Source organism: Arvicola amphibius, chromosome 17 (assembly GCF_903992535.2).
Source record: "Arvicola amphibius chromosome 17, mArvAmp1.2, whole genome shotgun sequence".
Classification (NCBI taxonomy): Eukaryota; Metazoa; Chordata; class Mammalia; order Rodentia; family Cricetidae; genus Arvicola; species Arvicola amphibius.
Window position 1 is genome coordinate 2,715,675 of NC_052063.2, and position 288,358 is coordinate 3,004,032.

Here is a 288,358-nt window from a genome sequence, read left to right on the forward strand (position 1 = left end):
GGTGGCATTCTATCAAAACAATCTCCTCCCTACATCCCAACAACCATCAAACATCATTGCAAAACCACCATAGAAATCACAGGGTTCGGTGGAAAAGTTGGGATTATAAGGTTGGGTCCAACCTTTGATGGGAGACCCAGATTTAAGATCAAAGCTAATCCGCACGCTCTCTACAGCCCTATCAGGCATTCCTCAGGCGGCAAGAGCTATCAGTGGGATATGAGCACAGCATTCCGGGAGCAACTCTGAGTGTCCTTTTGAAGCTCTTTGATTTTAGTATCTTGGACGCCAGTGATTCCTTCTGCCAGCCTGATGAATGAATCAGTGGTCCCAGCCCACGGTCAACGTCACTGCCTTAATAATATTGGCAGCCTAAGCTCTCTGCAGCACCGCAAACCAGTGGGCGGGTGATGGTCTACCTGCTGGCCCTCCTCGGTAGTGATGGCTTCCCTGGGAATTTCTCCACCTGCTGCAGCATCAACACCAGTTGCCCTGTTTGCTCTCCAGATGCCCCGTTCGCTCTCCAGATGCCTCCCATTTGCTCCCCAGCCACTGGAAGGCTAGCCCACAGACTGTACCGAGAACCTTAACCCCTGCCTCCGTGCCCATCACACGATGCTATCCCATCCACCTGTTTCCGGTTCCTGTAAAAGCTTCTTCCTCTCCTGGATCTTCTGGGGGCCACTGGTTTCCATGCTGGGGAATGTTTCCTTTAGCTACAGTTTCCATCTCCTAGAACTGAATGGACATGCAAATCTATAGAGCAGAAACAAATGCGACACACAGAAGATGTCAATGTGGTCAATGTGGGTACAGCAGACACGGCTCGAAAGAGAAACAGTTCTGACCACAGCCAGACTATTGCTCCCATGCTGTTCCTCCCTCCCCAATAATAGAACACCTGGTTCTTTCGCATTAATTTATTATGATGTTGTCGAGTTGTAATTGGCCATTTAGTTGTTTAACATTCTTTTCCTTCTGCTGCAGGAAAACTCCGTTACTTTTCCTTTTCCGGCCCCTATCTGCCTATGTGCCTCCATGCTTCCTGCGGTGATGATAATGGATTAAACCTCTGAAACCGTAAGCCAGCCCCAATTAAATGCTTCCTTTTATAAGAGCTGCCGTGGTGGTGGTGTCTCTTCACAGCGATAGAAGACTAATTGAAACATACTTATTTGCCATCTGTTTCTTTTTTTTTTTTTTTTTTGAGAACTGTCTGTTTATCAGCCCATTGACTGATTGATTGGATTAATTTGGTCATTTCTGGTGTTTAGCTTTTGAAATCCTTGAAACAGTCTAGAGAGTAACCCCCTATGTGACACGTAGTGGCTGGAGATGTGTTCTCTTCTATGCCCTCTCTCTGCACACTGCTGATACTCCTCCTTTGTCATACAGGAATTTTATCATTTATCCCGTTTGTCAGCTCCTGAGATTTTTTTTCCTGAGCTGTGAGAGTCCTTTCCAGAATGTTCTTGCCTCAGCCAAAATTGTCAAGTGTTTTCCTCAGAGTTTTCCGGTCTAATGTTAAGGTCTTAGACCTGTGTTGAGTTAGGTTTTATGCAGGGTAAGGGATACGTACCTAGGTTCATTTTGCTGCATTCACATGTCTTGTTTTCCCAGCATCCATTATGGAAAAGGCTGTCCTTTTCTCCAGAGTATATTGTGTTAAAGCTTTGGTGGCTAGGTTAACTTATGGATCCTTATTCCACTGGTCCACAGGACTATTGTTCTGCCAGGTCCATGCTGTTATTGTGGCTGTGGTATAATTTGACATCAGATAATCGACATTCAGCATTAAAAAAAAAAAAAAAAAAAAACTTTCTTTAATGAATCTTTGGGGGGGGTTTCACATCATGCACCCCAATTCTGTTGAAAATTTAGCATTGTAAAAGCATGCCCCTTTGGATTTTTTTAGTGACTTCACAAAATTGTACCACCAATTAAACAAGTCCCAATGTTTAATCCCAGATACTCTCACTACCTCCCAAAGCATCTCCACACCTGTTGTTAATCACTCCTTTCTCCTTCTTCCCCCCACCCCCCCGAGCTGCTAGCACCACGTTGCCTCTCTCTCCATCTCTTGCTTCCTCTTTCTCTAGAGAGAGATGGGACCTAGGAGCTTACATGTGTTGGCGAACCCCTTACGATTGAGCTAAATCTCTTTTTGCTCTCTGCGACAGGGTCTCAGCCAGCGAGGCTGGCCTCGAACTCATTCTGCAACTCAGGCAGGCCTTGAACTTGCCATCCTCCGACCTTGGCCACCTGTGCGGCTTCTGTTCTCTGTTTCTGAGAATTAGCCTAGGCCAGGCATTTCATACGGTTGGCTCCGTCGACTATGTGGACTTCCATGTCTTGCTCCTTCCATTTAGCATGTTGTCAAGGTTCGTGCACCGTGTAGGAAGTGAAAACGTTGTTCCTGTCCCTGTCGAATAGTATTCTGTGGTCTAGGCATGACATGACGTCACTTCTTGTTTCTCTATTGGCTGTCACGAACGGTGCCTGCTATAGACAACCATGTTCTTAACCACTGAGCCATCACTCCAGCCCTGGGGCACTAATCCTCATACCTCACATGAACCGTCCCCAAATGACCGTTTCCCACCCTCTCCACTCCCTGAAGGCATCCCACACATTTCACCAACACTGCACTGAGCTCATGGCCTTGATTCTCATCTTACCGGGACAATAAAAACTGCTGGCAAAGAATTTCATTCTTATTTAATCTACCAAATGACCGTCACGTGTATGCCTTGGCACACACTGTCCCTGCTTCTATCCAAGGCCATCCCCTTGCTGTGATTGGGTTTCACTCTTGTCTGCCCCCAGCTTTGGCCTCCCCATTGCCACTTCCTCCTCCAGTGTCTCCTCTCCAACCCTCCCCACACTGTAGCTCCTCCTGTGAGCAAGCAAACGTCCTGAGAAGTGCCGCCTCTTTTCCCGCCTTTCCACGTTAATTGGAGTTAGTTCCCTGTCGTTTGTAGCCACAAAAGTCCCAATTAATACAGGACACCTAGAGAGGGGTCCGTGGAAACCCTCCCGTGTCACACAGAGCAGCACAGCGGGGGCTAACAAAGATTAAACAGTGTGCTTAGAGTCTGCAACATCTCCCTGCTCAAGTCAACAAAACCACCGTTCCTCTTTGCTTTTCCGTGTGCCGTCGCGTCCCCTGAAATCATTCCCCTTTGCTGGAAAAATCTCTGGAATCATCCATCTTTCCTCCTTGTTTTTGACTGCAACCACCCTGCTTTCGGGTAGAACTGTTCTTCCCAGGTTTACTGCCGACCCTCCTAGTGACGATTCTGCGGGCCACAGGACAGCCACTCCCGGCTGACCATCCAGTCACTCTTGACACAGTGGGTTAATTCTTTTAGGAACCCTTTAAGAGAGGAGATGGTCTTTACGTTCCCTAATTCTAAGGCCTCTAGAAGGGGCGTATTCATTTCTCAATGCTCCTCCTACCTCAGTAGGTCTGAGTTTTTGCTTGGAGTTCAATCCTTCACCCTCTCCCTTTTCTTGTCTGCATTGAGCCCCTAAGAAATGTCATCTTCCTCCGTGTTTTAGATGCCATCCGCGTGCTGATAAACTCCCAGTTTCTCCGCCAAACTGCAGAGAAGGATATTGAAGCATCCAGACAACACCTTGCACCGGTCATCTAAAAGACTTCTCAGGTGCACAGGCCCCCACAGAGCAGTGGATGTCACCACCAACCTGCTTGTCCCAGTCCTTCCATGGGCACCCCCATCACTCGGCCCAGTTTCTGCCGCTCACCTCTTCTGCCAGGTTTGCACAGACCTCAGTGACTCACTCCTCCCTACACCTTCCACTACCCCAAACCTTGACCGGGGCTTCACCTCTTACTTTGATCATTTCTATAGCTTCTTTAGAACACGCAAATGCCTTAAAATATAAATCATAAATATATTTAAGGTTTTTTTTAAAATAATGTAGATCAGCCCTTGTCACTCGGCTGTTCATACCTTTCCTGTCACACACAGGACAACATCCAAAGTTCTCACCAGGACTCAGGTTCTCTGTGACTAGGGCTTAGCCTCTCTTCCAGCCCCTCCCATTCTCCCCTCCCCCTCTGCTCCTGGCATGCTGGCCTTTCCTCACGCTGCTAAGCATGGCCCAGGGCCTTCGCACAGGCTCTTTCCATCAGGGTTCGTTTGTTGTTTAATTCTCAGCCCCAGCACCGGCCACTTTATGAACCCTTGCTGTCCGCTCCACCGCCCATGCTCCCCCGTTCCTCCACGACGTGTTATCACAGGCTTATCAATTCGTGTTTGTTATAGTCTTCCCTTCTCAAACACAAGCGCTTTTGGGTAGAGGACTCCAGTGTGCTTCCTCTTATGCCTCTGGCTTCTAGAGTCAGGGCAACGAGTGACCGAAGGAGCAGCAGTGTGGTTACCAAGGGAACAGAGACTGACTGACTCTCGGAAGACTCTGGAGCGCTGACCACGTGGACGCTATGGCAACGCGCATCGGATTTTCAATAAGCAGTTATGGAGTAACTGTCCGGGTGTCAGGTGGTGTCTGAAGCACCACAATTCTAGAAGGAAATAAAACAAAGTTCTGCTCACTCTACCTGTAAAGCGGGGACCGGAATAGAAACAGCGCTGCAGAATTATCTAGCCAAGTGTTGTTGAAGCATATTGAGGACGGGGAGATTGGTTTTGCTTGGAGGATGCTCTTCACACTGGAGGGGGGAAGAAGAGAAGGGAGGTGGGTTTTCAGGCCAGCCTTGAACTTGCCAGAAGAGAAGCGTGAGAAGCACGCTGCAAAGACAGGAAAGGAGTTGCCCGCCCCGCGCCCAGCCCCGCGCCCAGCCCCGCGCCCAGCCCCGCGCCCAGCCCCGCCCCCTGCCACCGTGCTTTCCTAGTTTCTAAGTTTCTCTCTCGCCTTTTGAACCCCCAGCTGTTCTCTGCTGTCCTTCTGCGTCTCCCTGTCACCACTGCATTCTGACCTTCAGCAAGGGGAAGATGACAGTTCCCATCAGTTGGTCCTCGCTGCTCAGGCCACAGGCGTTCTCTGCCGTAGCTGTGATGAACATTGCACCTGCACCATCCAGGTATAGCTGGAAAATGACTGAAAGCCACCTCACAACCGTGTCACGTGACCACAGTGTCACACGAGCCCATGCACTTTAATAAAAGACTTGACACTTTTTACGTTTACATAAAATTCCTCCTATGAAATCAAGACAGCAAAGCAAGGGAGAGTATTTAACGCCCAGTAGCGAATATTACATGAAAGAATGGTTGTATGAAATAATGAAGTGGATTTAACCAATTTACAAACACATTCCTAGAGTTTTTTTGCAAGTAGTTATTTTGAATCTGAGACAACATTTTCTCTTAGAAACAATGTCATGAACGGCACTTAGTGCCAAGAATTCCCACTAAGGCCATTTAGCCCATAATGTAGCAAGGGAATGCAGAAAAGGAATAAAACTGTGTAAGAATGTGCTTTAGATAATTTTGAATATTGGTGTTCAATGAAAGGTAACTTAATTAGAAGATGACATATGAAAAATATGGTTTGCTACCCCCATGAGATGTCTGAGCCTTCGAAGGGTGTTGTGGGACACTGTCGCCGTTAACGTCTCTTCCTAATGAAAGGGAATTACTCTTCCCTCTGGTGTAATTGTGTCCTGTTCTAGTCTGTACGATCAGGGATGGCGAAAACCAGAGTCTGGCCTTGAAGAAGGCAGTTTGGGTCAGGACAGTTTGGAGACTGTGTGAGGGAAATTTAACTGAATGGTACTTGGAAGGAAAATAAAGGAAAAGGAAGAAACGTGATATGGGCATGATGTCATCAGAAGAAAACAAGGAATATGGTGTGTGTCGGCGGGGGGGAGACAGGGGAACTCTGGGCAGAAGGCATAAATAGCTCAGGCCGGAACTGAGGGAATAAAGTTCATTTTCAGTGGTGTCTGCCACACAGATTTTCTTTCTTTCTTAAGATTTATTTATTATGTGTACAGTATTCTCAGTATTCTGTCTGCATGTATGCCTACAGGCCAGAAGAGGGCACCAGATCTCATTACAGATGGTAGTGAGCCACCATGTGGTTGCTGGGAATTTAACTCAGGATCCTTGGGAGAGAAGGCTGTGCTCTTAACGGCTGAGCCATCTCTCCAGCCCCCACACAGATTTTCTTACTGAAGCTGGTGGTATCTTTGTCGCGTTATTACTGTGTTTATAACATCTGGACAAAAGCAGCTTAAGGGAGAACAGATTTTGTTCTGGCTCACAGTTTTCACAGCAGGGAATTTCTGGAGGCAGGAGCTCACAGGAGCTGGCTACACAGTATCTTCAGGCGGGAGCCGGCCACACACCATCTTTAGGCAGGAGCCGGCTATACTGCAACTTCGGGCAGGAAGCAGAAGTGAGGGGATGCTGACGTTTGCTTTTCTCTTATGTAGTTGAGGACTCACTCCCAGGGAACGGTGCCACCCACTTTCAGGGTACACCTTCCCACCTCAGGTAATTTAAAATATTTATTTATTTATTATGTATACAATATTCTGTCTGTGTGTATGACTGCATGCCAAAAGAGGGCACCAGACCTCATTACAGATGGTTGTGAGCCACCATGTGGTTGCTGGGAATTGAACTCAGAACCTTTAGGAAGAGCAGGCAATGCTCTTAACCACTGAGCCATCTCTCCAGCCCTCAGGTAATTTAAAATAATCCCTCACAGACAGCCAGACCTAACCTAATCTAAATGACCCCTCCCTGGTGATTCCTTATTTTACCGATATCACAGTCAACACTGAGTTCAGGTGGTTACCACAAGATGTGGAATTTGTGCAGGGTTATACTCTTCCTGTTGATTTTGGCGACATCTCATTGTCAATCAACTGAAAGTCTTGTCATTAATATATGCCAAATTCCCCTTTGGATCTTCTACATGACTTTCTCTTTCTTCTTCCTCCAGTCTGCCCTGTATGGTCATAACTCAACTATTTCATTGCTGGTATTCTTTTTTTTTCTCACTTTTAAATGACTTCACAGAACTAAATTATCTACCCCTTCCAATCCTGAAAATTTCACTATGAAATCCTCCAAAATGACAAACCATAATGAACCAAGAGCATTAAACCTAATTATATGGCTCAAATCAGACAGCAGTGATCTGAATAACACACATGATTCTCTCCCCCCCCCCTCACGTCTGTGCTCTGAGCTGTTTAGGTGGTTGAGATTTATCTAGTTAAATTGGTGTGAGAAGTTTTAGTATTTAAAAAAGAGGCCAGAGGTTGGCAAAATGGTTGTGATTAATGGCACTTCCCTTCAAACCTGAGGCCTGAGTTTAATTTCCAGAACCCACATAGTTGGAAGGAGAAAACTCTCTCACAAATTGTCTTCTAGGCCTCACACACTAAATATAATGTTTTGTTTGGTTTCACTTTAAATTGTGTGTGTGCAGGGAATATGTGCACGGGAGAGCAGTGCCCAAGGAGACCAAAGAGAGCTGGAGTTACAGCCACTTGTGAGCCGCGGCCTCCGTGCTGAGAATCGAACTCCGAACTCAGGTCTTCTGCAATAACCAATAACTGCTGAGCCACCTCTCCAGCTTAACCCAACTCCCACCTCCACCCCAAAATGAAAAATAAAGAAGACGCCAAGGCTGGGGATGTGGCTACTTTGGTAGAGGGCTTTCCTAGCATGAAGAAGCCCTCGGTTCGATCCCCAGCACTGCACATAAATCAGGTTTGGTGGTGCATGCCTGCTATCCCATCACTCTCGGGAGCGGGAGGCAGGAGGATGAGAAATTCAGAACCATCCTCAGGTACACAGGGAGTTAGAAGACAGCCTGGGATGCAGAAGAACCTGACTCAAAAAGGGAAAAAAAGAGAGAGAGAGGCCAGAAAACAGCCGCAAAATCTGTTCACTCTTATCTCCTCCCACACAGAAAAAGCACTCAGTGCAACCGCAAGAACAAAGATTAAGCTTATCGTCCCACCCGGAGTAGGAACCACGGGGACCAGAGAGGTCGACCTCAAACCGGAACTCCCCAGCCCCGCCCCGCCCCGTTAGCCCGGAGGACTAGAAGCGCGGAAGCCAGGTCGCCACACTTCCGGTGTCCCGTCTCGCTCGCCACACTTCCTGTTGATCCCGGCGGCGGGGGGCCGGGCCGGGCCGAGGGGCGGGCCGCCGGGCTCAGGGCAGGCGCGGGCGGGGAGCGGAGCCGCCAGTCCCCGGAGCATCCTCGGAGCGTCCCGCGTCCCCGGCCTCGCGTCCCGCGCTCCGCCGCCGCCGAGCCATGCCCGCCGTGGACAAGCTCCTGCTGGAGGAGGCGCTGCAGGACAGCCCCCAGGTACCGCCGGGGAGGTCGGGGCCTCGCCGTCCGTCTCCCGGGGGTTAGGACGGGAAAGTTTTTTTAAAGAGTCTGGTGCAGGAAAAGATGCCAGCGCTGCGCAAAGGCACTGCTGGTACCACAGATTCCAAGAGAACTGATGAATGCAGGGGCCGGAATGGGAAGCAGAGAAAGCCTGGAACCGTCGACCCAGGCCTCCCTTTGTCACTTTTTCCAGTGGTGAAGAGAAAATTAACTTTGGCCTCATTTGAGCCACGGGGTGGTGGTGGTGGTGTGGGCGGGTGTGTGTGTGTCCGGGGGAAACTTCGTTAACATCGTGGAGATGTGAATCAAATCGTTTGAGCTGTAGAGTGAAAACTGGCAGGCAGAGCAGAGTGTTGTTGGTTCAGAATTCAGCACGCCTTTCTCCAGGGAGCTACTGTTCCCATAACCTCCTGCCCTCTTCCTAGCTTTTCAGATACAGCATCCCTAGGTTAGTTAAATAAATACTTCTGTCCCCTGGCGTCTCTGTCCCTAAAAAGTTAGAAAGGATTAAACTGTTCTTTCACAGTTTCTCCTCTCCTTCTGGTCTCCTTCCTTTTTTCCTCCTGACTTAATTGCGCCTCCCAGATGGAGTTTTGACGGACTCACCTGCGCCTCGCCCTTGTAGAATAAATCAAAAGGGTAGTGTGCACCTGTGTCCTGAGCGCGTTTCTTTGTGATTGTCCTCGTGTAGACAAGGAAGGATATGTAAGTAAGCTGTGATTATTATTCCCAGTACTTAGTTTCTGTTACACGGTCTTACTAAGTAGCCATCCACAGCTAGCCTGAAACTTGCTGTGGAGACCAGGCTAGCCTTGAACTACTATCTTGAGTGCTGAGATTACAGGTGGGTGCTCTCATGCCCAGTCTAATTTTTTTTATTGATTTGTTTGGGTTTTTTTTGTTGTTGTTTGCTTTCTACAGATTTGGCATCTGTTGTGCTAACTTTTGGAGGCCTCTTTGTACAGCAGCGGCTGTCAGGTGTTTGGTTTGGACCACAGCCTGTGGTGGGAGAGGCATTTCAGTCTTCCCCACCTGCTTTAAGAATCTGAACTTGAGCAGATGGAAGTCATGATCATCATGGTTAGGAAGAGGGATCTCTATTCGCTTTGTATTCGGGGACACTGAAGGTCAATCATAGACAGCTTTCATAGCCAGCTGTGGCGATGGCTGAGCCAGGCTGTCCTCATGGACGTAACCCGGGGTAGTGTTCCAGGGCATCACACGAGTGGGTGTGTTCTGTTTCTGAGTGGCATAAAGGATGCACTCGGTTTCGGGAGACACAGAAAGACACCGGCATCGAGTCTGAAGACCTGGTTGCAGTTCCGGCTCTAGTCACTAGCTCAGTTTTCTCATCTGCAGAAACTACAGGAGACAAGGGACGTGGAGCTGATGGTCTTGAAGGTGGTGGAGCAGTTTAAAATTATATCCTATCTACGTGATCTACAACTTTGAGCTGTAGGGGAGGCGATGTTTAGAGACATTGTCATTCTTATCTGGCATTCTTTTTAATTTTTTAAACACTTTTTTTTCTTTAGTAAAGGTTTATTAGCTAGTTGGCTTCTCTGCAAAGTTATAAAGTCCGTATTTGGCCACTTGTTTTGCTGACTTCTAAGGAATATTTTTTATTCCTTAATAATTTCACATTGTATCTTAATAATTTACACAGTGTATCTTTATCACATCCCTTCCCCTTCCTCTCCCCTTTCTCCAGACACCCCCTCCAGCCTGTTTCCCACCCATTTTCCTGTCCTCCCCCCTCCATGACACACAAAATCTAATGACTGCTTTCCTCATATGCATGGGTGTGTCTGGCCATCCAGTGGAACCAGGGTGACCTCCCAGCAGCCACACCCCCAAAGAAAACCGACTGTCCCTCCCAGAAACCATTAGGAGCCAGCTTCTCAGCTGAGTGTGGGGCCTCTGGGTGCCTCCATTTGATGCTGGAATGCTGGCTGGCGTTATCTTGTGGAGGTGACCACATTGCTAGACGGAGGGCCGAGGAGTTGTGTCCAGAAGAAGCATTCCACAACACTACCCCTCATTCTCTCTACGCCCCTCTTCTGCGACATTTCCTGATCCTTCCTATAGACGTGTGTGAATGTGGACGTGCATTCGTAGAGGTCTGAGTACAGTTTGTGGAAATCTGTTCTCTCCTTCCACGACGTGGGTTCCAAGGATTGATTGCAGGTCGTTAGACTTGGTGACAAGTGCCCTTAATGCGTTGAGCCACCTGTAGGAAGCTGTCATTGCTGTTGAGACTGGTTCTCTCCTCTCCGGGCTTCTGAGTGTGCCTGCTGTGTGGGAGAGAAGCTAGCTTTAGGCGTCTTTCACAGTCCTCAGAGCTTGGCTGTCACTGGTTTTTGTGTAGTGTGTGCAGGGTGGCAGCTCTCCTCCCAGGAGACCCAGAGCCGTGGAACTGAGTAGCACTGAAACCATTTCTTTCTTTTTATGTGAAAGAATTAAACAAGAGCAAGTGCCTAGAATTCAGGATTGTCCAACCTCTTGGCTTCTGTGGGCTCCATTATCATCTCCAAAATTACACTGGAGAGTTACAAAAAAAAAAAATGGCAAAAATCTGAATGAGTTGAGAATGCTTGTAATTTTGCATTGAGCTGCATTCATCTCTCTCTCGGGTTATGGGTTGAACATGCCTGGTCTGGATCATACATGGTCTGTGCCCGCCATGACATGCTTTTCATTCATATACTCAGTCTTTCCAACAGTCTGGAGATCACTTAGTAAGATGGAGGAGGGGCAAAGAAACCAAATGTGTACCCTAAAGAAATGCAGGCGGCAGGAGTGAAGGGTTTTGCTTATGTGTTGCAGGGGAGTGAGCCAGGCCTTAGCGTGACAGCCTTGGGGGACTGTTTAAGTTAGCTCTGTTCCCTAGCGCCTGGCTTTCCTATGGCGCAAAATATTGATTCACAAGGAGAGGGAAAAGATACTGAGATCCCATGAGCTGTTTGTTTCTTCTTGGTGGAGGCGGAAGAGTTAGGAGGTTGCTTGGGTAACCTGGTTACACAGGACTTAGTGAATATGAAACTTTTGTATTTGAACCTAATTGCCCCAAGCGCTGTGTAGAAGTTGACCACACGACTATTTGATTCCTCTTACTCAGCGTGCATGTTTGCACGCTGTATTGCAAAACTAGTATTGGTGTATGTATTCTTTCTCCTGATCACTGGTGCGTGAGTATTTGGAGCATGAAGAGACACGTCCCCATCTCTGTCTGTGAGCCTTTGCCCGGCTGCCCAGGCTCTGGTAGCTGCTGGAAACATGACCATCAACTAGATAGGCGTATCTGCCCTTGACTGGCTACGGTCTGTTCCTGGGGCAGATAAGCGGCTGTTCCCGGACAGTGTGAGTCCTTCTGTAATAGATAGGGACAGAGGCACAGCCCGGGGCCCCAGCGGCACACCCTGCACCCTTCTTCAGGGTCTTACTCTCATGTTGTATGCCACACGATTTCCCAGTGAGGTGGGATGAAATACTGCTTCATCCTTGGTGTTGTGGGTTGTGCTGTGTTTCTTTGGCAGTAGGCATAGCGGAAACAGAGATGAAAGACTTGGTTCTGAGGCCGTGCTGAGGCCCAGCTGGGCGCAGTCCTCCTCAGCAATCAGAGCATTCTTTATCGCAGTGAGATGCTTCCAAACACACCCGGTTTTGTGTGGCTTCATTGTAGAGGGAGTTTGTCCTGTAGCTCTGCGAACGGCACGTTTTTCCATTCAGTTGTCTTGGTTCTGTTAAGATGTTTCTCTTCCTACACCAAATTAGGGGGATAAACATCTTTGTTTAACTTACATTTTAAAGAAACAAAGTATGGGCGCTTTGAAATTGGGCGCTTACACAATTGTGTGCTGTTGAAAATGTCAGGGCTGTTTGATTAGGTAACACCCGGATGTTTACTCTAAGGTAAAGGAATGCTGTGGAGCTGAGGTCAGGCCCACAGAGTGCTTGGTCTTGCTTGTCCCGATGCAGATATTCTCCTAGAATGTAGGCTAGTAGAAAGGATGGAGTCAGACCCTGAGCCTGCCACTTACCGGGGCTTTTATTCAGCTTCTGAGCCTTGGTGTGCTTGCGCATAATGTGAGAATGAAAACAGCTCCTCAGGTGAGCCGTTCTGAAGAGTAAACAGCATATGTCAAGCGTGACCGTGTACCACGGTGGCTCCCTAACTGAGTGACGATACCGTCTGCACACAGTGCACACCCCTGTTGGACCTGTGTGTGAGACTTTGAGCATCCGACATGCCTTTCCTGACACATCCATTCTGTGTGTCAGGGCATTCCGCCTTCCGCCTATACATTGAGCACAATGGATGCTGATGGTGTGTGTAGCAGAGTGGTCCCATGGGAGCTGGGCGTTCTTTACCAGGCATGACTGTCCGCTTAAGTCCAGTGCCCAGATGGTTAAAACAGGGCAGGACCATGATGCAGTTCTCTGACAGTTCCTGGAGGTGAGTGATAGAAAGTGCACGCCTTTAATCCCAGCTCCCGGGAAGCAGAGGCAGGCAGATCTCTGTGAGTTCGAGGCCACCCTGGTCTACAGAGTGAGTTCCAGGACAGCTAAGGCTACACAGGGAAGCCCTGCCTTGAAAAACAAATCACACAAAGACAGAGAGGTGGTCAAAGAGAATCCAGCTCCAGCTCGCCTGCGTCTTGGGCTGGCCCCACAGAGCACACCCAGTGATAAGACTCTTGTTGCTGCTGGTGGCACAGTTTTGCAGGACCCGATTTGTATCGCAGCCTGACCACTTCCTAGCTTTGGGAGGTCATCATAGTTACCTTTAATTGTCAGTGTGACACAGCAAGAGTCAGCTAATTGTCTTCTTCAGGTTGGTCTTGGGTGACTTGTCTTGACTATTAATTGAGGTGGGCGGGTCCAGCGCATGGGTGGGGAAGGGCACCCGGGCTAAGGAAGCTCTGTAGCAGGAGCCCAAGAGTGAGCAGTAAGTGTTCCTCCGTGGCTTCTGCTGGAGCTCCTGCCCTGACTTCCCTCAGTGTTCTAAGTGTGACGTATAAGGAAGCTAGAACAGAGAGATGGAACACCCTGAGCCCCGAGCCCCAGCTTCATCTCCTGTAAAGCAAGCGTAATGTGACCACGGTATCTGATTATGAAGCTGTTGGCGTTAGTGTCAAATGTCCCGTGCCTATCAGTGTCTGATCCAAGGAGTTCCCCTGGAGTTCTTCCTGCTGTCTTTGTAGGAGACGGGTGTGTATCCCTCCTCTCCTAACCATCGCTCGTCTTTATTTTATTCCTTGGAGTATAAAGAGAAAACATTAGGATTCAGCTAAATGAACAAGTAATAATTTTAAAAATTAAAATCTCCATAATCCAGTTGTATTGCTTCTTGTGTTCCTAGGCATGCCATTTATAGTAAGAACGGTGTTTGGATCTTTGTAGACTCTGCTGGGACCCTGCAGCATTGGATCATGAACACACAGGCAACTGTACTGTGGGAGGACACCCTTAGATAGGCACACTGCTGTAGCCTTCAGATGAAACCACCTTTTAAAGCTCTGAGCACCAGTGAGAATGGTCTCCATAATAAATGTCACCCCCCACATCACAGCGTCCTCGAGACTCCCCAGCAGGCTCAGTCCCTGCTGACCTTGACGTCACTTTCTTCCCCACAGTCCTCTGGCAGGTGCTTCAGCACACGCGGTCTGAGAGCAGGGAGGCAGGTCACCATTTTAATAACCAAACATGACGCTTTCAGGAGCTGCCATTTTATCTTCTGATGGTCATCCGTCAGTGGATTATGACATCTGGTGGGTCATAGCTGTGATGCTTATTTACACGCAGAATAGAAAGGTAAAGAAAATCTGTGCGTATGTTCTATTTAGCAGTGTGTCGCTTGACGCTGTCTTTGTTTACACCTGGTATCGGTGCATTTTCTGCTCTGGGTCTGAATTTCAGGAAGTTTGCGGAACTCTTCTGGCATGAGCGGTCTGCCGTGTAAGCACCCGTCCTCACGGGGAACTGTGTACAACACTTAGTTTCATAGTTCATTGCCTGTGACCCCTCTACGTTTGACCCGGAAGACCCAGGGCAAAGAAGGATAAGCTACCAGCTTGTGAGCAAAGTCAAGAGTAGGCCTAGTGGGGAGAAGCGAAGATCCCAATGCCAGGTCCTTACTCTAGTCTCTCAGAGTGTCTGGGTCCAGGGAGCTCTGGTCCCAGTAGGTGGTGCCCTAGCAGCAGGGAGACCCCAGGAGTGGCAGAACATAGTGGCCACATAGACCACTTCTGACCTTATTTTAGCTTAGATGGCTTAGAAAAAGAAGGAAATGAAATTCAGTTGCAAGAAAGTGATGGGTATTAATGGTTTGCAAAGCGCTGTGTGTGACTTCACTGTCGGCTTCCTGTTCCCGCTTCGTCTCGTTGGCTCTTGACCACTGTTGCAAATTCACATATGTGGATAGATCTCTGGTATGTGATGCCATGAGTCTGTTCACACACCACCCAGCGTGTAAAGATTTTACTAGTGCTCAGGGTGTGCCCCGCACTGTGTTTGAGCATGGCAGGAACTGCCCTCTAGTGTGCCACGCACTGTGTGTGAGCATGGCAGAACTGCCCTCTAGTGAGTGTGCCACGCACTGTGTGTGAGCGTGGCAGGAACTACCCTCTAGTGTGCTATGCACTGTGTATGAGTATGGCAGTAACTACCCTCTAGTGTTCCATACACTGTGTCTGAGTGTGGCAGGAACTACCCTATAGTGTGCCACGCACTGTGTGAATGTGGCAGGAACTGCCCTCTAGTGTGCCACACACTGTGTGTGAGCGTGGCAGGAACTACCCTCTAGTATCCACGCACTGTGTGAACGTGGCAGGAACTACCCTCTAGTGTGCTGTGCACTGTGTATGAGCATGGCAGGAACTGCCCTCTGGTGTCCACACACTGTATGTGAACGTGGCAGGAACTACCCTCTAGTGTCCACGCACTGTGTGTGAACGTGGCAGGAACTGCCCTCTAGGCACTGCGGTTGCCCCACTGCCCTCAGGACTGGGCTCTCCCTGAGAGAAGGGCCAGCATAATGGTCGCCACTTGAGTTGTACGCCAAGAGCTTCTACCACATTTGCGATACCTGGCCATGAGTTTAAAAGTTCTACCCTCCCTCCCCACCCCTTCCCCACCCCCACAGAATCCGATCATGTGGTATCTTAAGAGGAAACAGTGGCAGCCTGCAGGGTACCCTGGGCTGCAGACACCCACGTTGCTGGTGGAGGCTGAGTGATTAAGGTGGCTGTGCTGGGTGACCAGCCCGGTGCTCGGCACTGTGGGACTCATGTTCCCTGCGTGGATTGGAAGGAGAGGCTGTCCTTTCCGACACTGGTTGCTGAGTGGACTTGTGCATGGATAGGCACTGAGGTCGGCACAGACAATTGTCCGTGGTTTCCCACGGTGTTGAGTGCGAGCCAGGGCTTCGGGTGGAGCAGGCACTCTCCACTGGGCTACACGCCCAGCCCATGGGAATGGGCTCTCTCTCTTGGTCCTGAGCAGGTGTTGTCTGCTTCTTCCTGCACTGTTGTGGGAAGGACAAGAGCAGAGTTCACCAGACAGATACTGTCCTGTGCTCAATGCGTCCCTCCCTCCTTCCTAGCTGTTGCTGAGAGTAAGATTAACCCCTTCTTCTCTGCCTGCAGACACGCTCCTTGCTGAGTGTATTTGAAGAAGATGCTGGCACCCTCACAGACTACACCAACCAGCTGCTGCAGGCCATGCAGCGTGTCTATGGAGCACAGGTATGTCGCTCACCCTTCTCTGGAGGATGAAAAGTTTTGAGTCTGAAAAGAAATCTCACTTAAAATTTTGCAATAAAACCAATCAGAGGCCGAGAAAATGGCTTAGCAAAAGAACTGAGTTGGAGCCCCAGAACCCATCTAACGGAGCTGGGCGTGGTATTGGACTAGTGTCTGCCCAGTGTTTGTGGGTACAGACAGGCAGACCCCTAGAGCACATGGCTGGCCAGCCTAGCCTAATTTGTGAGCTTGGAGGGAGAGACCATCTCAGGAAGGGGGATGGCTTCTAAGGGAGGAACGGGAGATTGAGCTCTGGCCTCTGTGGACGTGTTCACATGTATACATGTGCACCCCCATACATGAACACATTCACAAACGTGTATGTACCCCCATGCACGAACATGTTTGCACACGTTTTTTTTTTTTGTTGTTGTTGTTGTTTTTGGTTTTTTTTTGCTTTTTGAGACAGGGTTTCTCTATAGCTTTGGAGCCTGTCCTGGAACTAACTCTTGTAGACCAGGCTGGCCTCGAATTCAGAGATCCGCCTGCCTCTGCCTCCCGAGTGCTGGGATTAAAGGCGTGCGCCACCACCGCCCGGCCTGCACACATGTATATATATGTACCCCCTTGCATGAACATGTACACATATCAGAATTGTTTTTCTTACTTTCCTTCTCAGAAAACCAAGGACAGTCTTGTTTCCTTGAGACAGAGTTAGGGTCTTCCTGCAGCCTGCACAGGAGAGGACCCATGTTGTCTCCTTTGTGTGAGCCAGAGCTGGGATCTTCCTGTAGCTTGCACAGGAGAGGACCCACATAACTGCTTTTGATTTTCTTTTGACTCCAACCCCAAAGGGAGACATTGGCTTCTGTTCTCCCTCTGTGAGCTCAGTGTCTCAACGCCATTTGCTTTTCTCGTTATTGGGCAGTCTTGGACGTCAGCGTGGGAGGGTAGAAATGGCTTTTCAAAGGCTTTCCTCTGAAGATGGGGGTGCCTCGTTGTTTTGAGGAACAAATATCTCGACTTGCAAATCCATGCAGAATAATTTGCTGAGTAGCAAAAGCAAATCTCTTTATAAACAAGAACTGCCACACGTGTGTCGCTTTCTAAGGAAGATGTGAGTCACTGACACACAGAATTGTTACTCATCAAAATGTTAATAACAGTAGATCGTTTTCATTGACCCTTAAATCTGTATGTGCTTACATTCCTTTCGCTCTTTGATGATTTGAACGATATAAATGCCACAGGCAGCCATGTATATCTAGTGGGGCCAGCAAGATGGCTCAGAGGGTCGTGGTACCTACCACCAGGCTTGACAGTCTAAATTCCATTCCCAGAACTGACATGGTAGAATGAGAAAACCAACTCCTACAGATTGTTCTCTGACCCCCACACGTGTGCTTGGCATGCACAGCCACATATAAATGCACATCCATATACAAAAGGAAGCAACAAAGTACAATTTAAAATATGTTTGTATATAGTCATTAGTCAGTATCCACCATAAGAGCCCTAGTCTTAGCCTTTAGAGAACTTAAAGGGTCAGGAGACAGACAGTTGCTGTTGAACCTGGGAAGGCCTAGGAGGCTCACCTGACTCCGTCCCTTCTCCCTCTCTTCCTTTCTTTTCTTTGTTTGAGACCATGTTTTTCTGTGTAGCTCTAGCTGTCCTGGAACTTAGACCAGACTGGTCTCAAACTCACAGAGATCCATCCACCGCTGCCTCTGGAATGCTTGGGATTAAAGGTGTGCGCCACCACTACCCGGCCTCTTCTTTCTGAGACAGGCTGGCCTGGAGCTCAGTGTGTAGCTGATGATCCTCCTGCCTGTCTCCCAGACACATGCCAGCACACTCAGCTCACAGTTCCCTCTTGAAGCGCGAGCTCCGAGGGGCCATGGGGCGCTGGAGTAAGGGACACGTCTAGGCGGTTCAGAGCCAGCGTCAGGGCTAGAGAGATAGACTCACACACTGCAAGATCAGGCCAGAATAACTTAGTAAACAGATAGTGTGTTTGCTGGTGGACACACCTTTGTGTGGGCCAGCCCGGGCTGCTAGGTGAGACACTGCCTCAAAACAAACAAAACAGACAAAGTGTTTGTTGCAGCCCTAGGCACTGACTGGGCCTCGAGTCATGCTAGGCAAGTGTTCTGCTGCCGAGCCCCGTTCCCAGGCCGCAGACCTAGTCTGACGTTCAGGAGAGCTTTGTACTAGTCTGTGATGGTCTGCCCCCATTTGTTTTGATAAGCCTTTCAGAACGTGGGAACATGAGGACTTTTCTACGATTTTCCTTGATGACTTTTTTTGAATGTTTTTGTAGTTTTCTCTGAGTATTCCAGATTTATACAATAGAAAAAAAAATTGGCCATACTTATCTCTGACCTCCTTGCTTGCTATTTAGTGACTTTGAATGCTGCCATTAAACGATCCAGCCTCCTATTTAACGCTCCCAAGCTCCAAGATCTCAATGGCTCTGTGTCCCCCTCCCCCTCTTGCAGGAGTCTCTGCCCTGCTCTCCATTGGCTGCCGAGTCCAAACACTTCCTACCGCGTTTTCTTCTGCTAAGCCAGAACTGTGGCTCAGTGTGCCAAAATTAAGTAGGTCTTGCATACCGAGAGGCTGGGCCGGGCTTTTAGCTCAGAGCACATGGCCGTCATGTGGTCTGTCCTCTGGCCACAGCCCTCCTCCCTGCTGGCTTCTGCTGCAGAGCTGCGGAAATGCCCTGCAGACAGCTGGCCAGCAGCAGCATCTAGACTGGCACGGGCGGCCGCAACTTTTCAGGGTTATTGGAAGGACTGAGATGTGTTTTGCTTGCGTTGATATGTGTATATTTTAAGTTAATAATACTTTTCTGTTTTCATTCTGGCCATCCCCCTACCCCCAGATCTTTTGGTTTTATTTCATGTTATTCCTTAAATATTTTATACTAAATATATTGAATTATATTAGAGTTTTGTTTTTGCAAGACAGTTTTTCACTATTATGTTTTTAAAGTAGTTTCATGTGGCTGGTAAGACACAGGTATTTTTAATCAGCCTGCTGGGTACACTTCGGATTCTGCTCAATGAGTGTCCTCTGGGCTTAGTTCAGAAGGAGGAAGAGCAAGAACAGATAGAGGAGGTGAGATTAAAGTTGATGTCTCAGAATAGAAGGCTAGAAATCTTCACTGGGAATCGGAACAAGAGTCGCTCTCTGGGTAGAGACACTTTCCGTACGTCATGTGAACACAGACTAATTTAGAGAAAGGCCAGGGATCTTTGGGAACATAAAAGGACTCTGAAGTTAATGTTGACATTAGGTATAACCTCAGGAATGAAAGAGCGAGCAGGTGTCTAACATAAAGAAATGGTTGTCATATATTGGATTTATAAACAATGTCCTCTTTATCTTTACTAATATTAATTACATCATAGACTGTGTTCTATGCTAGACTTCAATAAATGTACCTGTTTATACCTTAGCCTTCTATCCTGTAATCAGATACGGTTTCTATGGCTTATAAAATACTGAAGGGTGTCGTCCTGTAGAGGTTTATAGTTGGGCCTAACATACTAGTTTATAGTTGGGCCTAACATATTAGTTTATAGTTGGGTCCTAACATACTAGTTTATAGCCAGGCCCTAACATACTAGTTTGTAGTCAGGCCTAACATACTAGTTTATAGTCAGGCCCTAATATACTAGTTTATAGTCAGGCCCTAACATACTAGTTTGTAGTCGGGCCTAACATACTAGTTTATAGTCAGGCCCTAATATACTAGTTTATAGTCAGGCCCTAACATACTAGTTTATAGTCAGGTCCTAATACACCAGTTTGATAATGACATGATTAGCTAGTTCTTTCTTTCTTTGTTTTTTAATTATATACCCAGTAGAACAGAATGCCTTCTTTGAAGGTTAGGTTACAAATTATCTAAGTTACAGACATTGTATAAATAAAATCACGTGTGTGCACACGCACTGCACAGTACGTATGCATAACTCCTGTTGCTATATTCACACAAAGAATGATGTGACAATTACATTTCTAAAAAAGAAAAATAGAGTTCTGAGAGCTGACCTCTTACTGTGGCTGGTTTGGGGGGTGTTTAGATTTCATTTGGCTTAACCTCTGAAGTGAGCTTGCAAGTTAGCAAGGGGGTTGGCGTCTTGGGGCAGGAGCCCGTGTGGGCCCATGCTAGGAGTGAGCCCCCATCATGGCTGTTCACCACAGAGGAAGAGGAAGGCACACACCCTTCACACTAACAAGCAAAAGCTGGTTGTTAGGACTCTCTGCTGCTTTTCAGTACAGGACAAGTAAGTTCAGAATGCCTGAGGTGGCCAGACAAGAACATAAAGACGTTTATGCAGTTTTGCTGGCACAGATTTTGCATACAATAAATTTGATACGGTACTTGCTTTAAATCTGTGCGTCTGATAATTGTTTCTTTCGTAAATATGTTTAAAGTTGTTTTTTTATTTTTATTTTTTACCACTGGACTCAGGCTTGAGAGAGAGCTAGATAGATCATCCTCTCAGCTGTCAGACAGATGGGGGCCAGGTGAGTGACGGCTCTGGCCGTGGCCAGGAAGGCTTGTCTGTTGCTGGCAGGCTAGTGAAACTGGTGGTTCTTAGTACCGGCCCTTTCTCCTCTAGCAGAAGACAAGCCACTCTGGTTGGTGTCTTTGGTCTGGGGCAGTGTTTTAATTAAATTAGATAAAGTTTTTAAGAGTGCGGGTGTCCCTAGAGACCAGCAGAGGGTGTTGGATCCCCTGGAGCTGGAGTTATAAGACGTTGAGAGCCCCCTGCATGGATGCTGGGCGTCAAATTCCTGTCCTCTGCAAGAACAGCAAGTACTCTTAACCGCTGACCTGTCTCCAGCCCTCGGTGAGTTTCTCTTCAAAGAGACAGCCGTGATAAAGCTCCTTTCTTCCCCCAGCAAGTCAGGTTAATCCGGTCATCTCTCCGCAGCTGCTCCCTTTGGTTTAGGGTTTTGGCCGTTTGAGATGAGGTCTTACCATGAAGCCCTGGCCAGTGTGAAACAAAGTTGTGTACCCCACACCCAGCTCTGAAGCTGTTCTTCCTCATACTTGATCATAGAGATAGTGCCCCCAAACAGATCTGAAAACCGTGGGCCCTAAAAGCCCGCTTTGGATGCAGAAACAGTGTACTCTTCAGCTGAAGCAAAAATGAGAGAGAAGGGGAGTGAAAATATTTAAACACTGTGCAAAGTTACAGGTCAGGAGAGATGGCTTAGTGGGGAAAGATGCTTGTCACCAAGCCTGATGACCCGAGTTTCATCCCCCGGAACCCATGTGGAAGGAAAGAACTGAGCCCAAAAGTTCCTTTGTCTGAGTTCCACACGCGCACACAGACACCACATAAACGTAGAAGAAACTGCTTCTCTTTAAATACGTGTGCACGCGCGTGTACACACACATGCACACACAGAGTTAGCTCTTAAGCTGAACAGGTTACTGTGCCTGTCGGAAGCCATGAGAGCAGAAGGTAAAGCCCGCAGGAGGCAGCCAGGCTTCTTCATTGTTAAACACACACAAGTGTCCCACCAGGTCAGGCACCGCCATGTGTTTTCTTGTTGGGGAATATTTTCAGGTGTGCGACTTTTGTTAACTCTGTGAAGCTGTGTTACTGTGCCTGTCTAAAACACTTGATGGTCCTAATAGAGATGGACGGCCAATAGCGAGGCAGGAGCGAGGGTAGGCGGGGCTGGCAGGTGAAGAGTATAAATAGAAGGAGAAATCTGAGTGGAGAGAAAACAAGGAGAGGAGAACATCAGGGGCCAGACACCCAGCCACACAGCAAGTCACAGAGAAAGAAGAAAGGTATACAGAAATAGAGAAAGATAAGTCCAGAGGCAAAAGGTAGTCAGGATAATATAAATTATGAAAAGCTGGCAAGAAACAAGCCACGCTAAGGCCAGATATTCATAAGTAAGAATAAGCCTCCGTGTGTGTGATTTAATTGGGACCTGGGTGGCAGGCCCCTCCAAAAGCCAAAAGAGCAAAATCACACAACATTTTTCTCATTTATCTTCCTAGTTAAGAAAAATAAAGTTATTATAATGCATGGTGAAGAACCTAAGAGTCAGAGAGGCTGTAGATCACCTGAGCTCCCACAGCTGACGTGTGACGGACACTCTTAGCGCGGAGCTGTGTTCTCGGCACACTGCTCACCACCAATGGCCGCAGCAGTTGGGGTTTGCCTTCAGAGGCGTGTCCTGTCCAGGTAGAACGAGCCTGGCTTCTGAGCCTGGTGACTGTCGTTGTCGGAGGTGGGCCCCAAGTTTTGAACCAAATGACTTTCTTCTTTTCATTAATTTTTATCCCAGATTGTTTTAATTACTACATTTCAGTCCTGACAGTCAAGCTGAGGTTTATTTACCTGCTTAAGACAGAGAAGCAGTCTGTAGCTTCAGGTGTGGGGCTCACAATGCTTCATTATGCAGCCTCCAAGGCCTTCCTGGTGGCATGACTGTCCTCTTAGGTGCAGGCCTGGTGCTTTTGTGTCCTCTCCACTTCCTTTTGCCTCAAGAATGGGTGCAGTTCTTCTGGGGCGCTCTGCCTCGCCTCGGGTGTGTTTTGGTCTCACACCCCCGACCCGCCCGTCCGCGCTCCCCCATCCATCCATGCTTTCATCCACTTCAGCCACAGGGAACTCTGCGCGCGCGTGTGCGCGCGCACACACACACACACACACACACACACACACACACACACGCACACGCACGCTTGTCTGTGCACCCCACTGCCTGCTTCCATGCGTCCTGTCCCCGGACAGCCGACTGCCAGCCTGTCAGCCTTCCCTCTCGTGCTTTCTGCTGTGGGTGTGGAGCACTAGGGTGGACGCACCCGTGCTGCTCTGAACGGACTGCTGAGCACATGGCTGTCCGTGCCAACCGTGTCGGGTAGCACTGTGGGCAGTAAGCCTCTCTGGCATGGTCAGGTAAACATTCCCTTGCCAGCTCAGCTACCCATCAGGCTTGCGCCCCCCACCCCCCCTTGTCTCTAACAGCGCAGGAGATTCTTTAATGTAGGAGGCCCTGTCTGCAAACCCTTTAGCAGCTTGTCTTTTTTTTTCCCTTATGCTTGGGATCAAGCCCAAGGCCTCCTGCGTACTAAACATACCCATGCCACTGAGCCCCAGTGCCGACCCCAGCTTGTCTTTCAAGGGCTCCTATGAAGTAAGTAGACAGTGGCCCCAGAGCTGTGCGGGACCATGAAGAGAATAACACCTGTCCATATGAGCTCAGGGAGAGCCTTGCCTGACTGGAGGCCCGGGGTTCCAGTACTCCACAGAAACACGCACACACATGCGTACTCACAGCATGATGTCACGCCCAGAACTCCATTTGAACCTTGCTGTCCAGTTCCCAGGAAAGCAAGGCTCCGTCTTCCTAACCAGAGGCCTCTCAGACCTGCACTTGTGTACTGGCTGAAAACTGGCCTGAGCCCCCATTCTCACGGGTTTTGTCTGCTTCCAGTATGTGGGTTCCCTAGCCTGTTGGGGACTGCGGACCACCAGACCCTGAATTTCTCATAAACAACTTGTTTTCCTCTGCTCTGAGCATAAGACCCTGATGGCAGGCTGGTGGGTCTGCAGCTGAAATCCTGAGAGCTGGGGTGTGGCCAGAGCCTATATAAGCTGCCCCTGAGCACAATAAAGGAGGCATTCTTGTCTCAAGGACGTCCCTGTGGGCCTGTTTGTCTGTCTCTGTGTTTATAAATTTTCAGCCTAGTTCCGGTAGTGAGTAGAGCGTGGGACGGAACCGGTGGAGTTTCACACTAGCTGGTGCTGGCAGCAGAGAGCTGCAGTCGGGATAAAGGATGGGTGGGTGAGACTGGGCCGAGGCCACGGACAGTGCTCAGTTCTGCCAGGAGCAGGCCCACCCTTGTGAGTTCTTGCTCCCCAGTGTGCCCCCGTGGGAGAAACAGCAACTCAGCTGCCTGGTGTACCAAACAGATGGATAGAATTTTGCAGAGCGTCCTGGCAGAGGCTGGTTGTCCCCAGTCACCGTGCAGGCGGCCGCTGTGTAGGACACAGATGTCCTACCTCCCCAAGGTCCTAGGGAGCTGTGTCGTTGGCTGAGTGCTGTCCGCTCAGCATAACCTCCGTCTCAGCAGCTGCCCAGAGGGTTTCAGTTCTACTCAGAGCACAGGTCAGGACTGAACTCAGGCCTTGCTTGGTTTGATGTTGCGTTATCACCGTGTTTGTTGACTGCTTCGTGAAGGATTCAATATGGAGGAGCACTACCGTAGATTAGAGATGGGCCAGGAGTTGTGGGAGGGGGAACCAAGAAGACTCGGGAGTTTGTCACCCTTAACTACATAGCTAGCTTGAGGCCAGCGTGGGCTTCAGTGAGAAGCTGAAGGAAAGGAAGAGATTTTTAGAGACAGGGTGTAACGAGGTAACACTGTGGTTTCTGGTGTGAACTAAGTACCCTGTAGGTATTAGCTGCTACTTAGTGATTCTTGAGTATGCCAATTCCAACCCGCAGGGAAAGAAAGCCTTGGGCAGGTGCCAACCTCAGACAAACTCCACTTACTCAAAGCCAGGTACTGTTTGTGTAGCCCGTGGTGGAGACCCTTTCTTCAGAGGATGGGTCATCCAGGTTCTCCTCTGGCCTTCGTGTTTTATGGCCTTTTGTGGTACCGGCCTGTACACCAGGAGTTTTTCTGTTTGGTTGCAGGTGTTTAAGATTTGGAGTTTAACTGGGTAGTGATGGTGCACACCTTTAATCCCAGCCCTTGGGAGGCAGAGGATCTCTGAGTTCCAGGCCAGCCTGGTCTACAAGAGCTAGTTTAGATGAGTCTCTTGACCTTTTCACACATCAATCATCGAATGTGTTAAGTGGCTGCCGGGTGCCAAGAACTATTGCCTGCCCCCTCTAAACAGGTGATAGGGCTCTGTGTGTTCACCTGTTTCCTTGGCCCCGTGATTGCCACCTGTGATCAGCCCCAAATGAGCAGCACTCCGGGACAGGGAAGGCAGTTGAAGCCAGGACCTTGAGTGTGACTGTATTCTGGGAGAGATGGAGTGTGACTGTGTGTGACTGTATTCTGGGAGAGATCGAGTGTGACTGTATTCTGGGAGAGATGGAGTGTGGCTGTAATCTGGGAGAGATCGAGTGTGACTGTATTCTGGGAGAGATCTGGTGTGACTGTATTCTGGGAGAGATCGGGTGTGACTGTATTCTGGGAGAGATCGAGTGTGACTGTATTCTGGGAGAGATCGGGTGTGACTGTATTCTGGGAGAGATCTGGTGTGACTGTATTCTGGGGGAGAGAGAGAGTTGTTTTCAGTCTTGAGCCTGCTCCATGGGGCAGATGGCGGTAGCTGGAGAGCTGTGTGGCCTGTTCTGCTGAGAAGGTCCCAGAACATGGGTTCTGTCTCTCATAGGCCAGGTCCTCTCGAGTGTAGGACTTGCCCTTGAATAACAGCCCCAGAGAAAGAATGAGTGGAAGCCAAGGCCACAAAAGTCACCTGGGGACATACTCTGCTCTGGCACCATCTTAGACATAACCCTGAGCTGAGGAGCAGCTTGAACATGGCGTTAGAAGCGAGAGAGACGTACACTAGGTCTTCTGCACTGGCAGTGGGAAGACGGTGGGCCAGCTGCTGGAGCCAGAGGCTGGAGGATGGCAGGACCGGAGACAGGGCTGGTACCGGACCAGCATACCAGCCGTGCAGAGTGACCAGGCTTCCCAGGCTGTGCTTTCCTTTGGTCTGTGGAACTTGGGGATGACCACGTTTCTGTTAAGCCATTCTTGGTGCCAGGTCCCAGAGCCCGGCTCAGTCTGCATGCAGCCGCCTGCCTGTGCGGCCTCTGCTCTGCAGCCCTGGCTGCAGTTACCATCCACAGGCAGCTCTTGAGAGCTGTCCCGCCTCCCCTCCTCTTCCCCCCCCCCCCCCAGTGCTGGGTCCTCTTCCAGAAAGCTGCTGTTGCTGGCCAGCTCCCTGGCTTCCTGCAGGGTCTGCTTCATTAGGCATCTCTCCTTAGAGTCCCGCGGAGTCCCGCTGTCGGGACCACCTGGCGCACCCAGGGTCTTTCCTTTGCAATCCTCGTCATGTATGTTTCTGGTGTTCTGCTGTCCCCTTGTGTCATACACATGTGAGCACTGGGACGATGTCTGCTCACAGCTTTGTTTGTTGCCCGAATAACCAGAAGGAGCAGTTCGTTCTAAAGCAAGCTCAGCTTTTTGATATGGCCTCTGGATACTGCCTAAACAACCTGTGCCAAGTGTGCTGGGCCAAACCTATGGTCCCAGTATGCCGAGGAAGAAGGCTTGTGAGTTCCAGGACAGCCTGGGCTACATAGAGACCCTGTCTGTAAAGAAAAACGATCACTTCCAAGGCACACACATTCCTGTTTCAGTGGTGACACACACCTGTAAAACTGACTCACTTGCTCTTCTCTTCCCCGCAGAACGAAATGTGCCTGGCCACTCAGCAGCTCTCGAAGCAGCTACTGGCATATGAGAAACAGGTAACTTCTGGTGCCCTGCACGGTGCCGTGCTCAGGAACCCAGGAGGCCCCTTTTAAAGGCATTCTCCGAGGACACCCTCCGAAGGTCCCTGTGTCCTCCCTGCGTGCAGCCTTTTATTCTCTGCCTCCCTTTCTTTCTTCTTATCCTTTCTCACTGATAAAGTGTACCTGGGATCATCCCAAAGTCTCGAGCTAATCAACTGCCCACAAATGTTCCTGGTCTCAGGAAGGCCAAGCCACTCAGTGCCAGCCGTCAGGACAGAACCCTAGATATCATCCTGTTCAGATGGTCAGGCGTGGCCAGGGAGGGCTGTTGGTACACCTCTCAGGCAGAGGGAACCTGACAGGGTGTGCCTGGGAGTGGAAAGGAAGTGGGAGCCAGCGTGGGGTTTGTCAGAGTTCCATTTAACACCTGGCTTTTCTCTCTGTCCTAGAATTTTGCTCTGGGCAAAGGCGATGAAGAGGTGATTTCTACACTACATTATTTTTCCAAAGTGATAGATGAGGTGGGCATGGAAAGCTTTTCTCTGTGAACTCTTTGTCCCTATTTTGCCTCCCTCTGCATTAGAATACCTCCTCAGATTTCTGAGGTTTAGTCCATAATAGAGGTGGGGTTAGCACCGTACTTGCCTTTTGGAGGGAAAATAGACCACAAGGACTTCTGAGCATTTGGCTCCCTGGTTTCTTGGGCCACCCTGATATGATTCCACAGCTAGATGGCTTCAAATAATAGGAATTCATTCTCTAGAAGCTTTGGAAGACAGAACACTAGCTCCAGTTGTCTGCAGAACCATATTCCTTTAGGGCCTAGATGGAATTCTCCCTTCCTCCTGGCAGCTTCCGGTGGCTTCTGGTCTTGACTTTTGGCAGCATCCCTGCCACATGTATCTCTTCTTCTCAAGACGACTGTCACTGAGCCCGGGTCACCTGGAAAATCAGAGTACTTTGTTTTTAACACTCCTGGTCACATTTTCAGAGACCCTGCTTCCACGTGCTTCCATGTCCTGTGTTCCAGGAGGATGTGTCCTCTGATGGGGACCCAGTTCAACCCATGACACATGGTTTTATACACCTGTTCTTGTAACTTTATTATATTTGTGGGAAACCATTGTTATAGGAAATTACATAATCTTTAGTTGTAAAACCATAAATGGACTGGGGATGTGGCTCAGGGGTACAGTACCTCCCTTGCATGCGCTGGGTTTAAATAAACCCACTGCTTTAAATAAAGCCCTCAGAGCTCCATTACTGCTGGTACCAAGAGACTGGCTGCGTCCCTGGGGTGTATGGGCCCCAGCTTTCAAAGAATCTGCAGAGTGCTGTCATAGGAAATAGGAAACACGCAATGGCCAGCATTGAGCTGCAGTCATTCTGGACACTGGCGTCCATTTAGAACTGGACTAGTTGCGTTTCCCTCGTTCACTCGGCAGGGCCAGGCCACCTACTCTGTTGCGGTCTTTGTGGAAGTGCTCGAGGCAGAGGTAGACAAGCTATCTGGTTCCCATTGAACAGTGGGGAGAGGACAGCAGACTGTTTTCTCCTGTTGTATTTGCAGCACCTACAGAAAGCTTGGGGTCCCACAGTAAGGGAGAGCCCAGTCCTACAAAACTGCCCTGACATCGGGTGCCAGTTATAAGCCCAGGCTTGAGGTGCATCTGACTGACTGGCTGTACACTGGTGTTTAGTCATTTGTAAGACCGGCTCACAACTCAGGGACTCATATGGTCACCACTTGTGATTGAGAGACACCACGAAGGACACAGTGACCAGCCAGATGCAGCGACTCGTTTACACAGCTATTAACTGTGAGTAAATAGCACAGGGAGGCAGCGGGATATTTCCATCAATATCGCATATGCCCATTTGTGGAAGAGAGGCTCTGAGGAAGTGAGGCCGGTTGTCAGCCGCGTGGCGAGTGTGCCCAGCTGACATTCGCTACCCACTGTCTTCTGGGAAGCAGTGTGGTTCTCTTGATGGACTGAATCGAGGGTGGTGCCGAGAGGTTTGCACAGCTTCCTGATGTCCAGACTAAGCCACCACCAGCTAGGTTTAGGTATGAGAAGAGAATAGCTTTGACATAGTTCCCTCTGTGTACCAGAACCAGGTGAATTTAAAGGTGAACCAGCTGAGCAGTCAGGAGAGATGTGCGGCCCATGTAACAGACTGTCCTGAAATGAGATCTTTCCTGTGAGCCAGAATTGCCCTCTGGAGTCCCTCCTTCTCATAGCAGGAATGTCACCATTTCCTGTCAGAGCGTCTGGACTCACAGGGCTTGGGGCAGACCGTGCTCGGCAAAGCTGCTGTGGTCGGAAGTCGTCAGCCTGTGCGTCTGTCATGCCCCACAGAAGATGTATGACAGAAATTCCATCCTCAGGAAGAGAACGATCGGGCAGGAACTTTGCCATCCTGACATGTGGGATCACTTTCCTGCTTGCTTAATGTCCGCCAAGCCCGAGCTGCGGGCATGGTGGGAGGGCTTGTGGAGGTTCGGTTAGGTGTTGATGAAAACCATTACAGTTCTTACTGCAGTCATTCTAGGAGAAAGCCCAGCCCTCCAACCCCAGTGGCATTCACTGACAGGGCCATCATCTTGTGTTCCTATCAGAAGAAAGTCGCCACACCTCAACGGGGCCGAGATAAGGAGACACTAACGGTGTTCCCTTACCAGGCAAGGGGTTGACCTTAGATCTTTAAACCCTGACCCCAGAGGGCAAACCCTGTAGGAGATGCGCAGGCAAGGGGCAGTGGCCCGGATGGCTGCTGTCATTACTGAAGGTCGCCTTGCCAGCTGCTGACCACAAAAAGGATCTTGAGGTGCTCGCCCCTCGACACCCCCACTAGGGACACCACTGGTGCCTCATCATGGGACATGTGGTTTGGGCAGCACTGTGACAGCACCCTGTCTGCCCAGTTGTGGAGAAAGAGTGATTTCATTCCTAGCCATGATCACATCCCAGCTGTGCCATTCATGTGTGATCTGGATTAGAGTTATTTGTCTGTGGGTACAATGGGGCTGTAAATGGCCCCTAATTCACAGGGTGGGCATGGAAAGCTAGCGCACAGGTGGTAGCACTGACAGCAGCATCCTCTGTCTCTGTGGATCTGCTGGCTGTGGGCTGAGGTAACCCAAGTCAGTTCCCAGCAGGCTGGTTTTTCTGGTGTGACCATAGCTCCTGTGAGTGTGATTGCTGACAGGCCTGGTGAGGTGGCAAGCAGAGTCCTGCCAGCAATCTGCATTTAGTGCCGGCCAGTGCCCTGTGTGTCTAGGAGGGTGTGGCCCAGCCTGAGAATATAGAGCCAGCGTTTGCACAGAGAGCAAAGAGGACTGTGAGCCGGAGACGCCTTTGGCGAGCTTCCCTGGTGCCGCAGCTGGCCCTCCTCGGTCCATGGTTTATGAGGGTGTGTGTGTGTGTGTATGTGTGTACCTCGGCACACAGAAGTGCCTGGCGACGCCTGCTGAAGTACACGTCAGTGGTATGGTGTATCATTTCTCAACTAAGCCCTTTACTTTCAGCTCAATGGTCTCCACACAGAGCTGGCCAAGCAGCTGGCAGACACTATGGTTCTACCTGTCATACAGTTTCGCGAAAAGGACCTCACAGGTAAAGTGGCAGGCTCGGTGCAGTACCTTCTGTTTTAACCTAATTCTTACTGTGTCCATTTCTTTCAACACGTGGGTATCCAGAGTGCTGTTTTTGTTTTTTCAAGACAGGGTTTCTCTGTGTAGCCTTGGCTATCCTAAAACTAACTAGCTTTGTACACCAGGCTGGCCTTAAACTCAATGAGATCCTCCTGCCTCTGCCTCCTGAGCGCTGGGATTAAAGGTGTGTACCAACTGCCAGCAAGAGTGTTTTTTTTTTTTTTTTTTTTTTTTTTGGTTTTTCGAGACAGAGTTTCTCTGTGGCTTTGGAGCCTGCAAGAGTGGTTTTTAAAGCCATTCCGGTCAGCAAACTTCCAGTTCTGCACATTCCTGGCTTACCCAAGGGAGGCCACAGGCAAACAAGACAGACATGATGCAGATCATGGCAATGTCACACAGCGAGGCTGAGGAAGGGCTGGCCAAGGACTGGAGAAGGTGCTCCAGGGACCTGTGGACTTCTGGGCCTAGGAGCTCGTGGGAGGCTTCCTGGCTTGGGTGGTCTGGGCTGGAGTTTGAACTGTAAGCACTTGCCAAGTGATGCCAGGGCACGTTTTATGGGTAGAGGCAACTGTTCTTGGGAACCACGAATGCTTTGGCCTATGAAGTAGAAGCTTGGAGGGCAAGGGGTAGTGCCAGGCCTTCTCCATGGAGGGTGCTGAGGTGTGGGCATCGGGTTCTTAGTAAGGGTAGTGCCAGGCCTTCTCCGTGGAGGGTGCTGAGGTGTGGCCATCGGGTTCTTAGAGTGGGTAGTGCCAGGCCTTCTCTGTGGAGGGTGCTGAGGTGGGCATTGGGTTCTTAGCATATGGCTGTGAGCACGCTCCCGTGAAGCTCGGTGGGGAGTGAGGAAGTCTGACTGGTACCCACACCTGGGTAGCCTTTTAGATGAATTTCAGTTTCTAAACTGAAAGAGAACCTTACAACAACTAAAGATGTATTTGAAATAAAAAATAATCCAAATGAGTATTAAAAAGGCATTATTCAAAAACTTGGTACTAGAAAGCTCAATCAAAAGGTCCTAATGCTGGTGTCCTTAATCTTGTTTATTACTTATCGAGTAAACAATTATATATAATTATTAGAAGCATACAGAGAAGATTAGCTTAGCATGGTCCATACACAAGACATGAAAATCTGTGAAACATTCCATATTAGAAAAAAGAAAAACAAAAAATTATAGCTGAGAAGACTGACTAAAAAAATTATAATCTTAATTTTTTTAAAAAAAAGCGTTAATTTAAAAAAAAGTATAACCTTGAGGCTGGAGAGACGGCTCAGTGGCTAAGCACTGGCTGCTCTTGCCACGGATCCAGGTTTGCAAAGGTTCCCAGCACCTAAATGGCGGCACACAGCCTTTGCCTATCTATAAAGACCTGATCAAGTCATCCTCTTCTCATGACACAGAGACAGAAGCTTGAAGGATTTGGTCCCAGCCAAACGTGAATTTGGCCCCTGTCTGCTTAGACAGCGCCTTAGCGTACATTTTACTGTCTTTTAAATGCTAAATTAATTTATATTTTATACATATGGATGTTTTCCCTGAATGTATATCCCTACATGTGTGCCTCATGTCTACAGAAAAAGGTATCTGATGCCCTGGAACTGGAGTTACAGATGCCTGTGAACCACCATGTTGGTGCTAGGAACCTAACCCGGATCCTCTAAAAGAGTACCAAGTACTCTTAACCATTGAGCTGTCTCTCCAGTCCCTTAAGTATATAGCGCAAGCTGGCCTTGAACCCGGGATCCTCCTGATGTTGTATCACACCAGCGTGCCCCACAGCTGCCCTGGCGAAGGTGCCTGGGGAGAGCACGAGATCCTGACAAGCTGTTGGAAGACAACTCTGCTCTAACAGAAAGTGAGAAGCAGAGAACGGAAAATGCCCGAGGGGATGGGGCCAAAGGCAGGCGGCACCAGGAGAAGGAAGACCAGTAGGCCTTCTGCAGACAGACTGAGAAGGAGCGAAGAGCTTAGAGTGTTTGTTGTTTGACGGAGTGGCATGGGTTGTGTTAGGAAGGTAGAAGTTATCACCTTGTCTTTATTACATTATCATCATCAGAAGCCTCCGGGCTCTGTCTCCTGTGTTCAGTGTTTCATCTTGGGCCATCATTCTTTTGGTGACTGTTTTGTCATTTTGGTTTGGGTTGTTAAACCATTTTGGTGGCTGATGGGTACAGCGCCACGTTATGTGGTCATGGTTGTTGGTGTTGGCTTGTGGCTGTGCAGTATACCGGTTTGTGCCATTTTTCATTAGCATAATCCCCATGTCCACTGGTGACTAATAAATCAGATTTCTACAGTGATGCCGCACTGTACTCCGCCTGTTGTCAGGGAAGATGCTCTAGACAGTTGAGCACCTCAGCTTGTAGGCCAGGTTTCTAGACAAGTACCTGGCCATGTCCTGTCTGCCGGTCCCCAGATTCCATCTCCCTTATAGACCACTGGGGGTGAAGAGCCTCCGCCGTCACCAGGCCTGGGCCTGTGGGCAGAGCCCGTACCCTGGTCCTCTCGGGAAGGCAAAGCTCTGGCTTCGCGTGGTTCCATCGCCTTTGCGCTAACACGTTCTCTTCTCTCTTGTGCAGAAGTCAGCACTTTGAAGGATCTCTTTGGGCTCGCCAGCAATGGTAGGCATCTCTCCGTTTGGGGTGCATAGGCTTGGGATGTGCCCGAGTTCAGGGTGGGCAGGGCTTAGACAGTGTCTTATGATAGATGCTCAGATACCTTTTCTTTTTAGAGCATGACCTTTCAATGGCAAAATACAGCAGGCTTCCTAAGAAGAAGGAGAACGAGCGGGTGAGTGTCCTTCAGAGTCACCTCACTGCAAACATGTAGCGTGTAGCGTTGATGCTGTGCGGTGGAGATCGTCCTGTTTCCTGTGTCTTCTTGGACCTCTTCACAATCAAGCACCAGCTTGGAGCCACTCAGTGCTGGTCACGTGCTGGATGACCTTCGTGTGGTGCTCTCGGGTTCTCTGCTGCCACAGGCAACTGAATCTTCAGGCGTACAATTCTTCTGTTACATGATTTCCTTGAGCTAAATTATTTCCTGGAACTACAGACTTTTGCATGAACCAAACTCTGTGGCTTTTGGTACCTGCTGCTGTAGCATTTTCCCAGTGCACAGCATTGGGTACTGGCTTTGCCTCATCTGGTCTCAGGGACCGAGGTGCTGTCACTTGGGTATTTTCTTTGGAGTTTCTTGTTAAGCCAAGGTGGACCCTTACCTCCATGCCTCTATGCTCACTGTGAAATGTTTGGGATGAACCAAACGTGCCTGAAGTTTTGTACTCTTGCATAATTCTTTTTTAAATTATTATTTTTTTTTTACATATCAATCCCAGTTCCCCCTTCTCCTTCACTTCCCCTCCTTCCCCCCATCCCACCCCACATCCGGTCCTCAGAAGTCACTAAATCTGTCCTATCACCTCATTGAGGCAAGACCAAGCCACTCTCCCTCCCCTTCCCCTCCCCCGTGCCTAGGCTGAGTAAGGTATCTCTCCATAGAGAATGGTCTCCACCAAGACAGTCCGTGCATTAGGGTTAGATCCTGGGCCCACTGCGCACACCACCATTGTCACCTGTATTCAGGGGACCTAGTTCAGTCCTGTGCAGGTTCCCCGCTGTCAGTCCGGAGCCAGTGAGCTCCCGCTAGCTCAGGTCAGCTGAATCTGGGTTTCCCCATCATGATTTTGACCCATTTGTTCATATTATCGCTCCTCCCTGTCCTCGACTGTGCGGGGAGCTCAGCCCAGCGGTTAGTTGTGGATCTGCACCTGCTTCCATCTGTTTCCGGAAGAGGGTTCTAGCGTCTCCGGGGTTGCAGACTGTAGGCTGGTTGTCCTCTGCTTTACGTCTGATACATACTATGTTTGTCTTTCTGGATCTGCGGTGTCTCATTCAGGATGGGTTTTCTCATTCCGTCCATTCACCCCTTGCAGAATTCTTGGACCCCACGGGCAACTTGAAGTTCTCCTTCTCCCTCTCTGCAGGTGAAGACTGAAGTCGGGAAAGAGGTGGCGGCTGCGCGGCGGAAGCAGCACCTGTCATCCCTCCAGTACTACTGCGCGCTCAACGCGCTGCAGTACCGCAAGCGGATGGCCATGATGGAACCCTTGATAGGCTTTGCCCACGGACAGGTAGGGCCCTGTACCATGAGGGAAGACCCAGAGCAGTGGTCAGGAGACATGGGAGCGTTGCCATAGAAACAGATGCACCGTATCCTGGGAACGTTCCTGGGGCTCGGTTCTTAGGAGAACTTCCAGCTGGGCTTGACCTGTGAGGCCATATGTTCAGGAAGCTATGGCCCAATCCCAAGCCTCCCTCAGGGAAGAGCCTGCCTGCCTGCCCACCGGCCTCTCACCCAGGAAAGCCCGTCCTGGCTCTGCTTTCCTAGTTGCAGCTTTCTGCCCAGGCCTCGTGGCTGGTTTTAGAGCCCGGTGTGTTTTAGAGCTCACTCCCACCTAAGCTGGGTGGCTTGGACAGAGGGTGTGCCTTCTCTTCTCGGTACTGCCAGGCTCACTCTGGCGGGGCCATTTTCCAGTGTCATGCCCCTGAAGTCACTGCCAGTGCACCCTCCAGGGCCATGGGGAAATGGTGCCCATGCTTTCTGAAGTCTTCCGTGCAGGAGTTCCTCGGCAGCTTCCCTCCTCCTTAGTGATCTGCTGCGTCTTAAGACATGCTCTCATTTAAGGATGCCAGCCCAGCTGCGGTGGCACAGAGGCGTGTCGGGGCCAGCCTGAGCTTTACCTGCCTTCCCCCACTGATTGTCAACCCTTATGTCAGACAGGAGAAATGCACCTAGAATCTTAGGTCATTTACAGTCTGCGAACTAAAAATGACACGAAGAAACCAAATGCTCCTAAGACCAGTTGCCAGTTTAAAACATACATGAACAGCTCGGGCTTTTGTATGCATTTTAAAATTGCATATATTTCAAAATACATTCATCATCGGCTTCACTTAGGAAAGGGGGGATCTGGACATCTTTAAGCATCCACCCACACTGTCTGTAATCCCTAATACAGTTGCTAAACGTTGATGGGGGAGTTCCAGAACTCAGCTCATACCTGCAATCTAGCTGCTCTGTCGCCTGAATAAAGATGGGCACTGTGCTGACTCTCTGCCCCCCCTCCTGGAGCTAGGTACTGCACTTGGCCCTGAGATGGCAGACTTGTTAGAGACCATGCTCTTTGTAGTCACTTCCTGTGTGCCCTCCCAGGCTGGCAGCCCTTACCTTGGGCAGTAATCCCTGCTCACCTGCAGGTCCAGGAGCATGGCAGGGAAGGTTTATTTACCGTCTCAGATAAAAAGCTCCAGTCTGGGCAGTCTATGGATCTTGGTTGGTGGACAGTCTGACAGGACCCAAAGAATGTGTCCAGGAGGTTCCTTGCTTTTCACAGCCCATGACTGCACTGTCTCCCCAGCCAGGCTTTTAAAGAGGAGAGGTAGATACTGTACACACACAGCCCCGGCCTAGAACGGCAGAACCGTGCCATCGCTGCTGGGTGGCCCAGGCATCGGGTTAGAGGACCACGGAAGGAACGTTTCATTTTGCATCTGAAAACTCCTCATTCAAGAGGCAGGACTGGTAGTAGTCCCTTCTCCGCAGAACTCTGAAGTCCTCAGAGCTGGAGTTCTCCCTACAACAGGAACTGCTGGGTGACTCAGAAGTGTGTGTGCCTGCCTTAGCCCTTTCGATCAGTGTTTGTGGGACACCGCCTGTGTTAGCTCATGTGTGTGCGCTGCACCCGGCTGTTTGCAGGCCCATTGGTGGAGACCTCTCAGACTTTAACACTTAGAAAACAGACTTCAATACTGAGGTTTTATTTGTATAGGTTTTCCAAAATCATATGTGTGTGTGTACGTACATGTGTGGGCATGCACATGCTGTGGCCTGCATGTAGATATAACAGGACAACTGCAGGCTTCAGTGTTCTCCTCCCATCATGTGGCTCCTGGGATCAAGCTTAGGGTGTGAGGCTTGGTGGCAAGACAGAGCCATCTCAAGAGCCCTGCACGGATCTCAGAGTACATAAAGTGACCTGTCATATGGCATTGACAGGGTAAGTGCCAGGCAGGGCTTTAGGGCCCCTCTGTTCATCATGTGCTTAGGATTGGGTACCCCAAAGAGCTCGGAGTAACTGGAGAGCAAGCTTGTTAAAACAATGTTCCAAAGGAGGTCATCAAGGAAGGACAAGAGACCCCAGAGGCGGAGCCATGACAAAGCACAAGGCTGACTTAAACGTTGGAAATTAGCTGATGAGTACTGTTTGGTTGACATTTCAGGGACTGAAATAGATTTACAATCTTGATCTGAATCAAAGGTCAGCCTGTGTGTACTGCCTCATGAGATAATCCTCCTCATCAGCTGTACTTACCCCGATGACCTAAAGACACAGGTGCACACATTTTCCCAGGGTGTTCTCGGGCTCGAGGGAAGGATATAAAACCCTGCTGATAAACATCCACTGGCCTTTTTAGGGAGAGACTTCAGTTTCTTTGCCCACTGCCCAGGCCACGATCCACTTCCAGATGAGCCAAAATGGCACATGGAAAGACTGCCCATGCTAAGTGCTTTCTGTCTGTCTGTCTGTCTGTCTGTGGTTCATGGTTAAGTCCCTGTCATCAGGCACGTGAAGTGCAGCATTCATACCTCAGGTTTTGGAAAGCCCTTCAGAGAAGCAGGTTGGAGCTTTTTTGGCCGGGCAGCTTCAGGCGTCTGTCACACCCAGAAGCGTTCTCTCCCCCGTGTCTGGCCCTTCACACGTGTTGGGTGCCCAGATGTTGGCCCAGGGAGTGTGCTCAGGCAGATGTTAGCCCTGCATTGGGTGGACATCTCATGCTATACTCCATCAAATGTGTCGGTGCCCTGCTGGTCGTGAGCATCTGTCACGTGGTTCATCTCCATGTAACACTAGTGGTAAAACTGGAAGAGAAAGCTGCAGTTTCAGAGGGGGTCAGTTGTGGTTATTGGCACCAAGGGTTTATTCCCTTTCTGTATTCCTGGTGTCTCCTGCAGTTCAGCAAGGCTGTCAAGCTCCATTTCCCCACTGACAAACACACTGTGTACTTGGACATCTTAACTGCCGTGAAGGGATGCTGCCAGACTGTCAGCAAGGAGGGGCTGGCAGCCACATCAGCTATTCCCACACCATCTCATAGTTAGGGAATCATCTGGGACCTTCTAGCTGATGTTCAGAGTACTGCCATTGTATCTTTCAGATTAACTTTTTCAAGAGAGGAGCAGAGATGTTCTCCAAAAGTATGGACGGTTTCTTGTCATCCGTTACAGGCATGGTTCAGAGGTAACGCTGCTCTCAGGCTAGGCCGTGGGTCCCCTTTGTCTTCCCACTGAGTCACCCTTACCCTGTAATATCACCTAGCAGGCAAGCGCCCAGCTTGAAAGCATGGTACTGCCCATGGCTCTAAGCGCTCCCAGTGCCTGAATCGCCTTTGTTAGTGTTTAGGTGTCACATGCTGTGAGCCCTCTGCGGTAGTGGGATCAGCAACCGCAACAGCTCCACTTTCAGGGAATTCTAGGGTCATACTAGCTCACAGTAGACCAGCAAGATGCCAAGCCTTTGTATTTATGTCAGCGAGCTGCAGTTCAGCCGTGGAGTGCACATCTCAGTCCTCAGATGGTCTTCTGGGCTCGGGAGGGCTGCCCCGGCTCCTGCCTGCAGCCTCAGACAGGAGCTCTGAGGTGGCTCGTGGAGCACACTGCAGGCTGGTCTCTCCCTATGCATGAGAATGTCACTCTCTAATACCTATGAAGACTGCTGTGTGTTGGGGTGGGCAGGTTAGAGTTGAAGAGTTAGAAGGTGGGAGGAGGAGTCAGGAAGTCAGACTGGGGTGCATGAGGCCCCCCGTTCAGAACCTCTCACCCCACCCCCAAAGAGGGGCTACCAAGTGAAAATAATGAATATGGAATCTACTTCATTTGAGAAAATGAGAACGTTCTCTTGAAGCGGTTACATTTCAGATAGCTTAAGAGACCCAGCAGGAATTTACCCAAGCAGAAGTCCATGAAAGGCTCTGAAGACGAGGAGTAAACCCTGAAGAACCAGTGTGAACTCTGGCCTCCATGACTGGGACAGGAAGCTGTGTTCTTCGGGAAAGCCAGGCCCTGGGCTTATGACCGGCAGCAGGGGTAGAGCCAGGCCAGACTTAACAGTGATGCCAGAGATGTCTGTGACATCACCTTCTTCCCTTGGGGTGTTAAGAGGCCATCACAGAGCCTGTCACTCTGAAAGGGGCCCATTCTCATCTCTCATCTCTCAAGTCTGAAGTTTTATTTGCTTTGCAGACAGGGTCCCACTTTGTAGCTCTGGCTGGCCTGGAACTCTGCCTCCTGGGATGAAAGGTGTACATCACCATTCCTGGCAGAGCGCTGATTTTTTTCTTAGCACTTGAATTTCACGCCAGTGAGCAAATGCCACCGTTGTTCTTCGGGCATGGGAATCTTGTGCTGTTGCATTTTATGCAGGCGCAGCCCACCCACGTGAAGCCCTCGGGCAGCGTCTGGTGCGGGCACTAAATCTCTGCATTCCTATAAGGGACACTCACCTAGATGAGTTGAGAGCTGGGTGGAACAGCCAGGCTGGAGAAAATAAATCCTGGGCACAGAATGTGAGAAACTAGTCAGTGTGACTTTGCTGCACGAGTCTGCCCGGCTCCTCCTGCCCACCATGGTTCTGTCTTTTGTGTGACCCTTGTTTCTAGTTTGCATTCTCAGCTGTGGGGCCGTCTGGGGATTCCTTTCTAGACTCCATAACCTATTCCTGTCCTCAGTAGGAGAATGGTGAGGCCGAAAGAGCAGCTCCTGTTAAAGTTCCAAGTTTTCTACATGTCAGCACACAGCACGTGAAGCCAGGGCTATCGCACCAGAGCCTAGACAGTGGCCCCTTTCTTTCTCTGTGAGCAGTTCTTGACCAGTGTATGATGGTCCCAGGACAATCTTTGGCTCGTTGTTGTACCTTAATGTTTCCCGGTCATTCCTGACTCTCATAGCCTCAGATCCTGAGCTAGGCAGTGCTTTCCCGCTCCTTCCCTTAGGGGTCTTCGATAGGCTGCCCGTGTGTAGACCCTGAGGATGGGTTTCCAGAGCAGCTCCTAGGTCTGCGCTAGCAGGTCTGAGTGTGACCCCTGAACCAGTGTTGTTCTAGAATGGTAGGCTTGTATCACTCCGGTAATGCAGCTCTCTGGACCCAAGTAGAGGGTGGAAAGCTGGCGGCTCCATCTGTAATGCGGGAAGTGTCAGTGGGTGAAGCGGGCCCTGCCCCCTTGTGGTGAGTTGGCCTGTGGAGAGTGACTGACCGAGACCCTTCTGTCTGAAGCATTCAGGTGGATCTGGAAGCTGAGGCAGACAAGATGCGCGTGTCCCAGCAAGAGCTGCTTTCTGTCGATGAATCTGTTTACACTCCGGACAGTGATGTGGCCACACCACAGATCAACAGGAACCTCATCCAGAAGGCTGGCTACCTCAATCTCAGAAAGTGAGAACGCCATGCCGCCTTTGGCTGAGCTCACCCTTTGCTGGGATGTGGCCCCGGAATCTGTTTCTCATGTCACCAGTGAGGCCTGTGGGTGGTAGTAGGAGACAGGCCTGACGGGGGAAGCTTTTGGGACCCAAGTTCCAAGCTACACTGAGACAAAGATGACAACAGCCGGAAGAACCTGGAGTTCCAGGGGCTGCAACTACAGGCATTGAGAGTTATAGCCCTCAGCCCCTGCTGGCTGAAGGGTAAGAGCAATACCGTAGAGGGCTGTGCCGAGGCAAGATCAGTTAGATCTCTCCAGATCGGATTATACCAATGTCATGATCATGTCTTTAAATGTCCGCCTGTTTCTAAGACCCCAAGAGGCTGCATCTGTCAGGTGTGGAGTGCACTGGTGTTGGTGGCGGATTCCTGTCTGGGATGCATGAGTCCTGCTTCACTGCTGTTGACTGAGCTCTCGTTTGTTGGGGGCCCTCCAGGGTTAGCAGTTGCTGTTAAAATAATTTTGGAGGGAGACACACAGCGCCTTGCAGGTAGTTGCTATTTAGTTGATAGTAAACTAAGTCTATCTTTAGGCTTATCTGAGAAATTGCCAGCTCTTTTCTGCAGGTGAGGCCTCTCCCAGACCTATCAGTGTGAGACTATAAGCTAAATGTCCCCATTAGTTCTGTGGCAGGGAGGAGCCACTCCACAAAGTTATGACGCTTTTGCCAAGAAGCTGCATTTTCCTCATGTATGCAGCCCACCAAATGGGAATGTCCTCCAGGTAGAGCCCCAGGATTGGGGGAGAGGCACTGTGACCCTGATGACTGGTAGAATCAGAACAGTTCAGTTCTACATCCTGGGGAAAGGATGCAGGCTTCAGTTCCTCATTGTGATGGACGGATCCTAGTGAGGGCTGCTGGGTTTGGAGGCCGATGGTAGGCATATGTGCCCACAGTACTGGCCTTGGTGCGGTCACTGCTCACGGGAACAGAGCCGTCTTCCTAGTGACTTAGGCTAACTGTGTTTCTGCCACTGTTCACGGTATGAGTTTCAGAGTTTTCGTTTAATGCAAAGACATTTCTAAAACACGCCAGTTTCTAAGAACGGGCAACATGATATGAAGGGTGTTCCTGTGCTCTAGTGCTAATGGACCTCCACACACAACCCCACAGCAAGACAGGGCTGGTCACCACCACCTGGGAGAGGCTCTACTTCTTCACGCAAGGCGGGAACCTCATGTGCCAGCCCAGGGGAGCCGTGGCCGGAGGCCTGATTCAGGACCTGGACAACTGCTCTGTGATGGCCGTGGACTGCGAGGATCGGCGATACTGCTTCCAGATCTCCACGCCCAGCGGCAAACCGTACGCTCTGTCTCACACTGCAGGGCCTCCCAAGGATGGTTTCCAGTTCTCTGTAAATAGAGACAGTGACCACTTGGGCTCAGCTCACCTTGTTCAGGACCCCGTCAGGATCCAGCTGTGTCTTGGGAGGGGAGGGGATGTGGACAGGACAGATGTAGCAGGTGGTGCTTGTCAGATAGATCTGAGAAAGCTGGGACTCTGTTTCAGAGCAAGGCTCAGGAGCGCAGGCAGCAAACTGTCCAATAAGTCCATTTTACATCTGGAACATTCTCTACAGAAGTATCATTTAACCACACTGTCCCCACACCTTGAGAACTTGGGGGCCCAAAAGGCGATACCTGAAAATGTGGTAGCCTGTGGCTATCACAGTGGGTCTCATCCCAGTGGGTCCCCTCATGTCGAGCAGTGTTTCAGTTTGTATTTAGGGTTCTAAATCCTAGGAAATACCTCAGGCTTTGCCTGCCTAGAGGGTGGTGATGGGAATGGTGGGAGCCTGTGGGCCATCCCTTCCCCGAGTTAGAGCAGTTAGACACTGTTCTTCCTGACAGTGGCCATGGCTCAGGACTAAGATGCCCATATTCTAGTGGTCCCATGTAGTTCCTGAACACCCGGAGCCTGGGTCTTTCAGGTACACAGATGGCATCTGTGTTCCTCTACCACAGAGCCCGAGAGCTAAGGCCACTATAAAGGTGGAACGTCTTTGGTGTATGGACTTTCACTGCTTGAATGCACACTAGGTCCTTCCTCAGAGAACGAGGGGGCAGGGAATGCCCTATCTTGGATCACCTAAGAAGAGCATCAAGACAATTCTCATTTGTAGTCAGAGGCTAGCTGATCCAGGTCCAGCCTTCTCACGTTCAGAAGAGAACGAGGTCTGGAGATGTGTCCCGCAGAAGGGCCAGGCCAACAGCTGCACTCTTCCACCGTGACACGCTGCTTCCCGAGGCCAAGTAGTTAGCGAACATTGCCTTAGTCCCCAAACCAGGGAAGCACTGATGCATCTTGTTTGTTTCAGGGGGATAATTCTCCAAGCAGAGAGCAGAAAGGAATACGAAGAGGTAAGGCTCTCTGTCTCACCCCTGTCCTCCTGGGATGAGCAGCTGGGATTCAGTGTTCTTCCTAATGTCCTCCACAGTGGATATGTGCGGTAAACAACATCTCCAGGCAGATCTACCTGACGGACAACCCAGAGGTAATTAGCACCTGCCTGCACTCCACTGCAAGGTAGGTGTCCCTTCCCGGACTGAGCGTGTGTCTTGTGGCTTACATGTAGGCCGTAGCCATCAAGCTGAACCAGACGGCTCTTCAGGCGGTGACTCCAATTACAAGCTTTGGGAAAAAACAAGAAAGCTCTTGCTCCAGGTAACTAAAAGACAGGGAAAAATGGCCCTCTGTGGAGCCGAACTGCTAGGAATCTGAAAAGAGCTGTTCCCAGCCCTCACAACCCCGGATTCCACAGCACAGGCGACAGGCGGGGCCAGTATTCAACCTGATTTCAGGATGCCTGTCCAGTCCACTGGGCCGGACCTCAGTGCGAGATAAGACGTGCATCCTGGCCACTGGCTCTACGAGGGCAGTGTAGCCCTCATCCCCTTGTGTGTGTGTCCATGTTCCTGCTTGAGCCTTTTCTGCATAGATGGTTGTTTTCATAATTCTTTCAATAAGTCTATCATTTATTTATTAGCATTGAATATTCGGGCCATTTAGAGGTTGTTTTTTCTTTATTGTGTATATGTAGTTATTTTCTGACCAGAGACTCCTGTGTTTTGTCTCTGGGAGTTATCACATAGTCAGGTGGTAGTTATCACGTAGATATCAGGTGGAGTTATTACATAGTCTTTAGTGGCATGGTAGAAAGAGCTCCAAATGGTCTACAAATAGTTTTCTAAGCACTTCCTTTTAGACCATTAATTGTGTAGCTCCCTGGGGTCCATGCACTTGGCATTGGGTATGTGAGAAAGAATGATAGGCCAGCAGATAGATTTGAGTCATTGTAAAAACCTTGGTGACCCCTGCCCAGGAATGACAGGCCGTGGGGACAAGGCTGAGGGGTTAAGGGGCAACATGCAGAACCAGGTTGACACAAATGACTCTGCATCACCCATAGGATGAACGGGAGGTCGGCGGGGAGACAGAACTGTCTCTAGGCTGGCGTCTTTGGCTTCTACCCACACTTCACTGGGTAGACGCCTGTCAGATTGCCGCTGCAGCTTCCATACAGCACTCAGGTACTGGCATGTTGGTGTCAGAATTAACATGTGAGCAGGTCGTAAGGGCTTATGGTCCAGACTGTAAGACTGGAAATGCTGTGCCTCTCTGTGCACTGCACAGTGCAGGACAGGCTACCCACCATGCGAGGAGTACACTGCGTCACAGTGTAGTGTTCAGGAGGCACACAGGGCACCAGATGCTGTGATGACTTACTGAGAAGGCTTAGTGGTATAATCTGAGCTGGTCATGGGAAGACTTAGAATTGTGCTATACAGAAGCAAGGAACACGTGGTATGTCTGTCTCTCAGGTGCAGGGTGTGTTAGGTGAGTGGAAGGGGGGTTTCAGGAAATAACAGCCCGGTTGCAATGTCGGATCCAGACATCTTGTTCTTTCAGCTCACATGTTTTCAGAGCCTGTGGTATGTCAATGTGTAAATGTGAGTTGCCTGTAGTCTCCAAAAAGCCAGTCTCTAAGGGAGCGACATTAGCTCTAAGTCCTAACACTGCCCAGAATTTTAAGCATCAGAGGGCCTGGAGACGGTGAAGAGATGAAGGGCCTTAGCCAAGGACGGGAAGTTAATGACTGCAGAACGGACTGAGACTAGCTGAAGCTTGCTTTTATTTCAGTATGTAAGTCACATCAGCACTAAACAAGTGACTCAATTTCTTTTTTTTTTATATTATAGTCAAAACATGAAAAATTCAGACACAGAAAATGACAAGATTGTTCCCCAAGCAGCGGGCAGCGCTCCTGACACAGAGGAACTGATTGCACCAGGGACACCCATTCAGTTTGATATTGTACTTCCTGCATCAGAATTCCTCGACCAGAACAGGGGCAGCAGGTATGGCCTCAGGCCTTGGAAAGTGAAAGCCGGGTTGTCTGTCTTTACTCACCACCAAGGACTCTACTGTGCCAGCCTCAGTCCTGAGGGTTCAGGTGCTGAGCTTGTTAGCTGCTGCTCACTGTCAGGATTGCTGACCTCTGGCTGTTTCTTCCCCTAGGCGCACCAACCCTTTCGGTGAGACTGAGGACGCGTCCTTCCCTGAAGCAGAAGGTAGGTGCCCAGAGGTGCTCCTGCTCATTGGTCCTGAAGGTGAGAAGTCATGTGCTAGAGCTCAGGTGCAGCATAGGAACTCAGATCTGACCTTCCAGTTTGTTCCGAGAGAACCTGGACCAAGGGGAAGGCATTATGGCTATCTAAGCTTTAGCCGTAACATCACCTTTTTTGAAGTACCTGCCCAGGAAACTATCATCACATCTAAATAGAAAGCAGATCTTCAAAGAGGGAAAACTGCTCATAATCACAACAGAATCTTAGTAGCTGAGGTGGCAGCAGACATCTGGAGTTCCAGCAGTAGGGAGGCCGAGACAGGAGGATTACTGAGGTGGTAGCAGACATCCGTAGTTCCAGCAGTGGGGAGGCCGAGACAGGAGGATTACTGAGTGCAAGGACTGATTAACTCAGTCAGATTGTGAAGTCTCAGACTGTCACTAGAATGGAGCTCTTCCCAGTGACCCCTCACGTGTAATACCTAAGAATTTGCAGGAGATGAGATGGCTCAGGGATCTCTTGCTGCTCTGGCATTCAGCTCCTGTAACCCCAGCTCCAGAGGACCCAGCGCCCTCTTCTGCACACACCAGGCATGCACACTACACATATAAAATTTTATTTTAAATTTGCATAAACATGGTTGGAGAGAGGACTCAGCAGTTAAGAGCATTAGTGTTCCTGCAGAGGACCCCCAAGTTGGGTTTGGTTCCCAATACCTGTATAGCCTGCTTTGACTTCCTGTAACTCCAGCTACGGGATCTGGTACCATCTCTGGCTTACATAGGCATACACACAAGCAAAACCTTATACATGTAAAATAAAAATACACCTTAAAGTTGGGGTAAACAGTGTTTTTGTTGTTATATTAACAATCTGAGCTGAAACGCGGGCTTAAGACAACTGCACGCACCTGGCTGGATGAGATGGAGCATGCCTAGTAATCTCAGAGCTGGAATCAGTGAGCTAAAGACCCTGCCTCATATACATAAAACTGTATATATAAAACTAACTCCAGACCTGGGCATGGTGGCCCATGCCTTTAATTCTACCACTAGGGAAGCACAGGCAGGTGGATCTCTCCGAGCGAGTTCCAGGACAGCCAGAGCTACAGAGAGTAAGACCCAGGGCATCACCTGTTCTCAGGTCCTGATGTTGGGTCTCAGTCAGCACGTTACGGGATCCTGAGTGCACGTGTTCTTGCAGATTCTCTTCTGCAGCAGATGTTCATCGTTCGGTTTTTGGGCTCAATGGCAGTTAAGACAGATCATACTACCGAAGTGATTTATGAAGCAATGAGACAAGTCCTGGCTGCTCGGGCTATACACAACATCTTCCGCATGACGGAGTCCCATCTGATGGTTACCAGTCAAACTCTGAGGTACCTTCTGTATACTTCATACCTGACTGCCTGTGTAAGGAATATTTACCCGTCTGGAATGGTAATGCTAATGCTTGACATTTAGAATAAAAGATACATACTTAGCAAGAACTGGCTGGGTGTAGTAACACACGAGTGTGATCCCAGCGTGTGGGAGACTGGAGCGGGACTGACACCCGCACAGACGCTGTCTTCAGATTCCTGTTACAGCTGAGCAGCAGGGGCGCACACCTTTAATCCAGCACTCGGGAGGGAGAGGCGGGCAGATCTCCAAGTTGGAGGCCAGCCTGGTCTACAGAGTGAATTCCTGGACAGCCAGGATTGTTAAACAGAGAAATCCTGTCTCGATAATACAGAAACAAACAAAAAGTAAAAGATTGCTGTTCTTAGTGACTATCAACTGAGTATTCCTTACCTGAAATGCTGTGGCAGAAGCGTTTCTGACTTTGGTGTTTTCAAATTTGTACATCTATATAATGAGATAGTTTGCAGATGGGGCCCAAATTTACACAAAATTTGTACATTACACACACAGCCTACAGGAAGTGTTACTATACACAGTATTAATAATTTTGCACAAGCAACAAGGTTTCATGGTGTGGTGTCATGTCTGCACATTCCCAGTTAAAGAGTTTTCAGGTTAGGGTGTCCAGCCTAACCTGAAACACAGGTGACTGCTGTGTGGTCATCTGGTGTCACCTCAGACTAACAGAGACTGTGAATCTGTCTAAAATAAAAATAACCCAACTGCCAGAAGAAACTCTGGAGGCCAGAGGACAGCAGCATCCGCTCCTATTGCCCTCCACCGTAGTCCTTAAGTCTCAATGAGTTGGCAGCAGGCTCCCAGGACCGACCTGTTCAGCCTCACTAGAAGCTGGAGTTACAGGTTCATGTAGCCACACCCAGCTTTTAACACTGGTGCTGGAGTTCCCACAGAGCAAGTGCTCTTACCCACAGCATCGTCCCCAGAGAGGCACAGCTGCACACAGCTCACTCAGAACCCTTACTGGCCTCTCACCTTTCCTCTGAGTGGAATGGAGGACATGTTTCCGTGCTTCAGGGCATTAGAGTTGCTAGTGTCTACATGAAAGAAAAACAGAACATGGTCCACCCATTTACACATCACAGGACATGATTCACCCATGCTATACATCAGAACTACAGAAACCACAATGCTGAATCCCAGGCCTCGACTGTTCTATCTCGACTGTGGTGTAGGGGAATGTGGTACAGTAGTGGTGTTGGGATATCCTGACTTATTGGGAAGCCAGGATATACTTAATATACTTAGAGCCACAATAGGACAGCTCGGCCCTGGAGGAAAGGTGTCCTGACCATCCGGAAGCCAGGCTACCTGAAGCTGAGGTGCAGTTGATGATGGTCTCCCCACAGAATATAGGGATCCTGCTCCTCTCCTGGAGAGCTGCTACAGCTGAGCTCTGCTCTGTTCCCTTAAGGGAGTGTCCTAGCAGAGCTGTCTGCTTCTTTTCAGCTCAAGAGGCTTCCTCTGCTACCACTCTGCTAAAGGGAAGCCCCTGCAGAAATGCAGCTTTTTTTTTACTCTAATCTTAGGGCCAGGGCATATTTCTTTCACTGGCTCTGACTCTAGGAACAAAGCATGTTTCTTTGACACTAGTTTCAGAGCCAGGGTACATGTCTTTAGTCCTGGGTTCAGGGGTAAAGATGTTTCTTTCTCTGACTCTGGGTTCAGAGTCAGGGTGCTCAGAGACTGGTCGGCTTCCTGCCCCAGTTGTCCCTTACCCTACACCAGGTACCTTGGTGTTAGCACACTTGTTCAGCAAAGGCAGAAACTGCAGCACAGGTTCATGTAGGACTGTGTCATCTTTCCCTGAACCAGGCCTTGCCATTTCATGTATGGGATATTTGTGTGATTTCATAATGACCTGGAAACTCAGAGTGTGATACTGTGTGTAGTAACGAGTCTCTTATAATTTCAGGTTGATAGACCCTCAAACTCAAGTGTCAAGAGCCTGTGTAAGTACCTGCTCCATCTTAATGTTGATTACACCTTAGTTCTCTGTTCCCAGGCCTGTGATAATCTCCAGTTCCCTATAATACAGCCTTCTTCAGCTCTTCCATAGAGAATAGTTATGCTGGTTTGTAAATTCCAGTTGTGTTATTATTCATTCTGTCCCGTCCTGTTCCCTTCCCCCACCCCTCCAGTTTGAACTTACCAGTGTCACACAGTTTGCTGCTCATCAAGAAAACAAAAGACTGGTTGGCTTTGTCATCCGAGTGCCGGAGTCCACAGGAGAAGAGTCCCTGAGCACATACATTTTTGAAAGCAACTCAGAAGGCGAAAAGGTCTGTGTCTGTCCATCTCTGCCCTCCCACACACATCTTAATAAGGTTATTTTTAATGGGTTTGGGTTTTGACTATCCATCTTAATATCTAATTGGCTAATATTCAGACAGTAATACCTTCTAGGAAGGCCCCACCTAAAGACAACAACGCTAATAGCTGTATACAATCTCCTAGTGCCACAAAATGCTAAAAGGTACCTCTGTTCTTTTAAAGCAGTGGTTCTCAATTTTCCAAATGTTGTGACCCTGTTGTAACAGTTCCTCATGGTGTGGTGACCCCCAACCATAAAATTATTTTTGTCGCTACTATGTGACTAGTTTTGCTACGGTTATGATTCATAATGTAAACATCTGTTTTCCAGTCATCTTATGGCCCTGTGAAAGGGCTGTTTGATACCCCAAGGGGTCATGGCCCACATGTTGAGAACCACTATTTTTAAATAAATTAAAGCAAAAGTTACAATAGAAAATTGTCTCGGAGGAAACCAAGGAAAGAACATCAAAACCGTTGTTTTGTATGGAAAACCGGTGAACTCATCTGGTATATAGAATTTATCAAAACCAGACCGTTCGCTGAGAACTTGCTTTACCACTGTGTATATAAACATGCAGGGGAGAACACCCTGCTAAGACCTGTGAACAGGACAGTAACCTGACAGTGCCACTGAGCACGGCCCCGGCAGCCAGAGCCTCGCTGCTCCTCAGAACACACCTTTCCTACCTTTGCCCAACACCATTTCTCTTGTCTCTTACAGATATGTTATGCTATTAATTTGGGGAAAGAAATTATTGAGGTCCAAAAGGTAAGCTGCATTTTAGCACTGGTCAGTAACTCTCAAAAGACATTAGCCATAGGAGGACACTCACTCTGTGCTAACGCTGGATTCCTCTGAGTGCTCTAACCAGATGCCGTGAGCAGGTGCCTCCGTCTGCTAACACATCCTCCCTGACAGTACTGCTGCAGCTCAGCTGCACTAACTTCCTTGCTCGCACTCAACCCGGCTACAGCTCTTCTTTCAAGTGAAGGTTCAGTACTCAGTTCCCACGTAAAGGCACTCATCCCCTGCCCAGCCGAGAACCTAGAGATGAAGGAGCCCTCCGTGCTGTCCAGCAGCGCACATCTCCCACTGCTCAGAGAAGCTCCTGAAGTAGTCTTTACGCTTCAGTCTGCCCGAGAGGGCAGGAGGGGTGCAAACCAGCATGCAGTGGTGTAGTCAGAAGTGTGCGCACCTGCCGTGAAGGACTCTCCTGAGCCTTGCTGCAGTCTGACGACTCAATTCCACGCGTACAAAAACCACCAAGAGCAGTACAGGACAGATGTGCACAGTGGGCTCCTGTGCCACTTTTGCCAACTCCTGTACACAATTAAAAGACACAGATGCAATGGCTTGAAGATGTGCAAGAAAAAAGTTTTCTGAAGGGCTGCCCTATAGACTCGAGGGAGACAGCTATAAATCGGGCACATTAGTCTTGCTTTTATAATAGCAACGCCAGCTTAGCATCTAGAAGTAATCCCCATGAGTTCCTTCGGATGGCAGCCCACTCTTACTGGGAATGGGGTTGCAGCCCAGAACACTGAAGGTCAAGCCGCAGGGGTTTAAGTGCATCTTAAGCTTTTTCTTTTTCCCCTTCTCTTAAACTCTTAACTTCAGGACCCAGAAGCACTGGCTCAACTAATGCTGTCTGTACCACTAACCAATGATGGAAAATATGTACTGTTAAACGATCAGCCCGATGACACTGGCGGAAGCCCGGGTGACAGCAGAGGCGCAGAATCTGAAGCATAACTCCCTTGGGCATCGGGGTCAGAGCGCCACCTCCTTAAGGGTTTTCAACCTCTCTGACGTGCAGGCACACTGACCTGATTTCAGAATGCTGACAGTCACATGCGGAATTGTACCCTTGGATGCCCTGACACAGAAACTTGGGAGGGAAGCAGTAAGAAATGGGTGGCATCGTGCTTACCCACCTACAAATGCTATTTTAGGTGCTCTGTGGTAAGTCTTTGTTCCAGACTGTGCTGTTGGGTACCCAGCATGAGAACTATAAAAATGCAGTGTTCACTTTACGTGGATGGGATCACTTCCGTTTCTACGATCCTTTTCTAAAAAAGACAGTCCTGGATCTACAATGTTAAATACTAAACAGTTCCTATTAATATGGTCTATTTTTGTATTTTACATAGTTGTAAGTGCCTGTCACTCTGAAGCTGTATCCCCGGACCTCATGGCATTGCTCTGCAGTTTGGTCTCAAACACTAGCAGAGACGGCCAGTCTTCACAACAGGACTTTCTGAACCAGCTTTCATTCTCTTAAATGTGGCTACTTTTTGTGGCTACTCACTGTGAGCAAGGGACAGCCCCACTAGTTCCTCTTCTTCTGAGCCAGACCTTCTTCAAAGGGACCAATTAATTTTAGAACTCATTCAAAGCTCACCTGGCAGTGGGGCTCAGTGTGAAGTTCTGTTTCTACCCTGATGTTTCTGGTTCCTGGAGTTTCAGACCAATTCCAACCCTGCTAATTATGAAGTAGAGATACAGATCTTGAAATCATGCAATATACTTAATTGTAACCAGCTTTATCAACCAATCTTTGTAATAATTTAGCAATAAAAATGACTGTTTTATCTCTTTCTGTGCTTACTGTGGTTAGTTTATAGGCCATCCCTAGAAGAAGGCCCAGGCTGGCCCCGCAGTCCTGCTTCTAAGTTCTGGAGTAGAGATGCCGTCGTGTCTGGATGTCAGGACAGCAGCACACCTACATCTTCCACACTTGGGGCAGAAGGAGAATGAGTTCGAGGCCAGCCTGGGCCATGTGTGGACTTCAGAGCAGCCCAGACTAAAAATACTGTCTCAAAAAACACAGGGTTCACTCTGCGCATTAGCTGAGCTCGCTGGCCGTCTAGTCTAACTTCACTCTTACTCCAAGAATTTGGAAGTTCCACTGTAGAGAGCTGAGCCTGTCTCAAAATTAAATAAAGTGGAGAACAACAGAGGAAGAACCAAATACCATCCCCTGGAATGCAGATGTGAGCACACACAAACATGCATAGACCACAAAGAGGAAACAACAGAAACCTTTTACCACCCAAGATCTGTTAGAAGGACCGCACCCTTAGATGTGCAGCAGGTTCAGCAAGCTGGCCTCAGTTAACCTGAGTCTGTAGCCTAAAATGAGCTCACAGGTACCTCACACGTTTCGGTAACAACCGTTGGGTCTGGGTTTCTGATGGGTTGCGGGACTGACACTCTTCTACACCTTCCTTGCTTACAACTTTCCGAGGGGTCAGAGATGAAGCTCAGTGGTAACTGAGTTGAAAACAAAAGCAGTAGAGCTTTAGCTCAGAGGCACAGCACCTGCCTATCATGAGCGGACACGTCCTCGGGTTCAATGGCTAGTACTGTATACAGCAAACACCCACTAAAGCACTGGCTAGTACTGTATACAGCAAACACCCACTAAAGCACTATTCTGACTGGTTAAAACAAGCCATGCAAACCCTGAGATAAAAAGACACGATGGACCGAATGGAAACATTAACCGAGGAGACCCAAGGACCTAAATATATAAAATATTTTTCAGGACAAAGAATTTCATAAGTTACAAGGGCTTGGAAACAAATATGCTTTCTCAAATAACCAGGAAGTGAAATCACCTATGTATAGCAGGTGGCAGAAGCAAAGCAATGAATCACATCCACGGAAGGCATGGGGGTCGGTTCCATGTTCCACAGTGCGATCCAGAAATGCACATGCCCTAGCACCTTTCAAGGACATGTATGAAGATGACTGCACCATCCCAGATACAGAAACCCAGTTCTCAACAGAACAGAACACTGGCATGCATGTAACCAGATATGACAGAAGGAAAACATCAACTACAGCTGTAGATCAACATGAAAGGACTCCAGCATGGTGAATTAAAGGCACAAAATCACAAGATTCATGTCTATTAACTGACCTGCAATACTTGGCCAAGCACAGGCTGTGAAAGTCAAGGGCAGATCACCACTGGGAGCTGGGGCAGCGTGGGGCTGGTGTTTCACTTAGTCTCGCATGCATCACGTATCTTCACTTTCAAAAGCCAGAAGCAATGGGTGACTTGGTCTTCTGTCTCAACTTACCAAAACTCACATTATAATGCATTAAAAGCACAATAAAAATTACCATGTGCCCAACTGTGAGATGGGAAAAATCTTTTTAGAAGCTAGCTGGCTGCCGGTTTCTACTCTCAAGAAAGGCAGGGTTTCTCTGTAGCTTTGGAGCCTGTCCTGGAACTAGCTCGGGAGGCAAAGGTAGGCAGATCTTTGTGAGTTTGAGGCCAGCCTGGTTCATGGATGTTTTAATCCCCCCACTTACGCCCCTTAATGATAATGGGAGCAGCAGTACATTGTCTGCAACTAGCTGAGCCACTTACCAGGGATTACTAACACATACATCAAATGAGGAAACAGAGATTAACAACCTAAATGTTACACTAGCTAATATTAACAGCACTTTATATACAAGTGTTGTTTTTGTTTTGTTTTTCCTTTTTAGAGACACAGTCTCATCATCTAGCCCAAGCTGACCACAAACTCAAGATCACCCCTGGTTCTCTCCCCAAACGCTAGAATATGGGAGATGCCACCATGTATGGCTCTAAGGTACTGTTTCCTAATATATAAGTGCTTTATATTAAAAAAAAATTAACAGTCTTTAGACGCAAAGCAATCTCTAAACGTTCTCAACGCATTCATTCTGAAGGTAATTCAGATACCAGAGATGAGTATTTTTTCTAACATTTCATTGCTTTTGTAAACCCAAAGGTTAAATACTTTAATAACACTTTTTATATAGGCCATGGTTAGAGGTGTTTTAGTCCCCTTCACCTTAATGGTAACATTATGAAAACTATCTCACTACACACAAACCTGTAAATGTATTTATAGTTCTTAAGCATGCTCCAAAATTATGCTATCAGCTATATATCACCTACATTCTTTGGTGTACCTTTACTGATAGGAACTGGAGATATCCAGTAAGCTAGGTGATATAGAACCACACCACTGGAGAGGGCGGAGTCTATTTACTGGCTCAATTTTTATATATATATATATATATATATATATATATATATATATATATATAATCGACTACACGTGTTTACTTTGTATGAGCTGAACTCTGACTCTGCCATCCTCATCTATGTAGCTGAATGATTCTGCTTAATTTCTACATCCTTAAACTTTTTACAGTCCTATTAAACTGTTCATAATGTTGGGAGGCCTTGGTTAAAAGAAAACAATGTAGCACAAAAGGCCCCTGAGCAGAGGCCCACAGTCTAAAATGTCTGCACATGAAGCTGCAAAGAGAATTATGCCAAACTAAAGCTGAACAAACTGGTTTCCTCCCCACAGCCCAGCATGACAACAGTGGTCTGTGGCAGAAATTCCTACGTCTCTGTGTCATCCGTGCAGCACCACAGAAGGAAAGAGGCAGCAGTCAGCCGTCCCCCCAGCGGGAGGTCTGACAGACCATCTCCCGCCTTCACTGTCCCCACATCATCTGCGTACGGTGCCTACCTGTGACCCCAGCACAGGGGAGGCCAACGCAAGGACACGCTTAAGTTTAAGGCCAGGCTGAGCTACAGACAGCAAGACACTCTCTAAGGGAAAAATAAAAACTCTGGTTATTATGATTTCAGAACACTTCCCGTTTGTAAACCGCACGAGTTATTTTAACATGTCACAGAAACTCAGCAAAGAAAGTAACTTCACTTGGTTCTTAGCTGAGACAATCGACCTATCAACAATCAAGGATCTAGGAAGGAGAGGGAGGGAACCACTCAGCAGACTGCCTGTCTAGCTCAGTCCTCAGCCCCAGACCACCAGAGTCACACTAACGACACCTACTGCTGAAGACGTTTAATTCTGGCCATAAACATCCAAGGGAAGGACAACGTTGAAATTGTATTTATTAATGTTTTATTATACATAATGTACTCTATTAGAGTTGGGGAAAAGGAGAACCCCCACACTCAAGTGAGATAAGAACCTTATTGTCTTTTACAAAATCTAATTAGAACTGACAATGTTATGGTTAGTTCTTAATTCCTGAGAACTGGAACATCATTAAGTTTTCTGTGAATTTACAACAAAACACTCATGTTAATATTTCAGTTACAGTATGTCTGAAAAAATGTTAGCAAGGAAAACCATCATCTAATGTATGCATCAACTCAAGCGTGAATACACGGAAGCCCTGTTGCTCTGCAGTTTAAGACCATTTAAATACATCTCTCTTCAGAGATTTTATTTCATCTACACGGCCTTATTATAGTTCACCCAGACTGTGGTGACATTAGTTCTAACACAGGTAGAACAATTATGTCATAGTTCACCCAGACTGAGGTGACATTAGTTCTCACTCAGGTAGAACAATTATGTCACTTTCTTCCCAATTTTAAGTGTCCAGGGAGACAGTATGTAAACTCTAATGTGCAGGAATAATGATGAATGAACATTTTTCTAAATGAAAGAAAATACTGGTACTATAAATGGTGACAAATCTGATATAATCAAATCCAGTATCATTAATATAAATATTTATAATAATGAAAATATAAATTATTAATTATGCAGCATGCTCTAGGGCCATCTCTACAGTTAGTATCAATTACAAACATTAAATGCCTTTAATCCATCCTTTGTTCATAATTCTCTAAACCATGTTTAACATAATAAAAAACATTTCCAATCTATTCTGCTTCTTCTGATTTAACAGTCATAGTATTTAGCTTGGGCTGGGAAAGTTCCCGAGCCCAATCAGTGAGTCCCAGGCAGGACCCAAAAGCTGGGGCCACAGAGCCATGTCAGAATTCTAAGCGTTAGGATTATTTGCAAGATTTATCCAAAGAAATAGTTAAGCAGGCAAATGCAACAGAAAAACAAGCATTTCCAAAAGAAATGTCTGTATTACAACTAAAGTTTTAAACCTTCCTTTTCACCCCAAAGGCATTGTCTTATTATACGTTGAAAGGCCATGACGGTTTTACTAACTAGCTAGCACAGCTTCACAAAAGTAACGCTGGCCGCTTGTTAGGAACTACATTTCCTCACGGTCTTTCTTTCTTTGAACATCAGAAAGTGACGTACTAGTTCCATTCTCACAGTGGTAATTACTGAAAGCCTGCCATAGTGCAGTATTATTTAATCATTACACTGGATTTAAAGTAAAAATCTGTCTAAATTGCCACCAGAATTTCAATTTAATGTAACGAAGAAACCTGAGTTTGGATGTAGGTAATTCATTCTTTTTTTTCCCCAGTATCAGAGTGCCTCCAAACGCGGTGAAGCTTCAAGTGGGAGTCTATGGCTTAATCTGAGTTTTCTTTGAGATTAAGTAAATCTTAAATTTAAAGCAAATGTTGGAGGATAAATGTTCCCAAAGCAATGTAAACTATTATAAAATGTCACATGGGCACCGGTTAGCCACACCGCACAGACGGTCACACGGCACCTCACCTCTAGCATCAGCGCATCCTCCGAGTCTGCTCAGACGGCCACGATTTCAAGCTCAACTCTCTTTAAATCGAGTATTTACTGGCTGTGTACAGCATATGCACCGACTTTACCATGACTTGAGATCAACATGGACCAAAGACACACACAAATTACAAACACAGAGTACAGGAGATGGGAAGCAATGGTGTGGGGATCTGGACTCTCCCTTTGATAGCGTCACGTCAGAGTCCAGCAGGAGCATCTTCAGCCTACACCCCAAAGATCCAATATCTGCTTCTCAGCCCTTGAAAACCAGAGCATCAGAAATAAAATGGGCTTGACTCCAGAGCACTGCCATACAGAATTTTCCATGATGTGACCTGGGAAATGACAATTTCTCAAGTAGTCTGTAATCCACGGCACTGGGAAGGCATCACGACACCAAGATGACCCCAGACATCATCTCACTACAGGGTCTGCAGACGCAGTGCCCTCAGGGACATCGCCATTGCTCGCTTTAGTTTCTTCTGAAAGCAAGAAAGTATCAATGGAAATACTTGTCAGTTTTTAAAAAGTAAGTTAATAAATACAGTTTGAAAAAAGGCTATACTACTAAATGTCAATTTATAAAGATGCATCCACAAAATATTTTTCTAACATCACAAAATATATTAGTTTGTTAAAAAATATCTTCCTTCTATCAGCTACACCAGACAGGAAACCAGACTGCCATTACTGACACCAACACAGCTAGAACGCATGTGTCAGAACAGTGTGGGTGAGTAACTTGCCATCAGTAAAGAGTATTTATCTGTGAGTATGGTATGCACACAAGTGTACACACGTATGGCGCATGTGTGCACACACTCACACATGGAAACCAGACAATGGACATTGGGTATCTACTTCTATCACTTTCCTCATTTTTTTAAAAAAAAAAAAATTTCTTTTCTGCATGAGTATTTTGCCTACATGTATGTGTGGCACCCTAGGAGACCAAAAGAGTGTCAGATCCCCTGGAACTGGGGTTATAGATGTTTGTGAACTGCCATGTGGATTCTGAAGTGAACCCAAACCCAGGTCATCTGAAGAGTTCCAGTGCTTTTAACTGTGGAAACATTTCTTCGGTCTCTGTAACAGAAGCCAGAGCTTTCTCATTGGCTAAACTGGCTGGCTATGAGTCTCATTGATGAGCTGGGTTTGCAGACACATGCACCATGCCTGGCTTTATAGGTCATCTGATGCAGGGTCTCTATAACAACCCAGAGCTTTCTCATTGGCTAAATGGGCTGGCCATGAGTCCCACTGGGATGAGCTGGGTTACAGACACATGCACCATGCCTGGCTTTCCATGCGTGCTGGAGATCTGAACTCAGGCTCTCTAAGCATTTACCTGCTAAACAATCTCCCCAGTTCCTTTTTTTATTTTTTGAGATTTTGTAGGCCAGACTTGTCTAGAGTTTCTGTAGTCTAGGGTAGCTTTGAACTCAGTGATCTGTTTCAGCCTCCCAAATAATAAGATTACAGGCATGAGCCATTGCCCCAGCTCATAATTTATTTATTTTTTTACATTTTGGTTTTTCGAGACAGGGTTTGTCTGTGTAGCCCTGGCTGGCCTCTGCCTCTCAAGTGCTAGATTGGAGGTGTGCCCTACCACCACAGCCTTTTACTATTGTGTCAACGAATTATTGGCACTTTGTGCAGAATGTCATGTCAGCATATGTTTTATGTCGGCAGCTGACAGTCATTTGAGTTATGTACTAGGCAGCTCTCACCACTCAGGCAACTGCGGTGGAACACTGACACGTGAGTGACATCACCAGACAGTGTCCTGAAGAACAGGGTCAGCCTGAAGACTAGGCTGGCTGTGGCTGTCTTCATGCTTAGGCCTTAAAGCAAATACAAAACCCACTTGCAGTTTGCTTAGTCAGCGGCAGTAAAACCAAAGCAACAGCTGTGTCTTCACAGCTCAGACGACCTGAGCACGTTCCTTCAGATGTGTGCGCCTGCACTGCTGTCCAGAACACTAACAAACAACAGTGCAGACAGACGGAGCTTCGGGAGTCATCTCCAGCACATGTTTATTAGTCCAGATTCTAAAATACCTGGATGTGCTTCTGATACCTAGTACTGATAAGTAACCCTTAACATATTCAACACTGACAAGAATAAACTGGTTTACATAAGTCTACTCAAAGGAACAGCCTCCGCTCAATGCAAATGAAAAAAAATTAAAAACCACCTTTTATGAAAATATTTTACATTTCAATTCATAAAAATTAACACGACAGATATAACATGGAAAAAACCATAAAATTCTAAATGTTACCTACCTCCTGTACCTACATACATTTCATAATTTCCACAACGGAATGAACAGAGTAGACAATTATTCTTCCATGTCACATCTGAGAGACATGGAGACCTGAGCCGTGCAGCACTGAGCAAGGCTGGTGCACACCGACTGAATCATGTGAGCCCCCATCACCCTACAGACTAGGATGGGCACAAGGCTTTCCACAGGGGCTCGCGTGGACCTCATCACGCAGAGTGGATGCTGTTATCATGACACCCACACCCAGGGATTTCACACCTCCTCAACAAGCACTGTCACCTCGGGCATCTCTGCAGCTCAGCTGTTTGCAGCTGCTGTTAACCAGCTCTTCCCTCCTGATACAGGCCTGAGCAGTAGGAAAGAAGCAGCTTGTTAAGTCTGTTAGATAAACCAGAGCACGGACTTAAGGAATAAAGTAAACCTTTCTCCACACCACACGGGATCCATGTGGGTGTTAGTAAAAGATTCATTTCTAGGTCTATATAATTTTCCAAAGGATTAAGTAAACTAGAAATCTGACAAGAAGATGGAACACAGTTGTCAACTGTTACTGGTTTATGCACAATTGTGCCTTTCACTAACCTTCCTTCTCTTTCTTTTCTTGATTCTCTTCAGCCGCAGTCTTGTCTGCTCTGAAGAAAATTCTTGCACTGCTCAGTGAGAAATAAAGCAGTTCAAATTCCTACATGAGAAAATTTGAAATAAAAAGGGAAATACTTTTAACAAAACAACAAAGTAGCATTTTAATGTCTCTAAAGTTCTAAGTACCCTGGCCATACCTGTGCACATGTGTGTATGGTGCATCCAAGCCTGTTCACATGTGTGACTGGGAATTCGTGTGTGTGTGTGTGTGTGTGTGTGTGTGTGTGTGTGTGTGTGTGCGTGCGCGCGTGTGCATAGCTCCAAAGTTGAAGTCAGGTGTCCTCCTCAATCACTCTCCACATCACATATTAAGGCATGGTGTGTCACTCAAACCTGGGGCTCACAGATTCTGGGTAGACTAGCTAGGCAGCTTGCTGGAAGGCACTTCCTGAATCTGCCTTCTAAGTGCTAGAATTATAGGCAACTACACCTTCCCAGCTTTTCCATGGGTTCTGGGGACCTGAACTCCAGTCCACAGGCTTGAAGGACAAGCATTTCATACCCTGCCATATTGCCCAGGCCAATCTAATTTTTTATGACCTAATATCCAAATATCAATTCTAACATGTATTCTTTTTACTGCTATTATCTCATATGGCTTCAGATATCAATTGTAGTGTAAATCAGTCAGCGGGATCTGGACCCGAGGCCCTACCTGCAGATAGACCTCCAGTCGCTTCTGAGTGAGGTTCATCGTCTGCAGCAGCTTCTCATCTTGACTAGCTGACTGTACATTCTGTTGCTTAGCAACTGCTCTTATCTCCTTTATGTACTTTTCTCTAACAGACTGGAACCAATGAAGTGAGTCAAACTCCTGGTACTGATCCAAAAGCTTTAAGGTATAAGCCACACCTACAGTAAAACCAAAATTTAAATTTCAGTGAGTACAGTCCTCCTTTCTCTCTCCTGCACCACAGTCACCTGAACCAATGCTTTCACACCTCGTTTCACAGCACAAACGGTAGCTGACCAGGGTTCTCTTCCAGGTTCCTTGGTTTAAAGGGGGGAAAGGTGAAAAGTATAAAAAAAGAAAAAAAGAAAAGACTAAAACATTACAATCCTGGACATCATCAGGAAAAATGAGCTGTCCATGGTCACAATACAAAATCCAGTGACAGACAGACAGACAGAGGGCAAGCTGGACAGACAGTATTTCTGTTCTAACGGCATCAAAGGACAGCACAGGGGTGGAAAGGCCTTGAGAAAAGCAGTGCTAACAGCAGGCACTCCTAGAGAAAACAGCGTATCTTAAGGTGCACATAAATATATTTTCGAGCAAATCTTTCTGAGAGCTCACTTTAAGGTAAACACAAAATTGATGGGAAAATAGCTATATTAAGCTTACCCATGGCAAAACCATCATCAGTAAATGCCGCTCCTATTTTATTTTTTTTATTCAATTTCTCTTTGCAGCTTATAGAATGTTCCACAAAGTTGAGCGTCTGAAAGGAAAGAAGACACAGAAAAACAACTGAGCTAATAAAATCCACAACTTTGCTACAACAGACATTTCAAGAACTACAAACATACTTTCTTCTCAGCTCCTGAGTAAACTGGCTCCTGGTGAGGAACAAACCCTGAAATGTCTCGAGGGCTGTTCGGCCAAGTCCTCTAGCATGAGACTCCGCTCCACTGATCTTACCCTGGCACAGTGCTCGGTGGAAGTCACCGTGTGCACAGTTTAGTGAGAACACTGACTCTTAGGAGATCTTGGCCCAAAGTGAAACACAAGGAAACATGGAGAGCAGAAAATGGTTTCACTTCTTTACCTCAAAACATAAGTACTTTTTACAAAGCAATCCTTCCTTCCACCTCCACAGATCACCCTAAAATACTACATAGTAGTGGCTCTTACTAACTATAAAATATCTGACAATTACAATCAATTTGTAAAATCTTTGTTGACTTCCATTTAGTCTTTTTTTTTTTTTAAATTTGCAGCTCATTATATTTATCTTCTCCCCTGGACTCAGACTATAAAGGACAAAAAATAGCACACTATGTCTTTGTACTACACATAGTCTATTATATAACTGAACTTTAAAAAAATCCAGACTCTTCCCTCAATTCACCTATGGTTCCACGGCTGCCTAGCATGGTCTGTATATGATGATCTCATGATTAAAGGAGATTGGGGAAGATTCAAGTTAGTACATATAGTAGTACCAAGTGACACACATCTTTAACCTCGGCACTCAGCAGATGTATATGGGCGTCTCGGCCACATTCGAGATATAAAAACAACAGTAAACAATAGATGTATGAAACAGAAAGGGAGGCGTTTCTAATAGGTGATGATGTATGTATACTAGGAAACTAGCAATTCAAGGAGAGGGGGTTTTATTTTGAGCACTTAAATTTTTTTCTTTTATTTGTTTTTATGTGTATGCATGTTTGCCTGCATGCACATATATGCACCATTTGCATGCAGTGCCGACAGAGGTCAGAAGGGGGTGTCAGATCCCCCGGGACTGTAGATACAGACAGCTCTGCACTGCCATGTGGCTTCTGAGAGTCAAACCTGAGTCTTCTGGAAAAGCAGCAGTGCTCGTACCCACTGACCCAGGCCTCCAGAAGTTTCTGTTGTTTGTTTTGAAAACCACCGAATATAGTTCAGGCTGTCCAGGGATAGTTTTGAACTCTGGATCCTATTTCTTTCTACCTACCTCCTAAAAGCAGAGATTACAGACACAGACCACCACACCCGACTACAGAGTGTGGGGAGAACCCGCACGCTAGACAGACGCTGCACTCAGTCGCACCAGGTCATGGAAAACCACTCCTGATCCAAATCAGATGTAAGAAGCCACCGTGCGCCTGTGGGTGCTCAGATCTCAGACAGCTGCTAAAATCCGGTACAGAAGCCTCCTAAGATCAGACTGACTGCTAACATACACCTTTCTAAACTCAATTCTCTCGCCGCAGTAACTGTTTCTAAATGCAGTTTGTGATGACTTGAGCTACTTTTAGAGAGCAACCACGGAATTCGCAAAGAGCACAAACATTCCAGGAGAAAGCACTACAAGTCATCACAGGTGCAGGCGTTCACAGCTGAATGGGGAAGTTATCTCAAAAGGTATGTTGGAACAAACCTGACATCATAATAAGTTGATCTGCAGGAAGCAGCTAAAATGTAAAGATCCTACAGCACACGGGGACGGACGCGCTCTCCAGTGACTGACTACGCGACTTCCTCTTGATGTCAGCTACGACAATTCAGCTGCAAGCCCAAGCTTTTGGTCATAACTGCTGACGTCACAATCCCAGAGGTATGAATGTACTTCACGCTTTATGGAAAGTGAATCTGTAGTAACACCTATTAAAAACTCACTTCTAGTTTTTCAAATACTCACTAGAGGAGGGACAATGATATAGAAATTCCGGAGATGTATATTCTTTGGCCTTCGAAATTCTGGAGCAAAAACATCTACAAGCATTTTGAAATATTCTGTGCCTTCAGCAGAATTTCGGGTATGATCACTGAGGACTGAGTCCAAATGCCTACAAAACAAAACAAAACAAAACATTCCTTGGTGTGGCTTTTTAAAAGTCCAGGTCTTTCATGGGGCTAAATAATACTACGCCAACTCAGGAAATAGCGTAGAATTTCCATGGACTTCAGGATGAGCAGAAACTAATCAGTGTCACTTAATGAACTTACACAGCATCCTTAAAGAGCAGCTTGTATTTCTTTTCTTTTCCTTTTTGTGCATTCATTGTGTTCATGCACACGTATGTATAACTGCATGTGTCATACACATGCACACACACTGCACGTAAGGTGGGCTCTGAGGGTGAGGTGCAGGCTGCTAGGCTAAGTGGCAAGTGCTCTTACTCGCTGAGCCACCTCACCATCCAACTCTTTACAACAGCCGTGGATAGTGTCCAGATAGGCACGCACACATAAGCAAATGCATGAACATGTAAACATGAGAGAACAGCTTGCAGCAGCTCGTTTCTTCCTTTCACTGTGTAGTTCTGAGGCCTGAAATCAGGTTTGGTAGCAAGGATTTTATGCATTAAAAAATCTTGTTGGCTGGGTCTCTCTTTCACTGTAAATATATTCTGTCACACTAAACCTCTTCACTAATGTTTCTAGCATCTGTTTAGCTTCCATCCGGTCCTCTTTCAGAGCTGAACGTCTCTTACAGTCTTCAGAACCAGCAGCTTCTATGGCTGGGGATTAAGTAGAACCACTACTACTCGCAAGCTCCACGAGTGGAAGGTTTTCTAAGATGCACATGAAGCAACTAGAGATGCTCTTCATCCTGTGAGAGGCTCCATCCTAATGGACTGGCAGTGTGGTAAGTGGGAACTGAAGCAGGACTGCACTGAATACCCCTAAGCTACTAACAGCACAGCATAGCGGCAGACCACACCGCAGCAGCGTACCCTGTGATTCCCTAGCATCTCCAGGATGGCTGGGAGTTGCTCCTCCCTGTTGCCCTGCCCAGCATCACAACAATCACAGTGCATAATACGTGCCTGGGAAAAGAATTAAAATAAAAAACAAGTAATATGGTTTCAATTGAATGCTTATCATTTTTAAAATATCATAATAACCAAAGTTAACATTATTTAGTTCAGGCACCATCTGTATATTCCATCACCCTAGAGCCTCCATGTGGTGGCTGGAAACTGAAGTCCTCTACATCAGCAGCCAAGTGCTCTTACCCACCGAGCCATGGCTTCAGCACCGGATGAATTTGTTTTACGATTGAGGTTTTAGGTATCACCTACAGTTACTCGCTCCATACAGGAATACGTGACTGACAGCTGTATGAACACAGAATTCTCCAGAAGATCACTTTCTGATAAGGTTTGAAAGTCTTAGAAGCGAGGTATTTCCTAAATTGAGACTGGAAGCGAATCTCAGCGTCCCAGTCTTGGCCACTCCCCAGCTTACCTGGCTGCTCTGAGCGTTTCTTCTGCAAGCCCTTCCTCCTTTACTAGTTCTTCAAAGCTCACAATGTCTTCAAGATCCGGCACGAATCTACGTGAGAATTTGAGAAGGAATTTATGGGGGCAAGTAAAATATATGCAACCAACACAAACATGAAGTACTATGGAAGGGCAAAAATTAAGTATGTATTTGGGAAAAACTTTGCATTTCAAGTAATATTGTTAATATCACTTTAGTTCCAAATCAAACTTTATGTACTCACATTCTGATATTCAAAATCACCAATCTTTACATTCACTAGTTATGCTGATAAAAATCACTTCACTGTATTTTAAAGAAATATTTTCAAAAAGTCTTTTTTTTTTTTTTTTTGGTTTTTCGAGACAGGGTTTCTCTGCAGCTTTTTTTTTTTTAGAGCCTGTCCTGGACCTAGCTCTTGTAGACCAGGCTGGCCTCGAACTCACAGAGATCCGCCTGCCTCTGCCTCCCGAGTGCTGGGATTAAAGGCGTGCGCCACCACCGCCCGGCCAAAAAGTCTTTTTTTTTAAAAAAAAAAATCTTTTCTTTTTAAAATTTTTTTAGCAGACTTATTTCTATTTTATGTGTATGGGTATTTGCCTGCCGATGTGTCTATGTGCCACGCCTGTGGAGACCGAAAGAGGGTGTTGGATCCCCTGGATCTAGAATTACAGCCAGTTGCTTGCAGCCGTATGGGTGCTGGAAATGTACCCAAATACTCTAGAGGAGTAAATGCTATACCATTTTTCTAGCCCCTTGATATAATCTTAAAATATAAGAGAAAAAATTCTTCAGGTGTTAGGATCAATGTTTTCTTCACTGGGAAGAAAACAAGTTTACTGAGTTTACATCAAAGGGGCAGAGGTTAGGCAGTAACACCTCAAATGTATTTAAAAAGCACAAGTACATTTTCTACAGTATTATGAAAGAAACGAGGCAGAAATCATGTTTGAATCCATACCTAATGGCATTGCTGCTGCAGTGAAGACCACCAGATCTTATCATCCGTATGTAGCCCATAGCATTACCTGCAATTCACACACAAAGAAAGCACATCTTTACAAGAGCAATTCTAACAATCAGCACAAGATACATACAGTAATCGACTGGGAAGTTTCCACTCCTAAGTACCAAAATATTCTGCTTTAATTTTAATTTCTGTCCCGTAAAAGAAAAAGTTGTTTTTAAAGTTGTTTTAAAAGTTAAATTTAGATATACACAGACATTACTATTTTAAGATAAATGTAATTCAGTTGATAAATTAAAACCATTAATTGCTTCGTTAAATGATCAAACATTTTAAAATTATAGTACAATTTCCCACACACTCCTCTGAAGTGCTGTCAGGAAATCTTTACTTGGGACCTCCCAAATTCGTCTCTCTAGCCTGGACTCCTCTGATCTCTAGACTTTTACCCAGTATTCATAATATTATGTGTGTGTGTGTGTGTATGTATGTATGTGACTGCGGCGCACCATGTCCTTCCGTCCAGAGTGGCATCCGCCCTCCATGCGTCAGCACAGCTCTGCATGATCCAGCCCAGGGCTGCTGTCCCAGTGTGCCCTGCTAACAGGCCTTCACTAGCTTCATTCCAGCCCTATTCCAGACAGTTCCTCAAAAATGCCGGGAGACTTAGGGCTTTTACACTTCCATTGCCTGTCTGGTACTCTATTTCTCCAGACACACACAAGGTTTATCCTTTTCCATTATTTAGTTCCTGTTCAAATTTCACTTCTCTGAAAGTCTTCCTGAATATCACTGCACAGGACTGCTCAGCCCACCACATTTTACCCAGAACGACTTAATAGATACCCAATCTTTTTGTCTGCCTTTCTCCTCAACTAGGATAAGGACCCACTGAGTTATGGCATCTGCCTTCTTCACTATCCTATCCCTAAAGCAAACAAGTCCTGAGTCACAAAAGTAATTCGATATGTAATGGAAATGAAATTACTTGGGAGAAAAAGATAGGCCAAATAAAAAGGTTAACAGTTAATATCTCATAAGCATTATGGTTCCGATATGAATGCTACACAGTAACAATCATGACCTACGTTAAGGCCTATTCCAACTGTTCAAGCATTTAAAAAAATATGTAACATGTATTTTTAAAAATTATGTATTTTATTTAGAGTGTGTCATGTCTCTGGAGAGTTTTTTAAATATAGAATTTATTTTATGTGCACTGGTGTGAGGATGTCAGATGCCCTGGAACATACAGACAGTGTGAGCTGCCATGTGGATGCTGGGAACTGAACCTGGGTCCTCAGAAGAACAACCAGTACTCTTAACCACTGAGCCATTTCTCTGGCCCCATTAACACACATCTTTTAAAAATTAAATACCTAAATTGACTGTTTCAACTAAAGTAAAAGGCATGCTGAGAATAGTATTAAAAGCAAAAGGCCTAGCTAGGCTACTGAATTGAAATCTAGATTCTACCATGTGTTGGCTGTGACCTAGATCAAGCTAAATAAATTACTTGTACGTCAACCTCCTCATCTGTTAGACTCTAAAGGCAGGGACTTCATTCACTGTCACATCAGCATCTGAGACTTTCATTGATCATAAATCCTCCAGGATGAGAGAATGGGAACACCACATCACCTACTACGGGTGGCTTCATACAAAGTCACAGCCCTGAAAGCATGCTCAGTACACGTCAGCTGACAGGGTCACTGAAGAGAGTGCCCGTGAGCTGGCCCAGGGCAGAAGTGTCACCACACTGTATTTCTCCGTCTCTCATCAGCACACGTCATCGGCTCACAGAGACCACACATGCCAACAGACTGGGAGCCTGCTAATCTTTGAGCTTAAATGGAGTTCTTCCCTCTAAAAATTATGTACTGTATTTCAAAAGTCAAGCCTGCTTCTAAAACACGACAAATCCTACTCAAAGCACGAAATGGCACAGTATTAAAAAATTACATCATTCAATAAATAATCTATAATCAAACTTACACAAAACCTACTAAACTATTTTTACTTACCAGTTGATTCTTCAATTGAGAATGTAATTCTGGGGTGCATTTATTACGCAAATGTCTAATTTAACAAATTTTATTTAGCCATTTACTGGTAGTTCCTACTCAACAGTTTAGTGAGTGGAATGAAGTAGAAGCATTCACACAATACATGAGCTGTCGCATACATGTGGTGTATGTGATTCTGGCACTTGCACTATATTTTTCAATACTTTGAAGTGACTTACCAATCTGGCTGATGAGCTGCCTGAACTGGTCAAGGTAGCTCTGTCCCTCTGGTGTGATTCCAAGTTTTCTTATGCCACGATTGAATTTTTCTGCTCTATCAAAAGGATACTAAAGAGATAAATTTAAGGATATCTTTAGGCCCTTAAAACATAAAATCCTTAGTAAATGGCTCATGAAATGTATCACTGTCTTTCTATATTTCATTATTCTTTATAAAAATAAGTCACTCAAGTCTAATGACAAATCTGTAACAAGCCCTGCTGGTGTTCAGAGCTTCTGCTGCTGCTGCTTTAGTTTCAGCTAAAGGGAGAAACTGATGACACCTAACTTATTCCCACCCCAGGAGCTGCCTGGCCCAACCACTCTATCAGACCGAGAGAAGGAACTGAGCCAGTAACCGCGTGTGTCCACAGATTCGTGAACAAGTTCCTATAGGCCTGTGGCTGAAGAATTTACACACATTCCTTCCAAATAAATAAATAAATAAGCTGCTTAAAATGCTAAGCTCAGTAGCACAAAACTATGATGCCAGCCCTGGGGAGGTAGAAGCAAGATCAGAGTTCAAGACCCTCCTTGGCTACGAGCAAGTGTGATGTCAGTCTCACATGAGATCCTGCCTCATAAAACCAAAACAGAAAAAAAAAAAAAATTTCTAGTTGCCTTCATCAGTTTAGGGTGAAAAAGGCTTTCCAAGTTCTGGCGAACACTTCCTGCAATGACACCGCGCTCTACAGCCTCCATCCATAGAGAGACATCTAGCACATGCTCTACTGATGACGTCCTGTCGTTAATTCCTACACTACCACGGATACACTCAGGAGCTATACACGCAGCTGAGACTAGGTGAACCTCTGTGTAATTCACATCGTTCCACAACAGGGAGCAGATGCAGACCCCACCTCAGCAGTGAGTTCTCACCTCACACGGGGAAAACTCCCACGGAGGGCAAAGGGAGCACAGAGTTCTGTCTGTGAGCACAGGTTCTGCTGGTTTGGGCTGTTTCAGGTGTATTTTTGTTTTCCTTATGGTACTGGGGACAAGGCAGACAAGTCCATTGCCAAGAAGCTACATTCCCAGCCTCCAAACCAGCACTGCTAAAACTGCTGGAAGGAAACCAGCTGGGCAGTACTTCTGGAGCATTGGACAGCATTGCCAGAATCCGCCTTAAGCCTCCCGAGAGAACACAGGGAGTTGCGGGGAAGCAGGAGGGGAGGGAGGACACAGGAGACAAGGGGAAGACAGTCGCGAAGAGGTGTGGTAACAAAGCCTAGCACAAGCATCTGTCATTACACAGTAGTCGGATCCAGGTACCGAAGAATACACAGCATACCTTGTGATCACTTTGGTCCTTGATCTCCCTGAAAAATCGAATATCTTTAATCAATCTTGATTTGATATGTTCATCATACATAAACTGGCTAAATATATAGAACTTCTTTTTCAAAAACTGGTAGGTAAAATTAACCTATAAAATTAAAAAATGAAAGGTTAATATGAAATTTCAAATAAATGAAACAGAATAAGTGATCTAAAAGTACTATTTATGAAGTCAACTAGTAATGGAGTTGAAATATTTAAGTAGTTTTTAGTGCCCAAATTCATAGAAGTTTCTATGGACTTCTCTTATACAAGCTTCTCTCTCCTGCTATGGGGGGTAGGGGGCGTAGTCTCATGATAGGATTCAGAGTTACACTGGGAAAAAGTATCAGCCCTACAAGTAACCTGCAAGTAAGGGACAGGATGCTGGGGAAGGCACCAAACAACCAGCATTCCACATGCAAGGCAATGTGCCTGTTCCGCTGCTAGAGGTCTTTGCTCTCATTAGGTCATGTTCTAGTAGAGTAGCAACAACTTAAACATGTACTAACTAATCATTAAATCAAACTGCAATAATTAATAAAACTTAAGAGTGCAGGTGCTTTGAGAATGACTATCTAAAGGCCCAACCTAAAAGTTCACAAATCTTCAGAAAGTGAGATATGAGCTGAGATTCGAGTATTATGCAGCTCATAAAATTAATTCTGTACTGCAATGGAAGCCTACACTAACCCCTATGCCATTACTCTCAAATGTTACTAATGGTGTTGGCCAATTTACTGCCTACACTTACCTCTTTACAGAAATGGGTGCTTACTTATGACATAAGCATTTAAGGCATAGATGCCTTGGTCTTCTCTACTTTTCTTGTTCTCTCCTTCCTGCTTTATTAGTGGGTAACCTGTCACTCTGATTCTCATCTCCTGCCTAGGTTACCTACATGACTATCAGTATCTTCTATTACCAAGAAGGCAGAAAACGTCTGCTTTTCTCACTCCCACGCCTAGTACACGCCTGGTAAGCATAGCATCTACTACCAACACTGGTAACAGGAGCGTCTGCTACAGTGGGGGAAAGTCTCTCCTCAAGACTCCATAACCTATTTACTCGTAAAGGCTCAGACGAGATCCCTATCTGAGGATGCCTTATATTCTATGCTGACTCTAAATCTCGCTTTCGCATTGGCAGCCATGGATGAAAGCTCTAGTCATCACCTCAGAAACTACAGCTTCCTTTATAAGCACATTTTTCTCCTCTCCTGGAAAAATTAACCATACCTTATGAGAGAAAAAATAGTTTACAAGTTTAGTGGTTTCTACAAGTAACTGCTCATTTCAAGTAAGATTCAAAATATTTTAGTAAATTGCTTATGCACACAGTTATTAAATAACTAGGCATTCTCTACCCTTAAAAACGTCACTAATTACAGTAAGTAAACCAGTCCCAGTAACTCATTTCAGAGAGTATGAGAGAGCCGACATACAGTGTATCGACGTCCACTGTCAACAATGCGGCCCAGAGGGCTAAGACACATAAAGTGTACCGACGTCCGCTGTTAACAATATGGTCCAGAAAAAAAAAAACAAAAAACAAAAAAACAATATGGCCCAGACAGGAACTCATTTCAGAGAGTATGAGAGTCGACATACACTGTACCAACGTCCACTGTCAACAACATACAGTGTACCGACGTCCAGTGTTAACAACACACAGGGCACCGACGTCCACTGTTAACAACATACAGTGTACCGACGTCCACTGTTAACAACATACAGTGTACCGACGTCCGCTGTCAACAATGCGGCCCAGAGGGCTAAGACACATACAGTGTACCGACATCCACTGTTAACAACATACGGTGTACCGACGTCCACTGTTAACAACATACAGGGTACCAACGTCCACTGTTAACAACATACAGGGCACCAACGTCCACTGTTAACAACATACAGTGTACCGACGTCCGCTGTCAACAATGCGGCCCAGAGGGCTAAGAACCTAGCACAGCCATTTCCATCATAGCAGCCCACCAAACTCAACACAATGTCACAGATGTTTTTATTCATACCATCAGAAAAAAATGGAAATTCAGGTGTGATATAAACAGGAAGCAGTGTGTGCTTATCAAAATATTCTATGAAAAATAATCTTCCAAATTGCTAAACTCAGCAAGAGTTTATTACCCACAAAACCCACAAAATATGCTTACTGTTGTGTTCATGATCCCTGTCCCATGTGTCCGAATTGAATTAGCAATATGTCGAATATTAATAGTATTCAAATGCTTATTATTGCTTGTCCGTTCAATAAAAATCTGCAATGCAAACAAATTTAGGAACAATAAGAATACACCCTATCCCAAATGCTGGTTAGTAACCCAACAAAAAGTTTAAAACCTTTTCATTAAGGGTAATGTAATAGAAAGGCCACTAAGATGACATTGCCCACACTGCAGTAGAGAATAACCAGGGATCTCGACAACTGTGGCGGTGCGCTCCTTTAAGGCCAGCACCCAGCACATAATCTGTGTTCAAGGCTAGCCTGGCCTATTTAGCGAGTTCCAGGATAGCCAGAGCTATATTGTAAGACCCCGTGTTTCAAGGGGAGAAAAAAAAACTCTAAAAAAATTATTCTCTGTTTTACACGCATTATCAACTTTCACCTTTGAAAAGCCAATCCCTGGTCTTTCGGGCATTCCATTCTAAAGTCGTCCCTGTGAAAACCGGATCTGAGGTGGCACGGCTGTGTATTACTGTAATCCCAACACCATGGAGGCAGTAGTCCACAGCCAGTCTAGCCTACATGTCAATTCTAGGTCAATCAGGACTACAGAGTGAAATCTTTCCTTAAAACACAAAGCAACAAATAAAATCTTTTTCTAAATTCCACTCACCTGATTATTGAGATTATAGAGGTATCGAGAGACAAATATGTGAATGTTCCTCATAATTTCCAGAACGTCAAGCCCCTACAACACAATGCACACAGAAACCCATGACTGAGCTGAGCATGGTTAGTCAGCTGCGTGTGAGTCAATACACCACCACCTTGCAGTCTGCATTACTTTAAAACTACATGAAAGGCACCACCAAAGTGCCAAGAACCACGTACACAGCCCTGCGAGTCTGGCTGCTCTGTATTTTATCCTCTCCATGTTCTCACGAGACCCAGAGCACAGCTATCTCCTGACCAAACCTTCAACTTCTCTTCTTCTTTTTTAAACAAAGTAAACTAATGACTAGACTCCAAAAGTTACTTAAAAGACATCATACATTTGTAAAAATGTATACTACTTTTCTGAAATTACACAAGAACTACCCTTCATTTGTAATTCTCAAAATCATCAGGTATTACTCCTCTAAACACCAGAAGAAAAGAAAAACGAAGCTAAGATAGTCTTCTAAGGTCAGACAGCCAGAACAGACAAAACCTGGAGTTTTAGAAAGTCCAATTCCAAAAGTTTATGCTTCTTTTGAGTAGACCAGATCCCTTTTATATTTGGTTATATTTTTGTAATTATATGAAAGTGTGTGGGGTGTGCATCTAGAACACCTAGAACTGGACTTACAGACAGCTGTGAGCCCTCTGGTACGGGTGCTAGAGGCAGAACTCAGGTCCTCTGCAAGAGCAGCGTATGCTCTCAACTGCTGAGTCATGTCTTCAGCCCCCAGATCACTTTATAAACACACACACACACGCGAGCGCGCACACACACGTTTGTTTTGTTTTTTAAGACAATGTCTTTCTGTGTATCCCTGGCTCTCCTGGAACTTGCTCTGTAGATCAGGCTGGCCTCAAACTCAGAGATCTGACTGCCTCTGTCTCCCTAGAACTGGAATCAAAGGCATTTGCCACATGTGTATACACGTATGTACATATACATGTGTACCTTTTTTATGTGTATGGGTGTTTTGCCTACATATATCTGTGCACGACTTGTGTGAAGGTGCCTGCAAAGATCAGAAGAGGGCACCGGATTCCATGGAACTAAGTTACAAACCATTGTGAGCACGTAGGTGCTGGGACCCAAACCCAGGTCCACTGCAAGGAAAGTAAGTGCTCTCGATGCTAAACTATCTCTCCAGCCACCAAACACTTTAACTCTACTGAGTCCTCCTTTCTCCGCATGCTCCCCAACACTGGGGGATACCACACATTATTCTACAGCTGTGCCACCACAGGACACTCAAGCATTGGACCTTTGCTACCCCCAGACGTTTCTACACATAGTTTTATCTCCCCCAGTCTATAAGCAGATGAACTAAATCCTTAGACGTGGTTCATTATCCAGGATTCTCTCGACATATACTAAATGCTTAAATATATGAACGAAAGGAGGCACAAAATGATTCTGGCAATAATCCATAAATACAACAGGTTAAAGAAAATTTATGGTACTCAGATTTTGGGACAGATGGTTTCTTTTGATAAATATTAACATGATTACTTTAAAAAGAATTACACATAAAATAACCCTGAATTGCTACATTCATGAAATACTGACATATTATAAATCGTCTAATTGAATTAGCAAAACCAAATGCTTCTTTGCAATTTGCACATAACCAGATATCTGTTTTCCTAATTTGCTAAAGTTAATACACTACACCCATTCAAAATCCAGCCTTGTCTATACTTTTGAGAATTCTGTAGAAGTCATCTCACTATCTTACGAGATTCCTAAAAAGCCTGTGTGTGTATATATGTCTGCATTTATTTCATATGCTCAGAACAGAGTATGCCCAGGAAGGCAATGATAAATTCTTTAACAAAGCCCATTAAGTATCATCTAATATTTTTCCTTATCAAATATGAGGTTTATGTAACAAAAATTTTTCTTAAGAACTACATTTAAGGGAACGTAGAGCTATTTCAGCGGTTAAGAGAGAGAGAAGATTCATGAATGAATACTGACATGTTGTCTGAACACATCAGGTATGGGGAACTGTACACATACCTGCTCCAGAGTCTGGCTAGGAAGATGCGCCTCTGTCATAACCAACCCATAGCGCTGAGTAGCCAAATTCCTCATTTCGCTGTAAGTGGCCCAATCATGAAGGGCTACTGTTGTGAGATTGTAGAAAGTCTTGTCTAGGTAGTGAGTCACATACGCTACAAAACAAACCCACAAAATGCCATGTTTAATTCATGAACAGGAAAGAGAAAGGAAGCTAAAAAGGAAAAGAACACCACATAATTGTAAAATTGATTTGTTCCTTTAAAATAATGTGCTAGGATTGGGCAGTGGTGGCGCACGCCTTTGATCCCAGCACTGGGGAGGCAAGGCAGGAGGATCTCTGTGAGTTCAAGGCCAGCCTGGTCTACAGAGCGAGTTCCAGGACCGGCTCCATAGCTACAGAGAAACCCTGTCTCAACTGATCGATCAAATGATGGGTGAGTGGGTGGGTGGGTGGGTGTATGGATAGACAGACAGACAAGACAGTCAGACAGATAAAATGTGCAAAGCTCAACACTCAGTGGGCTGAAGCAGGAGAAACATTAAGTTCAAAACTAGTCTCAGCTAGAGGGTGAAATCTTATCTTCAAAGAATTTAAAAACAAAAAACAGAACAGTGTGTGGAGGGCTGTACCTGTAAATCCGTAGCAGGAGAGTCTGAGGTCTGCCTGGGCTACAGACGGGTCCCTGGGCAAGCCTGAGCTACACAAGAGGGACACAGCTAGGAAATATGAGAGGGGCAAGGACCCCAGGTCTCCTGCTGCTCGGTCAGAAGAGACATAGGAAGCACTCACCTCGAATATCAATGAAGCGACTGAAGAACCGAATGGGGTTCAAAGAGAAGAACAGGGCCAAGTCTTTCCTGCCGACTCGGAAGGGGTTCCGGTCATCCAGCTTCAAGTGCGTATGCACAGAAAGCCGCAGGTCCTTCTCAATCTCCTTGCACAGTTTGTCCAGCAAATGCTACTCAGAAGGAATGGAGAGCTGTTCAGGACAACGCCCACTGCAGTACGCCCACTGCTCATTTCTCGACCTTCATAGAGCACTGAGGAGAAACTGACCAACTAGTTTCTGATTTAGGATGCTAAACCCTCAATGGTAAAATTTTATTTTTGTTTGAAAAGCTAAATTACCCTGCTTTTTAAACTAGTAACTATTTTTTTTAAGTCGGGGAGGCAGCTAAATACTGAGACTTCATTTTCATGAATTTAATTAATTCATGAAATTAAATTTAGTTCTCATGAAAAATAGCCTGACCAATGGCTTCACTATAAGGCACATGAATATGTAATATAAGGCATAAAATTTGTGGAAAGTAGCAGTAAAAGAAGGAGCTTGCAATATTCAACAAAGAAAATAGATTGCCTTAGAATTATCATTAACAATCACAGGGCGGCACGCACATGGTGCACATGCACACGTACAAGCAACAAAGATACAAAGATACACACAAAGTACATCTGAACAAATTCTCCTAAACCATGAGGACTTTGGGAATGAATGGGCAGATTCAAAGCACTTGTAAACAAGTGTGAAGACCTGAGTTCAGACCCCCAGAACACTGCTAAAGTCAGATGCAGTAGTTCGAGCCGGATCCAAGCATAAGACGGTGAACAAGAGAATAAATACCCCAAGCTCTACAGCAAAGTGGCCTCGTCTGTGGATTGCCCATCCTGCCTCAAAACAAGGACAGACTCCCCAGGTTGGTCTCTGTGAGGATGCTTCTACCACAACACAGGTGCACAGAGAGACAACAGACACAAACATACAAATTACACACACATTAAAACACACACATAATTCACTGTCAGGTAACTAAATCAATCATCTTTTCCCATCAGAGTTTTATATATATATATATAACCAGTTATTTATTTTAATTAATATTTATATTCATTTGCAAGGTTTGATAACCCAGGACAACCCAAAAAAAGAATAATATCATACAAAATTTTTCATAATTCCATCACACTGAATATGATTACCTTGGGAGAGTTACTTATTTTTAATCTCATTTTCCAAACAAAAATTATTTGTAAATAATTTACAATTTATAAATAATCAACACAATCTTACCTCATTTAAAATCTCCATAATTTCCTTGTCATAGCAATCCAGAAGTAGCTCACAAGACTCTAAATGTCTTGAGCGCATCATGGCAGGCACACAGTCTCGTAAAGCACTGAACATGTACTGTCAAGAAATTAAAACACCCGAGCTTAGAAAGCAACAGAATTCTAAACAACACTGTAAAGGCTAATTACAAACAAAGACAAAAACTCTGACCTGAAGGAAAAGAATATCATTCTATGACTGCTTTATTTTCCTAAACACCTGAAACACAGTTTAAGCACACACACGAGGAAGGCTGACACTCGCTAGTCCACTACACACGCACTCAGTCACGTGTCCCCCATAAAGAAACTGAGTAACCTAGCAGCCTGCAACAATAAATATCAAGACTACCGAGGCAAGCTCAATCCAAGGAGCCTAGAATGGCTAACCATATGTAGAGGAGTTAACAAGCAACTTCACTAGAATTGATACACAATTTACCATGGACTATATAAACCTTGATTGGATACGCATAATAATGTTCGAAATATCATTACAGGTCAATTTTATGACGGTTTATTAAAACAAATGACCTATTTGAAACTTAAAAAGTGGCAAGAAATGAGGTTCACTCTTTTAGATTACTATTTACTTACATGTAATCTAGCTGCATCAACAGCGTTCTCATATACATCATCTAGATAAATTGGGAAGACAGCTCGATGCCAGTATAAAAAACAACAGTCACACTGTGTTTGGACTCTACAATATAAGGTAATAAGTAATTAGTGGTACCCCTCAACAACACAGAAGAAAGACTTTATGTACTCTAAGGGGAAGAGGTCTGTCTTCCTCATTGTACATTCTCTGCATCACTTCACCCAACATTACTACCAAACAAAGTCATAAAACTAAGTATTTTTCAAATTGAGCAAAGATGATAAAACATTTTAATACCCTACATTATCAAAATTCTGTACATGCTTTAGTTTTAAGACTGCTAAAAAAAAACTCAGACTATTAAAGAGATGTTTAAAATAAATTTATTTTCAGCATTATCTGAAATACTGTATTACATGTATAACTTACCTGTCTCCAAAGTAAAAAACAAAATTTAAAAGGAAAGACCTTTGTATCCCTCACGGTCTGTTTGTGCACTCAGCTCTCTCTATTCAGCACCAGCTCTTAGGAGGAGGGCCTCTGTCAGACGGGGGCCAGCCTGGGCCACACAGCCAGGGCTACATAGTGAGACTTGGTACTTTTTTTTCTTAAGTCACTATGACCAAATAAACCTGTCACATAGAGCCTACAGATTGTCTCTGCTACCGCATGACTATTCAACTTCTCGCAGAGAGAAGAATCGCCCCAGGCGTCTCACAGTGCAAGTCCATACCCCTCTCAAGGACTGAAAGTTAAATACCACTAACTACAAAAATATTAGCTTCTCAGGACAGCCAAGAAAATTACAAACATAAATGAAAATTGTGCTGTAATGTGATAGTTCAAACCGTGTCAAAAGTGCTGCATTCACTGTCCCTTCAGGAAACCTACACTCAATGAAAAAAAAATTTAGAAAAGCACCTGCAGAAACAAGCCTTCTTCAAGTCTGTCTGGCCCAACGGCCAGCCTCTGAGACAGCACTTCGAAGTTCATCTCCAAATATAAAACTACATAAAATGGTGCGTCCTAGTCTTCCAGTGGCTTGCAACAAAGCTTTATTATAAAGCAGCAGTTTGAATGTCCAGTAGCGACACCAATAAAATAACAACAATTTTATTATTGTTAAAGAACCTGCCTAATACCTTGAAGGACACTGTTTAGTCTCATGTGAAGCAATTCTTCCAGAGGATTCATGCTTCCTGTGAAACCAAAGCTAAGTCAGGACAATGCTATAAGCACAGAGGTTACAGAGCAACTAACGCTCCCTGTGGAACTCACTCCTAGTCTTGCTGCCAAAGAGAACAAGAGCTGAACGTGGTGGCACAGCCTGTGATCTCAGCACTGGGAGGCCAGCCTGGGCCACAGAGTAAAACGGAGGCTGGCAGAGGGGGAAGGCTGTTCTGTCGCCCGGGGCTTTGACTGGCATCACCCACCCAGCTCTACTTACCGTTCTCTGAGCTCACTGATGAGATCCAGTTTTTTCATGACCACTTGAAGGGGAAAGAGCTCTTCGTCTTTAAAGGTTTTCTATCAGCGAGAAGGGAAAACACGAAGTATAACCACAATAAGGCCAAATTTCTTAGAATAAATGAACTGTGAACCTCAGACCTCTTGTTTATTCCATGAATCAGAGTAATAAACTTACCATTTGTGTGCCAACACTTAATGCCAAAGAAACAATAAGTCGCCGTTGCTTAGTACTTGGTCCGTTTAGGGTGTTTTCCGCCAAAACAAGAGCAGACAGCACATCAAGACGCTGTTCACTATACTTTTTGTCTGAAATTACTCTTTTCTTAAAGATCAAACAGAAAATTATTAAGTTTCAATTCTAACATTGTTATGTTCCAAAAGAAAAAACCAGTTCTGTATTCTGTTCTCCCTGGCACACTCAGGGGAGCAGAGCTCTCAATCAGCTCCGTAACTGCCTCTCAGCACTGCCAGGGCAGCGGACGCGGGGCTTAAACAGTCACAGTCATCTAGATGTGAAGATGAATTCCAAAACTGAGTCTCAAAACCTTTCCCTTCCTGCTCATGAGATTAGCTGCCAATGAAGATTTAGACACAGACAGTCCTCAACTCTCCACTTTACAGTGATGGAGCCCCAGTTCTCACTTTAAGGAGAGCACTCAGTTAAGTTCATGAACACCCAGGCTTCATGACAACTAGGCTTTGGGCAGATGGTTTCCTCTGACTGTGGATTACATCAGGGAGTACCAATCTGAGCACGTTTAAGGTGAGCCAGGCTGAGAGCTGAGGCTATCAACACAACCCTGCATAAAGAAACGCCTGTATTAGTCATTCATGGTCATTTCCCAGAGATTATAATTTTTCTCTGGTACAATTCGGGTAACCCTAAAGATTACAAAATGCAATGGATAAAGCACTATAGAAGTAACACACTGCAGGAACAAAATAAAGAGGCTAAATCAGGAAATGCAGATAAAACAGAAGAACACTATAGTTTAATTATGCCAAGTACAGAGAACACAGTAATCTGCATACCTTGGCTACAGCAATAGAATTAAGAGCCTGATGTTGAAGGTGTTGGGTTATATGTGACACTGAATCTGCCACAACCATGCTTCTCCTGTAGAACATATGCTCTATTGCCTAAAAGAAAGAAAAGGAACTCAGGAAAAATTAATTTAAAATTTACAAGCAAAATCATTAGAGAAAACCTTCATTACCCTAAGCAAAGGAAGAAATCTGTAAATGAGACTGGTGGGGGGCAAATATCAAACACACAGGAGCACAAACAAACACAACACCCACCACCTGAGGCTGCAGAGATGGTTCAGTCTTCAAGTGCTTGTTTACTAGAAACTTACCAACAAATCTGAATCTTAATTTCATAGCTGGTTTCTTCTGTCTACAAGGATTTATGTTAAGAAACATTTTACACTCCATTAAGTGCACCAAGTCTGAAGTCACCTGATCACCTCTCATAGTACACTGCTTCCTAACAAAACCACAGTGCTTTCTCTAAATTACAATTAATAGTGTCATGTAAACTGACCTCATCTCATATGGACACTTGTAAATAATGGGTATTTTGGCACAAATATTAGCACATGCAACTTATTAACACTTCCATGAATAAGACAATGTTTAATAACACGGAGGCAAACTCTCCCTATCTGTTGAGATTAGCTGCTAATGAAGATTTAGACACAGTCCTCAACTCTCCATTTTATGATGATGTAGATGCAGGTTCACACCCAGTTCTCACTTTTGGGAGAGCCTCAGTAAGTTCATGAACACCCAGGCTTCAAGACAAACTAGACTTTGGACTAGATGGTTTCCTGACTGTCGGCTAAAGCAGCGATTACATCAGGGAGTACCAATCTGAGCACATTTAAGGTGAGCCAGGCTGAGAGCTGAGGCTATCGCCACAGCCCTGCATAAAGAAACGCCTGTATTAGTCATTCATGGTCATTTCCCAGCGTTTTCTTTCAATTTTAAGTTCCCTTTCTCCCGTCTGTGCTGACATAACCAAGAGCAGTCTCCTGTCCAGTCACGGTGGCAGATAACACAGCACGGACTTACCTTGAGAAGCTCAATGAGCCTGCACAGTGCCTTCACTGAGGTTTTGGTCATAGGCTTCTGCATGGACATGTAGAGATTCATTGTGGTTTTAATGATGGTACTTATACTATATGCATAGAGGAAGCCCTACAAAAGAAAATAAACACTGAGCACAATCACAGGCTTCATCCAGACTTTGTTCTCTATGCATGTATGCATACCAATAACCGATACTTCTATTATTATGTGTCTGTGCAGCACATGCATACCATGCCTACAGTGGCCAGAGTGAGTGTCGGATCTCTTGGAACTGGTGTGATACGCAGTTGTGAGCTGCTGGGATTAAACATGGGTCCTCTGGAAGAACACAGTGCTCTTCTCTGAGTCATCTCTCCCCAAACACTCAAAGTCCCTTTAGAAGTTAATTCTTTAAGAATCAGAACTACTCTTTCTGACAAAACACCACACTGACTTTCAAAACAGCCCTGAACAGTTCCCTGGACTATCAAATACCAGACGTTTGCACTGTTGATGCAATGAATCCCGGCTTTTAAACGTCTTTTCACTTAAGTAAGAAAACCTCTCAGGAAAATCGTGTGTGTGTGCCAGGGACACACCTGATAATTCATCCTCCTCTTCACTGCTGACGCCAGAGCAGGGAGCCGAGCGAGGACTGAGACCTGAGAGGACGCTTCCAAGCAGGCACACAAAGGAACTTCTGAGCACCAGGACCACCCACCTTCCTCTGCCTAGACCAGTGCTTCTCACGGCCATGTCAGACATTTATGTTGCAATTCATAACAGTGGGAAAACTGCACTTGTGGAGCAGCAACAAAACTGAAGTTACGCCTGGTGTTCTCCACAACGTGAGTGTCACAGGCCACTGCTCTGACCAGTTCCCACCGTCCACATCTGTCTGCTCATCCACCTTCTGTCCCCATGCTGTTCCTGACAGAGTAAGTCTTCTGAAGCTTTAGAAGTGTTCTGGAATGCTTCTAAACTCAGAGAACTAAGAGTAAATAATAAATAGATGGTGGATGAGATTCTATATTTAAACTTCTGTGTACATGTGTGCAGGTGTGTGCAGAGGCCAGAAGAGGCCACTGGATCTGCTGGAGCTGCAGTTACAGGCGGTAGTAAGCTGTGAACATAAAGCTGGGTGGTGGAATCTGAACTCAGGTCCTCTGGAAAAGTAACAAGCTCTTTTAACCTCTGAGCCATCTTTCCAGCCCCTCACATGTTTCATTTAAATCTCCAATGGGTTTAAAGCTCCATATTCATTTTAATCTTCAGTTTCTTTTTAAATTAAAACAAATTTTCTTTTAAGTTAATTAATTTGTTATGTATACAGTGTTCTGTCTGCATGCCAGAAGAGGGAACCACATCGAATTACAGATGGTTTTGAGCCACCATATGGTTGCTGGGAATTGAACTCGGGATCTCTGGAAGAGCATCCAGTGCTCTTAACCTCTGAGCCATCTCTCTACCCCCCAAAACAAGTTTTCATACGATATTTTGATCATGTTTTCCCCTCCTCTAGTTCTTCCCAGCTTCCTCCCCACCCAACTTATGTTCACTCTCCATCAAAAAAAAAAAAAAAAGCCAAAACGAAAAAGCACAATTATGGGGTTTGTCAACTCTGGCCAACAACTCCTGAGCACAGGGCCTGCCCTGCAGTGTGGTTGATATTCCATCCCCAGTGCCACTCACTGGGGAAAACTGATTTCTCCTTTTGCCAGCTGGTATCAGTGACAAGCAGCTTCTCGGCTAGGGTGGGTCCTGATTCTACTTTGCCATCTCAGTGCTGGGGCTCCCTCTGGGGGAAACTATACAGGTCCTATGTGTCACAGTGCCACAGTCTCTAAGTTAATTCTCTTACTCTAGTTTCCCCTTCATCAATCCGCAACACTACATTCTATTTCCCCTTCCTTGGGAGGTCCTCCTCTCCTGCCCTGGTACCTGACCTCTGTGGTTATTCAGATTGTAGAACACATGCCAAACATTTAAAAGCTAGCACCAAATAAAAGATAAAATACACAGTACTTGTCCTTTCAGAGGTCTGGGTTACCTAACTCAGATCATTTTTTTTTTTTTTTGGTTTTTCGATTATCTGCAAATTTCATTTTTCTTAAAAAATTTCATTTTTTAATCCATTGTATAAATGCACCATGATTTCATTTCCATTTTTCTGTTGAGGGTCTCCTAGGGTATTTCCAATTTGTGGCTATTATGAATAAAGCATCAGTGAATACAGATGAGCAAACATCTCTGCAGGACAGTGTAGCGGAATCTTTAGGGAGATGAACTCCTAGCTTCCTGAGGCGCCGCAGTGACTTCCACAGTGACTGTAGCAGTCCCGTTCTCACCAGCACGGACGCTCCTCTTTCCTGGCAGCCTTGCCAGTACCATCTGTCACTTGTCTCCCTATCTTGCAATTCCGAATGCAGTAAGATAAAATAACAAAGTGGTTTTAATTTCTATACCCCTGATGGCTAAGGACGTAGTACTATTTTGTTTCTCAGCCATCTGCACCTCATCTTTTGAGGATTTTCTGCTTAGTTCTGTACTGTTTAATTGGGTTATTTATTTTCTTGAATCTGTTTTAGTTCTTTAGATATTTTAGGTATCAACCCTCTAGGAGATTTGTAATCAGTAAAGATCTTTTCCCATTCTTTAGGCCTTCACTCTGCTCAGATGATGGTGTCATACCTTTGCTGTCCCGAAGCTTTTCAGCTTCGCAGGGTCCCATCTGTCAGTCACTAGTGTGTGTGTCTGTGCTCCGGGTCCTGTCCGGAAAGCTCCTCCTGCGCCTGTTCCTCCAACCTCTCTCTTCAGACTCAGGACAGCTGGTCTCATGTTGAAGTCCTTGAAGCATCTGTAGTTGAGTTTTGTGCAGGATGATATATGAATCCATTTTCATCTTTCTACATGCAGCCATTGCTTGACCAGCACCATTTGTTGAAGAGACTTTGGATTTTTAGTGTGTATTTTTGGCTTGTTGTTTACGAGATATGCATAGGTGTCTGAGTCTTCAATCCGACTCCACTGATGAATGTGTCTCTCTTTATGCCAATATCATGCCACTTTAACATAGCTCTGTAATACAACTTGAAATCTGGGATGGGGATACCTCTGGCAGCTCTTTTAATACTCAGGACTGTTTTAACTGTCCTGAGACTTTTGTGTTTCCGTATGAAGTTGTTTTTCAACTTCCGTGAAGAACTGCATTGAAATTTTGGTGGGAACTGCACTGAATCTGAAGGCTGCTTTTGGTAGAAAGGCCATTTTCACAATGTTCATCTGCCGATCCATAAGCGTGGGTAGTCTTTCCATCTTCTGCTGTCTTCTTTTCTTCAGTGTCTCAAAGCTTCCATTAGACAAATCTTTCACCTACTTGGCTAGAGTTGTCCCAAGATACACGTCTGGAGGTCACTGTGACAGGTACAGTTTCCCTTCCTTCTCAGTATGTTTGCCTTTGTAAACAGGAAGAGTACTCATCTGTGGGTCAACTCTGCATCCTGCTACTTTGTAAAGTGTTTATCAGCTGTAGGTGGAGTCTGTAGAGCCTTAACCTTGGCTCCATTCTTTCCCACTGCATCCTCTTGGCCTCCCCTAGATGTTTGGCTGCTCTAGCGAAGACGTCAGTGGTATACTGAGTATGTGTGGCGAGAAGTCCTTGTCTGACTCCTGGTTTCGGTGTAAATGCTCTGAGTTTCTCCTTTTAGGTCAGTGCTGGCTGTGGGCTTGCTGCATACTGCCTTTATTATTATGCTGAGGTCTGTCCTTTGTACCCCTAGTCTCTCCAGACTTACCATGAAGAGGTGCTGGATAGTGTCAAAGGTCTTTTCTACATCTAAGGAGATGATGATAGGGTTTTTGTCTTTCAGTCTGTTTGTGTGGTGGATTACATTTATTGGCTTATACACACTCAACATCCATGCGTTCCTGGGATGAGGCCTACTGATCATCACGGATGATCTTTTCTGATGTGTTGTTATATTCTGTTTGCAAGTGTCTTTCTAAGAATCTCTGAACCTACGTTCATAAGGGAGATGAGTGCATAACTTTTCTTGCTGGGCCTCTGTGTGGTTTTCTGTATTAGCGCCATGGTAGCCATATTTGTTTTATGAATAAGCTGAGGAGGACTGGTTTTCACTCTTCTTTGAAGGTTTGGCACAACAATGTGCTGAATCCATTTGGCCCTGGGACTTTTGTTTTTGATTGAAAAACTTTTAATGACTGCTTCTATTTCATTAGGGGTTATAAGTCTGTTCAAATTGTTTATTTCATCTTGATTGAACTTTGGTAGATTGTAAAACACAAAAGATTTATTCATTTTAGATTTTCCCATCTGGTGAAACAGAGATTTTTTAAGTATGTCTTATGATACCCTCCCCTTTAGTGGGAACCTTGATGTATGCAATTCCTGGTGCCACTATCAAACCCATTCATCTTTACTGTTTGTTATTATTTGTTTTTGTTGTTTTTTTTTTTTTTTTTTTTTTTTTTTTTGGTTTTCTTGTATTCCGTGAAAGGCTTCTCTGTGTAACAGCCCTAGTTGTCCTGGAACTAGCTCTTGAAGACCAGGCTGGCCTTAACTCACTGAGATCCGCCTGCCTCTGCCTCCCAAGTGCTGGGATTAAAGGTGTGCGCCACCACTGCACAGCCATTCATCTTTACTGTTAATGACAGGATAACATATTACGATGACTGCTCTTATTAAGACCCATTAGAAAAGCCAGTGATCAAAACTCTGTGTAAAGACGCACCATATCAAAGAGCTACCAAGAACATAAGGCCAAGACCTGGGAAGAGAGAGATCGAGAGCAAGGAGCCTGACACCTCGGGCTGCCTCTCCAGAGCATCTGCCTCAGACGAAACACAGAAATGGGGGCAGAAACTGATTGATGGTGCAATCAAATGAAAGATGGGGGCCAAGGAGATGGTTCTGTAGGCACAGTGCTCATTATGCAAGCACAACGACTCAAGTTCAAGATCCCATGAAAAAAGCCAGGCAGGATGGCACTTGTCTATAATTCTAGCCCAGAGAGTCAGGTATCTCCCAGTGGGCTTCCTTATTCAGCTGGTCCAACTAGAAGAGCAAGATCCAGGTTCAGAGAAAGACTATCTCAAAGAATAAGGTGAAGTGTAACTGAGGAAGACATCTAATATCAAGCTTTGTCCTCCACAGGTCCAGAGAAGCGAGCACACACACACACACACCTCCCCCACTGCTTACAGGAAATACACATCCCATGTAAGAAGCTAGAGAGGTTATGCATAAGGACCAGTAAAGACACACCATGCAGACATAAGCTAAAAGAAACACTGCAACTGTGTTAAAATCACACAAGAGAGCTCCAACAGAAAGCATCACTAGCCATCAACATGTACAGCTGCTTCCTGGTAAGGAAAGAGCTCCAAAAAGGAAAGTCCAAGCCTTCCACAGGCTCAGCACATGCTCTACCTCTGAGATACATTCCCAGTTCCCAAGAAGACATTCTTAGTAGGGAGGAAAAAGATCCATCACTAGGAAAATAAACAATTCCCAACAGTATGCACTTAACAGCACAATATAAAGGTTTTTACACTGTCTTTTTTTATTATTATTACTATTTTTAACTGTGTGTGTGTGTGTGCGCGCGCGCGCGCACGCGCGAGCGTGCACACGTGAGTAAACAAACATAAACACAGCTGCCCAGGGGCCAGAGGCACTGGATCCCCTAGAGCTGGAGGCACAGGTGGTTCTAAGGCACCATATGGGTGCTGGGAATCAAACTGGGGGCCTCTGCAAGAGCAGCCAGTGCTCTGACCACTGAGCCGACTCTCCAGCCTCTCAATTTGTTTGAAATACAAAAACAGACCCCTCCCTTTCACATCTGTGTCTGATTGTAACTTCTATAAATTAAATTCACAAAGAAATTGTACCCAAAAGATTCTAAGTAAGAAAACATGACTACCTGTATAAACACATTACACCTATTGGTGAGGTCTTCAGCAAATTTATCCATCCTCTGCTCTTTAGACAACATAGATTCCATTTTCATCATCCACGAGCTCACAAAGACGTAGTAAGACTGCATATCTCTAGCAAAGGAAAACATTGAGGTTACTCAGAACACAAACAAAAATATATTTCCATTGCTTCACACTGACAAAAGTAAACTGTAGTAGCTTTCTGGCCTTCAACAGAAGTTCTATATGCATATGTAAGTTACTTCCTACACATATTTACTAAGTGCCCATTCAAGCCCGGCACTAGCACAGTACTACTGTGCTGAGAACACAACAGGTGAAAACCCTGGCTCCATGAGGCTTATATTCTAGAAAGGAGATATGCATTAATAAATCAATAACTAAAGTCAAAGTAATTTTTAAAATGTGAGGCAATAAATGCTTTTTGTGGGGAGGACCAGGGACTGGGGTGGTCCTGTAATTTTAAACAGGGTAATCACAGCACACTCACACTGTGGGTGATTTTTGTGCCAAGACCCAGATCAGTAAGGAAGACATGCAAACATGTACGAGAAGAGAATTTAAGGAGTGTGAGTGACAAGTACAAAAGCCCTGAGACTTGGGGAAAGGTTCCCAGCTCGTTTAGGTAATAACAAACACCCAGCGTGGCTGGAACACAAAGGGAGGGGGACAGAAAAGCACACCAGAGGTAGAGGGTGGATGGGAGAACAGGGAAGGGCTTGGGGAACAAACGGCCTTGGGGAAAGCATGAAGTTCAACACAAGTCCCTAAGAGAAACCACTGGAGATGAATGGCCACTGGCTCTAGCTGGTCTTAAGAGGATGGCTATCACTTTGGCTAGTGTGTTAATAAGAAGCCATCGTGAGGATGACACCTATGGGACAACTGTAGTAACACAGGAGAAAGGACAACATCTTCCAACAGTGGACATAGGGGCTGGTGGGATGCTCAGCAGTTAAGAGCAATTCCTGCTCTTGCAAAGAACCTGAGTTCAATTCTCAGCACCCACTTGGCTGAGAGTTACAACTCCAGCTCCAGGAGATCAGAAGCCCTCTGCTGGCCTCTGTGGGAACCTACACACAGGGCATACAGTAAGACAGATATAAATAATCTTTTATTTAAATCATTTTTTTAAAAAAAAGTAGAAGTACCAGAATCTGGATTTAAAAGCTAATTTGAATGCTCACACTACGCCAATCACTGTTCTAAGCTTGACACAAATTAGCTCATTCAAACCCAACATTAGCCCTATGTAGCAGTTAGAAAACTCAGGCCCTCAGCAGAGGGCTTCAAGCAAAGTCTAAACATACCAGCCCCCATGCCCACAACAGGGGCTGAAAGCATTCTGATGATTATCATTTGATCATTTGATCCCCTGCCCAGATAAAGCATTCCCGTCATGTTCCCAACTTACAGGTGCCCCACTCCCTCCTCGGCCACACAGTCTAGGGCGCACATTAACTAAGCCACCTTCCTCACTGGTCAACACCTCCTCTTCCCTTGGAAACTTTTAAAGGTAGACATCCTGCTTTGTCTGATAGGACTGCAGCTTCTTAGCCCCTACCTAAAGAACCTTTCAATTCAGTGGGCCCCTAGCTCTCTGCTCCCACCCACCCTCTGTGTCTCTCCCCTTCTTTCTTTCCCTAACACCTAACTGTAGGGACTATGCTCTCAATTTTACAGAGGATAAAACTGCCACACAAAATAGCATGTCCACATCAGACAACTCGTAAACAGTGGAGCCAAGATTAAAACTCAAATCTGGGATCCTTCCCCATAACAAAGACTCAACAACAGATGCTGGTCCTGTCTACTCTTTGGGATAAACCCCAGCAGCAAACAAGTCAGCAAGACAGGGCAGGAGGAAGGGAGGAGAGGAAGGAGCTGGGAAGTAGAGACACAGGAAAGGAAGGGACTCAATATCATATGTTTGGCAGGCATGTCACATGTAATCCCCAACTCAGGAAACTTGAGACAGGAAAAAGAATTCTGACCACAGTAACACAGATTAAAAAGTGCTCGGTCATCAGAGATCTCTGTCAGTTCTGCTGCAGTCTTACAGCAAGATGGTGGCCCATCACTGTCTCGTAAGGGTAAAGAAATCGAAACAGCTTCTGGCTTTAGCTTATTTTATTGTTGGGAGAGGGCATGGGGATACTTTTGTTTGAGAAGGGTCTAGCTATGTAGCCCAGGGTGGCTTTGAACTGTTCATGTGGCCCACAGTGGCTTCAAGCTTGCAGTGCTGGAATGAAAGGAGCACACCACCATACCTAGCTGCTTCAATTCTGGAAACTAAGTTGACAGAATATAAATGGGCAAGCCTCTTATCAATTTGTCAGCTCCATTTTCCAGTACAAATGGGAGAAATACTGAAGAAAGATACCCCACCCAGTAAAAAGCAGTGTCAGTATCTATCAAGGTTCAGACCTCCAGCCCCCAAGGGCAGCTCTTTTCTGGCATCAAAACGAATCCACCATTAAAAATGCATCCATGCACCAACTCTGGACTAGGGAGTCGGCTGCCATCCTACAGCTTTCTCTCAAGTGACAGGATCATCTACCCGTGTTTCACGTCATTACGGTTTCTCTGGCACAACTGCCACCCTTCCTGGTCATGGAGCTCTACACTGACTTTACAGGAATGTGTTAGAAACAACAAAGCTTAGGGGCAGCTTGGGTGCACTCCTTTAATTTTAGTACTTAGGGATACAGAGGCAGGTGGATCTCTGTGAGCTCAAGGCCAGTCTGGTCTACATGCTGAATTCCGAACAACCAGGGCTAGGCAGAGAGACTGTCTTGAAAAAAAAAAATCAAATCAAATTAAAAAAAAATCCTCAGAGGTAAAATTTTTCCAGGTGAGGAGTCTTGAAAAGAAAATATTCAATCTCCACCTAAAACATCCTTCTCACAGCCTGCTGGGCTCACGGTCATCCATATGGCCACAGAGCACAACACCAGTATGTGAGTTCACCAAACTCACTTCTGTAATCCAGCAAGAGTCAGGGTAACGCTGAGAGACGCCATGACACTTCTGACTTGAGAGCTGGACTGTGTGGCTCTGCCATCTGCTGTTAAAACTTCAAGTTTAATCTCGGTATTCCAGGTTTCTCATAAAATGACAATACCAGGAGCATCGACTACATGGGGTTTCCTTATTTATTATTCCTTATGGATGAGACAGGCAGTTTCTGAAAGCTCCTGGCTTACAGTAGACACGCCATAATTCTGTTTATTATTTCTCAGCTGTGAAGATGGGGCCTGCCTACATGACACAGTGTTTCTACAGTCTTTTGTGTGATGCCTTCTACAACATGAAAAGGTCCAAATGCTGGCAACTACAACGGTTATATCTGACATATTCCCCATCAAAGACTCGTGTAGCCTTCCAGAGCCTTCCTGAAGCTGAATGCCTCTCAACGTTGAGAGACACACATTTTCCTCTGATGTCTCTAAAAGTTGCAGACTCCCTTATGGCTTTAGAAGAGAAGACATATTTCCCAGTCATCACCAGCTCATCTCAAGACCCTACAGTTTGTCACCCTCTTAAAAGGTGGAACCTCCTGAGCTCCATCTCTAGCAACACAACAGGCAGGCAGACCACACACACACACACACACACATATACCCTCCCTCCTTCCACACATCAGTTAGCCCACTATAATCTAAAAAGAAGTCAGTGCCATTAGACACAATGACACACATATAGACCTAATGCTTAGGAGGCTGAAGCCAGAGGAGTGGCAGAATTTGAGGCCAGTCTAGGCTTTCCAGAAAATACCAACCCAGACAGCAAGACCCTGTCTCGAAAGGAAAAAGGGGAAAATCAGTGAAACTCTGAAAGTACCAATTGCCATGGTGGACTTGAGTCTGTGACGGGGCTCTGCTTGTTAATAAAATCCAAGTTTGTACTGCATTTTAAACAGCTCCATCACTGCAGAAAAATGGTAAACTTTTATGAAGTAAAAAATACCAACATTTTCTGTGGTTTTTTTGTTTGTTTTTAACATACTGCTACTAAAACCTGATATCTGCCTTTCTGCTTAGACCCACATCATTAATCTAAATGGAAACCTTGTCTCCCCAGTGCTAGTTCCTGCCCTGAGCAGAACTGCATAAATCAGCTATTTTTTGTCTATGATTAACACAGGACAGAGTCCTCAGATAGCTTAAGAGCTATCTGGTGCGCTGGACATTTGTCTTCCTCTCCCTTGTGCAGCAGAGCCCAATTTTAGCCAAACATCCATTTCTTTCTATTTACTGTGTGTGTGTGTGTGGGGGGGGGGTGTTTAAGACAGGAGTTTCTCTGCGTAGCCCTGGCTGTACTGGAGCTCACTCTGTAGAACAGGCTGGCCTCGAACTCCAGAGATCCGCCTGCCCTGCCTCCCAAGTGCTGGGATTAAAGGTGTGCTCCACCATTGCTCTGCACCAATCACCCATTTCTACTGAAGGTGATAAGATGCATGACCAACATAAGGCCAATGACAGAATACTGTTGCATTCCAATTACACTATATGCAGGTTAACATGCTAGCAATCAGAATGCATAGTTAATTACTAAAGCTGAGTGATGGTTAACATTGAGGCTCTTTGTATAATTTTGTTTTATACATTATTGAAAAGGTACGCAGTAAAAGATTTAAAAACACACAAATGAAAGGACTGAGGATGTATTTTGGGGACACACATGCCTAGAACTGCACAAGCTCCTGGTTCAGTACTAGTTCCACAGTAGAAAGATAAAAGTCTCCTGGTTCAGTACCTAGTACCACAGTAGAAAGATAAGTCTCCTGGTTCAGTACTAGTATCACAGTAGAAAGATAAGTCTCAGAAGAAAAAAAAAAAGTTGTCTTTCTAGAAGCAAGACTGAATTACAGAAAAGAATTGGGTTAGAAAAAATTACTTTTAAATTTTAGCTTTTGGGACTTTTGATATCTGCACACATTAGCTTTCGTAAAGCATAAATAGATAGTTCTAGCCTGGGAGATGGCTCAATAGGTAAAGGCACCTGCCACCAAACCTAACAATCTAAGTTTGATACAGGGATCCAAATAGGTGGATAACACACAAACACACACAAACACACACACACACACACAAAATCCAAATAGTTTTAAAAAAGGAAAAAGAGAAGCCAAAATTCTTAGAAAATCTGGGGTCTGGAGAGACAGTTCGCTGACAGCACCTGCGACACAAGCCTGAGGACCAAGCACCCACCACCCACACAGAAGAGGAGGAGAATGGGCTCCTGTAAGCTATCTCGTCTTTTACACATGCACACCTAGACACACTAGACAAACCAATACATGTGAAAACCAACACCCACCCTGGAGACTGCAGAGTGTTAGTGAGAACACGCCACCTGTGGACTCGAGCACTTTCAACACAGGTACCTAAACATTCCCATCACAGTTACGTTAGGAACTTACTTGGTCAGTGACTGAGCTTTCTGCTGCAGGAAGGTATCCCTGTGTATTTTAATGGCTTGAAGACTTTTTCTGTCTAGAAGTTTGGCAGCTGCTGGCACTTTATGAATCAGAAAATTATCAGGAAACCAAATAATATTGGCAGTTAAAGTGATGGCTGGCACCTGAAATGGAGGAGATTCGAGACAGAATAGCTACAAGTATCCTTCCCCCAAGGGTCCTGCTGTAGAAGGAATGAACACATTCCTACAGCTGATGGTGAGACAACTGTATTCTGACTAAACATTAACACAAATTTCACAATAATTAGTAATAGATACGAAGCAAAATGAAATTCAAACTTCATGACTTTAATCTATTGCCAGGGCATATTAATAAAATATGAAGAAACAACCTTAAAGACAGTTACAACAACCTTAAGGACCTCGTGGTCTGTAATTATTTGATAGTACTACAAAGTTTCAGTTATGAAACCAAGTCATATCATGGGAATAGCAAAGACGGAATAAACAAGGTAACATTTCTACTTTACTAGCAGGAAGGAGGGGCAAGAGGAGGTGTGAGAGGAAGAGGGAGGCTACGCCTTGGGGCGAGCCGAGCGCTCACAGAATGCTAGTGTGACAGGGTGTGGGTGCACTCCTGAAGGACAGCTCTCAGGAAGCTGAGGCAGGAGGATTGCTGAGACTGAGGCCAGCCTGCGCTACATATTTATTTCTCATCTCAGAAATAAAGTTAATGTGCACACACACACACACACACACACACACTCATGAAATGCAGTTATTTTCATTTACCATACTGCTCATTTCAAGAATGTGTGTACTCTCAAACAACTCTATGATTGGCTTTATTTCTGCATGTATGTGTGGTGTGCATGTATGCCTTTTCATGTGTGTGGGTACACACATGTGAGCACATGGCTCTCCACCTTAGCCATCCACAGCTCTAGGACACATGTCAGTGCTGTCACTGTCTCCGCCTCCCACATGTCGGGAACCTCAACTCCAATCGTCACAACGTACAAGAGTAATCCATGATGACAGCTCCCCAGCTCTATTATCTTAACACAGTTTTATATTTCATAAAAGGTAACATTCTTTTTTCAATAACTTTTTATTAGCACTTTTATTAGATATCTAGCTTTATCCAAACTTACATCACAAATTGAAAATAGTTTCAAATTCTTACCTTCTTACAAATGTCCAATAAAGACTTATAAAACTTTTTATCAACAGTTCGAAAAATTTGAAAATGCAGTACAAAGAGCCCACAAATTCCAACATACTTGTCTCTCTGGTCAATTTCAGAAGGCTCACCTTATAAAGGGACAACAGAAAAACAGAAACAACGATAGGTAAATTGTGCTTTTAAGGACATGTAAACTTGATAAACACTCAAACGCAAAATTTACATTACCAAGTTTGGCTTCTACGTTTGCAAAAATTGAGCGAATGCTATGTGCAAATTCTTCTGCAAAAGTGCTGTTTTTTGACACAGATATTCCTCCATTGAGGGAATCAAACTGCTGTTCAATACAGGCCTAGACAGCAAACATTTGGAGAGAAATTCAGTCTCTTGGTAACAAACGAGCAAACACCTAGGTAAGATGAACCACTAGGTACTCATTTTAACTACATTGGGTCTCATGCTCTTTAATATTTAAATCCTTTGACGAGGTATGTGTATGTACTGACAGTGAGCGCCATCACATGGCACTTAAACCCCAACTGAAGAGATCCGAGGGAAGCAGAGATGAATGGAAGGGATCACTGCTGATGCACTGCAAAGTGGTGGGGTTTGTTTGTTTGAGAAAAGCTCTATGTAGCCCTGGCTGTCCTAGAACCCATTATGTAGGCCAGGCTGGCCTCGAACTCAAGGATCTGTCTACATCTGCCTCCCAAATGCTGAGATTAACAGTGTGTTCCACCACACCCAGCAGAAAGCATTTTTAAAAGTTTGCAGGTCTAAGTGTTATGCTTACACGTATGTCTCTGCACTACATGCATGAACTGCCTATGGAGGCCAGAAGAGGGTGTCAGATATCCTGCAACCACCACATGCGTGCTGGGAATCAAGCCTAAGTCCTCTTCAAGCCAGTACTGCTGAGTCAGCTCTCCAGATGCGACATCTTTTTGTAAAGAGCATCCTTTAGGAGCTTCTGTTCATTTAGTTATTACAATTTCTTTTTTAGCATTCTCCTCCCCTCCCCCTTTGGAGAGTGTCTCACTCTGTAGCCCAAGTTGTCCTCAGATTATAATCCTGCTTGAATTTCCCAAGTACTAGGAGATAATGGGCATGAGCCACAATAACTAGCTCCTAGCATACTCTGTGTAGAAATGTAGCCAGAGTTACAATACCCAGCTCCTAGCATACTCTGTGTAGAAATGTAGCCAGAGTTACAATACCCAGCTCCTAGCATACTCTGTGTAGAAATGTAGCCAGAGTTACAATACCCAGCTCCTAGCATACTCTGTGTAGAAATGTAGCCAGAGTTACAATACCCAGCTCCTAGCATACTCTGTGTAGAAATGTAGCCAGAGTTACAATACCCAGCTCCTAGCATACTCTGTGTAGAAATGTAGCCAGAGTCACAATACCCAGTTCTTAGCATACTCTGTGTAGAAATGTCCCCAGAGGGGGAAAAAAAGCATCTAAGAGACTGATAAACCCATTTTAAAAACCAAGAGCTGGGGTCCATCTGTTAAAACTGTAATAATATCAAACTAAACATAACTCTGAAGCAGACACAATAGATCGAAGTATCATCTCTGGCAGGACACCACCCACTGGTGCTGCTAAGGTCCTTCTGGAAGGAAGACAAACATGCTGCTTCTGTACTGTCCACACAGGGAGAAACTAAGAAGTGATGTATCTAACTAATGTTAGCTGGTTTCAATTTAGAAGGCATGCATTTGTGCACATGTACTGAGTGTAGAGGAATTAATTAAGCTTTTATTTGGCTTTGCTAAGGACTTTGATTTGTTCTTTGTAGATTTGGGGATTAAATCCAGGACCCTGAGCATACCAAAGTGAACGCCCCACCACTCAACTTCATCTCCAGCCCTTCAAATTTTTTAAACTTAAAAAATCTCAATCTAGAAGCTAGTAACAAACATAATGCAAATAATTATGTCTTAGATTTTAAAATCCTTAGATTTTTGTCTTTTTTTATTTAATATGGTTTATTTTTTTATATTTAAAAATTTCCATCTCCTCCCCTCCTCCTCCCCCTTTCCCCCCTCCCTCTCCAGGCCAAGGAGCCATTGGGGTTCCCTACTAAGGTCCTCCCAACTCCCCCCAGGTCCAGGAAGGTGATCAACCAGGCTGAGAAGGCTCCCACAGAGCCGTCCATGCATGTCTTTGTTTTTGAAATGGGATCTCATTATGTATCTGAAGGTGACCTAGAATTCACTTTGTACACCAGGCTACCCTTGAAGTCTTGAACAGTTTCCTATGTGTTGGAACTATAAAAGTGTATCACCATGCCTGATTCAATTTTATATTTTTGCATAGTTTAATTTTAAAACCCTGATTATAAGTAACTTTTTATTTTGTTTACTATTAGACACTGAGTTATACTTCAATATACTAATAATTTTTTTTATAAGTCAAAGCACTTTCTAAAGAAAAGAAATGTCAGTCAGGCAGTGGTGGCACACTCCTTTAATCCCAGCACTCAGGAGGCAGAGACAGGTGGATCTCTGTGAGTTCAATGCCAGCCTGGTCTACAGCTTGAGTTCCAGGGAAGCCAGGGCTGTTACACAGAGAAACCCTGTCTCAAAAAACCGAAAAAAAAAAAGAAAAAGAAAAAAGAAAAAAAGAAAAGTAAAGAAATTCAAAGTATTCTACAAAAGTGTCCCATTGTAATTTGGAGCTGCACCAACCTCTACTTACCTGGAATATCATTCCATCAAGTAACTGCCCTTCCAATTTCAGCAAGAACTTTTCAAATGGCTTTAATTTTTCTTCCTGAATCCCAAATTTCGAAGGGTTGTGATGGACAGACTTCAGTAACCTTGTAGATTTAAAGAAAGAGCTTAAATCTATCTAATAAATTCTTAAAAGCTAAAAATATTCCAGGAAATAAAATTTTGTGTTTACTATTCCTTCCTCGGCTCTCCACGTTGAAAAACACAAATAGAACAATGTTAATAAAATTCTTATGCTTTTTATCACCTTATATTCAGCTGCCTATTGCTCTGCATTAACCAAACATTCAGTAACAACTTGTAAACTGAATAAAAACTTAAGAGTGTTCCAGGGTACGTAATCAAATGAAATGAAGTGCAAGGCAGAAACTCTCACTTGCACAGAACCCCAAGCTTCTGCAGCACTGAGCTCACACACATCTCTCTCACAAAAGCCCACCTAACAGCGGGGTTGACTGCCTTCATGAAACTACCGGTGAAACAGTTCAGTGACCGAAGAGTTGAGCCTTGCAGAGGAAACCTGAGCCCAGTTCCCAGCACTCACATCAGGTGGCTCACAACATGGGACTCTGGCTCCAGGGAATCCAGCTCCCTCTTTTGGCCTCCCTAGGCACACTGACCCATGTGCAGACACACATGGAGACAGGCAGACATAAACACACACACAAATAAAAATAAATATTGGACATGAGTTCCTTTTCATTAGAGTCTCTAGGTCTTGTTAAGAATCTGAATAAAGGCCGGGCGGCGGTGGCGCACGCCTTTAATCTCAGCACTCGGGAGGCAGAGGCAGGTGGATCTCTGTGAGTTCGAGGCCAGCCTGGTCTACAAGAGCTAGTTCCAGGACAGGCTCTAGAAACTACAGGGAAACCCTGTCTCGAAAAACCAAAAAAAAAAAAAAAAAACAAAAACAAAAACAAAAAAGAATCTGAATAAATTTGTAACTGTTTAGTTTTACCAAACTAACACACCAACTGTACAAACTGTAAGTATTTTAGGCGGCATACCTTTTGTACATGGTCCAGTGGTCTTTCAGTGTGACATGATTGTCAACAATTTCATCCAGGGTAAGTAAAACTGTTAGCAGTTCTCCCAAGTGCTCATACATAGTCTGTCAAAAAACCTTTAATGATTATCATTCAGTCACTCGTTAGAAGTCTCATGTGAACTTCTAAAGAAAAACACGTGGGTTCACTCCTTATTACACTAGTGAAAGGAGCCCCACTGGCTTGTTAACTACAGTTCTGAGCTTCAAGTGGTACTAGCCTAAATAGAATATATTTTACCTAATATTTCTTCCTTAATTGTGACGCTGCAGATTTGTTCACTGGCAACAGAAAATCTGCATGGAACACTACCAGGAGAAACTACAAGAGCCAGTGCAGAGTAAGAGATGCCTTGACAACCGCATAGACGGAGGGAAGACAAGAACAGGGGTGGAGATGCTAGCATTGTTACACTTATTAATTACACAAATTCCAAAATAAGATAGAAAAATTAACTTTTACCTGAAAATGAACTCCAGTTGTCTCTATAATTTTGGGTCCTATCCTATAATAAAACAATACCAAAGTTAAAAAAAAAAAACCTTATGGTTACAGTTCATTCTAAATTCAAGAAACCAATACAGGAGCAGAAACTCTGACTTGTCTGGGCTACCCTGCTATGTGCCACTCACGGATAAAGACCTGACAACTGGCCAAGGATGAGCCTTGGCATAGAAGTAGAGGAAGCACACTGATGAATTATGCATCTCTCAGTTAGCAACTATAATCTGTTCACTCTACCAAAACTGGCACCTGGAGAGTCCTCAGCTCTCACCCCTGCTGAGAAGCAGGGCACCACACTTCCAGGGCTACACTGGAGAGTCCTCAGCTCTCACCCCTGCTGAGAAGCAGGGCACCACACTTCCAGGGCTACCCCACTTACTTCCTTCTGAAGCTCTGAGTCAATACAGTTCTTACACGCCAAACTACGTATGAAGCAGTCCAGAATACAGGATGCACATTTAAAATTGAACGAAATCTTTAAATATTATCTTTCTATAGCAGGAATGAGGAAAAGAGTCCCCAGGATTCCACCCCAGGTAGTGGGGGGAGTGTGGAGGTCTGGGGCTACCACGCCTTTGCACTGAGTGGGGGAGGGGACTGCCACTCCTTTGCTTCTGGTATAAAGATCGCTTTGATGAAGAGCCAGAATACATAAAGACAGCAAACTGACCAGAAGTTCACGAGAGTGAGGTGATAAATGTCCTCTACCCCCTCACAGCACGGTACAGTAGGAACAACAAATGGACTGCTGACCACAAGGAACAGTACCAAAGCTGTCCTGAGACCTTGGTAATGCCACCTCTGGGTCTTGGCTCTCATTAAAGTATGAGTCATATCCCTCAACAGCGGTACAATAAATGTAGAAAAAACAACAAAGAACTGACCAAAGGTTAGATGTAATTTATGGTGATAAGAACAGCAAAGGCACTACGGAAACTTGATCAGTTCTTAATTTAGGGTCGATCTGGAAGATCATTAGAATTTAAGGTTCTTTTTCAGTGTAGACTGCCTACACTAGCTCTATCCCCGAGACTCTGTAGTTTAAGAAAAGTCTTATGACCACTAAATGTACGCAGGAAAAAAATAAAACACTGTGTGTGAACTAATTCTGTATGAGCTTTTTTCTATCGTGAAACATCTTTAAAATTTTTCGGCCAACATTCTCACACCGGCAGAAATCAAGTTCGTGTACTTGGTGAAAAATGCAGCTCATTAGTCTATAAACACACACACACACACAGAGCAATATCTAAACATCCTAAGTGTACATACTGAGTAAAAATGAATAAAAAGCTATTTCAAATAGATTACTTTTGGCCGGGCGGTGGTGGCGCACGCCTTTAATCCCAGAACTCGGGAGGCAGAGGCAGGCGGATCTCTGTGAGTTCGAGGTCAGCCTGGTCTACAAGAGCTAGTTCCAGGACAGGCTCTAAAAAAACTGCAGAGAAACCCTGTCTCGAAAAACCAAAAAAAAAAAAAAAAAAACAACAAAAAAAAAAACAAACAGATTACTTTTCTAAGAAGTACTTCCTGCTACTTCATGAAAGTCAAAACAATGCTAAAGGGCATTACTTGTTGCTGATGTAGAGGGCAGCCAGCTGGTGGATGACATTCACCACCACTTCGTAGCATCTTGTGACAAAACAGGAAAGCTCCTGAAAGGACAAGGTGAGTATATATCACAGGGTTGCTTCATGAACGTCACGACATTTGGGCTGAACTGAACGTTCTAACACAACCCAAACAGTTTCCATTTGAATCCCCAGTTACCCAGCAGCCAGATATAAGAAGCCCTCAAGCAACCAACACTTCTCTCAGCTCCTGCACAGCGGGTCATTCCTATCTCTGCTGCCCCTGCACTTGACTCTCTCAGTCTGAGTCTCTGTTTCAGTTACTCATGCAGCTCTGAGATGACAGGGACAGCCCACCCCTGCCCTGTAAATGAATGGCAATGGCTTCCACAAGTGTGACCAAGACAGAGAGAGAGCAAGGTCCACTAGTCACTAAGTCACTTCATGTGCTATCTTTAGTCACATATATGTACCTTGGCACACACCAAGTGCAATATCACTTACCCCAAAGATGCTTATCAATAAACATTAATTCACTCTGCTGTGTCCAGACCCGAAAATTTGTTTATAGAAGATCTCAACTTTTAACCTTATAGAACTAATTTCAATCTAAAACACCTAAAACCTTATTAAATCTTCACCTATTCTAAACTCTAAGTCCTGAGCAAGAGTTTTCATTGCTTTTATGTGCTGCTTTCCTCCAGCACCAAGAGCAGCTTCACACGCACACGCGCACACACACAAACAGCCCACTGAACACCTCAGATGAGCTCTGGGACAGTAAACTTTTTACACAGCTTTTAGTGACACCTAAAAAAGTCTTTCAAAGTAAAAATAATGTGTAATTTTTTTTTTAAACAGGTTTTTGCTACATAGGCCAGACTAGCCTTCAACTCATGATCCCAGTTCAGCGTTCTCAGTGCTTGGAGTCCTAGGATCCAGGCATTATCAATGTGCTAAGTAATAGATTTTAATTTCAAACAGCTCATTTTACTTCTGTTATTAAACTTCTGAAGGTTAAATTATAGCAGGAAAATAAAAAATACAAAGCACAGCGAAAAGGCAGAAATAAGTGCAGATAGATTCTATAGATGGAGTCAATTAAAAGATCGTCAGACGGTATAAAAAAGCAAAACCGGAATCCATCCATTTGCTGTTTTCCCTCCGATACCGAGAAGCACCACTACCTCGCTTGGACGTTTTACAGACACTAGAGCGCTCCTGAAAAATCAGTACGCTGGAGCACAACAAACAAGGCTCCTGCACGATCGCGCCTGTGTGTTAACTCTCCTGCTGAGTGTGTGTGCGCCTGTGTACAGGTATTCACATGGAGGCCAGAGGCACTGGATCCCTGTGATGAAGTTACACGTCGCTGTGAGCCCGATACTGGTCTAAGGAACGGAACTGGGGTTCTCTGGAAAACAGTACATGCTGTTAACCAGTGAACCAAAATGAGCTCTCCAGCACACAATTTTTTTTTTAATTTTTATCTTACTTTTTTTGTGTATGGTCTTGTCTACATGTATGTCTGTGCCAGAAGAAGGTATTGTGTCCCTCCAAACTAGAGTTACAGACAGCTGTAAGCTACCGTGTGAGCAGGTGCTGGGACCTGGGAATCAAACCTCAGGATTGCAGGGAAGAGCAGCCAGTGCTCTTCATGGCTGAGCCATTTCTCCAGTTCCCCACCCCAAAATTTTTAAAGTTAAAAAAATATTATTCATAGATGAAACTATACAAATCAAATTATACAAATTATATAAAGACAATCTATCAAAACAATTTTAAACAACTGTTGACATCTCTTGATACCTTATTCTCCAAAATTCCCTTAGACACAGTTCAGGAGTCACGATCGTCTACACTATAACCCCACACTAAGTAACTGCTTCACTCTCTGAGGGCACAAGTCCTCGGCATCGAATGTTTCACAACTTTTCAATCATGTGTAATTTTTATGCAAAATTACAAAGAGAAGACTCGCCAGACACACTGAGGCACAGCTTTAATCTCAGAATGTGAAGTGGTTGAGGCAGTGACCCTCTTATACGTCTGAGGCCAGGGTAGTCTACACAGTGAGCTCCAGAACAGTCAAGGCTACCTAGTAAGACCCTATCTTGAATAAAAAAATAAATGGCTCAAGAGAAAGTTAAAAAAAAAAAAAAAAATCAGCTACCTTTAAAAAAAAAGTTACCTGTAAGAATGAAACGAATCTCCCCATTTGAATTTGGCAGTCGCCTTCCACCATACTGGAGTCTGTAGCTTTAAAAAGCAGCATGAATTTTATTTCACTTTTTATTTAAATCCAGCAACAAAGACAAACAATTCCTTCACTAGTGCACAGTACCGAAAACACCGGACTTTTAACACTGAAGGGGAAAATGGCACAGTCATAAACTATATACAACGTCCAGCAGCCATGCCTGACTGCCACGCGAACCCCCACACCGGTCCTGTCATAGGGCTGTGCTGACACACCACATGCCAGCTCTAGAGGACCGGCTGCCACTACTCCATTTCTCACTTGTTAACCAATCCATGCATCAACGAGACAACTCAATGTCAGGGCTGGAGGGCGGCTCAGCAGCTCAGAGAGCACTTACTGCTCCTCCAGAGGACCACAGTTTGCATTCCCAGCACCCACACAGGGAAGCCCCGTATGGGCACCCACATACACAAAATAAATCTAAATTTTGAATGTTTTTTTTTTTTCTAATCTGTTAGCTTTTGGCTCACTTCAGTATCATAAAAGGCAGCAACAAATGCAATTCTAAAATTTGAACTTACCTCCTTCACCATAAAACAAAAGGCCATTGTAAAACTTAGTTTCTGCCTGTTTAAAAGAAAATCAAAAGAATTTAAAAGGTTGCTTTCAAATCCTAAGCTCTCTAAATGCTCTAATGACATACGATACGGCTTACACATAAACCTCAGAATCTGCTCTCAGATGATCAACTTCTCTTTACAGGGACGAAGATGACCCTTGGCCCTCCAGCCTGCACTGCGTCATCTGACCGCCCTCAAGAACACTCATCTCCCACCAGTTCAGTCGCAGTCACAGAACATAAAGAAGGGGAGGGAAAATAAGTTCACCAATGTCTACAATGTCTCCAAGTCCAAATCCATATAAAAAGTCCAAACTTAAAAGGAAAAACAACAACGACAAAAAGCTGGGAGCGGTGGTGCACATTCGGGAGGCAGAGGCAGGCGGATCTCAGGGAGTTCCAGGCCAAGGTCTACAGAGCTAGTTCCAGGCCAGCCTGGTCTACAGAGTTCCAGGACAGCCAGGGATGTTACACAGAGAAACCCTGTCTCAGGGGGAACTAAAAACGGGGTGAGGGAGTGAGGTGGGGAGGAAAGGGGGTGTACCTCTGGACAACCAGCACATACACCAAATATACTACTCTGGAGACAGGTGGGCCTAGATTCAAACGGCTACTATTAGCGATACCCACTGTAAGCCCCAATTTCTCAAACTGTTCCTCATCTGCCACTGTCCTCACCCTGCACACAACAAAGTCAATGAGTCCCAGATTATTCTAAGTACTCCTTCTTTTCAGGACTGCTATTATTTTAAGTGGGTCAGTATCTATTGCACACTGCACAAACATAAGCAGCTTTTAAACGATCTTAAAGAAGAGAAACAATTACCTCATACTTTAATTTCTTGATCTCACAACAAAGAGCAGCATACACAGTGATGACTTTGTTTAGGACCTGGTTTCAAAAATAAAGACAGAAAAAGTGAGTGGTAAGCAACAAGAACGTTTTCTGAATGCATTTTAGGTTAGGATAATTACCTTGTTCTCAGTCTTTATGAGCTCCAAGAGGGAGGACTGCTCATATGGCAGAAGCTACGGAAACAAAGGGAAAGAACATTTTTTAATTTGAAGGGAAGAAAAAAATAACCACTAAAATTTTAAGTATATAAAATGAGGGGGCTGGAGAGATGGCTCAGAGGTTAAGAGCACTGCCTGCTCTTCCAAAGGTCCTGAGTTCAATTCCTGGCAACCACATGGTGGCTCACAACCATCTGTAATGAAATCTGGTGCCCTCTTCTGGCCTGCAGGCATATATTGTATACACAATAAATAAATGTTTTTAAAAAGTATATAAAATGAGATTAAATGGATTACAGTTAAACTTGTGTTAGACCCTACAGTCAGTCAGCATTAGCATCAACTCAACTACTATGTTTAAGATAATCTCAACAAAGGAAGAAAGTACAATCACTTGAGGAGAAACAGCCTGCACACCACACGAGGCACCCGAACAGCTCCAGACAGAAAGTGGCTGAGGGTGGGAGGACACTAAGAAAAGACTAACAGTGAGCTCTGTCCTTTCAGAAACTGTTATGCAAGCATACACTTAGTAAGATGTCGTAACTAAACGGGCCAAACTTAGTCGTTACAAAACACAATGCTCAGAAACAAAATACAGTCCAGGCACTTTTACCATCTAATGCAGCTTCATTTCCACCTGGCTCCAAAGCTTTCCTGATTAGTAACTAAAACGAATTTTCTATTAAGTGAAAACTGGACCTTTCTTTTAGTTACATACTAACAATAAAGTACATATGTAAACTAAAAATAACTTCTCTCATTTAGTTTGCAATTTCTATTTATAGAGATCTTATCAGAATCTATGACTCTTGCGGAGCAGGAACATAAAATAATTTCCCAATAAAGGGACTAAAGAAAGGTCCCAGGGTAAATGGGGAGAGAAAGGGCTGTACAAGAGGATAAATATATAAAGAGATTTTAAAGTTTCTGTTGACAGAAGACTAAAGCTGAGTCAATTTCATTCTTTCACAAAGCCATGAGGCATTTAAAAGACAGACAATAACAAACTTTGGCAACAATGTAGAGAAAATGACACCCCATATATTACTGATAGGGATGGAAAACAGTATGGCCACATCAGGAAAAAGATGAGAAGGGGGTCAGCAAAATGGCTCAACAGATAAAGGGCACTTGTTACCAAGCCAGGTGATCTAAGTTCAGTGCCCAGAACCCTTATGGAAGAAAAGAACCAGCTCCTACAAGTTGTACTCTCTCCACACACACCATGGCACAGTGCATACACACAAACACACACAAATATGTGTACAATAAAATCCTCAGAAAGCTAAGCACAGTTACCAAACAACTCAGTAATTCTGCTTCTAATATACATGCACGACATGAAAACGTGTACATAAAAATGTAAGACACATACGTAGCATTATTTCCAACAGCCAAAAGTGGAAACCTAAATGTCTATCCACTAAAGAAAGGACAGCTCGGGCTGGAGAGATGGCTCAGAGGTTAAGAGCACTGATGGTTCTTCCAGAGGTCCCGAGTTCAATTCCCAGCAACCACATGTTGGCTCACAGCCATCTGTACTGAGATCTGGTGCCCTCTTCTGGCCTGCAGGTATAGATGCAGACTGAACACTGTAAACAAAATAAATAAATCTTTAAAAAAAAAAAAGAATAGAATAGACGGCTCTGTGGCACAAGGTTTGCATATAATGGAACACACATTCGTCAATTTAAAGCATATTTATGTATTAACACTGGCTACACCACAGATGAGCAATGCTAGGCACAAATGCTCACACACTGCGCCATCTCACTCGTGGGAAACACCCGTGAAGACAAACCCAGAGAGACAGGCAGTGATGCTTGTGTGTGCACAGGGGTGGGGGAGGGGGAGCGGGGGGGGTGTTTCCTTTTCAGGTGGTGAAAATGTCCTAAGATTGATGATGGCAATGGACAATGAAATATGCAAACATACCGTCTTAAAACCACTGAACTGTACAACCTAGCAGGGTAAACTACAGCCAAGCACTATGTATGTCTCACGCCTGACTCTAGCACTCAAGAAGCTGAAGAACTCTGAGTTTGAGGCCAGCTGGGCCACACAGAGTCTCTGGTCAGCCAGGACAGTGAAACCATGTCCCAAAACACACAAAGAAGATGAACTGTATTATCTATGCGCTATATCTCAGAGAAGAAGCTAATGCACGATTTAGGGCAGTGGGTGGCACAGGAGTGCTCAGCGTAACTGGTGACAGACCTCTGCCCTAAAGTATCTTACAGAAGGGACCTAAGAGTGTCTTATTTACATACAGGGCTGGGGAGATGGCTCAGAGGTTAAGAGCACTGGCTGCTCTTCGGGAGGACCTGGGTTCAGTTCCCAGACTCACATGGCAGCTCACAACTCTGTAATTCCAACTGCCAAGAATCCAACATCCTCACACAGATACACATGATGACAGAACACAATGCATATAAAATAAGTAATTGTTTTTAAAAAGGCATTCCCACATTAAGATCCCCAATTTCATTCCTTTTAAGAAATGACAGCAATGTTTTCTATCTTCGTGAGAATCTGAGGTGGAAGAGCTCTGTGCTCAGCAAAACTCAATGAGAAATCCTTAAAAATCTGTACATTTGACTATGTGTGAAATACCTACAATGAAAGAAGCAAAGCCAGTGTGTCCATCTAGCTCTTTGTTGAAGATCAAAACAATGACCAGGTGGAATAATTGGACTTTGTGTTAGGATACTGTAAGGTTCTGTCATTCTTTCAGAAATATATATATATATATATATATATATATATATATATATATATTTTAAATGAAATGAATTCAGACCTTTAGTGCTATAGGATCAAGATTGAAATCCCAAACATCTCCAATCAAATCATCCAGTGCGTCCTCAATTCTTCTCAACTGAGATGTATACTCCTCAAGGAATTTCCCATAGTTCTTGAGCTGGACTTCAGCATGAATTTCTAAATTTTAAAACAGAAAGTTACAATTACAACTAATGAATGGCAGAACACTAGCTTCAAGTGGTCTCAACAACAGCAGCAAAACACGGTCAATGACTACCGTGGAGCGCCTCACTTCATGGAAATAGGTTCCAAAGTTAAAGAGTCATTCTGCTTTGAATTTTCCCCAAATATGTGAAAGTACTTAAACTTGCAGCCCTTACCCTAGGATCTGGGGCTACCAACCAGCCCGAGTCATGCCTCAGACAACCCAGGGTCCAGAAGCTATCCTATGTTTTTTGGTCACACACAACTCTGCTGCAAAGGTTATCAGTTACCTGATGGGAAGCAGGTACAAAATTCTGTGTTGTTATAGAGCAAATTGTAAAAAGGTTGGTTAATTTTATACATAGTAAAATGTTTAAGAATACAATCAAATCTATTTTACATGTAGGTTTTTAGACCTGCTACTTTTTTTTATATTTCTATAATTCCCAACTTACCAAAATCTTTACTTGTTCAATTTTTTAGTTATTATAATCACCATGTATAAGCCAGATAAAACATACTGGCTGATGTATGGGCTGGAGAGATGGTCTATCCACTGAGAGCACTGGCTGCTCTTATTACTGGGGTTCAGAGGACTGCAGTTCAGTTCTCAGCACCCATGTGTCGATTCTGTAACTCTAACCCAGGAGATCCAACATCAGCTTCTGGCCTCTGCGGGTACTGCACACACATGTAAGATAATAAAACATAACAAAAAGACATCTGGGGCCCACAAAATGTATATATTAGTACATGACCTTAGGCTTAAAGCCACTGAAATAAGTTGGATTTTTCAGAAGCCTATTCACCTAAATTAATAAACATTCCATCTTATACCTAAGAATTCATTACTGATTCCAAAAATTCAACTTAAATTCAGTTGTTGTCTTTAAAAAAGGTTTTTTTTTCCCTTCAAATTTGAAGTGTGGAGCCATTATGAACTGAAGTAAGTCCTGACTCACACTGTGGGAAATAAAGACACCTGTCCTCTATTTTGCTACTGAGGCCCTGAATCAAGGGCATCAATTCAGTTCACTTGGTTAATTTTGGAAAACAATTAGTCTAGATATGAATCAAAGTCCAAAAACTAATGGAAACCAGGCAAAGAGAAATATCTTACCTACAGCTAACAACCTCGTGTTAATGTCTTACTCTATCACATGGGAAATGACCAAAGTATCACTTGACCGGCAAATGGGTTCTTAAAGACCGCACTAGAAAAACACGCTCATAGATCAGCTGGTTAGACCAAGGTTAGAAACACCTGAAAACCTGCAGAAGCCTTTAAGCTCTTTGCTCGTAAGATATCTAACAGCTCTGAGCTCATCAAAGTTAAAGTGCACACCACACTTCCCTCCCAGCGAAATGCATTTCTTGGGTTTATTTTTCTTATTCCTTTTCATCTCAGGAGACAGTGTTAAGGGCTTTATCACAGCATACCCACACACACGTGTACACAGGTGTGCTTACCTGGTGTCCTCACCCAAGCTCTCTCTCCCCTCCTTTCCCCAGTCCTGTTTTCCCCAACCCTCTAGGGCCTAAAACAATGCTCATGCAGTATTATGATTAAGTAGCTGATCATTCTACTTCAAGCTGAAACAAATGCAAACCCTATACACCTTCATTCCAACTTCAGCCAGATGCAAAACAAAACAAAAGAACACCTGACAAGGTGCAGTTCACTTTAAATCCGAAAAAACAAAACCCAAAGTGGTGACTCTCCTTTCACCAAGATCTTTATGCCACACACACAATTAAGAAATGTTTACTGAAATACTGCACGGCACAGGACCCTGACGAAGCTCGACAGGGAGTAAAGGCAAATAAAACCTCAGTATATATAAACCTGTACATGCTAAATCTCTAAAATAATCCGCAATTCAGCTATAATTTTTTTAAAGGCCATTCCTACTTCGGGGAAAGATATGCATTTAAAAAATTCTCAAACAACTACCCCAATTTCTCTTCTATTACTCAGAAGAAACAAATCAATCTCAAGAGTTTCTCTAATATAATTAGGTTGGCTTGTACATTTCACTGACACAAACTGCGAGGCTTTTAGGGTTATAACTCTGATTTTAAAAATAAAGCCGGACGACTCGATTTCATTAAGCAACTGCGAAGCAGATCTTGTAAAAATAATTAAAATAAATTAAAAATTTCAGCTGCAATGACAATTACAGAAGTTTTTTTTAACCATATAAAATCAATAAAAGGCCTAGAAGGGATAAGATGACATTCCCGTGTTGACTGTTGTTTTGGTTTTGGCTTTTTTATGCCAGGAAGAGTTATTTTTCCGCTATCTTCTATGGTTCTAGGAACGCGAACCCAAACTTAATAAAGTTGATTTGAGAAACAAAAAAAAAAAAAAAAGAAAAGAAAACAGGAAACCGAAACGGGAACCCAGACTCTCCTAGAACCGAAGGCTCAGAGCATCTGGCGCCAGCCCTGGGATGGGCATCCCGGGGAGGCTGGCCTGTCGTGGCGGGCCCCCAGGGAGCGAGCACCGCTGGCCGGTCCCCCACCTCCGCGAGGGACACCGGGCACCCGAGCGGCTCGACGCGACCCCGGCAGTCACGCAGCGCCGCGTCCCACCCCACGGGACAGTCCCCAGCGGGCGGCCGCGCCTCCCCGCGCCGTCCGACCTCCCTCGGCCGCGCCACCCGGGCCCGCCTCGCCCGACACCAGGAGACTCACTCTGAGAGCCGTCATCCACGCGGTCGAACTCCCAGTCCGGCGACAGAGTGTCCACGGCCATTGCCGCGGCGGCGCCTCCCACAGACACAGCCCCGACCAGCCACCGCCGCGACTCGGGCCTCACCCCAGCCGCTGTCACGGCACGTGACTTCCGGCCCCGGCCCCGCCCCCGCGCGCCACAGCCAGTGGACGCTCGGCCCTGCGGACCGCGGGGGCCGCTGGGAAAGCGAGTCCGTCCGCCTGCGCCCGGCGGGGCCGCCATAGTGACAGTGGCTGTTGGCATCCTGCATCTTTTCACTGGCCTCGCTGCCTTTTGCGCCTGTTCTCAAACCACATTCAGTTTCTTCTTTGCTGCGTCCAGGCTGTTTAAACACCTGAGGGAGCTACTCTATCAGTCTAACGGGGAAAGAGCGGAAATAACAGGGTGGGGACCAACGCAAAGACAGGGTCCTTCACCAGGACACTGCCCTGGCCCTCGGACCAAGATGCCTGACTCACCAGCTCTTTTCTGCCTTTACTGTCGCGGTTCTCGCCCCGTGCACGTCCTACCCCATTTGTGTTTGTTTGTTTTGGGTTTTTTGTGTATAAAAGAGTAGTGACTTTAAGAAGGCGATCAAACAACCTCTCTACTGGACTTGCTTTACACCGATTACTGCTCTTCCTTGTTTGGAAGACGGTGGGATTGGAATTGTGTTACCCCGAGTTCTACATTTACCCTAAAGTTTACACAAACAGCTTTCTACCAGCCCGGTTTTTAGGAAACAGTCTAAAGAGCCATCAAAAAGTAATAATATAAAACTTAATCATTCATACTCTGAATTCCTTAGAGAGCTATGTAATGAAACAGGTCTCAAATGGCGTGAAAAAAAAAGACAGGAGGCAATTTTAGAACATCGCATATTTGCCGTTAAATTACAATCTATGTAAACATGCCCGTGTGGTTGCAAATACATAGGAGAATTCAAACCTCGTTAAGACAATGGTTTACTTGGGAATGAGTAGATGCTGATATATACAAAGTGGCTCTTATATTTTTCTTGCCTATTAACGGAATCTTTTGCAAGTAGTTTTTAAGTTATTTGCATCATAAAGTACCAAAAATCAATAAAGAATATTCTCTTGAAGAGCATGATCTGAGATGTTGAGGTTTGGACATGGTTTTGATACAAGATCCCAGTACCATAGCTGACTGGCCCTGTTGCTCCTGGGTCTGCGGCAAGGCATTAGCGTCCAAAGATCTGAGCCAAAAAATGACCATCTTCTTTGTAAGATGCTGATCTCAAGAACGTGTTACAGTGACACCTGTCACACCCGAGAGGACTTCCTGCGCCTCTGCCTTCAGGATGTCCCGTTGGAATGTTCGGTGTCTTTCTGTAGCGCGCAGGGTTCTGGCAGCCTCCTTTAGCTTCCATATGGTAGCTGTCGGCAGCTTCAGACTCAAATCATCACAAGACTAAATCCAGCCTACGAGAGAAAAAGAGCACGCTTAACTGATAACTCGAACAAAAGTCCCAGAATCAAGTCTTGCCAGTAGTGATTGCCTTTCTTGGTACTGGAGCACACTTTCCAGCCTGTCTTGGAAACAGAAAGAACGGGAGGAATGGACAGACTGGCTGAGTGTAAGTCACGTGCTCCGCGGAGAGAGCAAAGGAAGAAGTAACGCTGCAGGAATCGTTCGGCCTGGGAGTGGAGGAGACTATCCTATATGGAAACCAGTGGCTATTAGCACAAGGAGAGGGTGTGTATGGCCGGGGGAAAGCTATGATAGTGATTTTACCACTGAGCTACTTGGTCTTAGCAGCCAAGCATCTCACAGTGACTATGATCCAGGTATTGGAGTTAGCAATTAATTATTACAGCAGGACGGTTAAAAAAAATTATTTCAGCTGGAGAGATGGCTCAGCAATTAAGAGCACTGGCTGCTCTTCCAGTGGTCCTGACTTCAATTCCCAGCAATCACATGGTGACTCACAACCGTCCTATAATGAGATACGGTGCCCTCTTCTGGCCTACAGGTATACATGCAGGCAGAACACTGTATACATAATAAATAAAATTTCTTAAAAGATTGTTTAAAAAAAAGATTATTTTGTAATAATTTTATTATTTAGACGCTTACATTTAGAATTCTAGATAAAAGAACTTCTAGGATTTTACTAACACAGATAACATTTATTTTGTGCTTATTGCTGTTGTTATTAAGCCCGTGGAACTCAGACTAATCTTGAACTCACTGAGGCTAGCCTTGAATTCCAAATCTTCCTGCTTCCACTTGCTACGTGGTGGGATTACAAGGATGTGTCACCATGCCTGACTTTGTAAAGAAATATTATTTAAAAAATTACAAAATAACAAACCTAAACAGAAACAAAAATCTGGAGAAAAGTTGAAAACTGGACAACCAGGGCTTGTTGATCGAGAAAAAGGAAAGGGCCTGGCAGAAGTGTGTTTGGAGGAAAGTCCAGCGTCTAAGAACATACGTGTCACCAAAGTTTGATGAGGTCTTTAAATATACTATAATTTCATGCTATGTCAGCAAGTCATTTATTGCCACAGGAACTTTACGTGGGCATCTGATCAACATCATTGAATCCACAGCTGGATTCTGGGTTTTCCACTCCCAGACCTGCTTCCCACCCTGTGTGAGATCCACAGCTTACTTAGTAAATAGCTGTGTGACTGGGACAGGCTGGGTACTACAACAAGGCTTTCTGTTTCTCAAAGGTTAAATTAATCTTATTTTTCAAATGTGAATGAGATGCAAATGTCGTCAGAATCAAGATGGAGCCTCACGAGGGTAAAGATGGCCCAGGAGGTAAAGGTGCTTGCCACCATGCCTGACGACCTAAGTTCAACCGCTGGGATCCGCACACTGAAAGGAAGGATGACTGACTTCTGAAGTTTATCCACTGACCTCCACATGCCCGCCCCGCGTTGTACGTAGATAAATAAAATGTTAACATTAAATGAGGTCTCATGTCAACCCTACAAAAAAAAATAAATAAATGAAGCCAGGAGGTTGTGAGGAAAGAGTCCAATACCCATGACTGCCTAATCATCATCATCATCACAAAATATTCCATCATATCCCAATGTTTGCAAGGAGGGCTATGCAACCTTCTGGAGAAGAATCTCTAAAGAACTTTTTCAATCATGAGCGGATGCAGCCCGTTATAATCACTGTGGCCAACAAAAATGGTTTCACAAAACTGATGTAACCCTCTCCCATTAAAACCTCCCTTTTTCCTCCGCCTCTTGAACATGCCAGGAGTTTACTATTTCCCATATGGCTACTCCCCATTTCTCTCTTCGAAAAATCTCTCATTTTGGTTTTTGTTTGGCTTGACAAAATAGCTGTTACCCTTAAGTTGTGGAATTATTATTGATTATTATTGACTTGTTTTTATGTCTTCATCCATTTCATTATTTTGTAATATTCAACAGCAAATGACAGAGAAAGATTTCCATCACCTTCTCAGCTTCAGTGACTTATGGCTGGCTGGCTGCAGTCTCTCCCTGCCTCTCCCCTCTGCAAACCTCCCCCCAGCTTCAGTGAAAGCACTGTTGTAGTGATTGGCTTAAAATATGCTCAGAGACATCTCTTCCAGGAACTGCTCTGGAGGCTGCCAGGAATGATCAAAAAACATCCTCTGTTCAAAGAGTGTAGACAGTCTTGCTTTTAAATTTTAAATTACCATAATAAGGTATCAGGTTTGTTTGTAATTTATCTTTTAAGAAATATATTTAGCTCCATGGGCAGAGTTCATGAGAGGCATTGACCCCTGTGTGTGCAGAGACGTTGAGGACACAGCAGCTGAAGCCGCGGTGGCACTCCCTACTACTGGCAATCTGCCAGGAGATAATGCTGTAGCGTGCCATCTCCCACCACTGGCCACAGGAGAACCATTGCACCAAGAGAAATAAGAGCCAACAGAAATGCCTGGTCTATAAGCTCTCTGCTAGTCGAAATGAAGAGGAAAATTGGGGGAGAGGGAGCTATTTTAGGTCACTGGTAATCATTGTAAGTTTGTCCCTAGAGACCTTTATTGAAATATTTATATGCAATGAGGTCAATAGCAGGCAAAGAAGAATGACTTTGAATCTTACAGTGTCCCTAGGTTTATTCTGTAAACAGAACACGTGATTCTGATGAATATATAAAGAGGTTTATTCCGGAGTCACAGATCCCATGTCTGGGGAATCTAAACAGCATGGCACTGACATCTATGAGGACTCTCTAGCTTTGTGCCAACAATGGCAGACGGACAGAAAGGGAGCCTCCCTTCTGCAGGGAGAGCCAAGCACACAAAGTGACTCTGCTGCCTCCAAAACTAACCCAGCTGTAGGAATCCCAACTCACTCCGGGATCTCACTGTTCCCCACTGGGTCCTGCCTCTTTCCCAGAGCCCAGCACCTCTGTTCCCTTGCCAGAGGTGGTCTCTTCATGAACTCGGTGACAACACACCACAGCAAAGTGACATTTATGGGAGTAGAAGACCCAGGGCTACAGAGATGACCCTGTGGTTAGGAAGGCTTGCTGCTCTTCCAGAGGACCAGGGTTCAGTTACCAGGATCTGTGCATAGCAACTCACAAAAGCCTAACTCCAGCTCAAGGGATGCAATGGCCTCTCGTGACCTCCATAGGCACCTAAATGTACAGGTGTGCACACACGCGTGTGCGAACACACACACACACATAGACATAAATTTTAAAATAAAATGTTTTAAAAAGCAAGTACAGGACTTATATCATTTACTAGGAGGAAACCCCATGCTGCATTAATATTGACTGGTCCTTCTCATTCTTTACCGTTCACCTTCTATCCCCGAGTCCATGTGTCTGGGGCCAAACCCAAGGCCTGGTGCACGCCATGAGAGTGCCTCACCCAGTACCTCAGTTTTCAAGACAGATCTCACTATCTAGTCCAGACCAGCCTGAAGTTTTCAATTCCTCCATTTCTGTCTCTTTAGTTCTGGGATTACAGCAGTACATCCATGCCAAGCTCCAAGCTTTTTTGTTTTTAATCAATATTAAACTTGCTTCTTTTTTTAAGATTTATTTATTATGTATACGGGGCTTTTGCCTGCATGAATGGTTGCAGGACCCCAGATCTCATTACAGAAGGTTGTGAGCCACCATGTTTAAACTTGCTTCTTAGACTCCAGTTCTCCCACTTACAGGAACTTGGATTGGTACCCTCTAGGGCTGTGTTTTTATCATAACATATTTTTTTAAACATTTCGTTATTTTATGCTTATGTGTTTTGTTGCCTGTATGTATATATGTGTAACACGTGTGTGCCTGGTGCCCACAGAAGCCGGAAGAAGGCATTGGATCCCCTGAATCTGGAGTTACAGATGGTTTTGAGCCACCACGTGGGTTCTGGGAATAGAACCCAGGTCCTCTGGAAGAACAAGTGTTCTTAACTGCTTGAGCTATTTTTTCACCATATTTTATTATTATAACATTATTTATTATTATTTATATGGAGGAATTTTGAGCAGTAATAATAGTATAAGTTAAAAAGCAGTTAATAAAAATGGGATTTATAAGTATTATGTCATTCTCGTATACAATAAAATAAATATTCAGTTTAGCAATTTATAAAAACAGAGAGACAAAACAGCAGTATTCCCACAAAGGCAAAATGGTCAAAAGTCACTCAGTCTAAACAAGCCACCAAATGAAGACAGTGTGAAGACACATGGAACTTTACCCTAAAATCACTACTTATTGTGGGAGTAAATACTTTCTACACTTCAGAAAGTTTGTAACTGGACCTTCAAGATGGCTCAGTGAGGAAAAATGTCTGCCACCACTGACAGCCTGAGTTAGAGCCCCTGGGCCTACATGGAACAAGAGTTGACTTTCGAAAGTTGTCCTCTCACCCCCACATGCTCACCTTGGCTTGAAGCTGAGGCTGACTGTCCTCAGACTTACAGCCATGCTCCTGCCTCTGCTTCCAAAGCATTAGGATCACAGGTGTGAGCATCTCACCAACTGCAAAAGAACAGACTTATCCAGGCAGGTAGATGGCTCAGTTAGGTGAAGAATTTGCTGTGCAGGTCTGAGAACCTAAGTTCAAATTTCCAGCACCTGCATAAAAAGCTTGTAGGCAGAAGTTTCTGTCCCACCTGGTCCCAAAGTCTTTCAGTTCCAAAGAAATGCACAGAGGCTTATATTAATTATAAACTGTTTGGCCTATTGGCTCAGGCTTATTATTAACTAACTCTTACAACTTAAAAAACCCATAATTCAGGCCGGGCGGTGGTGGCGCACGCCTTTAATCCCAGCACTCGGGAGGCAGAGGCAGGCGGATCTCTGAGTTCGAGGCCAGCCTGGTCTACAAGAGCTAGTTCCAGGACAGGCTCTAGAAACTACAGGGAAACCCTGTCTCGAAAAACCAAAAAAAAAAAAAAAAAAAAAAAACCATAATTCTTGTCTTTGTTTAGCTATGTGGCTTGGTACCTTTTCTCAGTAAGGCCTTCTCATCTTGCTCCTTCTGCATCTGACTTGTGACTGCATCTCTCTCTTTCCTCTTCCCAGAATTCTCCTAGTCTGGTTGCCCCACCTATACTTCCTGCCTGGCTACTGGCCAATCTGTGTTTTATTAAACCAATACAAGTGACAAATCTTTACAGTGTACAAGAGCATTATCTCACAGCAAAAAGTTGTATACCTATAACCCCAGTGCTGGCAACAGGGTATAGACGGGTAGATTGCTGGGGCTAAGCAGCCTCTGTGGAGGCCCAAAAATTTGAGCCTATTTCCACATTGACCAAAGGTCAGAGAGTTGGAACTTACCTCTAGTTCCTTCAAGGTTATTGTGTTTCTACCTCAAACAAAGGTCCCGCCTAGATTTGGATCAGAGAGTTCTGCTCTCTCAAGGTTATTGTCACCAGGTGTGGCTAACATCCAGACCTTGAATTTCAGGAATAGAGAAGTAGATATGTTTCTACTCCAAACAAAATCTAAGGATCCAAGGATCCAACTAAGTTTATACTCCTTTAAGGAGATAGCTGTGGATTCTACACAGGGAGTAGTTTGCCTACAGAATGTTTTGGTCTAGGGTGTCAGTTTTACTTGTCTTGTTCTAGCAACAAAATGTTTACCTAAGAATGTAGCCCACGACCTTCAGTGGGTTTCTTCATTTTCTTATGTCATGTTAACGCAGTTTTTTTTTCTTTCTCCTACCTCTTGGTATTTTAAGCAACTGGAAGTTAAATGTGGAAAATTTCAGTATTCGCTGGAACTCCCTCCCTCCCTCTATCCTATGTTTCTGCTCTATTATTTTCATTCACATCTTTGTTCTCTTTACTATTTTTCTGATCCCCAAGCCCTTACCCTGGCAAGTAGTATTTTTGCCAAGGCTGGCCCCCCGACTCTGCCAATCCAGCTCCAGGTTCAGTGAGAAAACCTAATTCAGGAGAATAAGATGGAGGGGGATAAAGCAGGACACCTGGCATCCTTCAGCGATCCCTTGGTGTATGCGTGGACAGGCACAGCCACACACCTATGTACACACACACACACACACGCATGCACGCACGTGCACACACACACACACACGCACGCACACGCACGCACGCACGTGCACACACACACACGCACACACTCACACACACCAAATAAATGAAATAAAAGTAAAGTTAAAAAAAATTTACCTGGGGGGCTGGAGCGATGGCTCAGAGGTTAAGAGCATTGCCTGCTCTTCCAAAGGTCCTGAGTTCAATTCCCAGCAACCACATGGTGGCTCACAACCATCTGTAATGGGGTCTGGTGCCCTCTTCTGGCCTGCAGACATACTACACACAGACAGAATACCGCATATAAATAAATAAATAAATAAATAAATAAATAAATAAATAAATAAATAAATAAATAAATGAACGAACAAACAAACAAATAAATAAATATTAAAATAATTTACCTGTGCCAAGCTGAGAAAACTACAACAAACACAGAAGTGGAACTGATGGGGAGAAGAAAAGAGACAGAGGGCAGGGGATAAAAGCGATTTATAAGTGATACTATTGATAATAAAAGAATAAACAATGGCAAAAAATTGTGAGCATATAGTAATATTAATATTCTGTTTCTGTGAATTTGGGGAAAATACATTCTTGGTATATTTTATTTTTCATTGTTTAGAATTTCATACATGAATATCATGTATTTTGACCAAACCCAACCCCATTCCCTCCCCTCCACATCAGCCTCTATTCCAGTCTTTTCCCTACCAACTCCATGTGGGGGAGGGGAAGAAAACATGTGAAGAACATGAAGAAACAGGATGGGGCTGGAGAGATGGCTCAGTGGTTAAGAGCATTGCCTGCTCTTCCAAAGGTCCTGAGTTCAATTCCCAGCAACCACATGGTGGCTCACAACCATCTGTAATGAAGTCTGGTGCCCTCTTCTGGCCTGCAGACATACACACAGACAATATTTTATACATTATATATATATATATATATATATATATATATATATATATATATAGTTTCAATAATTAAAAAAAACTACAGGATGAATGCCCAGCCCTGAGCAGCCCGAGCTCCGGGCTAAGACATTCTTTTGGAACAAAGGTTCCACTAAAGCATGTGTGAGAGTGTCTTCAGAGAGGCAAGGGACAAAGACAGGTATGGATTATCTACTGGGGACCAGATCTGTGTGCCAAGCCCAGGGGACCGTATCTCACCAAACCTTCATCCTCCGACGAAGGATGTGTGGGGGGGGGCGGACTGATCTCTCTCTGTGAATTCAAGGCCAGCCTGGTCTACAGAGCGAGTTCCAGTACAGCCAGAGCTATAGAGAGAAACCCTGTCTCAAATTCTGCCCCCCCCGACAAAAAAAATAGGGGGAGAAAGGATTTATTTAACTTGGGAGTCTAGGTTACTATCCATCATGGTCTGGAAGGCAAGGGCAGGAACCTGAGGCAGAGAAAGAAGGGGGAAGGAGAGAGGAAAAAGGAAAGAAGGGAGGGAGGGAGGGAGGGAGGGAGGGAGGGAGGGAGGGAGGGAGGGAGGGAGGGAGGGAGGGAGGGAGGGAGCAAATGCATGCATGCTTACTGCAGGGCCCAGCCCATGAAATGGTGCCACCCACAATTAGGATACATCTTCTCACTTCAGTTAACACAAGAAATATTCCATCTAGGCAATCCCTTTACAAGGCTATTTTACCTTATGCCAAGTCGATAAAGAAGAGTAACCCTCGCAGGGTGTTCGATGGACCATTTTAAGGTGCATCTCTCATCCTGACTCCAAAAGATCTGAGTAACTGGTGAAAGGTCCCACCTCTAGTGAACACCTCGGCTATCCATGGAACAGAGCCTGAGTCCAGGTAGCTTCCAAGAGATGCTCCTGCGGTTGGGCACCAATTCGTTCCCAGACTGCTCCGGCTCACGTGGGGGGGGGAGGGCAGGAGCTCTGCCAGCTGAGGGGCGGGACCTGCCAGTTGAGGGGCGGGGCTGTGAGCAGAGCTTGGATTGAGCGTTCTGCAGCCCTGGTGCCCACTCCCAGCGCCTGCCTCCCGAGCCCCGTGGCAATCGCGCGCTCCCCTTCAACATGCGGTGGCCGGGCAGCCAGGCGCTTCGGCACTTCTCCACCGGTCAGGTGAGTCCAACCAAAGCGAGCATCCACGACCTGGTCTTGCTTTCCAGACCTCAGGGGCTGCCGAGTCAGGGCGGCGGACGCTGGGGTGGGCAGTGATGCCCAGATCTTGCAAGAAGGGACCACAGCATTTTTCATATTGGGCGACTTCAGAGAAGGCTGCTGCGGGTATCCGGGATGGGAACTGTCAAGTGAGCCTTTGTCTTTTGCGGGGAATGAGTTGCAGACGAGGCTACTGAATGTGTCAGGTCTGGCTGGGATGACAAGCTGGGGAATGACAATGGGTAAAGGAACGGGAGCTAGCATCTGTTTTCTTCCGTTTTGCATTTCAACCCAGAGGTTCCCTGGCCCCGATGTGAACCGTATAAGATCCGGATGATAAATTAGAGTGAGCACTAGGCACCGGCCTTGCAAGGTCTGTCAGATGCGACCGTGATTCAGGCAAGCTCAGCACCGCAAGCAGGGACTGCCTGGTGCTTCCCACCGAGTCGCGGCGGCCAGATTTCCAGGATCACCCAGCACTGCTGGAGTAGCCACGCTGGAACGTTGTTAAACTGTAGTGTAAGAATCCCCGGCCCTGGCCCAGCCCTCAGGCTTGAGATTGCATCAGCGCTTCTAGAAACGGAACGGAGCCGGGAGCCGAGCCGACACGTTGCAAGTGGCTCAGCCTTCAGCACTTGGGTGGGCCTTGGGAGAAGAGCCTTTCTGAGCCTAGACAATTCAGGCTGTTCAGGCTAAGGAAAGCGGCTATCCTGTGTAATCTCTTTTGTAAGCAGCACGGCCCAGCTGTGTTATAAAGGATTTTGCCCCATTCGTTTTTTCTCTGACAGTGCCATATGTAAAACAAGTATAAGGCAGAATCCTGAATCGTGCTAAGAATTTGTCCCTGGTTTCCACTCATTTCAAAGTTTTGTGTCTCCTAGGTAAACTCAAACGGTCAGAATTCATCTTGCTCCTTAGAATGAACTCTAGTGATTTCGGGAAGAGTCACAGTTACCTGTCTGCCCTGGGCTTTTGATTGCTCAGCTGGGCCGCCCTTGGACCCTTCCTTCACTTCTTCAACCACTCACGGACAGCAAGGGGCTGTCACCTCACCGGCCTTTGTCACGCCTGTCAGTGAGCTGTTGGAAAGCTGAAAGGAAGGAGTTTCGAAGGATGAGGATTTCCACCTGGGGTTACAGAAGTTTTCAGTAATAAAAACTGAACAGGCCGGGTAACAGATAGCAGAAATAGAAACACGGCTGGGGGAAGCAGCAGGCTGTCCCAGGAGCCCACTGTCCCCAGGGTTTACATGTGGGAAGGTGGCCACGGAGAGAGCTTGGAATCAGGCAGAGTTCTGCATGGTCAAAAGGAAGATGGTGAAGAACTAGGGACATTTTACTTTAAAGATAATATAGATCACCTCCTTTGGACTGTGTTCTGCTCCCTAAGAATTTTTTTTTAAATGAACACACGCAGCTAATAAGAATACAAAATGGTACGACCACTTTGGAAGCTTGCCAGTTCCTTTTGCAAATTTTTTAAATCATGTTTTTACCTGAGGCGGTAACATGACGTAGCACACATGGAGAAGTCAGAGGATGATTGTCAGTGAGTTGTTTTGTTGGTCCCAAAGCTTGGCAGCAAGTGTCCCTACCAGACGAGCCTTCTTGCTGAGCCATATAGTGCTAAATGGTATCTCTACCACAGGATGCTGCCTCCACTCTATTAGGTCTTTGTTTGTTTTCATGGTGTTAGGGATGGAGCTGGAGCCTCCCACGGGCAAAGCACACCCTGCACCCCTGAGTTATAGGCTAAGCTACACACTTCTAGGTATGTATTTACCCACAAGGAATAAAACCTGTGTTACAGATATTTATAGGGTGTTTCTATAATCATCCCTAATTGGAAAGATCGTTCTCATTGGGTGATACGATAAACAAAATATAACAAAACCACGGATATAATGGATTTTACCTTGCATGGGGAGAAAAGAACCACAGGCGTCCACACTGGGAACGAAACCCAAATATGTATGTTAAGCATAGGAACCCCCCCCAAAGGTCTAGATAGTCACAGATCTGGCGTTTTTGAAAGAGGATCTAGAGACAGAAGAAGTCACTAGATCTCAGGATCACTAGTAGGAAGGAGCAAGTATTGGTGGCACAGGGAAACGGTAGTGAGTGCTGGTGTGGTAGTGGTTATGTGTTCCGGATTCATGGGCATGTACACAAGTACATGAGAAAGGGTATGCTTGGTTGCATTTAACGACAGTTTGTGTTAGTTTGTGTGCTGTGGCTATTAAAAAACACAGGAGGCTGGGAACTTTATAAAAAGAGACTTCTCTAGCTCTCAGTTCTAGAAGCGCAGGAGCATGGTACCAGCATCTGCTGGGCTCTGGAGAGGCCTCAGAGAGATAACATTACAACGATGGGGACACACTGGAGAGCGGAGATGATGTGTCCCCCTTTCCTGAAAGTCAAAAATGTCAGTTCTCTCTCTTTCTTTCTCTCTCTCTTTCTTTCTCTCTCTCTCCTCTCTCCCCCATGCTAAGCATCCCTCTTCAGGCATCACCTCCTGACAGGCCTCTGTGTTGACATCCTGAGATGATTAAAAAAAATTGGGAGGGGGCAGCAGTAGTGGCGCACACCTTTAATCCCAGCACTCGGGAGGCAGAGGCAGGGGGATCTCTGTGAGTTTGAGACCAGCCTGGTCTACAGAGTGAGTTCCAGGACAGCCAGGGGCCAGGACTACACAGAGAAACTCTGCCTCTGGGGTGCCTGGGAGGAGGGAAGTGGGGGAGACACAAATATGTTGCAAGGTGCTTCGGAGCTGGCTCAGAGGATCAGAGACCTTGCTGCTCTCACAGAGGATGGGAGTTCGATTCCCAGCATCTGTGCGAGGGTCCACACAGACTTCACAGCCAGCAGGAGAAAAATCAAGCAGGGTGAAGAACGAAACTCGCATCAGTCTGATTTGGTAACGTGCTGGGTCTGACCCAGATGGTTTGACCTCAGCCATACGTAAGCACAGCCCAGTTTTGGAAGAAAGCATTCAGATAGCAATTAACTCAGTCCTGTGAGTGAAACTGTTGACTTAGGAACAATGCTCAAGATGAGGGTCTGGGAGATGGACCGAGGTAAACATAACGCCCGTGGGCGTCAGGACTGGCCTGGCTCTAAGATGGCATAGAAGTCACTTAGACTGTAAAATACAGTGACATCTCTCACAAAGATGAGTTTTATGGCCTAGAAGTAATGTTCAAGGTTTTTTTTTTTTTTTTTTTTTTTTTTTTTTTTTTTTTTTTTTTTTTTTTTTTTTTGCGGGGAGCTGGGTGGGGAGGAAGTCCGGGATAAAAGGACAATATTCTGGGGGATACATGGGGAGCCTCACCCAACGTGTAGCAAAGGATGACCAGGTTGTAAACTACATTCCCTCCCCACCATTCCAGAAAAACAACTATGTACTTTGTTCCATGGAAGAGATAAGTTATGTGTTTAACTTTCTTGGCCTCTCCAGTGCTTGTGTACACAAGGATTTTTTTTACCCTCTGCAAGTAACCCTGTTCAGCAGCTCACCACCACCTGTAACTCTGATACCACCATAACACTCACGGCGTAAACCCACACAGACACATACACATTAATAATGTGAAAATAACGACCCTTTGAAAAGAACTTTAAAAAGTGATGAGGGCTGGGGAGTGTAGCTAGGGGCACTGGCCTGCCAGGTACAGCAACTCAGCTTTGACTCCCAGCACTGAGAAAAAAAGATCAGGATGACAATCGATATGAATGCCTTCTTTATATTGTGATGCAATAAGGAAACCGAGTTGCACAAGCTTGTCGCTGATGTCTGTAGATCTTGCGTAGGTTCATCTCTATCTGAAGCATGACAAGCTGCTCCAGCTCAGGTGAAAGCTTGTCACACTAGCCAGGGCCTTTGCACACTCCAAATGCATCATGGGAGCACACTGAAAAGCAGCTGTTATTTTCTCTCTCTGCTCCATTTTCAAGCACGAGAGGCACGCCTCGGAGCCAGCTCATGCCTTGACAGAGCTGCCCCAGAGATGGGCTAACCCAGAGATGAATCCATATTATCCTCCTGCCCACAGTCACTCAGGGATTCCCACTGTCTTCATAATATGGTACAAATGACTGGGATAGATAAAGTCCTCTGCAGCTCCTGTCTCGATTGCCGATTCTCAGCATTCCATGACTCCCCATTCTGGACACTGTACCATTTCTTCATCTCCTGCCAGGAACTCCCCAGGGGTTTCACGTAATCCTCCCCACTTTCTTGGCCTGCTCCCAAGATGACATCCCTGAGATTCAGCTAAAGAATTCTCTTAGGGACAGGGAGATGGATCCTCAGGTAAAAGTGCTGTGTTTAAATCCCCACACTTGTGTAAAAAGTGTGTGTGGTAGTGTGTACCTGTAGCGTAAGAGATGGGAAGGCAGAGACGGGGTGATCACTGGGGCTAATTGGCTGACTCAGTCAGCTCCATCCAGGTCTGGTGAAGGATCCTGTCTCAAATAAGAACATGGAGAGTGGCTGAGGAGGACACTGACGTCTGTCCTCCACACGTGCACACATATGTACACCTGCACACACGCTATGTACACACACGCACAAACACATAGGCACCCGTATGCTATCTCCTGCCCACTGTGAAGAACTGTCTTCGGGTGATGTCGTCCCCTTTCGGAACCTCGCTGTGCCCACCTATCCTAGCACTGTGTCACTGATTTGTCTACTTGGATGTCTTCCCTCCCAACTGATGAAGTCCCCGAGGACAGGGACCACTTTTTCTACGCATCTTGTAGTATGGGGTGGGGGGATCCGAAAGGGAAACGCACACCGAGAACAAACAAAGCATCTTCCTGGTGGATTCTGCCAGCACGGTCAAGTCAGCACTCAGACTGTACTCGGAGACACGGAAGCAAGAAATATCTTAAGTCCAGTTTTCCGGAATCCTGCGAATTCACAAATAGACTTACGGTCCTGGAATCTGAGCGTTTGCCAGTGTTAAAAACTCACCTTGGGCTGGGGGGTGTGGCTCTGTAGTAAAAGGCAAGCTTCAGGTTGAAGGCTGTGCGGTCGGTCTGTCGGTCGTTCACAGCATCAGAGGGAGGGATGGGGTGCGGAGTCACCTGCCAAGCTCAGAAAGCGGTCAGTGAATGCAACATGATTGCTTTAGAGATGTTCTCGGCTGATCTGGAACTGAACTCGAGCTAGCCAGATGACAGTTGAGTCGAATGTAGAAGCACACTGCACTGAAGGACGAGGCCTCTTGACTTCTGTGTGCTTTGAGGTTGTCTATGCCCACCCCACTTTGGTTGGTAATGTTGGTTGTCGGTCCGAGGGTCTTGCACATGGTGAACAGGTGCTTCCCCCAAAGAGCTACGGCCTGGCCCCTCTGTGTACTTTGAAAGTAGTGTTTCAGATGTCTTAAAATATCTGGCATGAGCAATTGTGTGGGGCGAAGTTAAAATTTTTGTAAGGTGGCCAACGGGAAGATTCTGTTTCAGCCCTAATTATAGGATACAGAGGTAAAATAGTTACAGAGCATTTTAAATTTTTTTCTTGGTGTGTATGTGTGTATTTGTGTGTGTGTGTGTGTGTGTGTGTGTGTGTGTGTGCTGGCCAGAGGTCAACTCTGGTTTGTTCCTGGGGTACACTTTACTTTGTTTTTTTTTTCTTTCTTTTCTCTTCTTTTCCTTTCTTTTCTTTCCTTTTTCTTTTGTTTTGTTTTTGTTTTCGAGATAGGGTTTCCTGGCTGTCCTTGAACTCACTTAGTAGACCAGGCTGGTCTCAAACTCACTGAGAACTACCTGCCTCTGCCTCCCAAATGCTGGGATTAAAGGTGTGTGCCACCACCACCTGGCTGGTTTTATTTCTTAATAAGTGTGTAAGTGTGTGTCCTTTGTGTGTATATGTATGTGTGTCCTTTGTGTGTGTGTGTGTGTGTGTGTGTGTGTGTGTGTGTGTACTCACGGAGGTCAGAAGAGGATTGGATCCCTTGGAGCTGGAGCTGCAGGTGGTCCCGAACCACCTAACACGAGAGCAGGGAACCGAATACGGGTCCCCTGGAGGAGCAGCAAGTGCTCTGAACGACCAAGTCAGCTCTCCAGCGCCCATCTACCTTGTTTTTGAGACAGGGTCTCTCATGGCTTGGACTTGCCTATTCAGCTGGACTGGTGGGCTAGCAAGCTCTAGTAATCCCCCTGCCTCTGCTTCCTCAGCACTGAAATTACACATGCATGCCCCCATATCCAGCTTTTTCAGTATTAAATTTTTGAGCATTTCATACATGAGTACCTGTGTTTATAACATTTCTCCCCTTCCTTCTCTCCCTCCAACTCTTCCCAAGAACCACTTCAACCATTATTGTTACATACATGTGTATGTGTAAAACCTTCTGAGTCCATACGTGTGTGTGTGTAAAACCTCTGAGTCCATACGTGTGTGTGTGTGTGTGTGTGTGTATGTGTTTGTGTGTGTGTGTGAAAACCTTCTGAGTCCATTTAGCATACATGCTTAGGGTTGGTCACTTGGGATTTGAGGTGCAGGCATTGTATTATAGTTGGGGCTAAGCATCCCATGACCAGTTCTGCATTTTAAACAATCATGTGGCTTTCTATAGTTATCTCCATCTACTACGAATAAAAAGCTCCTTTGATGAGGGGCGAGAGTTACACTTATCTGTGGATACAAGGATTAGTATTTAGGATGCAGTTGGGACTCAGACTAGTTTAGTAAAAAGTCAATGCTGTATTGTCTTCTAAGGTCGACCACCTCACTAGCCACCGGGAGTTAGCTAGGTTTATATTACCAGCCATAAATTCCCTGCTAATTAGAGGGTCTTAAGTCCTTAAGCCCAATCAAGCTGTTGGTTGCACCAAGATGTGAGCACCACCATTGCACCTTTTGGGATATCCTGACCTAATGATCGCTGTGGTATGCAAATGTCACAGCATTTGTTGATTTTCTCCCGTGGCGGCTGGCAATGCACCCTCTAGTGCTATGAAAGTTAGTCCTCAGGGAAGAGGCTGTACCTGGAGGTTTCTCTCCGGCCTGCCAGTTCCCAATAACCACTCCAAGGCTTAATGTCAATTACAAACTGTTTAGCCGATGGCTTAGGCTTCTTACTGGCTAGCTCTACATATTTAAATGAACATATTTCTAATAACCTGTATATCTCCATGTGCCCTGTGGCTTACCCTTAATGTTCTAGCATCTTAATCCTCCAGTGGCTGCTAGCGTCTCTCTTGACTCTACCTTCTTTCTCCCCTGTATTCAGTTTGTCTTTCCCACCTAGCTATATTCTGCCCTGCCATAGGCCGAAGTAGCTTTATTCATCAGCCAATAAAAGCAACACATATTCACAGCATACAAAAGGGTATCCTGTTTCAAGAGGTGTTGCAGTCAAATCCAGCTTGGTTTTCGGGATTCCTATGTCTGAAGTACATGGCATTTTCAGCAAAGGAGTCTTGCCTTCAGCTTCTGAGAGGCAATCAAGGGCAACAGTCACAGTGTTATTTTGGGAGTTTCTCGGACTCCCCTGAGCAACAACAAATGACAGAGATTTTTCGTGTCTGAAACTGTGGTTTTTTGCTAGAGTCTAGCTTTTGGGAGAATTATTACCCCAGTTGGCCAGCAGGACTGCAGGTCACTAAGTAGCCCAGGCTGGTCTTGCACTAGCAACCCTCCAGTCACCATAGCAACCAGACTAATCGATTTGTGTTGGAGGTCTTGGAACTTCTGGCCCTTGAGTCATCGTACAACGTTTTCCACAATTGTCATCCAGTGTTTTCTGTCCACGACGTCAGTTGCCGCCATTACTACATTCTTTCACAGGTCTATTTCAAAAACAAGCTGAAGTTGGCGCTTATTGGCCAGAGCCTCTTTGGAAAGGAAGTCTACAGCCACCTCCAGAAAGAGGGCCACCGAGTAGTGGGGGTGTTCACAGTTCCAGACAAGGATGGGAAGGCTGACCCTCTAGGTGAGTACACCTGGGAACACTGGGTCAAACACTCTCAGAGCTACTTTTGTTGCATGTGACCTCTGCCATTGTTGTGACATTATCAGGACAAGGTTTTCATAGCCATGGTCCCAGGTAGCCACCTCAGCCCCAAACGAGTCAGTGTTCCAGCAAGCAAACAGGGAAAAGTGGGAGCCGGGAAGATGGTTCTGTCAGTAAAAGGCTTCCCACACAAGCTTGAGGACCTGAGTTCCCATCCCCAGCACTCACACCAAGTTTGGTGCTCCAGCCTTGTCTGTTTCGACAGCATTGTGGGGTGGAGGTAGAGACAAGGGAATCACTGGCCAGATAACCTAGCCAGTTGGCAAGCTCCTGGTTCAGTAAAAAGACCCTGTCTCAGAAAATAAGATGAAGAAGGATTAAGGAAGACCCCTGACATTGACCTGTGGCCTCCAAACACACACACACACACACACACACACACACACACACACACACACACACGCACACATGGACATGTTCACATACCCGTATTAACATGTACATACATCACATATCCACATACCAAAAAGAGAAAGAGAGGAGGCAGAAAATGAGCCCATTATTAAAGACACAGCCCAGAAATGGCACACATCACTTCCGTTCATACCCAGTTAGCCAGGTCTGAGGTACAGGCCGGGCTCACTTGCAGAGGAGCCTGAGAATTGAGATTGTCTGTGAGGCAGCTACGTATTTAACTGTATGAGGTGTCTTAGTTTGTTTCCTGTTGATGCAATGAGTAGCTTTTTAAAGGGCCTTGACAAAAGCAACTTAAAGGAGAAAGGATTCATTTACCTTGCAATTTCATGTTAGAGTACAGCCCTGTGGGGAGGTCAAGGCAGCAGGGGTCACATCCACTTGCTCCTCCGGTCACATCCACTCGCTCGTGAGCAGAGTAATGAGTGAACACACTCCTGCTAGTGCTCAGCTGGCTTTCCTCACCCTCACACAGCTCAAGAACCCCTGCCTAGGGAGCGGCACCGCCCATCCTGGATGAGCCTTGGCACTTCAACCAAGGACCCCAATAGACTAGCCCACAGACCAGCCTGACCCAGTCTCTTGTAGAGACTCTCCTCCCAGGGGACTCTCGAATGTGTCAAGGTGGCAAGCCTGGCCATCACACCAGGGGATTCCACTGCCAAACGATGAGGGTAGACAACTAGCAGCCCCTGCTACCTACATGGATTTTTAGAATTAACAATATGATTATCAGACTCGTTTCAAAATAGATCTGGGAAAGGGGCATTCCCTTGGTATCCGGACCCAGGGTCAAGACCTTGGTCCATTGGCCATGACCATCTGGACTCATGATGTAACTCAGAAAAAGGAGATGAAGCCAACCCGACTTATATACAATGTGGCCTTGAGGTGGTACCGCATGCTTAGCAGTGGACGTTCTAAAATCAGGGACTGGCGCGGATCCTATCACTTACCAGCCGTGTAACCCTGTGCAGATCAGTGGCCCCTGCCTCACATGGCTACGGTGAGAACTCGTGGAGGAAGGTGCATAAAGTGCTATGCAAGACACTGTCAGGACCTAACACGGCTTCAGAGATGAGGTTTATCCCGGAGACCTCATCTCAGCCGTGAGGACCGTGACAACTGGACAGAGAAGGGACAGGGAACAGAAGAACACTGGCAAACCCTCCCGACGTGGCTCCTGGAAATGACCTAGGATATATATATGGCTCACACACACACACACAGACACACACCATATACACACACCGAATGAATAAAAATGTAATGAAAGTCAGTATCTGAAAATATGATCTATTCACCAGCCTCTGAACTCATTATGCTTTTAACACATAGATGATGCACGCCAACACATAGACGCACGCCCCTCTAGAAAGACGGATGAACCTGATACAAACGACATCCAACTCTAGTCATGGTCCAAGTTCCCCTCTGTGACGCTTAACCCATCAAAGTTTTGTGAAACTGATGTTACCATGTGGGAATAGAAGAACATGACCTGAATAAAAAGGACGATCTCTTTATTTGTTTGTTTGTTTGTTTATATTTATTTTGTGCTCAGCTTTGGCTGCAGAGAAAGATGGGACCCCTGTGTTCAAGTTCCCGAGATGGAGAGTCAAGGGTAAAACCATCAAGGAGGTGGCGGAAGCCTACCAGTCAGTGGGCGCCGAGCTCAACGTGCTCCCCTTCTGCACACAGTTCATTCCCATGGATGTCATTGACAGCCCAAAGCACGGCTCCATCATCTACCACCCTTCCCTCCTACCCAGGCACAGGGGCGCTTCTGCCATCAACTGGTGAGACTTGGAATAGCAGGAATGGTGGCTGTTTCCACAAGCCGTGGACACAGTTTATTTCCTACATAATGCAGACACTGGGTGTGCTTGGGACTGGAGAGGTGGCTTAGTCAGCAAAGCACTGAGTAGACGGAAGTTTCTATCCCACCCATCCCATAGTCATCCAGTCCCAAATAAACACACAGAGGCTTATATCAATTATAAACTATTCAACCTATTGTTCAAGCTTATTACTAACTACTTCTTACTGAACCCGTGTTCAGCTGTGTGACTTGGTACCTTTTCTCAGTGAGGCATTCTCATCTTGCTTCTGCATCTGACTGATGACTGCATCTCTGCCTTTCCTCTTCCCAGGATTCTCCTAGTCTGGTGGCCCTGCCTATACTTCCTGCCTGGCCACTGGCCAATCAGCATCTTGTTACTGACACGAGCAACAAATCTTTATAGTGTCCAAGAGCATTATCCCACAGTGGTACTGTGTGCATGGACGAGGACCTGAGTCTAGAGCCCTCGCGCCCACATAAAGCCAGGAGTGGAGGCTCTATAATCCCAGCTCTCTGGAGTTCACTGACTAGTCAGCCTGGCTGAATCAATGGGCTCAAGGTTCTGGAAGATACCTGGCGTCACTCTCTGGCCTTTGCATGTGTGTGTAATCCATATGCATGCATCTACAGAAACATGTGCATATAGCATGTGTTCCCCCCCCCCCCACACACACACAACTAGAATGCTTTTAGGGTCTTAACAGATTGCATAAATTGTGTGAACTCCTCTGACATCTGGAAACACTACATGATGTGGGACCGGATTTCCCAAGGATGGCCTCTGGCTATTAATTCTGGCTGTAACTAGGTCACTATGCTTCTGCAGTCAGATGAATGAGATCAGTTTGATCATGCTGGCTTATGGCAGGACTTCTATGCACTTTTGACATCAACTTTAATGGTCTTCACAGTGTGTGATACTCTCGGAAATATTTTCCTTTTTATGCAAAGCACATATTTTCCTTTTTATCTCAAGTACATTTAGGAAGATGTGAGTCACTTTAATCTGCCTTCTTTATCATCCATCCCCCTTCCTTTGACTTAAAGTTCCTCAAAGAGACGGTCTGACATCCTCGTGTCTGTGTTGAGCACAGTTCCTGGCACTCCCTAAGGTCCTAACACCATAGCACCATATGCTGAGGCTGAACTGGGTCTCCCCACCAATTCGACCTTCATTCTCCTATCTGCCACCTTCCTGATAAGCCTGGCATCAGAGTATCGAGTATATAAAAACATCTACATGTGGATTAAATGGCTGGAAAAAAAATACTTGTTGTTTAAAAGTTGATGCCAGCAATTCATTTTCTTTTGGTCTTATAAATAATAGTAGTAGATACCTTTGCATTTGAATCTTTTCTTTTTCATTTTGAATTATCTCCACATGCAGAATCATTGGGTCAGAGCATACGAGTATTTTCAAGGCTCCTGGCAGTGTAATGCTAATTCCTCGAGATTTCTTAAAACATTTAGCCTTGCTTACTTGATCACTCAGAGAAATACAAGTGACTCAGGGAGGGGCTGAGGCTGGGGGATGGCTCAGAAGTTAAGATCCCTTGCTGCTGTTATGGATGCACAGAGCTTGGTTCCGGCACCCAGATCAGGTAGCACTCAGCAGCCTGTGGCTTCAATCCCAGGGGATCTGATGTCCTCTCCTGGCCTCTGTGGTCATCTGCACAGACATGGCATGCACTCAGAGACATATGCATAAAAATTAGAATAAATCTAAAAAGATGATTTGGGGCAATGCTGAACAGACATTTTATAACTTCTCTGTATGTGCCTGCATTCTGATATCGGCGTACAGGCATTTTTCCATATATCCCATGTATTGTTTGCATTATAAGCCACTGTAGAGCTAAGTATTTCTCTCAGTCTAGGCTGTATACAGCAGGCAGTATGAACAGCTGATTTTACCAACTGACTTTTACTACAGTTTATGCAGCCAGCCTAGAGCTAATTCTAACCTTAAGTGGCATTTTACTCTACGATGCAGCCTAAATCAACCACCGGTTTTCCTTCGCACGTTGTGCTGGGTGTCCTCTGTTTTAATCTCCACTCTGTTCTAACACATGACCAAGCAGAACGTAAGAAGGACATGCAGGGATGAAAATTACTCAGTCCCAAAGAAGAGGAAAACTGTCAGGGGGTGGCAGTAAGGCTGGATTCGACGCCTTTTAAGAGGCACCACCAGCCATACTGCAATACATAACGTGGATGCATGGACAGCAACCATGGTGGGGGGTCGCCTGCTGTGAGCTCTGTCATCAACTTCTCGGGCCACTCACCCACTACCTGTTTTTTCCATTGCAATTCCCCTTTCCTTTAACGTGATTAATTCTTGACACAAGCAACCACCATTTTAAGTTGAAACCTCTTCTTTCCACAGGACTCTGATCTCGGGAGATAAGCAAGCTGGGTTTTCTGTTTTCTGGGCAGATGATGGTTTAGATACAGGACCTATCCTTCTTCAGAGAGCATGTGACGTCAAACCCAATGACACAGTGGATGCCCTTTATAACCGGTTCCTTTTTCCCGAAGGAATCAAGGCCATGGTCAGTATATTTACACCACCAACACCAACGTAGGAAACCTCTAAGGCTGGAGGGCTGGTTTTCTTTCGTTGAGAGTTTGCTAAGCCAGGCGTGCAGGCACACGCTTGTGACCCTCGGTGGCTCATGCCTCTGTGTCAGTGTGAGCTTGAAACTCACTCTGTGGTGCTGACAAGAAAGAAAGGGGACGGACAGGACGGCAGCCAAACTGTCCCGTCCTTTTGCTAAATACTTGAACCGTCAACCCTGTGGATAATGGCTGACTATAAGGAAGTATAAAGAATCTTTCAATTTTTTTTCCTGTGTAACAGACTTCCTTTAAAGGTATTTATACTTAGTCTACATAACACATGAAATATGACGATTGATTTAATCATTCAGATGTGCTCAGGATGGGGGAGAAAAACTCCAAGCATACATACTTCTCATGAAGTAAAATATTTTGTCCATAAACATATCTAGAGATTCAGCAAGTCATTTCTATGCCATTTGGTTGTCCTCTCCCCCCACCAACCAGAATTTGGTAGAAAAAGCAGCCAGGTTCTATCAAGTCACCATTGATGTGAGGGAAAATTGAGACCCTTTGCTATGTCACTTAATGATCAATTCAGAGGGTCCTTGGTATTACAGAGACCCATCTGCAATTCCTGTCCTACCACTTACACATGATGCTTTGAACTGACAGCCAGCTCCTCAGCCTGTCTGGCCTTGGTTCCTTCCTATGTAGATTGTGGAAAACACTGGCTTAGAGGAGTATTCTTGAAGTTAAATGGCATCATTCGTGTAAAGAACCTAGCACACGGCAGGCACTCAAAACAGATCATGATAATCCAAACAGCACACAGACACACGGGTATGTCCCAGTGAAGTGGAAGGAAAGAGAACGTAGACACACCCCAAAGAAGTGAAGTCATGGGTAGCTAACATCACCATGACAACACAACAGCCCATTTCCTCCCGCCCTCGCCCTCCCGTCTTTCTGGGTTGAACTTGAGGCTTTGCAGATGCTAAGCATGAGCTTTGCCCCTGAGCTTCACCTCCAGCCCCAACAAGAGCCCATGCTTGAGTGCAGGCTTGATCTTGGGAGTGGGCATGCCTAGTGGGCACTACATCCTTCCAGGCATGTCGAACCTTTCGCTGTTGTGAGATGACACTGAGCTCTACACAGTTCACACTCAAAAGATGTGCAGTTGAATTATCAAAAAAGAAAAAAATCAGTCATATAAGGTGGTGCACACCTTTAATACCAGCACCTGGGAGGCAGAGGTAGGAGGCTCTCTGAGATCAAGGCCAGTCTGGTTACAGAGGGGGTTCCAGAACAGCCAGAACCACACAGAAAAACCTTTCTCAAAAACAAACAAACACACACAAAAAACCCAAAACTTTTGGTGCTTTAAGCTAGTTTATGTATGAAGTAGTGTTTGGTGGCATTCATAGCTATCCTTGGCCAAATGTGGCTGGACCTAGAGTTAGTTGTCTGGATTTTGCTGAAACTCCACAGCTTCCTCATCTGCAAACCAGGAATGAGGTACACACCTGTCAGATAACCTGTGAAGTCTCCAGGGGGTAACTTACATAAGTGGCTGGGTGTGCCATGCATGGCAGCTGTCATCACAGCCTGGCTGACTCCTGAGCAGTGCTATGCAGTCAGTCTGTTGGACACAGACTGTTGTGCCTTTGTGGATCACAGGGCTGTAACACCAGCAATGGTTTTGGCTTTAGGTAGAAGCCGTGCAACTCATAGCTGATGGAAAAGCTCCTCGCGTTCCCCAGCCAGAAGAGGGGGCGACATACGAAGGGATTCAGAGGAAGGAAAATGCCAAGGTACCTACATTGATAACGCACAGCCATTTCCTGGCCTCCAAGCCAGCTGGCCCTACGTGTCCCCATGCCCATCCCTGATGGAGAGAAAGGTTAGCTAGCCCTTATAGTCTTTATTTGTGCCCACCTAGATTTCTTGGGACCAGCCTGCTGAAGTTTTGCATAACTGGATTCGAGGTCATGATAAGGTCCCTGGAGCCTGGGCAGAGATAAATGGACAGGTATGCTTTCAAGGAATACCATTTCCCCCATACAAGCTCGCTCTCTCTCTCTCTCTCTCTCTCTCTCTCTCTCTCTCTCTCTCTCTCTCTCTCTCTTTCTCCTGTGTGTGTGTGTGTGTGTGTGTGTGTGTGTGTGTGTGTGTGTGTATATATACTACTGGCATTAAACCCAAGCCTCGCTCTGTGACACTGGGTACACTCTTGAGCCCATCTTTCTAAGTTGCCTGTGCTGGCTTCAAATTTGTGATCCTCCTTTAACTGCAGCTGTGGGAAGGCAGAGGCAGACAGACTTCTGGGAGTTTGAGGCTAGCCTCCACTACATAGCAAGTTCCAGGCCAGCCTGGTCTACACAGTGAGTTCCTGTCTGGAAAGGAAGGAAAGAAGGAATGAAGGAGGGAGGGAAGAAAGAAAGGTTAAATGAGTTAATACATGTCCATTTTTTGATATGCAGGAAATACTCAATACATATTAATCATTACAGCTTAATAAAAAACAGAATTTATAGAATGATACTTTAAAAAGAATCAGTATCCTTTGCTCTTGACCACCATCCCTTTTCTAGTCTTGTTTTCTTGAACTGATCCCCAGAACATCCTGCACGGCTCACCCCTCATCACCCTGCAGTGGAAGAGTCCCCATGTTCCTGGGGACTCCGTTGTAGAGTGACTGCCTAGGATATACGAAGCCCTTGAGTTCAGCCCTGTCTTAGTTAGGGTTCCTATTGCTGTGATAAAACATCGAGCAAAAGGAACCTGGGGAGGAAAGGGTTTATTTCATCTTCTGCCTCCAGGTAACAGTCCATCACTGAGGGAAGCCAGGGCAGGAACCTGGAGGCAGGAACTGAAGCAGAGGCCATGGAGGGGTGCTGCTGACTGGCTTCCTCCTCATGGATTACTCAGCCTGGTTTTTTATACAACCCAGGACCAACTACCCAGGGGTGGCATGGGCCTCCCATGTCAATCATCAATTAAGAAAATTCCCCCATAGCCGGGCGGCGGTGGCGCACGCCTTTAATCCCAGCACTCGGGAGGCAGAGGCAGGCGGATCTCTGAGTTCGAGGCCAGCCTGGTCTACAAGAGCTAGTTCCAGGACAGTCTCCAGAAACTACAGGGAAACCCTGTCTCGAAAAACCAAAAAAAAAAAAAAAAAAAAAAAAGAAAGAAAATTCCCCCATGACCCTGGGAGAGGGTAGAAAGGGAGGGGAGCAGAGAAAAATAAATAGCTCAATAAAAACAATTAAAAAATTAAAAATAAAAAATGCCCCACAGATATTCCTGTAGGCCAATCTGATGCAGACATTTTCTCAATTGAGGTTCCTCTTCTCAGATAACTCTAGATTGTGCCAAGTTAACAAACAAACAAGAAAGAACCAGGACAGTCCCCAGCACTACAGGCCACCCCCCAGGTCACACCGTGCACACACACACACACACACACACACTCTCACACACACACACTCTCACACACACACTCACACACACACACACACACACACCTTTATGGTAAAAAGGCTCCATTTTTTCTCTTTTAATCTCAGTCACTTTGAATGACATACCATATCACCTGGTTGTGCAACTGTTTGAAACTTTTCCTTGTATGTGTATATATGTGCTCCTCTGTGTGTGTGTGTGTGTGTGTGTGCATGTGTGAAGGAGTATAGCGTGTGAGGCCATATATGTGTGAGGACATGCATACATGTGCATAAGTGTGTCTAGAGGCCAGAGATTGGTGTTGATTTGCTCTTCTGCTTTGGTTTTGAGATATTTTTCTCACTGAGCCTGGAACTCACTGATGGGTTAGACGGGCTGGCCACTGTGCCCCTGGGATCCTCCAGTCTCTGTCTCCCCAGCACCGGGATTGCAGGCCAGCGCCACCACACCCCACTTTTTACCTGGGTGTCAAACTCAGGTCCTCAAGCTTATGCAGCAAGCGCTTGTATAAACAGAGACTGCTTTTACGTTTTCCAGCTGCCCAGAACCAAATAATCACCCAGAAACTATATTAATTACAACACTGTTTGGCCAATAGCTTGGGCATATTCCTAGCTAGCTCTTACATCTTAAATTAACCCATTTCTATTATTTTATATTTTACCACAAGCCTCATGGTTTGTTATCCCATTGGTTCTTGGGCAGATACACAGTGTCTCCCTAACTCTGCCTACTCTTTCTTTCTCTTTTTGGATTTCCTGCCTGGCTATATTCTGCCCTGCCATAGGCCAAAGCAGCTTCTTTATTAACCAAGGGTAATAAAACATATTCACAGCATACAGAGGGGAATCCAACATCACACTTGAGCAGCTGAGAATTTCCCCAGCCCCATCTTTAAGACTTTAAAAAAGTCATTTATTCATTTTATGTGTATGTTTGTGCATGCCTGAGTGTGTGTGTGTACCACTTGTGTGTAGCAGCCCTCAGAGCCAGAAGGCATCGGATGCCCTAGAACTGGAGTTACAGCGGTTGTTAAGGGGTCATGTGGGTGCTAAGGACCGAACCTGGGTCCTCTGCAAGAGCGATAGGCACTCTTGACCCCCAAAGCCTCTCTCAGGCATCTCTGAGACTTTGACCACACATTTGCAGAGATACTCGTTTGTCCCCTTTCTACCGATGCTTGGTTCAGTCTCACCAAATAAAAGCACACAACAAAACTGTGTCTCAACATTACTACACAAATTTGAACTTCAGTGTTTGCACACGGGGTGACGATTGCATGTGCGTGCATGCACACACACACACACTCCCCAGGTAGTGGCTTTACCTCCCGAGTTCACAGGGTTTGATGTCTTCCTCAGATGGTGACCTTCTACGGTTCGTCGTTATTGACTAGCTCTGTGCCTGCTGGAGAGCCATTGGACATTAGAGGCTCCAAGAAGCCTGGACTTGTTACCAAAAATGGACTTGTTCTTTTTGGTAACGATGGAAAAGCAGTGAGTAGATAAAGTCACTTTTTCTGTCTTCTTTCTATAACCGCAGCTAGCAGGGGATAGCTCCTCTGGCTTTCACTGGGAGGCAGGAGGATCATGGTGTGTGCCCTGCCTCCTGAGATGAGAGGCATTTGCATGCACAAGGACAAGGTTCGTCAGGAAGACCCCATGGACCCTCAGAGTGAGACCTGGGAACTGAGTCAGAAGAGGGAGATAGGGGCCTCTGCCCTTCCACCTGCTGGCTTGGGAAGGATGGTTTCCCCTGCTGATTCTCAGTTTCCCTATCTCTAAAGCAAGGGGAGATCCATATTTGCCCCCCCCCCACCTTGCCAAAGATTGAGACGATCCAGTGAAACTCAAGTGGCCTCTTCTATTGTCCACTGCTGTCACCTCCCCAGGCCAGCCCCACCCATGTGACTATCTGTGGGCCTTCTGGACAAGTTCCCATTAAAAGTATAAAAGGGTATTTGTAGTTTACAGATCTGTCCCCGCTTAAGCATAAATATCCTTAATTAGCATTAAGGATAAATAAATTGTTAATGTTACAATGTTTTTTTTTTTGTTTTTTTGGTTTTTTTTTTTTTTTTTTTTTTGTTTTTTGAGACAGGGGTTCTCTGTAGCTTTGGAGCCTGTCCTGGAACTAGCTCTTGTAGACCAGGCTGGTCTCGAACTCACAGAGATCCGCCTGCCTCTGCCTCCCGAGTGCTGGGATTAAAGGCCTGTGCCACCACCGCCAGGCCTAATGTTACAATGTTTTAGTGCCAGCTGCTGCTGGGTCTCTTTTATTTGTTCGTTTGGTTTCTGTTTTGTTTTGCTTTTGTCTTTCAAGACAGGGTTTCTTCGTGTGGCCCTGGCTGTCCTAGAACTAGCTCTGTAGACCAGGCTGGCCTCAGATTCACAGAGATCCACCTGCCTCTGCTTCCTGAATGCCGGGTTTAAAGGTGTGCGCCACCACTGGTCACTGGTAGATCTTAAACCCGCTCTGCTATTTACTACCTGGGTGAGACTAAACAATGAATTTCACTAAAGCCTCCACTTCCGCAACAGCAAAGTAGGAACAACAGCACCCGTCTCCGTCAGATCCCAGCACACGCGTCCACAGTGCACCACAGTGACTGCATGCTGGCAGCGGTGGAGTGTCCTCGGGGGAATCTAGAGTCCTTTAGAAGGTTTTGGTCCAGGCATCTGTAACCACAATGCAAGTTATCCATAGGTGCACTGTTCATCCATTCTGAGATGCATCTGACCCTAGAATTGACTCTGTCCCTTTTTTCCTGCCACCATTAAGATGCCATTCTAGTCCTCTTAGACACAGACAGGGCAGTAGTTCAACCATATGTCTGTATTATCCAAACAAGCTGGTCTCCACACCCATTTAACACATTAGATCCTGCCTCCCAACAGCCTCCTCTCAGATGGATCCTCAGCTCGTTCTCCTGCTGTCTTGTAGCTGGTGGTGAGAAATCTGCAGTTTGAGGACGGGAAGATGATCCCTGCCTCCCAGTACTTCTCGTCGGGTGAGACCTCAGCTGTAGAACTCACAGCCGAGGAGATGAAGGTGGCAGAGACCATCAAGGTGAACATGCGTTGTCGATAATCGACTCTTACCTGGGGGAAAAAAGACCTGTTTGTAGCTGGTGTAATTATCCTTAGCGCAGTAGGAGTGTGACTTTTGCTCCTGGGACATGGAGGACAAAGGTAGAAGAACCATTCAGAAACCCAGGCTGGAGGTCATTTGATGCTAACGAGAAGGACAAAACCTCACATATGATTGCATGTTGTTTTTCATGGGAGGGGACTGGTGGGGTGGAATGCTCCCATCCTGTCATGTTTACTGGCCGACTGGGACGAACAATACCTCCATGCTGCATCTTCGTGTAAAGGGCAAAGAGGTCTCTGCCCCGGGATTCCACACGGTCCTTCTTCATGAAAGTGGCCCTTTCTATGCAGGCTATCTGGGCTCGGATTTTAAGCAACGTCCCTGTGATCGAAGACTCCACAGACTTCTTTAAATCTGGAGCCAGCTCAATGGATGTTGCGAGGTAAAGGCACTACCTCTGTGAGTACGCACGCACGCGCAGGCGCGCGCGCGCGTACACACATATCTCCCTGGGAACGTGTCCATCGTACCTCCCTCTTCTTGGTGGTTTTTGCTGTTGTTTCCATGGTCACACACTCACAGGTCTGTGCATTTATTGGTTGCTAACCAGACTGTTTTCACGTTCCTTTAGTGATTTGAATTGTTTGCTATTTTAAAAAATATATTAATTTTTGTTTATGTGTATGTGTGCGCACGCGCGCATGTGTGTGTGTGTGTGTGTGTGTGTGTGTGTGAGAGAGAGAGAGAGAGAGAGAGAGAGAGAGAGAGAGAGAGAGAGAGAGAGTCAGTGTCAATTTGTGCAGGTACCCAGAGAGTCCAGAAGAAGGCATTGGGAGCCCTGAACCAAACCCAGGTCCTCTGCAGGAGGATGTGCCTGTCACTGCTGAGTCTCACTGCAGCCCCGGAACACTAATTCTTACACCTTACCTGCCCGTGTCCCACATGACCGTTTTCCACCCTCTCCGTCCCCCTGACTCCTCTCTCTTATACATGGAAAAACCAAAAATATTCATTTAAATAGCACATGACATCATCAAAGTCAAGAGCTCTGGGCCTATAAATTATGATTTCAGGAGTTCCGAGAAAATTCTAATTAGCTTGGTGAGGATTCCGAGACCATACTGTAGTCATTGTTATCCACAGCTGACACGATGCCCGCAGGAACTGCCCGTTTCCTGTTGGCCTAACTTAATCATCCATTATTAACTCTATGAAAATCATGTATGTATTTGTGTTGGTGCCCCTGGGCAGCCACGCGCCATGTGGAAGTCAGAGAGAACATGTGGGAGTCTGTTCATGCCCTCTACCGTTTGGGGTTTGGGGATCAGACTCTTGGTTTACTGGTAAGAGCCTTTGTCCGCTTTATCTTGCTAGCTCTGTTATTAATAATTTACAAGGTACATCAGCTTCTTCAGAGAATAAATTACTAGAGGAATCTAAGTGGTGGGTGTTCCACACAGGACCTGGTGGACCTTCCCACTTAAGAAAGACTGACGGACAGCAGCAGTTACAAGGAGAAGCGGAAGGGACTGAGAAGGACTTGTGAATGGCACTGGCCTTCTGGGGGTGCTATCTAGTGCCTAAAGACCTTGTGAATGACACTGGCCTTCAGGGGTGCTATCTAGTACTTAAGTTAAACATGTAAGACAAACAAATTACTCTTGTAGATAGACTACAGAAAATATTCTCTATTGCATTCAGGTCTCATGGAGCTTTCCAATTAGAAAGTTGCTTTTTCTCATTTTCTGAGTTCACTTGAAAGCTTCAGACTTCTGTGCTAACTATCCACTGAAGCTAAAACATCTTTCTCTTAACTTCCTAACTTACAGCTGCAGGTAAACTTAAAAGCAACAGAACTGTTCTCCGGACTGATTTGTAATTTTCTCATACCCCATCATATTTTAAATTTATGTTTATCTTATGTCTCTGTGTGTGCGTGTGTGCATGCTTGTCTTACATGCATCACATGCAAGCAGCCCACAGCGGCTGGAAGGGACTGAGTTACAGGTGGTTGTGAGCTGCCCTATGAGGGTGATGGGCACTGCACCCGGGTCCTCTGTGAGGGCAGAAAGTGTGTCTCCAGGATGCCCCCATCTTATCTTCTGTAGCTGCCACGTGGACAATCTTGTATGATGCAAACAGGACTCACTCCCAAATCTCTTGACCAATGCTAGCGGACAGGCTGTGAGACTCTAACGTGAGCTGGTTCTCACTTTAAGGCTGGTGGAAGAGATCAGACAGAAGTGTGGTGGCCTTCAACTGCAGAACGAAGATGTCTACATGGCCACCAAGTTTGAGGATTTCATCCAGAAGGTCGTACGGAAACTGAGAGGAGAGGACGAAGAGGTGGAGCTGGTGGTGGATTACGTAAGTGTCTCGTTGATGCTCAGCTTCAACACTTCCAATCCACTGCTATAGAGAACAGGCATATCTGCATTTATATTGATGGTCACTAAGACTAGTTTTATTGAGATTCTATTCGGGTGTCGTACAATTTACCCCAGTTAAATGTGCCATTCAGTGATTTTTAGAACATCCACACATTTTGCAATCGTCATCAACACTACTATCTTATTTTTAAAAAATATTTATTTATTTATTATGTATACAATATTCCGTCTGTGTGTATGTCTGCAGGCCAGAAGAGGGCACCAGAACTCATTACAGATGGTTGTGAGCCACCATGTGGTTGCTGGGAATTGAACTCAGGCCCTCTGGAAGAGCAGGAAATGCTCTTAACCACTAAGCCATCTCTCCAGCCCGTATCTTATTTTAGAGTATTTTTATCACTCCACAAGGAAAGACTGGACCCACTGGTGGACCATCTTACGCTTCTCTGCTCACCTGCTCTGTATCCAGGCCCTCAGAAACCACAGTCTCGTCTCTGGGTCTATGGATTTGCCATAATGTCAATATTTTATATAAGCAGATGTGGGCAGCATGGGGCCCTTTGTATCGGATCTCTTTCACCTGACACCCGCTCAAGGTGCACCCTGCGGCAGTTATCAGCACTTCACCTCTCCTTCTGGGCAATACCACCCCACTGTGTGCAGGCACACTGTACTCTGTCTTTAATCTTTTGAGGAATCCCGCCATCAGTGTAATGGAGAGATCTCACTTCTCCGCGCCCTTTCTCAAGCTCCATCGCTTGCCTCTCTCTCTTTGCTTTCTCGGCAGGTGTGTGAAAAGCACCTGATATGGTCTGGATTTTACACTCACTAATGGAAAATGACATTAAGCATCTTTTCAAGTGTTTGCTGTGCACTTGTTTATTTTTCTTTGTGAAAATGCTTATTCAAATCCTTTGTCCATTTAAAAAATTGGTTATCTTGATTTTTTTTTTTAGAGTCAAAGTCCTCTGTCAATTCTGGACACTCAATTCTTATCAGATATGAATTTGTGAATATTTTCTTTTGACCTATGAATGAGTTCTCTCTCTGTGTGTGTGTGTGTGTGTGTGTGTGCGCACACGTGCCCCTGTGCATGCTGTTTTGTTTTTTCCCTTTCTTGTAACAACATCCTTTGACACATAACAAAGTTTTTTTCCAAGACACAGGATCTCACTATGTAGCTCTGGCTGTCCTAGAACTCACTCTGTAGACCAGGCTAGCCTCAAAATCAGAGAGATCCATCTGCTTCTGCTTCCTAAGAGGCACTAAGCTCAGCTCAGATTTTTGTTTTTGTGAAACTCTTTGTCACTGTGCTTTCTATCTGTCTAGTCTGGTGTCTATTCCTCGTCTGCTGTCTTCCTTGATGTGTGAGCCTTTACCGTCCTGCTCTGTTTGTCTTACTACTCTTTCAGTTATTTTCTTTCAATAAGCATTTTTTGCTTAAGGCAATCTAGTTCGCATTAATACCAACTTAATACCAGTAGTACAGGAAAACCCCACTGCCACACAGCTCTGTTATATACGCCTCAAATTGGGCTATTATTTTTCTCATGAATTCTTTCTGGATTTGCTATAAACTCCACCACAGGTTTTCAATTATTGCTTCATATAACTGTCTTGTTTTGCTTCTGTTTTTAATTATGTGTATGCATGTGTATCTATCTGGCTTTTTTTTTGGTGTGTGTGGTGTGTGTGTGTGTGTGTGTGTGTGTGTGTGTGTGTGTGTGTGTACATGAATGTACGTATCCATGGAGGCCACAAGAATGCGTCAGATCCTGCTGGAGCTAAAGTTACAGGCAGCTGAGCTGCCTCATGTGGTTGCCAGGAATCGAACACGGTTCTCTGCAAGAGTACCAAGTGCTCTTAACTACTGCACCATCTCCTCACAGGCTGATAGCAACTGTTTTTATAACTCAGGTTCTGAGCTTGACAGAAGCAGAGTGGTTTCAGTCTCTGCTCACCACCTGGCAGCAGAGAGAACCATGCGGTAGCTCATGTGTAACAGAGAGAGCATAGGGAAGGGATCTGGAGATGGTCCCGGATGAGAGAAAACTTTTCCAAGGAAGGAAGTGGTGCATCAGGGGCGCGGCTGAGTCTGCTGCTAGATGGCGCTGTCCGTGGGTGTTTGAGGAATTTCTCCTTTCTGTAATGAAGAACATCTGAGCTAAGCCCAGGGCGGAACTGCCACCTGAGCGCATCTCACCATGCCTGTCCCCGTCCCGGGACATCCCTGTGACTTGGCCTTCCACATCAGTGAATGTTTCTTTCTCTCTCCTTCTCCCTTCCCTCCCTCCCTCCCTCCCTCCCTCCCTCCCTCCCTCCCTCCCTCCCTCCCTCCTTCCCTCCCTCTCCCTCCCTTCCTCCCCCCCTCTTTCTCTCCCTCCCCCTCTCATTTTATGGGTTTTAAACTTTCTTTTTAAACTTGTTTATGTGTATGTGTGTTCTGCCTGCATGTATGCCTGTGGACCATGTGTACACTTGACCCCCTTAGAGATGGCGAGAGGGAACCAGATGCCCTGGAACTTGCGTTACAGAAAGTTTGTGAGCTATGCAGGTGCTGGGAACCCAGCCTGGGTCCTCTGCAAGCACACGTGCTCTTAACCACCGTGCAGTCTCTCCTGCCCTGCACATGCTTCTCCGTCGCCGTCTGCTGTCAAGCTGATAAGCACAGAATCACGTTCCTTTTTTTTTTTTTTTTTTTTTTTTTTTTTGGTTTTTCGAGACAGAGTTTCTCTGAGGCTTTGGAGCCTGTCCTGGAGCTAGCTCTTGTAGACCAGGCTGGCCTCGAACTCAGAGATCCACCTGCCTCTGCCTCCCGAGTGCTGGGATTAAAGGCGTGCGCCACCACCGCCCGGCTAATCACGTTCCTTTTATTCTCAGGTCTCCAAGGAGGTCAATGAAATGACCGTGAACATACCGTACCAGTGTTTCATAAATGGGCAGTTTGTGGACGCCGAGGACGGGGAGACTTACGACACTGTGAACCCCACAGATGGATCTGTGAGTAACGACAGCCGCAGGGACCACCAGCCATGAGCTTTGGGCTCGCAAGGCTGGTCACCAGGCAGGCTGAGGTCACTTGACTCTCTGCCTCAAGCTCCCCGAATACATTTCGAGCATTTCTTACCCCTTCAGCTCTGACACTGGCTACTGTGACCCACAGTAACCTCGTTTTAAGGAGACTGAGTATTTGTGATGAATTTAGACTGTTGTGCCTGCACACAGCAGATCTCTCTGCACAGAGATCCGCGAGGGAGGGGGATACTTCAGACTCTGAGAACTCAGGGCAAGCAATCCCACTTCTCTGAGGAAGAACTGCACAGCTGTCCTGAATGGGTTCTTCCGGAATAAGATGAGGCATAGGATGGACCATGATCAGGTTCAGTTTCCCCGTTCTAACTTTGCCCTTTTCTTTGCCCCACGTGGACTGGTTTTCTGTCATGGGTTTTCCCCCACCCCACTGTGTGATAGGTCACACTCTACTTTTCCTAGTAACAGAATATTAATTCCAAGAGCCACACCAATAGATCCCTTAGGAGAGCTATTTTTCGCTTGCCTTGAAATAGACGATATGCAGAGTGTCCTACGCCTCTTTAGCGGATGTGGACAAAGCAGTGGCTGCAGCCAAGGACGCCTTTGAAAATGGTGAATGGGGAAGGATGAACGCCAGAGAAAGAGGAAGGCTGATGTACAGGTACTCTTTCTAGAAAAACAACTGTGTTATCTCTGGGTACTGGTTGACATTGTTAAGACTTTAAAAATTACCACAAAACATTCTATGTTGAACGCACCTGCGGAAGACATATTGTGTCTCTTGTTACTTGAGTCATATAAAATGCCACACAGTTTCTGACGTTTGGATTACTGCTCGTATCAGTCAGAGGTCATCAAGGACTGAGTAAGATGTGGAGAACATCATGGAACCCCCACAAAGACTAGGGAAAGACAGGGCTGGTGGCAGAGAAAGTTGGTGCTTCCCACAGGTCTGAAGAGATGGAGGAGGAGGTGGTGGCTAGAACCTGGCAAGGTCTATAGTTGCAGAATAGGGCTCTAGTACCTTCTGTAGCTGCAGAAGCGTACTATAGAGTCTCTGTAGCTGCATACCCTTCACCAACTTCACAAATGTCCTGAGGTGTCTCAGTCACCAGGTAATAAATAGGATACATAGGTCATTCTCCAAGGTCATGGACCAGAGTAGAGAAAATGGACAGAACTGCACATGGGGACATGCTATACCTTGCTTTCTAAGACAAAGAAGTAAGGAGGATAGCCGGGCAGTGGTGACGCACGCCTTTAATCCCAGCACAAGCAGAGGAAGGTGGATCTCTGTGAGTTCAAGGACAGCCTGGTCTAGAAGAGCTAGTTCCAGGACAGCTAGGACTGTTACACAAAGAAACGCTGTCTCAAAAAAAAAGGAAGAAGGAAAAATGCCAACATTCTGAAAGAATATCACAAACGAGCGAGTATTCTAGAAGTAGTTCCAATAATTTATCCTGCGTTCTGCTTACACACAGCTAAAAGTTTGGCCTGAATTGGCAAACCTCTAGATCTGGATTCAGACTCCTGATTGTCCAGAACTACCGCAGGGAGGGAAGGATGGAGGGAGGGGAAGAACAGGGGAACTGGGGTGGGGTTTGAGTACAAACGGCTCTTTTGACTATTTCCAACAATCCCACAGACCCCACTCACGTTCCTAAGGAAACTGGCAGCTTGAAGAATCTGCTGTGGGGTTTGGGATCCACTCCACATGCCTGCTTTGTCCTCTGCAGTTAGTTTTGAAAACATTTCTGTACCAACCAGAAAGCCACAGTGTTCACGGTCCTTAGCGGGGTGCAGCTTGTGCTCTGACCCCTTCCTGTGTGGTAATGAACTACTTGCTTGCTTCTGGCTCCTTTGACCCACCACCTCCCGTCTGTGGCCACTGTGGCTCAACCACCACACCACTGCTTATGCGCCTAGGAGGCCCAGAGCACATGCTGAGGACACGGTTGGCTTCTCCGTGCAGCTCAGTGGTAAAGCACTCACCTAGCACGTGAGGTACAGGATCTGATCCATAGCACTGCAGTATCTGTATTAATAACCTGCTGAAATACACTATTTATACAATGCTTTATTTAATTGCTGCCTTCCTAGACTATGCTCTCCATAGAGGGAGGTGTGTTGCTATGGATCAGTCTCTGGAATCTCAGTGCTAGCATGTACAACTAGAGCTAGCATGTACAACTAGAGCTAGCATGTACAACTAGTGTTAGCATGTACAACTAGACTAGAATGTACAACTAGTGCCAGCATGTACAACTAGAGCTAGCATGTACAACTAGAGCTAGCATATACAACTAGAGCTAGCATGTACAACTAGCGTTAGCATGTACAACTAGTGCTATCATGTACAACTAGTGCCAGCATGTACAACTAGAGCTAGCATGTACAACTAGAGCTAGCATGTACAACTAGAGCTAGCATATACAACTAGAGCTAGCATGTACAACTAGCGCTAGCATGTACAACTAGCGCTAGCATGTACAACTAGAGCTAGCATGTACAACTAGACTAGAATGTACAACTAGTGCCAGCATGTACAACTAGAGCTAGCATGTACAACTAGAGCTAGCATGTACAACTAGTGCTAGCATGTACAACTAGCGCTAGCATGTACAACTAGAGTAGCATGTACAACTAGAGCTAGCATGTACAACTAGAGTAACATGTACAACTAGAGCTAGCATGTACAACTAGTGCCAGCATGTACAACTAGTGTTATCATGTACAACTAGCACTAGCATGTACAACTACTGTCAGTATATACAAATAATGCTAGCATGTACAACTAGCGCTAGCATGTACAACAATGCTAGCATGTACAACTAGATCTAGCATGTACAACTAGCACTAGCACGTACAAGTAGTCCTAGCATGTACAACTAGAGTTAGCATGTACAACTAGAGCTAGCATGTACAACTAGTGCTAGCATGTAAACTAGTAGAGGCTCCATCAGTAAGTACTGAGTGGATTCCTCCCACTGTGCACACAGACTCGCTGATCTGCTGGAAGAAAATCAAGAGGAGCTGGCAACCATAGAAGCACTGGATTCCGGGGCCGTCTACACCCTGGCTTTGAAGACTCACATCGGAATGTCTGTGCAGACATTCAGATACTTCGCAGGCTGGTGTGACAAAATTCAGGTAGGCACACACGCTCCTCGTCCATAGAGGGAGGTGGCCTCAAGAGCGCTGGTTTGTGGCAGGTTTGGCCTCCGGCTCTGTGGCAGCACTTTATTTCCCGACCTCTGGGGAGGAGCAGTGTTGGATCCCCGTGCTGCAGAAAAGCAGGCACACCCACGTATTTTTATTTCTTGATCTGTGTGTGTGCATGTGTTCATGTGTGCAGCGTGCATGCATACGTGTGTGTATGTGTGTGCGTGTTTGAACCTGGAGCTTGTGGATTCGGTAAGACTGTCTGGCCAGAGATCTCCAGAAGTCTGCCTGTCCTGCCTCTCCAGTTCTGGGATTATAGACATGTGCCATTTCATCCTGTTTTATAAGTAGGTGCTGGGGATCTGAACTCAGGTCATCAAGCTGACAGCATGCACTTTACTGAGCCGGTCATCTCCCCAGTCCTATAAGAGTTCATTTGAGAAAGAAACAGCAATTCATTCTAATACAGGAATTTATTTATTCTAACACATTGAGCAGAAGAGAGCAAAAAAGGCATATTATCTGCCATTAAGGTTAGTAATTTAAGTTAGTAAAATATCAACCTCCATTTCCTTTAGGGCTCTACAATCCCAATCAACCAGGCCCGTCCAAATCACAACCTAACCTTCACCAAGAAGGAGCCACTTGGGTAAGAGAAGAGAACCTCTGGGTGATGTGGACTCTGTGTCCGCGTGAGGGGAATAAGGGCGTGGGCCATCTGAGCCTGGGGTGGCGTGGACACTGTACCAGAGTGAGGGGACTAAGGGCGTGGGCCTTCTGAGCCTGGGGTGGCATGGACGCTGTGTCCGCGTGAGGGCACTGAGGGCGTGGGCCATCGAGCCTCTGGGTGGCGTGGACGCTGTGCCAGCGTGAGGGCACTGAGGGCGTGGGCCATCGAGCCTCTGGGTGGCTGTGGAAGCTGTGCCAGCGTAAGGGGACTAAGGGCATGGGCCTTCGAGCCTCTGAGTGGCGTGGACGCTGTGCCAGCATAAGGGCACTGAGGGCGTGGGCCATCTCCCCACAGCGCCTGCGCCATCATCATCCCCTGGAACTACCCACTGATGATGCTGGCCTGGAAGAGCGCAGCATGCCTGGCGGCCGGCAACACCCTGGTCCTCAAGCCGGCACAGGTGAGCCTCGCCAGCGGCAGAGGGCTCCCCTTGCCTGTAAACTTAACACAGACACACATCTGTGAACAGCACACCCCCAAGCTTCTCACGGTTCACAGACAATGCTTCATATGTTATTTGTAAATTCTCATTTTTAAGAAAAATGCAGGTTGAGGAGAAACGTGTGTGTGGGCACAGAGCTCAGGGGACGACCCCAAGGAATTTGGTCTCTCCCTGTGGGATCTGGGAATCGAACTCGGGGTTTGGTGCCAAGGGCTTTATCTATGCACCATCTTGCTGACCCTATTCACATTTAATTACCAAAAATTTTGCAAAGGGATGGAAGATGGGGGAAAATACATGAAATAACGTAGTAATTGGGCAATTTTGTAAGGTCCAGGGGTGTACACCCTTTGACTCTGTGACGTAACTCGGTCATATTAGGCCACATGCACAGTCATCCTGGGAGACAAATGATGGAAGGGCCACAGATTGAACATGCCTGAAAGCATATACACGTGTGGACAACAAGGGAATGCTTAAGAACACGCATCAGGCACTTCTCCGAGACACCTACCGATGCTGCAGTAGTTTCTGTATGTTTTAAGAACACCTCATGTGGCCCACGCTCATCTTGAACTTCCCTGAAGCTGAAGCTGGCCTGAAACCTGAAACATCTGGTCCTCCTGCCTCCACCACCCCCAGGGCTATGATCACAGGCAGAGACCATATCCAGTTTCGGGAGTGGGTATAAGTGTTATTCTACCCATGGTGCCTTCATTCCAGGGCATAATAACACACCGTGGATCGGTCCCCTCTTCAACAACAGCGCTGTGATAGACTAAACAACAGGCTGGCACAGTAGGCTTCTTGGCACTGCAGTGTCTGCTGCCGGCTTCTCAGAGTCTCTCCAGGCTGCCCTGTCTAAGCCTCTCTGTGTAGCTAAGGCAGCTGTCACTGGAAGGGGGAGCGGGTGCTCTTTCTCCACGTGGGCTGCAGTACTGGTCGTGCAGGTTTCACGCCAGGTCTTTCGGGTACTTGCCCATTTTGTGATGGTCACTTGATTTAAAATAATAATATGATCTGTGATTCCATGTAGTGAGGCCTGTCGACTGCACACAGGGCAGCTTTCAGGGCAGAGGAACAACTGAGTGGGACAGTGGCACAGACACACACCGCTCATGAGGGGACTACGGTGATCTCCCTTTCCTCCCCTGCCCCCCCACAGGGACAGACAGACAGACGGAGGGAGGGCTCGCTCCCCTTGATCCTGCAAGTGCCTCATTCACAGGATATTGACTCCCTCTGTGACCCCCCCACCCCACCTCCATGCACACTGAACACTACTGTTCAGTCCTGAACGTGAGTCACAGGTGGTTTACTGTGTATCTGTCGGTGGAAACTGAAGCTCAGATATTCAGATATTCATACCTCCCTGGATCTTCTCCTGCCTACCCCACTGTTAGAGATCAAACGAGAAAAGAAGCACTCATCTAGATAGCGTTAGCGTGGAGAAAAACAAAAGGATAGAGAGAACGAGAAAGAAATGCACTGAAGACTTCGTATTTGAGTGGCCAGGGTGAACGAGGAATTCTCTGGACTACTTTGGCAACTTTGCCATAAGTCTGAAATTATCTTCAAATTAAACAAATAACAATAGAGCAATGTAAGATACAAAGAGAATGAGCTCCCAGGAGCAGGGAAATGGCTCACTGGGCGGGAGGACAAGCTTTGCCAGCATGGACACCTGAGTCTGGATTCTCAGAAGCTGTGCAGTGAGCTGGACACAGAAGGATGTGCCTGTAGCCCGAGCAGCGGTGGGGAACAGGTGGATGCAGACAGATTGATTATAACCAGCTTGGCTGAAATGCCATGCTTCTGATTCAGTGACAGGCCGCGTCTCAAGACAATAGGGTGGACGGCAGCAACATCCGGCCCTGGTTTCCCTACGTGTGCACACCCACACTCTTGTGCACGTACCTCAAGTGTGCACCACACCCACAAACGAGGGAATCAGGGCCCTGGTAAGGACAGCACAGGTCTGAGGAAGGCAACAGTCGACTGTCTTCACTTCCAGGTCACGCCCTTGACGGCCCTGAAGTTTGCAGAGCTGACTGTGAAAGCTGGCTTTCCAAAGGGGGTAATCAACATCGTTCCAGGTTCAGGTAAGCCTGCAGGGGACCAATCGGTAGCTCATGAAGCTGAATGCTGTTTCCCACTGCAGTCTTGGCCCGAATGAAACCATGTTACAACTGAATACAGTTCACGAAGTGTAATATATTTACGGTGTAATAGAAATATAGAGTGGGAATCTACTGTGTGGAGTGTGGGGAGGGATAGCATTGTAAAACCGCCCTAAGGTGGGCCATATTGACTTTAATAAGCACTTTGGAAAGTAACAATTGAGGCTTCTCCATCAATAGGGGTGGGCACAGCTGCATGGAGGATCTTGTTTAAATCCATTTGTAATTAACACAGAAAATGTAACTGCGGGTTCGAATCTAAGCTTAGAAACCTACTCCAGCAAATGCAAACCCACCCTCCCTGCAAGATCTGAGTCGTGTCTTCGCCTTAATTAATTCTGCAGGGGGCGTCGCAGGACAGCGGCTGTCTCAGCACCCTGACATCCGCAAGCTCGGCTTCACCGGCTCCACGTCTGTGGGCAAACAGATCATGAGCAGGTACTGGCTTGCTGTGGGAAGCCCGCTCGATCAGGCTTCTACCTGACCTTCAACAGAGTGTGTGGGAACGAAGATAAGGCTGGGGATAGGGCTCAGCTGGCAGACTGCTTCCCCAGGTTGCACAACGCCCTGGGTTTCATTCCTATGGCTGCAGAGAGCACATGGGATGGTTCATCCTGCAATGCCAGCACTCTGGAGGTGTAGGCAGGGGGGTCAGACGGGAAAGGTTAGCTGGAGTATGTGAGATGCTGTCTCAGGAAACAAAGTAAGCAACAACAACAAAACTAGAATTAGAGAAACCGTAACCAACGGAGAATCTGCCTTTATCACTGACAAATACTGAAATACACAAATGTAAGAAAAAGCTCTCCACAGTTGAAACCAGGGCCATGGGCTGGAGACAGAGCTGCATGGTCAACGCCTTGCCTAGAGAATCCAAACAAACACAGACAACATGAGCTAGAAGATGGGGCAGGTCGCTGACCCCAAACAAATTTCATTTCAAATGAAAACGATAAGAACAGCAGCCACGAGACACGGGAGATGGGTGATGGGTTGTCTCCATCACCACTCAAAGGGCAAACCAACAAAAACGTACGTAGTAAGGCGTGAAGAACTAAGTGTACCTCTAACCACCGCTGTCCCACCTGTGATAGTCTCGCAGGCTGTCTAGGAGCTGGATTTGCCTGCAGACCTTGATATAACGAAATCCTCACAGGTGAATTTCCCTCTGGGAATCTCCATTATTTGAACACTGGATTTTTCAAACATTACAGAACACCTCTGAAGTATACAAATCATGGGGAAAAAAAAAAAAAAACACGTGAACCTCCCACATTTACCGCCCAGCTGCCACATCGGGTTTCTTTTCTCTTCCCCTCTCCTCTCTGAGACGCGGTTTCTCTGTGTAGCGGGGCTGGCCTTGCACATGCCATCCTCCAGCCTCCACGCTCTGAATGCTGGAGCTACAGGCATGCACTGCCACACCCTCATAAACAAGGTTCTTAATGTTTCTGAAGCTCAATTGTGTTTTGCATGTTGAATAGGAACATAGAAGAGAGAGACAGATGGACGGACGGACAGAATAACTGCTTGTTCCTATTTGTTCTCCTCTAGCTGTGCTGTGAGCAACCTGAAGAAAGTCTCCCTGGAGCTTGGCGGCAAATCCCCACTTATAATATTCAATGACTGTGAACTTGACAAGGCTGTGAGGATGGTAAGGGGGCCCAAACCAGGCAGAAGGCGCCTAGATCTACAACACGCTTCCTCTCCTTTATGGGAGGCCTTCAGATGGGATCTAGTTGAGCTGGTCAGAAGCAAATGTCGTTTTTTGTTTATCCTAAGGATGCTTAATTGCTTTAAATGGCTTTTTATAATATCTCCCTCCTGTCTGCTAGCACCTTACCTCCTTCATCCCTTTTCTGTCCTAGACACCAGGCTCTGGCTAAACTGTTTAAACAAACCCAGCAAAGGATTTGCCTCCATACCTGACACCTAAGTTCCATCCGCAGAATCACACGGTGGAAGAAAAAAACCACCTCCTGCAAGTTGTCCTGTGACCTCCACACACAAATTAGAGCATTTATGCACCTGCCTCCAAAAATTAACGTGTAAAATATTTCTAAAATAAAGAGAAAAGTAGTTAGCAGGGCTTACCTTTGCCTGCAATGGAACTCAGGGTTTGAGTCCCAGCATGGCATAAACTGGGCATGGCGGCACTCGTCTATAAACCCTGCACAGAGCTGGGCGGTGGTGGCGCACGCCTTTAATCCCAGCACTCGGGAGGCAGAGGCAGGCAGATCTCTGTGAGTTCGAGGCCAGCCTGGTCTACAAGAGCTAGTTCCAGGACAGGCTCCAAAGCCACAGAGAAACCCTGTCTCGAAAAACCAAAAAAAAAAAAAACAAAAACAAAAACAAAAACAAAAACCCTGCACAGGGTTGTCTTAGGTGTGTCCTCATTGTCACACATTTCAAGTAAGTGCTCATGAACTGAAACTGGGAAAAGTCAAAACAACTATCTCCTAGCAGTCGCTAAGAGTCACCAACAACCTACAGGACTGTCTCAAGTCTCTGTTACCGTGATGCTTGCACAACAGGCGGGGCCAGGGCAGAGGGCTCAGTCAGTACAGCAAGTGCAGGGACCAGCATCTGGATTCACAGCACCCACACAAGGTAGGGCAGTGCGCACCTGGAGTCCCAGCACCGGGAGAGGGGAGCATCCCTGGCGTTCACAGCACCCACACGAGGTAGGGCAGTGCGCTCCTGCAGTCCCAGCACTGGGAGAGGGCAGCATTCCTGGAGTTCGCTAGCCAGCCAGTCCAGCTAAACAACAAGAGACCCTGACAAGAAAAAAAATTAAGACATGGAGAGCAACCGATAACACATATGGTGTTGACCTCACTTCTATCTGCACACACACATGAACATGTTCTCACACAGAGTGCCGCCCTCTCTGTGTGATGGGATGACCAGCTGACCTGAGCAACACTAACGTGGCTCTCTCTTCTGTTGCTGAAGGGCATGGGTGCAGTGTTTTTCAATAAAGGAGAGAACTGCATTGCGGCGGGACGGCTGTTCGTGGAAGAGTCCATCCACGACGAATTCGTAACCAGGGTGGTAAGGCATCTTCAGAACTGCTGCGGGTTGTACATGAACGGTTTTCTGTAAAAGCACTTCTGTGATTATTCCTGATTTTTAGATGTCAGATAGCAATGGCGGTGTTGTGATAGTTGAGGTGGCCAGGGGTACAGATAGTTCATTGAGTACTTAACACACACATGGCCCTGTGTTCCAAGACACACACACACTTAATACATGCACACGCATACATGCACACACACACACACACACACACACACACACACACACACACACAGTGCGCTGGCACATACCTGTAATTCCAGTGCTGGACAGGCAGCAGACACAAGCAGAGGCCAGAGACTGACTGACCAAACACCATAGACTAACCAGCAAGCTTCAGGCAAAGGAGAAACTCTGCCTCAAAACACAGGTGGAGAACACCTGGGGGAAAACAGCCATGTTGTTCTCTGACCTCTGCCTGCGTGTGCACACACACATATTCACCTGCATACACACAAATACAGACACATAAACACACAAAAGCAGAGGCCTCCTTTCTTCACAGAGAGCACGACAATTTTTCAGAGGCAGGTAGTGGGGTCGGCAGGCAGCAGTCACTGACTGCTCAGGCTTACAGGGTAATTTACTTTGTGTCTCATTAGAATCCAATCCGCAGTATAGACATACAGAGGCTCGTAGGATCTAACACATGAGGACATTTCCAAAGCAGAGACCAGAAATGTCAAGCACTTTCTGTACTGGTCCAGTACAAGCCTATTTTCTACACGAGCAATTTTTGTATTCATTCACTGTATTTCCTTTTTTAAGACTTGGATGAGCAGGATTTCACTGTGTAACTTGCCTTACTGGAAGCTTGCTATGTAAACCAGGCTGGCCTCAAACTCAAGAGCTCTTCCTGCTTCTGAGTCCCAAATGCTGGGATTAAAGACGCGCACCACCACAACCAGATGAGATTTATTTGTAATTGTGTGTGTGCGTGCATGTGTGTACACTGAAAGTCAGAGGTGGTTGTGAGCACCTGATGTGGGTACTAAAAACCAAACAGGTCTTCTGCAAAAACAATATGCATTCCTATCCTCTGATCCATCTCTACAGCCCCTCAACAGCTACGTGTTGCGTTCCCAGCAATGCCTATTGCTGGGCATTGGCAATACAGAACAGGCAGGCAGCCAGGGTCACCCTCATGCAGAACATCTCTCCAGCACAGGGTTTGCAAGGCACCAAGAGATCAGTAGCAGATCTATATTCAAACTCACAGGGTCACGGGGGCCTCCGTTCTTTCTCCTCGTTGAGCTGGAGTTACAGCCGGAAAACGGCACAGAGGACGACCAGGATGAGAAGCAGCACGCGTAGGTGTGCCAGGGAGCAGCAGTGTGACACTTCTCACCAGAACATTCCATCCCGGTTACGGGTCAGGTCGGCCCTGATTACACAGGGGATTCTAAGACAGCCTGGGCTACATGGTGTCTGTTTCAAAAAAAAAAAAAAAAAACAAAAACCAAAAAACAAAACGAAAAACAAAAACAAAAACCCAAAACAAAAAAAATTCCAGCAATTCTTCCTGCCTGGCTATCTCACGAGAGTCTCACAGAGTGCTCCACCACACTTAAAGAGGGGAAAACATTAGAAATTCTTTTGCCATCAAGAGTCTAAGAAGTTAATGAAAATTCCAGAATGTCACTTTGCTCTTCATGGGTTAATCTTCAGGATTTGGATACACAGCACTGGGCTTGTATTGTGAGAACACAGTACTTGGGGACTTGACCTTTAAAGTCACAGTGTAGCGTGACTGTGTGTGATGAGAAAAACCATTTAACCCCTTCGGGGCCTCGGTTTCTCCTTCCGTAACATGGAAACATTGAAGACTTACTTCCACTGCAGCTTGAAAGAGTCAACCACACATCTGTCAACCGCTCAGGACACCATGACACAAATATACGCATAGAACACGTTACTGGTAACACTGTTACTACTAACAGCGACTGTGTTTTGTGGATTGGGTAAACTACAGGTGGAAGAAATTAAAAAGATGAAGATTGGTGATCCGCTGGACAGATCTACGGACCACGGGCCCCAAAACCACAAAGCCCATCTAGAAAAGCTGCTGCAGTACTGTGAAACTGGGGTGAAGGAAGGGGCCACCCTGGTATATGGAGGACGACAGGTGCAGCGGTCAGGTAAGAGCATCTCTGTGGAAGTGCCTGGTGCCTGCCCCCACCCCAAAGCCAGAATGGATAGTAATGACTTCTGCTTCAGTGCCTCCCCTGCAGAAGAGTGTGTGTCTGTGTGTGCATGTGTGTGCGTGTGTGCTTATGTCTTACAGATACAGGTGTGGCATGTGTACCTGTGTGTATGTCTATATGTGCAGTGTGTGTATGTGTGTGTGTGCGCGCATATGGGTGCATATCCGTGTAGGTGCAGCATGTGTGTGCCTATGTGTGTGTATATGTATATGTGCAGCATATGTATATACATGTGTATGTGTGTACACGTTTGTGCACATGGGTGCATATGCGTGTAGGTGCAGTGTGTGTGTGTGTGTGTGTGTGCAGTTTTCACTTGCTGTCAAGACGGGGCTTGATATTGTGATCTTCAAAGCAGACAACTGTTTGGACTGTTACTGTACACGGCTCTTTATTTTAAACAATGGCGGTTGCGAGGAAAATTAAAGCATTTGTCCTGTGTTCCCTGGATGAGCTGAGTTTCCAGCAGCCTGAACAGGTGGTACAGGGACATTTCCACAAATCGTTGTAAATCAAAAGAATAAAAAAAGCCAGGTGGTGGTGGCGCACGCCTTTAATCCTAGCACTAGGCAGGCCGAGGCTGACAGATCTCTGAGTTGGAGGCCAGCCTGGTCTACACACTGAGTTCTAGGACAGTCAGGGCTACATAGAGGAAACCTTGTCTTGGGAGAAGGAAAAAAAAAGACAGAGTAGAAAAATCACTACTTTGCATTTCTCTAGATGAAAATCATTGATTCAGGGAGAAAATGGTGGTCCATGGAGACTGGAGTCCTTAGAAAAAGGCACTGGGAGCTGGAGAGGGATAAGGCATCTATAGCACGGCTGCTCTTGCAAAGACCTGGGTTGCTTCCCAGCACCTACACGGGAGCTCACAGCTGTAAATCCAGTTCCAGAGGACGTCTGGTCTCCGTGGGCACCGAGCAAGCGCACAGTGTGCACTCATGCAGGCGAACACATAATTATAAAAAAAAAAAAAACCTTACCGTTTTTATTTTATATGTATGTATGTTGATCCTGTATGTGGGTCTGTGTATCACATGCTCGCTTGGTTATGTGTTATGTGTGTTGATCCTGTATGTGGGTCTGTGTTTCACATGCTTGCTTGCTGTCTGTGACAGGCAGGAGAGGGTCTGGATCTCCGGGGACTGCAGTACCAGGTGCCACGTGGGGCTGGGAATCAAACCCGGGTCCTCTGGAAGAGCAAGTGCTCTTCACCACTGAGCCATCTCACCAGGCCCCAGTGATTTTTTAAAGGAATATATGATATAGAAAAACAAATATCACCTAACAAAGCAATGGCAAATTAAAAATGCTAAGATATTCAACAGTATAGCTAGGTAGGGTGGCATACACCTTAACTCCAACACTTGAGAACCTGAGGCAGGACGAAGGTTCAAGACCAGCCTGGGAAGAATGCATAAGGAAAATGTGGTGCATTTACATAATTGAGTACTACACAGCAGAAAAAAAATGACATTTTGAATTTTTCAGGAAAATGGATGGAGTTAGAAAACATCATTTTGAGTGAGGTAACCCAGACACAGAAAGACAATTATCACATGTACTCACTCATAGGTGGTTTTTAAACATAAAGCAAAGAAAGCCAGCCTACAGACCACAATCCCAGAGAACTTAGACAACAATGAGAACACAAAGAGAGACTTGCATAGATCTAATCTACATGGGAAGTAGAAAGTATAAAAAAGACAAGATCTCCTGAGTAAATTGGGAGCATGAGGACCTTGGGGGAGGGCTTAAAGGCAGGGAGGGGAGCACAGAAAAATGTAGAGCTCAATAAAAATCAATAAAAAAGAAAAAGACCAGCCTGAGCTACATGGCCAGTTCCAGGAAACCTTGGAGAACAGGGAGATATTGTCTCAACGGAACAAAACAGAAGAGGGAGGGACAGGAGGAAATCGCAAAGTGCAAACATGAGAAATTAAACATGAAAGACACCTGGAGATTTATTTCAGTCTTTAGTGAAACCAAAGAGGGTAGTAACTATCAAACACTGGAGAAAACAAAAGAGAAACACAAATAAGAATGTGCCCATTTCATGAAAGTTAATCTCTACTGTGGCTACATCTAAAACGCTTTTTCCTTTGCCCAACTTGCACTGAAATGCTCGGGAATGAAAAAGGAGTCTGAGTCTTGCTTTAAGACGCGTCAGTGCGGACAAACAACAACTCAAAGGTGCTGAACTATGAACATTTATTAAATACACGCTCTCCTTTCACACCCTTCAGCTTTTCATAATCAAGTCAGTAAAAAATGAGCAGCCAGGAAGGCCCCTGCTACACAGAAGACGGTTCTCTTCTTTAGCTAAGCTTGGGGTGGGCTGGACGACCACAGTAAACTGGGGAGGCAAACGATCTCGCCTGCGGCTGATGCATCTATTCCTCACAGGCTTCTTCATGGAACCAACTGTGTTCACGGACGTCGAGGACCACATGTACCTCGCCAGAGAGGAGTCCTTCGGGCCTATCATGGTTATTTCTAAGTTTCCAAACGGGTGTGTTCCCTACGCACACTGTGTGACAGGGGTTTCAGCTAGATAACGCCTCTGCTTGGTGCTGTCCCCAGAGCATGCAATCAATGGATGTGCAATTCTCCTCTTTAAGAGTGAATCCATTGGTTAATTAGAAGCACCTGGGGGCCGGGAGATAGCTCATCGGGCGAAGGGCTTCCTGGGCGAAGGGCTTCCTGGACAAAGGGGAGGCCCGGAGTGCAGATCCCAGCACCCACTTACGGGGGAGGTGTGGCACCATGGCAGATGCAAACTCAGAGCTGAGCAGAGACAGGAATGTCACCCCCACGAGCCAGTCCAGCCTGACTGGTGAGCTCCAGGTTTAATGAGAGACCCTGTCTCAAAAGCTACGGAGGCAGAGTAGCTGCGTTTGGGGAAGACAGGAGAGCTCTGGGGCTGGACAGTTCTGAGGAGGGGTGCCTACAGGAAACAGGTTCTGATAATTGGCCGAGGAAGCACACAAAGGATCCCTGCAGACTAACGAAGATGATGCTGGTGAAATGGAAGGAGACACTGCCTGACCTGCGTGAGGAGTGGAATACGCTCCCTGCACTTTTAACGGTGTTTTCTGCTTCTGGAAACATCTCACAGGGACATCGACGGAGTTCTGCGCCGAGCGAATAACACCGAATATGGTTTGGCCTCTGGGGTTTTCACGAGAGACATCAACAAGGCCATGTACGCGAGTGACAAGCTAGAGGCGGGAACGGTTTTCATCAACACCTACAACAAGACAGACGTGGCGGCCCCTTTCGGCGGAGTGAAGCAGTCTGGCTTTGGGAAGGACTTAGGTGAGTGTGGCTTGTTTTGCTCCTGGACATCCACACTACACCACACAGAGACAGTATTTCCACGCCACCGCACTCCCTTGTTATTTTAAAGGGGATCTCCTACACAGCAGCTTACGAAGGGCACTGGAATTTCAAAAACCATTAAGTACATCTGAAGAGAACTACAACTGTTTATATTTGTGTGCATGGTTAAGTGCGTCATGTCACACGTGCGTTCTCTGAGGACAATTGTCTATGCTGGTTTTTCTCCTTTCACCCCATGGATTCTGGAGATTTAACACAGGTCAGGTCGCTTGCTTGAGAAGTGCCTTTACCCACTCAGAAATCTCATGGGTCAATTGTTTTAGCTAAAACATGTTTTGTTGTTGTTTTTTTTGTTTTTTTGTTTTTTTTTTTTTTGTTTTTCGAGACAGGGTTTCTCTGCAGCTTTAGAGCCTGTCCTGGAGCTAGCTCTTGCAGACCAGGCTGGTCTCGAACTCACAGAGATCCGCCTGCCTCTGCCTCCCGAGTGCTGGGATTAAAGGCGTGCGCCACCACCGCCCGGCTCGCTAAAACATGTTTTTTAAATCTGACTTTCAGTATGAAGTTATTTTTGTGGAACTCAGTGGAACCAAGACGACAATCTGGGGGCTCAAAGTAGCTCTGGGGTTGGTCCTCTCTCTTTGAGTCTAGAAGAGTCACCGAGATAAGCAGGGTCTGTTGGGCACGTAGGGCCTCTAGGATCAGAGAACACACAATGCTGGACGCAGTTCATGGTGAGCGGTTGTCCTGACATCTCTCAGGCCACAGCTCACTCTGGATGCTGAGGTTGTGCTGGGCCCTCGTGTAAGACTTTACCTGATGAACACAAGCGAGAGAACCCAGCAGAAAACTGCTAGGATGCCATTGTTCTGATCAGGGACACCGGGCCCAGAACGGCTGGATGGGGTGCCCAGTTCCACACAGACAGGCACAGACAGAGAAGTAAAAGTCAGCCAGACCAACTGCAGAACTCACCTCCTATTCTGTGGTCCTCCATTGCTTAAAAATATCAAGTGTAAAAATACACGTTAAGATGGGAGAGTATGGTGTGGTGGCTCAGGCCTGCAATCCAGCACTTAGGAGCACAGACAGGAGGACCAGTTCAAGAGCATCCTTGCCAAAACAGCAAATTTGAAAGCAGCCTAGGCTATGTGGATCTCAATACACTCTGAAATAAAAATACTTGATTTGCTGAAACTTCCCTGCAAATTTGGCTCATTTAAGGTATTAGGTTCTGGTTCCTAGCAATTTTTGACAATGTATTTATAGGAATAAAAAGTGGTCTTGGTTCTACGACACAGTTGCAGGTCTTCTTGGCAATGTTTTGTTTCTGTTTGTTCTCTGACAGTGTAAGCGACAGGTAAGGCTTGTTTTACTATAAAACAAAAGAAAACGCCTCATGGTTCCCTACACGATTGAAGGCTCCTTGGATCAGTGTAGTCTCAAGCGTGGCTATCTTGGGTTATAGTTACCTAGGGGCTGTAAAATATCTGATCTGACCACTCTGGCGAAGGCTGGGAACAAGTTTGTTTGTCATCCTTCCTCATGACTCTAATGAAGGAGAACAAGTTTGACAGCCCCGTCGACCGTGTTCCTCAGACTCCTTGCGGCACCTTCCCTTGGCCTCTGTGTGCTGTCTGTCAAATTCACTCATGTCCTCTGGCACCGTCCTTGGCTTCTGTAGAAATCACCTGTCTGGAAGCAGGTGAAGCCTAGATGTGGTCTTCTATCTCCAACAAGCGAAGGAAACTGCACTTCCATTCCCCTCTCAGTGAACGCCCCCCCCAGCTTCCCTCCCTGTACTCAACTCTGCAACTGAATAGACGGCACCCTGGTCACAAGACCACAAAACAGAGAAACAGAGTTCATCAAGCAGGGAACAGGAGGAAGGTTAGGGCTGAAGCTCACCAGCCAACACGCCAATCACTGGAGGGCCTGGTAGGCTACTCTAGCCCTCACTACTCATTCATCATGGTCTGTGATCCCCTAGCATCCACACTGTGAGGACTGTCAGTGATTCCCCTAACTTACCTCAAGGCCCTCGGATGTCTCGTGTGAACCTGAGGAGCACAGGCCTAGGCCACAAGTCTCTCCCCATCCTTGTGTGTGTTAAACTGGCCACTATTCTCTCCCCCCAGGTGAGGAAGCCCTGAATGAATACCTCAAAACCAAAACGGTGACACTGGAGTATTAGAGCAACACTAGCATCAGGAAGCCGTTGATGAACAGTCGCCGATGAACGAGGAACCATCTGGGAAGCCACAAAAATATACAAGGACCAAGAAGACCAAAAAGAAGATCGCGCCACTTGTGCGGCCATTTGCCTGAGAGTTGGACCTCTTGGGGAGCATTTGCCCAACCAACGACCTCAGTAAATTCCAGTACACATCTTTCTTATCACCAAATGTCTTGCCTCTGTCAGGTTTTCACAATGTTGGGTATCATGTGTATTTCTAAAGTGTGGGAGCCTGCTCTCTCCCAGGAAGAACTATTCTCTTCAAGGCCATCCTTCCTGAACACACTGACCTCACTCAGCTGTAATATACAGGACTTCTGGGTCTCTAATCCCTGAGCCATACATACGGGATAATTACTTCTTTACTTTTGCTTTCAAAGAACAGGGTATCCCCATAGAATGTGATGGCTGTCCTTTTCACTCTTGAAGACCGATCTCCGTGCCTTTGACTGTTCTGTAGCCCATGGGGACATGACAGAAGAGCAGCCCCAAAGCTCTTCTCCCAGAACTACCAACCTGGTACAAAGTTCAGTTCTGAGGACACCGAAATTACTGACATAGTCTTTGGTCCTATAGTTTAAACCCCAGTAAACAGCTTTCCAGGCGAATTTTGGGAGGCAAACAGCATAAGATGGCCAATCTTAGTCACACCAGACTGCCTTACTGTCTGGCTTGGGGAAAACGACCCAACTTTTCTGAGCTCTGGCTTCCTTATGTGTAAAGCAGGGATCGCAGTGCCTTCTCAGAGTCCTGCTTACAAGGACTCCGTGCAATAAGCAAAGCCCCATCACGGTGCTTCACTGAAAATACTCAATTGAAGTCCTTCTTTCCCTCACTGCTTTAGAAGTAAAGTGATAAACGGTTAGATGAGGGAACCTCTTAGAAGGCTCACAAATCAGTGAAGCTAACTGATGGGTAAATGAACTTCCTACACTTCTCAGTCATCGATGCTTGGACTCCTCTTCCCACCCATTCTCCCCACATAGGGCACATGACAGTACACGCCACATACAGCACAACACGTGTCACATACAGTACAAGGCCATAACTGTCATGCCGTGAAAAGTGGTGCTAACGTGCAATAGTTCACGTCTGTAACGCCGGACTCGGGGAGCCGCAGCAGCAGGACGACCGGTATGATTTGAGGTCAACCAGGACTATGCAGAAGGCTCGAGGCCAGTCTTGGTATCAAAAACAGAAAGAAAAGCCAGACTTTAAAATGTCAGTGGCAAGCCGGGCGGCGGTGGCGCACGCCTTTAATCCCAGCACTCGGGAGGCAGAGGCAGGCGGATCTCTGTGAGTTCGAGGCCAGCCTGGTCTACAAGAGCTAGTTCCAGGCCAGGCTCTAAAAAGCTGCAGAGAAACCCTGTCTTGAAAAAAAAAGTCAGTGGCACCGGGGAAAGCACCGCCCTCTCCACAGCTTTCCTCCCGGCTGCCTACTCACCGTCCCACTCTTCTACTTGCCGGCTCTGCTGCTCACTGGCTGCGGGATGTCAGGCAAGTTGGCGACCTAAGGTCTCCGTGGCTCCATTTGGTGTATGGAAGACAGTGATGAACGCCATGACTTATTTGGAATAGTGATGGCCTGCATTGGCCCAGCATCTGCCTGACATCATTTAATAGCTGGCCGCTGAGCCTATGTGGTGCTCACGTTGTATCCCGCTGTGACACGGGTTAAACTACTGCTTCTGACATGTAACCAGATGAAGGAGACTTCCTGGTCACAGAAGTCTCCGGAAGAAGGAAAGAACCGTTAAGTTAGCTTCACTTGCATCTTCCTTTTGAAGCGCAACCTCAGTGAACACTCACTCTCTGGCGTGGCAGACACTCCTGACGGGTGTGTAGGGATAACATTAGAGGCAGAAACCTTCCCAAGGAAAGACCCTGCCTTGACCAACGCAGCAAATACTGCCTTCCAGAACGTTTTATTACGCTACAATCCCATCCAGTTATCCCATCCAGTCTTGCCAGATGATGAAGGTGGTCTTTACCTGCGCCCACATACATCACCCTGCAGAATACTGAGTCTCTGCTTCCTCCATCATGTGGCCCTTTTCAAAGTCTGTTGGTCTTCATACTCTGCTCAGAACCTAAGGGTTTGTTTAGAATAAAGCCCACTGTGTTTACTACAGTCTATGCATCTCAGTCCTCTGCCCTTGACCTCTGTTGATTTCTCTATGTTCTGTCTGTCCTGGATGTTCTGATGTTCCTGACACACCAAACCTGCCCACCTCGGGGCTGCTGAACACACTGATTCCTTATGCTACCACGGTGATGGTAATAGTTTTTGTTGTTGGGGTGGACACACGGCACTCCATGGAGCTGGGAAGAAAAGCAATTGAGAAGTTAGGCCCCCTGCAGAACTGTCCTGGCTGGCCATAGCTCCTTACTGCCTCACACTGAGGTTTCTACAAGAATCACGTTCCATGACAATTCCTGCAAGACTGCAAAGCATGTAGGACTTAACCGCTCTGTCATCCTGTGCCTCCGTGTTCTTTCTGTAGCACTTGGCACGAACTGGTCTGCACCAACCAGCTCAGGGCAGACAACCTCTGGGAACAAGTGCTGTATCTCCTGTGCCTAAGAAGTTGGAGAGCTCAAGAAACATCTGCTTTCCAGCTTGGGGGGTGAGGGTTAGGTGACCTGCCTAAAACACAAAGCTGTTGAGAATCTGTGCAGTGACCTCGTGGTCTTAACCATTGGATTTTTACTCCCAATGCCTGCAATAGGGCCTGGAGATTGGAGAGAGGAATACAAATGACTTAATAAACGAAACATAAAAAACCAGCACCACAGGTATTATCTGCAAGAGCTTTTCCAGAAGTGGTTGGGACAAGCGGGGAACGAGCCAAACGTGCCGATCCATACTAACGTCCCATGAAAGTAGGAGACGGGGAAGCCTAGGGTACATGGAGCAGGGAAAGGCAGATGAGCCACGGCTCATGGGAAGGGCGCCGTTACTGCTCTTGCAAATACACTCTAAAAATCCACTTCGGTATCAAATGATGTTTTTAAAAAAAGATGCAAATTTCTTTCCAATCAGGCTCCAAAAACATGAAAAGGGGTAAGAGTGACCGAGAGGCTGTCTGTGGTGGCTCACACCTGTAATCCCAGCACGTCAGAAGGCAGAGCCTGTGCTATGTAGTGGCTGCAAGGTCAGGAAGGCTACGTAGTGGGGACCCTTTCACAAAGAAAAAGTAAATGGAAGGGCATAGTGATTGCGATCTAATTATGTAAAAACTACACGAAGCCGACTCACCATCAGTTTCTTTTTCACAGAAATGAACGCACACCTGAGACGGCTGTGTTCTTCATTGATACACTGGTCAAATGGATGTTAACTGATCACTTCCATTTTCAATCAGCAAGGCCATAATCACTCATATGTCAATAAACACGTCCTTGTACGGTTCGGTGACTGTAATCCAAGGTGCCCACTCACTGTAAATATACTTGTGAGATGGATGTCACAACACAGCCTGCTGAGTACTTTTGGTTGGGGCCAATGATACAGTTCTACAGGCAAAAGATCTTGGTGTCAAGCTTAACATCCTAAATTTCAGCCCTGGAGTCCCCATGACTGAGAAAGAGAACTGACTCCCACAGGTTGACCTTCCTTTGACCTCTGCCCTGCACTTTGTATCTACACACACAAAGAAGACTTTGTTTTGTGTTGTTTTTCGAGAAGGGTTTCTAGCTGTACTGGAACTCACTCTGTAAACAAGACTGGCAACTCCCAGAGATCCTCCTGCCTCTGCCTCCTGAATGCTGGGACTAAAGGTACGCACCACCACAGAATACAATTTTTTTAAAGAATTTGTGTCCTAACAGACTAGGTTGCCACAAAGCCAGTACATGGGAGTAGAATCAAAACCCAGTGCCATTGTCCTTGGCTTCTCAGTCAGCCCTCCATGAAAGCCACGTTCAGAGTCCGGTTTGATCACATGCTCCATCAGACCCAGTCCAGCTGGCCTTGGTGAGATCCCATTAGATAGGCCCCACCGTCATTGGATGGAGGGGGGAAGACCTAGGACTTCCCACAGGGCAGGGAACCCTGACTGCTCTTTAGACTGGAGAGGGAGGGGAAGGGGGAATGAAGGAGGGGGAGGGAATGGGAAGAGGGGAGTAGGTGAAAATTTGTAGTAATAATAAAGAAAAAAAGACAAAAAAGTTTGTGTCCTTAGGACTGGAGAAACAGAAGCAGAAAGGTCTTGAGCTCAAGGCCATCACAGAACATGTAATTCCACAGATACACAAATAAAAACTTGTGGCCAAAGTCACACTGACTAGGAGAATTTCCTAAGAATGCAAGTTTTGGGTCAAATACATAATGACCATGTTTCCCAAGATATCTGCTCTTGTTCTGTAATATTCACACAGCACCCAACTCCTCCACTTTTACTGAGCGCTGCTCTGCGCACGATGCCTAGAGGTCCTAAGTTCTTACAGGACCTCTACAGGGGTACAGACCCCAGCTCATCGCTCTCTACAGTGAAGCGGCTGGGCTGGAATTGGGTCAGTCTGCGCTCATGGCTTAGTGATGCCAAGGCGTGACAGCTCACTGCCTGCAGGGACGGTGAGGAAATGGGATCCACTGCCAGGCCGGCAGTCAGAGCACCAGGCCGTCCTGTGCAGGGCCACTTGAGGCAGCAATGCTTGACTGCCCTGCTCCCTATCCCTCTCCCCGCCCCCCAACTGTCACCTGCGGATCTCCCTGCCACCTCTTCCGGCTGGGAAGGTTCATCTCATGCACCCTGTTCTGAAACTAACGGACATGACGGCTCTGTAACAAGATGGAGGGGAATCCACAGATTAGTCTCCTAGCAACGCATTGTTTTCTTCAGAACTGTGAGTCAGGAAATGAACCGATGTTTAAGCTCAAGTAATTTACTGACACAAAATTCAAAGCAAAGAGTTTATTGACACGATATATTCCAAGAAATGCTCTGTACCAGGCAGGCACTGGGAGACACAGAGAGGGCCTCACCACAGAAATGGACACAAAAGATTACACTCGAATACAGCAATACACACAACATGCAGTCTGGTTACACAATTAAATTAACAATTTAACATGACAATTCGGTATAAAAGTCCTTTACATGCTGTTTTCTGATTCCCTTTCCACAGACAACAGAATAGATCAAAAAACACATTTTTAAAAAAACAGTCCAACAACCACACAGTAAAATACACAAATATGAAATTTATAATTGAAGGATTTGTACACATGCGTAGTTAAAGCACTTTGGGCAGTGGCTAATACAGGAAGGACTCGGGGAGAATGAGCCAGTCTCTTCTACCAAGTCCATAAGAAACACAAATGCCTTGGAGCTGGTGACACACACAGAAAGCCCCGGACTCACCTGCACACTAATGTCCCCAATCTCCAGTATGCAGGGTCTGGCTTTCATGTCCGAGTTCCTGTTTCCACTGATATCTGATACACCACTGAGTAATTTGGACCTTCACATTTTCAAGTTTCGAGTGTCTACCATGGGTTTTCTAGACTTTTAAAGTCTCCTTCTGTGAAGTTTTGCTTTTTTTCTTTCTGACTTCAGACTTATATTGGGGGGTGGTGTTTCTCAATTGTTATTAAACGTGACAACAATTTACTATTATGCCCTTATGATTTTATTCTTGTGCATTTAAAAATCTTCATGTGTGCACATAAACATTAAAAATTAAATACATATACATACATATACACATATACATACATACATGTGTACCTATGACTATAAATGACCTTTGTATAACAGGATGTTAAATCTAACGTTTTGGAAACAGCCTGCCCTGTGTCCTGAATAATTCACTCATTCACCTGACTTGGGGTGACAGCCATCATAGCGAGCCTTCATTCTCCCTGACCCGTGCACACGAAGGCAGCACTAACTGGACTCGACAGGCTACATATGCACAAATACATGACATCTTAGAGAAGGGAGAACGATTTGGGTTGGATATAATCAAGATAAACTGTATGCATGAAACTGTCAATGAATGAAAACTATTCTGAAGTTACTTTATCCTTTCCCCCCCTCATCTCCTACAAGACAGTACAAAGGACCTACATTTAATTGCTGGACAGCCTTCCTGTGCAGGAAGCAGCCCAGGCGTACCTCGGCAGACGGGACCAGAGAAGATCCTCTGCTGGACATACCAGTCAAAGATGTGGAAATACAAACTGAAGAAACAATAGTAAATGATTTGAGAGACATTAGCTCACACACAAAGGCAGGAAAATCAGAGGGGAAAGCAGCACCCCGACCTTCGTACTTTCCTGGTTGGGACCCGGTGTCTGTGTTCTTCTACTGTATAAAATGGGGGGCGTCAGTGGTTCTTCCCTCTCAAACCCTTGCTACTGCCGTGTATGCCCAGGGTAAGGGAGAGGACCACTGGGAGGAAAAAACACGAAACTATAAACCGAGTGATCAGAATGGCACCTTTCAGCACGATAAGAGCTCCTAAGCTATTTTTCTCTACTCCAACCACCAAACTGCACTGTATCTTCATTAATAGAGGGCTACATTCTAGTGGTTTCTGGGCATGCAGAATAACCTTGCCAACTCTGAAGTTCAGTGTCTTAAGAGTTTCTATTGCTGTGAAGAGATATCATGATCACGGTGACTTACACAGGAAAACATTTAATTAAGACTTACAGTCTGGAGGTATTGTCCACTACAAAGCATGGTGGTATGCAGGCAGATATGACGCTGGAGAAAAAGCAGAGATCTACAGCTTGATCCACACACACCAGAAGAAAACTTTGTGCGAAACTAGACCTATAGTGAGCAAGTAAGACCTTTAAGCCTACACCCACAGACACACTTCCTCCAACAAGGGCACACATCCTGATAGTACCACACCCTATGGGCCAGCTGTAGAACATTTTCTTGTTGTTTTATTTTTAAAGTCCTTGAACTACTGAATGACAGCAAAAACCATCTTTTCCTTAGGAGCCTCCAGTTATATATGGAAATATACTGTCAGCTAACTTGACTAAGATAGAATGAATGTTCCTTCCTGGAACATTGAGGCTGTCCTTCAAAGTGTCTACTCTTGCAAAAAATTTTTTTCTCATTTTTTTTTATTAAAAATTTCCATCTCCTCCCCTCCTCCTCCCCTCCCTTCCACCCATACCCCCACTCCGCCCCTCTCCAAGACAAAGAGCCATCAGGGTTCCCTTCACTATGTTAAGTCCAAGGTCCTCCCAGCTCCCCTAAGTCTAGGAAGGTGAGCAACCAAACTGACAAGGATCACAGTGAGCCCGTCCATGCTGTAGAGTTCATGCTCATTGCCATTGTCCTTGGTTTCTCAGTCCTCCTCCACCGTCAGCCACATTCAGAGTCCGGTTTGGTCCCCTGTTCCATCAGTCCCATTCCAACTGGACTTGGTGGTCTCCCGTTAGATCTGTCCCACCGTCTCAATGGGTAAACGCACTCCTCACGGTCCTTCTTGCAAAAATTTTAACTGCCTCTGCTGATCATGAAAAAAAGATCACAAGACTAACAGGTGATCCACTTCTGAATACACATCCTTGCATGCTCAGAATAACCAAGTTACCTTCAAGACATCTGTTGCAAATGTTAAGCTCTTCTTAAAAGAAGACCTCCAAAATGTAATTTTAGTTGGCTCACCCTGATGGGGAATCTTTGTCAACCAATTATCTCTAAAAGGTAGGACCAAGCCAGGTGGTGGTGGTGCACGCCTTTAATCCCAGCACTAGGTAGGCAGATGCAGTCGAATCTCTGTTAATTCGAGGCCAACTTAATTACAAGAGCTAGCAGGAGAACAGGCTTCAAAGCTACAGAGAAACGCTGTGTTGAAAAACCACATACACAAAAAAAGAGGTGGGACTAAGGGTGTGGCTTTCGGGAAAGCGGAGAAAGAAGACAGGTACTGTGTACGATTCTCTCTGTGTGGTTCCCTCGCCACACAGCTTAGCCTGGACTTCTCGCTCCTGTTTCATGAGTTTCCCCCTTATAATGAATAAAAATACAACTGTTTTATCTTTTAGCTAGCCTGGTTATTTCATGGACCAAGAAACAATGAGCAATGTGGGGCTTGGGTCTCCCAGCAGTTCTAGCCAGCTGCCGTGAGGCTCTGCGTGGTGCATCTGAAGATAGTATTGCTGTGGGCGGCCCTGAATAGCTGCTAGACGCGGAAACGTCTACAACCTATGCCACCAGCTTCCCTGGGTGTCTCGGTCGGCATTGTTGCCTTGCTGTCCTTGTGATTGTATGGCTGCTACCAGTCAGGGACCTCCACAGAGCGCACTCTCAGTGATTAACACTGAACAACTGTTTTTAATTGGAGCATCTTTCAATATTTACTGCTAAAACCAGGTTCAAGCCAGCCACGTGGTTTCAACTGTGTCGCGACACCTACTGGCTGGTAACTGGTGCTGGCTCGGGGGTTAAAAGCACTAACTGCTCTTCCAGAGGACCTGTGTTTAATTCCTACAACCCAATGGCAACTCACAGCTGTCTATAACTCCTGTTCCAGAGTATCCGACACCTGCACAGAATACATAAATACAGGCAAAACACCAATGTACATAATACAAATAAATTAAAAAAAAAGACTGAGGTTTCTAGCTCAGACTGCTCTAAGGAGACAAACAGCGGAGAGAAAAGGATCACTCAGGAGATTAAGACTTCAAAGGAGAAATTGAGAAGATGTTCACTAAATGGTCGGCCCCCACCCGCAACCCTGACGTCCAGTCGGCTGGCATTACTTGAGCCATCGATGCCCCCTTCTAAAGCCGCCTTTGTAAATATTCAGCTACCCATAAGGCTGCACTTATAGGTCGCCCGTCACCAGCGTGACATACACAAACCCTTGTGTTTGTGCAAGACGTGGGTCGCCTGCCATCAGCGTGTGATGTAGTTACGTCTTCCCCCTGTGCGCATGTACTAGGCAGCCTATAAAAGCTGGACACACCATCTTTGCTCTCTCTGTACACCATTGCCAGGCTTGTGTGCACGTTCCCTTCTAATAAACTCCTGAGAGGGTTTATTCGCCTCTTGTGTTCTCTTCCTGCTCGGGCCAGATCATTTAATTGGTGCCGAGATTCAGAGACTCTTCCGCCCCAAGCCTCTCTCGTGAAATTGAAATCCACCCCAGGCCTCTCTCCCGGAGTCAAAATAAAAACCGGGGACCTTCTTGGAAAAAGCCCACATGTTCCATATGCCTGAGCCTGACATCTCCGAACAAGACCGGGTTCTTAAGGTACAGACAGCATAGCTAGGAACATGTGAGCAGGTAAACAGTTTGCAAGGACTAACTTAGATCCAGAAACTATGGAAGCAGACAGTTACTCATGACCTATTTTTTTAATCAGTGCTACTCTGGCATCGGGACTAAGCTTAGACATTTGGAAAAAGGCCCCTTGACCCTGTGCAAGCAGAAGTCCTAGAGTCAGCTTTTAAGGAATACCATGCAAGAAATGACAAAGCCTGTAATCGCTGTCACGTACTAACCACAGCCTTAAGATCCTGAAACACCCCCCAAACTTTTTAAATAAACACAAGGGGGATATGTAATTATTCAGCCACCCATAAGGCTGCACCTTCTAGGTCACCCAACATCAGCGTGATATACTCATGCAAACCCCCTGTGCACATGCGCAAAGCTTGGGTCGTTGTCATCAGCTTGTGACTTAGTCACACGAACGCCCTGTGCACATGTGCTAGGCAGCCTTTAAAAGCTGGACGTGCCATCTTTGCTCTCTTTCTGCACACCATTCCCAGGCCTGTGTGCAAGTTCCCTTCTAATAAACTCCTAAGAGGAGTTTTGTGTTCTCTTCTTGCTCGGGCCAGATCATTTCAGCCTTACTGGTGGTGGAAGTCCCTGTCCCTAACAATCCCAGACAGGTTTTGAGGGCCCAAAAGCCCTTGCAGTTCAATGATATTAAGCAGCTCAAGGAAGCTGTCATAGCTTATGGACCACAGGCTCCCTTTACTCTTTCCATTTTTGAGTCCTTTAGAGGTCTTAATCTCATGCCTCAGGCCTGGAAGCAGCTGGGCTGAGCCACACTAAGTTTGATGGGCATAACTGACCGGTAAGCTAGAATTAATCAGACTAGCTTAATACAACAGATCTAGTTTAATAATTGAAAACGGGGAAACTCACACGACGGGGGTCCAGCAAACACTGCACGCAGAGGAGAGAGAGAGAGGTAGGGGAGGGAGGGAGGGAGAAAGCAGCACACCTAGATTCCCAGGTCTTTATTCCCTGGCCCCAGGTGGTCACACCCTAGCCAAATGTGATTGGCTGAACTTTCCCATCATAAATTGTGGGAACTTCCACCTGTGGCTCAGTGAGTATCGAGAATTTTGCACACAAATGACCACTAGAAATACAGTGGCTGGGTTTCCTAGCAGAAACCTTGACATGCTTACCAGGGTGGAGCCTCTACAGGGAATGTGGCCCAAATGACATACATAAAGGGAATGTGACCCTGCAGTACATGTTCAGACAGTCGTAGCAGCTGTCTGTGCCTGAAAAGCCCTGCCCAATACTGCGGCAGGGGAGCAGTTATCAAAGGTCTTTCAAGGGTCCTCAGAGACATTCTCAGACTTTGTGAATAGCCTGTTTCAGCTAGCAGGAAGACTCTCTGGAGACACAGTTTAAGTCATGCCCATAGTTAGACAGCTAGCCTTCTAAAATGATAATAGATATTGTCAGAAAGCTATCTGCCCCTACAAAAATAAAAGCCTCAATGAATAAAGTTTTGCAGGGACATAGATAGGCATCATATCATAAGATGGGCATCATGTCCTTGATGGTAAGAGGGCCCGCCGGTAATTCTGATGTCCGGCCAAAGACACACTTTAAGTGCAGGAAAACTGGCCATTTTCAAAGAGACTGTAGAAAGAAGCCCGGCATCTTCTTCTCGTAAGGTTCCAAGGCTCTGTCCTAGATGTAAGGGCATTACCCTACGGGAGAGGGATGTGCTGGAAGGTATGGGGGCGGTGCTCACCGATCAGCCAGGGAGACAGATGCTAGAAAAACCCAGTGATTTTGCCATAACAAAGGTCTACGGAGGAGATTTCAAAGGGATCCTCAAACTGTGACAGAAAAGACTCATGTGGCTTGCCAGTCTGGGAATCGTGTGGGACTGAGGCATTTTTTAGCAGGGGCCATTGCTGGGCAGCCTTCGCCCATTCCACCCATTCCTGACTCATGGCGGGGTGACGAGCCCATCTAGGTTGAGCAAGGACTCCTCCTGAAGCTAGTCACCAATGCATTGCTCTAACTGAACAATCCTTGCAGAAACCACCTGTTAATGACGTAGGTTACTCTCAGCCTTTACATCTACTTCAAATCTTCCCATCTTCCCCACTGCCCATGGACCTATAGGGGCATTCTGGCGACTGGGGCCCATACTCTGGGAACATGCCCAGGCTTCACCCTCGAAACAGTAGTGGCTTCCCTAAGGCACTCATTGCCCTTCTGCTTAAAGCGGAAAAACTCCGTGTCCAGCCATTTGGCAAGGAGCCTGATGTTATACTGAAAACTTTCAACAGCTCGACAACTATCCTGGCTTCAGCATAATGGTGATGATTAAACCATATTCCCCAGTGCTGTGATGAGTCATTTAACAACCATTCTCCCCCCTCAACAAACGCATTGACTGTTATTCTCCAGGAGGCCCGATGCAGCTCGCCTAGGGAACTACATTTCCCAGGAGCACACGCTCCCAGCATCCGACGTGAGGAACCCTGAGGGTACAGGTGCAGAAGGTAAAGTAACGTTCCACGCACGTGCATGGGGGTCCCCTTTAAAAGCCGAAACTCAGTGCGTTCGCCCTCTTTTCTCCTTTCCTCCCCTCACTGTTGAGCACGCTCCACCCTCCCTGCAATAAAGCTGGTTGCACATGGCTTGTTGTATCTTGAGTTTCCTTGCGACTCCGCGGGAAAGAACATTGACTCTTTCAGAAAGCACCCTGTGATTTTTACTAAAATTGTTAAAGCTCAACTTATACCAGGAGAACGGGTCGTTTTTACAGATGAGTCCTCCTCGGGTCAAGCTGCAGTAATGTCCTCTCCCACAAGTACAAAAGGCTGTAGTGGAGAGCAAATCCGATCAGGTCACTGAATTGATACCTCTCATCCTGGCTTTGCAGCTCTCCCGGAGGAGGCACTCAGTATTTGTATGATCACAGCTATGTGGGCAGAATAGCTGGCCCCTTGTAAACAGTCTCCAAGGTTCAGGAATACCTTCTTCAGCTGCATGGACAGTTACGGCAGCAATCGGGCACATTTGAGCTTGCACCGAGTAGCCCAGCTCTCTTATTGAGGGCGATGAGTTAACTGACTCTTGCGTGCACGTGTTCCTAGCTATGTCTGCCTTTGAGAAAGCACCGTTAAACCGATGCTTCCATCTCAACGCTGGTCCTTGTGCCGTTACACCGGAGTCACCAAGGACCAGGTCACCTCGATAGTTAAGGATTGCCCGTCCTTTGCTGAATTTCTGCCCACGCTCACCATAGGAGTGAACCCTAAAGGGCTCATGCCTAATAAAATGTGCTACGGATATGAGGAGAGAACACGAGATACAAAAAAAGCCACGTGTACAAGTTTATTAAGAAGATCTGTGCAGACGAGCTCGGGGAAATGGTGAACAGAAGGGGAGAAAAAGAGGGTGGGAATGGCGCCTTTAGCTTTTAAACGTTTCCCAGCACATGAGCACAAGGGGGAAAGGCATGCCCACGTCAGAGGCTGATGATGGGCGACTCACACATGTGCACCTGGAATACATGCGCTGGCCTCAGAACCCGGAAGTGCAGCCTTATGGGTGGCTAAAGGGATGTTACTCATGTACTCAGCTTTGGAAATTTACAGTATGTTCATGTTTCTGTTGATACATTTTCTGATCTCATATTTGCTTCTGGTCATTTCAAGGGAAAGGTGAAGGATGTCAAAAGCCATTGCTTACATGTTTATGCACTAACACTACCCAAGGACCTCGAAACAGACCATGGACCTGCCCACATGAGCTCTGAGTTTAAACCATTTTGTGAGGCATATGATATCACCCCGAAGACGGGCATCCCATACAATCCACACAGACAGGCTGTGGTGGAACACAGCCATCATACCCTCAAAAGTTACCTAAATAAAGTAAAAAAGAGAAAGCAGACACCGTATGTGACTAATATTGCAGTGAATTTATGGGGTCATGACCTGCTGCAGCAATGGATTACCCAGATTAACATTCACGCAGTTCATGAAACTCATATTTCTGTGAAGGCTATTATAAGATATTATAGACAAAAGTCACCAGCCATTCAGAGTGGACAAGAACATAAAGCAACTAGCAAAGCTTCAGAGGTAAGAATGGCCCTACCTTGAAAATGATTAACTGAGAAACCAATATGGTCTAAACAGTGGCCTTTATCAGAAGACAAACAGCAGGCTTTAAAATAGCTGGTACAGGAACAACTACATACTCACTAGATGATCACCATAATGAGGAATTTAACAGCCCTTTGCTGTGGGACAATGGTCTGTAAACCTGTCACCTGTATTTTAAATAGACGCCGATTGGCCAGTAGCTAGGCAGAAAGTAGAGGTGGGACGACGAGAATTCTGGGAAGAGGGAAATTTCAGTCTTCAGTCATCATGGAGACACAGAGGACGCCAGACACAGAGGAAGCAAGATGTGAGTGACTGCCTCACCAAAAAAGATACCAAGCCAAATGGCTAACAAAGACAAGAATAATGGGCTGATATGAGTTGAAGAATTAGTTAATAAGAAGCCTCAGCTACTGTGATAATCAGTTTTTAACTAATGTAGACCTCTGCGTATTTCTTTGGGACAGGATGACTGCAGGACCTAGTGGGACATAAACCTCAGTCAACAAACCTTGAAATTCTGCTGTATTTGTTGTTAAAAAGAAATCTGGTAAATGGAGAATGGTAACAGACTTAAGAGCTGTCAACACAATAATTCAACCGATGGGCTCTTTGTATGCTGGAATTCCTCTGCCTTCCCTATTGCCAAAAGGATGGCCTCTTAAAGTTATTGATTTCAAAGATGGTTTCTTCACTATACCTTTACACAAAAAGGACAGAGAAAACTTTGCCTTCACGGTGCCTTCTTATTGTAACTCCTAACCTACTAGGAGATACCATCCTTCCACGATGAATGCTCAATAGCACCACACTGTGCCAATACTTTGTAAAGCAGCCGTTGGAAATATTACGTAAGAAATTTCCTAAATCTGTAATTTACCACTGCATGGATGACATTTTGCTATCTGATTCAAACGTAGATACTTTAGAATTTGTAAAGTTTGCAAAAAAAAAAAACTTGCTCCTGAAAAAAATACTGAGAGAAAATTCTGTCAATCCTACATTATAAAATAAGTTTACAGAAACTTGAAACATAATGGGTGTGTTCCACTTTGCAGATTTTAGAGAACTGAAGTATGTATACCACACCATTGACATTTACTCAGGTTTTCAAAGACCTGGACCAGGGAGGGAAACATCTTTATCCCTGAACCCAGGACTGAAAGCCATGTGCCCTGACTCTGAAACTAGTGTCAAAGAAACACAATTTGCCCCTCGAATCAGATGCAGAAGAAACACACCCTGTGAGAGGAATATGCCCTGGTAGTAACATTATAGTCAAAAAGCTAAAAACCAAGTGAAATAAATACACTGAGCAGAATAAAACTAACCAATCTTCCTCCCCCCGGGAAATCTCCACCCCTAAGCCCTATAAAGGCCTCTCTGCCCCTTCAGGTAAAGGCTACCCTAAGTTAATCGCCAGGGGTACTGCAGTTAATCATCTCTGGCAGAGGCAGCCACGCTCCCCGGACTCTTCCTTTCCAAATAAATCTTTCTCAAGAGTCTTGGGCGATGACCTTGATTCACCCGCCCCGACTAGAAGAACCTGGCTGGGATGTCCCATAGGGGACTGAGCTAGGAAACCTTGCTGTGACGCTCCTTAGGTGGCTTCAGCAAGGTGGAGCAGAACGGAAGAACCTTCCTAGGACGCTCGGGGTGGGGGTGGGAGTGTTTCAGCAAGGCCAGGCAGGAAAATGTGACTTGGTAAGATTGCTCGGTTTCTGCAGAGGCTTCCCCTTTAGCACAATGTTAGCGAAAGAAACATCCTGAACCTCAGAAGAAGCAAACAGCTCTGCTAGAATGCTCCCTCAAGGGAACAGAGCAGAATTCAGCTGTAGCAGCTCTCCATGAGAAGAGCAGGATCCCTATATCCTGCGGGAGACCATGGCTTCCCGATGGTCGGGACACCTTTCTTCCAGGGCTAAACTGCCCTACTGCTGCTCTAACCTCCAGGGCTAACCTCTCCTGTTGCAGCTTCACCTTCCAGAGCTGTCCTATTGTAGCGATATCCAACAAAGCTGAGGTGTCCTATTGCGGCTCCAGGAACATCCACCACAACAAGCCCAAGCCAGCGACCTCTGTTGCACCAGGCTGAAAGCAGTGACAGGAGCAGATACAAGGGAGTCACCTCCAACAAAGTAGGCTCGATTGAGAGATTTTACCAGACCAGGCCTGAACCAGGGTCCTCCACAAAATCAGACAAAAGCTAGCCACGTCTGCTGGAGCAGGCCAAAAGCAACAACCTCAATGAGTAGCTCCCCCCACCCCCCAAAAAAGCCCTACAGTGAAGCACACCTGTATGACCTCTGGGATTGCAGTGACCCCTGGGGGGTGTCGAACAAACTCAGGTAACACCGGCTGACCTACAGGGTGACTGGAACCGTGGCCCTGAGGGCGCCATGAGGTACAACCAGCTGAGCTTGGAACATACTGGCACCTTAAGGACTGATCACCAGAGACATAGCCACAACTTTTGTTCTTTTTCTGCGGAGACGAAAGAGAACACGAGGTACAAACAAACCCATGTGTATAAGTATTACAGGGAGGGGCAGGGGCGTGCCACACCGTGAAAGGGGGGGAACAGAGAGAGAGGGAATGGCGCTTTTGGCTTTTTAAAGGGGACCCTGCGCATGCGCATCAGACGCTATGTTCTGCGTCTGCGCACAGGGGTCTCTGCTTTGGACCCTGGGTGCGTGTGCTCCTGGGAAATGTAGTCTTCTGGGTCAGGCAGGCACCTGCACATGTCAGACGTTGGTGACATAGATGCCGGGCAACCCGCGCGTGTACTTCTGGGAAATGTAGTTCCCCAGGGGAATAACAACTACACCAATAAGTAAAAAAGACGGGTAGGGAAGGTAAGAATACCCTCAACACCACAAAGAGTAACAACACCAACAAAAATTAGCGGCTGCACAACAGCAAGGATGTTTGAGCCCGAAATGACCTGACTCAAGTCAGAAGGAAACACGGAACACGCAACAAACCCGCTTAGGAGTTTATTAGAAGGGGCGTGCACAGGTCTTGGGAGTCAATGTGCAGAAAGAGGGAGACAGATGGTGGGACCAGCTTTTAAAAGCTGCCTAGCGCGTTCGCACAGGGGGGAGACAAGGTTACGTCATAAGCAGGTGACAAGATCCACGTGGTGCGAGAGCTCCTTCCACTCCTTCAGCCAGTAGCCGCTGAGATACCAGCCAGCTGGGCGTGGTCTATTTAAAACAGAGCAGCAACCCTCTGCTCATTATCTTCCTTCAGGCTCTTGCTCTAGCAACTAGACTCCTTTCTTGGCTGTCAGTGTTCTTAAGTTTTAGCCCTAAAATAAATACCCCTGTGAATCCAAACTGGTGTGGGATTGTTTCGTGCATTATCTGGCACACAGCGTTTGGTTTTAGAACCACCCCGCACCCCTCCATCCTCCAGCCGGGCTGCCTGCCCCCATTTCGGCTTGGGACGAGCCCTCTCAGCCGTAAAAGCTCCACGCTTCCCAGGATCCACGGGCCCAGACAGTCAGAGCTTGGTTTTAAGCTCAGCACTTGGGCAGAGGAAGTCGCAGCGCAAGCTGTTGCCACATTTGACAGAAGTGCTATTTGAAATGCCTGCCACAGCATGCGTTTGCACCGTCACCTTTACCCAGCAGAACAAACGCTGGGCAGGCAGGCAGCGACTTGGGAAAAGCGCCATCTGCTGGCTGACAGGTAAAATGGCAGGTTCCTTTTTTAATGGGACTCTAGCCGTGGCTTTTGCTGCCATTTTGGAAGAAATCACAAGAGGCCTATATACCTATGGAGGTACCCCAATTTACTTGTTATTAGGTTTTAGTTTCCTTCTTAATATTATATCATTATGGAAGTATGTGGCATTAATTGATAGGATTAATACCACGATAGGAAAAATTGACTTTCAGATAAGTTCCTAGTATCCAAGCTGTTGAATATGACTTTCAGAAGTTATCACAGTTTTGATAAGGTAACAGACAGAATATACCTCCAGGATGGCAACTTACATGATATCCTGGGGCAATTTAATGAGAATGTTATCTTTAAAAGGCAACATAAGAACTTGGAATCACAGGACCAAAAAATTACCATAGGGAAATCACTAGAAACCTTTGCAGGTCAGGAGATTCAGACCTTACGTGAGACAATGATTAAGAGATTTGAAATGATTGAAGAAATTATTGGAGCTGATGAACCAGGTGAGAAGATACAAGGGCAGGATACAATGCCACCATCAGCCGTTAGAACTGGCTTACCCAGGTTTTAGCGACGTACTCTGTAATTTATTCTGACAAAGTGTCAACTTCTTTTTTTTTTTTTTTTTTTTTTTTTGGGTTTTCAAGACAGGGTTTCTCTGCAGCTTTAGAGCCTGTCCTGGAGCTAGCTCTTATAGACCAGGCTGGTCTCGAACTCACAGAGATCCGCCTGCCTCTGCCTCCCGAGTGCTGGGATTAAAGGCGTGCGCCACCACCGCCCGGCAAAGTGTCAACTTCTAAAGGCTCAAAGGGAGCCAAAGAAGCTAGATGGATGCCAGTAGGAATGAATGACCTAAAGGAAATTAAGCAAGCCATCGTTAATTATGGCTTGCACTCTACATTTGTTAAGGAAATGGTAAAGATTTGGGCTTCTAATGTCAGGGCTGTCCCCCATGATTTCTATCAGTTAGTGTCTGCAGTTTTAGATGATGGACCATCCTTGATATTTGGAGTTTCATGGAAGAATCCAAACATATGGAACAGCAAGTAAGAGCAAAAGGTGTGGAGGTTTCGCAGGATCAAATTCTCAGCGTAGGAGCTTACGCTGATCCACAGGTGCAAGCTCTTTATGATGATGAAGTATTGTCCCTATGCCACAAAGCAGCCTTGAAAGCTTGGGATAGATTGCCAGAGCCAGGAAGAAAGGTAGAGAGTCATATACTAGGGTTAGGCAGGGACAGGGAGAACCCTATACTGATTTTTTGCAAAGATTAATTAATGCTCTAAACACAGGAGTAACAGACCCAGAAGCTAGATGACTAATTCTTGAATCGCTGGCTTTTAAAAACGCAAACTTAGACTGCAAAAAGATAACTGGGCCTTTAAGGTCTAGATCAGCACCCATGGATGAATGGATCCAGCATACCATGAATTCTCAGACCTTTAATTATGATGCCGAATCTTGGGTAGGAGAAGCGATTTCCAAAGCGATGAGGGGACATCAACCTGCTGTTTTAATTGTGGTAAATTTGGATATCTAAAAAGGGATTGCAGGCAAGGAATTTCTAGGGATTACACTTCATCTGGGAATGGCAGGAATGGGAAACCTCGGCCTTCAGATATATGGAGATGTGGTAAAGGATGACACTGGAAGAATGAATGCAGATCAACAGACAGGGCAACCAGACACCATCGGGAAACTCTGTAAGGGCCTGCTTGAAGGCCCCCAAGCCAAAAGTGGCCCAGTTTCTCCCAGTAATCGTGGAGGACATGTCCCACCAGGAAAATTAAAAACTCTAGAAACTTCTGTATAAGACTGTAAGGTTCTAAATGATGCAAATTTGGAGGATAAGTCAGAAATTTAATTAGAAAATAAGCTTATATTGGCCTACTGCTATGACACCAACACATAAAATCTGATGCAGGACTCTAAGCCTATCTTGCAGGTTACTTCTGCTACCTGAGCCAAGGCCAACCCACCCAGCGCTACCAGGACAACACAAAAAGCATTTGTACCAGTTCCTGGGACGTCACCAGTGGTACCTGCCGATTCTCCTGGGTCAAGGACACCTCCCAACTAAAATCTAGTTTCATCAGCTATTGTATCTCATCCCATGTCTAGCCCTATTTTATACAGGAATAGTATTTTTTTTCCTCCTAGACTCCTGCCTTCTTACCTCCCTCAAGCAACAGATGCCTGGAGCCTCCTGCGAGACAGTGAACAAGGTAACTTTCCAGCCACACCTCCCGGTGAGTGAGAACTTTCAGCTCTCCCCTCTCCCACATCATGCCATATCCGCAAGAAGTAGACAGACTTGTGTCTAAGCCCTTTTTCCAGAGAGAATAAAATATTGGTCATAATTATCATGTCAAATTCCTGTCACCCCTATATCCAAAGAGTCCGGAATGTTAAGTCAGAAGCATAACCCCAGCCCCTGGCCTGGGAGTAGCATTGGTCTGGACTCCAAATCCCAGCACACCAGGTCCTGACCCCTCCCGGGGGAAGGGTCAAGAACACCCCCACAGAATATTTAAGTGGGCTGCCAGAGGAGGAACACGTGGTTCTGGGTTTGTATGTGCTCCCCACTTTCCTGTCTCCCTGCCATGCTCTCGGCCACCTGAGAGTGGTGCACTTAATAAAACATTGGCATTTTAATTTGGTTAAATCTGAGCTAATTGGATTTCTTTGAGCCGGCAGAGAAGCTCGTGTTAGGATCTTTTCCTAACACTAACCAATTCCTCTTCTCCCTCAGAAAACTCTGCCCCTGAAAAGCCAATGTGAGCCTCTCTGACCTGTTCGGTTACAGGCTGCTATTTATCCCTTCCCAGAAGATATACCCGCTCTCCCGGACTTCTCCTTAACAAATAACTCTCTTTCTAAAGAGTCTTTGGTGATGACCTTAAACTAGAAAAACCTGGATGGGTCCTCCCTTAGTGGACCAAACTGAAAACCTTTCTGAAATGCTCCCTAAGGGGCCTCAGGAAGGCGGAGCAGAACAGAAGAACCTTGCTAGGATGCTCCTTAAGGGAGGCTGAGCAAGGCCTGGCAGAAGAGAGTTAACTTTTCACCAGAGCAAAAGGTCACGGCTGACAAGGAGCCTGAGACCAACAGCTGAAGATGAGGGCTCCAACAACATGGATGCTGATCCTGGCAATGGAGACAGCCCTGCTGAACTCAAGTCCAATGACGTTATGGGCGGTAACGAGGGCCTGGCCCATGCCGATGCCTGTTCATGCTAACTTCTCCATATTGCCCACATTGTTTTCTACCTCCTGCGATCTGGAGGCACCCTGTCGGCCTAACTCAGACGCTAAACAGGAGTTGTTTAATGCTACAAAGATAGCCCTAAATGGGACTATGTGTTTCTCCCTTGAGGGGAAGGGACCCTGCATAAGGCTTTTACGCAAAAACTTGACCAATTGGATGGATCCGCTGATGCAGAGTAAAGTTGGGATAGGGTTCCTGGGCGCAGCATTAGCCCAGGTGACTCAGGGTGCCACCTCAGGGTCAGGAGGGCCCAGTAATGCTACATCCATTAATGCTACCACCTTGGCCATGAGAGTGGAGTCCATGGTACCGTTGGGAGGTGCATCCACCCCTAAAAATGCCACTCGTTTTAGGGCGTCACCACACTGTGTTCCAGATTTTTCATTTCCACCCACATTCACAGCCTGCCAAGCTAAGACTTGGGAAAAGGCACAGGTTGCCTATGGGTTCTCCCTATCCCCATCTATGAGGAGATACTTTTATAACCAGTCTAATCAAAATTCTTCTATCGGATCAGGATGGTCCTGGTATCAATGGCTGCTCTCTAATGAAGTAGGAGCCACGGCGGACATCTCAGCCCTGGTGACGCTACTATTAACTAGGACTTGGCTCCTTAATGTTTCTGGTAGCATATCAGAGTCACTGGGCCAGGGGAGATGGCTTCGCATTTATCAAGAAGAAGAATTGAGTAATGCCACTCTAGGGGAAGCTGCGGTCTGCGTGACCCCTCCTTTTTCCTTTTCACTTACTGATTCCACCCCGGATTCCTCGGGTACCTTGGACTGCACAAATGGATCAGTTAATTGCCACTTGTCTGAATGTTGGAATGGCACCCAAAAGCTGGCTATAATGGTGAAGGTCCCAACCTTTGTACCCCTCCCAGTCCAAGCTGACCCGGACCAATTTCCCATCACAACGCTTTTGCGTGAACGACGTGACTTTGGTATTACTGCAGCCATTGTCACCGCTATAGCAGTGTGGGCGGCGGCTGCCGTCACGGCTGGGATAGCCATGGCTAATCAGGTGCAAACGGCGACCACAATTAACGACGTGGTTTCAAAAACAGCTGATGCATTAGAAACTCAAAATAGAATTAATAATCATATCCTTTCTGGCATAATAGCTGCCAATCAGAGGATAGATTATGTGCAGACCCAGGTGGATGAATTCACCCGTCTGGTCCAGATCGGATGTGTCTCCTATCAGAAACGTGTGTGTTACTTCTCTTGTCTTTAACAAGTCCAGGAATGAGTCACGAAGAATTGGGGAGTATCTGGCAGGGAACTGGTCGCGGGAAGCGGAGCTGTTAGTCCAGAATCAATTGTTTCAGATCACTATCCTGAATAATACTCGTGTCCAGCCCATCACCCTTGAACAGTTTTCTGATTGGCTATATTTCACTCTCTCCTTTTTTTAAGGAATGGGTGGGGGTTGGGATATTTCTGGCATGCTGTCTGGGAGGATGCATGGTCTGCTTGTGGCTGATTTGCCGTCTTCGAGCCCAAACAAATAGAGATAAGGTTGCTGTCCTACAGGCCTTAGCCGCTTTGGAGTGTGGTGACTCTCCCCAAATATGGTTATCTGTTCTTAAGAACCAGTAGGCATTTGTCCTGCATAGCCTTTGCACCCCTGTAGGGCTTGTTCCCATTGCACCAGGGAAGGTATGCTGAGACAACGCTTGAGATACTGCCTTTGCACCTCCTAGGGGTTTGTCCCATTGCACAGGAGAAGGAGTACCACAAGCCTGGGCCTCCCTTGATCGGCCCCCACATCATGAGGTGGGAGCCAGAACAGGAATAAGACCCCTTGTTGCCTATCCTGCTATAAAAACAAAAAGGGGGAACTGCAGGGAGCCGATTTGCCGCCCACCGAACCCCTGCACCACCAAGTAAACAACTCCATATTAGGCAAGGCTGTAGACAGAACCTCTCGCATGCGCAGTAGTGCGCAGTAATCATGGCCAATCCCGTGGCCGGGGGCATTGGAAGACGAGAGAGTAGCCAATCCAGGCACAACCCATGTCTGCTCTCCCTATATAAGTGGCTGCCATTTAGTCCTCGGGGCCCCTCGCTTCCTGCTCTCCCTTCAACCAAGAGGCTCCAATAAAGTGTGATTTGAGAAGAATCCTCGACTGGTGGTTGTTCCCTGCTGGTCAGGGGGGTTCGCCGCAGTGTATGACTGTCCCCCGAAACCTGGGGGCTGCGTGGTGAGCCGCATACTTCCCTCCTCAGCCAAAGTCAGTTGCGGGTGGCTGGCTCAATTTAATTTGTTTACAGAGGGGGTCCTGCACCATTCCTCCAGGGCTGAGCTCTTCTCTTTAGGCTCCAGCCTCCGGAGCTGTCCTATTGCAGCTCTGAACTGACGGGGGAAGCTATGTTGATCCATCACCTCTAAGTAGTAAAACCTAGTTAAGGCATGGCTACCTAGAACCCAGGAAGAAAAACTGGGCCGGAGGAAACAAGCTCCACTGAGAGAAGCCAGGAGCAAATCAGGTCCTGGGAGCCAATCCAGTCCCAGAACACTGGCGGATCAGGATTGAGCCAGCTAAGAGATCTAGAGTCAGCGATCTCCACCAGAACCAAGCCAGGGATTTCTACAGGAGGGGATCCAGACAGGATTTACAGAAACAAATCTAAGCCAGCGATCTAGGTCAAAGTAGGCCTGAGACAACAAACTGGAAGGGAGCAGAGCACAAAGCACAGGAACAGGGGTAACCGACAGGGAATAGCCATGAGGGACAACCATCTGAGCTTCAGATTTACTGGCATCTAGGAGATTCTTCAACAGAATCTCAGACAGCTATTATTTTGAATGAGGTAACCCAAACACAGAAAGACAATTATCACATGTAATCACTTGTAGGTGGTTTTTAAACATAAAGTGAAGAAAGACATCCTACAAACCACAGAGAACAACAACGAGGACACTAAGAGAGACTCACACAGATCTAATCTGCATGGGAAGAAGAAAGTAAAAAAGAGACAAGGTCTCCTGAGTAAATTTGGAGCATGGGAACCTTGGGGGAGGGGAGAGGCAGGGAGGGGAGCGGAGAAAAATTTAGAACTCAATAATTATCAATAAAAAAAAGTGAAAATAAAAAATGACAATGAATGCTGAGCCATCTCTCCAAACCCATTCATTTTTGTGAATTGAACAGAGTTGCTGATCAGCTTTCTGGCACTTCAGCTCCAACTGTATGGTCAGAGTGACACGGCTCAGGGGGAAATGTGATTGATTACGCAGATGTCTCTATAATAAAATATGTTATGTCTGAAAAATAAACCAGGCAATGCCACATCAGGAATCGCCACGGGGGCCTTTCACAGGCACCCATGACAAACGTGGTCCAGTCATTCCCAGTTCCGGTGCAGAACGTGTCTCGACAGGAAAATTAAAAAACCCAATGCCTGCTGTCAAAAGCACTAATGGTCTGAACGATGAGGTAAATGTGGAGGGTGAGTCAAGAACTCTGGTGAGACAGAGAAACGAATATTCTGGCAGACTTCTATAAATGAACAAAGACCAAAGCTAAGAGCGTGTATAAATGACATTTTAATTGAAGGCTTACTAGACACAGGTGCGGACCTAAGTATCGTTACTCCAGAATCTTGGCATCCAAATTGGCCTCTTTAGGAGGTAGATGTTCAATTCCTGAGAAATGGAACCCTATCTCGGGTAAGACAAAGCACGAGATGGGTTAAATGCATAGGGCCAGAAGGGCAAATAGGAAAACTAAGTCCATATATAGCCAATATTGCAATAAATTTGTGGAGTTGTGATCCACTGCAGCAATAGAATACCCAGATTAACATTCCTGCAGCCCCCAAATCTTATGTTTCTGAGGAAAATATTAGAAAATATAACCGACGAAAGACACCAGCCTTTCGGGGCAATAAATAACCCTTCAGATGTACTAACAGCCCTGCCTTTAAAATGGTTGACTGAGAAGCCAATATAAAATAAGCAATGGCCCCTAACTGAGAAAAAAGTTGCAGGCTTCAAAGCAGCTGGTACAAGAGCAATTAGATGCTCGACATACAAAAGAATCTACCAGCCCTCCTGTATTTGTTAAAAAAAAATCTAAAAAACAATACGTAAGCAATTTCCTTAACAAATCTCCTGTATTTGTTAAGAAAACATCTAAAAAACAATACGTAAGCAATTTCCTAAGTCTATGATTTACCATTATATGGATAACATTTTCTTACCTGATTCTGAAAGAAATGATTTCTGGAAAAAACAGTGGGTGGCCCGAGCCCACCCCCTAGCCCAGTTCCTCGTTCCCCACCCACCCACACAGGTGGGTGTTTGCTTGCCAGATAAGGGTCGCTATGTCACTAGACTGTGCCCCTTGTCAGTGGCCACATGTTACTGTGCTAACAGCAAGTGTCAAGCTGCTGTGCTATCAGCAGCCCTTTGTAGCCTTTGGAAAATGTCAGTGCTCAGAGTCACAGCCTCAAAGGTGAGCAAGGCGGCTTCGGTGAAGGCTACAGGTGAAGGGACAGGAGGCATGAGTGCTCCTACAGGGGCTTCAGCGTTGAAGCATACACACTATACGGAAACAGAGCACTGTGCAGACACAGTATGACCACCGTCAGCCATAGCTGGACTGGACCAGTACAATGCAGGAATTCTAACGTCTAGACTAATCTGCTTTGACAGTAAGGCACGGCCCAAATACCCGTTAGATAATTGCAGGAAGCCGATTTGCCGGCCGCCATTACAAGATGGCACCGAACCCCTGCACCACCAAGTAAACAACTCCATATTAGGCAAGGCTGTAGACAGAACCTCTTGCATGTGCAGTAGTGCGCAGTAATCATGGCCAATCCCGTGGCCGGGGGCATCAGAAGACGAGCGAGTAGCCAATCCAGGCATGACCCGTGTCTGCTCTCCCTATATAAGCGGCTGCCGTTTAGCCCTGGGGGTGGCCCTCGCTTCCTGCTCTCCCTTCAACCAAGAGGCTCCAATAAAGCGTGATTTGAGAAGAATCCTCGACTGGTGGTTGTTCTTCCCTGCTGGTCAGGGGGGTTCGCTGCAGATAATCAGTCAAATTATTATACTGAACCATTACAACTTCTGCCTGCAGTTGGGTAATATTAGAAGGCAGTGTAGAAAATAGCTCCATTCGAGAAATAAACTGGGTAGCTAAATGATAAAACAATTATATTTTTATTTATTATGAGGGGAAAACTCATGAAACAGGAACAAGAAAGAAATCCAAGCTCACCTGTGCCACATGGTAATCACCTGGGCCTTGCACCTGTTTTCTCTGGGTCCCAGAAAGTCATGTCTTAAGGTGGACCCACCTCTTAAAGACAATTGGCTAACAAGGATTCCCTATCAAGGTACTACGTATAGGTAAATCTGCTGGCTTGGTCTGTCACCTGAATGAATACACAGTTCCTTTAAAGACAAGGCATGAATACTCCCAGTCTCCCACTTCCAGGAAAGGTAAGTGGATCTCCCACCTCCTAGTCAGCCCATTTACTTTCTCTGCCCTTCCTCCGGATGGAGGTAGCTTCTTCTACCTCTCTCCCTTCTCCCCCCAATCCCTTCCTTTCTATTCTTTCCCTCTGTCTTCTAGCCCCCCACTAAAGTCATTCTATACCCAAGCTCTGTCCACATAGCTTATCCGTATGCGTCTAACTAGCCAGGGAACCTGCGCGGCCCTGGTTTAACCAGACTGTGAATAACAACACTGGTGTGAGACTCTCTGCAAGGCTCTCCTCCGCATTTCCCAAGACAGCAGCCTGAGCTATGTGGGTATCCTGAACTCGGACCACTTTCCAACTTCCTGTGCCTGCTCCATTGCTGCACCTGCCAACTAAATGGTGCCATCCAGGTCAGCTTTCACTGACATTCATCTCTGCTGATTCCCTGCGGCTGAGGACTGACACCCCATTACCTGCCCAATCACTTGACACTTGCTCTGTCCACAGAAGCCTGGAAAAACCCACTTGGTCTCATCTCGCTCATGTTCTTGACCATGGGAAATAAACCTCCTAAAAATCATCAGAAGAACCGCCCACCTGGGATGTCTTATACAGACCCTAAAACCTCTAAGCTTAATGCCTTTCGTAGAGATTTTTAACCTTACTCACCTTTGCACTAACAACTGGCCTACCAGCAGACCCCAACATGGCAGCTTTCTAAATTTCTACCAAAGAGGCCCCTAAAGTGTTTCTATCCATCTATGCTCCACACTGCCTGTGTCCTATCGGAACCCCATGCAAATCCTCTTTTCCTTTCGCTGGGCAGCCCCAAACGCACCGACCTGTAACAGCTCCTTTTCTTGTTCCTATTGTGTCTCGGCCAGGCTACAGCTTCTGGTCCCCAAGAACCTGGAAATCTGGTCGGACGCAGCGGTTGTTCCGCTTCAACTCAGACTCACCGGCCACCGCAGTGGCTGACGATGCTGAGTAATTTCCTGTCTACTTCATGTATGAAAAATATGTGTGATTGGTGTGGCCACACGGATGTGACTGTAATGGTCTGCTATCCCTTTAAGAGACAAACCATGCCCCTCCTTCCCAAATCTGTAGGGCCCATGGGTCTAGCCCTGCTCCTGGGGTTCGTTTTGCAGACAGTTTCTGGCTAACCAGCGTTTCCCATTTGTTCCTATGCTCCCTCGGCCCTGCCTGGTGATTAGTATTGTTGACCCCACTTTGGGGGTGGTAATTTCCTATCTACCTGGGTGGTATTCCATTGTGCAGCAGCTAGGTATTTAAGGTTTTCCCTTGAATAAACGGCATTCGGCTGATTTCCTTTCGAATGACCAAGGACTCTTGTGTTCTTTCAATCCCCAGGCCCATCACATTGGTGAGGAAGCCTGGGTATTGTGAGGCAGGTATATAAGGCTCTCCCCATTGCTGAGGAAGTCTGGGTGCTGGGAGATAGGTATAAAAGGCTCTCCCCATTGGTGAGGAAGCCAGGGTGCTGGGGGGTAGGTTCAAAAGGCTCTCCCCATTGCTGAGGAAGCCTGAGCGCTAGGAGGTAGGTTTAAAAGGCTCTCCCCGTTGCTGACAAAGCCTGTGTGCAGGGGGGGGATAGGTATATAAGGCTCTCCCCGTTGCTGAACAAGTCTGCTACTTGCCTTTCATTTGACTCCTGGTCTCTGCACTGGTGAATCTGAACTTTCTCACCCCTCCCCTGTAGGAGCTGATGGGACTGAGCAACATCTGACAAACAGAGACGTCTGCCCTACGTTTAGAGTTTGGCTGGTGAGGGTCTTTTTTATACACTGAGCTTGCAACTTTTGGCTTTTTTATTTTATTGATTTTTATTGAGCTCTAAATTTTTCTCTGCTCCCCTCCTTGCTTCTTCCCTCCTCCCCTCAACCCTCCCCCAAGGTCTCCATTCTTCCTCCAATTTACTTAGGAGATCTTGTCTTTTTCTACATCCCATGTAGATTAGATCTATTTAAGTCTCTCTGAGTGTCCTCATTGTTGTCTAAGTTCTCTGGAATTGTGATTTGTAGGCTGGTTTTCTTTGGTTTATGTTTAAAAATCACTTATGTGTGAGCACATGTGATAATTGTCTTTCTGTGTCTGGGTTACCTCAGGCACAGGGGAGGACATCTCCATATTAACAGAAATAGAGGCACCCCAATTACCCCACTTGAAATTTAGACCTCACCTACCATTAGTGGATGAGGAAGCCAACAAGATTAAAAACTTACCACTCATCCGGTCCATTGAAAAGACCTTAAATTGGAAATGAAGAAACTGTACCCTCAGAATTCCAACAATTATGGGAAATGGCTAATGTCATTCCCAATCAAGAGATGAGACACCAGTCTCATTATTGAGGGGTCTCGCCTGCCCGTCCATCCACTTAGATTGATGAGGCTAGACATCTACTCTAGAAGGCTGTGGCCATTCTAGCTACCCCAGCCTGCAAGGACACAACCCCCAGACAACACTGCTGTTGGCAATGATCCACACACCCTTCATCTCAGGACACAGGAGACAGACGGAGATGAATCTTTCCGAGTTCCGCATTACCCTAGTGTACACAGTGTCTATCCAGAAGAAATACATCCAGGAGGTGCTGGCTCACACCTATTATTCCCATGTTTCAGAGTCACACACCTTTTTTAATCCTAGCAGTAGGGAGGTGGAGACAGGCACAACACAGCTGATCAAAGAGAGGAATATAAAGGAGAAGACACCAGAGCTCACTGTAATGTGGAGTCTGAGGTTTAGTGGAAACACAGTGCAGTCTCAGTCTGAAGACTTGAAGTAGGATTTGCCCATTACAGTCTGAGGTTAGGAACTAGTGTCTGGCTGCTTTGCTTTTTATTATTAATGCTACAAAAATCCCTAAGCGTTCACACAAACTCCAAGTATGTTTGGTTTTTCACAGAAACTGGGTTTCTCTTTACCCTTGCAGCCTGTCCTGGAAATAACCTCTAATAGACCAGGCTGAACTTAAACTCACAGAGATCCAACTGCAGCTGCCTCCGGCATGCTGGGATTAAATGCATGCGCCACCAGCACCAAGCCAAATATGCTTTTCATAGCCTCGTGTCCCATAATGCCATCAGGAAAGAGTGTGGGCTATGTGCAACAAAAGGAAGAGCCATGCCCAAAACAATTACAGCAGCTGTTGTTCTTTCTTCGGTTGTTCTTCTTTCCCAGAGTCGAAAGGAAACTTGAGATATCAGAAGCCCACGTGCAACCGGCTTTATTGCAGGGAGGGTGGAGCGTGCTCCACCGTGAAGGGAGGAAAGGAGAAAAAGAGCGAACACATGGTGTTTCGGCTTTTAAAGGGTACCCCCACGCACATGCGTCAAATGTTACATAACACATTCTGCACCTGCGCGAAGCGTCCCTCAAGGTGGACGCTGGAAGCATGTGCTCCTGGGAAATGTAGTTCCCTAGGCGAGTGTTGCTCAGGGGCCTCCTGAGGAATAACAGCAGCGATCACCCTGCCCTCTTATTCAGACAGGAGCTACAGTCAATGCCGTACAAACAGCCCATAGAACATTACTTATGGCCCTCAGCACAAAACAGTTAATTAACGTTCATATGTACGTCATGAATTTAAAACAGACTGACTTACTGGATGAAGAAGTACAAACCTTGCACTACCTAGTGAGGGCCAACAGTGATCATCATTTCAGTTCCTTGGTTTAAGTCCATATGAAACATCCAGTATGTCCTTGTACAGACGACCATTAGTAAACAGCCAGTTGGAAACATGGCATCAAGTTAATCAGACTGATGTGGCAATCTACAAATGATCTCATGCAACTTAACTAGACAGAGTTGAGCCGCTGGGCTTGTCTACCACGTTCTTTGGCCAAGTGTGCAATCACATATAAACTGTTGCATGGTGCCACGAAAGGGGTGGTGGGGCCCTAATGCAACAACAACAAAATCCTACAACAACAACAACAAAAACCAAGGCAACCCTTCAAATACCAACGGCTTTTGAGCACACAGGGTCAAAACATCCAAGAGAGGTGGTCCATGAGTGGATTATACAAATACAGGAGTCCATGAGACCCTAAACCTCATTGTAAGTCGCTGCTTCATTTTGTGAGGACCTCCTGGGGACCTAAGCCTTGGAGGGCTAGCAATCAGTGACAGGAAGAGCTGGCGTGTCAGGTCCCAAGACAGGCATCATCCAAGATGCTGATGGGTTTCTGAGGTGGTAATGCAGCACAGCAGGGTAACGATTCCTACCAGGCCTCCAGCTAACATCAACAGGAGAACTTTCCTGCACCTGTGAGCCCCAAGGTTACTAGACAGCTAGGGCCAGCAGATCCCATCACTTGCGCACTAGAGTGTGGAATGCAAGCCTGTGTTCCATCCATATGCAGGCTCAGAGCTCCCGGGGTTAGAGCTTGGCCTGATCTGAGCAGGCCTGGTGGTAGCTGGACCTCGACAACAGATCCTTGCTTGGGTGGCGATAACGGGCCTCGTAGAATATGGGCAGAGTACCCTCAGGATTGTGTGCTGCTCTGGGAAGTTGTGTGGTTGTGGTAAGGTATGGGGGGTGGGGTCCACGCAGTTGGCAGGTAGCTGAGCTGAGCCACGTAGGCATGGACTGTGGTGGTGGGCAGGCCAAAGGCATGGGGTCCTGCAGCAGGTAGGGCACAGCAGTAGCTGGGCTGTGTCTATGTGGGCGCCAATGTACAAGCACATTCTCCTCCTTCAGCCAATAGCCTTGAAGATAACAGCCCACTTGAGTGTGGTCTCTTATAGTTTAAAAAGCAGTGGGAACCGTGTACCCACTCCCTTGCTTCTGGCTCCCAGACTCCATTCCTGTTTGCGTTCAGCGGACTATTGTTTAGGATGGTGATCTGTAAGTTTCCCCCTTAAATAAATAACCCTTTTATTATCCTACTTCTGAACTGGTGTGAGATTGTTTTACGGTATCAACAATCTGTTTAAAAGTAATAAACTAGAACATAAAAGGCAATTAACATGCCATCCCATTAGTTTGCTGGAATCGGATGCCAGCTTCCAGATCACAGATAACTGCAGATCTCTGCCACTACTGTGAATTTTATCCCCAAATAAACAGATATGCTTCATTCTGAGCAACTGAGGACCTCTGTAATATGCCCACAGCTCCAGGCTCTCCCAAGCAACCCTCTTCAACTGTCACTTGGACTAATGTATGTGAGGTCGTGCCTGTCTCCTCTGTACCCTCACCTCACTCTCTCTGATCACCTACTCACCCCTACTCTATTCTAGCCTATGAAAGAAGTCTACTAATTACTGTTATTCCCCTGGGGAACTACATTTCCCAGGAGGCTCCTGTGCAGAGTACAGCATTGTCCGCTGGACCCGGAAGACCACATTTCCCAGGAGTACACGCATCCAGTGTCCAATGCAAATGTCCCTGCGCACAGCCGCAGAACATAACGTTTGACGCACGTGCGCGGGGGGGGGGGGGGGGGGGGCGGTCCCCTTTAAAAGCCGAAAATGCCATTCGTTCACTCTCTTTCCTTTCTTCCCTTCGGGCAGGTCCCGCACTCCCCGTAATAAACTGATCCACGTGGGTCCGTTGCACCTCGTGTCTCACTCTGTCTCCAAAGAACAACACTCCCGACCGCAAAAAACGGGGGAGTTGGTGAAAATGGCCTTTAAAGTTTTAAATGCCCAAGAAGAAAAAGCTGAATCTTCCTGACAGACATGGCTACAACAAGCAGTTAATCTGTTAGCCCAGGCCTTAACAGCTGCCCTAAGACCACAGGAAGGGGGACAAGGGAAGCCAAACACAAAGCTCTACCCTGGTGGAGCCCAGGCTAAAGTCAAACTCACAGGCAGGCGGTTACAAGTGTGGCCTTAAATGGCCATGTGGCACGATATTGCACTAAGCCTTCCATGAGGCTATACCCTATCTGCTAGCAACTTGGGACACTGGGAATCACAGCGCCCCTCTGCGGGCTTGTCCTCTATGCCACGCCAGAGGTCCGGCCTCACCAACATCGGCAGGTGAAACTGTGCCGCCTTCGAACTTCTCAGCCTTGTGGAGGACCGATGCTGCCCAGACTTGGTGACCCTATCTGAAACTAATGAGAAGCGGTAGGTAGAGATACGGACACTACTTTTCTATTGGACACGGGAACCGCCTATTCTGTTCTAACATCTCACTTGGACCTTACTTTCCTCTCACCCAATTTTTGTTACGGGGGTAGAAGGGACCCGTTCCTCCCCATTTAAAACTTTGCCACTGCCCTGCATTCTTGCACGACAATTTTTCTCTCATTTTTCCTCAGTGATACCTGCTTGCACAGCACCTTTACTGGGTCGAGATATCCTTAGCTAACTCCTAGGTCTCCTGAAGCTCGATAGACAGGACCTCACAAGACACCTGCCTTCTCACCTCCCCTAAGGAGGGATGTACCGACAAAGGTACCGGCGGTTATAGGGGTTAGGGAATAACCACGATAGTCCTTTACAATAAATCAGTTTTAATACAAGGGGAAATAAGGGAACTTACAGAACCAAGGGTCCAGGAGCAGAAGGTACGCAGGGAGAGCAAAACGATCCTATTTAAGGGTATCCCACTTCCCTGGGGCAGCCACGCCCCTGAACCCAGGGATTGGGCCAGCTGCCCCAACAGAGGGACACATGACTTTCGGTTCTGGCCTTTCCAGCCACACCTCTCGCTGAGTGTGGACCCACTAACACACAGCTCTCCCCTTCCCCACGCTGCCCCATGCCCCCAGGAAGGAGCCAGACTTGAGACATTGCCCCCTTTTCCTAAGAGAGCTGCCGTGGAAGCCCATTCTTTGTTCCTTCAGCAAATAGCCCCTAAGATACCAGCCCACATGGGCATGGTCTCTTTTGCTTTAAAAAGCAGCAGCAGCCATGTGCTCGTTCTCTTGCTTCCAGCACCGCTTCCGGCTGCTAGACTGTTCCTGTTCACTTAGAGGGTTGTTGTCTAGGACAGTGAACTGGAAGTTTTCCCTTTAAATAAATAACCCTTTTATTAATCATAATTCCAAAATGGTATGGGATTGTTTTGTGACTCATGCCTTCAGAAAACCTAAATGTTAGTCAAGATATCTCCTCAGGTTCCTGTCATCCCTTATACAAACAGACTGGAAGGTAAGTCCTGGTCTCTGGCCTCCATCGCTGGAGCCCCCGCCCCTCTGCCCGCCAAACTTTGACCCTTCACCTGAGAAGGGGAAGGCAGACTTCCAAACCCTGACCACTACCCGTCTATTTAAACTGCTCCCTGGAAGGTCCCTTCATGGTCGTCCTCCCCCCCCCCCCCCCCGCCCCAGAGGCTGCGTTTGCAGCTTCCCGTTCCCCATTACACCTGGATATCCTTTAAGTCACCTTGTTTGGGATTCGGCTTAATAGGTATTTTGGACAAGTCAGCAAAGAGCTGGCGTAAGGAAAATTCCTAACAGGGAGCATGCAATTACACAGAACTGCAGTGAGAGACAGATACTCAGCGATATTCCTCACGGATCCTTCCGTGTGAGCGCTGTCCCCCAACAGATACTTGTATTACGCTCAAGGGTCACCCTTCTAAATTCTCTTTTTTTTTTTAAACAAACAAATGAATAGAGTATTATTCACGTTGGAAGTAAAAGCAAAAAGCTTTAGAATTTGAATAAGAATAGCACAAAGTCAGACTCAGTCACTTGGGACTTATTCCTTGGCGGTCAAATCACACTATTACCCAGTAGGTAAGCTTCCTTGTTCAGAGCAATCAATGTTGGGAAAGGCAGTCCCAGCTGGCCCTAGGAATAGTCCCTGGGTTTGCGACACTGTTGAAGCATAAAGAGCATGCAAGGCATGCTGTCATCTTTCAGTCTTGCTTGGGTCTTTTCTTCTGGCTAGCTCAGGGTGGCCTCCTTTTGCTCCACCTGTATGTGAGTGGCACCTGGTCTACTGTGGCTCCAGGGGAAAGTCCACATAACTGGATTGCTTTGGTCTGGCTGCTGCTGCTGTGACTCCAGGGGAAAGTCCACATAACTCGATTGCTTTGGTCTGGCTGCTGCAGGGCAAACCAACTCTGCCTAGTGACAACATTTGGGGGCTTGGTTCTATTTCAGTTTTTGACTCCACTACAAGGTACAAGGGGTGAGATTGGTTTCCATTTCTGGAGACAGGCATGGTGAAGACCTTTGCTGTCTTTCAGCTGGTGAGTCCTCCCTTGGACTGGGAAGGAGTGCTCAGTATCTGGTCTGCTGAGTTGGCAACTGAAGCATAGGGATTGCTTAATCTTTAAGTGAGGGTCAAATCCTCCCCCCCCCCCCCCCAAGACAGTTTCTCTGTTTAACTGGTGCTTTCCTGGAACTCACTCTGTAGACCAGGCTGGACTTCAACTCACAGAAATCCACCTGCCTCTGCCTCCCTCCGTGGTGGTATTAAAGGCGTGCGCCACCACCCCCAGGCCCTTGGGCTAAATTTAACTGTTGTGTAATTTAATGAATTCCAGATATGCTCATTGGTCTCTATGACATAAAATATAACGTCATTACTGCCATGTGCTCTTTCCTCAGGTCTGCAGATCCTCATCCCAGCTGCTGCTTCTGCTCTTCTGCTTCCCCTCTTCCTTGTATCTTTTCCTTTTTCACAGAAGCATTGGTAGATCTGCTTATCTGTCATGCTAGATTCAAATGACGAAAAACAGCCTTGCGCTGGGGGGTGGGGAGTGGGCGCGCTTTCTTCACTGAAATTTTGCCCACAGAGTGTCCATGAACCGTTTGCTGTCCGGCTTCTTGGGCTCAGCTCCTGGTTTTTCTGCTGGGCTTGTTTCTTGTCCCGTTTTCCCCGTCCTTGCTGCTCTCCGCTCCCACGGAATCGCCCCCAGCGTTGTCACAGGACGTGTGTGGTTGGGTTTTTATTGATTTTTATTGAGCTCTAAATTTTTCTCTGCTCCCCTCCCTGCCTCTCCCCTCCCCCCACAATCCTCCTGTGAGCTCTGGGGAGACACTTAAGATCTGCCTGGAAGAGGTCAGATGCACTGTCCATCGACAGACCAAGTTTCACACTTCTTCCCAGGTCTTTTGACTCCCCTTCCTCAACTACCAGAACCTAAGAAAAGTTTTCTCCCTAAAGTTACCTTTATCTCAACATCTTGCCACATCCCAGTGACACTGGATGTCCCCAGAGCCGCACAGCGGAGTGACACAGCCAGCTCTCTCAGCTTTTCCAGGGTCCCTGAGAAGGCAGGAATGGGTCTTCAGGACTCGGCAACCTCATTCCACCTCATCTGCTACTCGAAGTTCCTCACCTACTTACAACCCACAAAAGGGAGGAAGGCTATCGGTTAGAATTATGCTGTCCTGCACGCTTGCAGATCTAGCAGAATATGTCACCAGTCAAAACCACTCCCTACAAACAGGTGATTCATAGCATTTAAGGCATAATGCTAGTGTGGCCCAGGGGACGCAGCTGTAGCCACTGACGCCATCCCTGCGTATAGGCGTTGTCAGCATTCGGGTCAATACCTGGCCAGGCCAAGGTTCTACTGCCACATCACAGTCTGTTCGAATGCACTACACTGCAGTGTAGTCTCGGAGTATGCACCTCGCCCTCATTAAAAGTGAGCTCCACCCAATCCCCCCTACCTTTTTACCACTCCTCCAAAGAGTCAGGAAGACCTTAGTGCTTCTCCCTTTCAAAAAACACCTATTAATTATGTATACAAGGTTCTTCCTGCATGTATGTCTTCAGGCCAGAAGAGGGCGCCCAACCTCGTTACTGATGGTTGTGAGCCACCATGTAGATGCTGGGAATTAAACTCAAGACTTGTGGAAGAAAAGTCAGTGCTTTTAACCTCCGAGCCATCTCTCCAGCCCCCCTCCCCTTTTCAACAATAAACCTCCAACAAGAGAATGTTTTTGTATAGTGTGATTTGTCCTCACTGCATCAAATGAATAGTAGCAACGCTGAGACGGTTACTAAAGCTAAGTCTTAAATCAAGGGCAGTCCACATGAGTTGTTACTCACAGAGGACCCAGTCCGAGGGGTACAGGCAGAGAACAGAGGAAGACTTGCAGAGATTCACAGCCTTTTCCATATGGGAAGGTGGAGCAAGGGTTATGCTCTGTTGCTTTCTTAGCCTATCAGGTTTGTACCCCAGTACCTGCCTACCAAGACTGATCAGTAATAGATACACGTAAATACTTCATTTGATGTGGCACAATTCCATGCTGCAGCTGTCAGAGAGCCATTTCTCAGAACTGCCTCAGGTCGCTGGCTCTTCCCACCAGTAATGTTGGTCGAAAGGGAATCATACCCCACAGTAAACCCATCTGTCACACTGGGAGCAGGGATTCTAATGCTTCTAATCCTCCATTCATGTACAAAGAATGCAGCATCATCAATGGTAACCCAGTGCACACCCCCCGGGACCTCAGTCCCTGATGCACAAGGCCAACTGCAGTTTACCCTCACTCCCGTGCATTCAGTGCAGCTGCCTGTTGCAACACCAGCACCCACAATGCTAGGCCTTCTGCCTGGGCACTGCACTACCCCACCAAACAGTCAAGCACCATCGCTGTAGCTGGCTGCGCCTTCTAAAAGCACCCCACCTGAGATCAACTACAGCTTGCCCTGGCTCCAGTCCATGCAGTATAGCTACAACCCACTGCAACACCAGCACCCCGCACCCTCCATTCAACAGCCAAGAACCATCACTGTAGCTACCTCCCACTTCTAAAAGTGGTCTGCTATGCTGCAAACTGGTAAGTCACTCAACACAGATGTCCTGCAGTTTAGGGGGGCGATCTTTACGTTTTCCCTTTAAACAACCCTTTTATTATCCTAATTCTGAACTGGTGTGAGATTGTTTTACGGCATCAATTGTTGCCCAACCTTTCGTTTTAGGATCCCCAGCCAGCTCAGAGTGTGCCCAGCAGCTGCGAGCCCTTCCTTAGCAGGTCGTGGCCTGTGCAAGGAGGCAGCAGTTCAATAGAGATATGCCGTTCTTGTTAAGAATCAGCTGCATGTTCCATCAGTCCCATTCCAACTGGAGTTGGTGATCTCGCATTAGATCTGTCACACCGTCTCAGTGGGTGAACGCACCCCTCACGGTCCTGACTTTCTTGCTCATGTTCTCCCTCCTTCTGCTCAGTCCAGTGCTCCAATGTGGGGCTCAGTCATTTTCTTCATCTATCGCCAGGTGGAGGTTCCCTCACGTTCCTGACTTTCTCATGTTCTCTCTCTTTCTGCTCCTCATCAGGACCTTGGGAGCTCAGTCCGGTGCTCCAATGTGGGGCTCTGTCTCTATCTCCATCCATCGCAAGGTGAAGGTTCTATGCAAGATAGTCATCAGTATTGCTATAGGATCTGGCCTTTTCCGGCTCCCTCTCCTCAGCTGCCCAAGGAACTAACTGGGGGCATCTCCCTGGATACCTGGGAACCCCTCTAGAGTCAAGTCTCTTGAAAACCCTAAGATGGCTCCCTTAATTAGGGTATATGCTTCCCTGCTCCCATATCCACCCTTCCTATATCCGGACTCTCTGAATGTGGCTGACGGTGGAGGCTGACTGAGAAGCCAAGGACAATGGCGATGTCTTGGATTCTATGGCATGGATGGGCTCTGTGTGAGCCTTGTCAGTTTGGATGCTCACCTTCCTGGACCTGGGGGGAGTTGGGAGGACCTTGGATTTAACATAGTGTAGGGAACCCTGATGGCTCTTTGGCCTGGAAAGGGAGGGAGTGAGGGTATGGGTGGATGGGAGGGAAGGGGGAGGAGGAGGGGAGGAGATGGAAATTTTTAATTAAAAAAAGAGAAAAAAAGAATCAGCTGCACTTCATTATATTTTCTCTTTACACACTTTGAATTGGCTTCAAGGCCCCACACACTGTAATGTTTGCCTCCTGCCAGGGCACACCACAGACATTTGGGTGAGAAGAGGCTTCCCTGGTCTGAGGCAGCCATTCCGCTGGTGGGTATCCTACCCACCACTTCCCTAAATCACCCGCGCCCTGCAGCGAGCCTCGGGGAAATGAGCAGTTTAACCGTAACATTGGAGTTCTGTGACTTGGCCAGATTGCTATGGTTTTCGGCTCTTGAGCCACATCCACTCCCGGCACGGCCCCCTTCTCGCCATTTTAGCTTCTGTGTTCATTTTGACACATGCTCCCTTCTCCCGCTATCTCTGTCTTTTTCTCTTCCCCTTCTCTCTCCTTTCTTCCCCTGCCCCTCCTCTAAGTAATAAATATCCAATTCTATTCTGTACTTCTAAGTAATAAATATCCAATTCTATTCTGTACTATGTGTCTGTCTATGTGCCTTCTACCCGCCGCCTGCCCCCCCACCCTCACCCCCGCTCAAGAACCGGCAGCCACACTGGCAGCCGTCTCTGCCTGGGACTAGCTGCTCTGTGTGTCTACCACCGCCAGGGATCTTGCAACATTTTTAACAATTGATGCCATGACTTGGATAGGCGCTCGGGACCGAAACTCCTTTCCCAGGGTCAGGATCCTGAACCGGGTTTTTTTTTTTTTCCACTCCCACCACCAGCTTTTTGGCTTCAATTGATGAGTCTCCCCCTGCTCTGCTACAGTTGCTTCCCTTACCCAGAATCCTGTTTGGACTGACCCGGGGTCAGTCAGCCCACCCATTGGCACTGCACACGCCCCGTGAAGTACATTCGACTGGGGAGCCGGGATCCCCCAGTTTGTCTTTTTTCCATTTCTTCTCTTTCCTTTTTCTTCCCTCATCATAAACGTCGCTCGGAGTGGCCCCAGCCTCTCTGGTTTCTAAGTCACCCCAAACGACCGGATCCAACCAGGCCATAACACCTCACTCGCAGTCCAAGGACGCCCATGAGTCCTGGGTGTTTACACTGATTCGCACCCGGTCCCCTTATAGGCCTCAGATGCCGCTGTTTCACGTGTTTTCATGATTTTAGCTCTGAATAGCAACCGCCCATGGCTGGCCGTTTCCCGGCTTTTTCAATTCCAGCCTTTTACTCCCCACCGTGGCTTGTGACATGGTGCAGTTTTTTCGGTTCCAGTCTTTTGCCCCCTCTGTGGCTTGTGGTGTGGCATGGCAGCTCAGCGACAGGGCAGATCACGCCTTTAGGTCCCTCTCATTAAGCTTAAAATCCTTACAGCTCAAAAATTGTGACTTTTTCATACAACACGTTGCTGTCGCCATTTTGACTGGGGTCAGGTGACTTTGCCACCATCTTAACTGAGAGCCGGGTTAAGTAGACCCTGCCTTGGCCCCTGGTTTTCACTAAAATCCTCTTGTTGACTGTTGTAATTGTTCATTACATCTCATTTCAGCTTACAAAATCGTCTCATGTTTTAAACATTTAAAGTATGTACTTTTAATTCTCTCACAAAAATGCCTTATATTTAATCCAACCCTCATTTAAAATATATTAACCTGTTCTCTATTGTCAGTTGTCATTAACCTTAAATTTCAAGCAGGTTTTTTTCTTCTTTCTGCCTTTTTACGAGTGTAAATCTTACCTGTTAAGAGCCAGTACAGTCAGGCTCAGACCCAGCCTCCCAGGCAGATTCTATACTTAGCTATACCTAATAAACAGCCCTCAACTGCTCAGAGATCTGGGGAATGTGATATTTAAATATGTAATTATTAAAAAACTTTTCATAACAAAAAGAGACACGTTGGCTCCTAGCAGCAGCACCCTGCTTCCTCCAAAGAAGACAGAAGACAAATGGGCCACAGTAACGTCCATCCGCAGTTGGCTTCAACTGCCAAGCGCTGACCATTGCGCTAAACTACCTTTCGCCTAAACTGAACATCTCGCAAAACTACCTTTCGCCTAAACTGAACATCTCCTGACGTGGACAGAATCGCTGGAATCGACAGCCTAGCTGCTCAGGTCAAGGCTTGTCTTCCTACAGATTTCTTAGCCCACAGGATCTTCTGGAGCCTGGCAGGCATGCATTAAACAGTAAAGGTCACGTAAAACTGTCAGTGGCCATGGAGGACCCAAAGAGTAGCTCTGGGTGCCAACTAAGTAAGTTGTCATTTATTAATCAGTAACTCTTCTCAAAGATCTCTGATACAGTTTGATACCTGAGAGGTTTTGCCAGGTTACCTCACCAAACAAATTTCAAATCAAATTTCTCTCTTATGCTGCCTTCCATAATCTTGAAAAATACTTTTCATTGTACAAAAATATGTCACAGTCAGTATGTGTCTAAAACTTCTGTTTTCATAACCCCAAGAAACTCTTTTGAGTTCTAGGGAGACAAATTAAAGGATCCACCTTAAACAGGTCAGATTCCCCCTCAATTCCCTGGTCCTAAAATTTTTTTTTCCCGTAATTTCACTTTGTTCTTTGTTCTGCCAGTAACTTAAACAGGTATGAGAGACACCAGACATTTCCATGCCACAAACACCGGACAGGAACAAAGAGACCAGCTATACCAGGATGTGGCCAGCACCCAGCCTTCTCAGGTCCGTCCTCCCCCCAAGACTGTAGTGTCTTGTCTCCCGCTTTTTATTATTTAAAAATAAAGCTGGGAATGTTATGGTTTTCGTCTCTTTAAGAGACAAGCCACTCCTGGCGCTGCCCCCCCTCGACATCTTAGCTTCTGTGTTCCTTTTGGCGCGTGCTCCCTTCTCTCACTGTCTCTGTCCTCTTCTTTCTCCCTCTCTCTCCTTTCTTCCCCTGCCCCTCCTCTAAGTAATAAATATCCAATTCTATTCTGTACAATGTGTCCATGTGCCTCTACTCACTGCCTGCTCACACCCTCCCAGCTCGCTGGGACCAGCCCACCCGCAACCAGCCACCTCTCGGGACCCAGCATCCATCTCTCCCTGGGACTAGCTGCTCTGTGGGCCTGCTGCCTGCTGCCGTGGGGGACTTTGCAGCACTTTTAACACAGACTCTCTCCATGTTCCTTCCCGTGCACAGCACACCAGCAGCTTCGTTGGCGAGTTTTCCCCTCCCAGTCAGCTAAACCGTTTCTCTGAACCCAAGGAACTGACGTTGAGCTCCCAGCAATCCTATGGCGTTGCTACAAACGGGGGAGTGGGGGTCAGCCCCAACCACAGCCTTCACTGCTACAGTAAAGCCCTGTGCTGACATTCATCTCTAGTTGCTTTCCATAGCAGGGTAGTGCTCCCGCGTTAGCTCTACATGCACTGAGCAGTGCTTCTACTATGGGGCATGGGATCCTTCGAATCTATCTATCTCATCTTTTCTATTGGCCCACCCCTAAGTGGTCCCCGCTATGAGCGTGCATCCAGGACCAACTCAAGCTTCTCGCTTCAAGTCACCCACACGGGTGACAATCGGCTTCATTAACACCCCGCCTCTAGAGAGAAGAGGTTCTCCTGTAGGCCCTGCGGGGGTCGCTGTTTTCGCGGGTTTTCATGTTTTCAGCTATGGAATATAAAGCCTCACACTACCAGCCACCCACCCGTGAGTGCTCTGCCGGTGTCCCACCGGCTCCGCTGTCCCCCATCACCCGTCTGTAACACACTGCCGGTGTCGCACGGGTTCCGCTGTCCCTCAAAGTATCCGTCACCCGTCCGTAATGCTCTGCTGGTGTCCGCTGGCACCACTTTCCCTTTTGCTGAGCAGCCCCTTCCCCACGGACCTCAAAACGCTCTTTCCCTCACCCCTATTCATATATATATGCCACCGCTACCACTAGTCCCGCAAAAACCGACATAATTAGATCCGTGAGGCAGCCTTTTCTTCCCCGGCAGATCACAATTCTAGGTCTCTTTGTAGGGCCCACATGCCGACCCCTCCTCAAACGGTTCATATTGAGGACAGCTTGCAGTTTCTGGCAAAACATCTCGTGCTCCTCTGTGCTCGCTCTGCCTACCCTGGTGGTTTATCTACAGGGGAGTTGTTTGAGCCTGGTCATTTCCCACCTGCCTGGGGAATTCCCAATGTGCAGCAGTTAGGTATATAACACTTTCTCTAAGTTCGAGTAAATGGCACTCTCTACTCACAAACAACCCACGTCCCTAACACTCTTTAATCTCCAGCGCCCGGCCCGACTAGAGAACTGCCCCACAGGTGCTCCAGGTGGAGGCCCACAGCGAGATCAGGAAGTAGGGACCCCTGAGAGATGGCCCTCAGAAGGCTGGGGAGCAGGTCAGATATTGATGATGAGTGAATTGATATTGAAGACGGGTGCCAGTAATTCACGTCAAGTACCGACTGACCAGTTGATAGTTCTTTTAACGACACAAGGCTTCGCTATTAATCGGGGAGCTTTAATATTCCTGATTAGGAGCAGGTAAAAGCTGACCTCTAAAACGCTCTTAAAGAGCAAGGGCTATAGCAACATTTCACTATGGCATTTGGTCAAAGACACTCTTCTCAGCGATGATGTAGAAGTGAAGGAACCACTAGAGAATTTGGCCAAAAACTTTGAGGCGATTCGGGATGAGGAATCTGTGAAATTCTATTGAGAGCTTTGAGGAGGTGTCATGAACATGGAAACAGATCCCTCTGAATGAGTTTAAAAAAAAAAAAAAAAAAAGGAATTTGTAGTGTAGGTAAAGTAAGAAAGCTATAGTATAAGTATAGTAATTACAGACATGGTAAGAAATAAACGACAAATTGCATCACACAGTTATAGTGACAAGGACAGTCTGGTATTGGGACAAAAACAGGAAAACCAATCAAACAAGACCTAGCAAACAACTGACAAAGTTATAGCCATTTATACCAAAAGCACCAGAAACAAGCAACACAAGAGCTGATCCAACCAATGCTGTGACAGTGAGACACGCCTGCTCCCGGCAGCACCCGGCTACTGCGGAGAAGACGGTGGTCCAAGAGAACTCCCTACTAGATTACTCTCTGGACAAAGTCAGTCACTGGGCGAGGAGCTCTCTGTACCTCGACTGCTGGTAGTTTTTGTTCAAAGTGGACAAGCAGGACACAGAAGAGCAACTCCCAAACTTTGCCAAAGCAAGGTGGGGCTGTCCTTCAAAAATCCTGCTTCAGAACAGTCAGATATTCTACGTCTAGAAAAGGAACCCTGGGTAGGACTCACCAAGACAGAAGATTTGATCTGAATTTGTTTGATCCAAATGGATTGGACACTGTCAATTCTTGCCTTATACACTTGTATCGTTATTGAATATATTGTATAGCTTCTTCTACATTAGTCAAAACCTTCACTTTTCTATTTAGACAAACAGGGGAATATGTGAGATTTTGCCTGTGTTCTGACAAAGCTTGCTTGGAGTCAGAGGGCGGAGCTAGCCACTGGCTGACCACAGTTTGGAGGACTGTATACAGGAGACAGGAAGTGGTAAGGCAGAGCAGAGAATGGAGTTCCCTTTTTTGGAAGGAGGGATGGTAGACGTAGGAAGCAAGTGTTGCTGCTCTGTTCTCTGATCTTTCACAGAAAATCTACCCCTAAATCTGACTTCCGATTATTTACTTGTAAGGTCAACCACGTTAACAATTCAAAATTGTGCTAAAAAACTAGATATCCACCTGCCAAGAACGAAAATAGACCCTCTGTAATTATTCAGCCATAGATAAGTCTGCACTTCCAGGTTCTAAATGCAGGCACATGTGGGTGGACCCTTGGTCACGCCCACGACTTACGTGTGCACATGCATGGTTACAGCCACGTGTGACTCAACTAAAACCCTTGTGCGTATGCGCGGGTCGCCCGTCATCTGTGTCATCAGCGTTGTGACGTAGTCATGCTAACCCCCTGTGCACATGTGCTAGGCATGGGTCACTCGTCATCTGTGTTATCAGCATGTGACAGTCATACCAAATCCCTGTGCACATGTGCTACGCCTGGGTAGCCCATCATCTGCGTCATCAGTATGTGACAGTCACGCCAACCCCCGTGCGCATGTGCTAGGCACTTTTAAAAGCTGGATGCGCCATCGTTGCACGCTCTCTCTGTACACCGTTCCTCAGGCCTGTGTGCACGTTCCCTTCTAATAAACTCCTAAGTGGGTTTGTTCGCATCAGATCATTTCCCCCCATCTTTCATCCTGTACAGAAATTAGCGCAGGGCTAGGTACAGTGATGCACGCCTTTATTCCCAGCACGTAGAAAGCAAAGAGTATATATAAGATCAAGGCCAGCCCAGTATACAGTTGACTCTAGATAACCCTCAGCTACAGTGAAGGACCCTGTGCCCAAAAGTAATTGAGAAATCAACTCCCAGCAGACCAAAGACCTTAATTTAAAACCTGAAGCTGCTACAGGAAAACACATCTCTGTAAGATGTTTAGTGTATAGGAGAACTTTCTGAACATTATTCCAAAAACACAACCAGCCTTGATAAACGACAGAAACTACATGAAACTAAATGTTCTTTATATCAAGAGACATCAATAGCCCACAGAATGGGAGAAAATGTTTACCAAGTATTCTCAGAAGGCTAATATCTAGAATTTACAAAGTAAAACAAATTAAAAGCAATTCTGACAAACGAATGTGCTAATACAGTGTGTTCTCTAAAGCAGAAACACATGTCCCCAAGTATTTTTGTAAAACGTTCACGTGGGCAGTGGTGATGCACACCTTTAATCCCACCCCCCAGGATGCAGAGGCAGGTAGATCTCAGTTCCAGACCAGCCTAGTCTACAGAGTTCCAGGATAGTCAGAGAGCTACAGTGAAACCTGCATGTGCGTGCGTGAGAAAGATCGTTATCCTAGCCATCAGGAAAAATGCGAACTGAAGCTACTTTCAGTTAACACCTCACACCTCAGTCAAAATGGACACCAGGAAATCTGGACAGTTGTGGGGAGAAAAATTTTCATTCACTGCTAATCAGAGTTCAAACGAATTTATCCATTATGGAAATCATGGAGGTATTTCAAAAAATTAAAACCAGATCTAGCACGACCCAGCTCTACTACTCCTGGATCTAGACCTAAACGGCTCCACATACAGAAAACAGAGATTTGCACACCCGTGTTTCTTTCTGCTTCCAAATAGCAAGGACATGTAACCAATCTAGTAGTCCACCAACAGGTGACAGGTAACAAAAATGTGATCATACACACACATCTGAAGACATTTTAGTTGTGAAGAAGGAAATGAAATTTGCAAAAAATGGGCATATCTAAAAAGTATGTTAAGTACAGTGACTCAGAACGAAGAAAATCTTCCCGTTTTCCCTCACGTAGAGATCCCAACCTATAATGTGTAACATTAGCAAACCGGTGTGGTCCCAAGTCTCAGGAAGGAATCAGTAATAGCGGGTGGTGAGGCCAGGCAGACGGGGCAAAAGGACAAGGGAGGGGAAGGCGCTTGAATGATGGGGCCACACAAGATCAGGGTACTGAGGGTGGGGAAGGTAGAGGACAAGTTTATTCAAATATAGCAAGAACGATGTTAATACTTGAAAGCCTGTGGCTTTGTTGACAGACATAACTGATGTGACTGTCACTGAGAAGTCCCACAGCCCTTGTAGCAATGGACTACTCTGGAACGGGTCTACCTTCCCCCACCTCACTGGTTTCCAGCTGTCCGTCCCTGCATAACCTGATGGGGAGGCGTCATTAGGACACAAGGGGCCCAGGGTGTGTTTCTGTTTTCAGACAGGGTCTTGGTGTTCAACCCAGGCTGACCTCAACTTCTCAGTCTCTTGCCTGAGGGTTAGGACTGTAAGAATGTGCCACCAAATGCTTTAAACTATCTTTTAAAAATGTAATTTATTCACTTTTTGATAATTTCATACATGTAAACAATCCATCCTGATCATCAGCATTCCAATGCCCCATCCATCTCCCAACATAGCCCCTTTCTTGTGAGACAGTTTAAATGACTGTGTGCCTAGTGCCCTGATGTCTACCTTAGAGAACCGGTCCCTAAGGCCCATCCCCTCAATAGTTTCAGTGGGCTTCATTTCACTGTCAGACAGAGGGGTGTTAAGCCCAATATCCACAATACTAGAGCAACCACTAGCCAAAAAGGGAAAGCCTGAAGCAGGTGGGTCCAGCAGGGTCCACTTCACTGACAGTACAATCACAGCATATCCAAAAGGGGATGTTGGAGGGCTTTTTGCCAAGTCTCTGAGGTGTCACAGACTCAGACTGCAGAAATGGCACGAATGCATAAATGGCAGCTGACATTTAAATGAAGACACCACGTGTGCATAAATGATGCTTCCAGCAACCACAAGTTTGTTAAATAAAAACTCCAATTTCGAGGTGGTCTACTTTCCTAGCTGTTGCTTGCCAGGGAGATGGATCCAGAGGTTCCCACACTAGACCTGGGTGTGTAGCTGAGAGAAGCAGTTATCTACCCACTGCTAACTACAACATAGGATCTGCCTTCAGGAGACTAGAACACCAACCTGGGTGTTCTAATCCAGGATACACTGCATCCCCAGTGGTTAGCTGTCAGCGTCAGGGGGCGCTGTTCAGGCCACGCAGCCTCCTTTGGCTACGGAACCCAAAAACCCTATGACCTGCTTGTTACACAGGTAACAGCAGGTTCAGCTGTGGTGCCATCAGCACAGGGACAGTCAACAATCTGCCAGTTGTATGTCCAGGCCCCTCCCTGTTAGAACTCTCGTCAGGTCAGAAACAGAAACGCACATGCTGAGACAGCTTCGTGGTGGTTCAAGAGGAAACGGTCCTCGCTGGTGGACGTTTGTGAGAAGGATCAGGAGGTGGGGCTTGTTGGCTAAGGTGTCACTAGGGGTGCGCTTTGAGGTTTCAAAAGCTCAGCCAGGCCCGGTCTCATATTCTGTCTCCTGCTTGTGTAACAGACATAAGCAGCTGCTACAGAGCTCTGCCCGCCACCACCCTCCCTACCATGAGGGTCACAGACTCACCCTCTGAAACTGTCAGGAAGAAACCAACTGAAGTCTCGGTTTTACAAGTTGCCTTAGTCATGGTATCTCTTCACAGAAATAGGAAAGTAAACTAAGACAATTATCCTCTGAATATTTGTGCACTGGAGTCAGACTGTTGCTGCCTCTTCTTGCACTGGGCGGCAACCACTATAAACCACGGTGAGGACGAACACTACTGCACACATGACGGACTCTCTAGTCAGGTAGGTGTGCCACGGAACATGCTTTCTGGGCATCATGAGACTGGACCAAAATGGGCATTTATGTGATTCTGATTCACTGTGCCCAGAAGGAGTGACATACAACTTCTGGTGGCTGCACAGTGGCTGCCTCCTTCAAGTTGCAAAAGGGCACCAGGTAAACAAACAGCAGAACATGTGTGGGACTTTCTATTCCCGTGTAGGGAGACACACCTAGAGCCACTCCTAGGCCCTCTCCGAGCTGTCAGTCACCTCCTATAACCTAGCTATCCCAGGTCAGCCGCTGACCACCCGTTCTATGAGAACCTTTCCCACCCGTCTTTACAATGTAGGCGATCTGTAAGGATGTTCCTGCCACCTCTCTTCTCTGAGATACGCAGAGGGAAATGGATCGGCCTCCAACACGCCTTCCCTTTGTAATTTTGCGCAAGCTTCCCAAATAGAGTCCAGCGTTTGTTGGGGAGCATGTCCAGTTTGAAAACTATACAATCTGTTCTCTTGTACACGGTAAAAAGAACGCTTTACTCTTACGCCTGTGCCGTGGGGCCCTGCAGCTTGGCACTCGCCAAGGTGTGAAGCCATTATCTGTCACAGGAATACCCAGTTTCTGTCTTTAGTCCCTAAGCAGGGGCCCTATGCTGGCAATATAAGCAAAGCCCTGGCTATTACCAAACTCAGAACTACACCTATCAGATGTCTCTTCAGTCTAAAAATCTGGTAATTGGAAAACCAGGCTAGACTGGGTATCCACACAGCTGTGGTCAGGATGTGTGCAGTCACTGGATAGAGAACCCAATCAAGACACAATACTTGGCTGTGTAGGATGCTTTTGACCACTGCCTCGGGGGTGTGTGCTCTTCTGACGGCCTGGATCGCTTTCGGAGGAAGGCTCCACAATTGTCTGCTCCTGGTTTGGTATAGCAGCCCAATGGCTCAGTTCTCGGGGTAAATAGTATCTCTAAGGCTCAGGGACAAGAGTGGAAGGAGGAGCTGGAGGTGGGAAACTGGGTTCAGGGCTGATGCCCTAACCTTTCCTTACTGTGGATCAGCAGCCCTCAGAAGGTCCAACTAGAGACCCAGGGTCAGAGGAGGCATCAGCACACAGAATGTCAAGCCACCTTGGTAGGTGCTACGTCCTCCAGGTAGCCAAGCAGCCTCCTGGTGGGGGGGCATTAGTCCTCATGAGACGTCAGAACAGCTACCCCAGGCACAGGAGAACGGGAGTCGTTCTCTAGGCTGCGGCACCATTGCATCTGAAGACAATGTTTACATGAACTCATACACCAACATGCACACAGTGACACAGTGGATATTTGTAAACACCAACCTCTTCACAGCGAGCGCAAAGGTCAGCCTCCCCTCACAGGATGTCATCACACACTGTCCATTACAAAACTTTAAAAGGCAGCTTTGGTTTTTGTGAATAAAATAAAATACAAACACCTTAAATGGCAGGGGGCCATTATCCTGGGCTGGTCTCTAGTACCCAGTTCCTATATAACAAACGGTAACCTGCCTTGGTGCACAAACCAAACTAATTTGGAAGTGGGAATTTTGTAAGCAATACCCTGATTTTAGCATAAATGAGCTTCAATGAGTCATGGAGCTCATAGTTCAGACCATGCCAACTTGGGCAAATATCTGCATGTAGCCAATCAAGTTATTTCTTCCGTATTTCCCTTCTCAGTTTCCAAGGGCACTACCCGCCCACCCTGCAGCCTGAACACTTTCTATGTATAACACCCCCAAATTTGTGAATTTTTCTTTTTGACAGTGAAGGTGCCACAGGGACCTTGAAGCCCAGGACCCTGGGGGCGCCCTCCCCACAGGTCACAGGTGTGGCTCCTGCCTCTTCCCGTCCCTCTACCTCACTGGTTCTTCTTTTTACTCGCCGGACTGTCTAACACTTCAATCTTGCCTCTGCCACCTCCTGCACTCGGGAGCTTAATGTTGTCCACAGTGACTTCGGAGGGGGTGCAGTCTTCGTCTTCGGACTCCGAGCCGTCTGTGGAGCCGTCAGGGGAGCTCTCTTCTGAGCTGTCCTCTTCCTTTGAATCTGACCGGTTCATCTCAAATAAGGCCACATCCTGTAGAAAGTGTCAGGTTGAGAACTCTACTTCAGGGCAGTTCTACGTTTTCTAATAAAATGGCAGGATAAGGGCGCTTCCTGATCTTCCAGAGGACCCAGTCCAGTTCCCAGCACCCATTACCAAGCTTCAGAAAATCTAATCCTTTCTTCTAATTCTTCTGGCCACCCACATAGGTAACACACAAAAAAATAGTAATTTTTTTTTTTTTTTTGGTTTTTCAAGACAGGGTTTCCCTGTAGTTTCTAGAGGCTGTCCCGGAACTAGCTCTTGTAGACCAGGCTGGCCTCGAACTCAGAAATCTGCCTGCCTCTGCCTCCCGAGTGCTGGGATTAAAGGCGTGTGCCAAAAAATAGTAATTCTTAAAAGCAGCAGAAGAAAGTACTAATATTTATTATAGATTCTGGAACATGGGTTGGGCTGTGAGCTTAACACGAACAGCAGGTAAACGCTTTTGGTGGCCAGAAGACACCAGAGCAAAGTCAGTGTCGGTTTGAAGGGTTTATTTTACTTATGTCGTTAAAAAGGCTCCTCCTGGCAGGAGAGATGGCTCAGCGCGCGAGTGCACTGGCTGTTTTTTCAGAGGACCTGGGTTCAATTCCCAGCAACCATCTGGCTCACAACTGTCTTTATCACACCGTCATACACACATGCCGGGGAGACACCAATGCACATGAAAAAAGAAGTTCCTTCTGCCTAGTACACACCCAACACCATTCTCAATAAAAATGGACTAGCACAGTGGTTCTCAACCTTCCTAATGCTGTCACCATTTAATACAGTTCCTCATGCTGTAGTGACCTCCAGCCGTGAAACTATGTTCATTTCTACTTCATAACTGTAACTATGCTATTGTTAGAATCATAATGTAGGGACTAGAGAAATGGCTCAGAGGTTAATGTAACTGGCTGCTTATAGGTCCTGAGTTCAAGTCCCAGAAATCACATGGTGGCTCACAATCACCTATAATGGGGGGGTTGAATCACAATATAAGTATCTGTGTTTTTCTGATGACCAAGAGCAGGTGGAGGCCCACAGGTTGAGAACACAGTGGGCTAGAATCGGGCATCACATCAGACACCTCAGATTTAACAAGAGATACGAACATTGGCCATGGTAACACCTCTACAATCCCAACCTCTAACCCCAGTAGTTTGAGGCCAACCTCAACTCCCTCTAGAACACTCCACAACTCCTGCCTTAATGAGATTTACATTTCTGAGCAAGGACCAGCAAATTATACCCAGCAGGCTGGATCCCACCTGCTACCTGATTCTGTCCAGCTCATGAACTAAGAATGGTTCCATACCCCCAGAAAGTTGATGGAGGAGAGTTATCTGTCTGTTTCTTTCATTGGTTAATTAATAAAGAAAACTGCCTTGGCCCTTTAAGAGAACAGAAAATTAGGTAGGCGGAGTAGACAGAACAGAATGCTGGGTAGCAGGAGTGGGGAGACGCTTCAGGCATTCGCCATAGTGAGTCGCCATGATTCTCATCTCCGAGATGGACGCAGGTTAAGATCTCTCCTGGTAAGCCACACCTCGTGGTGCTACACGGATCACTAAATATGGGTTAAAGGAAGATGTGAGAATTAGCCAATAAGAGGCTGAAACTATGGGCCAGGCAGTGTTTTAAAAGAACACAGTTTCCGTGTAATTATTTCGGGTATAAAGCTAGCCGGCGGCCGGGTGGCCCCGCCGCTTCACACTACAGAAAATGGCTGAAAACAGGAAAAATTTAAGTACTGGATGAAATATAAAATAGGCCGGGCGGTGGTGGCGCACGCCTTTAATCCCAGCACTTGGGAGGCAGAGGCAGGCGGATCTCTGAGTTCGAGGCCAGCCTGGTCTACAAGAGCTAGTTCCAGGACAGGCTCTAGAAACTACAGGGAAACCCTGTCTCGAAACCCCCCCCCCAAAAAAAAAAAAAAGAAAAAAGAAAAAAGAAATATAAAATAGTAGCCTGCCACAAGCTTCTGCCACCACAGAGAGCCCCAGGCACAACTTCCCACCAAAAGAACACTCCCCTTGAACTTTGAGTCAAATGCATGGCCCCATGACTTAAAAAGGTTTAGTGGCCATAACAATGTCCCGCTTTCTTGTTAATGTCAACAGTTGTGCCCTGAAGCAGGGCAATAAGAGACAGCACAGCCTACGAGAAATTTTCGACAATTTAAAAATCACATTTTACTTTAAAATAGAATTTCCCATTATCTTCCCCCATTTCGTGGCAAGTACACTAATCCTATCACGTGACGCAAACAGGGCAGTTACCATCTGTATGATGTTCCCAGATGTCCCCTGGGTGTTTTCAATATTGAAGCGATCAGCTGGAGCCGCTGCCATTTCCTTCCGCAGCTTTTCATTGGCCTGGGCCAGCTGTGGGAGAAACGCCTGCACTTGATCTAACACTGTGGAGAGCAAACACAGAATGCAGCCATGTTAGTCAAGTCCAGATCCACAACTGGTAAACACTTCAGAAGAGAGCAACAATGAGCCCATCAGCTCCTCAGGCCCAGCTTCTGAGCTGCCTTGGGTGGGAGGGTCAGAGGGGGTCAAGCAGAGATGGCTGCGGCCTTGCTTTTACCAGGCCAAGGGCTCTACCAACCAGTCCCAGTCCCAGCTCATTTGCGACTCCCCAAGCAACAAGCCCACAGGACTCAGCAATTATTATTCAAATGTTGTTTCTCTTCCACCCTGAAAGTATAAAATTCTAGGTTGGCATTCGATCAAGGGACTGAGAAAACAGGCAGAATGACCTAATGGAACTAAGAGCGCCTGGTCCTTACAGGGAGGCTTACAGGGAGTTTAGGGCCAACCTGAGCAACATAGACCCTGAGTCCAAGAATTCTGCCAGGCGGTGGTGTTACACACCTTCAATCCCTGCACTCAGGAGGCAGAGGCAGAAAGATCTCAAATTCAAGGCCAGCCTGGTCTACAGACTGAGTTCCAGACCAGGCTGGGTTTAAAAGTGTGCTCCAGCACCGCCCAGTTTACTTAAGAGCCTTATGCCATTTAAGAAAATGTTTTATTTTAGGAGGGAATACTTCAGTTCTGAGGATACTTCTATAACACAGACTGCACAGGGGCTACACAAGCTGCATCAAAGCAAAACAGTTAAACAAAACAATAGTGTTCCCCAAAACAATATTTAATATTCCGGAGCACATGAACAGTAGTGCTTTTCCAAACAAGTGAAGTTTTGAGAACTGCTCAAGGTAATCCCCAATATGCTGCTTCTCTCCGGCCTCAGCCTTCCAACTGCATCTCAGCCAGCAACAATGCTTTCAGTTTCCAAAAGAAAAAAGAAATGTATTCTGAAAAATCTTCAGGCAGCAGATTATGATGAGAAATTTTACTCCTTAGACAAGGATTTACACAATACAAGTCTTGTGGTATCTGACTCTGGTCTAATATGAGCCTTGACAGACGGTCTAGGCCATCAGATAAGAGATTCATTGGCCTAAACTGGACGAGCGCCCCCTAGAGTGGAAAGACAGTACTTACAAGGGCTCCTCTGCATCCGAACTGTTTTAACAGTAGAGGTCTTCTTGGGATGGGGCTTAGAGCTGATGAGCAACTGGTCCCAGATACCTGAAAATACACATAATTTACACCATAAATGCAGCTGAGCCAGGAGTACAACTCAGTCATGGGATGACCCTAGCACTTTAGAGATGGGACCATCAGGAACAGCTCCTGGGACTGTCTTCAATCTGGACCATTCCATACCCTGAGAAGAAGTGACAAACACACTCTCTACAACATTGTGATTCTTTATGTACATCCATCTCCCTCTGTTCAGCCCATCCCACTCATCTGAAACAAATGTACATCAGGTCCCACCTTCTGGATTAATAATACAATAGTAATAAGCCGGCAGAATTGAGCAGACCTTTAATTCTGGCCCTCAAACAGGCAGGTGGATCTCTGAGTTCTAGGTCAGCCAGGGCCACACAGTGAAACCATCTCAGCACTAGCTGCTCCAGCCAAGCAGCAAGAAGGCTCCCAACTCCCACATGGGGGCTCACATTGGTCTGTAATTTCAGTTTCAAGGGGTGACATCTTAGGATTTCCTCATGCACCAGGCACACACAATACACATAAGAGTTTTAAGTAATAAACTTTAACGCAATGTGGACCTGTAACAATAGCCTTCCTAGTTTATTTTAAAGTCAGAAATTTCAGGAGGTGGTGGCACATGCCTTTAATAGGCAGAGGCAGGCGGATTTCTGAGTTCAAGGCCAGCCTGATCTTCAGAACAAGTTTCAGCATAGCCAGAACCAGAGAAACCCTGTTTCGAAAAACCAAAGTCACAGCCAGGCGGTGGAGGCACACGCCTTTTAATCCCAGCACTCGGGAGGCAAAGACAGGTGGGTCTCTATGAGTCGGAGGCCACCCTGGTCTACAAAGTGAGTTCCAGGACAGACAGGACTGTTACACAGAGAAACATCTGAAATAAAAGAAAAATTTTAAAAATTAAGAAAAAAGAAAAACCAAAGTCAGAAACTGGCCCAACAAAGACGGCTTGATGAACACAGGGGCTTCCCTCCCAAACCTGAAGACCTTAACGCTACCCACTAGCGAAGAGAAAACGCCTCCCGTCTGTATGTGGGCATAGTACACACAGAGGACCAGAAACGGGTACAAGCTAGAAAGAATTGAGCAAAAAACTGAGCAACACTGAACAGGTTTCCTCTTTTATAGAAGATACCTGTCTGTTAGAAGGCATTCAATCTAAACAAAAATACCCTAAGGGGGAATTCTGTCTGCACTTGCACCTTTTCAGCTTACCCATGCCAAAGAATCTAAACAAACCAACTGTCCAGCCCATACACTGACCGCTCAAGCCTTTTCACGCACAGAAAAATCTCTTTACTTTCTACATCAAAAATCCTGTCACTCTCAATATAGAGATGATCCCAGAGACTTCGGGTGCTCCTGAATGCCTAGTGCTTTGACTAGTGTTACCTCTGGCGCAAACTCAAGAGCTTGGGGTCAGTATCTAACCTTGCTGTTCCCTGTCAGTGACTACCACCATGCCGGGTTTTTTCCTTCATAAAACGGGGTCCTCAGGATACTTCCGCAGGCGCAGGAGATGCGGGGAGGCTCGAACTTGTTAATTTCTGACACTACCACTCGCTACACAAGCTTTGGCAATCAGGAGTGCAACTCCCTCAGATACACTTCGCTCTCAAATGGTTCCCACGATACTAGATACACAGACACAAGAACTTTCATGCGTTCGTTAAAATTCTTTTTTTAAAATATTTATTTATTATGTATACAATATTCTGTCTGTGTGTATGCCTGCAGGTCAGAAGAGGGCACCAGACCCATTACAGATGGTTGTGAGCCACCATGTGGTTGCTGGGAATTGAACTCAGGACCTTTGGAAGAGCAGGCAGTGCTCTTAACCTCTGAGCCATCTCTCCAGCCCGCGTTCGTTAAAATTCTATGGGTAGCCCCACCTGTTTGAATCAAAATGTGAAAACCGAGGCCTAAATAACTTTCATAAAAGTCCCAAAGCGGGATCGAGATTTGAACTTACAATTTCCATTCTGTCTCCCTCCCTGTATCATACCACCGCCTGTCTGACTCCCAAATGCTGGTATCTGGCGTGAGACCCCACGCCTGGCTGAACCCATGCTTTTCTCTTCTGTACCACACTATCTGAAATACTGAGTGGATTTCCTGCACACGCGTCTCCCTCCACCAAGGTGACAATGAGGGCGTGCCTAAGACAAATGTTATTTAAAATGGTACCTACCATCCTGGCCAAGCTAGCCCAGGTCCTCCCTGTAGCATTCCCTAGGAACTGCCGGGCCCGGGATGGCATCGTATCACCGACAACCCCCGCGACCAGTGTTTCGATCTCCTCGGTACCCTCCCCCCGCCAAGTGTCCCCGCCCCCGGAGCATCCCCGCCTCCCCGCAGCGCCCCGTGCTCCTCAGCACGCCCGCCCCCACCCCCAGCGCTTCTCAGTATCCCCAGTGCCCCTCAGCATCCAGGGGTCCGCAGCATCCCCGGTCCCCCGATCTCCTCGGTACCCCCCCCCCGCCAAGTGTCCCCTCCCCCGGAGCATTCCTGACTCCTCAGAATCCCCGCCCCGCCCCCCCCCCCGCTACCCCGGAGCGCCCCGTGCTTCTCAGTATCCCCAGTCCCCCGCAGCATCCCCGGCCCCGTAGTCCCGGACTCCACAGTACCCCGACCTCCGGAGCGTTCCGGGCACCGCAGCATGCCCGCCTCCCCACCCCCCGGAGCATTCCCGGTCCCCCGGAGCGCTCCGGCCTCCTAGGCATCCCTGGCCCCGGAACCCCGGCCTCCAGAGCGTCCCGGGCTCCACAGTACCACGGCCTCCGGAGCGTCCCAGGCTCCGCAGCATCCCCGGTCCCCCGGAGCGCTCCGCTCCGGCCTCCTAGGCATCCCAGGCCCCGGAACCCCGGCCTCCAGAGCGTCCCCGATCTCCTCGGTACCCTCCCCCCCGCCAAGTGTCCCCGCCCCCGGAGCATTCCAGACTCCTCAGAATCCCCGCCCCCCCCGTGCTCCTCAGCATGCCCGCCCTCCCTCCCCCAGCGCCCTGGGCTTCTCAGTATCCCCAGTCCCCCGCAGCATTCCCGGCCCCACAGAATCCCTGGCCCCGTAGTCTCAGGCTCCACAGTACCCCGATCTCCGGAGCGTCCCGGGCACCGCAGCACGCCCGCCTCCCCGCAGCATTTCCGGTCCCCCGGAGCGCTCCGTCCTCCTAGGCATCCCTGGCCCCAGAACCCCGGCCTCCAGAGCGTCCCGGGCTCCACAGTACCACGGCCTCCGGAGCGTCCCAGGCTCCGCAGCATCCCCGGTCCCCCGGAGCGCTCCGGCCTCCTAGGCATCCCTGGCCCCAGAACCCCGGCCTCCAGAGCGTCCCGGGCTCCACAGTACCACGGCCTCCGGAGCGTCCCAGGCTCCGCAGCATCCCCGCCTTCCGAAGCATCCCCGGTCTCCCGGAGCGCCCCGGTCTCCCAGGCATCCCCGGCCCCGGAGCCCCGGGCTCCGCAGTACCCCGCCCTCCGGAGCTTCCCGGCCCCGCGGAATCGCCAGCCCAGCCGTCCCTCCGCCGCCGCTCACCTCGCGAACCCGCGCTCCCCGCATTCAGCAGCTCCCTGGACACCGTGACTTGCGAGCGGTCCCCAGAAGACGACGAAGCTGCGGGAGCAGATACGCGCTCACCGTGCAGCTCCATGCTGGCAAGACAGCACGAGAGAAATAAACCCGGATGGAGAAAGGCGCGGGTCGAGGGGCGGGGTAGGAAGGCGGGGCCAAGGCGGCGATTGGCGGAAACCGGGAGTTGGGCGGGGACAGTGGGAGGAGCGGGGCGAGACCTCGTGCAGGAGGCGGGGCTGAAGTGTGGGCAGCTGGGGACCGGAAGGGGGGCAGCGTGGGCGGAGCGCTGCGGAAGCACGTGTGGGGCCTGGTCCGCCCCCGCCGAGGGTCGGGCAAAAACAATCTTCCTTGTTGTTATTGTTGGTAAAGACTCAGCCGCGGTTTAGCCCAACGGGGCCTTTGTCTTTCTATTTTTGTTGTTGTTTGGGGAGGAGGTTTCTGTGGTCTTGAGTTTGTGGCAATCCCGCTTTAGACTTCCCAAAGGCCAGAATTATAGGTGGGAGACACCACGCCCGGCTTCTCTATCCTGTTCTTAGACTCTCTCTATATATAAAATTTGTCATCCTGGCCTAGGTTGGTCTCAAACTAACCATTTTCCCGCTTCAGTTCCTGTGTACTTAAATCTACCAGCGCAGATCATCATACTTGATTTCAATTATTTGTAAAATGAAGTCTCACCAAGTTACTCAGGTTGGTCTGGTAATCAAGGTCTCCCTATGTCACTCAGCCTCCTAAATAGCTTATTAAAAACCTGGACTAGCAGACCCAGCTAAATTTATTATAGAATTGCAAACACAAAATTCAGCATCTCAAGCACAGTTTTTACATTTGCCAAGCGACAAGCCTTTCAAGCATTTTCCGTCTCGATGTCCTACAAGATTGTTCCAGGTGGTAGTTAAATGATAAATTTTGAAAAGGGACCCTGCGGTTGGTCTCCAGCACCAAAACTTTTTTTTTAAAGCTGAAAGTGGTGGCACACGCCTTTAATCCCAGCACTCCTGAAGCAGAAGCAGGTGGATCTCTGTGAGTTCGCAGCCAGCCTGGTCTAAAGAGCAAGTTCCAGGACAGCCAGGGCTACACAGAGAAACCCTGTCTCGAAAAATCAAAAAAAAAAAAAAAAAAAAAAAAAGAAAAAGAAAAAAAGAAACTGAAACTGAAACTAGACCCATTTAACACCCAACCCCTATTCCTCCTTTCTTCCCGCCCCTGGCACCCATTTTCTGTGTTTCTTTTCATAGAAACAGAATCATAAGCCACTTGTTCTTGTGATTACTTTATTTCACTGAAAATAAATAACCTTTAAGGTTTACCAGAAAGGATTCCTTTCTATTTTGATGCTGAATAATATTGCCGTTGGAAGACGAACCACATCTGCTTTTGTGGGGGAAGGGGTTTGTTTTGGAGGACAGGGTCTCACTGTATAGCCCAGGCTATGTAGCTGCACTCCAGGCTATTCTCAAACAGTCCCAGAGCGCTGAGATTACAGACAGGCTTTGTACCAGGGCTACTTCAACAGCATGTTTTCTTTGATCTTAGATATTTGAGTTCCTTCCACCTCGTGGCTGCTGTGAACAAGGAGCTGCTGCAGATGTTGCTTCAACCTAAGAATAGTACCACAAACCTTTAGTCCCAGTACTCAGAAGGCTAAGAGGTCAGGGGTTCTTTGTGAGTTCAAGGCCAGCCTGGTCCACAGAGCAAGATGTAAACCAGTAAGAACCACACAGTAAATCTTCATTTCAAAAAAACTGTGTGTGGGGGCTGGAGAGATGGCTCAAAGGTTAAGAGCGCTGCCTGCTCTTCCAAAGGTCCTGAGTTCAATTCCCAGCAACCACATGGTGGCTCACAACCATCTGTAATGGGGTCTGGTGCCCTCTTCTGGCCTGCAGGCATACACACAGACAGAATATTGTATACATAATAAATAAATAAATATTTTTAAAAAAAACTGTGTGTGTTTGGGGGTCGGGGACCACATGCCGTGGCATGGGTGTGGAAGCCAGGACAACAAAAACTTTGTGTGTTTCGGGGTCGGGGACCACATGCCGTGGCGTGGGTGTGGAAGCAAGGAGAACTTTAGCGAATCAGTTCTTTCCTTCCACTTTGTTGAGTCTATGAATCAAAAAATTATAACTGCAGGCAACTTTACCTGCTGAGCTATCAGTCAGCCAGATAACGCAAAATATGGTCCAAGGGCTTGAATACATATTTCTCCCTTTTTGAAAGTGCGCAAGCTTTCATTGGACACATCTTGCATCCAAAGTTCCCTTCAGTGACATCATTAGCCTGAGGTTATTTGCTACAGTCCTTTGTCACTCCAGAACTGCAACCAGTCGTTTGAACATTCGTCCTCGGCCACATCTGAGCTCACACACACCACACACAGTCACAAGCAAGTACAGGACCGTCTCCAAGCTGACTGAGGGACTGGAGACTATGTTACAGTCCCTGAAAGGAGCACACACAGGACAGGCTTCTAAGTGGGCTGTGGTGGCAGCTGCCTGGCCTGTGCCAAAGCAGAAGAGGCAGCAAATGAGGCTGACAGCCTTCAGCCAAGAACGGCACCAGGAAAGGCGTGGCCTGCACAGCAACCTGTGATCCAGCTGGGAAGTGGAAAGGGGGAGGAGGAGCCAGGACTCTAGACCAAGTTGGCCTCAAACTCACCCTGTAGCCGAATACTCCTGTCTCTCCTCATCACACCTGGTTTATGTAGTTCTGGGGATCAAACACACGCCTCGTACGTGCGTGCTAGATGAGCAAGTACTCTGTCAATTGAGCTACATCCCCAAACACTGCCTTTTTTTTAAAAAAGTAAAAACAATTGTAGTTATTTCCATACCTTTTAAATTCTTCTCCTGGGTTAAGTTTCTCAGATCTTGTCCTAGAGCAACAATGCATCTTAACTAGCTTTTCAGCCTCTGCTCTAAAGTACTTAAAAAATACATTCAGGATTAGGACACTAGCTAGCCCTGCTTTCTGATAGAAATATTTACTACAATGCAGCCGCGTGTAGAGGATGGAACCGACCTCTAGGTGGACACATGCCCTTGTCTCCTCCTTAAAGGTTTAATCCAATGGGCCAGGTGAGGACTAGGCTAGCTGACCCCTAGAAGGTTGATTCATCTTAAGATACTTTGCTTTTCCCGTTCTGAATTCCCAGCCCCTAACATTGTCCTCACCAGCTGCGCTGCCTCGCGGTGCCTCCAAGTCAGTCTGCCTTTCTTAGATCTATTTCTTCTAGTCTTTTTCTTTCGGATGCTGTCCAGAGGATGTTTTTCAGACTCCAGAACTAACTCTTGGGCTTCCTTATCTTTTACAAAGCTCCCCTCCACAGGGCACATGGCTGCGTGCCTCTGTGTGACCGACCTCTGCCAGGCCTTATCTCAGGTTAACTGGGGTTGGTTCCTTCTCTTCTCCATTCTACTCCTCCCATTGCAGGCTTAGGAGTTTGCCTGGAGTTTTCCTTTTAAACCTAATAAATTGTCACCATGCTTCTGTTTGTGTCCATTCTTAAATTATTTTACTAACAAAACTACGAACCCCAAGAAAGGTCCCTGATTTCTCAGGTATTCTGTAACAGCTCTGCGGGGTTTCCCAAGGTTTCGGTAATGGTCCTTTCCTGTCCTTTAATTCTTCAACAAACAGAGAAGACGAACCTGTTCCTGCGACTCTAGACAGCATCAGTACAACACAGCAGAGCTCAAGAGGGGGCACAGTCAAGAGCTAAACTGTGGGAGAGGACCAGCCGAAACACTTGTTCTCCCAGGTTGGCAAGCCGTGTACAGCTTGTACTGTTTCTATTCCTCATCCTGCAGCTGCAATCTTCTTCAATCTATTTCCTGTTGAGAACGTTTTGCAAGTTTACACATTCTGATTACAAATGGGGATAGGCGCTCCCAGGGCCCTATCCAGGACAGAGAGGTCTCCGTTATCAAAAAATAAATATGTTCATGTGGTCATAATATCCGCTATTCCCTTTGAAATGGCCCAAACAGAACACTACACAGTGGGCATGAACTTCAGATGTATTTAGCAGAGAGCATGGGAAGGACAAGGCCAGAGATGGCAGCAGGACCTGATGTGAACACAGCACATACACTTTGTACCTCTTTGCTTGCAGGAACTCGGAAGAGTGCAGAGTACTGGCTAAGTCCCTGGTCTCCCATTCTTGTTTTTGCTGTTGTTTTGCTATAATTTGTCTTATAGTTAAGTTGTAAAAGCAATGCTGTATACCTGTTATGCAGATTCCAAGACGAGTACATTCTGCCTCTCTCTCTTTTTTTAAATTTTTCTTTTTTGGTTTTTCGAGACAAGGTTTACTCTGTAGCTTAGGAGCCAGTCCTGGAACTAGCTCTTGTAGAGCAGGCTGGCCTCGAACTCACAAAGATCTGCCTGCCTCTGCATTCTGAATGCTGGGATTAAAGGCTTGTGCTACCACCCTCCTAGTTTAATGTTTCTTTCTTGATGAGGCAGGAGGGGTGCACTTTTTTTTTAGATGGAGTCTCACTGTGTTGCCCTGGCTAGCCTTGAACTCACTACGTAGAGTTGCAGGATATTTTATGACACTGAGAACCCCAAAACTGAGTTATTTACTGAAAAAACCTGTTTCTAGCTGTGGTATGGCTCAACCCTAGCACATACCTTTAATCCAAGAGCTTTCTACTTGAATATTGTAAACAGGATTAAATGAAGCCAACCCCATAGGTCAAGAGACAGAACAACCAGTCAGTTGACAGGAAAAAAAAAACTATAGAGAGTACGTACGAGTCAGGAGGATGGATAGAGAGGCATACAGGAAGTAGACAGGTGGGACATCTCGTTTGAGGAGTTTGGTTTGAGATGACACAGGAGAAAGGTCTTCTTTTTCCGGGACACCGGGGGAGAAGGGTCAGCTGGGTACCCAGTCTGCCTCTCTAAACTAGTAGACATTCACCCCAGCATCTGGTTCCCAAGCCTTTGTTGGTAAAATTGAAAGGTTGAGATTAGTCAAAAACCACAATGTAGAACAAGCTGGCCTTGAGCTCACGGAGATACACTCGCCTCTGCCTCCTGAGTATTGGGCTTAAAGGCCTACTCTGCTACACGTGCCTCGTTTTGTTTTTTAAGATTTTATCTTTATGTGTATGAATGCTTTGCCTGCACATAAGTGTACTCCATGTATGCATGATGCCTTGGAGGCCAAAAGAGGACACCATATCTCCTGGAACTGAGTTTACTTATGGTTGTGAGCTGCCAGAGGATCCTGGGATTTAAACCCAGGTCCTCTGCAAGGGTAGCTGGTATGTCTTTCCAGCCCCATCTCTTTTTTTTTCCCCCAAGATAGAGTCTCTCTGTGTAGCTCTGGCTGTCCTTGGACTCATAGATCCTCCTGCTTCTGCCTTCTGAGTGTGGACCACCACTGCCCACCTTCTTTTTTGCTTTTTAAAAGAAAACTTTTAATTTACACATAGAGAGTTCAGGCTAGCCTTATTTACTCACTAACAAAGGCAAGCCTGGCAATCCTCATGAATCAAGTCTCTAGAGTTGCTGGGATATCGGCCTGCAGCACCAGGTCTGGCTTTTTTTTTTTTTAATTACCAAAAACAGGGTTTCTTTGTGTAGCCTTGGCTGTCCTGCTGTCCTTGAATTCACTGTAGACCAGGCTGGCACCAAACTCACAGAGATCTACCTGCCTCTGCCTCATGAGTGCTGGGTTAAAGGTGTCCACCACCACCCAGCTCTGGCTTCTTTGTTAGGATTTTTCTTTGTATGATTTCATTTTTAATTACATGTATATGAGGGTATACTATGTGGGTATGTGTACTTGTCTGTAGTGTCCACAGAGGCCAGAAGAGAATGTTGGATCCCCTAGAGTTACAGGTACTTGTGGGTGTTACATCTTGTGGTTACCAGAAAATAAACTCAGATCCTCTGGAAAAGCAGTAGGCCTTGTGTCCTTAACTACTGAGCCATCCCTTCAGTCCCCAGATTTTGACATATTTTTGCAGATAGGTCAGAGGTGCTGGACCTGGTGGTGGTACAGGTTTGCAATTCCAGTTACAGAGAAGCAGGGCCATTACCCAAAGTCTGTGTCCTAGCAAAAAACTCCACCAAGGTAGCTTAAAGCATACAGTATGCAGTTAAATTCTTTTTTAAAAAATTAAATATCTTTATTTATATTGTATGAATGTTTTGCCTGCAAGTATGTCTGCTTGCCATGTGCCTGGTCCCTTAGAAGAGAGAATCAGGTCCCCTGAAACTGGATGTAAGCGGTTGTGAACCACCGTGTGTGTGGGTGCTGGGAATTAAACCTCTGTCCTCTGTGAGAGCAACCAGTGCTCTTAACTACTAGGCCATCTCTCCAGCCTCCTACAGTTAACTTCTACATTAAGTAATATCCAGCATGATGGTGTAAGCCTGCAATCCCAAATACTTCAAGGTCAAACAGACGGATTTCAAGTTTGAGGCCAGCTGAAGCCACCTAGCTCATTTTTTTAAATTAATAAATTATTCTGCTAGGAATGGAACCAGAATCAAAACCCAAAATGCAAATAAAAACAGAAGAATTCTAGATGTGTTCATTCATTCATTTCAAGTGGATAATTACATTATTAGGGTTGGCAAAGTCAAGTGAGTATGAGATAATACTTAATGAACTCCGAGAGGTGGACAAGTGGTAAATCTTCACGATTGCGTGACTTTGGGTGCTATTTAAGTATTAAGGAATGGTTGCTGTGGAAACAACAAAGAGACACTCAGTCTGTCTGGTGGGTGTAGATCAGGGCAGATTTCTGGTAGAATGGAGTCTTCCTCATTAAAAAGAACAAAGAACAGGACAGCCTCCAAAGCCACAGAGAAACCCTGTCTCGAAAAACAAACAAACAAAAAAAAAAAAAAAAAAAAAAAAAAGAACAAAGAAGCTTAAAGGCCTGGAGGCCAAGAACTCAGCGGTCCAGGCTGATAGAAATCTAATAGAGCAGAGCACCTTCTAAAGATGCTGGGGGCAGGGACAGCTCAGAGCACGCTCCCAGCGGCCAAACAGAAATGCCTCTGGCCACTCTGGGTGCCCTGGCACTATTGCAGGAGTTCATTTTGCTTTTCCCTGGATGTGTGTGCATGCATTTGTCTGTGTGCGGATGCAAGCATGGTGATGTGAGAGTCCCCTCTGTATGCTGTAAATACCATTGGTTAATAAAGGAACTGCTTTGGGTCTATAGCAGGGCTATAGGGTAACAGAGCTAGGTGGGGAAAACTAAACTGAATGCTGGGAGAAAGAAGGGTGGAGTCAGAGAGAAGCCATGGGGCTGCCGCTGGAGACAGATGTGTTGAAACTTAGCTGGTAGACCACGACCTCGTGGTGATGCACAGATGAATGGAGATGGGTTAAATTAAGATGTAAGAGTTAGCCAATAAGAAGCTAGGGCTAGCCGGGCGGTGGTGGTGCACGCCTTTAATCCCAGCACTCGGGAGGCAGAGGCAGGCGGATCTCTGAGTTCGAGGACAGCCTGGTCTACAAGAGCTAGTTCCAGGACAGGCTCTAGAAACTACAGGGAAACCCTGTCTTGAAAAACCAAAAAAAAAAAAAAAAAAAAAAAGAAGCTAGGGCTAATGACCCAAGCAGTGATTTAAATAATACAGTTTCTGTGTGGTTGTTTTGGAGCTAAGCGGCCGGGAACCAACAAGCGGCCTCCTCCTTACCACACCATGGGTGCCTCACAACCCATGTCGTAGAGCTCAAAGGACAACCATGGTGTTGGGTGCCACCTTCTATCTGACCTGAGAGAGGGTCTCTTGTTCACCACTGTAGATGAAGGACTAGCTGGTCTTCGAGTCTGTGGGAGTTCTCCCTTCTCATCCCCCATCGCGAAGCAGGAGTGTTGGGATTACAAACACAAGCCACCACACCCAGCTTTGTGTGGGTTCTGGGGGAGCAGAACTCAAGTTCTCAGGCGTACAAAGCAACCGCTTTTACCCCCAGGCCATCTCTCTAGCCCTTTTCCTTCCTTTCTTATGTCCCAGTCCTAAATTTCATCTTTCCATGACTGTCAATGCTTCCCATTTCAATCTAATATTATGTCCTCTTACAAGTCTTCATTGACTCCTGCCCCGCCCCCAACTTCCAAAGGTTCTGAGGATGCTTCTTCTCCTACACTATGGCCTCTCAAATTTCCCTTGCTTCGTAGCCACAGGCATTGTATTGTGTGTTAAATTGTTTGTTTTCTCTGATATTAAGGCAGTAGTAAACTTGGAGTGTTTTTCATTGTGTTTTTTTTTTTGGGGGGGGTGCTGGGGAAGAAGCCCAGGGCCTCAGGCTCCTAAACACCTGTCCTGTTAGCACTCTTCATGCCCGTTCTAAACTCAGGAGGTTATTAATCTGTTTCAGGGATGTGGAGAATGAGAGCAAATACTCAATTTATTGTAGGTCCTAGCCATGACAAATTCAATAACTTCTCAGTAGTTTTCCCTAAAGCAATACATGGTTCCAAGAAAGACCACAAACTAGGACCACCCAGGCACCCAGGAACAGACCATCCTAAGGAAATTCCTAAAGTTCCAACCTTCGTAGATAGGATCACCTGCCAGTGCTTTTCACCAGGACACTCCTAGACAAACATCAGCCAATCAGGGGTCCTGTACCTTAGAAATCCCTCACCCACCACCTTTGCTACTATGAAAACCCAACCCCAATCTCCAATCACTCTGTGTTGGACACACGGAGAGTCTGAGTTTGCAAACTTGTATAAAAATAAAGACTCTTTGCGTTTTACATACAGGACTCGGTCTCCTAGCTGGTTTTGGGGGAACTCCGTGATCTGGGCATAACACTGATAAAGTGTGACTCAGAGCAGCACCTTTACTGCAAGACCGATGTGGCTGTCTCATTGGCTCTCATGAACCCCCAGATCCATCTCCCCTGCAGCCACAGAATTCTGCTCTTCCAGGTGCTCCCTTTATCTCCTTCCCCTCATTTCCACAAGCAAATCCTGTCTTCCACCTCTGCATCGGGAGAGACACGTCCAGAGCCCAGCACCTCCTTACCGTTTCCTGTTTGACCACCAAGAGCTGGGCCATCATCTCTCTCACGTGAGGAACCGTCTTAGGGGTTAGAAGTGGTCCGCCTGTGTTCTCCACAACAATCCCACTGAAATCAAACGGATATTGGGCTACTTCTCAAATTCTCCCAGGGGCTCTTTCTCACTTCATTCTCGACACAGGATTGTGCTCCCATCTCTGTTTCTGCCCCCGCCCCCAGCACCACGCCATCTGCAGGCTGGGCAATCATTCTATCCTCCCAGTTACATCCCTAGCCCTATTGACATCTCCGGAATACAATGCATTCATTTCTGTCTCAGGACTTCTGTGTTTGCTGGATCTCCCCCCACATACCATAACTGCTTTCCTATTTCTTATTGCTCAAACTCTTAAATTTTCTCTGATTATATTATAACTACGGAGGATGTTTATTCCAAATGAAACAAAGCCCCCCTTCTATGCCCTCCCTGTCCCGACTCCAAACTTTTCTATTGGGGGTGGGGAGGTGACAAGGTCTCACTGTGCAGTCCTGGAACTCACTCTGTAGACCTGGCTGGTCTGGAACTCCCAGAGATCTGCCTGCCTTCTGAGTGCTGGAAATAAAGATGTTCACCACCACACCTGGTGGACTAACTACTAATTTCTTAGCCATTATCACTATCCGGCTAGATAGAATTAAAATTCGTATTACATCTATTGTGTGTGCATGGGTGTGGATGTGCCATAGGACATGCATGGAGATCAGAGGACAGCTTAAAGGAGCTGGTTCTCTCTTTCTACCAAATATGTCCAGGGGACCGAACTCAGGTTGTCAGACTTGGTGACGAGCATCATTACTGGCCATCCCACAGATAAATATTTTTTAATTGTTTGTCTTTTCTCACTTGAACGGGAATCCTGGGAGACAGACACTCACTTGTTTTTCCATGAGTGAAGCCAGAGCTCTAGTCCCAGAGCAGAGGATAGAAAATCACATTTAATTAAGTACTTAATAAAGATCTGTAGATAGATGAATGATGGCATGTGTTTGGCAAACAGGAGTCTTGTAATACCAACCTGTTGTATACTTGTTGAACACTGTTAGGTCTTAAACCCTGGACAGATGACTAAATGAGGTGCCCGTTAACATATCAAAGCAGATGCTGGCCACCAAGTTCATCCGGCATCCACCAGTCCCTATCTGTGACAGGGTATGGCTGGCACACCCTGCCCCCTACCCTAAACTTATCCAGCCCAGGGGCTGGGCTGCCCTTCTCCCAGCTGCCCTTCACTATATAATCTAGCCATTTTGGTTACCTGGCCCTTTGGTCTACCTTTTACCATCTTGACCCAGGCCAGCCTCTTGGTCACCAGCTCCTTTCCCCTCTCCTAGCATGGCCTAGGTCAGTCTGGCCGTGTCTACTCTGGACTCTCCCAGATGTCCCTGCTTCTGATCTCTCTTTTGTCTACAATAATCCTTCTCCTCTACCGTACCTAGAGGCAGTCATGTCCTTTACTTTATTATTATTATCATTTCTTCTTCTTCTTCTTCTTCTTCTTCTTCTTCTTCTTCTTCTTCTTCCTCTTCCTCTTCCTCTTCCTCTTCTTCCTCTTCCTCTTTTTTCCCATTAGTCTAGTGCTGTAACCTGGGAGGGGGGGGTGTCATAAACAAGTTCCCTCACAAGGAGCCCGGCCATCCTGAACCAAGCTGTTCATCTGACTCTCTGAGGGTATGAACAGATCATTTGTTTCTGCTGGCTTCTGCCACCCACAAGATTAGATTCCAGATTCTAGAGCCCAAAGCTGCTGCTTCCTTCCACCTGTTTTCTAACCATTTGTCTCAAGTCCGCTCCTTGAAAGTGTCTCTCTGATCTCTGGCCTGCTGCCCTCCTGGTGGATACCGCTACACTCTGTATGTTTCTCTGGCTCCTGCAGCCTGCTACTCCTCAGATCTGCTGCGCCCACATGGGCATCTCCCTTTTCTGGATAAGTTGCCTAGGTTTACTGTTACTATAAAAGCCACATCAGTGTGCCAGAGAGCTCCTCTGGTCCTCACCGGGCTCCGATCACAAGGACAAGGGACGCTTTTCCTCTGTGGTTTGGAACATTTTTCTCTCTGACAAGTTCTCCATTCTGTTTGGGGATACCCTGAAAGTCTTTTTATTTTATTTTATTTTTATTTTTTTAGATTTATTTATTATGTATTCAGTGTTCTGTCACGTATGCCTATGCACCAGAAGAGGGCACCAAATCCCATCACAGATGGTTATGGGTCACCATGTGGCTGCTGGGAATTGAACTCAGGACCTCTGGAAGAACAGCCAGTGCCCTTAACCTCTGAGCCATCTCTCCAGCCCCCACCCCCATGGAAATCTTGTCATAACAACTCTTTATCCACTTCAACTCTTCTCCAGGAGCTGCAGCCCAGCCTGCAGTAGCCTGGGACCCTTTCCTTTGCTTCCTCCCACTCAGAGCTCTTTGCTCTTCTTCTCTGGGTGCCTTCCTGGGCCCATACATTCACAAGGTTCCTTACCTCTTCCCTCTAGATACTGCAGGCCCACAGCTTCTCAACTCTCTCCTAAAGCTTCCTCTACCCCTTTAGAGCTTCCTTGATTCCCTCCTAGCTCACCCCTCCCACCCCTTTCCCCCACTCCCTCCCCCCAGGCAGCTTCTATTCTTAGCTCCCTCTTGGAGTTTATACAAGAATCCCCTCCAGTTTCTCTCTCCCCCCACTGACTCATGTTTTTTTTTTGTTTTTTTTATATTTATTTATTTATTATGTATACAATATTGTGTCTGTGTGTATGCCTGAAGGCCAGAAGAGGGCACCTCATTACAGATGGTTGTGAGCCACCATGTGGTTGCTGGGAATTGAACTCAGGACCTTTGGAAGAGCAGGCAATGCTCTTAACCTCTGAGCCATCTCTCCAGCCCCCCTGACTACATCTTGACCTCAGTACAGATTAGTGGCCAAAACTGGCAGACTTGATTTCTGAGTTCTCACAAATCATAACAAGGACACAAAAGATCTCCAAATTTATTATACCTAAACTTACTCTTCCCTACACTTCCAAAAATCTCTTGTTGCTAAGGTTCTGCTTCCTGCTGTTTGTTTGTTTGTTTGTTTGTTTGAGACAGGGTTTCTCTGTGAAGCCCTGGCTGTCCTGGAACTCACTCTGTAGACCAGACTGGCTTCAAACTCAGAGATACACCTGCCTCTGCCTCCCAAGTGCTAGAATTAAAGGCATGTGCCACCACTGCCCAACATCAAAAAATATCTTAAGACTATGTGTAAACTCTACCTCAGCATTTTCAAATTCTTTTGGAATGGTTTAAAATTACAAAATCTGTAACAAAATTTGGATTTAAACTCATGACAAAAGGTTTATAATTAAAAATCTAAAACCGGGCGGTAGTGGTGCACACCTTTAATCCCAGCACTCGGGAAGCAGAGGCAGGCAGATCTTTGTGAGTTCGAGGCCAGCCTGGTCTACAAGAGCTAGTTCCAGGGCTGGAGAGATGGCTCAGAGGTTAAGAGCATTGCCTGCTCTTCCAAAGGTCCTGAGTTCAATTCCCAGCAACCACATGGTGGCTCACAACCATCTGTAATGAGGTCTGGTGCCCTCTTCTGGCCTGCAGGCATACACACAGACAGAATATTGTATACATAATAAATAAATAAATATTTAAAAAAAGAAGGGCTAGTTCCAGGACAGGTTCCAAAGCTACAGAGAAATCCTGTCTCAAAAAAACTAACTAAATAAATAAATAAATAATAAAAATCTATACTTGTGTATATATGTGATTCAACTCTTGTCTGGAATACACTGTGTATATAACTTAGATTCTACTCATGTTTAGGAAATCAGATGTTTTTAAATAGCAACCATGTGGCTCTCCAGCATCTTGGCAGACAACCTCATCAATATGGAAGCAACCATGTGACTGGCAGCCACCTTTACTAAAGGTTAAAGAGTGAGGGAATCCCGCAGGTGTTGGGCAGGGAAGTGACTGCTCAAAGAGATAAGAATGAAAACCCTGTGCAGGTTGACTTTATCAGTCTTGATCAGATTTGGGGGAGCCTAATACCAGGCAGTTTATTGTAGGCATATTTAAACTCAGTATAATTTGGAAAAGGATCTCCATGTAGCAAATATCCCATAATCCCGATTCCAGGTGTACAATAAGGCTTCAGATACGACTACACAGAAATGCTTTTACAAAGTACATGTGACCATGAGGGTGGGCTCCACAGTTAAAAGACCTAGACTCTACTGAGGTCTCTGACGATAGCATAGAGGTCGCAGAGGTCAGCAGGCCGTAGAGATGGTTAACGGTCTAGGGAGGGAAGAGTCTGGGATGATCATCCTGGGGAATTAGGGTGAGGTCTGTCCCTTCAGATAGCAAAAAGGTCACCAGGTCCTTAACAACCTCCACTCTAGCTTTATGGATGAAATACAGCAGGTATTTGATTTTATCTCCTCTATTGACAGTAGTGTTCCTGGTTCTCTCAGTGCTTCCCCACAAAAATGTACGTGCTGTGCCATGTGACGTCACTAGCCTTTTCTTTTTCTTTTCTTTTTTTTTTTCTGAGACAGGGTTTCTCTGTAACTTTGGTGCCTGTCCTGGAACTAGCTCTTATAGACCAGGCTGGCCTCGAACTCACAGAGATCCTCCTGCTTCTGCCTCCCAAATGCTGGGATTAAAGGCATGTGCCACCACCGCCTGGCTAGGAATTAAAACTTAAAATGTAAGTTTGTTTATCACATAAGCTTCAGGGAGTCAACTTGGATCCAACTCTCACAGGTCAAATGGACTCCAGATAAGAACTCCTGTTAGCCATGAGCCTACATTTCCTTACCTACAGCCTATTCTTGAGGGTAGGATCGCTCTTCCTTTCCCTGGTCTTGGAACACCCCTTCCCAACTACCAGGTCCATGGGCTGAAACGTTTCAAATGTACATGCAAGACAAAAAGTTTCCGCTAACCTCCTTAACTTTACCGTCTGTCCGTGGTCATCCGTCCCAGCAGATTTCAAATCAACCACAGACTGTACCAGCCATTTGCCAGTTCTCCGTGTTCCCATGGAATCTACATCTCATATGGCTCCAAAGTGTCTAGCCCCAGGAAGTCCAGCTTCACAAACTGCTCCAACACTGCCTGCACTTCCCTAGCCCAGATAGTCCTGCAGAGCCTGGACAGCAAGCAAAGCAGCCTCCACTCCTCCCTCTCTCTTTCCAGCTTTGGCCAGCATTCTGGCTTTCTTGTATCCCCCAATGACGACACCCCAGTGTTGGCAGGAAGCAGTTATAGAAAAGATGTCATCACCCCATATCCTTTGTCATCAACAAGAAGGCTGGAATGTTAGGTATCAAACTGGGGGGGGGGGGGAATGGCTGAGATGGCCATTAACATATCAAAGCAGACACTGGCCACCAAGTTCTCCCAGCATCCCTCAGTCCCAACCTGTGACAGGTATGGCTGTCCCCTTCCCTAAACTTCTCCAGCCCAGAGGCTGGGCTGCCTTTCCCCCGGCTGCCCTTACCTGTATAATCCAGCCATTTTGGTTACCTGTCCCTTTTGGTCTACACTATACTCTCTTGGCCCAGGCCACCCCTCTTGGTCAGGGTTCTTCTCCCCACCCCCTTTCTAGCTATGGCCCAGCTCAGTCTGGCCATGTCCGCTCCGGACTCTCCCTGATGTCCCTGCCTCTGATTAGGCTCCCCTTTTCATCCACGGTAAACCTTCTCCACCACATCTAGGAGCAATCATGGCCTTCCTTTTCTGATTTCTTTTTGTTAAGTTGGGAGCATAGCCCTCAGCCCCTGGCCTGGGAGTTGCTTTGCTCTGGACTCCAAATCCCAGCATGCCAGGTCCTGACCCTTCCCTGGGGGAAGGGTTGGGACCACTCCCACAGGGTATTTAAGTGAGATCTCAGAGGAGAAACACGTGGTTTTCGGGTCTACATGGGCTCCCTGCTGTCCTGTCTCCCTGCCACGTGCTCGGCCACTCGAGAGCGTCTTAAAACGATGGGCATTTTGATTTTGTTTTATTTGACCCATTTGGATTCCTTGCGTTGGCGGAGCTGCTCTTTCCTGATCACTTTTTTCATTCAGACACCCACGTAATACTCGAGAGCTCCAGGAACAGTAGTGATGATGGGGGCAGAGAGCTTGGGTCTTTTGCTGCACGGGCTGTGTGACATTTGAATGATAGTGTTCCCTAGCGTTTCTGCTTCGGGGGTATTTTGCATGATTTGGGGATCACCCTCAAGCGGTTCACCGGGGTTCTTTTTTTTTTTTTTTTTTTTTTGGTTTTTCGAGACAGGGTTTCTCTGTAGCTTTGGAGCCTGTCCTGGAACTAGCTCTTGTAGACCAGGCTGGTCTCGAACTCACAGAGATCCGCCTGCCTCTGCCTCCCGAGTGCTGGGATTAAAGGCGTGCGCCACCACCGCCCGGCTCCCGGGTTCTTTGTGTGCAAGCACATGGCACATGTGTGCACGCGGAGGGCAGAGTCCAGCCTCAGGTGACATGTCTTGGGTTACCTTCCACTTTTTGTGTGAGTCAAAGTCTCACACTGGCTTGGAGCTTTGCCAAGTAGGCTAAACTGCCTGCCTGTGGAGCTTTTGGTGCTCTACCTATCTCTACCTCCCAGCTCACCGGCCCTGGAGGCGGAAGTGCATGCTACGGGTGTCCAGCTTTCTTTTAAAAAAGGAAAAAAGGAAGATTTACTTAATGTGATTGTGTCTGAATGTTTGGCCAACATGTATGTATATGTACCATTGTGTGCCGTGCTCAATGAGACTGGGACAGGGCATTTGATCCTAGAAACTGAAGTTACATACAGTGTGAGCTGCCATGTGAATGCTGGGAATCAAGCCAGGACCTCTCCGAGAGGACCAAGCGATCTGAGTCACTGACCTACCTCTCCAGCTCTATGCCTAGCTTTTCACTTGGGTTCTGGGTATCCTGGCTCAGGTCCCAACACTTGTGTGGGAATCATCGGGCCAGCTGAGCCGTCCGTTTCCCCTGCTGCACATTGTAGTTCTAGACTCAGTGAGCATTGGAGCTATTCGCAGACATCTCAGGGGGAAGATCAAGAATTTGTCTTTCAGGGGCTGGAGAGATGGCTCAGAGGTTAAGAGCACTGACTGCTCTTCCAGAGGTCCTGAGTTCAATTCCCAGCAACCACATGGTGGCTCACAGCCATCTAGAATGAGATTTGGTGCCCTCTTCTAGCATGAAAGCATACATGGAAGGAATGTTGTATACATAATAAACATCTTAAAAAAAAAGAATTTGTCTTTCAACGCTGGGTGGTGGTGGCGCACACCTTTAATCCCAGCACTCAGGAGGCAGAGGCAAGCAGATCTCTGTGAGTTCGAGGCCAGCCTGGTCTACAAGAGCTAGTTCCAGGACAGGCTCCAAAGCTACAGAGAAACCTTGTCTTAAAAAAACAAAACAAAACAAAACAAAAAAGAATTTGTCTTTGAGCAAGCATTTACTCCTAACTCTTCTCTTTATAAAGTCATCTTCATAGGGTGGACAAAACAGTTTCTTCCCAGTATCTAATTCTGTGAGTCTCGGTGCTCCCTTGCTCAGGTCTTCTCTAAAGTTTAGAAGTCACGTCTTCACAGGCAAGTCCCTGTACCTGCCTTCTTAAGAGATGACTCCATCTCAGGCTGACTGTTCTGGGAGTTGAGCTCAGCAGCTCAGTAGCTAGTGTCACGAAGACGGTGAGTCGCAGGCTCACCATCCAAACATGTATTCAACACCTGAACTTTAGTGACATTAAACTCAGCACACCCAAAGCAACTCAAATTGTCCTTCTGATTTCCTAGTGAACAAAAGTTCTCTGAAGAGGCTATCTCCAAAGTAACTTTCCTGCAGAGGGCTTGGCCTTGGTTGCTAGAACGTCAGGATTCCTGTGATTCCGAAGAGAAGCAACATTGTAAGTCAAAAGTCAAACTTATCTTGAGATGTCTTAGCCTTTTAATAGCCAATTATCATTTTTTTTTTATTTATTTCACTTTATGTGAATTGGTGTGAAGGTATCAGATCCCCTAGAACTGGAGTTACAGATAGCTGTAAGATCCCATGTGGTTTCTGGGAACTGAACCCAGGTTTAGGCAATGCTCCTAACTGCTGAACCATCTCTGCAGCCTCAAGAGCCACTGATCTTAATCTGTATCTCATCTAACATTCTGATTACCAAACTTTTCAGGGGCAAGCCATGGTAGTTCTCATCTGTGATCCCAGGATCTGGGAGGCAGAAGCAGGAGGATTGCCACAAGTTTAAGGCCAACCTAGTATATTGATACACATAGAAACCCTACCCCAAAATGACAAAACAAGGGGCTAAGGAGATGGCTCACTAGGTTAAGCGTGCTTGCTGTTCAAATCCTCAGCACCCACATAAAAGCCAGCCAGCCAGCCATTGTAGCGTGTCCCTGTTGGGGTCCCAGGCTCTGAATCAACCCAAGAAGACACACAAGGTTACCGAAAAGCAAGATTTAATGCAGGGCAGCACAGAAGAGGGAGAGGGGAGAAGGGACTGATCAATCAGGGTCACAGAACAGACTTGGGAGTTGAACTGTGACCCCAAATGCCTGTTGAAGCAAGTATTTAAGCATAAAAAAGAATCATAAATGGGCCAGGCGTGGTGGCGCAAGCCTTTAATCCCAGCACTCGGGAGGCAGAGGCAGGCGGATCTCTGAGTTCAAGGCCAGCCTGGTCTACAAGAGCTAGTTCCAGGACAGGCTCTAGAAACTACAGGGAAACCCTGTCCCGAAAAACCAAAAAAAAAAAAAAAATCATAAATGGGGCTGGAGAGATGGCTCAGAGGTTAAGAGAACTGACCGCTATTCCGGAGGTCCTGAGTTCAATTCACAGCAACCACATGGTGGCTTACACCCATCTATAATGAGATCTGGTGCCCAGGACACTATATACATAATAAATTTAAAAGAATCGTAAACGCGTGTTGCCAAATTTCAGTTACAACTTTTCACCCATCAGGATTCAAAGATTAGGGGCTTTCCTAAAGTGTTCCCTCCCTGTCAATCGACATACAATGCAAGCTTTTCAGTCCAACCAATCAGATTCATTTGTTCTTTCTGTTAGGAACAGCCGTGATGTTTCCAGAGAACCAAAGGTGCACAATGGCTATTTCTGTGGCCTAAGGAGAAGGTGGGTCAGCTACTGGAAAGATCCCGACTCCCCTGGGGCTTGGGAACCTGAACTTTCACCCCACAGGTAAAATGGAGTCTGAAGTCAAAATGGCAGCACTTAGGACAGGGTGCTTTGGGTCTGTTCCCGACTTCCTAACATCCCAACACTCAGGCAGCAGGGAGGACAGACAGATCTCAATGAGATTTCAACCCCCCCCCCCCATGATTAGCTAGGTGTTCTAGTTTACTTTCTGTTGCTATGGGTGGGGGGATGACACACAAAAGCAGCTTGGGAGGAACGGGCTTTTTAGGCTGATGGATCTCAATCACAGTCCGCCATTGAGGAAATCCAGGGCAGGAACTCCACCACGGTTGGGACCTGGGGCCTGGGCCTGAAGCAGAGGCCATGGAAGAACCCTGCTTACTCACTTGCTCCCCGTGACTTACTCAGCTTGCTTTCCTCATCGGTCCAGGACCACCTGCTTTGGGGTGGCAGCTCGCCCAGTGGCCACCCCATCAATCAGGAAAATCCCTCACAGTTTTGTCAAGAAGGAAATCTGATTGAGACATCTTGAGGTTCCCTCTCCTCGGATGACCCTAGTTTGTGTCGAGCTGACCTAACACCCAACAACTAACAAGCATACCACACTAGCTAGAACAGCAAGCTTCAGGTTGGTTCAGAGACCCTGTTGCAGAAAACAGGCTGAAAAGGGGGCACTTATGCACATGTGCATATATATACACACATGCAATACATAAGAAAAATTAAGTCATGACATTTGTAGAAGGTGAATGCTACTTTAAATCATGTGTTAACACAAAATAGAACAAATCCTGTGTGCTTTAGCTCGAATGAGATCTGCATGGCACAGATGTGTGTGTACACAGATGTGCCCGTGTGTGTAGACAAACCTCTCAGACTCTCCCTTGAGGCTTAGCCGACCTCTTGCCCCCTGGACAGCTAACTCCACAGCTGGGGATGCTCTGAGATGACATCTGAGAGGGGTTTGCCTGCTGTGCTGGAGCCCAGTGCTCTGATGATCCACATTTACTGGTGAACGCATTGCTTTGTGGGTTTCTGTTCCTTACTGACTACAGAAATGTATGCAACCCCTTCTAGGGTTGAACGTGCCATTTAAGGAAATAGATCTGTGCTCCCTAGGCCATGGGTAACTCATATTTGACTCTTTGTTGTCTGTGGATGGAAGTTTCCGTCCTGTCTGGTCCCACAGTCATTCAGTTCCAAATAAACACACAGAGGCTTATGTTAATTAAAAAACTGTTTGGCCTATTAGCGTGAGATTATTAACTCTTATAACTTAAATTAACCCATAATTCTTATCTGTGTTTAGCCACGTGGTTTGGTACCTTTTCTCAGTAAGGCGTTCTCATCTTGCTTCCCCTGCATTTGATTGGTGACTGATTCTCTGCTTTTCCTTTTCCCAGAATTCTGGTTGCCCCCCCCCCCCGACTTCCTGCCTGGCTGCTGGCCAATCAGCATTTATTAAACTAATACCAGTGACAAATCTTTACAGTGGACAAGAGCATCATCCCACAGCCATTATCTGTTCAAACTTTTCATCCACTGGGCTCAGATTAAATGCCATTTCTTCAAGGAGCGCTCCCTTACCCCACAGGAGACGGCCCCTTAGTCTGGTGTCCACCACGCTCTGCCATCATCATTACTGACCTTCAGCTCCACCCTACTTGCTTCGCATCCAGAGTTGCCGGACGTTAGGCAAAGGACGAGATAGGGATGCGACTCCTACTGCCTTTGTGCGCCGGGAACTATGGGGAGTGGGGGGACACGGGATGGACAGACAGACGGACGGACGGTCTGACAGACGACACATGGGATGGGCCGGCCGGCTGGCCGCTGCTGCTTCTTCACCAGAGTTGAGTGAATTATTTTCAGGATGAAATCTGGATTTCCATTTGAGCTGGAAGTTCCAAGTTGAAGCTCACACACTTAAAACATCCCCACCAGACATGGCATACAGAACAGAGAACACAAGCAGAAGCTGCCATCCACAGTCAGCTGATTGAGATGGGAACCCTTGAAATCTCCAGCTTTCTCAGGAAAAAAGGGCAGAAGTTCACTTCCATCGGTGTAGACCAGGCTGTCCTTGAACTCACGGGATTTCTACTGCCTCTGCCTCCTCTGTCCTGGGATTAATGGAGTGTGCCACCACCACCCTGCTCCCTATGGGTGTTTTTTGAGTGAAAACTTAAAGATTCCAGTCTTATCTCTCAGACTTTCTGATAGTTTTTGGAGCAGCTAATTAATTACCTTCTGCTAAGATGTAGTTGTGGTGGTCTGAATAAAAATGGTCCCCATAGGCCCTTAGGGAGTGGCACTATTAAGAGGTGTGGCCCTGTCAGAGCAGGTGTCAGTGGGGGCGGGCTTTGGGGTCTCAGATGCTCAAACCATGCTCAATGTGATCTGGATGTAGAAATCTCAGCTCTTTTTTTCAACACCATTTCTGCCTGCACGCCTGCGTCCCGCCATGGCGATAATGGATTTAACCTCTGAACTGTAAGCAGCCTCATTTAAATGTTTTCCTTTATTAGAGTTGTGGTGGTCATGGTGTCTCTTCACAGCAATAAAACCCTGACTTAAGACAGTAGTTAAAACAAAGACATCTGGAAACGCCAGAGAGTCGCTGACTTTACCACGTCCAAGGACAGAACTACAACCATTTACTTTGAGGGTTTTAATTGGCTTCTGAGTATAAAATTGGGCCATGTGTCATGCCACAGAACAGAGGGAGCTCTCCAGTGGGGTAGGTGGATGTTTCTTTCACAGACACAAGGGGCTGAAGAAAGGGGAAACAAGAAGCCCTTCCGCTGTAAGGCAGACGGGGAAACAACGGAAGAGTCGACATCAGGTCGCCTTTGTGCGCGAGCCTAAGGGGTGAGGCCGAGACGGCTTCATAACCAGCTCAAACAGCTGTTTCTGGGAAAGTGGAACCAACAGCTTCAGTTTGTGGTGAGTGACTCCATTTTGGGGTTTAGCACAGAACCGTAAACCAAAATAATGACTTCCTGTTTATGTCTGCTCAGCGCCCTTATTCTTCACAGTGATGCTTCCACCCCTGAAGGTATTTTAAAATTTTCTGAAGATTTAAAATTTCAAATTATTGTATGTGTGTGTAGGAGTTGGGTATGCGCTTGTGAGTGCAGATGCCTGTGGAAGCCAGAAGAGGGCTTTGGGTCCAGAGGAACTGCAGTTGCAGGTGTGTGTCACGGGAGGGGCTGTGGAGGTGGGTGCCGGGAATTGATCTTGAGTCCTCTACAAGAGCAGTGCCCTCTTTTAACAGCGAATCCATTTTCCAGCCTTAAATCCCACCACCAACCAGTACTCTAAAATCCTCAGGAGGTGTTCTAGAGCTGGCACAGCGGCACGTACCTGTCATTCTGGAACGGGAAGGGTTTGAGGCCAGGTTGGAGAATGGTGGTCTCTGCCTTTAATCCCAGTGTGGAGAGGCAGAGGCAGGGGGATCACTGAGTTCAAGAGCAGTTTGGTCTACACATCAAGTTCCAGGCCAGTCAGAGCTACACAGTGAGACTGTCTCAAAAGACAAAAATAAGTTTAAGGCCAGTCTGGGCTGCACGAGACTTTGTCGACTTTGGTTCGTTGAGACAGGGTTTCTCTGTATAGCTTTGGAGCCTGTCCTGAAACTCTGTAGACCAGGCTGGCCTTGAATGTGAGTTCGACTGAGATCCGGCTGCCTTTGCCTCCCGAGTGCAACCATTTAAGACAAGGTCTCACCAAGTAACCCTGGCTTTCCTGGAACTTGCTAAATAGAGAAGACTGGACTTGAACTCACCGAGAACCACCTGACCTGCTTCTGGGATAAAGGCGGGTGCCACCACACCCAAGCCTGAGCCTGAAAGTGGGGGGGGGGGTAGGAGACAGATGGCCAAGAATCATTCAGAAGCTCCCTTAGGGGTCAAAGTTAAGTTCAAGGTCTGAGTTAACTCAGAAGAAAAACAAGGATAAATCGGCCAGTGTTCACCTAAAAAACCGCTAAAGCACCGCTGTCCCAGTCCTGTGAAAGCTTTGGTTTGAGGCCATCTAGTAGGCTCAGGATCAAACTGAGCAGCTTTCCCCTCTAGTGTCCTGGGTTCACACACCTTTGTGGGGTGGGGTGGTGGAGTGCCACCAGCGGAATCGCATATAATAGGTACCTAACAAACCGTCATTGAAGCAGCTCCCGGTTTCCCTTGGCAGATTCTGGCTCAAGTCTACCTCGACTACCAGACTCGAGCGTGGGCAAACCGAAAGGCTCGGCTGGGCAGAGCCCGTGCACTTGGCTCTGACCCCGCCAGGCGCTAGGAGGGCGTGACGCTGCCCGCACGTCTCCTCCCCGTCCTTTGGCCTCCGAGAATCGCGCAACGACTCCCACGTATTCGGTTGGATTTCGGTCGAATCCTGATCGGCAAGGAACGCGAACCGGACCCCGCAGAGGCCCCGGGGCGGACGGAGCGGTGAGCCGAGGATGCGCGGGTTGGGATGCGGCCCGGAGGATGCGCGGGGAAGCCTGAGTTAACGCTGCCAGCGGGATCCGGAGCGGGTGGGCGAGCCGGCGGCGGGAGGGTGGCCGCCGGGGCGCGGCCGCGGATCCGGGTAGCGGCCGGGCGGCCACATCAGCGGCGCTCGGAGGGCTCGGCCGGCTGCGCGCGTGCGCGGGGCGGGGCGGGGCGCGCGAGTGGCCGCGGGCGTCGGGCGGCTGTCAGCGGCGGCGAGGAGGCGCGGCGGGTCCGCGGGGCTGGGCCGGGAGGACTGACTCCGGGGGCGTCGCCGCGCTGGGGCTCGGTGCGCGCGGCCGAGGAGGGAGCCGTGGCTAAGTGTTGGAAGGGCGGCTGTGCTTCCTGCCGGGCGCTGGAGCCCAGGCCGGTGGGACCCGAGGCCACCCGACTCTGTCCAGCCCTGCTCGCCGCTGCCCTCGGGCTCCGCAGGCCACGGTGACCGGCGGCGCGCGCCCAGGGATGGAGGAAGGTGAGCTCGGATACAGATGCTGGGAGGCGGCTATGCTCACCTCTGGAGCCTGCGGCGGGGCTCCGCAGTATCCCACCCGGTTCTTGGCTATACGAGAGTACAATATGTCTCTATTTGAGAAGCCTCGGGGTCCATTTATGGCGAGAGCCTGCGTGTTTGTATGTGTTGCTTACATTAGGTATATTACACCTATGTCCTCTTTTTTTTTTTTTTTTTTTTTTTTTTTTTTGTAAATGGGCGTTTAGGTTGACATATACATCGAGTGGCTTTTTCTAGATTTGCAAGTGCCACCACTATCCAGATTTTTTTTTGTAATCTCCAAAAGAAACCCCGTACCTCTACCTGTTATTTGCAATCCATACCCTCGCTGTACCATTGGCAACCACTAGCCTTTCTGTTCCTATGCATTCGCCCTTTGGGGACGCTAATGAAATCATACGGTATTTGTGGTTCCCCACCTCCTCCGTTTGAAGACAAGATTTTGGCTTTTCCCTTAGGGGAGCAGTCTTGCTGTATAGGTCAGGCTAATCTGACTTTGCGGTCGTCTTGCCTCAACTTCCCAAGTGGTGAGATCACAGGCTTTTGCCACACCCAGCTAATGTGTGATGTGTGTGTGTGTGTGTTGTCTGACTTCCTTCAGTTAGCCTCATGTTTTCAAAGCTTATTCATGAAGCTAATGTGTGTGTGTTCTGTACTTTCTTGTAGTTGAATGGATATTTGGATGTGGTCACTACCAATCCATTCACTAGTTAATGAAATTGCATGTTAAGACTTTTTTTAGCCACTAGATATAATGCGGCTAGAACATTGTGGATGTGTGTTTTCAGTACCCCTGGATGCATACCTAGGCGTGGAGTTGCTCAGCGCTTAACTTTTTAAAGAAACTTTTAGGGTTTAATCCAAGCTGCTGCAGTGTTTTATACTCCCACCAAACGCGGTGTGAGAGTTACAATTGCCTTAAATTAACACTTGTCATTTTTGTTTGTTTATTTATTTATTTATTTATGCCACCGTAGTGAGTGTGAGATCTCATTGTGATTTTTTTTTTGTTGTTGTTGTTGTTTTCGAGTTAGGCTTTCTTGGTAGCTTTGGAGCCTGTCCTGGAACTACCTCTTAGAGACCAGGCTGGCCTTGAACTCTGCTTTTAAATGCCTGGCTACGTCTCATTGTGGTTTTAATTTGCTTTTCACACCAGGAATTAAAACTGTTTTTCCTCCAGGCGGTGATCGCACCTGCCTTTAATTCCAGCACTTGGGAGGCGGAGGCAGGCAGATCTCTGTGAGTTTGAGGACAGCCTGGTCTATGGAGAGAGTTCCCGGACAGCCAGAGCTGTTACACAGAGAAACCCTGTCAAAAAAAAAAAAAAAAAAAGTCTTTCCTATGTGTCTTGGCCAAGTGTGTATCTGTTTTGAAGAAATGCTTGATGAGATCCTTTGCCCCTAATTTTGCTTTTTGTTGTTTTCTTTTTGTTGCTATGGTTGTGGCTAAGCCAGCCACAATTAAATGTTTATTCATATACAGGAAACAGTCTAGATTTTAGATTGGTACTGGTCAAACTTGTGTAAAAATTGACTAAGTGGCATGTGAATCTTTCAGAGAACCCTTTACCTGGTAATTCTTGGGCATTTTATTGTCCTTTTTTGTTTTTAGTTTTTGGCTTTCTTGAGAAAAGCCACAGGAGGTGTGGTACTGGGGTTCTGATGACATTTTAGTTGCTGTTTTCCTATATTCTGTGTTAACTTGAGAAAGTTTCACTTACTAACTACAAGTAATTTATGCTGAATAATGATCAAGTTACTCAAACAAAATTTCATGTGTGTCTCAGCACAGTGAAAGGTCTTTTTTTCACATTCAGCCTGTATAGTTTCTTATGCAGTTATAATACATGTGAATGCTAGATAATTTGTTTGCTTTTTGAGGTAAAGTCTCTCTCGTTCTGTAGCCCTGGCTGGCCTGGAACTCAGTATATAGACCAAGCTGGCCTTGAACATGCAGCAATCCTCCTGCCTCTGCTTCCCAAGTGCTGGGATTCCAGACGTGCACTGTCACGCACCAGGTGAAACACACTGTGCTGGCCCGGAGGTTAAGAGCCACCTGGAACCAAATGACCGCGGCTGTGCTTTCTGCATGGTTGATCGCTGAGTGTACAGATTCAGCCTCAGGTCTTTCTTTCAAGAATTCCTAAAAGAGATGACATTTCTCCAAACTCAAATTCTTTTGTTTCCCATTGATCCAATTGCTGCTAAAGAAAAAAAAATTAATGAAACTTGCTGTCTGGTGAAGAAGAACTATATTCAAACCATTGCAGCTATGACAATGGGTTTGGCACTGAGGATTGGGATTAATCCTGAATGGGTATGGCTAAGCAGTAATTTATAGAGAAAGAGCAGGGGCAGGGCCAGTGGATAGATTAGTAAGAGGAAGAGGGCCCGGCGAGGGGGGCTCTGAGTAAGTCATCTTAAAGACAAGCCTGGGCTCTGGGACACTGTGGTGAAGGACGTTGTGGAATGGACCCACCTCCATCTCGTACCTGGGGAGGGCGTTCTAATTAAACTGACTTGGCAAGGTTCTTTGCTAACGATGAAATCTGTGAGCTGTCTGGGAGACTCAGGAAACTGAATAGTTTTGTCATGCAAGGATTCTGTTACTGCTGAAACAGACGCTACCCCATTTCAGGAGCTTTCTAGAAAAGAAGGTTAAAGATTTCCAAGGCGGAATAACGGAGAGCCACCGATGAGAAGGGCGTGAGGGACAGCCCGATCCCGTTCTTCAACCTATAACTTAGAGAGCAAATAATCTTTTTTAACTGTTTTATGCTTCACTGCCTTTGGGAGAAACCAGCTGACAATGTCAATATGTAACCTCCCTGTTTTCGCTTTGATTGACCTAACGAGCTTCACACTGGACGCATAAGCATCGATCTGTTATTGATTGTCCCCTACACGCCCAGTCGATGCTCCCCCCTCTGCTCCTTGCAGTTCTAGTACCACTTGTTGAGAAAGGTTCTCCGTAGGCTGGGCATGGTGGTACATGCCTGTGACTTCAGCGTTGGATCTCTGGTGAGTTTAAGGTCAGCCATAGTTACCTAGTGAAACTTGTTACAAAGAAAACCCCCAAACCAAACTGTCTGGAGGTAGGTGGCAATGAAAACTGGCGGGTTTGGGGAAACCGATCCGTTTTTGAGACAGGGTCTCTCTTATGTTACTCTGGCTGTCCTGGAACTAGGTGTGTAGATCAGGGCTCCTAGAATTCACTTTGTAGACCAGGGCTGGCCTTGAACCCCCAAAGATTCACCTGCGTTCTTCCTAATGCTGGGATTAAAGGTACACACCACCACTTATACCTCAGCCCCTGGGAAATGATGGTCTGAGTTGACCTTTTATGTAGTGGACTTCCAGGGACCCTCTCATCTCTGTGAAATTACTGTAGTTAAGTTTATTTACCTTAAATATACATAAAAACGAACATAGATAATCCCTGTATACATGTATAATGTATAGTGTGTGTATGGATATGCATATAGGAATGGGTAGAACGCTCTGTTTTGATTTTTAAGTGTTTATATTTAAGAGTGTTTTGCCTGCAGGTGTGTATGCACCACATGCAAGCCTGGTGCCTTCAGGGATGGATACCCTAGTGGTTGTGAGTGGCCATATGGGTCCTCGGAAAGCTATTAACCACCAAGCCGTCTCTCTGGCTCCATCTATTTTAATTTTAATGTGGGTGGATTTAGTCACATTCCTTTCTTCATGACCAGCTACTAAGGAAATAGGAACTTTGAGTTAAGGAGGGTCGGGACAGGTAAGTTTTGAAGACTGTCTTAGTCAGGCTTTGGAAGCAGAGGCAGGAGGATTGCTCTGAATTTGAGGTCAGCCTGGTCTGTATAGTGAGTTCAAGGATAGCCGGGCTATGTAGAGAGATCCTGTCTCAAACAAGAAACAAAAAATAAAGAAAAGAAAATTAAAATTACAGAAAGAATGTTCTAGAGATTTGGGTAAAACCTGCTATATTTCAGGAATCATAGTTTGGAAGATGAAGAAAAAAGCAGGAATGAGGAATGAGTGGAAGATAAGATTGTACTGACTCCAAAAAATTGTCCAAGTAGAGAAGTGGGAAACCCTTCTTTCCTAACTCAGTTCTCGTTCTTTTTCCCCAAGGTCTAGTCATTATTTGCTACTTTTTAATATATATTCTTAAAGACTTATTTTTGACTAGACTCAGAAATAGAAGATCCCAATGAGGACAGCCTATGACTCCTGGCAATCTGTTCCTGGTGTTCATTCATATTCTCTCTCTCTCTCTCTCTCTCTCTCTCTCTCTCTCTCTCAATATAGGGTTTCTCTATGTAGTCCTGGCTCTCCTGGAACTCACTCTGTAGACCAGGCTGATCTCAAACTCACAGAGATCCCCCTGCCTCTGCCTCCTAAATTTGCTGGGATTAAAGGCGTGCGCCACCGCCTCCTGGCTCCCTTCATCCTCTTGGCCGTAGTTTAGTGTATTCTTCAACCTCCTCCTTGTTTTGTTCAGTGTGTTGTTTCTCCAGAGCAATATGTCAGTGTTTGTGTTGCAGGATACTGGAAGAAACAGAACCCCGAATCTTGGGTGCTGTGATCTAGGCTTCTTACCTTCTTCATTTAAGGGCTTCCTGACAACGTATTGGCAGACATCATCTCAGAGAGACCAAAAGGCTTTTAGATCTTGCCGGCTCTTCTGAGCCCCAACACGGAGGCGAGGCCCAGGAATATTCTTCTCTTCTTGCAATAACCAAGTTGAGAGTACTTAGCTCCTTGAATATACTTGTGCTTCTTCTCTCTGGTTCTCTTTGGTCTGTAACAAGAATGCCCCCCCGTTGAATGGCAGGCGCCCTCTGCCATAGGTCGAGACATCTTGCTCAATGGGAAAACCTCGTTTGTCGTTCCTGCCACTGATATGGACCATATACCCCTAAATACTCTTTACCCTGCCATCAACCGCGACTTCTGTGGGTGCGTGGTTTCTCATCCAACTCAGTGGGTTTCTAACAGTTTTGTGGTTGGGGAGGAGGTAGGTATCTCAGTCAAGACGTGGCTGACTGCCTAGGAGGTGCCACGAGAAAGAGACTTCTTGGTGAGACTGCCTCTGTCTTCCCAGTGCCAGGACTAAGGCTGTGTGTGTGGCTATGCAGAGTTCAGGCCTTCTTTCTCCCACCTCAGTTCTTCACAGTGAGCTCTCCTAAGACCCGCAGTAAGTCCAGGGTTGCCGTCCTTCACGGTGGGGTTTTTCAATATGCAACTTACCCCTCTCTCTCGAGAATCTGGTGAAGTGGAGGTCAAGGCCCGAGAGTATGATGCAGTGGTAATGTGTTTGCCCAGCTTGGAGGCGCGGGTCCCAGCAGCTGGGACTGACACCAGCTCTCCAGCAGCAGCAGAAGCTGAGATCAAGCAGGGTATGGTGGAGATGCCTGCAGGTGCAGCTGCTCTGGAGGCTGAGGCCTAAGGTTCCCGAGTGCACCGTCCCATCCAGCGAGAACAATTGAGATTGGGCTCAGGAGTCAGTTGAGACTTAAAAAATGATAAAAAAATAGCGTAAGATTCATTTCTGGTAAAGCCAGACTGGAGAACTAAGCTTAAATCCACCCTTGGTTTCTTCTTCCTTTTTTTTTTTAAATTTTTTTTTATTTTTGGTGTATATGTGCGTGTGGTTTGAGCATGTGCCGGTGTGGTTGTACAACAGGTGTCTTGCTCTGTTACTCGCTACCTTATATCCCTTGAGAGAGGATCTCTCATTGAACCCCAGCATCAGCCGACTGAAGGGTTAGTCTAAACAATCTTAATCAATAAAGAATCAGGAGTCAAATATCGGGGAATAAACCTGGAAGGTCAGAAAACCAGAGGGGCAGCCACCAGTTGCTCCCTTCCTCTCTTGTTCCACGATTTAAAAAATGGCTGAGATCTTGTGTCTACCTCACCTCATCACCTGTCTCCACTTCCCGAGTGCTGGGTTTAAGGTGTGCGCCACCACCGCCTGGCTTCTGTGGTTAACTAGTGGCTAGCTCTGCCCTCTGATCTCCAGGCAGGCTTTATTTGTCAGAACATAAGTAAAATATCACACAACAGCCAGCAGGTAGCAAGCCCTGGTCATCACCATCATCCTCCCCTGTCCTCCACAGGGCTGGGGTGACAGAGACAGATGTGGCCACATCTGGCTTTTTGACGTGGGTGCCTGGGATTCAAACTCAGGGCCTCACGCTTGTGTAAAAAAAAAATGAGTCCTCTTGCTCAGGGAGCCGTTTCTCCAGCCCCGGGTCACATCAACTTACTCAGGTGAAATTGTAGTGCCTGAAAAACTCCAGGAAGGAAAGCCCTGGGCTCTCCTGAGCTTAACTGATGGGTGGGAAGGAGGGAGAGGCAGGCAGACATCCCTCTCTGAGTTTGAGGCCAGCCAGCCAGTACAGGTTCCAGGCCAGTCAGGGCTACACTGACGTTATGTCTCCGTAAGTAAGGAAAGCAGAAAACAAGACTATGTTGCACACAGACACTGCCAGACCCTAAGGGTTAAGGGGGTGTTATGGGAGTTTTGTTAGCCTTCTGAAGGAATTTGGGTTTATCTTTGAGGAAATAAGACGCCACTGAATCTAATCAGGACCTGGCTGATGAGATTCCTGTTGTCCAAAGATCTCTTTAGGTCCTTTGTCTTTCTCAGTCGTCCACCTCCGATTTCTGGCTGGTAATCCAGGTCTTCCAGAATCCGGTTCCCATTGTTTTTGCCACTGGAGCCCATTTCATGAAGTTCCTGGTTTGCCTTCCCCTCTCTGATGCAAGATGGGGAGGTCTGAGCACAGACTGGCTTCTGCCTTCTCAGATGGCATCTGGTAACCAGTATAGTGCCTGGCGCACAGTAGGGGCTGAACACACGTTTGTAAGCAGTCAGTGCCTGGCGCACAGAAGGGACTGAACACACGTTTGTAAGCAGTCAGTGCCTGGCGCACAGTAGGGGCTGAACACACGTTTGTAAGCAGTCAGTGCCTGGCGCACATGCTCGTTGGGTTCCGTGTTAGACATTTATTACCCTGTCATTTGAAATATACACAGTGAGCCTACTATGCTGGCTCATCTCTGTAAGTCCAGCACTTGGAGAGAGTGAGGCAGGAGGCTTGTCACGAGTTTGAGGGCAGCCTGGGCAATAGAGCGAGATCTTTTCTCAAAAACAGAAACAAAACAAAAGGGGCTAGGGGATATCTCAACAGGTAAAGTCTCTGCCACCAAGCCTGACAACCTGAGTTAGATCCCCAGAACCCAGTAATGGCTAGAGAGAACCAACCCCTTGAAAGTAGTTCCCTGACCTCCACACTTGTGATGTGATACACACGCATTCAGAGACATAGATGCACACACACACACACACACACACACACACACACACACACAAATAAATATCAAAAAAAAAAGCAATGGGACCGAAATGTGGTGTCACAGACCTATAATTCTGGCACAGAAGGCAGAGGAAGTAGAATGGCTCCAAACTCCAGATTGGTCTTGTCTTCTCAGAAGTTCCAGGCTAGCCTGGGCTACATGCTAAGATGCTGTCTCAAACAAACAAATGTAAAGCAGCAACAACAAAAGACAAAAGAGGAGAGCGTTTCCTAGTAGCAGGAACGGCTTTGCTGTTTCTGGTTATACTGTCTTGGACAAAATGGTTTTATTAGACTTTTTTTTTTCTCAGATGAAATGCTAGGATTAGAACTAAATTCACTTCTTTTAGAAGATAATCGACCAAAGTTTTCTCTTACAGTAAAAACACAAGTAGAGAGAGTGGGGGATGGTGCTGGGTATGTCGAGCTCTCGGGCAGGCCCAGCCTTTGGAAGCAGGTAGAGCAGGAGTTCAGGCCAGCCTGGTGTACCCCAAAGCCTGTCTCAACACAACACTAGCAACAGCAGACAATAATAAAAGCAGTAAGTCTGGATTTTTGCTTAGGAGTGAGAAGACTGGAACAGGCTGCCCGCAGGAGCAGGCATTCTGAGTACTAACAAAGGCAGCTTTGTGCAGACGCTGGGGACAAAGGAGTGAGGTGGGTTAAAAGTGTGTCACTCACCAGGGTCAACCGAAGGGGTTTCCCTGTCACAGGTAGTAAAATGAGGGCGTTCATATGCCCCGCAGACCGCGTGGGGAAGGATCGGATGACGTCGGTTTGTTCCCAGAGAACGTTTCTGCGGTCACGGGACTGTGACATCACAGAACTGGAAGGGAGAAACTGTGCGGGAAGGAAGATTCCTTTGCTGTCTGGTTTGGGAACTGGGAAGAAGTTCTGAAGGTTTCCTGAGAAGTAGAGAGATTTCAGCTCACACTTGGTATCGGTAGATTTTCGAGGCGTTGAAACTTGGCCAGTTTTGTAAGTTTGACGGAGATATGTTTCAGACTTGTACAGTCAGAATCAAACTTTCATAATATGCAAATGGATTTAAAATAGTCATTGAACTAAATTGAAGTGGTTAACATGTATGGATTTTGTTTTTGTTTTCTGAGACTGGGTTTCTCTGTAGCTTTGGAACCCGTCCTGGAACTAGCTCTTGTAGACCAGGCTGGCCTCGAACTCACAGAGATGGGCCTGTCTCTGCCTCCCAACTGCCGGGATTAAAGGCCTGAGCCACCACCGCCTGGCACATGTATAGATTTTTAATTGTGCTTATCTTCATGCGTGTGCGCGTGTGTGTGGTGTGTAGTGTGTGTGGTGTGTTTGTCCCCTGGGCACAAGTGGAGGAGCTGAGGACAACTTGCAGGAGTTGGTCCCTGCTTTACACCTTGCGGGCCTTGGCAGCCAGACTCAGTTCTTCAGGCGCGGTGGCAAACGCCCTTACCCACGGAGCCATCGTGCTGGCCCCATGTAATTACCCCAAAGTAATTCCAGACGTTGGAAAGTACTGTGCACAAACTTGCTCATTTTCTTTGCAGTGTAATTTAGTCAAGAGAGTCGGCTCTAGGGAAATGATTCATTCCAACAGGCCAGCCTTTGAAGGGATTTGGTCTGCTCCCCCTCTCCCCTGTGGGTAATCGTTTCGAGCACTTAGATGTCACCATGTTTTCCTCCTGGCTGGGAATTCCAGGTCTTCTCTTGATGGTGGTGATTACTTGATGTTTGGTTCTGGGAACCTGCGACTTAGACCTCTCCATTCCCTGTGAGTGTCTGTCTGTCTGCCATCGTATCCCCTCTTCTCGTAGTCCTCCTCTCCTCCCACCCCCAGTTTCTTTGTGTCTTACCTGTTCTTTGAAGCTTTTAGTCTGTTTAGCGGGCACATGTGGTCAAGTCCTGGGGAATACATGGAATCTTGTATCAAAAGCTCATAGACTGGGAAGAGCTGAGCTAATGGGTGTGGGGCGCAGGTACTGTAGTCTGCCTGCTATGGCATGCATATCCTGGTTGTCAGGAAACATTCCTTCACTTATTGCTTAGTACGAGATAATACCAAGGGAGTTCACCTGGAAACCAGGATGCTCCCTCCTCCCTCCGTACCCTTGGCCTATCTATCTGCTGGCTACAGGATCTTCCGGAACACCTGCACCAGCTTCCATGCCACCAGCTGACTGGTCAGAAAGCCCTGAATAGTCCACCGTCCTTACCTTACTAACTTTTTTTTTTGTTTTTGTTTTTGTTTTTCGAGACAGGGTTTCCCTGTAGTTTCTAGAGCCTGTCCTGGAGCTAGCTCTTGTAGACCAGGCTGGCTCGAACTCAGAGATCCGCCTGCCTCTGCCTCCCGAGTGCTGGGATTAAAGGTGTGCGCCACCACCGCCCGGCTCCTTACCTTACTAACTTTATAACTAAGGGAATGTTACTTCGATCCCTTATGACTCAATTTCCCAAGTGTAAATTATGAATATATAGCAAGAGAATTTTGAGGCCAGCCTGGGAAATTTCCAAGATAGCCTGAGCTACACAGCAGGACCCTGTCTTAAAAGCATTTTTAAAAATTATCTCAAAAACTATGTTAGAGATCTCTATTGTGTAGTTTTCCTACATTAGCAATATTTCCTTTCTAGAACCCTGTGCTTCCACCCAGTGTAACTGAGTGGGAGAGCGTGTGCTTTGCGTGTTCCTGTGTACACATCCCCCAAACAGGCAAACAGTCTAAAGAACTGCTATGGCCCCTCAATGGCTCACACTGTTCAGTAGATGTATGTACTTTAGCCCCCACCCCAGGTATTTTTGTTTGTTTTTTCAGGCAGGGTTTAAACCCAGGACATGCTAGGCAAGTACGATATCCCCATTTTGTTTTTAGACACGTCTGATCATGTATCACAAGGTGACTGGAACTCGTACACAGCCTGAGCTACCCACAAATTCGTGATCCTTCTGACTGGAACTTCTGGGTGCTGGGTGGTTCCCAGGCTTGGGACTCAGTCCCAGTCAGAGCTGTACCTCCCATCTAGCTTACAAACATGCTCTGGTAAAGGCTGGTCTGCATTCCCCGGATATGCTCCCCTTTCTGCAATCTCTGGACCTGAGAGCAGGGTGCCAAGGGTGGGAGTTCACTCCCGCAGTTACAGTTTCCTTATTCTGTAACTCTTTATTTGCATCGTAGATGATCTCTGTGACAAAACAGAAAGACAATAAAGAATGCTAGGCTGTAGGCTTAGGGAGTAGATGTTTTTAATGTTTTCTTTGGCGGTTTTATACACGGTTGCTCTCACTCTCTCTCAGCTCCCCCTTTCTCTGTCTACCTGGCCTCTTCCTTACTAATAATCCCTTTCCTGCTTTCATGTCTTTGTGTTTCGTCCGTGTCTCTCAGGGTTTGTCCAGGTGGGTCTGTGTGGCCATGGGACTGGAAATATCCCTTGGACCTGAGGTGGGGGAGTTTTGACAGTGAATAGGTACGCATCCTAAGACGGTGGCGCCTCCTCCCAGAGCCTGTCCGTCAGTAATAGTTCACCAATAAGGGGCAGGATCCGTGAGCCCCTCCCCCATCCTCGACTGACTGTTGAGCCTGTCCTGTGCAGGCCCCTGTAAGGGAATGGTCTTACCTTCCACGAGTTGAGTTGTGCTGGGAATCCTTCCACCAAGGGTGCCGTATTTTTATTTTCCTTGGCTTGTTTTGTTTTTATCTGTTTTCAACTGATAGGTAACTAAGAAATACTCAGCCTTGACCAAAGGTAGAGAAGAGATTTGATTGCCAGAGTAAAGATAAGAAACGCCAGGTCATTATTTCAATTTGATGCCAAGATAACTGAGTAACCAGACACCAGCTCCCTGTAATTGGCCTAATCATCATGTAGACGTTTCTAGTGAGTTTGAGCACTTGAGCTGATGGTGGAGGGAACGCATAGCTGCTGGGGTGGTGTGAGGTCTGGTTTCATCCCCCCCCCCCCACAAAGGTGCCACTGTGAAAGTGTCCCCGCTTGGGAAGGTGTTGTCGCTTGACTGAGTTAGATCTGCCTCAGCATAGGAGCCCTCCCCTGTCCCTCATTCCATTATTTAAGGAGGCGAGGTACTTCTGTGCAGGGGGCTTGATCCTGTGGGAGTCCTGCTTGCTCAGGACGGAAAATGAGAAGAGGCTCTCGGTGGACTAGAAGTGCTGAGTAGGTGTTTGAACTATGAAAGTGGCAGGCATGATTGTGTTCATTTTTTTCAGCTAGCCTAGAGAACACTGGAATTAATCACGACATTTTCAGACAGGTATATGTGACTCTCTATGGGACATTTTAAATCTTAAAATAGAGGATTAAAAACTTTACATGGAGCAAGTAATTTTTTCATAAAGAGACAGCTTTGTTTCTCATTTAAACTTTATGTTGGCTTTGTGTTCTCTTTCTCTCTCTCTCTCTCTCTCTTTCTCTCTCTTCCATTCTGTACTTTGACTTGGAATCTTTTCTGTTCTTGGCCATTCAGGAAGCTTTTATTTTACCTCTCAGTTGAATTATACAGTGAGTCAGTGCAGGTTTTAATTTAGTTTCAGAAGTGGGTTTGCGCTGAATAAATATGAACGTGGGGGGGGGTTGGTATGTGATAAAGGCATATTAAGTGTGTGTTGGTATGGGTTACCAGTAACAACCGATTCTTACCGGAACACTGGTGAACTGCCGTCTCTTAGTTTATACCCATGTCTGTTCAGGGCTCTAAGAGCTGGAGAGATGGCGAGGAAATGTGAGCCATGTTATTCTTAAGTGTGCCATACTGTCACCTTATAAGAACTATTGATTTTAAGTTTTTTTAGTCAATTTCACAGATGTATACAATATATACTATTGTTATTTATATTTAAGTCATTATCCGAACTGTAGCTCAGGTTGACTTGGAACTCATTTCTGTGGTCCAGACTGACCTCAAGCTTATGGGCGATCTACTTGAGTACTGGGATTACAGGTGTCAGCCATCACACCTGGCTAAATGTTAGTTTTTAAAAAGTAGTATAGTTGGCCGAGGGAGCCAGAGGCAAGTGGATCTCTGTGAGTTCCAGGCCAACCAGGGCTATATATATATATATATATATATATATATATATACATATATATATATATATATATATACAGCGAGACCGTCTCTCAAGAAACAAACAAAAAACAGAAGTTTAGAATCAGTAGTAGAAAAAAAATAGCAACAGCAATTTCTTAGATGAATAAGTTGATCGTGAGCTTTGCGCTTCAGCTGTGGCTGGAAGTTTCCCTTCTACTGAAGTGAAAAATGGATGTTCTGACTTTCATTATAGAAAAGCAAAACAATCCAGTTTCCAGCACAATGTGCTGACACGCCTTCGATTTTAACTCGGGAGGCAGAGGCAGGAGAACTAGAGGGCCATAGGCGTCCTTGGAGATTGTAAGCCAACTTGGGCTACATGAGATCTTGTCTCAAAAATTGAGCCCATCAGGTTTACTGTTGCATTCCTTTAATCCCAGCACTCAGAAGGCAGATCTCTAAGTTCAAGGCCAGCCAGGGCTAGATAGTGAGATCCCATCTCAAAAATCAAAACAGGGCTGCAGAAGGCTTGGTTGTTAAGAGTGGGTGTTCCCTCTCAGAAGATCAGCTTTGGTTCCCATAACACACTTTGGGGGCTGGAGAGATGGCTCAGTGGTTAAGAACACTGGCTGCTCTTCCAGAGGTCCTGTGTTCAATTCCCAGCAACCACATGATGGCTCACAACCATCTGTAATGAGATCTGGTCCCTCTATTGGCCTGCAGGCATACATGCAGGCAGAACACTGTATAAGTAATAAATAAATTGTGTGTGAATCCTCATGATTGCTTGCTTGCTCATCTCTCTCTTTGGCCTTTTTAAGAGATGATTTGTCTATTTTTAATTTGTGTGCTTTGGTGTTTTGCCTGCATGTATGTCAGAGGGATGGTGTCTGAAGCCCTGCGGCTGGTGACAGGCAGCTGTGAGCTGCCATGTGAGTGCTGAGAATTGAACCTGGCTCCTCTGGAAGAGCAGGCAGTGTTCTTAACTGCTGAGCCACCTCTCCACCCTCTTCATTTTGAGACAGGGTCTCCCTATGTCATCCCAGCTGTCCTGGAACTCACTTTTAGATCATGCTGGCCTTGAACTCACAGAAATCTGTCTTTCCCGCCCTAGTGGTAGGGTTAAAGGCTGTTGTCACTGCACCCAGTCCTGCTTCTTTTAATAAAAACCTGCTTATATATAATTTAGATGATTCTTCACATTTTAGTTGGTTGTTTTGACAGGAGTAGATAGAATCTGGCAGAGGGTGCTTGGTGGAGTGCTAATCATTCAGTTCTCATTCTGTGGACACAGATGTATTTATTCTGTCAATATTTTCTTAGTAAATATGAGTGGTCTAAGAGTTGATTGTGTTAGTTGATCTGTTGACTTTCTTTCTTTCCTCTTTCTTTCTTTCTTTCTTTCTTTCTTTCTTTCTTTCTTTCTTTCTTTCTTTCTGAGCTAGGGTTTTATAAGAAGCTCAGTTTAGGCTTGAAGTTTTAATCCTCCCCCTCCACCCAGTACCGGGATTTTGGGCCTATCTGTCATCACCCCTCCCATCCTTTAAAAGGGGGAGTCTGCTATTTTGCCCATGATGGCCTTGAACTCTGGTCTCTCTCCACCAGAATATCAGACCACAGGTGCGCATCCTCAGCTTCCAACATGCTTCGGTGTATCTGTGCTCCAAGTTCTAAGTTTATTTCTTTTTTATATTTTTGGTTGTGAGCCTTGCCTTTAATGGCTGAGCCATATTTTCTTTTTAAAGTCTCTGTGTGTGTGAGAGAGGGGGAGAGAGACAGAGACAGAGACAGAGAGAATGAGATTATGATCCTGAGAATCAAATTAGCTTTTCTGAGGCTCTGCATTTGAAAATTTCTGTGAGATGTAGTAAAGATTTAGCACAAGAAGACTTTGTTGTCCCCACTGTTATTTCTTTGGGCTTCAACACAGTTTCTACAAATGTTTAGCTTGCCTTCCAGCCATGCAGAGCTTAAGGGCTGCAGGATTTGATGCTGTTTGACGATAGTCCGCTCGCATTGGCTGGCTGTTGAGTAGTGGCTGACTCGATGCCTGAACCTTGTCAGGCTTCTGTCTGTGCCGTATCCAGAGTGCCAGAGTATTGTATGGTGGCCAGCTGCCCTTTCATGCTTCTGGAATTTCCCCCAAGTTGTCGAGAAAGTTGACATCACTCCAAATTACCTAAGTCAGCTGTGAGTTCTTGGATGCAGTTTAGGTGGAAAGGTTCCAGTTGACACTAACGAAGTCAAGGTTTTTCTTAGATGCCATCTCTGTGCACTGTAGTGGTATTTCAGTTGTGTTTTCATAAATAAAACTTGCCTGGGGATTGGGAAAGTAAAACAGCCCCACTGGTCGGCATTTAGAGTGTGTGTGTGTGTGTGTGTGTGTGTGTGTTTGTGGGCACATGAGTGCCCTGCGTGTACATGTAACTGTGGATGCCCATGGGGGCTGGAAGGTAGAGGCATTGTGTTCTCCCAAAGCTGTTATTACAGGCAGTGTGAGCTGCTTGATGTGGGCGTTGGAGCAGAACACGTTTTTTTTTTAAATTGCACTTTAGAGGTAAACTCATATAAAGCTTATATATAAACTTATTATAAAATCAGGCAGGACAGTATTTGGAGGAATATTAATTCTTATATTTCTGAGTACTTGTAAATCAGTTTAATAAAATAATGATAGGGTAAAGTATGTAAATTACTGTGACTTCTGTTTTTCACCTATATTCCTAGGGTAGCTGTTGACTCAGCCCCTCATTCTTTACACTTTTGCCTGGGAATAGATTTTTTTTTTCTTGAGATGCAACAGCAAAAGAAAGTCATATATCTGCCCCATCATTCTACATTTCTAACATGGCCCGTCTGAGACAATAGAACGAGCACATTTGGAATGGCGGAGAAATCCTTCAGGCGGCCCGCCCTGGTGTTTGTTTTCCTACAATTCTGGGGATCAGACCAAAGACCCTGTGCATGGTAGGCAAGCGCCCCACCACTGAGCTACACCCCAGCCCCATTTCTTAAGACATCTTGCTAAATTGCTCAACCTTAGTCTTGAACCGTTAGTACTCTTGTGTTGTATGATGTTTTACTCTTTTGGCTTTTGGGGTACCCGCCACCCAGCTCGCAAATAAATCACACACGGGGACTTATTCTTAGGGGTGCCCGGCCTTAGCTTGGCTTGTTTCTTTTTTTTTTTTTTTTTTTTTTTTTTTTTTTTTTTTTTTGGTTTTTCGAGACAGGGTTTCTCTGTGGCTTTAGAACCTGTCCTGGAACTAGCTCTTGTAGACCAGGCTGGTCTCGAACTCACAGAGATCCGCCTGCCTCTGCCTCCCGAGTGCTTTGGCTTGTTTCTTGCCGGTTTTACTTAAGTTATCCTGTTTACCTTTTCCCTCTGGGTTTTTAATCTTTCTTATTTCTGTATATTTTACTTTCCTTCCTACTCCATTGGGTGTCTGGGCCCTGATCTTCTCCTTCTCTTCCCTCCTCCTCTCTCCTTTTATTCTCTCTGTCCGCCAGCCCTGCTGTCCTTGTCCTTGCCTCATTATTGGTCGTTCAACTCTTTATTAGGACCGTCAGGTATTTTAGACAGGTAAGGAATCACAGCTTCACAGAGATAAACAAAGGCAGCATAAACAAAAGTAATACACCTAAAAATAATTTTCCCAACACTCTTGTCTCACCTCTTTAGTGCCTTGGATTATAGGTGTGGACCACTATACCTGGTTCACAGGAAGTTCAAGTTGCCTTCTGTCACGTAATTGGCAGTGGGAGACTAAATGGATACTTTTAACTATTACAAGTTATTAAAAAAATTGTATCCAGGCATGGTGGCATATGTCTTTAATCCTAGCACTCAGGAGGCAGAGGGAATCAGATCTGTCTCTGTGAGTTTGAGGCCAGCCTGTTCTACAGAGTGAATTCCAGGACAGCCAAGAAGCCCTGTCTTGAACCCCTCCCCTCAAAAATGGGGCCCTCTGTGATTCACCTGTAATCCCAGTTTGGGAGGCAGAGGCAGGATGATTGCTGCATGTTTAAAGTCAGCCTGGTCTATGTGAAGAGTTCCAGACCAGCCAGGGCTGTATAATGAGATACTGTTTAAAAAAGAAAAAAAAAAAAAAACAAATAAAAATTTTAAATAGGAAGTATGATATAATGGCTATTTTTAACTATCAGCTTTGCTTGGATTTGTAATCACCATGGAGACACATCTCAGGGTGTGGCTATGAAGACATTTCCAGAAATGTTTAACTGAAGAGGGAAGATGAACCCAGCATATGGGGCGAGTTTTGTGGATTGGGTCAAATTTAGTGAAAAAGGAAATCAGGCTGAGCACTAGCACAATGTCTGCTTCCTGGCTGTGGCTCCATGCGAACACGCCTCATACTCCTGCCACCCTAGTGCGAGCACGCGCCTTATACTCCCGCCGCCACCCTAGTGCCTTATACTCCCGCCATCGTAGTGCGAGCACGCACCTCAGCTCCCGCTGCTCCACCATGTTGTCCAGACGTGACAGACAAGCCCTTCCTCGCTTGAGCTGCTTTAGTCACATGTGTGGAGAGCCATGCTAACCGTGTTTGGTCACTGTAATGTTTGCTGTTCTCTCCTCCCTGTTCATTAACCCGGGCAGGGGGCTTTCTTGAAGCGGCATATTTTAGTAGGGTCTTCAAGGCCGTATGATAGAAAGTACAGAAGGAGGGAACTTGTAAAGGGGATTGGATTGCAGGAGGCTGGGAATACAGTTCAGCTGATAGATTGCTTACCTAGCATGGACAAGGACCTGTGTTCGGTTCAGGAGAACACACAGGCACACACACGCACATGCACACACACACACAAACATACACACACACATACACACAGAGAGAGAGAGAGAGAGAGAGAGAGAGAGAGAGAGGAGAGAGAGGAGAGCGCTTACAGTAGAATTTGGTTGGTCTAGGTCATCTAGAAAACCATTGTAGGAAGTCCTGTGGATAAGAATGATGAAATCAAAGGGTTAAACATGATAAATGGGCTGGGCTTGGTGGTGTACACCTTTAATCCCAGAATGAATCCCAGGCAGATCTCTGCTAGTATTAGGATAGCCTGGTCTACGTAGTGAGTTCCTGGCTAGCCTGGGCTACACAGTGAAACTTTGTCTTGGGAAGAGGAGGAGGGGAAGATCGAGTGAGGGACAGAGGAGAAGAAGAAAGGAAGGAAGGAGGGAGAAAGAGAATGATTGATTGGTGGCGACTTACATTTATTTTGATTTGGGTCTTGAAAGGAAAAGGGGGGCAGCCAGGACATTTTTCTGTTCTTTGGGTGCTGCATAAAGCAACTCACCAGAACCAGTCCGTTAAAACCCACACAATTAAGTACTAAGTGGTATTGTTGAGGGTTAAGCAGGTAATGTGTGTGCTATCAGGCAAGTTTAGTTTGGCAGGACTCTTCCGAATGCATTCCTGCAGAGTAGCAGGAAGCAAAATGCACCAAGCCCAGGCCCTAAATACACATCTTTTACCTTTTGAAAAGAAACAATGTTTACATTTGTCTATAATCTTATATAGATACTAGACTTTTTTTCCATACCTGCTAAATTAAAAAAATGATCTCCATTTAAACATGTAGTTTCTAATAAACAGGTTTTTTTCTTTCTCTTTTATTTTATTTATGGGGGGGAGTTCGAGACAGGGTTTGTCTGTGTAACAGCCCTGGCTGTTCTGGAACTAGCTCTTGTAGACCAGGCTGGTCTCGAACTCACAGAGCTCCGCCTGCCTCTGCCTCCCGAGTGCTGGGATTAAAGGTGTGCGCCACCACCAGTTTCAGCTTTTTAAAAACTTGGCGTAGGGCTGGAGAGACGGCTCAGAGGTTAAGAACACTGGCTGGTCTTCCAGAGGTCCTGAGTTCAATTCCCAGCAACCACATGGTGGCTCACAACCTCCCTAATGAGATCTGGTGTTCTCTTCTGACCTGCAGGCAGAACACTGTATACATAATAAATGAATAAAAATATTTTTAAAAAAATTGGCGTTAATGCTACAGTTCTCATGGAGTTTCCTGTAACCCTCACTGCTCGATGTTTTTAACTTTCAAAACCTTTTATTTATCGTCATCACCATCATTGTTGCTGTTGTTACTATTGTTGTTGTTGCTTATGTGTAGATCAGAGAACAGTTGCGGAGTTGATTCTCCCCTTTAACATTTGTGTGGGTCCCAGGAGTTGAATTTAGTCTTCAGGGTTTGTATGGCCCAGCTGCCACTGTCACCCTCAGCTGCTGAGTCATCTGATGGGCCTCAGGAAGTGCTTAATTTCAGAAGAAATTGTTCTGGGTTTTGAGATTCAGATCTTTAGGAAGTGTTATTTTGAAGCTCTTGACTATTGACTGGAACCTTTAGTTTCTCAGTATGTGGGAGACGCTCTCCTAAAGGAAAGTATGTAGCCGTTTGGGGTCAGATCCGCTGAATCATTCCTCCTGGTGTGTGTGGCCGCTGCCTTTATTCCATCAGCCCAAATGAATCATGGCTAGACCTGCTGTCAGCGGAGATGAAGATGTGTCATCCTGACGAGTGTCCTGGAAACCATGGCAACAGGTGGAGCGCATCATCCTCTGATAGGAAGGGGGCAATGTCCAGGTTTGTGGTAAGATCTGCCCCAGCAGCTCATACTGGGGCACTCTAAAGAGATTGGAGTTTCATCTTGTGAGTCTGAGCCTTTGTCTACATGCACGTACGCATGCTGCGTGTGTGCCTGGCATCCGAGGATCAGAAGAGGACATTGGATCCTCTGGGGCTGGCGTTGCAGGTGGTTGTGAGCAGCCCTGTTGGAACTGGGTTCCTTGCAAGAGCACCAAGTGCTGTTAACCATTGAGCCAGGTCTCTAGCCCCAAGCACCTTTGTGAGACAAACGCATGATTCAGAGAACAGTAGTGAATGCTTGCTAAGACCGTGAAACTTAAGCTCTGTAAGCAGTACCTGCAAAGGACCCCGGGCTTTATACCATTCCTCAAACAGAACCATTCATTCTCTTGTCGAATGACTTGAGTTCAATGCTCTCATGGATCTACCCATTGCATTCCTCTCCCCCCTCCCCCTTCCACTCCCTCCCTTCCTCCCTCCCTCCTTCCATTCTTTCCTCCCTCCTTCCCTCCCTCTCTTCTTCCCTGCTTTTCCCTCCCTCTTACCCTGCCTTCCTCTCTCTCTCCTTCAGTTCCTCTCTCCCTCCCTCTGTCCCTCTCTTCCTCCTTCCCTGTCTTCCTCTCTCTCTCCTTCACTTCTCTCTCTCCTTCACTCCCTCTCTCTCTCCTTCACTCCCTCTCTCTCTCCTTCACTTCTCTCTCTCCTTCACTTCCTCTCTCCCTCCTTCTCTCCCTTCCTCCCTTTGTCCCTCCCTCCCACACTCTATTTCTCTTTCCATTCCTCTCTCTCTCCCTCCGTCCCTCTCTCTCCTCTCCCCTCCTTCTTGTCATCTTGTCTCACACAGGGTCTCTTCAGGGTAAGTGGTAGGGCTGTAGGGTGTGTGTGTGCTTCTGTTTTAGTAGAGCACACCATGCTGTCTTCCACCGCTACCACCATTTTTACTTTGGCTGGTACTGTGTACGTGTTCACTGTTTACACACTAGTTCACATTCATGTTTGGTCTCCAGGGTAGATCAGATTATCGAGTGTCTTAGACAGTGCATCTCACACTTGATTGTATAAAAAAAGCAATTAATGGCAGGCTTGCTCACATTCCAGAGGGTTAGTCCATTATTATCAGGGCAGGGATCATGGCAGCACTCAGGCAGGCGTGGTGCTGGAGCGGCTGATCTGCAGGTAGCAGGCAAAGAGACACACTGGTCTGAAATAGGCCTTTGAAATCTCAAAGTTCACCCCCCCTCCCCCGTGACACACCTCCAACAAGGCCAGTCCTGCCCCTGACAGCTCAGCAGCTGGGGACTAAGCATCCAGATCTAGGCGCCTCTATGGGCCAGCCATTCTCATTCAGACAACCAGAGCATATAAATTGTATATATACCGTGTTATTCCAGGACTGATAACAAGGACAACCAGTAGTGCTTATTCAGTACAGATACTTTCCCTCCTTTGGGACAGGATCTCATGTAGCCCAGGCTAGCCTCAAACTCCGTGCCTCTGAGGAGGAGTTTGAACTTTCGATTCTCCTGCTGCCAGCTAGTCAGAGACCTGCTTGGGGAATGTAGACCACAGCGGATTTGAGTATGGTGGGGCATTATAGCTTTTCTTTGGTTGGCTTACAAAGTGGATCCTGAGTATTTATCATTCTTTTGAGTTATTTCCTAAATAATCAAAGTAATATATTCTTAAGTCAATTTAATGATTTTTTATATGAGAAGATAAATGACTCTAAGCTAATTTTATTTGTGGAAACCTATAAAACCTATAAAATACTTTTACAGTAAATGTCATCCTTGCCTCTTCATATTTGAATGAAAATTGTGTAGTAACCTATGAGTAAAGGAATATGGCTCATTACTTAACATTTACTCAGTATAATAGCATATACTTTCTATGTCTTTTATATTGTTACGTTTAAGTGGCTAAGAGAATTTATTTATTTTGGTGCCGAACTCGGAGACAAACACAATTTAATTCTGAGTCCTTGCCATAGTGATCGGAGCCATCGTTCCTCCTCCTCCTCTGTTTGGTTTTGATAGGAAGAGGTCTCGCTGTATCCTAGACTGGTGTCTGTCTTTTGGCAATCTTCTACCGTGGCCTCCTTCGTGCTGCGACCATGGGACTGTACTGCCATGTCCAACAGATGCCATCACTCCATTCCTTAAATATATCCACTGTAGAACTTCGGAGGCCGCCGAAGACCTCACATGGGCTTCTGTTACACGGAGCACAAAAAATAAAAACACTTTTATCCAAGATAGCTTGCAAAACGTTTCTACATCTTGTTTGTTTTGTTTCTGATGCAGGATCTTACCTTGTAGACCTGGCACACTTGGAACTCAGTGTGTAGACCAGGCTGGCTTTAACCTCACAGAGACCCCCTGCCTCTGCCTCCTGAGTGCTATGGTTAAAGGTGTGTGCCACCACATCTGGCATCTGCACTGTATTTTTATAAAAAAAAAAAAAAAAAAAAAAACAAAAAAACAAAAAAAAAAAAAAACCACTTGTATGTCACAAAACCGATCTGTGTCCAACTCAGAGTATGGCTCCTGTACACGTATGAAAACTGGTATAGGGCTGGAGAGATGGCTCAGTGGTTAAGAGCATTGCCTGCTCTTCCAAAGGTCCTGAGTTCAATTCCCGGCAACCACATGGTGGCTCACAACCATCTGAAATGAGATCTGATGCCCTCTTCTGGCCTGCACGTAGACACACAGACAGAATATTGTATACATAATAAATAAATAAATATTTTAAAAAAAGAAAACCGGTACAAGTGTAGTTAATCTCAGTTTTAAATTTTATTTTTTCATTGCAGATTGAATCCCTCTCTAGAACTTCTGAATGTTTTTTACGAGTGGGAGCATTTCCTACACGACAAAGCCAATGGCTTAACTTCGGGGAGCACTGGGGGCAGTGTTGGCTCTGCTATGCTTCGCGGAACTTGAGTCTGGAGGACACAGGGCTTTCTGTGATGACACCATGACTCACAGCAAAGGAAGATCTGTCACCTGCAAGACAAGTGGCAGCCCCGATAGTGGAGGAGGTTTTGTCAATTGGACCTTAAATCTAAACACCATTCAGTCTGACAAGTTTTTGAACTTACTTCTAAGCATGGTGCCAGTTATCTACCAGAAGAACCAGGATGACCGGCATAAGAAAGCGAATGGCCTTTGGCAGGACGGGCTGTCGGGCGGAGCACAGACCTTCAGCAAGAGGTCAGAGCCACATCTGGACTACCACGAGTTCTCGGAGCAGGCCTTTCACGGCGGCGGTGGGCATGCGCCAGCCAGCTGCAGCCCCAAGTACGACGACTATGCCGGCTATAGCTACTGCGACGGAAGGGAGGCTACAGAAACCACCGCCATGCTGCAGGACGAAGATCTGGCCAGTGAGGGCGATGATGTTATTGTGGAAACAAACCAGAAGCTCCCAAAGGAGTCCAGCGGCGTCATGGCCCTGCAGATTCTCGTGCCGTTCTTGCTGGCCGGGTTTGGAACAGTTTCTGCCGGCATGGTTTTGGACATAGTACAGGTGAGTTTTCATCTTCAGTTTCGCCCACTGTGTGGGTGCCCGCGCTCGTGTGTGCCAGAGGCCAACCGTGGGCGTCTTCCTTAGTTGCTTTCCTCCTTGTTTTGTGTGGCGGGGTCTCGCAGTTCTATCTGGAGCTGATGGACTCAGCTGGCCGCCAGTGACACTCTAGGGGTCCGGCCTGCCTCTGCCTACTCCTCAGCATTGGGGTTATACGTGTGCCACCGTGCTTGGCTCTCCGGGTTTTTAATTTTAATTCCTGTTTCATTACTTTGAAACAGGAATTTCCACATCATCCTGGCTCTTCTGGAACTCACTGTGTGGACCAGGCTGGCCCTGAACTCAGAGATCCAGCTGCCTCTGACTCTGTCTCCCAAGTGCTGGGATTAAAGGCGTGTGACATCACTTTCTTCTTTTTAAACATAGGTTCTGAGTATTGAATCTGGGTCCTTATGCTTACTCACCCCAACCCCTTCTTCTTCTCCCTTTTCCCTTTTCCCTTCTCCCCACCCCTGCCCTTCTTTCTCTTTTCCTTTCCTCCTGCATTTCCCCTCTTTCAATATGGTCTCACTCTCCACCTTTGAACTTGCAGTCTTTCCTGCCTTAGCCCCTCCCCGGAGTGCTAGGATCACAGATGTGCACACATCTGGCTTGACTTCACGTTTTCTTATTCAGATGCTTTTCATAGGATAACATCTCAGACATTTATCTTTGTAGGGCTGAGAGTGGACCATCACGTGTGGCAGGAGCCTGAGCCGTATCCCCAGCGTTCAAACATTATCTTAGATTTGACGTATTCCTTGCAAATAAAGTAACTCTTTTACAAACCCCAAAATAAGCCAAGTAAAAGAAAAGCCCAGTCAGCAAGCAGTATTTTGAAATAGTTTATTTTAAAAGAAAATTTCCATATGCTCATTGAAATGTGTTCAAACAATGCAGCACTAAAATAAGGACTAACTTCTGTTCCTCATCTCCACACCCAAACCGCTCCTACTCTTTGTCTTCACCCTCCCCTCCTTCACCTCCTCCACCCCTTCACCTCTGCCCCGCCTCCATTTGTGTGTGGTTCTGGAGATGGTGCCCAGGGCCTCCTGTATGTCAGGCAGGGCCCCAGTCCCCCAGCTTACGCCCCCAGTCTGTTCCCAGTGCCTAAAACATTTTTTTTTACGTTTGTATTTATTGCGTGTATCTATGAGTATGATGGTTGTGTAGGGCTTTTCCCTTCCTTTCCCTTCTCTTCCTTTCCCCTTCCCCTTCCCTTTTCCCTTCCCTTCTCTTCCCTTTCCTTCCCTTTTCCCTTCCCTTTTCTTCCCTTTCCTTCCCTTTTCCCTTCCCTTCTCTTCCCTTTCCTTCCCTTTTCCCTTTCCTTCTCTTTTCCCTTCCCTTCCCTCTCCTCCTCCTCCTCCTCCTCCTCCTCTTCTTCTCTTTTTTCCCCCTTGGAAATGTTGCTGTACCTCTTGAAATCTTTCCCTACTTATCTGTAAACTTAATAACAGCCGTGTGGTTTTCTTGTGAGCTTGTTCTAAGTAGTGATGGAACCCAGACTCAACTCAGCTCCAGGTGACCCAGTCCCACAGCCCGAGCTCTTTAGCTACGTGGACTCTGCCACTATGAAATGATAACGTAACTGGGAACGGGGGTGTGGGCCTGGCATCTAGCATTTGGGATGCAGAGGCACGAGGCTCACAGGTTCAAGGCTGGCCCAGGCTACAATAGTGAGTGAATGGCCAACCTGAGCTGTCTTAAAACTCAGGGCTGGTATGGGACTCAGTAGCCGAGTGCTTGCCTAGCGTGTGATAGGCTGTGGACTTCTCCATCTTGAGCACTGCCAATAAAGGATAAAAAAGGATGAGATAGTAAATCTTAGGAGCCCCAGGGTCAGCTGTAGAGTGGGCTGTAGTGACGTCAGATGCTGAGGCAGCACCAATCCAGTCTTCCAAAGTCACTCAGATCCTGATCTCAGGAGTGCGTGATCACTAATTAGCTAACGTGCGCTGTCCTTTAAGACACGGAGGAAGCAAAGCTGAGCCCAGCCAGGTCTACACACTGAGTTTCAGGCCAACCAGGGCACAGGGTGAGACCCCATCTCAGCGACAGAAAAGGAGAAGCAACGTTGGAAGCAGAAGCCCGGGGTCTTTGGAGATGTCCTTGTTCTAAAGAGCGGCTGTCCCTCTTGTCCCCAGCACTGGGAGGTGTTCAGGAACGTGACAGAAGTGTTCATTCTAGTCCCTGCGCTGCTTGGCCTCAAAGGGAACCTGGAAATGACGTTGGCGTCTCGCTTATCCACCGCAGTAAGTTTCCCCCTCCATCCCAGAATGTGTGCCGCTTATTCCTCTCCACTTAGAAGAGTCTGTGTGGCAGGCGGGTTGTTCTCCCCCCATCTGATGAGTTTCTGGACCTCGGAGTTGTGCGACATAGTTTGGCTGACACGGTGCCCTGAAGATTCTTGGGGTTCTCTCATGTGGGCATGTAGACCCGCCTTCCCTTATCAGCAAATGATTGCCTCCGTCAATGCCAGGCCACGCTGGCCGTGTGTATTAGTGTGCGGTGCATTGTATGTGGGTGTGGTTGGTAGAGTCGGAATTAGAGCTGGAATCCTGTGTATTCTCTTCTCCAATCTGACCCAGTAAAATATATACTGCTGACCTTTTCATATCAGTTGATCAACGTTATATACTTTATTGGCTCTATTTTTTTTTAAGATGGGGTCTCAGATTTGCTCTGTAAACCAGGTTGGCCCTGAACTCCCAAGAGATCCTCCTAGCTCTGCCTCCTAAGTGCTGGGATTAAAGGCGTGTGCCAACACACAGGGCTACATCTTTCTTACATTATATAACTCCACAGTTTGATTTATCATCCACCATTGGGTGTATAAACACTTTCTAGTGGTCTGTCATTGTAAAACTATGACAGGAACCGGGGGAATGGCTGAGACACTGAGAGCACTCCCTTGGAGGGGACTAGGTTTCCGTTTCTACCACGTGGCAGGTTGCAGCTGTCCATAACTCCAGTTCCTGGAGATCTGATGTCCTCTTCTGGCCTCCAGGCACCAAGCATATAGTGTGCATACATGAGGTAAACACTTGCAAATAGAAAAGTTTGTTTGTTTGTTTTTTTTAGAAAAGTGTCATTCTGTAGCCCTGGCTGGCCTGGAATTCTTTATGCAGCCCAAACTGGTCTTAAACTCAGGGATCTTCCTGCCTCTTTCTCCCAAGAGCTGGGATTGAAGATATGCACCACCATACCTGGCATGACAATTAATATAAGTGAATGAGAGTACAGGCATAAAATGACAAAAATCTGAAGTTAGAAGTAAGGTAGAGCAGATCAAGTTATTAGAACTGCTCTATCTAGTGGTTCACTTAAACCACAGCTTAGTTATTAGAAATGCTCTATCTAGTGGTTCACTTAAAGCCAGCTTAGACTGCCTGTTTGCCAAGCATGACTTCACTTGGTACCTGAAGCGGGACGACCTGGACAAATACCTGAAACAACGGGTCATTGCTCTTAGCAACCTGCTGACCGCCATTGTGTGCTTCTGTAAAATCTTGCTTGCTTACCCGCCCCGCCTTGTGGTTTTAGTGTGTAAAACTGGAGACCGGAGAGATGGCTCAGCTGTTAAAGGCTAGGGTCACAACCGAAAATATAAGAGATTACAGACTGGACCTGGGACCGGAGCCTTGCAGGAACTATCCTGCCTTTGGTCCACCAGTGCCTCCTCCTCCCTTCACTCTCATGGGTGCCAGGGTGCTTCTTCCAGAGATCCCCATAACAGATCATTTCAGCTACCAACAGGGGGTGGGAGAATTAGTGCAGGTCATGTGCTGAAGGCTGACTTGGGAGGGCAGCTTCAGATCACGTCTGTGGAGATCACTGAATCCGTACACAGAGCTCATCCTTCTGAGCGGGTGCTGTGTAAACTGGAAGCTGAACAAGGGTAGTGAGTCACACCAGGATCTGGGAGGAGGAGACCATTCTGCAAATGCCATTTAATCAGATTGATGATGTTTTTTTTAATTAAAACATTTATGTATATGAATATTTTGCTTGACTGTATACGAGTGTGCCTAGTGCCCCCAAAGGCCTGAAGAGGGCCTCAGATTCCTTGGAACTGCAGTTGTAAATGATTGTGAGCAGCCGCATGGGTGCTGGGAATTTAACGTGCTTTCTCTGCGCGCGTAGCAGGTGCTCCTAACTGCTGAGACATCCCTCCAGTCCCAAAGTCAGCTCTCCATAGGCATTCTAATTAGGGATTTGTTGTTGTTTTGATTTGTTTTTCAGACAGAGTCTCTACTGTCTGACTGTCCTGGAACTCACTATGTAGACCAGGATGCCCTCAAACTCGGAGAGATTGGCCTGCTTCTGGCGCCCCGATTGCTGGGAGCAAAGGCTCTTGCCACCACCGCCTGGCAACTATTTTTCTCTTAAGATCTGAAAGTTCAACCTAACATTTAGAATTCATGATTTTCCTCCAGCGCGGCCACACCTCCTAATCCTTTTAATCTTTTTTAATAGTGCCATTCCCTGGTGACTAAGCATTGGAATATATGAGTCTAAAAGCAAGACAAGGGCTGGAGAGATGGCTCAGCAGTTAAGAGCACTGCCTGCTCTTCCAGAGGTCCTGAATTTAATTCCCAGCAACCACATGGTGGCTCACAACCGTCTGTAAGGAGATCTGGTACCCTTTTCGGGCCTAACGGCATACACCACACATACACACGATTTTTAAAAACAATCTAATAATGAAATTCTGATAAATGCTTAAAATTTAAAATTTCCTGCTTATTCATTATTCCAGTACCTTATTATTTAATCGTGACCTTGACTGACATGCTGAATTTGGGTGCTGCTGCTTGATCACCTGGCACCCAGCTGGAATGTGTGTTTTTTTTATCCCCACCCTTTGCTTTTAAGAAGGAAAAGCAAAAAGCATATGTGGGTTGTTTTTATTTTTAACTGTGGTTTTGAGGAAGACCATGAGGATTGCCTAGACCTGAGTCCAGGAGGCGTCTTCCAGGAGAAACTGAGGGAGAGTCTTGAGACACCAGGCGGCAGTGTTGGAGGAGGAAGACTGTGTTATTGGAAGGGAACTGAGAGGCAGCTCCTGCTTCACTTGGGCAAAGCGGACTTTGTTCTGATAAATACGGCTACACGCACAAGCATTGAAGCAACCTGGTCCCTTTGCCAGGAGTGACATTTTGGTTCAGTTACCTCAGAGAAATTGATCGAGAAGTATTTGTTGTTCTTGAGCCTTGTCCAGCATTGTTTAGACTCATAATGGATTAGCTGTGCCATTCTGTTTTAAATAGGTCCTGCTGTAGGGAATCCAGTTAAAAAAGAATATATTTTAAGTAAGATTTTCTATCTTGAATCCACATGTTAATATTGTCTCATAAAGGTGAATCTAGTCTCTTTGGGGGGTGGGTATCAAGGCAGTGTGCCAGCTAGTTTTATGTCGATTTGACATAAGCCAGAGTTATCTGAAAGAAGGGAACTTCTGTGTATGTGTGTGTAAGTGTCTGTGTAGAAGCATGCCATGTGTATGTGGCATGTGTATGTATGTATATGTGTGTGTGAGTGTCTGTGTGGAGGCATGCCGTGTGTATGTGGCATGTGTATGTATATGTGTGTGTGTTTGTCTATGTGGAGGCATGCGTGTGTATGTGGGTGTCCTTGGAAGCCAGAAGAGTGTGTCTAATTTGCCTGATGTGGGTGCTGGGAACTGAACTCTGGTTCTCTATAACACGTGCTCCTAACTGCTGAGCCATCATCTCTCAGCCCAAGATGGGTGTTCCTTCTCTCTTTCTTCTTTCTTTTTTTTTCTTTTCTTTTCTTTTTGAAACAGGTTTTCTCTGTGTAGGCCTGGCTGTCCTGCAATTCTCTCTGTAAACCAGTCAATCCTTGAACTCAGAGATCTGCCTTATCCTCCCAAGTGCTAGGATTAAAGGCACATGCCACCGCCACAGCCAGGCTAAAGTGGGTGTTTCTTAAAATATGGTCTTTTAATGTCAGCACCAGCAACCTGTTAGAAACATACATTTTGGAACCGTTTCACAACCACTGAACCAATATAAACTAGTAATTTGTTTTAAAATAGACTCTCTAGGGGGCTGGAGAGATGGCTCAGAGGTTAAGAGCATTGCCTGCTCTTCCAGAGGTCCTGAGTTCAATTCCCAGCAACCACACAGTGGCTCACAACCATCTGTAATGAGATCTGGTGCCCTCTTCTGACCTGTAGGGACACATGCAGGCAGAGCACTATATATATACATAATAAATAAATAAATCTTTTAAAAAATAGACTCTCTAGGGACTGGGGAGATGGATCATTTGCTGTTCTTGCAGAGGACCTGAGTTAAATTCCCAGGGCCCCCCTCATGGTGCTTTACAACTATTTGGAACTCCAGTTTCAGGGGATTATGACACCCTCCTCTGACTTCTTTGAGGACTCATCTATGTGTGGACAGCAAAACCTTCACACATGTAAAATAAATCTAAACACTAAACTCCCCAGGGATTTGTACAGTGTACCGATATGGTTTGAGGAGCCTTGTAGTAAACGACACTGGAGTCCCTATGGTTGGGGCCAGGTGAGAGAGGGGAAATCCTAGAAGACAAGGTTGGCGAGCTGTCCGGGGCCAGCCGACAGAAGGTCTTGTGACCTGCTATGAGGACTTCGGCTACGCTGTGAGTTGGGCCCATTGGAAGGAGTAATGTGACCTAACAGGCATCTTTAACAGATTGATTGCTAGGTTGAAGCGCGGGCATAGGTGGCCAAGGGGCTAGAGCAAAGCAACCAGTCTGTTGCGATACTAGAGGTTAAATGTGGTGTGGATTTGGATTATGGTAGCAGCAGTGAATGAGGTGAGGATGTTGGGATCAAGAACTGTCAGAGAATGAGAAGACTGGGGAGTGGGCTCTAAATTCTCTTTACCTGAGAAGGGTAAAGCAACAAATTTGTCGATGGAAAAATGCTGACTAGTAGCCCCGAGCTGTGACACGTAATCCTTAGCCAGAGAAGCTGGTCTTGGGTATGGGAGGCTGAGTCTGCGCATGGTTGCCTGCAGAGTAGCTCCGCTCGGTGGCGTCGTAGGAACGCCCCCAACCTCACCTTCTCCACACTCTCCCAGTGCTCTCCGCTCTTCATTGCTACTCTCTCCCTCACGTCTTTCATTGCTTATTCTCCTACTTGTCTTCATTTCTTTTTCCTTGCTCTTTCTCATAATTTGAGGTTTAAAAGTATTTAATTAAAACAATTTCATCATTTCCCCCTTTCCTTTTTCTTCCTTCTGTCATGTCTGCTCCCGTCCACACTTCCTCCCAAATTCATGGTCTCCTCTTTTTCTATGTGCATTTTTTTTTTGCCTGCATGTATGTCTCTGTGTGTGAGGGTGTCAGGACCCCTGGAATTGGAGTTAGGCTTGAGCTGCCATGTGGGTGATGGGAATTGAACCTGTGTCCTCTGGAAGAGTAACCAGCTTTCCCAACCACTGAGCCATCTCTCCAGCTCCCATGGCCTCCTTTTCTTTCCTTTCCTCTTCCTTACCCTTGTTGTACATATACACATAAACAAACATATACATATAAACATACATATAAACAAACATATACATATAGACATATACATATAAACAAACATGGAAACACAGCTCCCTAAATCCCTTCAGTGTTGCCTGGATGTCTGTGTTTCTAGGGCTGACCCCTTGGTTCTGAATAACCAGTTAGGAGCCTCCTCCCTGGGAAAGACTAACTTTCCCTCTCTCAGCAACTGTTACCTGCCTGTAGCTCCTCATCTAGGGGTGAGGTCCCATGTGACTTTCCCTGTCTACGCTGGGATGGCAGCTGGTGGGAGAATTGTTCCAGTCTTGTTTAGGCAGCCATGCTGTTGAGATTTCACGGGTGTAGCTTCCCTGTCATAGCCAGAAGACACCATCTCACAGCAGACACCTTGTTCCTCTGGTCATAATAATCTTTTCACGTCCTCCTTGGTGGTTCCTGAGCCTTTAGGTGTCATTCATGCTGTAGATGTATCCACTGGGGGAGGGTGTGCCATGGCCAGTTGTTCTCTGCGTTTTGAACAGTTGGATGGTCTTCTGTAGTGCTCTCTGCTGCAGAAGCATCTTCTTCCACACCTCTCTGTGGCTATGAGGGTAGAGTTCAGTTAGAAGTTATACTAACTTAGGAAAGTGCCGGAAGTAGGTTCTTCTGAGGCCTCATCAGCCGTGTGTAGTCTGTGGACTTGTGCTAAGCGAAGGTTGCTGGTGGGATGACCAGAGACACAGCCTAAGCCCTGGGGCGGGGAGAGAGCCATGTGAACTTGGCAGGGACATGTCTAGATGCCCACTCTTTCTGACTGCGTTCCAAAAATCATGGCCCCCCTCCACTTGTGGTTTCACAGTTTCAGGTAATTCCTGGCATGCAGTAGCCTGGGTGCTGGAGGGACAGGAATTTCGTGGGATGTAGCTCCCGCCTCGGAAGAGGTGGAGAGTGCCGGCACCAAGTGAGTGCCACCGATTCCCTAGGCCAGTACTCTGATTCTGTCACCCTGCCACCCTTGATCTCTTTAGACACTGATACTGTGTGCCTCTGCTGCTCACTAACAGCCGTAGAGGCTGTGTCTGATGCCTCGTTATGGAGTCGTCTTAGCTTGCTAACTGGAACCATCAGCATCTTTTTTTTTTTTTTTTTTTTGGTTTTTCGAGACAGGGTTTCTCTGTGGCTTTGGAGCCTGTCCTGGAACTAGCTCTTGTAGACCAGGCTGGTCTCGAACTCACAGAGATCTGCCTGCCTCTGCCTCCCGAGTGCTGGGATTAAAGGCGTGCGCCACCACCGCCCGGCCATCAGCATCTTTTTTAGTGAGTTATGAAAGCGCACACTAGTCTTTGCCAGTCTCTTTGGCTCTGCACCTGAGGCAGGTTTGCCCATTAGATGTTGCTCTCTCGAGTAGAACTCCAGACTGTTAGCACTACAGACTGGGTTGCATCAATATTTATTGTCAGCTTTAGTACATGAATCTATAAGAGTGTGTGAATAATTATTCCAAAGCACCGAGAAACCTCAGTGTTTGCATTGACTGGATACTTTGAGGCCAAAGTCCAGAGAGATCACAGAATAAAAAAATGGTCTTGGAATTGAATAGCTGGCATCTTGCTGATCTGCTGAGACAATGCTGGTCTGTCCATGGTTAAAACTACCTGTAAATAACGATTTTGTATGCTTCTGTGGTGCTGGGTATTGAGTCTTGTGTGTGCTGTATCGCTTTTACTCACCCTTGTGCAGATTTTTAAAAAACTTTAAAAATTTATTTAGTGGATTGTTTGAGTGTAAGCATGCACATACTGTGTGTGGGTGTGTGTGTGTGCGTGGGGGGGGGATGGGTGGTGAGGACCGCTTGCAGGAGTTGTCTCCCCCCCCATCTTCCACTGTGTGGCTTCTAGAAACTAGGCTTTGGTTGCCAGGTTGGACAGTGAGCGCCTTCACTGCTGAGCCATCTCACTGGTTCCAGATGTTTTTGTAACATTTGAAAATCTTCCACGACAGATGATGGATAATTAAAATCTAACTCAGTGTGATGTATTTATACATGTGTGTTTATGCATTGCCAATCATTTTCCATTGCTTTTTAAACAACTACATTACAAAACTTAGAAAATTTGGATGTATATATTTTTTTAAATACTGAGTAGTTGAGAAAATTATCTAGATTACACAGCAGTAGACTATGTGAATATTAACCTTATTTAGGAAAGTGTCCTTCCATTTGCCAGAAAGATATGTAGATATCTGGAGGTACCATCAAAATCTATGAACTGAATGCTAATAATTATTGCTAATATTGTCATGATTCAAATATAGATGTGTACACTTGAACAATTTGTTTATATCCTGTTGTTTGGCAAGTGACTCTTTGAATTATATTTGTTTTGTGCTGTGGAATTAGGCACAAACAGCTCAAAATTATAGCATTATTTCTGTTGGGCCTCAATTCAGATTTGGCATGGGAGGAGATGATAACTGGTGTGGTCTTAACATCTGCCATAGACGGATGACCACAGCCTGTTGTCTAAAACTGTTCTCCCATCTTGGCCAAGCCAGACAGCAGGTTGGTGTTAAGTTTGGAATTGTTCTGAGCACAGGCTGTACACAGTAGATTTTTTTTTGTTTTGTTTTGTTTTTTTGACTTGACAAGACAAGGTTTTGCTGTAGCTTTGGGGCCTGTCCTGAAGCTAACTCTTTATCCACCACTCACAGAGATCCGCCTGCCTATGCTCCCTGAACTCTGGGATTAAAGGCATGTGCCACCACCACCTGGCCTTGCTTTTGTTTTTTGAGACAGGGTTTCTCTGTGTAGCCCTGGCTGTCCTGGAACTCACTCTGTAGACTGGACTGACTTCAAACTCACAGAGATCCGCCTTCTTCTGTCTCATGACTTCTGGGATCAAAACCATGTGCCACCAGCTCCTGGCACACACAGCAGGTTTGCTAAAGGTGTGTTTGTGCTTAAAGATTCAGGTGTGGCTTAAATAGAGCCGATAACAGAGCGATGCTGATATCCCCCTCAACAGGTAAACGTCGGGAAGATGGACTCACCCATTGAGAAGTGGAATCTGATCATTGGCAACCTGGCTTTAAAGCAGGTATATGACACATTTATTTATAGATCTTGGGAGTGAAATTCACTGTTTGTTTCAGGATGCATGAAAGCAATAACTTAGTACCCCAAAAGGTGATGGAATCAGTTGATGCCCATGGCCTTTGAAAGTCTTCTATTTCTAGAAACTGGTCAACTTCTTCCAAGTTGTAAAAAAAGTTTACAGGTACTGAGAGGCATGCAAGCACACCATAGCTGTAGTAGAAATATTTATATAAATATTTAAGAATTCATTGTTTAAGTACTGTCTTAGTTACTGTCCTATTTCTATGAAGAGGCACCATGACCATAGCAACTCTTATAAAGAGTTTAGCTGGGGCTGGCTTACAGTTTTAGATGGTTAGTCCATGACCATCGTGGCTGGAGGCAGACAGGGATGGCGCTTTAACAGTAGCTGAGAACTTTGCATCCCCATCCAAAGGCAGAGACAGAGACTGGAACAGGCAAGGGCTTCTGAAACCTCAGTGTCCTTTCCCGGTGACACGCCTCCTCCCACAAGGCCCCTAATCCTTCCTAATCCTTCCCAAACAGTTCCCCTAATTGGTGATTAAGCTCTCAGTGAGCCTGTGGAGGCCATTCTCATTTAAACCACCACAAGCGCTGTGCCATTTCTCTGCTTTACTTTAGGACTATTTTTTGTTGTTGTTGGGGAGAGACAGGATCTCATGTATCCCAGGCTGACCTTAAACTTTTTATGCAGGTGAGGATGACCTTGGACTTCTATTCTCCTGCGTGCCGAGAGCTGGGATTGCAGACGTGCATCTCCAGTGCTGGCTTATGTGTTGATACCTGGCTGTGTATCCTCAGGGATCACTCCAGCTGACTCCCATCTCTAGCCCCGTCTTTATTATCTTCGAGACAGACTTCTGGTGTTGCTGAGGCTGGCCTTAAACTCAGGATCCTCGCGCTTCGGTTTCTGAGGCGTGCCATCATGCTCTTTGTGTTTCGTTTGTATTAGTTTTAGTTTTCTGTTTTTGGGAGAAAATATCACTCTGTTTCTCAGTCTGATCTCAAACTCCCGGGTCTACAGGAACCTGCCTTCTCTAGGATTTCCAAGCTTAATTATTTATATTAATTATATTAATAATTAATTATATTAGTTGCTTAATTACACTGAGCTTTTTTTTTCTGGATATTGTGGTCACCCAGTTGTTTATGTTGATTTTCCCTAGTTAATGTTGCCATTGTTAATATTAGTAAATCCATTCCCTTACCAGTAACGTATGTAATGAACCAGGAATTATAGATCTATTGCTCTGTGTACTGTAAGGTGTCTCTTCTATAAGAGAAGTCCTAACTCTTCAGTAAATGACTCCAGCTCCCACGAATAACTCTTTAGCTCCTGTGAGCAGCAGGAGGACATACTAGCTTTAATGTTAGCTCAGCTAGGCTGTAAGAGTGAGTACATGGTTGTGGGAATATAATTTCCTGCATTGTCTTTCAAGGATAAAAAGAGTTCCTGAGATAAAGGCCTTTTCATGTCTGTGCAGTTGCCTCTAAGTTTGTAGGACTGGAACCAAGAAAACCTGAGCCCTGACCTCGCCTCTAACATAAACCAGCTGTAGAGCCTTCATTAATTTACATAACTGTTCTGGGCTTCAGTTCTGTTTCTGCAGTGCTAGTATTTTGTTAGAAAAGTCTAAGAGCCTTTCAGCGTGACCATGTAGGAACCTAGGCAGGATGGTAAAAACACTGGCAAACAGGGTAGGTAGGGATGTCAGACAGTGGCAGACTACTTGCCTAACATGCAAGAAGTTTGTCCTCCCCAGTAACAACAAGACAAAATCAAGACCTTCCAAATATTTATAAATCAATAGAGTGCTATAGCAAATCAAGGGAAATTGCTGATTTAAACACCGAACACTCTGAAGCCGTGGCTGCCATGAGTGGTCTGTGCAAGTCACCGTAACTGTCCCCACCTCGGCCTGTGGCACACCGTCCTCCCCTCTTCTCTACCCTCCCTCGGCATCCTCTTTCCTGAAACTGTTGGTTGGGATGGTTGCCAGAGGATGCCAGGAATTTGCCAATCCTAGTTGCCAAAATTTAATGCCTCTCTGGCTTCCTCCTCCAAGGACATGTGATAAATGGGGGACTTGGGCAGAGCCATCACGATACCACAGGTGATCACCGGTGAGGTGGTGCTTGGGAGTGGCTGCCACAGACGGAAGGAAGAGGAGAAGATGGCGGTTCTGTTGAACTTATCCATATTGGGTTACATGGTCTGAGTTGATGAAGCCAACTGACCAAGTCTCTTCCTCAAGAGGGCACCAGATACTAAAACTAAAATCGAGTAGCCTCTTTAAAATGAAGGCGGTTCAGTTACCATACTATTCACTTCTTCAGACTATTTTGTATGCAGCGATTAACTAAAGAAAATTTAACGTTTTAAAAATTACTCACCTGGATTTTTACAAAAACTGCTTGCAGGTCCAGGCCACAGTGGTTGGATTCTTAGCAGCTGTGGCAGCGATCGTACTGGGCTGGATTCCAGAAGGGAAGTATTACCTCAGCCATTCCATACTTCTGTGCTCCAGCAGCGTGGCCACCGCCTTCATTGCGTCTCTTCTGCAGGGTGAGCGCAGCTCTGTGTCCGCTTGGCAGCCTTTGTCTTTTAATAAAAGGATCCATTTCCCAGAATAGTGACTTTTCCTTTTAAATTCTATTTCTTTTACGTCCTGTGTGCAGCCTCCCCGCACCATACTCCTCTCCTGTCTCTCTCCCCCATCCTCCCATCCCCAGTCCCCAATCCCCTCCTTTTCTATCTCCATCCAGGAAAGGGCAGGTCTCCTATGAATATCAACAATACATGGCACATCAGGTTGCGGTAGGACTAAGCACCTTCCCACGTATTAAGACTGGGCAAGGCGACCCAGTATGAGAAGTAGGGTCCCAAAAGCCAGTAAAAGAGTCAGAGACAGCCCCTGTCCCATAAGAGAACCAAGCTACACAGCTGTCACATATAAGCAGAGTGCCTAGGTCAGTCCCATGCAGGCTTCCCGATTGTCTGTTCAGTCTCTACGAAGCCCTCTGAGCCCAGGTTAGCTGATTGTGTGAGCCTTCCCATGGTGTCCTTGACCCCTCTGGCTCTTATGCTCCTCTCTTCTCCTCCTCTGCAGGATTTCCAAACTCTGCCTGATGTTTGACTGTGGGTCTCTACATCCGCCTCCAGGATGGCGACTTTTAAATATTTGTTCATAACAAAAATGGCAGAAAATAGCCACATAAGCTTTAAATAATCTCAGTTCAGATGTATTTTTATGTTACTACTTATATCTATCTATCTATCTATCTATCTATCTATCTATCTATCTATCTATCTATCTATCATCTATTTGGTTTTTCAAGACAGGGTTTCTTTGTGTAGCCCTGGCTCTGTAGACCAGGCTGGCCTCAAACTTGCAGAGATCCACTTGCCTCAGCCTCCCGAGTGCTGGGATTAAAGCCGTGTGCCACCATCACTGGTTTATTTAATTATTTATAAACACTGTAGAAAGCAGGCTTTTTGAGGTTGTCCCCTTTGCCATAGATGCCCTGGCTCAGTCTTCAGTAAGATAGTCCAGTTTTCCCGTTTTCCCTAAGAGTTAAGAAAGGCCTTCCTGGAAATCACACAGGGGACTTTCCGGCCTGTCGCAAGAATTCCAGAAATTCTGTTTCAAAAGCAATCCCTCATCTAAATTCTTGGTGGAGAGTACTTCCCGTACTCCCAGAGGACCTGAGTTCAGTTCCCAGGACCCCCTTGAGGCAGCTCACAATTACCTGTGAACTACAGCCCAGGGTAAAGGTGAATCCAATACCAGTTCCAACACCAGTGCCTGGGGGACAGCTGTGCGCACCCCCGTGTGTCCTCTCTCTCACAGGTGCACAGGTATAATCTAAGAAAAACCAACCCAACAAAACCCCAAAGTTTAAGTTTCTGTGACAATATAAATATAACCTTGTGCTTATGCTTAATGTGGCATATTTTTGACTATATGTTGAAAAAACAGAAGTTAAAAAATTAACTGAGCTGAGCGCTAATGGCGCACACCTTTGAATCCAGCACTCGGGAAGCAGAGGCAGGCAGACCTCTGTGAGTCTGAGGCCAGCATGGTCTACAAAATGAATTCCAGGACAACCAGGGCCATACAGGGAAATTCTGCCTCAATAGTCCCCCCCCCAATAAAAAATAACCTTAGAATTTGTAGGATTATCTTCTTTATATTTATTGATATGAGCACTACACTGGGCACCTCGTATGTTGTAGAATGTCGTCACTGAAGCTCACTTGGTTTCTCTGTGTAGCCCTGGATGTCCTGGAACACACTCTATCGACCAGGCTGGCCTCGAACTCAGGGATCTGCCTGCCTCTGCCCCCTGAGTACTGGCAGTAAAGGTGTGCGTCACCACTGCCTGGCCACAACCCTCCTTTATTCTTTTCGATATTTAGTTATTTTTATTGTATGTGTATGGATGTCTTGCCTTCATGTATGTACATGCAACACGTGCGTGCCTGTGCTCTTGGAGGCTATAAGGAGGAGTATCCCCAGAAACCTGGTCCCGATGGTTGTAAGTTACCATGTGGGAGCAAGAACAGCCAGTCTGCACTTAATGGTTGAGCAATCCAGCCATCAAAGAGCATCAGTTTTTAGACCCATTCTTGCCATTTCCCCTTTTTTTCTTAATGTTTTTTTGTTAGTAAGTGCTCTGAACCCCTGCACACACCGTCTTCCGAGAGCCACTCTGACACGGGGTTCCTGCTCTAAACTCCGGGGTTCAACATGTCACTGTAGTTACCATGTATGGGTGTGTGTTTTGTTTCTGTGCATATAAGTAGGATTCCTCCCTCTAGTGTTTTCATTCCTCACGGGTTAAAATAAAAATCTGTGGTTATAAATATATATATATATATATATATATGTATTACATTTAAAGCATATGCCTCATTAAATTCAGAATTTTAGTTTTTGCTGTAATTTTACAGTAAATGCCACATTGAGCCGAAGATATCTTCTGGGATCTCTTGCAGTTTGCTGGAGGTTTTGCCAAAGGGGATTTTGTTTGCTCTGTCAGTTTATTTGAGCATTCCAGCCAGAACCGGTGTGCTGTTTCTCTGTGCTGGGTATTTCAGCGTTTGGGGAATGGATTTCCTGAGTCAGCCTCAAGAGTAACAAGCGTTCTTTGTCCTAGGAATAATAATGGTCGGAGTTATCGTTGGCTCAAAGAAGACAGGCATAAACCCTGACAACGTGGCCACACCCATCGCTGCTAGTTTTGGTGATCTGATAACTCTCGCCATATTAGCGTGGATAAGTCAGGGTTTGTACTCCTGCCTGGGTAAGCTGACTTGAAGCTAAACGTGGAATTATTCAGTCATTAGAAAGCGATGTTGTAGAATGTCATGAACACATGGTGACCTTCATCTGTTAGAACTAGTGATGGAATTGACTAGAACACTGTAGCTTGTACATTTATTATGTGCTGTGGCTCTCGTATGCTTTTTTCTCTTACTGAGTTCAGAACTCTTGAGAAAATGTTTATCCTCCGTAAATTCTTTTTTCCCTTTCTGCCCCACTCCCACCCTTCTTTCTTGAGGCAGCTAATTCATGTGGTCCCAGGATATCCTCAGATTTGCTATGTGGACAAATTTGCTCACCTTCAACTCCCGATCCTATTTCTGCCTCCCAATTCCACCTCCCAAGTATTTGGTTACAGGTGTGTGCTATACAACACCTAGGTATTCTTTTAAGTTTCAGACAGGAAGCTGGAGGGTCATAGACGTTACATATGCCCCCAGCTTTACACGTTGCTACTATTGTAGTTTAATACAGTCCTGTCGTACTCCATGGGTTCTGTGCTTTCTTCTCATTGGATAGCCAGGTAGGAATCACACTACACTGTTTAGTTAAGTGTTTTGAATGTGAGAATACAGAGTTATCATGTTGTTTTGGTGTTTGTATTTCCTTCCTTCCTACCCTCCTTCCTTCCTATTTACCAATGAGTTATTTTTCCCACATCAAAACCCTATGCTAATAAATAGCTTCCAGACAATTAGAGACAAAACAAAAAGACACGTCTGAAAATTAGCTGACTACGAGGTAAAGTTCGAGTCATCTCGTGCGTGTTCCTGATGAGTCATGGCGGGAAATGTGCAGAGTCCAGGGAGCTGTTCTAGCGGGAATAACGTGTTCTGGGCCCACAGCCAGTGGGAGTGAGCCTGATCTGTGGGCGAGGGTTAAAGGCAGAACGTTAGTTCTGTTTTTATTTACATGTCAAGTTTGTGTGTGTGTGCGTGCGTGTGCGTGCACATACGTCAGATTTCCAGTTTAACAAAAGCACAACTTTACTATAATAAAACTATTTACAAGGCAATCCCAAGGCAAATATTTATTCACAGATTGCTGTGGGTTTTATTCAGCTTTATGGTACGATTTTGAAGTTTGAAGAGGAACTTCAGATGTACTTTTGAACCGGATAGGCTTTAACCTATCCAATGCAGTAGCTCCGTATGACTCCGGCAGCAGCATGGAAGGCCTTATGTAGTATGGGACACTGCCTTGGCTTTGGTTTGATGGGTGGCACAGACAGACCCTGTGTGCTCAGATACATCTTTCCTCACTTGAAGAAAGAGATGCACTGCCTGAACCAGTGCATGAGACAATAGTTGGTGAGTGTCATAAACTGTCACTGGGCTCTCATTGGCTGTGGCTCTGTCGCTCTTCGGGGTACAGTGACGGTTGCTCGGGAGTGCTCAGTTCCCTCTCCTCTCACAGGAAGTGCAGAAAAGGGGAGTTGTTATTAAAGAATTAACCCTAAGTCTTGTCTAATTTTTGTTGCTGGGATAATATATTGATTCCTTTTTTTTCCTTCTCTGAATTATCATGCAATTTAGACACAAATTAGACCCAAGGAGTAAATGTTAGCTTATATCTGGCCTCAGAGAATGTGGTGTTTCATTCTCTCACTCCGCTAAACTCACCACCCAAGCCACAGGCAGCCTTCTGAGCAACTTGTCCTCCTTACCCTGAGGGCCAGGCTGTTCACTGTACTGGAGAAGGGAGGTTGTCTGGCCAGGCGTGGGAATGTGTACTCATCATCCCAGCAGGGTAGCTGAGGAAGGAGTATTGAGGATCTGGGGCCTGGTTATGAGACCCTGTCTCAAGACTCATCAATAGGAGGCCAGTAAGAACCCGAGCAAGGCTCTTGGTGCCCCTTTGACTAACTTTTGAAATTAAAGTTTCTCCTGCTTTGAGGAGGCGATCAGAGAAAAGGGACACACACACACACACACACATCTACAAGAAGATGAAGATTTCTTCTCAGCAGTATTAAGAGAATAGAAATGCTACAGATTAACTGGGTATGTGTGGCGGTGCATGCCTGTAATCCCAGCACCCACATGGCAGCTGTAACATGTCATAAGACAGCACAGCCGCCTGTGATTCCGGTCACGGGTGATCTGATGGCCTCGTCTGGTCTCCTTGTGTCCCAGGGATGCACCTGGTGTGCACGCATACTCGCAGATAAAACAACAAAGGCTATGATCCTCATGTGTTGTCATCCAAAGCTTGCAATATTTTGAGTGTTGACGTGGTGCCAGGTTAACGCTGGGTCTTGGTAGGGCCTCTGTGTATCTGAGACTGGCCCTCCAACTCATCCTGCCTCGACTCCCTGAGTATTGGGATTATAGGTGTGAACCAGCAATCCGACATTGGTTTGGTTTGTTTTGTTTGTTTGGTTTTGCTGTTCTGTGGGGCTGAGGGTCGACCCCGAGACCTTGCACTGTGCCGCCCTGGTACTGGGGTGAGGAGTCAGAAAATGCAGTCCCCATAACCGTAGAAAGCAGTACTATTAAGTATTGTTTAGGATATTCTGAAAGTTGGCTTTGCAGTGTTTCAGACCCTTTTCATTTCATCTGTGTAATTGATGCCCCCAAGGGATTTTCTTTTTAAACGGGCTACTGGTTAATTCTGCAGTTAATTTAACAGCTTACAGGTGTTCTGAAATGTCATTGTGTTTCTATTGCCAAAGTGTCTGCATCCTGAGCACTAGGGGGCCTCAGAAGATCAGCGGTTAGGCACGTGGCCTTTTCATTCTGAATACAAAGATTACAAGTTTCAGTTCTAACGTTTCAATTCTAAGATCCCGTTCATCTTGCTGAGAAGCCTGGTCCTTGGAAACCCCATTAATTCCTGTACTACCCTGGAAACACTAAGCAGTGTTTAGAGAAGACAGGAGGATCTTTTTGGTAGCTGTAAGCTTTGGCTAGAAAGGCTACAAACTCCGTGGCTCAAAGAATCCGACACAGGGAAAGTTCCACGGGGTCAGTTCATGAAGAGGACACAGCAGTTGTAAATATGTATATACCCAATGTCAGAGCTCCCAAATGTAGGAAAGTTATTAATGGGTTGGAAGAGGAGTAGAAGACAATACACACAGTGGGGATTTCAGGACCTCACTTTCGACAATGGGCAGCTCATCTGGACGGAAGTACAGTAAAGAAATGCAAGACTTGAAGTAGACACTTGTTCACACCAGCCTGACAGTCTACGTAACGGTCCCCTCGACGGCCGCATGGTGTACATTCTTCTCATGCACATAGGTCATTTCCTAGAATAGGCCCCATATTAAGCCATGTAACAAATCCTAACAAGTTTAGGAATCGTGTCATGTTTATTGACACCAGGTTGGAGTGAAACTAGGAAGTAGTGGCCTAGGAAAAGTGGAAACCATGTAAATATATAGAAATTCAGTGGTACACCCCAAACTAGCGGTGGCTCAAAGAAATCAAATGGAAACATCTTAAGCCAGATGAGAATGGAAACCATGTTCCAAAACCCCGGGGATGCCGCACAGGCAGCTCTAAGGAGGACGCTCACAGCTCAGCTGTTATAGAAGACGCAAGCGTCCTAAGGCTACTCGGCAGGAAACTGGGAAAAGAACACACTAAACCCAAGTTCTGCCGGAGTTGAAGTAAGGACAAGCGTCGTTCAGCCAAGCAGGAAAGCTGCGGGGCAAACCAGCAAGATGAAGGGTTGGTTTTTCTTAAATGAAAAAGACTGACAGCCGTCTTAGTTTAGACCGAGAAGAGAAAAGACTCTAAGTAAGACCAGAAAGTAAAGCACAGACATCGTAGTCGGTACCCCAGAATGGAAAGGATCCCAGAGGCTGTTAGGAAGAATTACATGCTGAAACCCTAGCCTCTGGGGAGTGGATACACTTCTATAAGCATACGCCCATGAAATTGAGTCGGGAAGAAATAGAAGACTTGGTGAAGCAAGTAGGCTGGAGCAGTAACTAAAAAGAAAACAGGTCTGCATGAGTGTGAAGCCAGCCTGGGCTAAAGTAGACCTTATCTCAACAACCCAAATACACACACAAATAAATGCTGAAAAGCTCAACCCCAGAAAGCAATGCTTCCAGGAAGCATCCCGACAGAATGCATCCAGGCTTGTTTCATGAGGTCAGCGTCTCAGTGTGATAGCAAAGCCAGAGACCTGGAGGAAATTACCGGCCAGGAACTCTGCTGGACAGAGCTGATGCAGCCTCGGAAAACCAACAGTTTAAAGTACGTGAGAGAAACAGAGCCTCTGTGGTGATGCAGGGCAAGAGCGTCCACTCTCACTTCTGCTCAGCACCACACTAGAGGTACTGACTAGCAATAAAAACAAAGGGATCAAGGGAGGCCAAGGAAGGGTTAGTTATCCCTATCTGTAGATGACATGGTCCTATGTATGCTTCAGAAAAACGAGGATTCCACCAAAAGGGTTTTAAAACTACTAAAAAGGTTTCAGGATGTGGATCAACAATGCAGAACTCAGTTGCACTTTATGTCAGTCAAGATTTATGTGAGCTAGAGATGTGCCTGTAATCCAAACATTGGGAAAGCTGGGGCAAGAGGACCTTGGGTTCAAATCCAGCCTGGGCTACATGGCAAGCTCTAGGCCAACCATGTTTCATTATGAGACCCTGTCAGTCAATCTGCCTGCCCATCCATCCATCCATCCATCCATCCTTCTATCCATCCATCCTTCCATCCATCCATCCATCCATCCATCATTCATACATGCATATACATGCATACATACATACATGCATGCATACATGCATGCATACATACATGCTTATCTAGCTGTGCTTATCTGAATTGCTATAACACTTTATTGAGGTGGCCTTCATGACTTTGTGTTTGGTCAGTGATTACACTTTCTGTCTAAATACAATATTCCTCTCCCCCACTTTTTAAAGCCTATTTAGTTCACTGCAGGACATCAGTGGATTAGGCAATAATTAGAGTACTACCAGTGACTGTACCTTTCTGTTTGAAATACAGAATTCTTGACAATACCGTGGTTTTTTATTTACTTATTTTTTGTAGTACTCTTTTTTTTTTTTTTTGGTTTTTTTTTCGAGACAGGGTTTCTCTGTGGCTTTAGAGCCTGTCCTGGAACTAGCTCTTGTAGACCAGGCTGGTCTCGAACTCACAGAGATCTGCCTGCCTCTGCCTCCCGAGTGCTGGGATTAATGTAGTACTCTTGGTGCCATATACATAATAGATATTGAATAAATACTGTCTTACAAAGTGCATTATTCCTTTTGAAAATGATGTAGCTAATAAGATTAGAATTTATTCAAGTGGCCCTCCAATGACTTTGGCATGTGACTGCCTAAGAATATGATTGACTGTAGCAAAAGCATCCTCTGCACGAGGACTCGGGATTAGTGAAATGGCGTAGGGTATCTTGGCTCAGTACAGAGTTCTTGGGATTAGTAACACTTCAGAAAAGTAAGAACAGAAAGACGGGGCAAGAAAGATCAGATGGAAAGAGAAGGCCGACTGTGGTTTGTGTGAGCTCTGGTTTATGTGGTTGTGATGCGCTTTTGTGTGGTTTGCAGGGGAATGCAAAGTCCGCGTCCAATCATAGGGCAACTGTTACATACACAGGAGTCTTTAAAAGCTGTCAAGAGTCGTCACTGCACCAGCAGCTGGGATATCTCTACACAGTGGTAGTTGGCTGTTTCAGCAGAGTTGGAGCTTATCAAGAAAAGGTTTTCATGTAGGTTTAAGCTTGGCTTTGGGGAGAGAAAGCACGCAAGACAAGGACAATATCTACCTGAGGCATAACTGTGGGCTTCTCTCGAGAGAGAGAATTGTACTCAGGTGTCTTTACCAGTGAATAGGAGGACTGAGGACCCATGTGTGACATGCCTATGGAGACTGGCTGGAAGAGGGAATTGATCCCCTAGATCTGGAGTTCCAGATGGTTATGAGTCACCATGTGGGTGCTGGGAATTAAACCTCAGTCCTCTGGAAGAGCAGCCAGTGCTCTTAAACCCCAAGCCATTTCTCTAGTCCTTTCATTTTCCTTTTTAAAGAAGTGTGTGTGTGTGTGTGTGTGTGTGTGTGTGTCTGTGTGTGTGTCTGTGTCTGTGTGTGTGTCTGTGTGTCTCTGTGTGTGTGTGCCACAGTACACATGTGGAGCTTTTATTCTCTCCTCCGAGTTGGCTCAGGATCCAGTTTATGTGTCAGGCTTGCCGTTTGCTCTGCACCTTCTTGCCAGCCTGCTTTCTTTGGTGGTGTCGTTTTGTGGCCTAGGCTGGCCTTGAACTTGTGATTATATGTGCACCAAGCAAATCACCTTATTTATACATTTAGTTTGCTAGACTCGTAAAAATTACTTTAGGTGCTTGAAAAAAATGATGAGAAAAGTGACCTAGTGTAAGATGTCGCAGAGATTTTCATGCCACCAAATATTCCAAGCTTGGTTGGCTGCTGAGCACCGGGGGGCACAGGGCCGTTCAGTGTTCAGTTCTGTTTTCCATATGCAGCGCTGGACTTCATTATATGGGCTGCTGACTGTGGCTTAGCTTGAGATCTGTGAGGCCTGCTTCAAAGTTATGCTGGGGAAGTGTAGAGCAGACCTCGTTGCAAGGCCAGTGTCCTCCTCCCCAGATGGCCTTTTCTCAGCTCTCTGCGTGTGGCTCTCAGGGCTCAAGGGGCCTCTCCTCTGCTGTTGGGTTCTTCACAGTTCTGTGTCTGCGGGTTCTGTTAGGGTTTTCTGCTTTAGTGGCCCACGTTAACAGCGTTCACCCTGCACAGGCATGCTCAGCATTCACTTCCCAAGCTCCTCCTCTGCTAGTTTCCTCCCCTGCTCTGTCCTGTGGACTTGTGTCTCCCCAGCCTCACTCTCTGGGCCTTTAGGAAGAAAGCCGAGGCAACTTGTCTTTGATCTTGCAGCGTCTTTTGTCTGGTGTTGGAAGATAGTTCACACATACGCACACACACACACATACACACACGCCTTTCAGTCATTTCTGAAAACTCATGCAAAATTTTGTTTAGAAACGGCATGAATCATGCCTGTGAAATGCTGGGCAGCCAAGCCTGCCATCGGTAAGGAGGCGGCAAAGAGAGGCCGGATGAACAGCTGTGACCCAGACATGCGCCGCAGAGAAGCGCAGCAAGGCCTTGGCAGCTATCAAGTTGGCCACTGATGTTGGTTGTCCATCCTGGTGTCCTTGCTCTTCTTGTGTAGGCTGTGTTGTTATCTCATAATGACTGTTTGGGACATTAATGCTGTTCTTTAGGTTATATGAGCTGATAGTTTAAAAGAGCATCTGTGTAGCACAGGCTGGCCTTAAATGTGTGGTTCCCCATCTCCAGCCTCCTGACTGCTGGCTTAGGGGAAATGGGCCACCATTCTTGGCACTGAGTTTTATTTATTGTTCTAAATCTTGGATATATAGAAAATGTTAGACACTTAATATGTTTAATAATAAACCTGATAAAAATGCTTCTTTCAGTATTTAGATTTTCTGTTGGAAAGAGGAAGGTTGAAATGTCTCCTTTTCTTTATTCTAGAGACATATTATTACATTTCTCCATTAGTTTGTGCCTTTTTCTTGGCTCTGACACCTATCTGGGTTATAATAGCTGCCAAACACCCAGCTACCAGGACTGTGCTCCACTCTGGCTGGGAGCCCGTCATAACAGCCATGGTCATAAGCAGGTGAGTGCTGGCGGTGGGGGCGGGAGCGCCACCATGGGTTAGCAGTGAGACATCACTTAGATGAATCCCAGCGGGGTTGCAGAATGGGGTATTCGTGACTCAGAATAACACTGTTACATTTCTGCTGCTGTGGAAAGATGTTCAGTCTGCATTGGATGATGAAAGTCATCTGGGAAAGAGTAAGAACATCCTGTAAAATGTGGTAAACTAAGAATCTTGCAAGAGCTTTGGATTTGGGTAATATGGAGATCAGAATTCAGCACGGGAGACCCTTACGAGGAGGTAGAGGGTGACAGCCGTGCCTCTGCTCACGACACTGGCTTTCCCGAGTGTGGGAGGAAGATGTCTCTAAGAATTAGAAAACAGCTTTGTGGAGTTGATTGATGGTGACCTCACGGGTTTGGATGTATGAAGAAGGCTCCCCATGGGCTGGCATTTGTGGGAACTGTGAGATTACATCCTCATCTACCGCAGATGAGAACCAGCATCTGTGCATGCCACTTAGCAGCAAAGAAGTTACGGTGGAAACCGAACTAATCCCTATTGCACAGCGGGTCTGGGTGGGGCTAAGAACCACGGTCAGAGGGTGCCAGAACTTTCGGTCTGCTGTTTGAACTGCCTGTCCTACGACAGTGTGTGGATCGTTTTGCTGTAGGTAGATTGCAATCCCTGGAAGATTTAGGCAGCAGGTGACTATGGGTGATGGTTCTGGCTGTGTCTTATGGTAAATGAACCACAGACTGAAGGTGAACAGTTAATAAAGGCTTAAACAAGCCTCCACGTTCCACCGAGATACTGAAAGCGTGTGGTTTGCCACTTGTTCTATTAAAACCCCATCTCATTTCCCAGACTTCTCAAGCTCAGCTCTTTCCATCGCTACAGCCCTCTGGTCATGCAATTGTAATCCACCTAGTTTTAGAAACACCCCTCCAATGCCTGCTTGCCTTAAAGATGGAAAGACGCTGTTTACGAACTAGCTCTTAAATCGCAAAAGTAGTAGATGGCATGATGAAAAGATATTGTGATCCAGCACTTAGGGGGCTGAGACAGTGGGTTTCTAGGGGTTTGAGGCTAGCCTGGTCTACTAGCAAGCTCCAGGCCAGCCTAGGCCTATATAGTGAGACCCTGTCTCAAACAAAACAAAACAAAAGATACTCTGTGCAGAAGAATATGAAGGGACCATTTGTCCCGTTGTTTTAAGCCTTGAAGTAGTTGACAACGCCTTATAGGGCGTTCTTGGTAGGTTAGTGAAGTTAACAAACTGTAACCTGGGAATTGTGACACATGCCTATTGTCCCAGCACTTGGGAAGCTGAGACAGGAGGATTGCTATAAGTTCAGGGCCACCTGGACTACATAGCAAGATCCTGTTCCCTAAAGGGAGTGGGGGCAAGATATGTAAAACAAACAAAAACAAAAACTAATGCACTCACATTTTACCTGTTGGTTATGGTATTTATTATTGCTTTAGTGTCTGTAGACTGGGTGTGTGCTGTTGGTTGTGGTATTTATTATTATTGCTTTAGTGTGTGTAGACTGGGTATGTGCTGTTTGTGCCCAGGTGTGCATCTGTGGAGGCAGAAGTCAACACCGGATTCAGGGTGTCTTCGTCTGCCACACCCTGTATTTGTTGTCTGTCTTAGTTTTTGAGACAGGCACTCACTGAACCTGGCGATCACTGATTGGCTGGTTGGCATGGCTAGTGAGCCCCTGAGTTCCTTCTGTGTCTGCCTCCCATTGCAGAAATTACAGGCCCCCCCTTCCCACACCCAGATATTATATAGGCTTTAAACTCAGGACTTTGTGCTTAAATAGCCAGTTCCTCACCCTGAACTCCTCTCTTGCCTCCACGGCCATGTTTATTTCCAGTTTTTTTACTGATAACATTGATTTCTACTTTGAACATTCTTCTTTTGGCCTGAATTTTATGTTGTATTAACATTGTACTATGCAGGGTGGGAGTGTCTGAATGTCAGAGCAGCTTGAGACTCTTTTCCATTCTTCTTCCCTGATACGTGGCTTTCTTTCTTTCAGCATCGGGGGCCTTATTCTGGACACGACTGTATCCGACCCAAACTTGGTTGGGATTGTCGTTTACACACCAGTTATCAACGGTGAGCAAGCCGGAAGGTACTGCCTCACGATGGCGTCGCCCTTAGGAACCCACATGTCTCCCTCCTCCATCCGTTTCTTCTTCCTTCAAACTCAGGTGTAACTTAGAGTGGAAACCTCTTCCCTGGTCTCAGGACGTAGAACCCTGTTTGGAAAAGAGCTGTTTCTCGGTCGTGTTTGTTACATGCTGGTTAGACAGGCGCTCCTGACGTGTAAGGCCAGTGTGACAGAATGCAGTACTCCAGTTCTGAGTTGTCCTTCCCTCTTTGGCTGAACCGCTGGTCTTGTGTTTGCTTTTGTTGGTTATCGTAGAAGAAGCAGAATTAGCCAGATTTAGCTCTTGGCTAAGTTCAGTCCACTCACTAAGAGCTGCCACTCCACTGACACATGAAAACCTGGCCTCATCATTTTCTTGCCTTTACAATGGAAATTATAATCCTTATATTAAATATGTAAAATACATACATTAAAGAATCATGTTAAAATAGTATGATTTTGTATGAAGCACACTTAATAAGACAATTTAATTCACCTCTTCTGGTGAGCATGAAGTTGAGCTTTAGTATAGACTAGATCGACATAATTTAAAAAGTAATTCTACTTGGCATAATTAACTTTTTATTTCTGGGCATGGTGGCATACTCTTTTAATCCCTTGAGAGGCAGAGGCAGATGGATATCTGTGAGTTCAGGGCCAGTTTGGTCTACAAAGTCAGTTCCAGGACAGCCAGGGCTGTTACAGAGAAACCCTGTCTCTAAACGCCCCACCCCCACACGCAAAGAATTGACTTTCTATATTTACATAAAAATTTATATAATGACATGTTCTGCAGAAGTCTAATTTTAGATCTAAAATTTCTACTGAACGTTGTAATTTTTGTCTACCTTTAGAATGTCAAAGACTTTTCCCACACAGATCTCTCTCCCAGCTGTCTGGTGCCACCATTCCCCTCCTGGCATCCGTCCTTAAAACCCTCTGCCCACTATCTATTTCCTTTCTAAATATTGTATCAATTCTTTAAGAACATCACAGTTTTGATCATATTCAGTCCCTACTCCTGCCCCTAACTACTCCCAGGTCCCCTCTGGGTCCCCCACCCCAACCTTCATGTTCTTTTTCTTTTTTTCTTTTTAACAAACTTATCACTTCTAATTTGATGTGGGGCATCCACGGGAACATAGTCAGTTTTCCAGGTTTAGTATTGTGGTCTGGTGTCCATGGTCTTAGAGTCTGCAGCACATCCTTCCAGGACCTTCCAGCTTTCAGCGTCTCCACTGGGAAGTCGGTATGATTCTAGTGGGTCTGCCTTCAGGTGTTACTTGGCCTTTTTCCCTTGCAGCCTTGAATATTCTTTCTTTGTTCTTTATGTTTAGTGTTTTGATGATTATGTGGTAAAGGAACTTTCTTTTCTTTCCCATTCTCTTTATAGTGTTTTGTCACCTTCTTGTACTTTGATAGTTAGGGAAATTTCCTTCTATGATTTTTGTTGAAAATGCCTGGATTTCTTATTCTCTTCCTTCATATTATTCTTAAATTTGGTCTTTTCATTGTGTCCCGGATTCCCTGGATCTTTTATGTCTGGATTTGTTTTTTTAATTTAACATTTTCCTTAACTGAGATACCCATCTTCTATCTTGTCTTCAGTGCCTGAGATTCTCTCTTCTGGCTCTTGGCGTTCAGTTGGTGAGGCTCTAAGGCCTCTGAGGATCCTATTTGACTTCCCAAATCTCAGTTTTGGCTTTCCTTAGAGATTCTATTTCTACCCTCACATCTTAAAACTATTTCCATCTCTACTCTGTTTGCATTTTTACAGACTTCACTAATGTATTTATTCACAACTTCTTTAAGACCCTTGAATTTAAATGGCTATTTTTAAGTCCTTGGTTTTTGCTCCAGCTATTTTTATGATTGTAATTCTTGGTGTTGATACCCGGTCTTGTCTTTTTGGCGTGGTTTTCTGTTCCGCAGTTTCTGTTGCCTTTTTGTGACCTTAGGACCATGTGGA

The 288,358-nt window shown here is 46.4% G+C and overlaps 5 protein-coding genes across 18 annotated transcripts in view; 3 read left to right on the forward strand and 2 right to left on the reverse strand.

Moving 5' to 3' along the window:
- Positions 1-8,163: 8,163 nt before the first annotated feature.
- Appl2 (adaptor protein, phosphotyrosine interacting with PH domain and leucine zipper 2) lies at positions 8,164-50,651 on the forward strand. Of its 4 annotated transcripts, XR_005283662.1 has the most exons (22): positions 8,164-8,322; positions 15,993-16,091; positions 26,511-26,570; positions 27,005-27,076; positions 30,085-30,172; positions 32,791-32,832; positions 32,943-33,001; positions 34,197-34,343; positions 37,429-37,511; positions 39,543-39,701; positions 40,862-41,050; positions 42,066-42,108; positions 42,186-42,242; positions 42,324-42,412; positions 43,948-44,106; positions 44,267-44,319; positions 45,520-45,694; positions 47,653-47,689; positions 47,879-48,019; positions 48,775-48,822; positions 49,672-50,016; positions 50,205-50,651. XR_005283662.1 is itself a non-coding variant. In XM_038314897.1 (21 exons), exons 1-21 carry the CDS (start codon positions 8,269-8,271, stop codon positions 49,804-49,806), a joined length of 1,989 nt encoding a protein of 662 aa, XP_038170825.1. In that variant the 5' UTR covers positions 8,164-8,268; the 3' UTR covers positions 49,807-50,651. The 4 variants fall into 4 exon arrangements, 3 of the variants coding, with proteins under 3 accessions (XP_038170825.1, XP_038170827.1, XP_038170826.1); XM_038314897.1 differs by having other exon boundaries at positions 49,672-50,651; XM_038314899.1 differs by having other exon boundaries at positions 49,871-50,651.
- On the reverse strand, positions 46,374-107,210 carry Washc4 (WASH complex subunit 4). Of its 10 annotated transcripts, none has more exons than XR_005283661.2 (39): positions 107,078-107,210; positions 104,214-104,353; positions 101,372-101,425; positions 101,223-101,288; positions 100,359-100,404; positions 99,766-99,833; positions 97,576-97,658; positions 95,962-96,004; positions 95,461-95,564; positions 94,419-94,539; positions 91,941-92,064; positions 91,713-91,840; positions 90,528-90,688; positions 85,087-85,213; positions 79,148-79,273; positions 78,104-78,211; positions 77,247-77,393; positions 77,049-77,128; positions 75,598-75,703; positions 74,963-75,079; positions 73,681-73,849; positions 72,888-73,042; positions 70,824-70,898; positions 70,140-70,244; positions 67,944-68,078; positions 66,613-66,721; positions 64,362-64,428; positions 63,386-63,472; positions 61,833-61,980; positions 59,825-59,921; positions 59,135-59,331; positions 58,420-58,519; positions 55,524-56,029; positions 51,208-53,665; positions 50,663-50,978; positions 50,456-50,533; positions 49,250-49,374; positions 47,890-47,977; positions 46,374-46,774 (listed from the first exon to the last, which is right to left on the reverse strand). XR_005283661.2 is itself a non-coding variant. In XM_038314896.2 (33 exons), exons 1-33 carry the CDS (start codon positions 107,136-107,138, stop codon positions 55,962-55,964), a joined length of 3,522 nt encoding a protein of 1,173 aa, XP_038170824.1. In that variant the 5' UTR covers positions 107,139-107,210; the 3' UTR covers positions 54,852-55,961. The 10 variants fall into 10 exon arrangements, 1 of the variants encoding a protein (XP_038170824.1); XR_005283660.2 differs by having other exon boundaries at positions 50,456-50,536; XR_005283656.2 differs by having other exon boundaries at positions 49,250-50,978; positions 51,208-51,327; positions 51,980-53,665.
- A 9,389-nt stretch (positions 107,211-116,599) lies between these two features.
- Positions 116,600-158,874, forward strand: Aldh1l2 (aldehyde dehydrogenase 1 family member L2). The gene is made up of 23 exons (XM_038314919.1): positions 116,600-116,689; positions 124,526-124,670; positions 126,730-126,964; positions 129,395-129,560; positions 131,280-131,381; positions 131,510-131,599; positions 134,391-134,525; positions 135,973-136,098; positions 136,473-136,564; positions 138,342-138,489; positions 141,393-141,512; positions 142,079-142,206; positions 144,545-144,695; positions 145,286-145,356; positions 145,732-145,837; positions 147,894-147,981; positions 148,404-148,497; positions 149,614-149,713; positions 151,015-151,113; positions 153,110-153,275; positions 155,748-155,853; positions 156,460-156,659; positions 158,819-158,874. Exons 1-23 carry the CDS (start codon positions 116,642-116,644, stop codon positions 158,872-158,874), a joined length of 2,772 nt encoding a protein of 923 aa, XP_038170847.1. The 5' UTR covers positions 116,600-116,641.
- A 44,075-nt stretch (positions 158,875-202,949) lies between these two features.
- On the reverse strand, positions 202,950-214,980 carry Nopchap1 (NOP protein chaperone 1). The gene is made up of 4 exons (XM_038315110.2): positions 214,856-214,980; positions 211,256-211,342; positions 210,023-210,159; positions 202,950-207,749 (listed from the first exon to the last, which is right to left on the reverse strand). The coding sequence occupies exons 1-4, from the start codon at positions 214,968-214,970 to the stop codon at positions 207,531-207,533; spliced, it is 558 nt and encodes a 185-aa protein (XP_038171038.1). The 5' UTR covers positions 214,971-214,980; the 3' UTR covers positions 202,950-207,530.
- Positions 214,981-237,393: 22,413 nt separating this feature from the next.
- Positions 237,394-288,358, forward strand: part of Slc41a2 (solute carrier family 41 member 2) — a 73,073-nt gene continuing 22,108 nt past the window's right edge. Inside the window, exons 1-8 of one of the 2 annotated variants that reach the window (XM_038315000.1) lie at positions 237,394-237,539; positions 259,893-260,608; positions 262,789-262,896; positions 271,171-271,242; positions 273,684-273,828; positions 276,423-276,569; positions 284,095-284,242; positions 286,276-286,355. In XM_038315000.1, coding sequence (XP_038170928.1) covers positions 260,057-260,608; positions 262,789-262,896; positions 271,171-271,242; positions 273,684-273,828; positions 276,423-276,569; positions 284,095-284,242; positions 286,276-286,355 — 1,252 coding nt within the window. In that variant the 5' untranslated portion in view covers positions 237,394-237,539; positions 259,893-260,056. Of the gene's footprint in view, positions 237,540-237,796; positions 238,051-259,892; positions 260,609-262,788; positions 262,897-271,170; positions 271,243-273,683; positions 273,829-276,422; positions 276,570-284,094; positions 284,243-286,275; positions 286,356-288,358 lie in introns of those variants that run through there. The other variant, XM_038315002.1, reaches the window with a different exon arrangement.

What these genes read in the sequence shown, in the direction of transcription:
- Aldh1l2 (XM_038314919.1), top strand. Translation starts at nt 116,642, where the DNA reads ATGCGGTGGCCGGGCAGCCAGGCGCTTCGGCACTTCTCCACCGGTCAG. An exon ending in TGAACCCCACAGATGGATCT is followed by an intron (nt 141,513 to 142,078) that starts GTGAGTAACGAC and finishes GCCTTGAAATAG; the next exon opens with ACGATATGCAGAGTGTCCTA. An exon ending in ACGAATTCGTAACCAGGGTG is followed by an intron (nt 151,114 to 153,109) that starts GTAAGGCATCTT and finishes GGTAAACTACAG; the next exon opens with GTGGAAGAAATTAAAAAGAT.
- Nopchap1 (XM_038315110.2), bottom strand. Translation starts at nt 214,970, where the DNA reads ATGGAGCTGCACGGTGAGCGCGTATCTGCTCCCGCAGCTTCGTCGTCT. An exon ending in GGGGAGCGCGGGTTCGCGAG is followed by an intron (nt 211,343 to 214,855) that starts GTGAGCGGCGGC and finishes GTGTATTTTCAG; the next exon opens with GTATCTGGGACCAGTTGCTC. An exon ending in TCGGATGCAGAGGAGCCCTT is followed by an intron (nt 210,160 to 211,255) that starts GTAAGTACTGTC and finishes TGCTCTCCACAG; the next exon opens with TGTTAGATCAAGTGCAGGCG.
- Appl2 (XM_038314897.1), top strand. Translation starts at nt 8,269, where the DNA reads ATGCCCGCCGTGGACAAGCTCCTGCTGGAGGAGGCGCTGCAGGACAGC. An exon ending in TACTGGCATATGAGAAACAG is followed by an intron (nt 26,571 to 27,004) that starts GTAACTTCTGGT and finishes TCTCTGTCCTAG; the next exon opens with AATTTTGCTCTGGGCAAAGG. An exon ending in TCCACGCCCAGCGGCAAACC is followed by an intron (nt 41,051 to 42,065) that starts GTACGCTCTGTC and finishes TGTTTGTTTCAG; the next exon opens with GGGGATAATTCTCCAAGCAG.
- Washc4 (XM_038314896.2), bottom strand. Translation starts at nt 107,138, where the DNA reads ATGGCCGTGGACACTCTGTCGCCGGACTGGGAGTTCGACCGCGTGGAT. An exon ending in AAAGCTCAGTCACTGACCAA is followed by an intron (nt 85,214 to 90,527) that starts GTAAGTTCCTAA and finishes TTCCTTTGCTAG; the next exon opens with AGATATGCAGTCTTACTACG. An exon ending in CAGGGATCATGAACACAACA is followed by an intron (nt 68,079 to 70,139) that starts GTAAGCATATTT and finishes TTAATTTTATAG; the next exon opens with GTTAATTTTACCTACCAGTT.